General features: G+C 35.7%; 2 protein-coding genes and 1 pseudogene across 2 annotated transcripts; 2 read left to right on the top strand and 1 right to left on the bottom strand.

Moving 5' to 3' along the window:
• Positions 1 to 58,205: 58,205 nt before the first annotated feature.
• Uba5 (Ubiquitin-like activating enzyme 5) lies at positions 58,206 to 193,273 on the bottom strand. The gene is made up of 12 exons (XM_090408563.1): positions 193,043 to 193,273; positions 183,400 to 183,445; positions 177,240 to 177,329; positions 174,016 to 174,125; positions 165,560 to 165,646; positions 136,796 to 136,880; positions 136,509 to 136,613; positions 120,477 to 120,604; positions 89,080 to 89,215; positions 75,954 to 76,029; positions 60,946 to 61,058; positions 58,206 to 60,649 (listed from the first exon to the last, which is right to left on the bottom strand). Exons 1-12 carry the CDS (start codon positions 193,180 to 193,182, stop codon positions 60,575 to 60,577), a joined length of 1,191 nt encoding a protein of 396 aa, XP_090264689.1. The 5' UTR covers positions 193,183 to 193,273; the 3' UTR covers positions 58,206 to 60,574.
• Positions 190,345 to 190,445, top strand: LOC150109486 (U6 spliceosomal RNA; annotated as a pseudogene).
• Positions 193,274 to 208,608: 15,335 nt separating the features above from the next.
• On the top strand, positions 208,609 to 260,701 carry LOC150109484 (uncharacterized). The gene is made up of 4 exons (XM_090408551.1): positions 208,609 to 208,904; positions 234,981 to 235,078; positions 243,037 to 243,200; positions 260,439 to 260,701. Exons 1-4 carry the CDS (start codon positions 208,626 to 208,628, stop codon positions 260,699 to 260,701), a joined length of 804 nt encoding a protein of 267 aa, XP_090264677.1. The 5' UTR covers positions 208,609 to 208,625.
• Positions 260,702 to 288,358: the final 27,657 nt, after the last annotated feature.

Genomic DNA, 288,358 nt, shown 5'->3' with positions numbered 1-288,358 from the left:
GACAAAAATACAACAACAACAATAACAATAATAATAAATTATTATTATTATTATTATTATTATTATTATTATTATTATTATTATTATTATTATTATTATTATTATTATATAATTAGTAGAGTATTATTGCTTAGAAATTATAAAGTACTGATATGGCTAAGAATTATATTAATTGAAACATAAAATATGAAAATTCGGCGTTAATTCAGTTGGAGAGCACTAGGTGGCATTTAAATAAAAATAGTAATCACTACTGGCAATGTTGTTAGACTAAATAAACACATGTAAAACCCACAGTAATAGTTTTTTACGAAATATACGTAAATATTTCGACCTAAGTATCTTAGGACATCGTCAGTACAGTTGGGAACAATACTAGGAATAACAACCTGATGTCAAGGTAGAAACGAAAGATTGCGCAGTCCATTTCACATCTTCTAATATATCAAATGTTTTGCCTGTATTAATTGACTCGTATGATCACAGAAGTTTTAGTGTAATATATGATGATACATCATATATTATGATACATCATGGTTTGACTAATATCCCAAGTTCAAGTGATCATCAAGACTTCGCAATTAGCTACCATCAGTCTCATAGGGAACATAATGTTTTATGTTCATTTATGTTCATAATGTTTTATGGCTGTTTTATACAGCCATATCCCAATGTATCTGATAGAAGCATGTGGAGTAGACTGTGTTTTGCAAGTTCTCCTGAAACAAATGAACGAACATTTTTAAATGACTGTAATATATTTTATAATTTTGATCGGACCAAATTGTATAATCTATCTTTTAGAATTCCAATATGTTCTAATGTTTTTTATGGAATAGAAAGTATGGGGGGATTAAGAATGACAAAGTATGAGAATGACAGAAGTGAATATGTGCATGGAATAAATAGTGCAGAAATAGATACACAGATTGCTGAGTGATATACTAAAGAATGTGAGAAGATCAGGAACAAAAACAAGCATCAGTGGGAGTAAACAATGTCAAGTTAAGAAGAAGCAAAAAGGTTGTGCTGTATGGGAATTCTATAATTAAGGGTGTGAAGGATGGTAGAGTAATTAAAGCGTGTTATCCAGGGTCAAAGATTAAGGATATAACTGGAGCTGTGAAATTGCAGAAAGATAGAGTGAGTGAGATTATTGCAGTTATAGGGACGAATGATCTAGGTAGCGAAAGATTTTCTGTAAGACGGGATTTGAAGGATTTAATGATAGCAATGAATGCAAACAATGAGAGTGGAAAGATCATGAGTGTGCTACCACGATTTGATAGTGATGAAATGAACAGAAGAGCAATTATAGTAAATGGAATGGTGTCAAGATTGTGAAAAAAGGTTTTGCAAAGAAATGAAACTGAATATTCATTTTATGAATGTCTGGGATGAGTTTGATAAAAGGAAGGAGTATTTTAAGAGAGATGGTTTGCACTTAAATGGATTAGGAGCTTGGCATTTAGAACATTTATTGATAAAGGACAGAGTAAAGGGTCATAAACAGGGAAATGGGATTTGCTAGGGAGGCAGGTGATAGAGTCAGCTGTAAATAGTACTAAGGTCATTAATCGCTGCGAATTTGGAATTAATTGTTCGCAGAATGTTAACAGTATACAGAGTGGGCTAATTCGCACACAGGGATATTATGGGAGGAAGGGAGTATTGCAGTTTATGTATACTAATGCTCGAAGTATTAGGAATAAGTGTGAAGAATTTTTGTCATTACTTGGTACAACATGGCCAAAAATTATAGGAATTAGCGAAACTTGGTTAACCAAGAATGATATAGTTATTGGGATTGAATGTGAGGGGTACAGTATTTTCAGGCAGGACAGAGATGAGAATGGGGGAGGGGTTTTATTAATGATAGACGAAACATTAAAGCCAAAAAAGATAGAAGTACCTCACTGTGACAGGTATGTAGTGGGCAGTTCATTAGAGGCTGTTTGGTGTGAGAGAGATTAACAAGGCGAAATATGTAATTGGTTGTTGCTATAATCCAAGGGGAATAAGGGAGAATGTAGATAGCATGTATTGGCAAATTAGCACGATGAGTGAAGGTCAAGTAATTATTATGGGGGATTTTAACTTTGGGGACATAGATTGGGGGAAGGAATGGTCACAAGGAACAAAGGAAATTGAGTTTATACAGTTGTTAAGAGATAATTACCTGAGACAGCATGTAATGGAAGGGACAAGAGATTCTAGAGTGTTAGGTCTGGTCATAACGTCGGAGAACATATCAATAAGTAATTTAGTTACAATGCCTCCACTTGGAGAAAGCGATCATGTGGTCTTGACCCGGAAGATTGTAAGATGTGCGGAATATTCTATTAAGAATGGGTATATGTGGAATTACAAGGCTGGTGATTATGACAAGCTGAGACGTCAGCTTTCAGCTGTACTATGGCATGAGAAATTCAAGGGGAGAGCTGTTGATGGTGCGTGGGAGATTCTCAAGGAGTATTTGAAGAAAGCTGTATCAGACTGTATTCCCAGAGTCAGAAGGAGAAATCAAGTAGGAGTAAAATGGATGAATAATACTATTAAACAGGAGTTGCAGATAAAGAAAAGTTTGTGGAGGACGTATAAAGGAAAATGTGATGAGCGTTCCAATGAGCAATATAAGGTAGGCAAAGAGAGTAACCTGTATGGTAAGGAAAGCCAAAGCTAATTATGAGAGGAAGCTAGCTGATGAATCCAAAAGAAACCCTAAAGAGTTCTTTAGCTATGTGGCTAGTAAAAGGAAGAATATTCATGGAAAGATTACTTTAAAAAGTGTTGATGGTAGGGAAATTACTGAAGCTAATCAAATAGTTGAGTTGCTTAGTGATCATTTCGCAAAAGTGTACCATCTTCGTAGTGATAGTGTAGTGTCAAATGTGCCATTGACTGATGAGAGTATAGAGATAGACGAAATTGAGGTGCTTAATATATTAAAGAACCTTAATGCTAACACTGCCATCGGGTTAGATGGCATATCGGCCCATGTGTTACGAGAATGTACAAGAGAATTAGCAATTCCTTTAACCAGGATGTTTAATTTAAGCCTCAGTTCTGGTAAAGTGCCAATAGAGTGGAAAATAGTTCCATTGCACAAGGGAGGCTCTAAGACTGAGGTTGCAAATTATAGACCAATCAATATATCTGGAGTGGTGGTTAAGATTTTGGAGAAATTGGTTAAAATTAGAATTCAGGACTGGGTGGACAGCAATATGATACTTTATAAGGGGCAACATGGTTTTGTGAAGGGTAGGTCTTGCCTAAGTAATTTGCTTACTTTCTATAATAAAGTAACAGTGGAGGTGGATAAAGGAAATCCTTACTCAGTGATACTCCTTGACTTTGCAAAGGCTTTTGACAAGATTCCACATGGAACTCTGTTACATAAATTAGAGCAAATGGGTACGGATCCGAAGATGGTGATTTGGATTAAAGGATGGCTGGTGGAGAGATATCAAAGAGCGGTTTACGGAGGTGCTGAGTCCAGGAAAAGGTGTACCCCAGGGCTCAGTGCTTGGTCCTCTATTGTTTAATTTGTACATCAATGATATTGGAAATACCTTGAATGGAAATATCCACTTGTTTGCTGATGATGCAAAACTGGGAAGAGCGATAATCAATTCAAATGATGTAAATATTTTACAGGATGAATTAAATAGGCTGACGGTGTGGACTGAGGTAAATAGCTGTCAGTTCAACGTGGCTAAGTGTAAGGTGATGCACTTCGGGAGGATGACATCGCATGCTCTTTACTATATTAACGGAACTGAACTGCAGGAAGTTGATGAGACAAGAGACTTGGGAGTTATTGTGGACAGAGAACTTAAGTTTAAAGGGCATATTGCAAAGATTGCCAAAACATCACATCAAATTACATAGTTGTTAAGGAACACACTAACAAGCAGGGATAGGGAAGTTATTAATAAGGCATTAATAAGGCCGCATTTGGACTATTGTGCACAGATCTGGTTGCCAGGATTTCTTGGTGATGCGGAAGTGGTGGAGAGGATTCAGAGGCGGGTTACAAAGATTGTTGCAGGTCTGTGGGATGTTCCCTATAAGGATAGATCGATGATCTGTGGGCTCCAAAAACTAGTTGATAGACGTAGGAGAGGAGATGTGATAGAGGAATTTAAATTGTTAAAGGAATTTTACAGGATTGATACTGATGATATTTTTAAGACTAGTGTAGGATGTGAGAGAACGAGGGGCATCCCTCGAGATTGTGTAAGAGTGTGATTAACAAGGGTGTTAGGACTAGATTTTTTACTTGGAGGGTTGTGAATGGGTGGAATGCTTTCCCAGAGGTGGTTGTGAATACTTTACTGTGAATGAATTTAAGGAGAGGTATGACAGGTATTGTGTAAATAATGGTTAGTGTGTCAATGTCGGCTCTCCCGCGATGAGTCTTTTGACTCCATGGAGACACTATTAAAATAATAATAATAATAATAATAATAATAATAATAATAATAATAATAATAATAATAACATAGAGATAAGGCGCATGAATACAATGGAATCCAAATGCGTGCAGTAGCGCTTTCTAGCGTAAAAAAAAACAAAAAACATTAGATTATTTAGATAACATTAAAATTAAAATTGAATTATTTTACACAATTTTGTATGACAATTTCCCATACTTTAGGAATGGCAAGGACATCACTGCGGTTTAGATTGGGTCGTGAAGTAGGGCTTCAGCACTTTCTTTATATAAACGTTCATGTTTGTATGAAGATCTGTGTAGAAGTGTGGTCTTTTCCCAGTGGATCCTGTGGTTTCGGTTTTCAACTCCTTGTTGGGAGAGGCCAGATTTCTGCGGCTTTGATGAGACGGATGTGGTCTTAATGTTCAGAAATGCGTTTAAGAACAGATCTGCCTGTCTGTCCATAGTACGACAGTTTACAGGAGCATGGTACCTCGTACACGCCAGGTAGTAACAGAGGTGGGAGTTTGTCTTTAGGCAAATGTAAAAAGTTGTAGATCTCGTTGATGGGTTTGTAGGTCGCAGCAAGATTGTATTTTTTCATAATTTTTGAATGTCGCTCTGAGATGCCTTTGACATACGATATGGGAATCCTATGGGCTTGTTCTTATCTAGGTTGATGCGTGGAAAAGTGGCTGATGATTTTTTGAGTAGTTTTAGGATTGTATCCATTTAAAATGGCTGTGCTTTTGATTATTTCCAATTCCTGTTTTAGAGGTTCCTCAGAGGAGCAAAATATGTGTGCTCTGGTTACCAGTGATTTGATGATGCCAAATTTTTGAGAAGGATGATGAGCACAAGACTTGTGGATGTAGCAACCTGAAAAGGTCGGCTTTCGATAAACAGAAGTGGAGATAGAACCATCTTCTTTCTTTGAATATGTAAATCCAGGAAAGAGATACCTTGTGGAGATTCTTTTTCTAACATAAATTTGATGCGATGGTGAAGAAGGTTTATTTTATCTAGAAACAGATGTAGCTCTTGTTTGGAATGCCCCCTGACTGCAAAGAAGTCATCGACATAACATGGCCAGATTTTTGGTTTTGGTTGAAACGCAAAAATTTTTTCTTCAAGATCTTCTATAAACAGGTCTGCCAAGTTAGATGATAAGGAAGACCCCATAGCTGTTCCCTTCTCTTGCTTGTACATTTTTTCTTTCCAAGTGAAGTAACCGGAAGTAATTATAAATTTCAATAGTTGAACAATATCAGATGGAAATTTTTGAGTTAAGAGGTCCACTGTTTCCTTGTGGGGAATATCAGTGAAGAGGGAGTCAAGAGCTGCTACAAGTGATTATTAGTTTCAAAAAATTCGTGGACCAAAACTTTTGATAAAAAGTAACACTAACCTACATAAAAAATACCTCAATTTGTCAAAGCGTTCTAATAAAAATATCAACAAATTACCGTCCGAAAAATGGGCGGCTAACTCATCTAACCGTCCTCTAACAGAAGATGAATTAAATGTTCTAGCAAGAGGTCATAAGTTTGCCATTCCTCCAAAATGCTTTCCATATCTATATTTTATACACAACATCGAAAGGAACATCGGGCACCTCTCCAGTAGTGAAGCCAACAAACTTCGTTTTGAAATAGCAAAAATAATTTTTGATGCCAAACCTTCGGACTTAAATAATCCACCATCAGAATTGAAAGCTCTTACCGCCTTAAAACATAATAAAAACATAATCATCACCATAGCCGACAAGGGAAATACCACTGTGGTTCTTAATACTCCGTCATATGACCGGAAAATGAATTTACTTCTCCGAGATCGAAATACTTATACAAAGCTTGATTATGATCCCACAAAAAGAGAGCTCAAGAAACTGAACAAGCTACTTGATGAAACAACTTCTTTAGATGAAGAAACTGTAAAAAAAATCAAGACATACCACGCGAGACCTCCTAGAATATACTGTTTACCCAAACTTCACAAGAACAACGTTCCACTCAGACGCGTTTGATTCTATTAGCAGCCCGACTTACAAGTTATCAAAATTCTCATCTAACCTTCTCCGTCCCCAGATTGGCCACTGAGCCTCATCAATTAAAAATTCCACAGAGTTTCACGCTAAAATAAAAGACACTCAACTGTTGGAAAGACATGCTAATTAGCTTCGACATTGTCTCCCTCTTCACTAATATTCCCCAAAAGGAAATAGTGGACCTGTTAACTCAAAAATTTCTGTCTGATATTGTTGAACTATTCAAATTTTCAATTACTTCCGGTTACCTCACTTGGAAAGAAAAAATGTACAAGCAAGAGAAGGGAACAGCTATGGGGTCTTCCTTATCACCTAACTTGGCAGACCTGTTTATAGAAAATCTTGAAGAAAAAATTTTTGCATTTCAACCAAAACCAAAAATCTGGCCATGCTATGACGTCTTTGCAGTCAGGGGGCATTCCAAACAAGAGCTACATCTGTTTCTAGATAAAATAAACCTTCTTCACCATCGCATCAACTTTATGTTAGAAAAAGAATCTCCACAAGGTATCTTTTTCCTGGATTTACACATCCAAAGAAAAGAAGATGGTTCCATCTCCACTTCTGTCTATAGAAAGCCAACATTTTCAGGTCGCTACATCCACAACTCTTCTACTACTCAAAAAATCATCAGCCACTTCTCCACACATCAACCTAGACAAGAATAAGCCCATAGGATTCCCATACCGTATGGCAAAGGCATTTCAGAGCGATTTTAAAAAAATTATGAAAAAATATAATCTTGCTGCGACCTACAAACCCATCAACCAGATCTACAACTTGTTACCTTCGCCTAAGACAAACTCCCACCTCTGTTACTACCTGGCGTGTACGAGGCACCATGCTCCTGTAAACTGTCGTACTATGGGCAGACAGGCAGATCTGTTCTTAAACGCATCTTTGAATATCAAGACCACATCCGTCTCAACAAGTCGCAGAAATCCGGCCTCTCCCAACAAAGAGCTGAAAACCGAAATCACAGGATCCACTGGGAAAAGACCAAACTTCTATACAGATCTTCATACAAACATGAACGTTTATATAAAGATAGTGCTGAAGCCCTACTTCACAGACCCAATCTAAACCGGAGTGATGTCCTTGCCATTCCTAAAGTATGGGAAATTGTCATACAAAATTAGCGCCTCCGTAGCGCAATTGGAAGAACGACGGTACATTGCGCCCTTCGATTGGAATAGGCCTAAGTTCGATTCTCGTCGCGACGGGAGGAATCTTTATCTGGTCGATTTCAATCGAAGGTGAGTTAGCCGATCTCATACGGAGGTAGCAGGGTTTTTTCTCCCGGAAACTCGGGTTTTTCATCCCGCATACATACAAATCGGCCCTTCAGAACACACGCAATTTACAGACAAAAAAAATTACTAGTTGTGGTGGTGTTGGAGGTGGGCGGTAGATGGCGTTGATGAAGATGATTCGTAGTAGAGGTTAGGTGTAGAGACAGTTGTAGGTGTCCTCCTGCGATGAGTCTTCGGACTCCTTGGAGGTATCAGGAATAATAATAATAATAATAAAATTGTGTAAAATAATTCAATTTTAATTTTATTGTAATCTAAATAATCTAATGTATTTAATTTAATTTTTTTTTTTTTTAACGCTAGGAAGCGCCGCTGCACGTATTTGGATTCCATTGTAATCATGCGCCCTATCTGTATGTTATTCTAGTATTGTTCCCAGCTGTACTGACGGTGTCCTAGGACACTTAGGTCGAAATATTTACGTATTAAAAAACCTGTTACTGTGGGTTTACGTGTGTTTATTTAGTCATGAATTCTCCACAGGTTTCTTTATATAATCAAATGTTGTTAGACTTGATATACTACGGTTCATGTCGGAATTGCTAGTTTCCCCATTTCAGAGTGTTGTAAATGCGTATAAATTAAATTAAGGTAAGTTGCTAAATAAGTAAATGAGCTAACGCCTTTTATTCCAAAGGAAGTAGGCGAGGCCATTTATCCCTAACTAACTTTTGGAAACTGGGGAAGCTAATCTCTAAATATATGAATTTAAGTTTAACACAACCAAAAATACAGGATCTCTTCGTAATTTTGTTATCCTCCCCCAAATTATCAGTAATGCAGCATAGTACTCTGTATTATAATAAAGCTGAGCCTCAAATAAAAACAATAGCTTAACCTACTAAGCTTATCTCAAATTTCATTCCTCCTGTGGTGGTTGTAAATAAACAAGCACTTTTTCCACAGTACACGGTGATTGTTACTCCCTGATATTAAGTTTGCCCTGCTTAACATTTCACCTTCGCGTAGTACTAAATATCCTACTTTTTAAATCCTTGTTATCTGATACTTTGTCTCCCTGTCTCGATGTTTGTGGTAGATTACAATTCATCACGAGTACTTGGAACATGAAGCGTTAAGCACGCAAGTGAAGCTTATTATTACATTGGTGAAATGAACGTGTACTGTGGTTCTGTTAATCTCATTATGCGCGAACCACCCTTTCCTGTTATATTCCTTCACTGTCATAAAAAGAAAATAAATAAATAAATAATAGCGGTTTTAATGTAGGCAGCATGTGTTATGTGACAAACAGTAATATTGATTTACATTCAGTCTTGATTCAAGGAATTTATTAATGATGTTTCCTCATTTATGTTGCATTTAAGAGCCTCACTAAAGTTTACAATGACAGCTACTTTCTTAAATTAAGAAATATAAACATACATAATTTATACACTAATTCTAGAATCCTCTCCACTTAGTTGCATGACCAAACAAAGTTACTTTTACTCTCATTTGGGATGGGATTGATAATTAGGTTCTAGAGAAATGAGCAAACATGATTAAAGTCTATATTTCATGATTACAGGTATGACTTTCATGCTATCTAAATACTGGTACTTTTGTTATGTGTGTTTCTGAAAGCTTGATATTTTTTAATTCTTGTCATTAAATCTGGAAGTAAATTATTATTATTATGTGATACCTCCAGGGAGTCCAAAGACTTATCGAGGGAGAGGGTGCCAACAGCATTAAATGATTGTACTCCTTCCAACTACTAACCGCGCTCAAACTTGCTTAACTTTTTGCGAGCCATTAGTAGCAGAGGCTCTACCAATCAACCAACCTTTGCTATGTTTGTTTACAGACATTTAGTAAGAAAGCATTATCAGATATTGATAAAACCAATGTAATAATGATTTCACTGTTTGAGAAGCTACAAATAAAAATTTCCTTTCAAAATCAATGTTTCTTGCTTACTTAAAGAAAATTATCTGCAGAAGTGATTGTTTAGTTGGAATTAGCATAGTCATATTTTTACCAAAAAAAAATTATAAATTTATAAATAGGGAGGGCACCCTACTCCACTCCACTACACATCTTTGCAGATATACTGTTGCCTCAGTATAATATTACTCTACATATTGCTTTTTTAATGGCAGCAACTACTTTATGAATTAAATTTTGCTTTTGAGAATAAGAATACTATTAAATAGATTATCATTGTTTTTATCCCTACCTGGACTATATCTGCTCCATGCTTAACACTGGCCTGATTTTTGAATTCCAGACCACAAACTGACACTAGCAACTAAATGTGGAATTTTAGATTCTATTTAGTATGAATAATTATCTAAATAATATTCAATTTATTTACTATATTAGGAAAAAGGGAATCCTTTAGTAACATGCTTTTTTCCCCCCTGAATCTCTATCAGAAAAGCTTCAGATCCTTTTTTCATATCACATCATAATTAACTAAAATACTGTACATAATTTTCTCTTGAACTTTTTCTGATAAATCTAGTTCTGTTTTCCTACAGTAATTAGACATAAAGCACCTATACTATTATATTTTGAAATCTGCTATGTTCTGCTTTTTTCAAATGGGTTCTAAGATCTTGGAAAAAAAAGCTTAGATTTTTCTAAGATCTGCAGTTAAGATATAAAATTCATGTAGATCAAATAGAAATAAAATGTTTATTTCTAGAAATAGATGGCAACTATGACCCCCCCCCCCAAAAAAAAAAAAACTGATAGGAAACCATTCTTAATGTTAACATATATATATATATATATATATATATATATATATATATATATATATATATATATATATATAAAACTTTAAAAAACTTTTTTTTAACACTTTGTATTCTAAGAATTTTGAGCTCCTATGTAGGAATTATGATATAGGATGAACTGGTCTCTAAATAAACCATAGTGAATTAATAAATATAATACTGGAAACACATTTGAGACTGGAAGTAAAATATTTGTTTTCTGAATTATTTGAAAACTGAAACTCTTGGTTCCCCTGTTATGTGATTTCAGTTATGTATTAAGGTAAACCTGACAATATTCTGTGGATAAAAGGTTACTATTATGGCTAACTTTGTGTCCAAAAACACTTGTTGCATGCAAGCCAGTATAAATAGAACATCAGGAAATTGAAAAAGAAAATGTGACAGTTGTATACCTCTGGTCCTGACATATGTAAGTGAAATGTGGACTGACTAAAAAAATTTACCAATAAGTTGAGGAAAATGGAAAAATTGTTACTCAGTATTACCGAATAATAAAAAGTGCATAGAAAGAGATAGAAAGAGAACTACAGGAAGACCAAAGAGATGGTGGGAGAATCAGATTAAGGACATGACTGGAACTCAGCAGCATAGAAAAGCTCAAGATGGGATTGAGTGGAGGACTTGGGAGACCTTCATCCAACACTGGACATAAAATGACTGAAGATATGTGACACCTCCAGGGAGTCCAAAGACTCATCGAGAAAGAGTATGCCAACAGCATCGAATGATTGATTCCCTTATAACTACTAACCACGCTCAAACTTGCTTAACTTTTTGCTGAGCCATTAGTAGCAGAGGCTCTACCAATCGACCAACCTTTGCTGGCAATACACCGTTTATTGTTTGCTTACACTTAGATAAAGGATTAAACCAAGTATATAATTTCTTGGTATCTTTAATTTATAATACACTGTTTATCTTAGTTGCACAGTTACTTACTGAATTTATTTATTTTAAGTTTAGTAAAAAGTAGACTATAAATAGTATAATTTGTTATCTTGGCATTTAAATGTACATTATTATCAAGATATTGATATATTCTCATCGATATCTCAATACTGGATATCGATGAAATATAATTAACAAAGTAAGTGAGAGATGGGATTCAAAGGAAAACAAACTCACAGTAAAATTTTAAAATGATTTTGGGTTCAGTAAAAAAAGGTCTTAAGATGACATTCAGAAATGTTGGAATTAAGCACTTTCCATTTCCATTTTTCTAAGCTGTTAAATGATTAAGATAGTGTCCATATAATTGTTTCTATACTGTAAATTTAATTTGAATAATTGACTTGGAGTTGCTTCTGTAAATCCAGTGTACAAAACATTAAAAAAAAATTGTGCTAATAAAAGGTTGCATTTCTATAGGAAGTTTAGCACTCTGAGTGGAATGGATAGATTATCCAGAACTCTGCTCTAGTAACCAAAAATGAGATCAAGTAATCTGGATCTCATTTTTGGTTACTTAATAACTTTCACAAACATCTATGTGGATTCAAACTCTGTGTTTGGATATATATTGCCCATGCAGCTAACCAGTTCATCAAACAATGTCCTTTCCATTAAAAAAAAAATATGAAATCAAAATTGGTTTATCTATTATGAATATGAAGCTTTAGAATCTCCTTGATGCATGCAAGGTGTACTAGAATATTGCTTATTTCATTACTTCTCCTACTCACTTTATAAGAATATTTGTGATTTAAGTTGGACCTGAATGCAAAAAATCTAGAATAGCAATGTACATCTTAATATTAAGCTACTAAAATCAGAGCCTACTGTTGTCATGGAAGCAATCACATGTCTGCCTTAAATGATATGTTAGCATGTATATATATATAATTTAAATGGTTGATGAAAATAGTACATCATCTATGGACTTTCATAAACATTCATACCAATATGGAATTCATACTTAGTCAGTTGGATGAAGATGCTATCCCTTCTCTTCCTGCTATTCACAAGTCTTTGCAAACTGCATTTCCTCAATCCGTCTTCATATTCCACATTCCAAAGACCCATTATGACTTTAGTCAGTCTTCTCTGTGAAAACCAGGAGACCAAATTTGTGCACAGTAATCCATATAAGGCCTGATCAAGATTTTATACAATGGAACCGGAACCTCTATTTCTAGAAGTTAAGGTCCTTCACGTGGTAGCCATAATCTGATGCGATATCTTCACAGCTTGTGCATTGTGACCTCTGAACTTCAGATTGTTGTCCACTACCATCACTCCAAAGTCTCTTATCTCCTCAAATTCCTCCAAAATTTTCCTGCCAAGGGTGTACTTTGCCTTCCAGATTTCATTATCTGCCAGTTTTGCATTATCTGCAAAGAGTTGTATATCACCGGTTAAGTCCATCCCAATGTCAGTAATATACAAATTAAATAACGATGGTCCCAAAACAGACCCCTTGTGACTACTCTTTCGAGATAGTGTGCCTCCCCCATACATAACTTGCTGATACCTATCTGATATCTGGTCACCTTTCCAACTCATTAGTCTATCATCTAGTCCCATCTGCTTCAGTTTAGTTACCAACTTGGTGTGGTAATCTATCAAAAAGTCTTTGCAAAATCTAAGTATATATCACTGTATATGCATCTCCCTTGTCCAATACATTTGTCACCTTGTTATAGTACATAAACAAGTTGGTAAAACACGACCTCCCTGTTTTACAAACCCATTCTCACAAGCACAAAGAATACACTATTATTAACCAACTTTTGTATCCTATCTCTCACCAACCTCTCCAATACCTTAACTACAATTCCAGACATACAGATCAGCCTATAATTTGTTGCCTTGGCCTTATCACCACATTTGGAAAGTGGAACAATTTTGCCTTCTTTCCACTTCTTTGGGACTTGTGCTGTTGCAAGACTTGTTAAACAGTTAGGCCAAGGTTGATGTTAATTCCTTGGAAAATTCTTTTAAGACATGCAGTGATATGTCATCAGGTCCTATTTCCTTATTGACATCGAGCTTACTTAGCTCCTCACATACCTCTTGCTCATTCACCATTAAGTCCATTTCATTGCATTCTCTATACGTGAGCTTCTGATTTCACACTGAGGGTGAAACACCTTGATGAACAGCTCACTTAATACCTCAACTGGTGTTGAGGTATTATCCTGCAGATGTTATCAGTCTCCTACTATCATCCATTAACATCATCTTACCATAATCATTCTTCTTTCTACTTGTCACATATCGAAAAAAAAAAACTTGCGAAGGTTTTTCTTAGCCCTATTTGCTAACTTCTGCTTGGACTGCACTTTTTGTTGTCCTTACCAACTGAGTCACTCTCTTGGCCTGCACTGAAATGAAATAATCGTGCAACTGATTATTACTATTATTCATACTTAATCCCCTCATTCATCCCTTTTACACCTATGTTATTCAGTTTTTTGATCTTCAGAATACATTTACACATTGATGTTATGTATTTCTTTGTCAGTTGCCAAACATCATTTATTTCCTTACTGCTCAACTCCTCATTCCACGCTATAGCTCCAGGCTGTCTCCTAAGCTTGTCGTAATCATCAGCCTTGTACTTCCATATATATCCTTTCCTCACAGAAGTCTTCATATAGCTAGCTACAACCCAGGTGATCACTCTCACCAACTGGAGGGAAGTGTGAAACTCCACTCACAATTACATTCTCTGATGAAATGATCAGATTTAAAACTCTCAGTCTTTGCATGCTCTCCTTTACTTACTGCCTGAGATAGTTGACTCTCAAGAACTCGAGAAATTCATTTTCCTTATTCTCAAATGCTATCTCTTCATTCCAATCTCTACTGCCATAATTAAAATCATACATAACAATCACCCTTCCCTTGTTCACTAACCCAACTCTCAATCCACATGCTGCTACAAAATGCATGATTACCTTGGGGCGAGACCAGTGTTCCCAAAAGCTGCACTGAACATGCAAAGTTTTAAAACTCAATGCAAATAGCCCACAGTGGGCGAGCCAAGGTCTCAATTCCCTTAATTCAACAATTTCTTTCACAGATCTGATAAAAGAATAAGGAACTACATGTTCAATCAATCTATCATCTCAAAATAGTTATCAGTTGTCACTGTATGAGATGCATGTTCTCTGAAGGAAGAGTGCTGTATTTTATAGGATGCAAAGAGCAACTTCATGAGAAGTCAGCTGTTCATATATAAGCAGCTTAGTGATAAAGATACTTCAAACTTTTGTTTGCCTACACTTGGGTAAATTACAGATGAAAAAAAAAACAATTTTTTTTGTCAAGTGTCACATAGCTTACTAAAATTGTCAATCCATTTCATAAGATCTTAATTCCTTAAATTAGAAAAATCTTTCTCTTTTCCTAAACTTTTTGTATATGTATTTAAAATATGCTAGCATCTGATGAAATGGTACATCACTTGCATTTAAAAAAAAATTTTTTTTTTAAACTTTTGACATAATAACCATGCATCGGTCTTTGGAGTTGGATTGAAGACCTAGACCTTAATGATCATCCAGCTATATAGTCACATGTTATTATGTCACAAACTTTGTAGACACAAGTCTCATTCCCAAATCAGGCCTGACATGCAATAAGAAATTAATAATTCTTGAAATACTTCATTAATAATTTAAATTTAAGTTAAATACTTCACTCATGGATTCATTTCTGTATCAAACACTCCAAGACACTTGATACTTTGGATCATCTTTTAAATTGTTGACCTTGTCCAGACACATCACTGCATATACCATACCATTTGGGTAGTTGTTTGTCAGTGAAAAAAACATTAGTTTATTACTTCAGACTTCACTATACTTTATAATGTGTAGAATAACATAATAGGTCATTTTTAGGCATGGCTAAGTTAAGGATTCTTAGACAGCAATAATTCAACACCTTGCCATGATGCAATGGTTTATAATTATTGTCTTACTTACTTCCGTAGTCAAACCAGCCAGAAGGAACTCAATTTTCAGCCAGAATAGTCCAACAAGTGCATACGACTAACCTCCTTATCCTGTTAAATTAGGAGTTAGGAAAACCAAAGACAGTTGTTCCTAAAGTCCCAAAGATACCAACTGCAAATGGTAGGCTTACATTTTTTAATCTGAACCACTATTTTGTTCTGGGATTGCCACAACAAACACATCTATACAAATAGTACATTAAAGTATGAATTATTGCTTGATTCATTATTATGGTATGGATCGCTCATTTCTCCCATTAATTCATGTCTCCAAAATTGCATCATGCCAATTCTAGATTGTGTATTTCATTAGCACATAAATCTGATTAATGTGCAACTGGTTACCTCATATTAGAGGTAACCAGTTGCACATATTGATTACTCTAATAGTCTAATATAAGTGGTCCATTAGTAATTTATCAAGTATTAGTTGCTACCTGTTCCTTCCATTATTAGAAGCCTATGAATTTATTTGTATACAGAGATAAATCTAGAAAATTAGTTCATCTGGAGATTCTCAAAATTTTGAATGCAAAATTAAGATATTGTTCGAGACACTATCTTAATTTTGCATTGTTACTGACCATCTGTGACCATGACACTTAAAGCTTCTGTGGGTGAATGAATTTTGGATTGAAATAAGTATGGTATTTATTTCAGCTGAATCCCTCCAAGTCTTAAAGTGAAGTAACATTCCCCCACCTCTTGCACACAAAACGTGGGTGTTGCTGTTTTGGAATTATGACCAAAGAGACTAAGGCTATAAGGCCAGATAAGTGTTAATAAGTGTAATTTTATGGCTTGTTTGTCTGCTTTCAGGAGTAAAAACAAAGAACCTTTGTATATCACAGATGTAATACACAGCAAATGTCATTAACACTCCCTGCATAGTTGGTGGTTGAAAATTGTTCGGAAGATGTATAAACAGTTAGTTAGGTTATTATAACATGACAAATTATTACTAACAATACTTCTCTTTTCAAAGATTTGCTGAACGTAATTCAGGCTGTGATTACGCCAACATTAGTTTTAAGTTATCCAGAATGATGTATTGGTGGCAATGCGCATTACGTTTTTAGCGAGTACTTTTGTTTTTTGCTGCAAAGAAATTTAATTTCTTGATATCTTAAAATGATTTGGAATTGCGTGTATACTATATCAGCATTTTATATTTAGCGACACACACACGTATATATATGTGTGTGTGTGCGTGCGTGCGTGTGTGCATTGCCAGCAAAGGTTGGTCGATTGGTAGAGCCTCTGCTACTAATGGCTCGCAAGAAGTTAAGCAAGTTTGAGCGCGGTTAGTAGTTGGAAGGGAATCAATCGTTCAACGCTGTTGGCACACTCTCCCTCGATGAGCCTTTGGACTCCCTGTAGGTGTCACATAATAACAATATAAGCCTCCATTGCGTCTCATATCGAAGAATGACTTTTCCGATGCTGTGTATGTATAACGAACGATTTTAAGGTCAGAAGACTTGCACCCTACTATTTTTAATCTGAAACATTTATGCTATATACAGTGGAGTTCTGGACTCATCATGGGAGTCCAGATTTTACAATTATATTTGCTTACTTTTATGTGGCTCCTACCCACAAAAGGGTAGGTAACCACGTAAAATTTCGTGTGGCTCCCACGCACGAAAGGCTGTTATAAACCTATATAGTGCATTCCTACCATGGGTGGGATAAGGATTTTTTTTTTTTTTTTTTTTTTCAATTATATATTGTAATTTTTTATGTGGTCCGGAAACACTGCTCTAGAGACAAAACAGGACTTTTGGGGCCCTCCAGTAAACGGTGTTTTTAGTCACAATGTGAGATTGAGACTGGAAACCCCAGTTGACACTGAGAGTAGTCACATATCATGCTTGCGGTAGGATTCGAACCCGGAGCCCGTTGGTTGAAGAGCGGACACGCTAACCACTCAACTAAACATGCCAGTTATTTACATTAATTATAAATAATTTAATATTTTGAGTATAAAACTAATTTATACTATAAAATTTTACAGCATAAAATATCATATGCTGTGCTCGGTAAAAATGTCTGTTTTATATAGCATATGGACTACTGGAAAAAAAAACCGAATAGAATTTATTCATTTTGTAACTTCTGAGTCAAAACGTGGGGCAGTGTAAAAAAAAAAAAAATTGCTCTTTATCCTGCATTAATTCAGCATAAATACTTAACAATGGATTATTAAGTAAATACACCAATTCATATTTGCGGAGTGAATTCATCTGCTCATCTTACAGAAGTCACACTTGACTAAATCGTTATCGAATGAGTGTGTTTCTTTATCATTCGTCTATCATTTTATATAAAATTGCTACTTTATATAAAATTTTATCCATCTAAACATCTAGAAACAAAACTCATTTCTCTTATAACTAGTGATCCAATCTTATTTCGTTCATGGAATTACCAGCTTAATTGTACTAATAGAACATTCATTTACTCCAGTTTTCGTTCCCTCCCCCCCCCTTAAGTGATAGCAATTAAGAACCGAAAGTAATTCCCTACACAAACTTATTCTAAACAAAATAGTCAGTTATTAAAAAAAAAAAAAAAATAAATTATAAGCATATAGATCATTAATGTGCATATATAAATTTATAAAAAAAAAGAACAGTATTGTAGAATTGGAGTAATGGAACAACAAGTTGCATCATACGATTATACTTCCTGTGATTACAGCTGATTTACTATCTGCAGCCTTAATGTGTTCGTTTTGCTCTATCTTACGCTAAGCGTAAAAGTTGCGTCTATTTTATCAGCATGCGATTGAAAACCATCGTTAAAAAAAATTCAGTTTTTCTATTATCGTAAATAAAAATACCTACTCTTGCAGCTGATTAAGTTTAGAGAATGAAGAAATCAGTTCTTTATAAATTTCCACACTGTGTGAAGACTTTTCATTGATATCATTTACAATGTCTCTTGCAGCATTACATGTTTGCGCCATCTTTACTCACTTCGCGGCACGGTACCTCACCGCTCAATGAAACCACTATCAGTCTTGCACATTCTCTCCACTAGCGCCGAAACATTACCGAACCGCCGAATGGCAAAATTCAGATGACGTATGTAAAGGATTTCCGGTTACATATTCTTTTACGTTGCCATACCCAGGTTATTCATTAAAGTTTATCTGAATAGATAATAATTTCCGGCTACACCTTAAGTTCTGTTTATTGACGCTAATATAAAATAATCCAATTTAGCCTTTCGATACTTTTAAAGTAATTAAAGTGAGATTTGGGAGGGAAGCAGGAAATACTGCATTTTTGTAGTGTGTATGTGTGTTACTTTTTAATAGAATAACAGTGAAGTGAACATTGACTGTACAGACGCTATTTTAGATACGATTTTAAAGAAAAAAAATTTAAAACTTATAGAATAGCTCTTTCGTATAGAAAGGAGTCCATATATAATTCCTGTTATTCTATTATTTCTACTTTTTTTTTTTTTTCAGGACATTTGTTCAAACACTTTATTACGTTCTCTACAAATATTGGGTCCCTTCTCGGGCCCTATCCTCACACCAATGGAGTAGGATAGAAGGAGAGAACTTAAATGGCTAGAGATACCTGTGGATAAAAATGAATTTAATCGGCATCGTTTATTTTATTACATTAATATATTTTAAAATTTGATGCATTTATCTCCAGGCTTCGCTGTTTTCTTACAAATCTGTATGTGTTGTTACGTCACTTAGTGCAGCGTTTCCCAAACTATGGGCCGCACCCCCCCCCCTTGGGGGACCGTTAGTTTTGTTGAGGGGGCCGTGAAATAATGAAAACAGATTTAAAATGTTTTTAAGACTAAGTGTGTCATGTCAAATGTGTATGTAAGATGCTAAAAATGTAATATTTGCATTTTATTTTTGCAATATTGGCTGTGTAAGTTTTGTATTGAATATAAATACAACAGATATTATAATAATATATGTCTGTAATAAGATTTTTTTTTTCGTGGGGCCTGTGAAATATTTTAATTTTTCCAAGGGGGCCTTTACATCCAAAAATTTGGGAAGCACTGACTTAGTGCATCAATAAAATAGTCTCGTCGAATCCATATCGCCCCCCCCCCTTGTTATAAATAGATGGGGGGGGGGGGAGAAAACCATACTCAAATATTATTTGAGTATGGTTTATTGAACTGTGTGCTGAACGGATTTCGATAACTATTCGCTGGAAATACGTATGAATCGAACTAAATTTGGTTAATGGTTAAAAATATACTGTTTCATACTTTGTAAATATTGAATGAACTATTTATGAAGTTCACGCAAAAATATTGTTGCATTTTCCTAATTTCTTTCATTTATTTTTCCTTTTTAGAATCGTCAAAGTCATCATTGTAAACTTACATATTTGATTTAGAGAATGAGCTGTAAAATATGCCAATATTCAATTAAGAAGTATGATATCCGTGTTAAGTAATTTTCAATCTTTTGAACATTATTTATTGGACTTGAAATAATCTTAATTTCTGTAAAATAACTGCATTCAACATTTATTTTTAACTAAGCAAAATAAGCTAATGTTTGGGTTATGAAATAACGTTTCGAAACAGCTCGCATTATGATAAAAGTGCTCTGCCATTATTACCACTGTGCCCCTTCCCCCTTGTTATAAATGGTGTGTATTGTATTAATTAAAACACGATTCTGAGGAGAAAAAGACGTGTTTTCACTATTAAGGTTTATGTATTTATTTTTAGGTTTCATTAATCTGACAGCTGTTTCGAAATTTGCATTTTGTTCTCCCCAGAGAGCCGAGTAGAAACTCAAATATTGCAGTTTAGTGTATTGAAAGTTATGCAGCTCATAAGTTTTGCTATCAGCCCTTCGAAATATCGATTTTGGTCTCTCGTCGATAGTAGCATAATTCGACATATCTATGACAGGTATTAAATTTCATACGGATGTAAGAAGGTTTTCATGCCCTCACAACAGACCTGTCGCATACAGTAAACTCACACATCCTTTGGCATAATAAAGATAATGTTCATGCTGGCATTCCGGATTTCTTGCTTGGCTTCTGAATAAAACTAAACAGTTAAAATTTAAAGTCAAAAACACAGATCGAGAGATCATAGATTTTAAGTGGTATAATGCTTGAGGGAAATAACGCTTCTCTCTCTCACACACACACACACACACACATCAGACACCGTTTCTTAAACCCAAACATTAACTAGCGTGGATTGGGTAATGGCTTTCCCCCCCCCTTTCATTGAATATCTACCATTTTCTTCAGCATTTGTCTCGGTTAATATTTTCGTGAAATACACCCTCTGTCCAAAGAAAAACAGAACTTTTCGAAAATAGAAGAAACTAGTGGCGCGACCTATTGTATCTTTTTGCTGTCGAAAGCGGCAACCTTCCTTAGTGTTGATATTTGTTACATTAGAAGCCGAGTTATAGTGACTGTGTTTTGACGAACGGTCGGAAAATGAGTTTTAAACAGAGCTGCGATTGACTTTTGTGTTACACTTGGTAAAAGTTTTACCGAAACGCATTAAATGCTTCAGGAAAGCATACGGTGATGAATGCTTATCTCGTACTCAAGTTTACGAGTAAGGGATAATTTACGAGTGGTTTAAGCGATTTCAAAGTGGTCGTGAGACGCTTGAAGACGACGAAAAGCCGGGCCGTCCAAAAACTGGACTGAGTGAAGTTAACATCCAAAAAAGTGCGTGATTTCATCAAAGAAAACCCGAAATTGTCCATGAGATTGATTGAAGATGAATTGGAGATTCCAAAATCAACTATGCACAACATTTTGACCGAGAGTTTGGGTTTCGTAAATTGAATTCGCGATCTGTTCCCCACAAGTTGACTGACGACCAAAAAATGTATCGAATTGAACACTGCAAGGACCTCATTAAAGCCGATCGTAAGGACTTCGGGCTCATACTCAAAACATAGTGTTTTGAGTATGTCCGAAACAGAGTGCTGAGTGGAGACCACCAGAAGAGGGGGCATCCGAAAAAAAGTCGCTTGGAGAAGTCAAAAGTAAAGACAATGCTGATTTGTTTCTACGATTCCAAGGGCATTATCTACAAAGAATTCGTTACACCTGGCCTAACGGTCAATGGTGAGTTTTATCTCGAAGTTTTAAAGCAATTGATAGCGAGAATTCGTCGCGTACGGCATAAATATCGTGATGACCGACCGTTCGTCAAAACACTCACTCTTGGCACTATAACTCGGCTTCTAATGAAACAAATGTCATAAACAGTTGACACAACACTAATAAATGATGATGCTTTCGACAACAAAAAGACAACAGGTGGCGCAACTAGTTTCTTCTATTTTCGAAAAGTTCGGTTTCTTTTTGGACAAGGGTGTAGTATGAAACTCCATAACAATCCTTTCTCTTTATAAAGACTCCAGTTATTTTCGTGTTGGACCAGATTGTTGTATTTCATTTTCTCATTTCACCAATTCTAGTTTTTCATCCCGCAATTTCTAAAACATTATTCATTTTCCTTTAATTGGAAGGTCAGCTAGCCGGTTTCATATGGAAATCGCAGTGTTTTTCCTTCCGGAAATTGGGGTTTTTCATCCAGTAAATGCGCCGGAAGAATACGCAGTTCATAGACATATTGCACTGGGCTTTATAAAATTAGTTGTTTCTTTTTATTTGTTCTAGTTTACGACCAGTGGGACTCTTGTTTTATTATCTCCTCAGCCGGTTCGCGAGTTGGTCGATCATTGTCGCAGGACTCTGCAACTCAAAATGTTGAACTAGAACTAACATTATTTCAAAGAATAATACCAGCTAGGAACACAAATTAACGACGTTTTCTTGCTGCACTGTCCTTAGCGAAGTTGGAAGTGACATGCACCATTGATTGGAAAATGATTAGGTGCTGTTCTCATCGTGACTTGAGGAATCTTTATTGTGGGCATTTTAACTGAATATTCAATTTGATGGTTTCATATGATGATAGCAGAGTTTCCCCTTACCTGAATCTCAAGTTTTCTTCAAGCGAACCGATCAGGGAAGACAGACAAAAATTATTGTGTACAGCGGATTCATGTAATAATTCCAAAGCTGGACTTCGGTTTACACCTTGCTGAATAATGTGTATCGCGATACACAAAAGACGCACTGTCGCGCTAATAATTCTAAGTTTATAAAAGCGATACTGTATGTTCACTCGCTTCAACATTCCCAAGCTTTTTATTGTATCACATCATTTAATTTATCCTTCATATCCATGTTATTTTAACAGTATCCAAATGTAATTTCAATTTCAATGGGCGTGCATGTAATTATTGGCACGTAAAACATGTCAGTGATTACATTCTACATTGGGTAAATCTCACTGTTACGGGCAACTCCAAAAATTAGAGTAGTTGTTCAGAGGTGGAGTGGGGGTGAAAGAACCTGCCATTTCCGTATGAAATGGCAGATTTCACGAAACTTATACAGAGGTGACAGACGTTAACATGGGAAACGAGACGGTGTGTATCACCCTAGTTTTGTATTACATTATGTGTACTTTGCTCTTTACTCTTGTCCTTAGTTGGTCATTGAGTTTGGAAAACACAGAAACGTTCCAAAATTTATATTATTTTCAATCGAGAAAAATTGTGATTGATGCAACGGCAGACTTTTGGCATGGTTGATCGAGTTGTTAGTATATCCGCTCTCCAACAGGCAGTGGATTTGAATCTCACAATGGGCACAATATCTGTGAATGTTTATAGGTGGGAGATGAATATCATCGCTTCGTGTGAAACCACTATGCTGCTTATTGGAGGCCTCGACTGGATTGAAAGAGTTCCGTGCTTGGTCTTCAAGACGCCATTTCCTGTGGAAATAGTTTTGGGCAGTCTAGCGCCATTTCCAAGTAAATGACGCTCGATTGCCCCAAAGAAAGACTTATAGGTTTGATTCGTTAACTAGAGTAATTTTTTGTAGAGCTTTCTTGTTCAGCTGCATCCAGGTAGTCGATCTTTCGCACAGATAGAGTTTTTAATACCACAGCTCAAAAAATGTCGGTTATTGTACTCGGTATATTCAGACTCGTTAAAAGTTTAGGCCCATAATCTCTCTCTCCCTGTCTTAATACTTGACAAGGATATATTTTGGGAGCATTCCCTAGATTTCCATCTTCAAACTATTTCATTTAAAGATAATAGTATAATTGAAAGTAATTAAAACGTACCTTCTGAGACCCGTTTTCCTGTTGAATTTCGATTGGATTTTTCCTATGTGCATTACTCAAATGGTGTAAAAAATTAAGGTACATTAATCTTTAGTATATTGACTGCACTTAGACAGCCATAAAAATTTGTAAATCTAATATTCACTAAAATCATGAACTTAATATTTATATTCTCACAACTCTAAAAATAAAGACATATGTCAAGTATAATACTACCAATAGTCGTCCTCCACGAGAAAGAAATCTGTGCTTTAAAATATGAAGCAGACAGAAGACTGCTGGCTTTTGAAATGAAAAGCTTCAAAAAAAAATAAATATATTGAACAGAACTTAGACTAATGCACAAGTGCTGCAAGATTTGAATATCCCAATTCAATAATTTTAACATAATTAAGAGGTATCAACTCCGTTGGTTGGACCAGACACACAGACAGACTTCCTCACAAGGTATTTGAGAACACTATACAGGAAGACCAAAACTGACATGGCACGATGTCAAGTCCTTATACCTAGGCAAGCATTCCACTCATCCGCCACTCTCCACCTAAAAAAAAAAACTTCTCACCCTCTTATTCACCACTTCCTTGCGCAATTTCCAGGGGCGACCTCTAGTTCTCGCCCGTTCCTTATTTTCCAGAATCTGAAAAATCTCTCATCCATCCGGTAAATATCTCTCAAGAGCTTAAACGTCTCAATAATATCATCCCTTCTCCTTCTGTCAGCCAAACTCTGCAGATTACATGACTTCAATCTATCCTTATATCTAACATTCCACAGTCGTGAAATCCTTTTTGTCAATCGCCCCTACACCTTCTCCAAAGTATCTTCGTCCCCTTTAAACCCCGGTGACCAGATTTGAGCACAATAATCTAGATGGGACTTGATCAAGGCCTTATACAGTGGAATCATTACCATTTTATCTCTGCTGATTAATGTTTGTTTTAATTTTGCAGCATTCATCAGAGTTGTCTTAATCATCTTTGCGACATGCTCCTTAAATTTCGATCCACCATAACCCCAAGATCCCGTGCCTCCACAACTTTCTTTAGCATATAGAGTATGCAGTATTCCATCTGCAGTTCCCATAATTCAAAACTTTTCATTTAGCAAAATTACACTGGCATCCCCATTCGCCTGTTCGTATTTCCAGCTTATTCAGATCCTCTTGAAAAGCCACTACATCAGCACAACTTTCAATAACCTATCCCAGCTTCACGTCATCCGCCGAGAACTGAATGCCTCCTTGCATTACAGTGACAATATCATTGATATATAAAGGTTGGAAAGTAGTGATCCCAGCACAGAGCTCTGTGGAACTCGACTAGTAACTTTCCTTTTCCCCAGTATTGCCCCACCATACACAACCCGTTGATACCTATCAGATAACCAATGTATGAGTTTTCCCTAGATAGAAAAAAGTGGAGCGCTTTTCTTCGTGAAAAGTTCAATCCGTCTTGAGGACTTAAGAGATAAAGGATCTTAAGATTTCAAAATTTTTAAATTAAAAAAAAAAATTGGAAAAAGGGACTTTGACTAGTGAACCATATTGCAACGAAGTTCGTCATGTTCTATTGTTCCGTGGTGCTGTAGGCGAAGAATTTTTTTTTTTTTTTGATGACTGCCACACCACATTGTACACGAACAGTGGAGACCGATGATATTACTCGAATCAAGTGGCCAACACGCTCTCCAGATCTCAATCCCATTGAACAAGTTTGGGGCGCAAGAGGGAGATGCACTCAGCTTGAAATTCTCCCCCCCCTCCAGAAAACAAGTCTTTATCCTTGCTCTGAAGAAGAACTGGACCAGTTTGTCTCAAGAACTCCTGAATCACTCGTACCATTGCTAAGCATGGTATGAGTGATTCATGCTGTGAGAGCTGCATCGCAGCTTGGAATAACATTCCATACTGAAATGTCTCTCCGCACAGTTTTCTGTAATCACTGTGCATTAATTCCTTAACTACGTCCAAAAACGTATTGCAGTTTAATTTGTACGAAATTTATGACACATTTTTATGATAATATATAATTTATTAGTATGCTGGCAATAAATTTATGTCCACATTTGGCTGTAGTCATGAAAATGTTTTCATGTAAAATGTAGTTTGTCCTTAGCTTTTGGACACTACTGTATCAATAAATCAAACTTTTTCAGGAAAGAAATATGACGGCTACTATCGCCATTTGAACTTAGGTTTAGAAAACCCCACAACTCTTAACGTAATGTTATTGTCTGATATAGTGTGGGTTCTACGGTCCATTTTCTTGAGTATTTCAGATAATAACAGTATATTGCGTTATGGTTATAGACCACGAGATGGCATCTGGTATCTGCTGTTCTCTCTTCACTGTATACCGTTTAATATCGTTGATCGTTTGGACTATCTCTTATTCCTCGGTCTCCAAATGTTTTATAGGGCTAAAAGGGGCTACTCCCTTTTGGAAATAAAAGGCGTTAGCAGGGTTTTTTTTCCCCTTTCAAATTTAGTAATATATAAAAGCGCTATGTATATTCTCCATTAAATGAAAATAAAATGGAAACTATGAGTAGTTTTAATTGTATTTCAAAAATTGAAATTATTTTAAAATAAGATTAAAGTTCTTGATAGAAACTTGAACTAGGTCTTCGTTCGTTCAGCAGCTGACAAAAAACAGCTGATTAAAAAAAATCCTTGAATGGGATCTAAGTTCTACTTTAAAATTTCTTTTTTTGAGAGGGGAGGAGAAACAGCGTTGGTATTCTTGCTATAGTGTGTTATTTATTCCTGAAATAGGATGAAAGAATGCTTGCTATAAGTGCTTTAACTATACACTGATTGGAATGTGAGGAACAAAGAGGCATGGCTCCCACCTTAATAAGTAATAGGATCTCTTTCACTGCGATGAATGCGGCAATCCTGAGGGGCTACTTTCCACAAGCATACAATAGTGATCAATGAGAATTTTGGACCATTCTTCCCATAGGCATGTAATGAGGTGTTGGACTGTTGTGGGATGTCTCTTGACATGATCCCACGCTGCAGTTCATCCCACAAATGTTCAAGAGGGTTGAGATCAGCGCTCTTTGGAGGCCAGTGAAGTGTAGTGACTAAGTCCACAAACCACGCAGTTACAGCAGCAGCCTTATAATACGGTGAATTATCTTGTTGAATGAGACTGTAAAACGCCACAAAGTAGGAAGCATTGCATTGTCGAGAATGTTTAGATATCTCTCTCGGAGTTCAATGTTCTTGGCACCACAAACAGAAGTCTGAGGCCATCTGTGAAAATCGGCTATCTCCGAATTTCATAGTTGGGGTTATGTACTCTGTTAAAAGACATTCACTGGGCATCCACCACACCCGTCCATCTTTTGGTAGAGGACGTAGCATGATTGTCGTTCCATAAGGTTTTCAAGCTTCGCCCTCCCACTGTACACGCTCTTTGCCCCACTGAAGACGATTGCATTTTGGTTAGGGTAATGTGAGGCTTGCATATCGCGGTCCTACCATAGAAATTCATGTTGTGAGCATCAATTTTGAAAGTTTTTTGTTCAGATGTGTTCTTCCATTTGATACTCGGAACTTTGCATTCAATATGTCGGCCGACGAATGACGGTTTTTTACATATTATCCTTCGTAGTACCCTACGGTCACGTTCGGTGACTGTAGTGGGTCGTCCATTGCGGGCAGTGCTTGCAGTCGACTCCTGTTCCTCCACCTCAGTGCAGTACCTAGGATGGCTCAATTTGTGAACGTTTTGCCAAACAGATAGACCTGCAACATAGCATCCTATCACCATGCCCTTTCAAACTCCGTCAGTCCTCTTACAGCCATTTGAACCGGACACAGTTGCACTACTTGGGAACATCATATTCCTTCAGTTTATTCCTGCTACAAACACGTAGCTCGTTACATAGCACGATGTATTTTGCCAATGTAAGTGTCCATTAACTTTCTTCCAACCAGTGTATTTATTTTGACTATAAATATAAATATGGTTATATGAATACTATGACTGTCGGTTTAACAGGAATATTCAATTTGCATTTTATCTGTAAATATTCAGTTTTGATAAAAAAAAAAAAAATCAGCTAACGCCTTGTTATTCCCGTATACGGGAAGTAGGCGAGGCCATTTAACCCTATCTAACTTTTGGAGACTGAGTGGGCAGTTCAATCTCCACTGGTATCAATCAGAGATAGATGGCCCAAGGCTATCACTAATTAAGCGGTACACAGTGAAGAGAGACGGCTCAAATGTGCCGCCATCTCGTGGTCCCTAACCCTAACAGAATATATTTAATGTCTGAATCAATGTGGGTTCTACGGTCGATTTTCTTGAGTTTACAGGACGAAAAACCCGAGTTTCCGGGAGGAAAAACCCGCTTGCCCGTGCCAGAGATCGACTAACTCGGGAACCGGTCGAAAAAAAGGCTTAGAAAAATTTCTTCTAGTCGCCGACTAGACTTGAAACCAAGTCTTCCTTCGTGCGGCCAAGCGCCGTGGTGTGCAAACGCCACATCAACTGAGCTACACAGGCTCTTTAGTTTTGATATTATACTCGAAATTATTTTGAAAAATGAGATAAAGTAACTGGATGCTCCTTTTGGTATGTAACAGTATTCCTTTCGTCAAGTGACCTATAGTGATATTTAAAGCCAACATATATTTTCGCGCACATAAGCCGCCCGTGGCTTATTTTTTCATGATTATGTCAGACAGATGATATGCAGTTTTTTTTTTTTTTTTTTGTGTGTGTGTGTGTGTGTGTCACATGAAGTCTAAGGGTGTAATGTCATCCCTGAAACGTGCTGTGCAAATTATTTATACAATTGTTAATTAACAACTTAATTCAGCATAGTGTTTGTTCGCTTCTGTCATATTTAATATAGCATTTATTAAATTTATTCTTTCAATAGATCTAACGTCTCCTGACAAAAACACTGGCATTCCTTTCATAAAATAGGACCACATGGTGGGGTGTTACTTCCAAGTTCTTTGTGCTAAGCTTAATCAAATGTGTTAGAGATATTAAGAACAACTTTAATATACCCCAGACTTTTTTTTCTGGGATATTTCCTCCAAAACTTGGTGACAAAAAGCACGATGCCCAAGTGACCAAAAGTGATGAAATATAAATTGGCGATAGTTTATTACTTGTAGGTTTTTCAGGTAAAGTCAAGTTGAGCGTTAATGTTTAGAAAGAGTGAAGTGAGAGAAACTGTACAGTCATTTGTGGGTAAAGATTTGTCAATTTTCGTGTGAATGGATTGAATACAGGCTAGTTTCTAGGCTGCAAGACAGATTCCTGTGAAATGGAGAGCATAAAAAGACAACACAGAAGAGGAATCAAGCGCTGGATTGGAAGAAAAACGCTCAGAACAGTCGGAGAAATATCATATGGGATAGGAGACTTTTTATTTAGTTGGTCAAAATTTGTAATCTTTCTGGCAAAATTTAAAAGAATAATATTGTATTTCTTGAATAGTGGAATAATTATCGTGATCATCAGTACACGAATTGAAGATAAAATTAAGAAGCCAGTACGAGGACTTTTTTTCCTTCTTCTTTGGATACGATGCAATACACTATCCGAGTGCAAAATGCGTAAATCTAACAAGAGACAAAAGTTACTGCCAATAACTTTTGAATGAGACCAGAAGACATGACTATCCTTTGAAAATGATTTCCTCTTTTAGTCCTTTCAAAATCAGTTTTGGTTGAGTTTAAAATTTACTTTAAGATGTTTCATATTCTGGTGTAAAGAGAAAAGTAAGATGTAAGTTGTTTGCTGAAAACCAGTTGCTATATGTTCAGTTCCGTTGCACACATCTAAAGAACTAAGGCTTAGATAAGCGACAAGGAATTAAAGTGGAATGGGTAATAAATGTTTCCATGCCAATTGGTATGGAAACTGTTTCCTGTATGTAAAAACCCTGCCATGCGGGAAAAAAAACTTACTGGAACTTTCTGAAAACTCTATCCTGACATTCTTTCCAAAGTCAATACTGCTTCTGGATCAATTATTTTATACTGTATCCAGAAAAGTCATTTGGAATTCTCTAAAATCTCCTCTTCCTCCCACATTATTTGTGGCACAGACAAATGCTTTTATGCACAATTTCATAGTGTCAGAAGGGCACAGATTTTTGTTTGTTTACCTTCTTCGAAAAGTTGTATATGATCCAACAAATTAAAATTCCTGTTAATCCAAGATGAAGCCAGAATGTGGCTGGAACATGCATTGCTTCATCAGTTCAAGTCCGCGATAGGCTATCAACAAAGCCTTTTTTGTGGAGCATAATGTATTGCAGTGCTTCTTGATGAATGACACTGCCATTGTATTTCGAGTCGAAAACGTTGAATTCAGAAAACTTGATAGTTACCTTCAAATTTATCGTAGCCAGAAAGATCTTCTGATCTGAATCCTATGAAACGCCTAGGATAATGTGAAAAAGTATAGTGGATGCAACTGCATTTCTTTCTGTTGTTTGTGGGATCTACCGTTAGGAAGTGCACTCGGTAATCCATTAGGATGAACTTCGACCACTTTTTGCTAAACCATACAGAAACCTGTTTTAAAGATCCCTTCTACAATTTTTGTCTAAGTAACTTTCTATTCGTACAGCACAATTTTACAAATTCGCTCGCTAGTAAGGTGAAAGGAATTTTATATCAGTGAGGCAGCTCATTCTAACATTCTGATTTTTATCATCAGGATAAAAAGTAATTTGGTATATTTTTCACTTAAAATGAAATTTAACTGATGCCATTTTTAATGCATTTTAAGGTTAGGAAAGTGCATTGCTTATCAGTTATCATAGTGTTCCATTCCTATTTTATGGTAAAATCAAATCCCTAGAGCCTTCATATCTCAGTCGTCAACAATGATTCACTTTAACTGGAAGAACCTACGTTCGAATTCTAGGACGGAATTCTTTACAACTTAAGGTAGTTCGTCGATCTCATAGAGGTGGTAGTTTTTTTTTGTTTTTTCCGCTCCCGGAAACTGGAGTTTTTCAGCCCCGATGACAAACTAACCAGCACAAAAATCACAAATATACAGACAGAGATATGATCATCTTTGCATTTTATCCGATACGTCATGTTGTGCTGCTATTAATTAGATTTAAATGTAGCTAAGTAACTTAGCCGTGACAAATAACCTGATAAGGAATGAAGAAAACAATTGTACATTATCTCCAATGGCTTACTCTCCAAAAAGTTTCTCAGTTTAATGGTATCTCGGTATATAATATATTTCATTGCATGTTAGTATGCTAATTTAATTAATTCCATTCATAATCAGTTTATGAAAGCTGATTGTTTTGTATGAGTGTGAAAGATCCAAGTAGATTCCTTTACATTCTCCAAAAGAAATAAGCTGCACTTCTTTTAAGCCTAACTTTTGGAAAATAGTATCTGCACAACCATTATTATCAATCAAATAAATTGGCTACCTCTTGTTTCCTGAAGCAAGCAGGCGGAATACTTTTAGCACTAATTAAACTTACTGTTAGAAATTGCTAGGCACTGGACCTTATCCTTAGTTGCCACCAATTACTGAGCCTATGGCTGTCGAAGACTTTTTTTTAGAGACATCGAGGAAAGCGTATGACAGACAACCCTGTCGCAGTTTGGTGACCCTAAACCTGAACACACGCATTGTTGTCTGAAATAGTTGGAGTTCTACTATTTCTGGGATTGAGGGGGAGTTAAAAACTGAGTTTCAGGATAAAATAAAAAGAATAAAAAAAAAAAGCTTTTACTGGACTGCTCCAAAGGGCGACTAAATCGGGAACCAGGAATGGTAAGCCGATAACTGGAATCAAATCTATGGGCTTTCTACTTGTGGTGTCTCATATTATGGTACCAGAAGCGTTGTCATAACACAAGCACCAACTGTTTACTATTACTACACGAAATCTCCATGGAGTTACAGGACTCATCACGGAACGTCAAACTCCATTGCACTATATGACCCACCACCACTCGCTTACCCATCTACACTACAATACGTCATCTACTACTTACTGTACAACACGTCTGCTAACTGCGTGTTCATGATTCGTTATATTTCCGCCCAGCTTTTATTTTCCTACAGTTCATTATTTAATAATGTTCATATTTCAATGAATGCTGACTAATATCAGACACAAAGATTCATGCCCACAGCGGGATTCGAACCCGCAGCCTTTTGGCTGGAGAGCGGATACTAGAAAAAAAAACTTTTGTTCTAGCGATATTAAATCTAATCATTTATAGATGAAAATATTCATTATAATTATTTGTCATAAAAGAATATAAATGTTTGTATTTATTGATTCTATATTGTTGGCCGAGTGGTTAGCGTATCCGCTCTCCAGCCAAAAGGCTGCCGGTTCGAATCCCGCTGTGGGCATGAATGTTTGTGATTATCTGTGAAAATATTAGTGGTAGTGGTCGGCGTTGGTGTAACTGATGAAGGTAGTTGTGCGTGGTGGAGACAGAGAGCTGTAGAGTAGGTGCCCTCCCTCGATGAGTCTTTGGACTCCCTGGAGGTGTTATGTAATAATAATAATATTCTCCCTCCTGAAGTGGTCTGAAAATTCGAATTTTCCCTCTTGCAATTTTCCCTCATTGTAGTCGCAAATTCCGGTATCTTACCGCTAAGAGAATAAATGATAGGTAACACTAATATTCTTAATAATTAAACAGTAATTAATAAATTATGAAGAAAACCTAAAATTAATTTATAATGAAAGAACAGAATCTCTGCTGGCAACTGTAATTTTTAGAATGAAGATAATGACATGATCTACGACCTTTACTTTTAAATGTAACTTGATCTACTTACATAAATTTAATTTACTCACATAAATCATCGTAGCATAAATTAACAACCATTTATTCATTTTTTTTATCGCAATCGTTTTGCTCCAGTCAAGCTATAATAGTATTTCTCACGAAACTTCTGTTGTTGACTACTTCAGCCACTAAATCAGCTTATTCTTTTTGTTTCTATGTTAAAGTTTTGGCGAGAAGTCAATATATTGTCTACTAAAAGCAACTAATGGAACATTGTTAATATATTATGGTTGTCATTTGTTTCATTAACATCTAAACGTACATAAGTTATGACTGTTGAGAGTATTAAAAGATAAATTAAAATCTGGACGAAATGAATTAGTTTTAAAATTGAAATAAAACATTTTGTAACTGCTGAGTGGTGGAAAGCTGTTTAGATGGTATTCACTCACAAAATTTGTCAACGAAAACTGTATAAACTACTACATGAAAACTACAGGTAATGGACAGAAAAATGGAAACAGTGGATTAATATGGCGTTAGTCCGTTGTGGGCGTCTAGTATACAGCCTATATTCTTTGTGGGAGAGACTGTCAGTGCTTGGAACTCAACAGAAAGAATTTTACATCATTCGTTGGACAGAAACTAACTCAATTTGTCTTTGTTCTTTGGAGGTGGGAAATGTTGCCTGAGAGCTCGCTCCAAAATGTCCCATAAATGTTCTGCAGGATTTAAGTGTAGCAATTGGGATGGCCATGGCAGACAGGACACCTCACCGTCATGCTGCTCAAACCACTGGGTGACCATATTTGCACGATGAATAGGAGCATTATCCTGTTGAAACGTGGCTGGCTGTGTACTAGAAAAATATGTCAACATGAAATGAAGATGATCACTTATGACTGAAAGATAACGTGCAGCATCTGCTTTGCCTTCCAATACAGCAAGTGGACCCAAACCATGCCATGGGAATGCACCCCCCCAGATGATTACAGAACCACCAACATTTTTCACAGTTGGAAACAAGCGCTCTGGTAAGCTTTCTTCAACTGAGGCCACACACGTATTCGTCCGTTTGCATAAAAAAAAAGTGGGAACGTGGATTCGTTGGACCATAATGACATTCCTCTGCTGTTGTGTAGTCTACTACCTGTGATTTTGCACCCAGTCAATGCTAGATCATGTGCATTGACTGGGTGATCCAAAACTTGCGTAAGCCAACCCGACCGTGATATCTGACTGTGTGTAGTTCTTAGCGCGGAGTTTTTGTTGAAATGGGTACCACGAAAAATAGGTGGGCTACTGTTGAGCAACTGTGTGAAAATTTTTCAGCACCAGTCATGAGAAACCCGCCTGTTTTTCGTGGTACAGTGCACTAATGCTCGAATGAAAGCGCTTTCGTCCGTTACTGCATTTTGCTGATGATGTTTGCCCTGTCAACTGCCATGCTGACAACCTTAGACACTGTTCCTCGACTAACATGTACAATTTCAGCTGTTCTGGTCACAGATGAACATGACAGCCTGGCTTCGGCAATTATGTTCCTTTCAAAATCACTGAGGTCCTCTCTGGATTCCATTCTAACATGCAATAAATGGCAGGCCTCCATTTGCCTTTAAATGCACGTCCCTAGGAATGTCAGAAGTATATTTGCATATCAACTACATCTGTGTTAGGTGCATTATAGAGCATTTCAGCTACTGATAATATGACTCGATAGTTCAGTGTTTCCATTTTTTTTGTCCACTACCTGTATATCCTCATTACCAGGTTCTAGAAAGGAACTACATGAGCGGAACATCTTTCGGGAGAAAAATCATTGTTTACAGATGGCAAATTTCCCTTGAAATAATTTTTAATTCATTTTTTTGAAAAGTAAAGGATATGAAATATGTATATAACAGCTACTACTAACAAAGCTTGGAAGCAGCTGTTTATGTTATATAAAGTACACTGTTGATATCATTGTCAGCTATAAGTGTTCATGGTGATCAAATCTCATTTCTGCTCACTAATGTTAATCTGTCCTCTGAAACTCAGCTGACACATATTTCCCATAGGGACTAGGCGAGGATGTTTACCCCTGTGTGGCTTTTGGAGATTGAGGGGAAGTCAATCTCCAAAATTAAGGTGGTCAATCTCCACCATTAGCCAATCAGAGATAGCTGCTCCAAGACTATCACTAATTTTAAACTGATCCAGTGAATGGAGCTATGACAAACAAGTGCCAAATCAAAGGCCTAATACTAACGCAATATATTAACGCAATATGCTACTCTTCTGGAAAGTCTGCTTTTTCATCCCTCAAAGCAAGCAAACTTGCCAGAAGAATACATGCAGTTAACTAATATAAGAGGCATAATTTCTGGCCTGGTTGGCAGTGGTTAACAGGCTTGCTCTCCAGCCAACAGGCTGCAGACTCAAATCCAACTATGGAATATTTGTCTTAAGATGGAAGATGAATTCATCATCCATTGCGAGATACTGCCTTTGCATATTGGAAGGCTGAAATGTCTTGAAAAAGTTCAATATTTGATTTACAAAAAGGGAAAGGTTTCCTGATTATGCAAAAAAATACAATTCTTAAATGCATGGTACCAATGCACTATAGCTTTACCTGTCATGGATGGATCATAAAAAAGGCAAGGCCTTATAGCATTTGTTACTCCAGACGTAGTTCAAAGCAACAACAGCATATGAAAACCAACTGACAAGGGTGCCTGTTGTACTCCAGTAATATTTTGAAGATTAATTCAGGTTTGTGGAGTAGAATAAGGCTTGCAGCATGCTTTTTTTTTTCAGAATCAAAAGATTACAATGCATTGAGAGACATCCATGGTTGAGCTCACAACTTCGATGCAACTATACTAATGATTAAACTGCACTTAGAAAGTTACTGAAAGTGATTCTCTCTCTCTGGTTAAGATTATGCCAAAGCAACTTTGAGGCCCCTCCCTCTAAATTGCATGTGTTCTCTTGCTGATTTTCATGTTATGCAAGATGAAAAACCTTTCCACCTCTATAGATGAGAGAAAAACATGTTCATAAGTGTCTATAAATGTTTCTGTTGAAATACAACGAAAATCGAAACTGGGGGTTTCCAACCACACTTTTTCTATCAATTACACATTAAGCAACTTCACATGCACTATTGGAAAGATCGCTTTATCTCACTAACTTAAAACTGATAGAAATACATTCCTGGAACTCATCCTAGAATTCATTGTTTTTGTATGCTTAAATTATACTATCAAAAGTGAACTTCAAAGATACAAGCTAGTTAGTGGTATATGAAGTCTTGTAATAGTATTCCTGATTCTAATGCGAGATGTTACAGGTCTGATTCCTATCGCTAACCAGAGAAACATTATCTTTTTTTCCCTGCTAATTCCTAAGATAGCGAATCTTTGGTACAGGCAAGTAATTTTTTTCTTTCCTGTAAACTCAGATTTTTAATTCTACAACTCAGAAAAAATCGATAGCAGAACTTATATCATACACTACACTATTGCAATTTAGGACTTACGATGACAGCAGTTCTTTGCCATATTTTCTCTGATTGCATTTAAACTCATCACTAGCCATTGACTCATCTATCAGTAACTGCAAAGAGTGAAACTGGCTACCCACATCTCGAAAAGTTAATAGGGTCTAAGGAGCTTTGTCTACTCCCTTTGGAGTAGAAAAATAAATATCTTAGAGCAGGGGGGGGGGGTTTCTCAACCTTTTCCAGTGGCGTGTACCACTATATTTCATTCAAGATATTAGATGTACCAGAAGGTACATCTAATATCTTGAATCTAATATAGAATCTAATCTAATATATTGAATCTAATATAGAGGATTTATTTATATTTTTACTAGTTATTTTTCAAGGTAAGGTATAAGTAATACTGAACTGCTCATTATGTTACTAAACTGCTCTAAACTATCTCTTGGCAGATAGTTTTTACCTGACGAATCAGAAACCTAGTGTAGAATTCGTACTATTAATCATGTAACAGTACCAGCTAAGATCAGCACCAGGAGATGGTAGTTGTCTGCTGTATTTTCACTTAGTACCTTAGTAAAAATGAACTCTTGTTCACAGGAATAATAAAAGGCAGAGGTTAGCTGCCTACTGATTTTCAAGTTGAGGCTACAAGAGTTCCACCTGTTGCAGATGATGAATACAACTGTTTTAGTGGATTTTTTAAAAAATATATCTATATAATAATAACATATAGGCAGCTAATTCAGTGAGTAACAATAAAGGATTTTTAGAGAGCTTAAAAGTCAGCAGAATTTGTGCTTTACCAAAAAGTAATAATTTCAGAAATTACTAGCTTCCTTATTGTGCAAACCTGCAATATCGTGAAATGTTTGCACATTGATAAAGCCCCCGTGTCTGGTACCTATGGATATGAAACAGAACTTTTAATCCTATTTTCAGTTAGATCAGCGGTCAGCAACTTTTTGAGTGAAGAGCCATTTTCGTTCTAATTAAAAAAAATAATCCAAAGAGCCACATCCTAGTTCAAGCTGGATGGATATTAAAAAATATAATAGAATGGGAAAGTATACATTGATGTTTATTTATACTCAGTAAAATGTAACAAACATCCAATTAGGAATGAATTAATGTGACTTTTGCTAAATTTCTTGAGCACATCTCTCAATATTAGGCAAGTATGCCATAATTTTCATCTTTAAACATTCTGAGAAACTCATTGTTTCAGACAGTTTTTTGTTTTATATTAATATACAGTAGTTCATGTTTGAAAATAATTTCTCACTGAAATACCTTGAACCAAAAATGGAAGGTCCAAATACAAATATTTTCAAATTTATATATGTGCCTAGTAATTATGTTACTTCAGGCATCGAACGCACGGATATAATTTTGTTCCTGTATTAACTATTTTATACTTGCTAATGCCACAATGATGAATTTTGGACAGTAGTTGTCCTCTACTCGGGATGCGTTGGCATAGCTGGGGGCAGTAGCGCACTCAGGATTTCATCTTGGGGGGGGGGGGCCGAGTTGAGTAGACGATTTGAGAATACACACTACGCATCGCATACGACCTATGACTGAGCATCTGCAATGATTGCTAATTCGTAAGTAGTATAGAAATAGAAGAACGACACAATATAAATTTAAAAAATGAATTTTAATTAGGAAAAGATTTTTGGAAAATTTTTTGGGGGACAGGTCCCCCTGCCCCTCTGGGTGCGCCACTGGCTTGGGGGTCCGCTCCGGCGGCACTTCGAACCTTACCCTATACGTCGTTTTCACTTTTTGTAGTATTTTTGGTGTGCATTGAGAGGGGCGGCAAACTCAGGGACTGCCCCAGGCGGCAAAAGCTCTAGCAACGCCACTGTGCGTAGGCAAACTAAACTGAGAAGTGTCTGCAGCATGTGCTTGTCATACATGTAGGCTAAAAGTTGAAGAGCCACAGTTACACGTTCAAAGAGCGAGAGCCACATGTTGCTGACTCCTGGGTTAGATGATCCTATTTTTTTAATGTAGTGCCATCATTTAGATTTGAGAAGTAAAAGTCCAAAATTATTGGAGGAGGTCCTACAACACTTACAAAATTAAACTTTTTTTTTAAATGTACAATAATAGAACAGATTTTTTTTTTTTTTTTTCAATTTTGAAGACTGCTTTACATGGAGCTGAATGCAAGAATGAACAGAGGAATTTCTCGACTAAATGTTCCAGACAGTGTTTTTTTTTCTGGAAAAAAAAAAAAAAAAAAAAGGTGCCGGTACTCACCATGAAGATATTATTACAGCAACTTCCACACTTTTAACATCTCCTCCGGTATACCCTCGTCGTCCCTAGATCGCTTGTTGCTTTTGGTATCAACTGCAGAATGACTACCTCGGAGCAGCCATGAGTCCACATATTTGCTAGGGTTGAACTGAGTGAGACGAGGTCCTACTATGCTGCCGAACTTCAGTGCAGAAGTTATCCGTACATGAAGAGGTTCATCTATAACGTTCATCTGAGAGAAACCCCTTTCACATTCACTGGAAGATATTGCAATTGTGCCCGAAGTGTGCTTTAGAGGAAGTAGTATGTCTGGGACTTTATTTTCTTGAAGATATTCACGGAAACCACGAACTGCCTCTCTTTCATTTAAGCAAAATTTGCTTGCTAACTTTTTAATTTCAGCTTCACCAAATGTCAGATGCTTCCCAGGATTTTCTGGACAATACTTGGAATCTAAATTCTTAGCACATTCAGGCAAATCAGCATCAGCTCCTTCAAGCAGACGCTTTCCAACAGCTTCTTTCAGACTTTTATAGAAAGCAGGTGAACTTATTGCAGGACTGTGTCTTTCATTTTGTGGAGCTCAATCCCTTTGAGCTTTATTCTTCTGACTTTGAAGAGAAATACTGTGGTATGGAGCAGGAATTTCATTTTTTCCTTCAAAAAGTTGAACTGTATTCTTTATCTTCCTGTCTGCTTTGTACACGTCAATATTTCTCTCTTGTAAATCTAGACTTAGTTCACTAAGGTCTTGGAGAGCATCACACATAAGGACCAAATCAAGAACAAACTCGCATGACGTTATTTTTCTTAAAAGGCCCTCATAAAGAACGCGATCTGTTTTGTTTCTTCTGCTGTCTTCTTTTGCCTCCAGAAAGTGATGGACGAGGGCTTAAAGAGTTTAGAATTCCTCTAGCAGTTACATCTGATAATTCGATCAAATCTAGGAAAAGACTCACAGTAGCCGAAAGTTCAGGAAGAACTACACGAACAATAACAATCAATGTTGTTGTGTTACTCACAGTTGTCGATTCATCAATAAGTAAGGATATTTTGTTCTTGTAGTTCACTATATTGTCTATTAATGTTTTTCTCATTTCATTTGGATATGGCTCACAATGTTAATACAAGCATTTGCAGAATGAAGAATATATCCCATGTCTAGGCCATTAAATTCCTGTAAATTCATTTCGTCTTCAAAGTTGTTAAATGATTGATTCTCCTCGCAACTTTTTCAGCGGTTCGAAACAATTTTCCTGTTCGGTCTTTATTATGAGACAAAGTATTTAGGAAAACTTTCTCTGATGTTTCATTTTTTGCTTCAGATTTTATTTTTTCGCACGCTTTGTGCGCTGCACTCTTCTTATGATCGTAAATCTTTTTTTCTTAATGACATTAACTGTTGTTTGCGAGATTCTCCAAAATGAATGATTTTGCCATTTGCCCACTCCGCTGAAATTTTCGTTCTCATGTGTTTATCGACGGCAAGATTTCCGACATCACGACATACTTTACAGCCCAACATTTTATTCCTGACATACAGCCACTCATTTCTCTCGCAGAAGTCATTATTCTGCAAAAGTGTCCAACATTCGGGCCAATCATTAACAGAATCTGCTTAATGAATGGCCCGAATGTAGATTAATAGATTCAACAATTTCAGCTTCTTCAACCTTCCTGTTTTTATTCATTGGCATAAAGTAACTACTTATTTTACTCATTTTGAACGATGAATGCAGATTTTGAACCTGCCTGTTGCAGAGTGAATATAGAACTGATAAACTGATATTGGAAGCAATCGGAGGTGAACACAACTTCCTGTCTCCGGTTGCGTACCAACCTATGAAACAGGAAATCAGGATATCAACTTATGAGTAATCAAAACTGAAAATTCAATTCGTGAACACAGTGCCATCTTCCTGAATATTTATAATAAATTTTGCTGTCAATAAAGGCAAATTTTTAAATAAGAAAAAAGGTGCCTGTACTGCGTACCGCCAGAAAAAAAGCACTGGTTCCAGGTAAGATTTATGCAAGCATTCTTGAGAAGAATTAAGAAAATGGAGGAAAACTCACAAACTTTATTAATGTAGAATCTTTGCCTAAGTATCACAGACATCAGTACAAGATCACAGAATGGCAATTAATAAGAGACAATTCTAAAAAGCATCACCTGAGTCTTCAACACATGGCCCGCGGAGCTCTTTGCCGTGGCCCGCCGGACATTTTGAAAATGTAACTACTTAACATTAAAACGCGATTAAATAAAAAATAATTTCAATGCAGCCGGTGGGGCCACTAAGCTATACTGCGGTATTTAGAATTGTAAGATGCTTTCCAGATTCATAAAAAAAGCTGTGCATTTGATACTTTACATAAAATCCTATAAAAATAAATATTAAATAGACATGCTTCTTCAGCCATCTACTTGCGCCAAGCGGTATACTTAAGTATTAATACTAACGTCGCAGGCTGAAGCAGTAGTTCGTTCGAGTGTGCTGTCTAGCCTTCCAGATACATCTCGAAGGCTCCCGATACTTCGTTATTTTCATATAAATACAAAAGGATCTCATCCAGTCGAATTGTGAATATTGATTTTGCTTTGGACTTTTGACGATAACAGCCGTATTATTTTAGATTGAGCCTGATTAGATTCCATACAAGGTTTTTCAGGAATCTCAATATTACACTGGCGCGGACAGAGTATGATTCCTACTGTCTCCCCCTCTGCATGAAAAATGCACGAGGGCGGATGGCCGTGTAGGTCCCACCCAAAACGAGGGCCAGTGGTGGATTTATGGTATTTTAGGGAGGTAGGTCAAGTGAGTTCTTGACACTCCTTTCCCCTTTTAGTAGGGCATTACAAACTTGCTTTAATTAGCTAGTAGACTTCTACAGGAACTAATAGTAGGCTATAAGCCTATAGGATTACTAAAACAGGCATAACTGAACAAGAGGTATATCTACCAAGACGCTCTTTATCCCAGTATGGATATCACGGACGATATTGTTCAAACCTTTAGCAAACAGCAGTTGCTTGACCTGTTCAAGAAGATATTAAAAAAGGTTTGATACAGAACTCCCGGGATTTATAAACATATACGCCCAGGTCAGTGATTAAGGAGGAGAGGATGAGGATACAAGGGCGAATTCACAACGGTCCCATTGCCCAAGAACCCTCGACAGATCTACTCTCAGGGTGCACAGGCAACCAGAAGACGGAGGACCTCTGAAGATCTCATGGAAGAATATCTAACACAAGTTTCAGAAGACAAAAACGAAAAAGTCCCTCCAGTGATTCTCCGAGACAAAGAAAAGTGGACATCAGTTTCAAGGACCCTAGGTGAACAAAACATAAACTTCTCCATGGCCAAAAACACAGATGGGATAGTTAAGATTCATCCCGCTACTGTCTCAGATTATCGCAAAATGACAAAAATGCTGGACAATTCCAAATTACCCTTCCACACTAGCAAGCGAGAAAAATCTTAAAGTGGTCCTCAGAGGGGTTTCCGAGAACATCACAACAGATGAGGTTACTGCCGACCTCATCAGTCAAGGACTTACCCCAATCGAAGTTAGCAGAATGCTGAGATCTGACAAAAGGCCAATGCCTTTAGTATACTAGTCGAAATCAGCAACACCCAGAAAAGGATATACGATGTGACATATCTGCAGGCGCAAAATTACTACTGAGCCTCTAAGGCAGCGTTTCTCAAAGTGTGGTACGCGTACCCCCGGGGGTACGCGAAAGGTCTTCTGGGGGTACGTGGCAATTTTCGGCTATGCATCATTAGCGCATGGAATCATATTTCTCAACAAATAGTGCAATTAGAGACAACTGGGATTTAAACGGCACTAACTAATGAATCACATCTCCCCTTCAACAAAACTGCTGTATAGACTCAAGCAAAACCATATGTTGCCGGTGCAACATATGGTTTTGCTTGACACCACCCCGTCGTGAATGTGTTAAAACTAAGAAATATATGGTGAATGTGTTTCAGATATGGAATTCGGGTGAAGAGAGAATTAGCATTTCAACTCAACTGTTGAAATGCTAATGTGTCTTTGGTTCGTGCGATCTTTTGTTAATACCGCATCAATCATATGCACTTCTTCGTAGCTGCACTACATATGTCAAGTGTTGTAAATTACTGGTAATTATTGCTTGAAATAATGGGAAAGAAGATGAAGCTCTTTTGGTAGATGACTTTGACGTTGTAACACAAGGAAACTGTTCTCGATCCCTAAATTAGCGATAGCGAACAGGAGTTCTTGGTAAGTCACACCATTCACCATTTGCAGTTTTTTTTTTTTTTTTTTTTCTGAAAACTTCAGTTTCCGAAAATCTCCGCATATATCTCGCACCACAATTTTTTAGCTTTAATTTTGGGAAAAAAGTGCGAGTTATATTCGAGTAAATACGGTAATTTTTTTGCTTTCATATTCTTAAGTATGGATCATTGGTTAAAGATTGGATTTATAAAACCCCCAAAATGTATTTGCTATAGAGCAATATAGCAAATACAAGTAGCTGTAAGCAACAAGAAAACGTTGATATTGCATCTGGATTAGATGAAATTGATAACGATTGTCGTCTGACATCCCTTGAGAACCAACTAGGAAGAAGATGAAAAATCTTCATAAGTATGATATGAATTACTTGAAATGTGGATTTTCATGGAAGGGAAATGAAGAGGAACCTATTCCAAATTTTGTTCTATTAAAAATAAATATTTTTTGTTTACATGAACATATGAATTCAAATAAAATAGACACTTACAATGAAATATACTTTACTTATTATTTCATAAGGGGGTACTTAGTAATAATGAAAATTTAAGAGGGGGGGGTATGCGGATATCTGAAGTTTTGAGAAACACTGCTCTAAGGGAAAAGGCATCGGCAGGCAATGTTCCCTCTAATTTTTTGCTGTGAGTGTGCGCAGAAATTTGCGTGTGTGCAAAATTTGCCTTCTTTTGAAAAGTATGTGCGCACCCATACGTGTCACCATACTGATCATTTAAGCAAAAAAGTTATAAGATTTTAGTTCACTCTTTACCTTCTGGTGTCAATGGGACGTCAGCCAGGTCACCCCAACTCCCCACCGTGTTCCCACACCGGCAGTAGCCTCCCCGGTAAACAGTCGGAAATCATGATTCACAAGCCTTGGGCAGGACTCGATCCAGGGACTTCGCGCATGCGAGGCCAACACGATACCGACTGTACTAGATAGGATTCTAAGTGTGTGTATTATTACCATCACCAAGTAAGTTGTGTGACATCAATCACAGAACTAACAAATATTTTGTATGTATTTAATATTCATCTGATTAGAAGTAAGAAATAAAGTAAAAAAAAAAAAAAGATAACACTAGTGACTGATTGCCTTTAATTAAATTTTCTAACTTTGCAAATAACTCTAAACATACATAATAAAATATACCCATTACTAATTCTCACCTTGTTAAACATTCATAATAAGTCCGTTACTAATTCTCATCTTGTTTAGTTCTAGCTTCTATCACTTTATTTTTTTCTGTCTTTGGCATTCACCCACTCTTTATATACACTATCTAAATTAATTGAATTTCCATATAATTGGTAACTTTTCACTTTTATTAGCATATCCAAATGACATTCTCCTAAACGGTTTCTAAGTTGGTTTTTTATTTGATTCATTAGACTAAAACCTCGCTCACAGTCTGCACTAGATGCAAGGAAGGTTCCTCCAATATCCATCAACTTTGCCAAATCACAAAACTGCTCATTTTGAAGAGCAAATACAACCATTTGTGTAAAATTTGATATCATTTTGCATTTAATTTTTTCTTGTACAGAAAATTTGAAATCATTAAACTGACTAATTATTTCTGTAGTATCATCCAGAAAATCATGATATTTAAGACAAAGGGCATTAACATGTTCACTACCAAATGAGAAATCACAATGTGAAATAGAGGAGATATCAAACACTGACCATTCTTGTATATCATTCTCAGGGAATCTGTCCTCTAAATGTGCACATAAACAATTTATAAAATTTTACAGGGGCCTAGTATCTACTGGTTTAGTCTCTTCTTGTTTAAGTAAAGCATTTACTCTGTCAGTCCAGCAAGCGTCACCTTCTAAATACTGATTCCTGATTTTGTTAATCTTCCCTCTGGCAAAATGACGACTGTCTGGTGGTGTAAGGTTACTCCATTGTAAGATTTTGCATAGGGAAGCCATTTCTTCAAAAACATCACTTAAAACATTAACAACTACTTTGAATGTCACGTTCGTTAATTTATTGTGACAATAATTAACCACAAGATCATCTGATTTGTCTTTTTCAAAATATGTGATCAGTCCCTCATAGTTTCTTATTATTGCCTGTAATGCAAAATGTCTGGATAGCCACCACACTTCATTGAGTGGTCTGAAGGCTATATCATTTTCATTTTCAGACGCTTCGACAATTTCTTTAAATTCGTGTCTTTTCACTGTGGAACGAGAAAAGAGTGTCTGCACTGTTCTCGTTAATGTATCAATATCTCTGATTAGTTTAATTTAATTCCACGTATCACAGATCCCAAGATACTCATGGTGAGCTACACAGTGTTGCTGGACAAGATGTGGAACCTCTAATTTAAGTTTTGCAGCGATACCATTAACTTTGTCCAGCATCGCTGCGGCTCCATCTGAGGTAAACATCACCATTTTTTGGAGATCAAGTATCTTTTTTTTGATAAAACTGTTTAATAGCTAACACAATGGAGGAGGCATCACATGCCTGCAACTGAATTATTCCGCCAAAATATGTTTGATATTCATTGCAATCTTTAGGTCTAAACTTAAAATGGAGAATGAGACATTTGTTAACAGTTATATCAGTGCTTTCATCAATGGTTAAGGTGTGAAAATTTGCAGATGCAATTTGCTCAAACATGTAATTTTCAACAATTAAATTGATTGTTTCCAGAAATTCAAACGCATAATTTTTGCTTCGCCAGCTGTCTGGGAGTTGAACATACTTTTCCATATGTTCATTAATATGTTGAACTGAAAGTAAAGAGTTATTCATCTTAACAACTAATAAGACACTGTCAATAAGAACTTTTAATCTGCTCTGGGTTTGATCGTTTTCTCTCTAGGTCATCTGAACTTACACATAGCATACGCAGTACTCCTATAGCTGGCAATGAACAATTTTGTTGCCTAAGTTTGTGTACACCATCCAGATGTATTTTAGTTGTCAAATGGCGTTTCAAAAAGTCTAACTTCCAAGTGACATCAAACTTCTTCCCATTAGCAAAATCCCCAACAACCTTTGCATCACGACAATAAATACGAACAACACCAATTGTAGCATCATACATAAATATTTCACGCAGCTGAATGTTTATCAACTCATGAGCTTTTGGAGTAGCAGTTTTCACTATTTCATTCAGCCATTCACTTTTAAAGCAGCTAGCAGTTCGTTTTCGCCTCACACCTTTTGCTTCCTTTGAATTTGATATGGTGCATCAGTTTTTTGCAATTTTGTTATTTGAAGAATGTTTTTTTATAAATTTACAAATGTACACTATTCACTGAATAACTTGGCAAGGCAAAAGCTTAACCAACGTTAAACATTGCCGAGGGCAACACAAGAGCTATAAGATATGCCTAGAGGCTAGATTTAATTAACTTGGTTGTATCTCAATGCGTGTACACGAATGTTATTAAGTCTACTATTTTAAATTTCCTTTTAAAAATTAGAGAATTTTGAAACGCTACAGTATTTTTAATTGTACTCTAATTTAAGTTTTTAAAAGTATTTAATTATTTTTATTAAAATTATGAAACCATTGTTTTAATTCGTCATGATCTTGAACTAATTTGATCAGCCAATCACGTTTATGCTACTTAACAATTACACATTTAAGCCACACCCCTTTCACTTTGGCATCAAATCGCTAGCCTCAAATAGGGTTACTGTTAATAATTTATATATTTTGTGCAACTTCGAAAATGCAATAAAAAAAATGCGAGGTTATAGGCTTGAGCGTTGCCGAGTTACCGTATTTTTTAAAGAATTTATAGGTTAATATTTAGGTAGAACTTCTTTAATTAATAAATTTTAATTTCGTCTTGAAAATCGAGTGTGCGCATATTTTTTGCTTTGTGCGCTAGTTGTAAAAGGTGTGCGCTAGGTGTGCGCGCGCACATGCGCACAACTTAGAGGGAACATTGTCGGCAGGCCAATGCCATAAATGCCAAAAATTTGGGCATGCCAAAAATTTGTGCAGAGCAGCCTACAATGAGTAAAATGTGGTGAAGGACACCAGACCAGCTCCTGCACCAAGCCAAGGACTACACCTGCCTGTTGTGGCAATTGTAGAGGACTTCACCCTGCAAACTACAAGGGGTACCTTTTCCGCCCAAAAGATCATGGGTCAGCAAGAGTGAATCCTGCTCCTGCATAAGGACATGACACCATAAGAAATCAAGCAGGTTGCCCTCCTGTTCGAAATACCTGAACTTCAGCAGCACAGGAAGGCACGCGATCGTCATTCATGACCAAAACATATGCAGAGGCGGCTCGAACTCAGATTCCTTCATCACATGAGCAAGCAAGCTCCAACTTAATATCAGTTCTAACTGCGTGTCTTGCACTATGTGCTGCAAGAATTGAGCAAAGCACGCTCCTCATCATCTTCCAGAAAGAGATTTTATCTAGAAATCCAATCCATACTGACAGTACTATATACAATGTATAAAAAACTCATAAAAAACTAAACTCACTCACGATAATAGCATGGAATGCTAATAGCCTGCTAAACAAAATCCTTGAACTGCAAGAGTTCACTCACTGATACACTCCTGATATAGTTTTAGTTAACAAAACGCACCTTATGCCAGCTAATAGCCCTAAATTACGGGCTTCACGACGTATAAAACAGACAGACAGACTTACCGCCCGTGCAGGAGACACAGCCGTATACATCAAAAATTATTTAAGCCACAAAACAAGAACCTTGAGATAACAGGTATTGAAGTTCATACTAACAATACCGGCAGCATCAAAATCTACGCCGCATACAACCCACTTGGCAGCTGATTTGGATTCCATTCTCAGCTCTACTGACTCCATTATTATGGCTGGAGATTTCAATGCCAAGCATACAGCTTGGTTCAGCTCCACAATCAATGACAAATGTCGTATTCTATACCATTACTCAACCCAAAACTCAATAGCTACAGCCAGACCTACAGAGCCCACGCATCACAGCCCAACTGGAAGCTCAGATGTTCTTGACATAGTCATCCTGAAAAATATTAGATACCAGTATCAGCTGGGAACACTAAATGAACTGTCTTCAGACCACAAACCCCATTCTGCTTAAGCTCGGTACGGTCGAGCAACTCACTCCACCACACTCATTTATACCTTGGGACAAACTCTCTAGAATTCTCCCAGGGTACATCGACCCAGCCCCTGTTATTCACAATACGACTTTGCTGTAAAAACTTAACCAGTCAAATCAAAAAAGGAATAAAGTCAGTCACCCAAACTACAGTCTTTCACCCGCTCAGTCGGATCCACGAGGAAATCATGGATCTAATCAGATTAAAAAACAAAGCCAGAAAGAGGTATCATAATACAAGAGCCCCACAAGATAAAACAACTCGGAATAATTTAAATAGACAAGTCATTGAAGCTCTACAAAAAATCGAACCAAGATTGGGGAACGAAACTAACCTAAACCCAGAGGACAACTGCATCTAGAAATTCTTGAGAATCCTCCACACTAAAAGGCAACTTATACCCCCAAAAAGGGAGTAGCCCACACTGACAGAGAAAAAGCAGAAACTGTAGTTGACAGCATGGAAACTCAATGTAAACCCGTCTTATGACTTTGAATCACAAACAGAATAATCAAACTACTCCCCAGAAAAGCCATTGCACATCTAGTCAACATAATCAATGCCATCCTCAGATTCAAGCATTTTCCCATAACTTGGAAGACGGCGGATATCATACCAATCAAAAAGATTGGAAAGCGCTTTCAACTCCCCGAAAGCTACAGATCTATCAGTGTTTTCTCCAGCCTTGGAAAGATAGTGGAAAAAGTCATCCTTAGAATGCTTCAGACAGCAATGGATACGTTAGAAATTATTCCGGACGAGCAGTTCGGATTCAGAAAAAACCATAGCACTACAACCAATACACCGACTGATCGAATATATCACAAAAGGTTTCAACTGGATCCTCCACACAGCTGCAGTCTTTATAGATGCTGCGAAGGCTTTTGATAAGGTGTGGCATCAGGGTCTCCTCTACAGACTCATGAAATTCGATATACCAATTAATCTAGTAAAAATAATTGACACATACCTCAAAGACAGATACATGCAGGTCAAAATAAATGAAACTGTATCAACCAGACGCAAGATCTTATAAGGTGTGCCACAGGGCTCACTTCGGCCCCCCCCTGCCAATTTCTATCTACATAGCTGATATTCCTCAAAACCCAAGTTCAACAATCACTGCATTATATGCAAATGATACTGCTTTATTATCAAGATCTCTCAGCCCCAATCTGGCTATCACAAGACTCCAAACAAGTATTGATATACTGGAGAAGTGGCTGATAGACTGGAGGATCCAAGCAAATCACCAGAAGGGTTCAGCCATACTGTTCTCCAAAAGAAGGTCCAGACCAAGGAGGACATACACCTGCTAGGAGTCAAGAGTCCATGGTTTACTGAAGTCAAATATCTCGGCGTGATGCTAGACAAAAAAAACTCCAATTCACCAGTCATATAAAACACATAAGCTCGAAGACATCCAAGGTAATCGCGCAACTCTACACCATGATCAACAGAAGCAAACTGAATACTCAGAACAAACTACTCATATACAGGATAGTAATAAGCCCAGTCATCACTTACGCATCTTCTGCATGGAGCCATACCTCGGATACACATTCAAAAACTGCAGAGGATACAGAATAAATGCCTGAGAATGATTCTGGACGCCCCATTGGTTCATTAGTAACTCCCAGATTCACAGAGAAATCAACATTCCCTACATCACATCCCTCCTTCATGAGCTAGCAGAAAAGTTCTTCACCAAGACAAGCAATCATCCAAACCCGGTGATCAAGCAAGCTTCAGACTACAATGAAGCAGAATTCTACAAATGCAAAAGACCCAAGTCAATTCTGTGCTCAGCTGAACACAGCTAATCTCACTGCCCTTGCAGGGCGAGCTTAAACCTCAATAACTCTCCACTCAAAGAACTCCCTTCTCAGACAAAGGGGAATATGAAAAGCATATATATGCTTCACCCATCAAACCAGTAACGTTCTGCACAGTTAGTCGTGAACAGTGTGATATTCGTGTATATAAGCGCATGCAGGTTCGTCGTGTCAGCTATAGCCTATTGTGGTTTTATATTGCCAGACGTTTTTCATTAGTGTGAGACATATTCAATGGATAATAACCGTTACACGGCCATTTTGGATAATTTTTTAGGTTCACCTTCCATCATTATGGCGTCTACGAGTAAAAAGCGTAAATTAAGTGATTCTTATCGGGGTTTTTAATGAAAAGTTGATCAATCCATACTTTTTTGTGCCGATCGACGATAAGCCAGTGTTTACTTTGTCAGTTAGTATCAGTATCAAAAGAAGACAATATAAATCGACACTATGAGACAAAGCATGCATCCAATTTCAATCACCTTCAATGGCTGCTTCGTGTGGACAAACTGAACTGTCTCTAAATTGCTTTAAAATGTCAGTAGGGTGCGTTTAAAAGGCAGAGGGAAGCATGAATCAAAGTAAGTTATGTAATAGCTGAAAAAAATCAAAAGCCTTCTTGGACGAAGAGTTTGTGAAAGAGTGTCTCATCACTGCTGGGGAAATTTTGTGCTTCGTCTAAATTTACGTCATATTCACTTGCTTTAGATTAGAGCACAGATGTGAAGGATATAGCACAACTGGCTATCTTTGTCCATAACATTGATCAATTCATTGTGACAGAACTGCTAATGCCCGTACCTATGAAGGGAATGACAAAAGGTACTAATATTCTTGAAGCCGCCAAGAAAACGCTCCAGTATTTCGACCTCAGCTTAACCTCGAGGGTTTTTGCAACTGATTGTGCCCCTGCTATGGTGGGAAAGAATGAAGGGTTTGTTGCGCTACTACAGAAAAAACCGGAACTAGAAAGAAAAGATTTCGTCCATTACCCGATTTTTGAGTGAAAACTATTGGATTTGAGAAAGTTATTGCGACTGTCATGAACATTATTAGTGCAAGAGGATTGAATCATCGTCAATTACAAGAGTTTTTGACCAAGCAAAATGGTCCACAGATTCTGCTTCACACGAGCGTGAAGCGGAACACAGCGATGTGGTTTATTATAGTGATGTGCGTTGGTTGAGTAGAGGGAAGGTTCTTAAAAGTGTCTTTGACTTAAGCGAAATACAGCAGTTCATGCAAACTGATTGCGGAATTCAATGATCCGAAATAGGCAGGCCTTATATTAGTGTATATTACGTTGATGCGATAACAACTGTTCCCACTGAGACATTGCGCAGTCACAGATCCCACGCGACCCTTAGTGTTATAAGAATAAGCAGTCAACAAAATTTTTAAAATTGGTAAGTACTTGTAAATTATTTATATTTTTACATACAGGCTTATATATTTACACAGGAAATATATTTTTTATATACATATTTTATATATGTTTATATATAATTGCAATATGGTAAATTATATTCTCTTTAGGTAAAATAAAATGGGTGACTGTGAGGAGCAAGAATGATTACAGAAGCTGATGAATGAATGCTTCGCTAATGACAATGAAGATGTTTCAGACAATGTGGAAGAAATGAGTGGCAGCGAAACCGAGCAAGAAGCCGACAAGGTGTCATTAGAAGTAGCTGAAGATAACCCGGAGAGTTTGGAGGATAGATTCTATCAGAGAAAAGATGGAACTTTATGGAGAGCAGTACCACGAACTAACAAATGTATTAGGACTGAGAGATACAATATAATCAAAGAATCATCTGGCCCTAAAAACGACACTCAAAATTTGCAGTCACAAATCTTTTATATTTGGAATTATTTTATAGGCGATTCTATTTTATCGATTATGTTGGAAAACATGAACAAGTATATTGAAAGTTTAACTAGTAATTACACTCGCGAACGAGACGCCAAGTTTACAACTCTGAATGAAATACAGGCTTTAGTTGGACTTCTGTATATTGCTGGTACATATAAAGCAAACCGTTTGAATTCAGATCTTTTTGGAAGTAATGGTAAAGGCATTGAAATATTTCGACTAACAATGTCGGCGAGATGATTCAAATTCCTTTTGAGGTGTTTGAGATTTGATGATAAGAGTACACACGAAGAAAGAAAAAAGCTAGACAAACTGCCAGCTATTCGTGAAGTTTTTGATCTATTTGTTACAAAGTACAAAAATGAATACAATCTAGGTGCATTCGCTACAATTGATGAAAAGTTGGAAGGTTTTCGAGGAAAATCTTCATTTCGCCAATACATACCAAGTAAACCGAATAAATACGGTATTAAAATTTTTGCATCATGTGATGCTAGAATGTACTATACGGCTAATCTTGGGGTATATGTTGGACGACAACCGGAAGGGCTGTACTTCATGAGCAGTTCGCGAAGTGACGTTGTTGAGAGACTAGAACCAATCAATAGGAACAGTCCGAAAAAATAAAAGAGAACTACCTCCTGAATTATTGCAAGCAAATCGTCCTATAAAATCGAGTATGTTTGCTTTCAAAGATAAATGCACACTTGCATCATACTGTCCCCAAAAAAAGAAATGTTTTGTTAGTATCAAGTTTGCATGACGATGTGGCATTGATACAAAGAGTGGAGCTTTATACAAACCTGAAATTCTGACTACCTATAACCATACAAAAGGAGGAGTAGATGTTGTTGATCAATTGTGTTCAACATACAATTGTGCTAGATCAACAAGATGGCTTATGGTAGTTTTTTACCCTTGCATCAACATTGCTGAAATTAATTCTCAAGTTATTTACCATGCGAATAACATTGACAAAAAAAATATTGTGATGTAAATTTCTGCAAGATCTTGGATTCTCTCTACCACAAGCACATTTGCAAGAAAGGGTATCAATTCAAAGTTTGCCAAGAAATATAAAACCAAGACTCTCAGAAATTTGTGGATCACTCGAGAACAGAATTGAGAACGAAACTGCAGTTGTACATCCAGAAAAAGGAGGATACTATTATTGTGATAGAAAAAAAAAAACCGTGCATCTAAATATTATTGGAAGAGATGTTACAAATTTATGTCTTGAACATGCTACAATCATGTGCAATGAATGTGTAGAACTTAAGTAATGTTAATAATCCAGTTCTTCACATTTATTGCACATGTAGCATATGCAGTTCTATTTCTAAGACATAGAATTGTTTTTTTTTTATTTTGTTTTCTCTTACAAATATGTTGTAATTTGAATAAATAATCTTTTTTCTACAATGCTTATTATTCAAAACACCTTCAATTTTGTTAAAAATATGTGCGGAATGACAGTCCAAGTGCGATCCTTGATGCCAAAAATTTTCACGTGACCTCTGAAGGGTTAATAAAGTTTTCACGAGTTTTCTCTGTTTTTATAATTCTTTTCATGATGCCAACTCATGGTATGTCATTATTCAAACAAAGAGAAAAATTGTGGAAGAGAAACTTGGGGAATAGCAAACTGAGTTCTTGCAGTTGAAGATCCAAGATCAGCTTTTCACTCTATGACATATAGTTGAGAAATTATGGGAACATAATAAGAATAGGTAAGTTTTGTAGATCTGAAAAAGGCATATGACAAGGCACACAGAGAAAAACTTTTCAAAACATTTTTACAATTATATGGGGGTAAATAGAACATTATACAGAACAATGCATAGTCTATATTTAAAATGCAAGTCAGCAGTTAGAATCGAAGGAAATACAGGAAAATGGTTTGATATAAAATCAGGTACAAGACAAGGTTGCCCACTATCTCCATTCTCATTCATCTCTACAAGGATCACATTATGAAAATGAGTGGCATTAAATGTGATATTAAAATTGGAGATATTAAACTTAGCTCTTTGATTTATGCAGATGGATCATGTACTCAAACAAGTCTAGTGCAAGTCCCTCTAACTAAACTGAATAACAGCTGTAACAAATTTGGAATGATACAATAAAAAGACCAAATCTATGAAAATAGGCAGGAAGGTAGAAAACTAACTGCATTCTCAATTGAGAACCTATGAAACATGTGAAATATTTCAGCTATTTATGGGCAAGGTTTAGTGAAGAAAGCAAAATTAAAACTGTTAATAGACAACAGAATAAGTAAAGCTGGTATGGTGGAGAGTCAGCTACATAAATTAATATGGAATAAGATTACCCAAAACACTAAACTAGCAGTATACAAGATAGCATTTAAACCATTTTTAAGTTATGGATTAAAAATAAAGCATTTTGATCAAAGATGACAGACCACAGACATGAGTGCTGAGAAAGATCAGGGGAGTGAACAAATGGTATCAGTGGCAGAATCATATTAAAAATTAAGATCACAAGGAACCTGATATTGTTAGCATTCAAGAATAGGTGAACAAGGCTAATCTAAGATGGTATTGATCACTTAAACAGAATAGAAGAGGAAAAGTTAGCAAAACTGGTGTTTGATGTCAAGATGGCAGGAAAAAAGACCACGAGGAAGACCAAGGTCTAGGTGAATTGATTCAGTCATAAGTGCCTTAGAAGAGTGATGAAACATTTCAGCAAAAAAAAAGAGGCTGAGATGAGCATATTAAATACTTTAATATATCTGTGCTAAAGATCTAGCATGTTTGCAATAGAATATTCTAAACTTAACAAAACAAAAACAATAAATGTCATGAATAAATTAAAGACTTAATTTTGTATGTTAGTCAAGTAAATATTAGTTTAATATCCAACGTTTCACTGACCGATATCTGTCAGCATTTTCAAAGGAATACACTGGTAAGCAATAGGAAGTAACAAAAACTAGGAAACTAACCGACAATTCTAAAAATTATATAAAGTTATCGCTGTGCATGATACAATGATATAATACGCGTGTTGAAAGCACAACATTTTATTTGTTGAGATATTTAATGTAATTTTCATGAAAGTTCATTTCTTTTTGGTTAAATGATCTGATTAGAGTTTTCCATATATCTGGTAAGATTAGGCCTCGATTCTTATTTAAGTTACCTGTTGAACGGGCAACTGTAGCAGCATCTTTAAATGTTCTGGAATGGTAGTTGTCTTCTATGTAGGGCATATGACTCATACCCCATTCAATATTATGGTTGGTAGAGGCAATGTGTGAAGAAAGGCTTGATATATCCTGTCTGTTAATAGTCTATGTGTTCTTTCTTTCTTCTATCAAAACTTCTAGATGTCTGTCCGATGTAATTAATGCCGCAAGAACAAGGTATACTATAAACTCCAGAGTATTTGTAGAAAGGATGGCTATCTTTCAGTGATCTTATAAACTTTTGAATGGGCTCAATAGGTTTGAAGGTTACTCTAATATTATATGATTTTAGAAGAAGAGCTAATTTTCTGGATATGGCACTAACAAATGGAATTGTTATAGAGCTGATGTATTGGGTTTCATCTCGTTGTCTTTGCGATATGCCACTAAAGAAAATCTTGTTGATGATTCTTGTAGGGTAGCCATTTAGGGATAGATCTTTGGATATTTTCATTAATTCTTCTTGTAGGTTGCCAGGGTCTGTGGTACACTGTATAGCTCTTTTTTTTTTTGATCATATGGATAATGATGAGTTTCTGGGATATGTGGTGAGACGGGTCGAAATGGAGGTAGTGTCCAGTGTTTTCTATAGTAGGTTTTCTATATACTCACAGGTTGATGCTATTGTAAGTTTGTTTCTTAATAAGGACGTCTAGGAAAGGAAGTTTATAATCTTTTTCTAGTTCCAATGTGAACTTGATAGTGTTGTGGAAGCAATTAATTTTGTTTAGATAACCTATTAATTCTTCTTTTGTGAAACCAACCACATAATTTAAGTATGTTGACGACGACTTCATCATTTGGAATCACAAAAAAGAAAAATTAATAGATTATCTAAACGAAATTAATTGCTTCCACAACACCATCAAGTTCACATTGGAACTAGAAAAAGATTATAAACTTCCTTTCCTAGACGTCCTTATTAAGAAACAAACTGACAATAGCATCAACCTGTCAATATATAGAAAACCTACTAACACTGGACACTACCTCCATTTCGACTCGTCTCACCACATATCCCAGAAACTCAGCATTATCCATATGCTCAAAAAAAAAAAGAGCTATACAGTGTACCACAGACCCTGGCGACCTACAAGAATTAATGAAAATATCCAAAGATCTATCCCTAAATGGCTACCCTACAAGAATCATCAACAAGATTCTCTTTAGTGACATACCGCAAAGACAACGAGATGAAATCCAATACATCAGCTCTATAACAATTCCATTTGTTAGTGCCATATCCAGAAAATTAGCTCTTCTTCTAAAACCATATAATATTAGAGTAACCTTCAAACCTATTGAGCCCATTCAAAAGTTTATAAGATCACTGAAAGATAGCCATCCTTTCTACAAATACTCTGGAGTTTATGGCATACCTTGTTCTTGCGGCATTAATTACATCGGACAGATCTAGAAGTTTTGATAGAAGAAAGAAAGAACACATAGACTATTAACAGACAGGATATATCAGGCCTTTCTTCACACTTTGCCTCTACCAACCATAATATTGAATGGGGTATGAGTCATATGCCCTACATAGAAGACAACTACCATTCCAGAACATTTAAAGAAGCTGCTACAGTTGCCCGTTCAACAGGTAACTTAAATAAGAATCAAGGCCTAATCTTACCAGATATATGGAAAACTCTAATCAGATCATTTAACCAAAAAGAAATGAACTTTCATGAAAATTACATTAAATATCTCAACAAATAAAACGTTGCGCTTGCGATACGCATATTATTTTAGAATTGTTGGTTAGTTTCCTAGTTTTTGTTACTTTCTATTGCTTACCAGTGTATTCCTTTGAAAATGCTGACAGATATCAGTCAGTGAAACGTTGGAAATTAAACTAATATTTACTTGACTAACATACAGAATTAAGTCTTTAATTTATTAATACTAGTAGTCAAGAAAAAGGTCATAATATAAAAAAAAAATAAATGTCATGGTTACATATGTGATGGTAACATATCTAGGATGTGTTGGTGAGTACTGTTTTCTGTTTAATCACAATGAGTTCAGTGTTGTATGTTTAATATTAAGTAATATCAAGAGCATGTGTAAATCATCTACAGACATTTTCTTACAGTTTCCCAATGAAAAAATAGGTGGGAAAATATTAGAGAATTAGTCACAAATATGTATTATGCAAAATTTCAAATTGAACTTGGAAAATGAAATACACTGTAGGCACTCAATGTTCTTTACACATGTTGAACAACTGAGGAAAAACTCAAAGAGGAAAATCTCATCCAAGAACTAACTGCTGTTTTTACCTAACACTTATACAAGAAGATATCTGCTATCCAAATACTAGGTATAGAAAGATATCTGCTATCCAAATTTTTCATCTGCCACGAGTCTTATGTTACATGGGCATACTTACCTGCCACTAGAATTGTTAAATATAATTATTTCACCTGATTCAGAATGTATTGTCAATATAAGTAATGAAAATGACTTACCAATCTAAATCTGAGAAAACCAGAGTTCACACAAGATAATCTCTCTTGATAGATTCAATATCTATCAAAGGATTTTGCACAGATCTCATCTGATCTGAGCAAATGGCAGTTTTTTTTTTTTTTTGCATCATCTAAAAGAAATCTGAAAAGTGTTTTGATGTAGAATGGCATTTTTTTTTTCACTTCTGTCCCAGTAGCTCATTCTGCTCACTTAAGGGTTATGAAAATATTGAATTTCTCAAAAAGACAGGTAATCTCCATGGAACCAGAAGACTCATCATGGATTCATTATTCACATTTTTGTTATGTTCCATCGAGTCGTTTTCGACTCCTGATGATTATATGAACATGCATTCTCCATTCAGATCTGTCCCTGGCCATATCTTTCAGAATTTCTAAGTGCATTCCAGTTGCTTCTTTAACTCCATCCATCCACCCATCTAATTCTTGGTCTTCCTCTTCTCCTACTTCCATCAACTTTAGCAAGCATCATCATCTTCTCTAAACTGTCATTTGCTCGCATATGTCCGAAATATGACAATTTTTGCTTGATCATAGCTTCAAGGGAGCAATCTGGCTTTATTTTGTCTATCACTGATTTATTGGTTTGCTTTGTAGTCCATAGTATTCTTAATAAGTGTCTCCAAACCCATATATCAAATGCATCTATTTTCCTTCTTTCACTCTTTCTCAGGGTCCAACTTTCACATCCATACAGTACCACAGGGAATACCATTGCTTTCACGATTCTGATTTTTGTTGCGAGGCTAATGTATCTTTAAAGATCTTGCTTAAATTTGTCATTGCTTTCTTTCTGAGTAATAATCTTCTAACTTCTTCAGTACAATAACCATCGTTATCAATTTGGGATCCTAGGAGCACAATATTGTTAACTGCTTCCATTTTCTCCCCTTTCACATACTAGCCATTATATTATAACCACTGAAGATTCCTCGTTCTTTCCCTTCCTGCTGTGTACTGAAAAACGTCTTCTGTGTCAATCCTAGCTCCTCTTTTTTGCGTATTAGCAAATCTTTAAAGTCCTGCAGATCATCAATCTATTATCATAGGGAGCATTCCATAGACCACAGAGCATTCTGTAAAGTCCCTGGCCTCATATCTGGAAATAGCTTTATTTGAACAATCCAAATTTTGAGATTAATACAAAACAAGAAAGATAATTAAAATCAATGTTTAATACAGAATCTATCTATTCATAAATAACACAAATAAAAATCTTTACAAATATTTAGCAAATTTTGCTCCTGTTTTTCATAGGATATATTTTATTGGTTAAACAAGGAACTCTCAGAACACTGATAAATAACATTAAGTAAGTATAAATACACAAAAAGCAGTGCAAATGAATGGGTGTGTTATTTCATACCAACAAAATATTTGCAATTTTTACATGATAATGGTTGGAATGTACTTATTTATAAATTATATTAAAATTCATCTGCATTATGAAATACATGACTTCATATTGTCACAGCATACTGCTTATTAGGAAATGCTTAATTTTTATTTATTTATTTTTAATGTCAATTGCAACCATGAGAGGCTGAAAAACCTATAGCCCATTTAACACTGGCAAGGCTAATGATTAGATAATCTGGAACCAATACTCTGGAGACCAAACATTTACTTCAGGTCTCCAAAAAGTAAAGCAGTGGTCTCACACCAGTTGAAGATTGTTTAGTAATGAATGATTTTTCCATTCATTTTTTGTCATTTCCTTAAAGCCTCAACCTGATGAACAGTAACTAGTTAGTAATTAGAAGCTCTCATAGACAATATTGCTTTCAATGATTTAGTTAATACAACTGATTAAACATTGCTTTCATAGTTTTTAATTTGAAAGTATCAAATGCAAAGACTGTGCATTTTCAATTATTTTTCATTACATGAAAATGCAATAAGTTGAGATTTAAGATTTGATTCTTAAGACTTAAGAATAAGATTTAAGTTGCAGAAATAAAAGATACAAAATATTTGCCTGTGTAGTTCAATGGAAGTGGCATTTGCTTACTCAGTGCTAGGCCACCAAAAGTAAGACTTAAGTTTGATTCTAGTCACTGACTAGGAAACTTTAAGACTTTCTTCAACCGGTTCCTGAGTTAATCAATATCTAGCATGGGCAAGCGGGTTTTTCTTCTTCTGGAAACTCGATTTTTGATCCAATAAATTCAAGGAAATCGACCATAGAACCCACACTATTTCAGATGATATCATGTTAGAGACCACGAGATGGCAGCACTTGTTTGCCAGTCCCTTCACTGGATGCCACTTAAAATTCTGAAAAATTGTGATAGTTTTGGGACAACTATCTCTGATTGGCTATCAGTGAAAGTTGAGCTACCCACTCAGTCTTCAAATATTTGCCTTCTCTTAGGCAGAAATATTTGTAGCCATCCTCCATTCTACAACTATCTATATTATATCTGAAGTCTTACCAGGAAATATTTCTCACCTTTTTTTTTGCATTCATTATATAGTAGACTATAAGAACTTACAATATTAATTATTTAATAGGTATTTCATAGTTATGCAACAGATACAGGGCCGTCACCAGATTAGATCGTGCTCTGAGGCAAACAATTAAATATCACCTCTGATGGATTATAAGACAAAATAATAATATTAATAATAATATTAATTAAATGTTTGCACTATGGGGATATCGCATAATAAAACTGTTTATAAGCAATTCTAAATTTAAATTATAAGCTATGTCTGCTTCTATCGATATAGTTGCTAAACCAACCAATCTTTCTTGGGTCATTGCTGTTTGCAAATAATTTTTAATCAGTTTAAGCTAGGAAAAACTTATTTCTGCACTTGCTACACTAACAGGAATTGGTAGCGTAGCGACGGCGTCTACCGCAATATGGCTGAACGAGCGCACTTATCGAGCCGTGCCATGAGGCAGGCTGCCTCTATGCTACACCCTGTCGACGGTACTGAACAGATATGTTTAAAAATAGATATATTAAATTATTAAAAATAATGCATATGGAGGTGAAAGAAAACTGATTACCTATTGCTATTTAAATTATTAGGACAGGCTTCATCAACTACTCACTGACAATTTTTAAAAAGAGAATTTTGGCTCTCTTTCTTTGAATAACCATAAATTAAGAAACCTTGCCTTTTATCCTGCATATGCAGCCACTAAGAAAAAAACAATAATATTCATTAATTCTATGTTTTATATTTTCCTAATATTATAATTTAAAAATGGTTGGCCTGGTAGGCTGAATGGATAACATTTCTGCTCTGCAGTTTGCTTGTTGTGGATTTACGACTTTTAATGGGTGGGAGTGTCATAAAAAATATACCATCACATTAATATAATTCCAGCTTCAGAAATTAAAAACTATATATACATTTAATGAAAAATATTTTGCACTCATTATCCTTCCATATACTTAGTATAAAAATAAACTTTTTCATAAAGAAAACATTAACCACAAAACTAAACTTCATAAAATCGACATATAAAAAAGAAATCCGAGTCACCGAGTTACATTTTCTATAATAATTTACAAAGCCTTCATCTGAGCCATTAATTCTTCTAGAGTCTGACTAGTTTCTTCAACTGTTTCTTCTTCTTTTAACTGAAAAAGAAAGTATACAAATATAATAGAAACAGATTTTAGGTGATTACAATCTTTGCGCTTATATATATATAATAAGCTTATACATTATATGGCAAGTATATAATGACCTAACTAAACACTTGTTTAGCAAGGCCATATTATATAGCCTGGATTAGACATTCTTTAAAATAGCAAAATTCAAACCTGCAACATACTACTGATATTTAAAAAAATTCTTACTAATTTTGAAAATCAAAATATCTCTATTAAAAAAAAAAAGCAAAGAATAATGATCTGCTAATCCATATACTTACTTGTCTTGCTGTAGGTTTTGTGTATGCTAATCTGACCCCTTGTACAAGTCCTGGGATTATTTCTTCTTCAGCATTTAATTCTTCTTCACTTGTTTCAGATACAACACTAATTCCTAAAATTTAACCAAATAATTTATGTAGAATAAAATTTTTTTAATAAAACCAAATAGTTATAAGTAGCAGAAAATCTTGATTACAATTAGTGTTTTGCTGAGCATTGCTGGGTAGATGTGTTTTATTATACTGACAAGTTTTTTTTTTAATTTCACAATTAATTTAATAAATAAATAAATTAATACTTTAATAAATAGATTTTTGATTTATTTGGAAATATAACCAGACATATAACATCATATGAATGATGTGTTCTCCATTTGACTTCATGGCCCATATACATTAGATGCTTTCCTCTCTCTCACTTCGATAGTCTCCACCCTAGAATCCAGTTTACCATTGAAAAAAGAAACTAATAATACTTTAGCCTTCTTCGACATCTTGGTAACATAAAGAAAGCCCACACAAATACATTCACAATCCCCTCCCCCTCAACAATATGTATCATTAAAACATTAACCAACAGAGCCTATAACCTTTGTTCCAATGAGCCCTCTCTTACAGCAGAACTTAATCATATACACCACACCTCATATAATGATACTGTTGGAGCTGTAACCAAAAAAATAATTAATCCTCCCCTAATCCGTGACCTTCAGAAAGATGTCAGTAATGCCATCATTATTCCATATGCCTGAGGCACTTCAAAAAAATAGCCAAAGTCTTAAAAAATACAATATCTGCATGGCTTTCAAGTCACACCGAAAGCTTGCCATCCTTATACGTTCTACTAAAGATCAGTTCCCTCCTCTCTCTCTCTCTGCTAGAAGTATATAAAGATTCCTGTTCCTGCAAGTTGATCTACTATGGACAAACAGGTATATCAACCAACATCCTCATGGAAGAACATAAAAAATACATCTGCAGTCATGCCTATGGTCAATAGGGCCTTGCAGACCACAATACAGCCACTGAATTAGACATTTTGCAGAAATCAATGGTTTCAGCATAGGCATGCAACTGTCAATACCAATCCTCTTCAACCCCCTCCCCCCACACACAGCATAGTTAAGTGAGATATGAGTTGGGAACAGCCTTCATTAAATGCTTTGGTCAATTGCTGCCTGCAGAAAGTTCTGTTTGTCTGTACAAGCCTTCTCAGATGACATTGATCTCATTCCTGATACCATCTTAGGATCACAGTTACACCTCTTAGACAAGCAATGTGGATTATTTTCCCACTGATTAAACACAAGAGATATATCTCGCCTTTTGAGAAACCAGTCAGCCCTGTTGTTTTCAAAATCATGGCTCCAGCCAGACAGGTACCCACAATAAGCCCTTTATCAAACTCCAAAAAATCCTTTGTTTTCAACAATTTGATCACAATTGATGGTCAGTAATCATCAAATGTGATCAACACCATTGATGATTACTGACCAGCGGCATTCTTAAATAGCTGCCTAGAACACAGTGATGACATAACTAAGTACTTTGCACATATGATGCATAAGTGACATTTATGTACATCTGCATAAAGGTTTCTAATTCAGTGGCCAGAATGTGGATATGTGTAGAATCAACTGTAAAAAGACCATACTCCATCACAGTAAATTTAGGAGAGAGACTATTTGTGGAATCTGCAGCTGCTCTCAGAAATTAGCCTAATTTAAATAAATATGGTTGCATTAAACTTGCCAAAATATAGGGAACACTAAAGACAAACTGCCTCCTCTCTCCTTTCCAGGTGTATACAAAGTTCCTTGTTCTTGGAAAGGAGAGAGGAGGCAGTAAAGGAGGATAGGCAGAAGATCAGCTACCATCTGCATGGAAGAACATAAAAAAATGTGTAGTCAAGACTATGCTTTGGACAGAGCTCACAGAATCAACCGGAAAAAGACCATCATGCTCCATCACAGTAAATTTAGAAGAGAGACTGTTTTTAAAATCTGCTGCTCTTAAAAATAAGCATAATTTCAATAAATGTGGTTGCATAAAACTGAAAATATGGGAAACACTAATACTTTGAGATCCCACTTTACATCCTAGGCTGCCAACAGGTGCCCCGCCTAGTTAGAACTCTAATTTTCGTCCACATTAGTTTTGTGTTGCTTTTGTGTGTGTGTCAAGTCTCATATTGTACTCCCTAACGATGTCTCGGTGACTTAGACGAAATATTGAAGAATTAAATATTTTTAATCCTTTCTCAGTGCTATTCCATTCCATTAAGCCTCTAACATTCTTCTTACTTATACAGCATGGATGTGCTATAGGTTTTGCAACCTTGTGTGTGTATATAAATAAAGTGTTGTATTCTTTTATTCTATATAAATTTATTCAATAAAGAATTCCCTGTTCACCACAGCAGCTTTGCTTATTCCGTTATCTATTTTCAAATTTAATTTGTCAAGTTCATTAAAAATGCCTAAATAGATGAAATATTTTGCTTTCCTATGAGTCCTCTACTGAAAATGCAGTTGATATTTTCCCACATTTCTACCTATTTCCCCATCATTTTGTCTTTTAATTGCTGATTTTCATACAATATTTAAATAAAATAGTTAAAGAGTTCATGATGACTCTGAACTGCATTAATTTAAGAGTATCTGCATAAAGTCAAAAGTAGAACTGAATTACTCCAATTCTGATATTAGGTTTAATGCCACTTTCTTTCATAATGTGATATATATGTATGAATAACATCTTGTGTTATAGCTGATTTTATGAACCTCCTTCAATTGGGACTTTGTCTTTTCCATATCTATAAAACTTAAATACTTGTTATATATCCATGATTTCTCTGTTATTTGTATTAAAGCAAATATTTGTTCCTCATAACTCCTATTCAGCCTGAATCCACCTTGTTTTTCCTCCTTAACCTTTAGTGAATTATGCTTGCACAAATCTAGGTTGGAACACCAGTACAGAAATTCCTCTGTAATTCTCACATTGTTATATTTTCTCTTTTTATAGACTGGTACATGACATCCATACTCGAATCATCTGGAATTTGACCTTCTCATCAGGTCTTCTGAATTACATAGTGCAACCACTATGAAACTTTGGTAACTCCATTTTGAGCACTTCCAGTCAAATATCATCTACTTCACCTGCCCTCAACACTTCAGATTTCTGATATCTTTTCTAACTCGAGTATTGATACGTACTCTAGATTGCATTCCTCTTGAATATTTTCTACTACTGCTCTGCCACTGCTTGTTTCATTTAATATCTTTCACAATAATTATTTCAATATATTCACAATATTGTCAGTTTTTATCTTCTATATTCTTAACAAACTCTTCTCATAACTTCTGTTTAGCTACTATTACCCACAAATTTGCTATCTTACATTTTTCTCTATATTCTATCAGGGAACCTAATGACTTATTTGCTAAGGACTTTCATTTAACTTCTTGAGCTCACCATGAAGATCTAAGGGTTTCTCTGTTATCCTTGCAGGCATCATCACATCTTCCTGCTAAACCAGTTAGTTTTCTTCAGATTTTGCCAATCATTTTCTAATGTGTTGGCCCCTGTTTTCAAAGCTCCTTCACTTTTTCTCCAATAACATTTGAATATTTCAGTCTGCAGTTTGCTTCTGAAAATGGCAAAAATTGTGATTCTTTTTCATACTTTTCTACATATTAAGGGATCACTTTCTTTGTCAAATCCAGTCACTCTTATATTCTGAATCAGTGTAAAGATATTATCAACAATAATATCAGTAAGACTTTCTAACTCCTTGTGTGCTCTTTCCATGTGAATCTTTGTTTCAACATGGTTTTTGTAATGATTTCTCCATGTCTTGAGTAGAAATCCAGTTTATTTATTCATATGGAGCTTCCTCCCTTTTCTCCCCCATCCCTATTGGGGCAAGTTGAGCCCCCTCATGGGGGGTTAAGTATTTATGGCTGTAGATCCGTGTGTGTTCATGGGACTGGTTTGATGAAAAATCCCAGATAAACTGGGGGGGGGGACCCTGCTGTCCATGCCCAAGATCGGCTAACTTGGCTATGGCTGAGGAAGATCCTTAAGCTCCTAACGTCGGCAATGGGAATCGAACCCAGGACACTCCTTCCCCAGGCATATGGTTGCGAAGCACAAAGCCACTAGGCTAACTGCGTGGACACAGAAATCCAGTGGGTACCTGTTTGCTATTTTCTCCAATTTTCCAAACAGATTTTATATGTTTGGTATTCATTTCATGTAAATTAAAAGGAAAAGTTGGTTCTTGTTAGAGATAGGTCCAACAAATATAGCATCTTATAGCTCTTATTTACTGGACTGCAGGATATTGATGAGGCTATGGAGTTTGGGAGTAACTGTGGACAGGGAGTTGAAGCTCAGATAGGCATACTGCAAAAGTTGGCAAAATAGCTTAAAAGATTACTATGTGTTGAAAAAATGCTAACTAGTAAACACAAGGAGGTTATTATCCTATTTTATATGGCTATGATTTAGCCACATCTTGACTACTGTGCAGAGTTTCATCAACTGGGTTTCTTGGAGATCAGATGGTGGTGGTGGTGGTGGCGAGGATTCAGAGAAGTGACTAAGCTGGTGATAGATCTCTAGAATACTCCCTATGAGGACAGGTTGAAGGTGTGTGGGTTGCAAAGTTTAGTTGATAGGCTGAGAAGTGGGGTCATGATGACAGAAATTTAAAGAGGTTATTAAAGGGATTCTAAAGATCAAAGCAAAGGAAATTTTTCAATACATAATGAATAGAGAGAGAGAGAGAGAGAGAGAGAAAGAGAACTGGAGGTCACCCTTGGACATTGTGTAAGAGTGTGCAGATTACATTTTTTCTTTGGGAGAGGAGTGAGTGGAATAGATTGTCAGAATTAGTTGTGAGTACCTGATAGTGAACGAGTTTAAGGAGAGGTATGACAGGCATTGTGTGTATAAAGATTAGCGTGGGTATCTGCAATGAGTCATCCAACTCAGAGTAGATACCCTTGTAATAATAATGACCCCAAAGATGAAACCCACGCTCCATAATGGTCACACGTTAAAATCAACGCACAGATTTTCATGAGAGACAATCAGGGAGGTGGTCTAATACCAAAATCTGGGCATCCAAAACTGTCTACTACCGAAAGACTTTTACAAACATCCATATCACAATGGCATATAAACCACAGCAGCATGGATATTTAAATACAGTGGTATCTTGCTAATCTGAACCAATAAAAACCGTGCTCGTTCGGATTAGCAAATTTTCCCCCAAGAGACAATAACTAGCATTTAAGACAAAAATAATCAGATTCTAATGGTACATCAATTTAATTTTGTAAATAAACAAAGTAACTGATAGAAAAAAAAGCTACTGTACTGTAATGTAAAACTTCAAAATATAATACAGTATACAAGTTTATTTTAGTAAAAAATTTAGTTTGTATGTACCTGTATTGTTGGGGATTCTGATTTAATAAAATTGCATGGTTCAGTATATAACTTAATTTGCTCAAAAAATATCACTTTCTTTCTTGTACACAACACAAAAAACGTTTCACAAAATAAAGCAAAAAAATTTTTTTTATTTCTTTGTCAAAAAGTCATTGATTTTCTTTTGCTTCTTGGAAGCTAAACTTTTTTCTAATGCTTCTTCTCAGAGCTGCATTAGCAATAACATTTTGTGGAATGGCGTATCATTCTGTTTAGCCCATTCTATACACATATTAAAACTGTCAACTGCCTCTTCATGTTTTACTTTTATTTTCTTTGAGTTCTTCATCGTCATCATCGTCTTCTAATTCATTCTGTAGCATCATATTTATAATTTCAGCATTTGATTTGATTTCAAATTCACTTTCGGTTCTACCTGTAATCCATTCCATAACATCTGTTTGTGAAATTTCAACATCTGGATTTATATTTTTAACCAAATTATGCACGTTTTGAATTTCCTCTTTTTGTGTATCACCATAGTTATACTGTATTGTAATAATAAAAAAATAAATAATAATAGTTAAAATAATAATATGTAATAAATAAAACTTTTTTTTCTTTCAAACCACAGTTCGGATTACTGGAGGGTTCAGACTAAAGAGGTTCGAATTAGCGAGATACCACTGTATACACATAAGAGTTTGAAAACAAGAATCAATCCTTGACTCAGTGGAACAATCAGAAGATAAATAATTATTCATTCAGTCAGAAAAGAATGCAGTGAAGCTATTTGTAAAGACAGAAAACTCCAAAAGTTCATGGCAGACTCGAGAAGTTCAAGGAACAGTCCTAGAAAAGAAGAAATCATCCAAAGTTCCTGGCTAAGTCAGCAGGAACCCTGAAAAAACACAGAGGAAAAATATAAGAAAGTTATATGCAAAAAATAGTTAAAAAATAGTTAAAAGTCACAAGAAGTTTTCAGTAAGAAGATGGAAAATAAATATCAGAAAGGAAGAAAAATGCTCCACAGACCATTCAAAAAAACTTATGAAAAAGAATCAGAAATGATATGGGTGGCTTAAAAACTGAAGATATTCTGAATGTTTCAAGTCATTCCTTTGCAAAATTGTTAAATAAGTGATGGACCAGTCATATAAAATATATAAGACAATGCTATCCAGAGTACATATCAATACTTGAAGAAACTTGAAATGTGGTAAGGCAGCTGGAGTGGATGATATTCAAAATGCTCAAATGTGGAGGTCTAAAGATTTTGCAAGTGGCTACACTGTATAATTCTACTCCCATACAACTGAAGAACTCATAGTACTAGTCACTATTTAAAAAAAAAGGAAAATAAAACTGAATATGAGAATTACAGGAGAATTCTCTTGCTCTGTTCCCAGCTAAGATTTATAGAAGCACAATTGAGAAGAATCTAAAAATGTTTCCAAGAGAAATTAGGAAGAACAAGCCAGGCTTAACCAAATAAGGATTGTTGGGAATTTTTTTTAAGACAAAAATTATGGGTATATAAAAAAGATACTCTATTCAAATTTTGTAACATCTGAAAAAGGCATAAATTAAGGTACCAAGGGAAAAGCTGTTTAAACCCTTACAATTATATGATGTAAAGATGACAAATGCAGAACAATATATGCCCATACATGACAGTGATGTAATATAGGTTATTGCAACCTTTTATATGCAGGATCAATATATATATATAAATTTTTTTAATTAAATGACTGGATACTGAGGAATAAAAGTAAAATATAGTTTATTAGCACAACTAGTTGTCTTTTAACAGACTTCTTCAGGTGCATAAAAAAGAGAAAACCAAGCAAAAAACATGAAGGAATAAACTATAAACAAACACGTTAGCATACAGTATTCAAGCATTGCCGTTTGGATATTTAAAACTATTCTCTGGATAACCTCATTGTTGGGCATGTGCATGCATTCAGAATCTCGCAAATGCCAAATTTGGTTAGCAGCACAATTACAGTCTGATAAGTTATAACTAAGGTTGTTATTAAGAAGTATAGGATTAAGGATGATTTCTTTAGATTCCATTATCCTTCTTTCTAGTTCGTCGTAGCAACAACAAAAGATATTATTTGATCTGTCCCATAGAACTGAATGGATGATGCTTTCTTCATTAGTGTTAGCAAAAAACAGAACGTGGTTAGACAGAGCACTAGCCCGTGTTCTGCCATATGTAACATCCTTCGTGTTCTTCAATACATTGCCCAATGGACTTCTCAGTCTGGCTAAAATATGGTTTTTCACAGTTACACCAGATTGGGTAGACACTGGGATATTTAAGGTTGTCATGCCTTGGTTTGGGTCGGCTCAGTAAGGAAATGAAAGGGAGTGAATAACCTCTTCATTTTGTATTTCTTAAGAATGGATTTCTTATAGAGATATTGATTATGGAGTTCATGCCAATTTGGGTGAAACAGAGCTGATATATGGTAGAGAAATATGACCTTTTATACTATTGGTGTCTTCACTATGGCATAGGAGAGGATTTAAAAGTAATTTATTAATTAACAGATGAAGGGATCGAAGGGATAGACAAATGTTCCTTGGAAATTCTGTCATTGTTCTCAGAAGGTTGTTAGTATGATTATGGAGTTCAGGGGTAGGATCCCTTTCGAGGACTGAGTAAGTGTCTGTACATAGTAAGTCCAACTTTTTTTGTCCTAATCTTCAATATTTAGCGCCACTGTACTGTTACCTTTAAAAAGCAGGCAAAATAGCCATAAAAATAATAATTTATGAATCATTTTCTTGGAATAACCATTCTGTTGGAAAGTAGTACAAAGTAATTTAAGCTCTTTGTTAATCTCCTCCTCCTCTTCACAAACAAGAAAGCGAACATGATTTCCTAGTGTCGAGATGATCCCTAGTTTTTGAGGTGGATAATGGTGGGACTGAGAGTGGAGATATCTGTTAGTGTGAGTAGGTTTCCTGTAAATCGAGATTTTTAATTTTTCAGAGAAGCGAGTGAGTTTAACATCTAAAAAAAGGAAGAGAACCATGAACTTCTAATTCAACAGTGAACTTGATGTTTGGGTGTGGACTATTCAGGTGATCAAGGAAGTTCTGAAGAGATTCACGGCCATGGCTCCAAATTAGAAAAATGTCATCTATATATCTTTTCCATATTCTTGGTTTTAAAGGAAAAGAGGAGATAGCCTTTTCTTCAAAATATTCTAGATAAATGTTTGCTAGAATAGGCAATAATGGGTTGCCTAGCTAGACCAGAATTTTGTTTGTAGATAGTATCTTTAAACTTGAAATAGCCAGAATGAATACAGTGAGTTAATAATGACATGGCCTTTTTTTGAATTTTTCTTTCAGTAGTAAGAGAACCTCTTCTGTAGGTACATTAGTAAAGAAGGAGACTATATCAAAGCTGGCCATGATTTTTTTATTCTTTAAGTATTTTTTTTAATGTTTTTTATACTCAAGGCCAAATCAACTGAATTTTTAATAACGAAGACGTGCCAGAAAAACATTTAAGTAATTTTGCTAAGTATTTTGAAAGGTTATAAGTGGGAGAGTCGATTCCTTCTACAATTGGTCATAATGGAGTGTTCTCTTTATGTATTTCTGGTAATGCATATAATCTAGGAATTAACGGATGAAGGGGATCAAAGAGATCGAAAAATGTTCCTTGGAAATTCTGTCGTTGTTCTCAGAAGGTTGTTAGTATGATTATGGAGTTCAGGGGTAGGATCCCTTTCAAGGGCTGAGTAAGTCCACCATTTTGTTGTCGTAATCTTCAATATTAGCACCACTGTAGTGTTACCTTTATCAGCCAGAGGGATTATTATTTCTTTGTTCTTTTGTTGGTTTTTAGTAGCTAGACGTTCTCATTGAGAGATGTTGTCAGCCAAGGGTTTGGCATTGCTGATAATGAAAATAGATTCCATATGGAGTAGATTTGCTTCTTGTGTAGGAAGGAAGGTGGTGGCTTTTTCAATTTTAGTTAGTAATAATTTCAAAATACTTAGCAAAATTACTTAAATGGTTTGTTTAAATGTTCTGGCACATCATCGTTTATTAAAAATTTGGTTGAATTTGTCTCAAGTATAAAAAATATTTCTATAACTCACTGTATTCATTCTGGCTATTTCAAGTTTAAAGATACTATCTACAAACAAAATTCTGGTCTAGCTAGGCAACCCATTATTGCCTATTCTAGCAAACATTTATCTAGAATATTTTGAAGAAAAGGCTATCTCCTCTTTTTCTTTAAAACCAAGAATATGGAAAAGATATATAGATGACATTTTTCTAATTTGGAGCCACGGCTGTGAATCTCTTCAGAACTTCCTTGATCACCTGAATAGTCCACACCCAAACATCAAGTTCACTGTTGAATTAGAAGTTAATGGTTCTCTTCCTTTTTTAGATGTTAAACTCACTCACTTCTCTGAAAAATTAAAAATCTCATTTACAGGAAACCTACTCACACCAACAGATATCTCCACTCTCAGCCCACCATTATCCACCTCAAAAACTTGGAATCATCTTGATGCTAGGAAATCGTGCTCACTTCCTTGTTGTGAGGAGGAGATTAACAAAGAGCTTTAATTTCTTTGTACTACTTTCCAACAGAATGGTTATTCCAAGAAAACAATTAATAAATTATTTTTAAATCCTTTCCATGCCATAGTGAAGACACTAACAGTATAAAAGATCATATTTCTGTACCATATATCAGCTCTGTTTCACCCAAATTGGCCAAAGTTCTTATGAAATTCATTAAGACATTATTCACTCCCATTCTTAAACTCCGTTCCTTACTGAGCCAACATAAACCAAGGCATGACAACCTTAAATATCCTGGCATCTACCAAATCTGGTGTAACTGTGAAAAATCATATTTTGGCCAGGCTGAGAAGTCCATTGAGCTAAGTATTAAAAAACACAAGAGGGCATTATATACGGCAGAACACGGGCTAGTGCTCTGTCTAACCACGTTCTGTTTTCTGCTAACACTAATGAAGAAAGCATCATCCATTCAGTTCTATGGGACAGATCAAATAATATCTTTTGTTGCTACGACAAACTAGAAAGAAGGATAATGGAATCTAAAGAAATCATTCTTAATCCTATACATCAAATAACAACCTTAGTTATAAGTTATTACCTATCAGACAAGTTATTACCTGTCATTGTGCTGCTATCCAAATTTGGCGTTCACGAGATTCTGGATGCATGTGCATGCACGCCCATAAAATGAGGTTATCCAAAGAACAATTTTAAATGTCCAAATAGCAACGCTTTAATACTGAACTGTGTATGCTAACACGTTGTTTGTGTAGAGTTTATTCCTTCATGTCTTTTTCTTGGTTTTCTCTTTTTTATGCACCTGAAGAAGTCTGTTAAAAGGGGAAACTAGTTGTGCTAATAAACTATAATTTACTTTTCTCTCTCAGTATCCAGTAATTTAATTTTTGAAAAAACATGTCTCTCCACCGAGTAAACCAGTCTTGCCACACATATATGTATATATATACACAGATAGTCCTTGACTTACGATGGGGTTCCGTTCCAACGTCTCCGTCGTAAGTTGATTCTGATGTAAGTCGAGAACTTTTTTTTAAATTCTTAATTTGTTTGATTTCTGTTATAAGTTTCTATTTAACTTAAAATGGTTAAAAATGGATAAACTTACATAAACCTTTATAAATTATTTATTAGCACATATACATATAAATACATAAATACAAAATTAAGAAAGAAAAATTTAAGAAAAAATTACATAAACATATCAAAAATGGTGCACTTTAATTTGAAATTCCTTTAAATATTAGTGTCTTTAATTAAACAGTTGAGTAACTGTCATTTGGACGATATGGTTATTTCTCGCAATCAGGAATAGCTTTTTTTAATAAGAAAATTGGTTAATGTTGTCTGTTGAGTTTTTTCTTTTTTTTTCTTTATATATTTTGCGATAACATCTGACTGCGTCTCAAATTTGCTTTTTGACTTCAGCAAAGCGATCAGTGTCTTGATCCATATTTTCGAGCAGCCGAAGTCCTTGATTTAGTTTAGAAAATACTTCAGCTAATCCTTTTACAGTAAATTTTTTTAACAATTTCTCTTCTTCTTCTACAACTCTTTCATTTCAGAAAATCGAGCCTTGATCAGTTAGTTCACCTTCTTCGTATCTGTTAATTCTTTTATATCGGTAATATTGATTTCTAGATCCGGTTTTCTTGCAATTTCAACGATTTCTTCACCAATTTGTTCAGTTTCTCCCGTTATTTCATTGGTTAATATCGTAATTTTTCCAAAAATCACGTAATGTTATAGCATCATTGTCCATTGCTGTTATTGTTTGAGAAAATGTAGTTTTCAGATAATATGTCTTGAATGTAGCAATCGAATCTTGATCCACAGGTTGAATCATAGATGTCGTATTGGGCTGTAGCTACATCATGTTTATATTTTCATTCAAATCGCTCATGTAAAGAGGATGTCCTGGAGCATTGTCAAGCAGCTATAGAATTTTAAAAGGAATGTTTTTTTTCAAGACAGTAGGCATGTACTTCTGGAATAAAACAATTTAAGAACCAGTCTTCAAATAAAACAATTGTCATTCAAGCATTAGGATTACTTCTGTAGTAAACCGGAAACTTATTCTTGTCAATGTTTTTCAAAGCTCTGAAGTTTTGTGAACGGCAAACAAGAAATGGTTTTAATTTAAAACCAGCAGCATTTCCTCCAAGAAGAAACAATCCTATTTTTAAATGCCTTAAAACCAGGTGCTGATGTAGCTTCTCTGTAAATGCAAGTTCGTTCTGGCATTCTTTTCCAGAACAGTCCGATTTCATCTACGTTAACAATTTACTCTATCAAATAACCTTCTTCTTTTATCATCTCTTTCAGATTTTTCTTGAAAATTTTGGCAGTTTCTCCCGTTATTCATATGTTATGCAAGTTAAATCAGCTTTTGAATCGAAGATAAAACCAACCTTTATTAGTACTAAATGTATGCTCGCCATATTTATCTTCTTGTTGTTTCCTTAAATTATCAAATCGGCTGCATGCTTTTGTTTGAATTGTAAATAAACAGGGGAATATTCTTGTTGATTTGATCATCTATCCATATCATTAAAAGCTTCTCCATTTCATGAATTGGCCCTTCTCTTTTTTTCATTAAAATTGTACATTTCATATTAACTGCCCCTTTAGCTGTCTCCATTATTCTTGATTTATCATTTATAACTGTTGAAACAGTTGAATGCGATAGTTTTTCTTCTCGTGCTATTTCACTGACTTTCTTTCCTTTGTCATATGCTTTAATGACCTTCATTTTAACATCTAAACTTCAAGCTTTCTTCACCATCTTTTTTATGTTGGAATTTTCATCAGTAGTATTATTTCTCTTACTGGACATGATAGGGTTATGACGACATACAAAAATTGCAACGAGAGAAACAAACACTTTGACTGATGATTAGCAATTAATGTGTCAAATGCTGTGATGTTAGAAGTGGGTGAATCATAGCAGCGGCTATTATGTATTGGTGATAGGCTTTGCTTGTCGACTAATGGTGACGCTGTGATGCATGTACAAAAGCAATGTGATATATATGCTGGCAGCAAAGTTAAATTAGAGAATTTTTAATAATAATTTTTGGCCATCGTAAGTGCGAATCGTCGTAAGTCAAGGACTACCTGTATATATATATATATATATATATATATATACATACATATACGTAGGCTGTTCGATAGGTAATAAAACTAATTTTACTATCGCGAAACCACTCATCACAATATTAATTTCTTTGGAATAAAGAAATGTTGCTGTCTGTATTAACAAAAGAGGTTGATAGATACGGGCTGATGTGCCAGTGTTACGTGACTAAATGCAAGCTTGTTTCGGCGTGCCTACGAGCAATTAAATTTTGTGTGCATTTGCAAAAATCGGCATCGGACAAGCTTAAGAAGTTGTCGCCTTCTTGTTCCAGTCTTTCTTTCCATTCTGTGCACACATCCACTCGATGCTGCATTTGCTCCGGTGTCAAGAGTTTGGGAATCCATCGGGCGCAAACACGTTTCAGTCCCAAATGAGTGAACACTTCCCACAGAAATATTCAGGACAACATGCAGCTGGCGTACTGTAATTCTGCGATCCTCCTTGATGATAATCGCTGCTGTGTTGATCATTGTTTCTGTGATGGACGTTGAAGGTCTTCCACATTTTGCCTTCCTTCCTTAAAAGTTTTATGCCAGCGAAAAACTCTTGCCGTCGACATTGCTTCATCGTGGAAAGCTTTGCGTATCATGTTAAAAGTGTCCTATGCCAATTTTTGCAAACGCACACAAAATTTAATCGCATAATGCTGTTCCAAGGACGCTTCCATTTCGACGACTGGTCGAGGTTCGTAGGCGCACCGAAACAAGCTTGTGTTTAGTCACATGACACTCTGGCACATCAGCCTGTATATGCCATCTATCAACCTCTTTTGTTAATACAGACAGCAACATTTCTTTATTCCAAAAAAATTAATATTGTGATGAGTGGTTTTGTGACAGTAAAATTAGTCTTATTACTTATTGAACAGTCCTCGTATATATATATATATATATAAATAACCCTATTTGTAAGTCAGCAGTCAGAATTGAAGCAGGATAATAGTTTGATATAATATTAGATAAGACAAGGATGCATTTCATCTCTACTGTGATACCTCTACCTATATTACATCATGAAAGAAAATGCATTAAACCTAATATCAAAATTGGAGTTATTCAATCCCATCTCTATTTTATGCAGATGCTATACTCAAATAATTGTCATACAAAATCTTCAGGACACTATATTGAATAACTGCTGTAAGAAAAATATGAAAATTGCAATTAAAAAAACAAAATTATGGAAAATAGCCCATGCTGTATCTTCAATAGAGAACCTACAGAATAAATAACATATTTCAGTAATTAAGGCACAATTTTTGGTTAAAAACAGCAAATTTGGATAGCAGAATAAGCAAAGCTAGTATGATGGGCAGAGAGTCACTGAATAAATTTACATAGAATAAGAGAGAAATTAGTCAAAATAACACCACATTAGCTGCTTTACTTTTCAAGTTTTTTCTAACTTTAAAAGTCAAGTTAGAAATAACACACCTCAAAGACTAGAAACCCAGATAAAACTAAGTTAATTTCATTTTTATCTGGCCCCTATAAGGTACCTTTTTTAGGACATTAGTTCCTTTACACTTGCAATTTCAATTATTTATTTCTAAAACAACCTAATTAAGTGTCACATGTCTATATCATTTGTAATTTTGTGCTCTGGGGATGCTGATTGGAAATTCAGCAAAATATTAGTAAGTTCAAGAAATTAATTTTTGTTGTTTATACTCTGGAATAACAACAATATAGAATACTGTTGATGAGATGCCAAATTTCCTTTTAAAAAACTTAATACCAATTATTATTTTAATATATTAATATGTCCATTGAAAATCCATTGCAAGGGATCACAAACTTCAAGATCAATTAAATATAATATGTTAACTTACCCCACTCATTGTCTTCATGTAAAACTTCATCTTTTATTTCTACTACTGATTCTTTAGGTTTCTGAATTTCCTTTTCCTATCAAATCAATTAAGACAATTCTTAAAAATTGTTCAGTTTCTAATGAAAATGTTTTCATTATCCAATTACTTTATTCAGTTTAATAAGTAAGCTAGATAATTAAATCTAATTCATTTAGATAGTATGTGACTTCTATTTTCCCTCTTTTTCATGCAGTGCAAGTAATGGCAAGGGGGAGGGGTCCCAGTAAAGAATTTAGCAATTAAAACTGGTTGCTATAGGTTTTCAATCATATGATGCATTATGCTGTTGACATCCACTTTTCTACACACACCTGGTGGGAGTTGTCCAAGTACTATAGAAAGGGCACTGCTGAAGCTATGTTATGACAAGGGATAACATGGCCTCTGGAACATATTAGTAGATAACTGGAGAGGACAAACACGTAGTGCTCTCTCATTACCTCTTCATCTAACAGAAAAGAAAAAACTCAGTATTACTGTAGTTTTAATAGCCTTCTTCAAAAAATAACACACGAAAAATATATATAAAACTCCATGTAAAGTCACATCTGCAGCATAAACAAACATAAATGGCATACATCATATTTTGCAAACATCCAGATCCTGACATCTTGTTTCTAATTGAACCTTAAACTACAGAAGCAAGCAACCACTTTCCACCTTGACTGTCCAAACTACACAAAGGTGGCATTTATGCAATCTGATATTCCATAGAAATGGCAAATCTGGAATTTTTTTTTATTTTTAAATGTCTGGCTAAGGTTTCCTCGCCCCATTATGTCGCATTCATTTGCTGTCTCCTGCTCTCAAGGTTCTAAAAATTATCTAACCTCTTTGACTTCTTCTCTTTAGAGCCTTGAATTTTCTGTAGTCAGACTTCGAAACATGAAGTAATTGTTTTTAAGGACTTTAAACACATCCATGCTAGACAGAAACTTGACTCATTCTGTGCATACTTTCAACATTAAGTATGATTAATATAAAGCATTTTTGTTTTTTGCCAAACTACTTGATGGCCTATAGTAGTTGCATGGGATGTCAAACTTGATTTATGCTGTCTTTTTTTTTTTTTTTTGACACTTCATACATGTTCATACATCAGATCTCCCCTGACCTTCCTGTTTGGCCTACATAGCAAATGCCACAAGAGCAATGAATCTCATAAATGCCTGTTTTTTCATGGGATGGTGGAAGTTTTGGTAAATGTGAGAATCTGGAGATTTTATGAAATGGTAAAAAACTGCTTTAACATTGTACTCACAGAGTAACTTTGCATTTTGTAACATTCTTGATGTAAGGCAGCGTGATTGCATTCTTAAAATCTTGTTTATATACAGGAGGTCTAAAACCAATCAAAGAGCACGATGTTCCATTGTTCTTCCAATTACACTATGGAGGCTATACATAGTGTAATACATATATATATATGTTATTTATTATTATAAGACCTCCATGGAGTCAAGAGGCTCATCATGGGAGATCACACTCTCATATGCACACCTCATCATAGCTTTATTTAAATGCATTCATTGTCTCTGTACTCACACTTTCAGGCAATGCATTCCAATCACCCACCACTCTCCATGCAACAAATCTACTCCTCATATCATTTCTAGATATTCTATGAAAAATCTCATCCACATGAATTGTCTCTGAACTCTCTGCAACAACTCATTATCCTTTTGAAAATCAGGTTACCAAATCTCTGCACAGTAATCCATATGTGATCTGATCAAAGCCTTGCACAATGGAAGCCCTTCCAATGTCATTTATACAAAATAAACAATTGCTCCAAAACAGACCCCTAGTGACTTTCCTTTTCTGGGATATTGCTCCCCCATACACAACATGCTCTTACCTATCAGACAGACAATCTCCAATCCACACACTAATCTGCCATCTGTTCCAATTTAATTGCTACCGTATGTGGCAATTTATCGAAGGCTGTTGCAAAATCTAAATATACTACTATATATGCATCCTTGTCATCCCCACCTTGTCTGATGTATTTGTCACCTTGTTATAATAACTGTCTATCAAAGAGAATGTCAATGCTTCTCTAACAGCTGGGCTACAACTCCAGGCAAGCAGACTGGCCTTTAATTTGAAGGTGTAGTCTTATCACCCCCTTTATGAAGCAGAACAATTTTGCCCTCTTTCCCTCCTTTGGAACTTGAGAGTCAATCTAAGACTCATGTTAAAATGATAAATTAAAGTTGTCATTAACACCCAGGAACATTTACAGTGCAGGCTAAAGGCAACCCAAAAGAATCTTCTCGTTATTCTGCATGTAAAAGAAAGAATCAATGTGGAAGAATAACTCTGGAGAATGCAGATGATATCCTGGTATAAGAAGCACATGAAAATGTTCAAATAATGAGTGTTCACTTCACTATGATCTATCAATAAGATAGCACAAAGTGCTATCATTACATTGGATGAAGAGATACTAACTACTAACCTAATTAGACACATCGGTTTTGCACCACCCTTGCTCTATTATCATATATTGTTTCCATTCCTTTGGGATATGTTCTGAACTGATACTCAAGTTATATAGTATAAATGTGTCAAGGATTCTAGCCAGTTTGGCTGAATGTTCCTTTAACATATGTATTGATATCCCATTTCTCTCTCTCTCTCTTGCTGAAATCATATCCAGGTTATGCAACAACTCTTGAACTTCTTTCTCAAGCACCCGTATCTCTTCATCCAATGTAATGATAGCACTTTGTGCTATCTTACATATGCCTTATTGATAGATCATAGTGAAGTGAACACTCATTATTTGAACATTTTCATGTGCTTCTTATACCAGGATATCATCTGCATTCTCCAGAGTTATTCTTCCACAATGATTCTTTCTTTTACATGCAGAATAACGAGAAGATTCTTTTGGGTTGCCTTTAGCCTGCACTGTAAATATACCTAACAGTATCTTTTTAATGGTAGTGATGATTTTAGAGGAGTTAAGTACTGGGCTAGAGAAATGTTGATGGACACTTTGAAAAGAACAGCATTATACTAAAGAGATATCCTGCTTGAGCAATCTGCTCATATTTTAAAATAATGTAATAGATGACTTAGGGAATCGATACACTGTGATACTGCCAAACTTTGCCAAGGCATTTGATAGGATACCAAATGGCTGTTGCCAGTGCTGGCTCTAGAGGTTCCTGGCACCCTAATGCAAATTTAAGTTGAGCACCCTTTACCTTTTTTAAAAAAAAGTAGTTAAAATTTAACAGCTAAAATCTCAAAACACATATTTTTCTGTAAAGTCATGTACTTTGAAAAATACATATATTAACAACACAACAAAAATCACAAAACATACAAAAATGTAGACAGAATTAGATACATAAGTTGCCGATTACTGGGCTATAAGCTAATATAACTAGAGATGCACAAACTAGAAAAATTGCACAATGATAAGAATAATTTAATTTTTAATGGAAAAAGAAATGTATGAAAAGAATTGAATTATTTAAAGTTTACTTTTCTTGATTTTATGGAAGAAAATCATACAAAATTTCACTTATTTCTAGTTTCTCGCAGTATCACCTATTGCATTCATTAACAGTCCAACCAGTTCATCATCATCATCAAATTCATGATATATACCCTCAAGGGGTGTACAGGATATGATAATACTACATGAAAAATTTACATCATTACTAACTTCCTATCTACAATTTTCCTCCAAATCAGTCTGTTAAATGTCAAGACTCCAATATTATCAGGTCTTATATTTCTGTCTTCTAAGGCACTTTTTACTGTATCAATCCACCTATATCTTGGTCTTCATCTAGGTCTTTTTCCTACCAACCTGGCAGAGAACACTTGTTTTGCTAATCTTTCCTCTCCCATTCTGCTTAAGTGACCATACCACCTGAAATTAGCTCTACTAATGCATTCCTGAATGCTGACAATATCAAGTTCTTTCCTAATATCCTCGTTTTTAATATGATATTGCCATTGATGACCCTAATCTTTTCAGGACTCTCATATCTGCAGTCTCTAGTCCTTGGTCAAGTGTTTTACTTCTAACCCAGCTCTTAGATCCATAAGTTAAAATTGGTTTAAACACTCTTGTATACAGCTAATTTAGAGTTTTGGCTAATTTCTCTCTTATTCCATATGAATTTATTCAATTCACTTCCTACCATACCAGCTTTGTTGATTTTGTTGTCTATTTCTTTATTTAATTTACCATCTTCACTAAAAATTGTGCCTAAGTAGCTGAAATGTTTTACTTGTTCCACAGGTTCTCCATTCACAACACAGTTGACATTTTCAATGATTCTGCCTATTTTCATTGTCTTTGTCTTTTTATTGCTAACCTTCATACCATATCTATTACAACAGTTATTCAATTTAGTCAGGGAATCTTGAAGACTTGTAGCGGATTTATTTAAAAGTATACCATCGTCTGCATAAAGCAAAGAGCTGACATTAACATCTCCAATTTTGATATCAGGTTTAATACCACTTTCCTTCATAATGTGATCATTACAGATAATGAATAACAGAGGGGATAATATACATCCTTGTCTCACACCAGATTTAGCATTGAACCATCTTCCTGTTCTACCTTCAAATCTAACTGCTGACTTACAATACAAAGACTAAGTATTGCTTGATATAATGCCCCACTGACACCATATAACTGTAGCGTTTTGAATAGCTTCTCTCTTGGCACCTTTTTATATGCCTTTTCCAGATCAACAAAACTTAAATACAAATCTTTGTTATTTCCCATGATTTCTCAACTATTTATCGTAAAGTGAAAATCTGATCTTGACAGCCTCCATTTGGCCTGAATCCAGCTTGTTCTTCACAAAGCTTTTCTTCAACAATCCTTCTCAACCATTTCTCAAGTATAGTTGAGTAAATCTTACCAGGAACACTCAGTAATGAAATGCCTCTGTAATTATCACATTCAGTTTTATTTCCCTTTTCATATATGGGTATTATAATCATCTGGAATTCGTCCCTCTGTTCAGGCCTACTGAACTATGAAGCAGCCACTGTAAGACTATACCTTCATACTTGAGCATTTCTGGTCGAATATCATCTACTCCAGCTGCCTTTCCACATTTCAGGCTTTTGATGGCTTTTTCTACTTCAAGTATGAAGATCTATTCCTGCTCCATGCTTGGTCAGTGTTTTTTACCACTGTGCTGTCACTGATTGTTTCATTTAGCAATTTTTCGAAGTAATTACTCCATACTTCAAGGATATTTTTTTCTCCAGTTTTCATGTCACCTTTATAATCTCTAATTCCTTTTACAGCACTCTTTCTTCCATTGCTGAGCTTTTTCAACAGCCTCTAGAATATTTTGCCACCTTTCTGATATTTATGTTCTGTGTTCTTGCCAAAGTCTTCCCATGACTTTTGTTTAGCTAGTTTAACACAGTGTTTAGCTTTCTTACATTTGTCTCTGTATTCTCTAAGAGCTGACTTATTTGCCAGGAACTTTTGATATGCTCTCTTCTTTTCCTTCACTGCTTCTACTTAAATTCCTGTGTCCATCATTGAGTTCTTATTTCTCTATCCTTGCAGACAACCTTATCACATGCCTCTCTGGCTGAGTCAATCAATGCTTTCTTTAGGGATTGCAAATGAATCACCGAGGTTTGGTTCTTGTTATCAAACTTTAATTTTTTTTTCCTGAATAATGTCTGTGTATTTTAGTCTACAATTCACATCTGAGAGCTGCTCAACTTTTATTCACTTTCAAACTTCTTTACATTTCTTCTTTGAACGACTGACAGGTTATCGAGTCCAATACGTATGAGGAAGACAACATGATAAGGAAATAATAAATGCTGAAGATCCTAAAATGTTCATTTTCAAATCAAAAATGGATATTTACTAACGAATTTATATTTTTGGTATTAATAGACTCAGAATCTATGCTGCTGTCTATCCAAGAAATCTATCAAAGATCTTTCAGCTTTATAAAATTCATATTTCAGAAAACTCTAAAGTGTTTTTTTAAATTTTGTTTTGCAAAATTGCTTGAAATTAGGTAACAGCTGATTTTTATCACCTGGTCTGAATCATTAATGCTTACTGGAGGCTTGAAGTAGCTTGCAAGAGTTTCATGTTTGGTCTCTGGAAAGCAAAGTATCCAAAGACTATCTAATCCATGGTGCTAAGGTAAAGTATGTTTCCAATCTTGCTATTAAACTCTGCAGCCAAAAGTGAAACGTGTCTGTTGTGAAAGAAAGTACGAGTATCAGGTTAAAAACAATTGTTTGGGACTTTAAAGCAAATTTTACAATTTAAAAATTAAATCATAAGAGTATGATGGGTAGTTACAAATTTTAAAAAAGTTTTTCATTAAATGAAAAAAAAAAAAAAAAAAAAAATGAAGATTTTAAAGGAAATTGAGCTAATTTCTTTTATTTTTTCATGCATCTCTATCACACTGATTTATTCTATTAAATTCTTTGGAGTTCTGTCAAATCTTGGCTGCTTTCCATTGCTCATCAATAATTCTTCTCAGACCTTTTTCATATGCTATATAAAAGAAAGAGCCTAAAAAGCCTGATTTGTAAATGAAACTTTAAAATTTACATTAAAAAAAGTGAATAAATTTATCCATTTTGAATATAAGTTACTATGCAATATACACATGAAACTACAGTGGTTCAAAAATATCAGTAATAAATGGAGAGCATAAGTACTACTTAGTACCACATAAGATCTACTTTATGTAGATCCCACTCACTAAAGGTTGTAAACCTATAGTAAATTACCATTAGAACCATGAATGAACTAAATTAGATATAATCCAGAAATTCTGTTCTTAGATACCAGACAGAACTTTTTTTAAGCCACTTCAGGCTCCAATAAACAGGATGGCCAAGTTAAAATTCATCCACCGCTTAAAAACTTAAGACCACTTTTTAAGTGGCAGATTTCTACCACTGAAGACCATAACTTCAAATAGTCCATAACTTTCATTAGTATTTTAATTAGGCTCATATTTTAATGACTAATATATAGCCCATTTTCGTTTAGGAGTACCCCTTCTTTTACAAAGTCATGTGGGGGAATTATTTGAAAAACCCAGGTTTTTTAAATATATGTATAATATTATTATTATTAAGGGTGGGTACATGTACCACGGGTATTAACATGGGAAATTTCCCAGAAATAATACCTTTTAATTAGGCTCTACTAACCTGCCAGCAAAGTTTCAAACTTACAGGTTTCCTTAAAAAGGTGGTAGATAACTTTTTCCCCTTTGTTTTTTATTAGTTTTCCTATATAGATTGTTGAAAAATCCAAGAGGCATTAGAAGATAATTATATTAATTTTTTTAAAAAAAACTATGTCCACGGATCTATCACTAAATGCAAATCTTCAGCACTTTTTCTTTTATTATGAATTAGAAAGTAGCCCTGTAGAAATGACATCTTCCCTCCATAACATTAGACCATTAGAAGAAAGATCAGTGTACATTTGATTTTAATTGCTATAGTCAGCAACTAAGGACTCTTCCTAGGTCTTTTTTAAACCGGTTCCTAAGTGAGTTGATCTCTGAACTAGGCAAGTCATTTTTCCTACCAGAATCTGGGATATTTTCAACAAAAAACAGATCACAGAACTTTTAGTACTTCAGACAATAATTATGTACATCTAAGAGTTTAGGACCCGACAGTGGTAACAGCTGTCCACTGAACACTTCCTCAAGAAATCATTGACATTGGGGTTGGTCATCAGTCATGCATAAGAGTAGACACACGATACTTAGTGATCTTTCAAAAAATTTGAGCTAAAGGAATTTCCTCAATCCATATAGGAAAACACATTAGATTAAAAAAAATTAATATGATTATATACACTAATTAACAGCTTACATATAATATATATAACCACCTGATACATGCTTCCATATATATCTCTGGTTCCTACGTGATAAATATGAGGAATCTGAAAGAAGGCTATGAACTCAGAACTTAAAGTGCTAATAAAAAGGTAATTTATGGATTCTCTTCACAGTTTGTCTTTTATGCTAAAAAATTTTTTCTTGACACAGCTATACACTTCCAAGAGATCTACCTGGAGGTTGTCCCCCCCCTCCCCTCACACACATCCATTTTTTTTCTGCAATTCTTAAATGACATCTACTGATCCATTTCTGATCTGATCTAATCCCAATTTCCCATCTCTCTTTCTCCTTAACACGATTGTACTACTACTAGCATGTTTTGGAGCAGTGAGCTGATGTCAGACCAAGACACTATACCCCGAGAATCAATCTGTTACTTCTTTGAAGGAAGAAGTGGACCTTTTTGAGACCACACACACACACACACACGAGAGTGGGCTGAAAAATTCTCGGCCTCAATCATAGATGGCAACACTATCAGCAAGTTTTTTTTTTTTTTTCTAAGTTGGTACATCTGTCATAAGCATCCGTGTAAAATTGCAAGTCATTCTATCAAGTAGTTCATTTTATACAGCTGTCTGAAGCAAAAGTGTTGTCTGTATTCCTTGAAATAGATAAAATTGAGTATCATGCAGTTATAAAATTCTTTGTAAAAGAAGGTTTAACACCAAAAGAAATTCATTTGAAGTTCATAAAAGTTTATGGGTACTCTTCTCCTTCGTTTTCGACAATCAAGAAATGGGCTGCCAAGTTTAAACATGTCTGTACCAGCCTTGAAGATGATCCATGTGAAGGACGTACAAAAAGTGTAACAACACCAGAAATCATTGATTAAGTGCACGATATGGTATTGGATGACTGGCGAGTCAAAGTGCGTGAAATTTCTGCAAAAGAATGTGTAGGATATATTTTGCATGAAGAATTGCAAATGAAAAAGCTTTTCGCAAGATGGGTGCCACGCTTGCTCACAGCAGATCAAAAACGCATTCACATGAAAATCTCTGAACAGTGCTTAAAGCATTTTAACAAGAACAAAACTGATTTTGTGTGCCGATTTATTACAATGGATGAGACTTGGATTCACCATTACACACCAGAATCCAAACAGTCGGTTCCATCAGCAGGAAAGATATTTTGGGATGCTAAAGGCATTCTGTTTATTAATTATTTTGAAAAGGTAAAACAATAATCAGGGAATATTATTCTGATCTTTTAACCAGACTAGATGAAAAAATTTGTGAGAAAAGACTCGGTTTGCAGAAGAAAAAAATAATCTTTCATCAGGACAATGCACATGTCCACAAAGGTGTTTTGGCAATGGGAAAATTAAGGGATCTGCAGTATGAATTGTTGGAACATCCACTCTATTCCCAAGATTTGGCTTCCTCTGACTTCTATCTCCTCCCAAAACTAAAACTCTTCCTTGCTGGTCAGTGTTTTTCTTCGAATCGAGAGGTGATTGCAGCTCTAGAGGAGCATTTTGCAGATCTTACTGATTAGGGATGGGATAATGGCACTGGGGCATCGCTGGAATAAATGTATTAGTCTTAAGGGAGATTATGTTGAAAAATAAAAAAAAATATTTTGAAATTATAAATTCATTTTTTCATTGTTAGGCCGAGAACTTTTCAGACCATATATATATTATATTTATACATATTCCACAATATCTAGTCGTGCAATTACTATAGGCATATTAAATTTTGTTCCCATTCATCTTTCGATTTCAGTCCATTTGTTGTTCCAAATGGACTGAAACTTAGTTCCAAACGAATAATCTTCTTCTTCATCTGGGTTGTCCCATTTAAGTAAGGTCGCTGTTTTTAGTGAGTCTTCTCGACATCCTCCTGTCTTGGGCTGTAACCACATCCAAGTTCTTCATACTTAAGTCCTCCTCCACCAGCTCCCTCCATCTCTTCTTTGACTGCCTGCCTTTCCTCCTCCCCTGCACATCCATTTGCATGACCTTTCTTTCCACATATTCATTCTCCCTCCTAATCACATGACCAAACCATCTTAACCTTGCCTCCTGTATCTTTGCTCCTAAGTTTGTAAATTTCACCATTCCCCTTACATAGTTATTTCTCAGACGATCCTTTCTGGTCACACTGCACAGTCACCTAAACATTCTCATTTCCACTACCTTCATCCTGCTGATGTTATTTGTTCTCAGGGCCACAGTTTTTGTAGCATAAGTCATAGCTGGTCTCACTACTGCCCTGCAGATTTTGCCTTTTAGATTGATCGACACCCTCTTATCACATAGCACTCCAGCCATCTCTCTCCAGTTCCATCTAGCTTGTATCCTGTATCCCATTTCCTTTTCAGCCTCTCCATCCACTTTCACTATTGAATCTAAGTATCTATGTGGTCCCTAACCTTCCTGATGACATTTCCTTCCATCTTCAGATCTGTCTCCTGGCTGCCATCCATTTTGTAACACAAACTCTGTTTTACTTCAGCTCAGTCTCATACCTCTCTCTCTTCCAGTACTTTCCCCCATCTTTCCAGTTTAGCTGCCACTTCTCTTGATTCTGCACACAGCATGATATCATCTGCATACAACATTGTCTGAGGCACGTCTTCTCTCACCTCTTCCGTCACAATATTAAACAGGAACGGACTTTGACCATGGCAAGCCAACTGTCACTTGAAAATTTTATGTCTCTCCTAGGAAGGTCTGAACTCTTGTCTTCACATTTCTGTACATCTTCTGCACCAACCTGACATATTTCTCTGGCACTTTTTTTCTCCCTTAGATACCTCCAAACTTCTTGCTTTGGCACTCTATAGTATGCTTTCTCCAGATCAATAAATACCAGATGTAGCTCCCGTTGTTTCTCTTGAAAGTTTTCCACCATCTGCCATAACACAAAGATAGCATCTGTCATCGATTGATCAGGGATGAAGTCAAATTGCTCCTTTGCAATCTCCACCTCCTTCCTCAGTCTTCCATCAAGAACCGTTTCTAGGATTTTTATTATGTTGGACATCAACTTTATTCCTCTGTAATTTATTTATTCCTTCTTAGTCTTGTGCATCCTCTTTACCCTTGTAGATGGAGACAAGAGTACCTGCCCTCCATCCCTCAGGTATATTTTCCTGTTGGCAAACTTTTATGAACAGGTCCCACAGCAGGTCAATTCTCTCTTCCCCCAGTGCCTTCCATGCCTCCACAAGGATCCTATCAGGGGGCCCACCAATTTTCCATTCTTCATCGTCTTTATGGCCTTCTTCACTTTCACTCTACTGATGTTTTCCATCCCCTCATAAGGCTGCCCATCTTCTCTGTGAATCCTCGCATTTACCTCATTCAAATGCTCTTCAAAGTATATTCTCTATCTGTTTCTTATATCCACATCCCTCCTTAATACTCTTCCTCCAGTCTTTTATTTGCGTCACATGTAAGATGTCCTTTGATGCCTTATTTCTACATTTTGCCAATCGATAAAGTTCTTGATATGCAATGGCCTTTGCCTGCACAACAACTCTCTTGGCTTCTCACTTTCTCTCTCTGTACTCTTCCACTCTTGACTCATCCCACTTCTGCTTTGCCTTCCTCTTAGCTGCCACTACTTCTTATACATTATTATTTCACCACCAACCCTCCTTCTGCTCTCTAATCTTTCCAGATGTTTCACCAAGCACCTCGATTACACAGCTCAGAATTGCTTTTGAATTATGTCTCCAATCTTGTACACTTTCTAGTCCATCTGAAATCCTCTAACACCCTCTCTTTAAAAAGGTTCCTCACACTCTCAACTTTTAAGAGAAGCCACTTAATTGTCTTCATCCCATGGCATCCAAAGGGTCTTACCTTCAACCTTATTTTAAAGTCTGCACACAACAATCATTGTTGCTGTGCCACTTGATTTGGTGGGATTACTTTACAATTTGTTACTTCCTTAAGATGTTTTCTTCTAGTCAAAATGTAGTCAATCTGTGAACTGTTTGCCAGATCAAACACTATCACAAAGTCTACAATCCTCTCTCCTTCCTGGTTCATCATTCCCTCTCCATGGCTGCCATGCACCCTTTCACAGTCCCTATTCTGTCTTCCTGTGTGTCTGTTCAAGTCTCCTCCGACAATCACATCTCGTTTTCTTCCAGTTCCCTCATTTCTTCATCTAGCACATTCCAGAATGCATCTTTCTCCTCTGCTGTACAGCCAACTTGCAGGACGTATGCACATAAGACAACCACTTGCTCTTCTCCAAGACCCAGTTTCATTTACATGATCCTGTCATTCCTCCTACCCACTTCCAGTACTTCACCCTTCATTCTGCCACACACCACAATTCTGACACTGTTTCTTCCCTCTTTATTTGCTCCAGAGGAGAATAATTTATACACCTGCCTTCCAGTTCCTTTGCCTTTTCCCCCTTCCACCTTGTCTCCTGTACACACAAAATGTCCAACTTCCTCTTACCTTTCCACTCATGCTTCCTACATTCAACGTTTCCACTTGCAACATTCTCTCCACCTGCTGGGCTTGCTTCTTTACCCGCATCTGCCCTTGATGCGGCAGCCCTCATCCACTTCTTGCAACTGTAGGGCAACGTAGCTGCACATTGTCTAAAGGGGTACGTCCTAGTCCTTGTATCACTTTCTTGACTCATTTGATCTTCCTGACATCAACCCTCGCAATTTGAATAATGATATATTATATTAGCCAAAGAATAAAAATGATAAGAAAAGTGTGGATGCTGTTCACAAAATTCTGGAAAAAAGGTAGTTATGAGTGAATATAGACTGTATTTACGAATATATATGGACTGAGAAAATTTCAAGATACATTTTCATTTCCTCAAGAACTTTATTGAGAAACATAACTTGAAACTAAAGTATGTAGTTTAATTTTCTCTTTATTTTTCTTTCAAGTATTCTTTAAATTAAAAAAAAAATAAAATTTAATTTTAGTCAAACAATATTTCACTGAATGAAACTTTCATCTAGTTGTGTAAGACAATTATTCTAACTTAGTTTTGAATGTCACCTTTATGTGATATTCAAAAACATTGTTCTTGAAGATTTTGTTTTGTCTCGAGATGGATTATACATAAGCTTTGTTTCCTCAGATAAGATTAAATATTAATATGGAGAAATATAATATGATTATAAGATTCCTAATATAATTTTTTCTACAGCATACATATGGGGAGGGGGGGGGGGATTACCTGAAATTCTTGTTGCCTTTGTCTGCAGAAACTATCATCACAGTTGGGATTTGGTTTCAAAACCATGCTTGGAAAGAAATCTTGAAGTGCATTATAGCCCAAGTAATATGTTACACCTCCAAAGTTCAAAAGATGCCTAAAAAAGAGTAACTTAATACGTGAAACAATTACATTCACAAAATCCAAACTTCATCTACAATTTTTGCTATTTTACAGAATATATTTTACATTATTTTTAGGATTCATTTATTTATTATTATTTTATTTTTGTTTACAGTGTAAGGCTTTTGAAGAAAAATGGTAAAGTATATTCACTGCTTCAGTTTTCATGGAATGAATGCATACTCTGAAGTATAAAATTTATTATTATTACTACTACTGCATGGAAATATTCATGAATTTGAAGAAGCATCGTGGGAGGTCCAGACTATCCACACAATGCCTATTACATTTCTCCTTGAATGCATTCACCTATAAAGCACTCAAGACACTTTTGCAACTCATTCATCACTATCCAAAAGAAAAATTCTAATCCTGAGACACTATATTCTTACTCAGTTTTCAAGTATGATCACTTGTTATGTCTGCAATACTCAAGTACTTAAAAATTTCCTCTGTATCAATTCTATAAAACCCTGTACAAGGCTCATTACAAAAGTAATGCCACCGCTTTTTTTTTTTTTTTTTTTCATTTAACAATAGCTTTTACATGAATTAATCCTCTATTTTTCAAGAGCACTGTCATTTATCAATAAAGTCTTCATCATTCACTCAATATATACATATATTTTTGACATCACTGAGCGAGATGCTGTACTCGACCCCATAATCTTTATTCTGACATAGCTCTTCATAAACAGTTTATTTCAATTGTTATCGGCAAAATAGCGATCTTCGGTTGCATCCTTCAGAAGGCACCAAATCCAGGATATGAGAAAGATCAATCAAATGTTTAACACTTTGACTGCCGTGTGCAATAAGTGTGCCTCACACATACACTTTTTGCTAGAGCCGTGTGATACGTATCTGTTTCACATGTTAACTTATTATTCCCAGTCATCTGTGAATATGGAAAAAAAATTAGTACTGCAGTAGTTAACATGTTAAAATGCATCTTTCATGGAAAACTAATGTGAGATAAGTGTAAGCAAACAAAGTTTGCAAAATAAAGATAAATGATGTGAAGTCATACCACCTTTACCATGAGTTGCCCCAGTCCTGAAAATACTTCAGGAACAAACTTTGTTTGCTTACACTTGGATAATGGATTAAACCAAGTATTTAATTTCTTGGTATCTTCAATTTATAGTATAACCAAGTGGAAAAACTTCCAACTTTTCTCTAATCCAGAGTAATTTAATAATAAGGTGTGACACCTTTTGGCAACTCGTATATGAAAATATGACTTCTGCATTACTCCAACCTTAGTATCACCTCTGGGTCTGGCTCCCACCAAAGAGACCTCAATAAAGGTCGAAACTGGTCTGGGTAGTGACCCCTTCCCTTAATGCATAGCATTATACATTGTCCGCAAGGAGATGTGCTTGCATACCCCCTTCACCACTAGTTTCCCCAGTCCTGAAAATACTTCAGGTGCAAACATTGTTTGCTTACACTTGGATAATGGATTAAACCAAGTATATCATTTCTTGGTATCTTCAATTTTCGAAGCAGTGGGTTAACTATTAATGCAAATGACAAAATTAAAAGTTTTTAGAAAGTGGGATCTTGGAGACATTCTTTTTGGACTAACCCCTAAGAAAGTACCCCTCATTATACTTGGAATTCCTTTCTCCACTTACCCAATATTACCAGTCCAAGAACTTTGAAATGTTAGAAGACTGGAAAATAGGGCCACTCTCCTTTTTCTTCTAAATCTGTAGTACTCAAAATCATAATATTTCCTGCTCAGTTTTACATAATAAATATTAGATATCACAGAAGCTGAAGAAAAGCAATTATATAGTAAACCTGTGCAATTTTTTTGGTCCAGCCGATACCAAGAAGTTAAAAAGGAATTTCTTCAACTATCAAAGAAGCATGGAGGATTTGGACTTCCAGTCTTAAAATTCTGCTATTTAAGCAAAACAGCTTCAAAAATCCATAAAATATTGCAGATTAATCACACGTGTGCAGACCTTCTCCTGTAGTACCTGGGTTTTCATCTTCCCCTGTTTAGAGTAAATGATTATAAAGGTCCAAAAGTTTAGAATGTTCCTGAATACTACAATATTCTGTGCTTAACTCTAAGACTGCTAAAACACTCTGGGTTGACATTCTTTCCATTAAAAAAAAGTAAAATTTGGTATAAAGATATCTTTAATCTCTTTTGCCACAAAATTCCACAGTTGAGTACTGACAACAATACTTTGTTTCATAAACTTGTTGAAGTTCCAAGGATTCCCTAATAGGAGGGATCTTGCTTGGAGAATTGCATATGACTGCTTCCAGTTAATACATCAAATGGAGGGTACTTTAACATCAGAGATCCAATTTGTGACATCTGTTACCGATTGGAAACAGTCAAACATGCATTCTACAGCTGCCCTCTTGCCCTGCGTATTTGGAACAGATTATGTAATGTGTTGGGCATTCCATTGCTTACAACAGAACATGTTTTTTTTTTTGCAATATCCACCACCTGTCAGCAATGGGAAGACACTCCTACTAGGTGTGTCCCCCGGGTGGGAGAAACCCAAATGGGTTGCTCTGAATAAAGAATAAAGAGCCATGGACCAAAGGGTGTAGCAGAGGCATGGCAAGCTGGCTACATTATTATGCCAGTAACTTTCATGAGCCGGAAAAAGTCTACAAACCGAGATAGTGCTATTGCATACGGGACAGCCGACGCACCTACTCGAAGACCACATAGAGTAGGTAAGAAATCAGCAAGGTCAAGTCAAGGACGTGAAACACATAGCCACCCTCAACATAAGATCACTATACCGGCCTGGAAAATTGCAATTAGTCCAGGAAAATTTAAAAAGACTGAAATGGAGTATTTTAGGTTTATCAGAGACACATTGGTGCGGAGATGGATTTACCAGAAGAAAGACCATACTTCTCAGGAAGAAAAGATAACATACACAGAGAAGGAGTTGCATTATTAATTGAGAAGAAACTTACACACTCAGTAATTGAAATAAAACCAGTGTCTCCTAGAATAATCACAGCCAAACTTCAAGCAAAAGAAAAAGGTCAAACAATTAAAATAATCCAAATATATGCACCAGACAGTAACCATTCAGAGGAAGAAATAGAAAATTTCTATGAAGAACTACAACAGGAAATAGATAATTCCAAAAATAGAGAACTCGCGATAGTGATGGGAGACTTTAATGCTAAAATAGGACAGTTCACAGCAGACAAAAATGATGTGATGGGGAAATTTGGATATGGAGAGCTTAACGATAGAGGAGAACAATTAGTCCACTTCTGTAAAGCAAACGATCTAATAATGATTACAAACACATTGTTCTATCAACACCCTAATAATAAATATACACGGACATCCCCAGATGGTAATATAAAGAACTGCATAGACTATATCATCATAAACAAACAATGGAAAAGATCAGTAAATAATGTACGAACATTAAGTTTTGATTTCGACACTGACCATGAAATATTAACTGCCACAGTGAAGATAAAATTCAACAGGAAAAACAATATCAGAAAAGAAGAATCAACCTATCAAAACTAAAAGATAGCTCAAGCAGAAGTCGATTTTTAGAATTTCAATTTTCATTTCTTGAAATTAAATTTCAGTTTTAATTTCAAGAATAGATGTGCTTGAAATTAAAACCCTCCATCTTCCAGAACAGCGGAAAATACTGGGAAGGAAAAGAAACAGTGTTATCAATTACAAAAGACACTCTAGGTACCAAACCCAAAATAAACAAACACTGGATAACCCAAAAAATCGTAGCTACAATAGAAGAGAAAAAAGAGAGGCCAAGATACTTGTAAACCAACAAAACAATGAAGAGAATAGATAAAATACAAAGCACTAAAAAATAAATTTGATAACCTATGCAAAAAGGCCGAAGAAAAATGGTTAGAAGAAAAAGCTAAGAAATGCCAAGACGCATACCAATAAAACAATCTAAAAGTCTTCCATGACACTATAAGAGACATTACAAAGGAATTCTCAGCAAAAGCAGTAACAATGATAAACAACAAGATGACTGAAACTGGGAATATTGAAGATATAAGAAAAATCTGGTCAAACCATTTTAAGACTATCTTTCACCAAGGAAACAAAACTACAATGCCAACAATAGAAGAAAATAACGACTACCCAAACATTTTACAAGAAGTTAGATATGCAATAAAATAGATGAAAACCAATAAAGCACCAGGCATTGATACTATCCCTACTGAACTGTGGTCATATGGAGGCAGCACATCAATAGAATATTTAACAACCCTATTCAATAAAATACTACAAACAGGAGAGATCCCAGATAACTGGAAAGATCATCCCAATATACAAGAAAGGAACAAAAGAGACTGCAGAAATTACAGACCAATCAATTTACTCTCCCCACACCTATAAAATATTCGTAAGAATTATAAAAAAATAGATTAAAAAACCCCTATGAAGAAATGATAGGCATAGAACAAGCTGGTTTCCGAGGAAACTATTCAACAATAGACCAAATTTTCACATTGCATCAACAAGCAGAGCTCAGCTGGGAAGACCAAAAAAGAACTATATTGTTTTTTTGAACTTTAAACAATTGATAGCATCAACAGAGAAAATCTTGTTAAAATTCTACTAGAAAAAGCAATAGACAAATATATAATACAGTTTCTGATAAAATATTACTCTAAGACAAATGCAATAATTAAAAAGGATCACAACAGAACCCATAGATCCATAAAGGAATAATGCAAGGATGCCCATTATTCCCATGCCTATTCAACATATATCTAGAAGAAGTTGTAATGAAGGCAATAGACAATAGGCCTGGAATCAATGTCAATGGTTTAAACATAAATAATACTGAATATGCAGATGATCTCATCCTTATTGCAAGAACCCCAAATGAACTACAAAGGTTGATAAACAAGCTAAACAAAACCTGTAAAACATATGCCATGACAATAATTATACAAAAGACAAAAGTGATGAAAATAGGGAGGAACGGAACTGCCATCTCAGCCACCCTAAATGGAGAACAAATAGAACAAGTAGATAACTTCATATATCTTGAATCAAAACTGACAGAAACAATAGATGAACTCAAAACAATCAAACACAGAATAGCGATAGGATGGACCGCCATGGGAAAATTACAGAAAATCTGGAAAACAAACAAGATATCTAAGTAAGCCAAAATCAAATTACATGAAGCAATAATTATACCAACAGTCATCTATGGAGCAGAAGGGTGGACAGTTAAGAAAAGAGAGGAGAAAAAACTGCTGGCATTTGAAATGAAATGCTTAAGAAAAATAAATAGAACAAGTTGGACAGAAAAGAAAACAAACAACACAGTCAGACAAGAATTATTATATAAAAAGACAATAATAGAAAAAATTAGAAAACAACAACTGAGATGGTTTGGCCAAACTGTACACATGGATGCAGACAGACTTCCTAATGTCCTAATCAATACTTTTCCAACTGAAAAAAGAAGACCCAGAAGACCAAGAATCACCTGGCTGAAATTAATAAAGAACATCTCGGGATGCAGAACATATAAGGAACTTTTTAGAACAGCAAGGAATAGAGGAGACTGGAAGATGCTGCTCAAGAGAACTCAACCCGTCTTAGACGGAAGAGAAGAAGAACATAATTAATGAATTAAAATAACATTTATGGAAGGTTAGAAAGAAACATGGATTTCAAAACCAGCAATATACATCCAAATGCTTTATAATATTGCATTGTGGAAATTTTATTATTCAGTGAGACAATTTTTGTATTTAGAAAGAAGCATTCTAGGAGATAGATGGTGTAGACCACCCACATTATGCAATATTCACCAGGGGGAGGAGGGATAAAATTCTGTCTATTCTTGCTATGAGAGGTTTTTTAAATAGTTCCATCCTCTTAATTCAACGTGTCTTATAGTCAATTGCAGGAATGATTGGAGGGCAATCCCAAGTAAAGAAGGCCAACTCAAGGCAGTTAACCCAGTTGGGGCTAACCACCTGGACATCAGTCATCTTTGCACTTGAGTTTTAATTGGTCTTTTGGTTGTTCATCTATATGAGATTGGTGAAAAATAAAAACTGATAACCGTTGGCTATATGATGATATAAAGAGCTGAGGGCTTTTCTCTATGTCTCATGCTATCTATTTGTCTTTTCTTTCTCCTAATATTATCAGGCTCTCTTTCACCCCTAGACTAACTACTCTAGGCCTATGATGGGCAACCCTTTACTTTTTCACCTCAATAAAGGTTGAAAGCAGCCCGGATAGTGACCCTTCCCATAATGCATAGCATTATACTTGTCTGTAAGGATATGTGTTTTGCATTATGGGATACTAAGGCAAGTGATTTGAAGTCATTAGCTTCTATATATGAGTTGCCTAGTCCTGAAATTACATCATCATCAAATTCCTGCCATGTACCCTCAAGGGGTGTACAGGATATGATAGTACTACATGAAAAAAAAATTACATCATTACTAACTTCCTATCTACAATTTTCCTCCAAATCAGTCTGTTACTTGTCAACACTCCAACATTATCAGATCTTATATTTCTATCATCTAAAGCACTTTGTACCGTATCAATCCACCTATATCTTGGTCTTCCTCTGGGTCGTTTTGCTGCCAACCTGGCAGAGAACACTTGTTTTGCTAATCTTTCCTCGCCCATTCTGTTTAAGTGACCATGCCACCTGAGATTAGCTCTGCTAACGCATTCCTGGATGCTGACAATGGCAAGTTCTTTCCTAATATCCTCGTTTTTAATATGATATTGCCATTGATGCCATCTGTTCACGCCTCTAATCTTTCTCAGGACTCTCATATCTGCGGTCTCTAGTCTTTGGTCAAGTGTTTTACTTCTGACCCAGCTCTCAGATCCATAAGTTAAAACTGGTTTGAACACTCTCTTGTATACAGCTAATTTAGTGTTCCGACTAATTTCTCTCTTATTCCATATGAATTTATTCAATTGACTTCCCACCATACCAGCTTTGCTGATTCTGTTGTCTATTTCTATATTTAATTTACCATCTTCCCTAAAAATCGGGCCTAAATAGCTGAAATGTTTTACTTGTTCCACAGGTTCTCCATTCACAACACAGTTGACATTTTCAATGATTCTGCCTATTTTCATTGTCTTTGTCTTTTTATTGCTGACCATCATACCATATCTATTACAACAGCTATTAAATTTAGTCAGAGAATCTTGCAGACTTGTAGCGGATTTATTTAGAAGTATAACATCATCCGCATAAAGCAAAGAACTGAGATTAACATCTCCAATTTTGATATCATGTTTAATACCACTTTCCTTCATAATGTGATCCATATAGATTATGAATAACAGAGGGGATAATGTACATCCTTGTCTCACACCAGATTTAACATTAAACCATCTTCCTGTACTTTCTTCAATTCTAACTGCTGACTTACAACTCAAATAAAGACTAAGTATTGCTTGATATAATGCCCCATTGGCACCATATAACTGCAGCGTATTGAATAGCTTCTCTCTTGGCACCTTGTCATATGCCTTTTCCAGATCGACAAAACTTAAATACAGATCTTTGTTATATTCCCATGCTTTCTCGACTATTTGTCGTAAAGTGAAGATCTGATCCTGACAGCCTCTATTTGGCCTGAATCCAGCTTGTTCTTCACCAAGCTTTTCTTCCATAATTCTTCTCAACCCTTTCTCGAGTATACGTGCATAGATCTTGCCAGGAACACTCAGTAGGGAAATACCTCTGTAATTCTCACATGCAGTTTTATTTCCCTTTTTATATATGGGTACTATGAGAGCTCTACTCCAATCATCGGGAATTCGTCCCTCTGTCCAGGCTTTCTGAACTATGCAGTGCAGCCACTGTAAGACTCTCATACCACCATACTTCAGCATTTCTGGTCGAATATCATCTACTCCTGCTGCCTTTCCACATTTTAAGTATGGATATGTATTCTTGACTACTTCAAGTATGGATATGTATTCTTGACTGCATGCCTGGTCAGTGTTTTTTACCACTGTGCTGTCATCACTGCTTGTTTCATTTAGCAGTTTTTCAAATAATTACTCCATACTTCAAGGATATCTTTTTCTCCAGTTTTCATGCCACCTTTATCATCTCTAATTCCTTTTATAGCACTCTTTCATCCATTCTTAAGCTTCTTCAACAACCTCCAGAATATTTTGCCACCTTCTTGATATTTATTTTCTATATTCTTGCCAAAGTCCTCCCATGACTTTTGTTTAGCTAGTTTTACACAGTGCTTAGCATTCTTGCATTTGTCTCTATATTCTCTAAGAGCACAAGCTGACTTATTTGACAGGAACTTTTGGTATGCTTTCTTCTTTTCCTTCACTGCCTCTTTAACTTCCTGTGTCCAGCAGGGAGTTCTGATTTTTTTTATCCTTAGACAACCTCACCACATGCCTCTCTGGCAGAATCAATCAATGTTTTCTTCAGAGTTTGTCACTGAATCTCCAAGGTTTGATTCATGTTCTCAAACTCTTTCATTTTTTCTTCAATAATCTTTGTGTATTTTAGTCTCCAGCTCACATCTGAAAGCTGTTCAACTTTTATTCGCTTTAAAACTTTCTTACATGTTATTCTTTTCAATATGAAATTCAATTTTATCCTGCTCAAGACTAAATAGTGATCACTTCCAATTTCAAATCCTCTGTACACTCTGGTGTCCTGCACCAGGGAGAAAACATCACTATCAACAATAACATAGTCAATGAGACTTTTCTTATTCCTAGCCTCTTCTCTCCATGTGAATTTGTGCACATTTTTATGTTGGAACATGGTGTTAGTAATAACCAGTCCATGTCCTGAGCAGAAATCCAACAGATATTTGCCATTATTATTAGCTTTGCTCTTTTTTCCAAATTTTCCCAAAATATTTTTGTATGTCTCACAATCATTTCCTACTCTGCTATTTAGATCCCCAACAAGGACCAACTTTTCATTTTTCATTGTGTCAGTTGCTTTTTCTAAACCCTCAAAAAATTTCTCCACTTTTATCTTAGTAGAACCTTCTGTGGGACTATAGGCACAAATAAGTCTCATTGTCCAGTTCCCCATTCTCATATTTACCCACATTACTCTACTTGAGACTGACTGCCATTCAAGAAGATTAGCCTCGTATTTTGTGTTGAATACTATGGTTACTCCTTCTTTTCCTTGATTGTCATTGCCTGAATATAACGTTTTGTATTTATTGCTCAGAAAGATCTCACCAGTTTTGGTCTTTTTTGTTTCAGTCACCCCTATGATGTCGATCTGGTACTTATCTAATTCCTCAGCTAGCTCCATTTCTTTGCCATTCAGGCTTCTTACGTTGATAGTACCGATCTTTAACTCTGGTGATGTTGAGTTGGGGTTTATTTTCAGATTTGTTCCAGTAGCTGACTTTTCACTGTTTTCCCTGGTTCCCTGGCGAAAACAACGAGGGCCTTGTTTAACCGGGCGACGACCCAGCCAGCATGAAATTTTGTCATGTTGTACCATCATTCAATATTTTGGTTTAACCAATAAGAATACAATATGGTTGGCTAAATCCCAAATTGCCAGCCCATCCTCGTCCGTTCAGTATCCAAGTAGATACCCAACAGGGTGCACCATGAGAAGGTGAGGGTTGGACATTAGGTCAGAAGCCCTGGTCGGTTCTCCGCATTCCTTTAAAGACTATGTGGAGGTCTCCTCTCAGTCCTGAAATTACTTCAGGTACAAACTTTGTTTACTTACACTTGGATAAAGGATTAAACCAAGAATATAATTTCTTGACATGTTTAATTTATAGAGACTACTTGATATGTCCATTTAGTGACACATATCAAAAGAAAAAAATTAAGAGACATTAATTTGATATTGTTCAACATAACTGAAACATTTCTAGATTTCCTCTTTTCCACTTATCGATCAAATTTTGCAACCCACAACCTTCAATCTATCATCGTATAAATTGAAGGTTGTGGGAAGAGGGTATTCCATAGATCAGTCACAATCTTGAGCACTATCCTCTGAATTCACTTCACCATTCTCTCATTCCCAAGAAACACAGGCGACCAGACCTGTGTAATAATCCAGATGTGGCTGTATCAAAGCCTTAAAAAGGGGAATGATACCTTCCTTACCTCTGCATGCTGTATGTTAACCAATAACTAAGTAATCCTATGAGCTATCTTGGCAACTTTTGCAATACAAGGCATGTCCAAAAAAAGACCGAACTTTTGCTATAAAAACTTCATTGTTCATTTCACAATATTTTAAGCACTGTCCCCTTCAAAGTAGTCCCCTCTACTGGTGATACACCATTCCCAATGTTTCTTCCATTGTTGGAATGCACTTTCTGTGATGGCACATAGTTCTCTTATCGCATTTTCCTGAATCTTCTCTATGGTTTGGAAACAACATCCTTTCAAAGTCGTTTTAAGTTTGGGAAACAGGAAAAAGTCTGCTGCGGCTAAGTCGAGAAAATAGTGTGGATGAGACACAACAGATGTCTGATGTTTTGCCATATAACTGTGGATGAGGAGTGACGTGTGAGCTAGTGCATTGTCGTGGTGCAACATCCAAGTCTGGTTTTCCCACAATTCAGGCCTCTTCCTATGCACAAGCATCCCTCAAATGCACTAAAACTTCCTGGTGCAACTCTTTGTTTACGATCTGACCACATAGTACAAATTCATAATGGACAATGCCTTTCCAATCAAAAAACACAACCAACATCACCATGATCTTTTGGCTGACTCATTTGTGCTTCTTGAGACCCTTTCCCCACCCACCGCGACGATTGCATCTTGGTTTCAACGTCATAGCCATAAACTCGCATCTCAATTTTTACGAAGTTTGCAGCAAAATTTCACACACACGCACATTATTCTTCAAGCTCTTTTATTGTCACTAATCTGACAAACAGCTTGTGCATGTGCTCACTTCAGTGGATATAGCCCACCAACTAATGCTCACAGCAGAACAGGACCAATGGCAGTCTGTTGTCAAAACCCTACTAGGTGTGTTCAGTAGCCACAGCATGCTCTCCATGCTGGTTGGGATGCTATTTAAAAAAGTTTGGTCTTTTTTTGAATATGCCTCATATGTCCCCTGAATGTAAACTCCCTATCAATCAACATCCCAAATACCTTTCTTCATCAATTTCCTGGAGTACAGTCCTGCTAACACAGCACAAAATTTGTAGTCTTTTCATCCCAAAATATATAACTTTACACTTTTCCCATTTACCTGGTACCAATCTTTTGTCCATACTATCAAGCCTATTGAAATCATTCTATGAGCTTACACACTACCAAATCTGTATAATCAAACACTTCAATATTTCCCTTCTAATCATTTTCTAAATTTAACAAATTAAACAGCAGTGATCTAAGCACATAGTCTTGATCTTTTGACCGACTCATCTGTGCTTTTTGAGACCCTTTCCCCGCCCATTGCGACGATTGCAGTGTCCTACAGCACACCATTAGTCATCTGCCTTACTCTGGATTCTGTTCCTTTACATACTAACTCTTTGGGATCTATCCATCACTCATCCTAATATCAATATCACCAACTTCATATCCATTCCCATTTACTTCATTTTGTGTAAAGAGTTCCATGTGGTATTTTGCTTTTGCAAAATCCAGCAGTATCACAGCATAGCCATTCCCTATGAGTGAATATGATTAAAATTGAGTAAATTAAAAGTGAGTAAATTACTAAGGAATAACCTACCCTTTCAAATTAATGCTGTCCCTCAGAGCATTATATTCTAATTCAGACATTTTTGAATTTATCTTTGACCAGCTTCCCCAATATCTTTATCACTGTTCCAGAGATACTGCTTGTTCTATAATTTGCTGCATGTCAGCCCTCCTTCCACTCCTTTGGGACTTTACTAGAGCAGAGGCTTAAGTTAAACAGCCTAGTTTATGGCAATATCTTTGCAGCTGATGTGATCTTTCATCCTTCCTTGTAATACGTGGGCATTTGCATAGTGAATCTGCAATATCTTAAGTATTTCCAATTCATCAACCTCTATTTCTGCATCACTTCCTATCACCACATATTTCACTCATTATTTTCAACTAGATGATAGATCCTTGTAAAGTGGCCACTCAGTAATAACTTAACTATTCTGTCTGCTTCTGTCACTTTTCTATCATTGTCACTTATTATCCTTTCATAATTATTCTTCCTTTTACTAGTGACGTAGCACAAAAGAACTCTGGAATTTCCTTTGCCCTGCTCTCAGGTAATTTCCTCTTATGATTTTGCTCTCCATACCATGACAATGAATCTTCTTGCCTGTGTCTTGTACCGTTCGTGAGTTTGCTTTTCATCTTTCTTCTTATATGCCCTCCACAACATTTTTTTCCCCAGCTTCTGCTTAATGATAATACTCATTCATTCATCTAATTTCTACCTGATTTATCCTCCTAACCTTGGGTATGCAATCTGATATTGCTTCTTCCAGATATCCCTTGACTATCCCCCATACACTGTGAACATCCCTGCCTTGCAGATTTTTATGCCATGGCAATGTCTTGAGCTACCTCCTAAGCTTGTGAAAATCATCTGTCCCTGTAGTTCCATAAGATCTCTTCTTAAATTAAAATTCCACAGGTGATAACCTTCCAAGTCAAGACAGTATGATCACTCTTCCCTAATTGGAGGCAATGTGGCTATCTTAATTGTGGACAGATCTTCAGATCTGATCTTTATAGCCAGATGCAGAACTCTCAAATTCCAGAACCCCTTCCATTGCACATTGCATGCTGTTTCAAGTTATCTCTTAGGAAGTGAATAAATTCCATTTCCTTCTAGTTAGTGCTCAAAAATAATTATTCAGCCTGCACTCATCATGCATTTGATGATGCTGTCATCTACATCGTTCCTTTCAGCCTCCCCCACCCACCCAGCCAACTGCAGCAACCACCAACTGTACATTTTGACATGCTGGCCACCATATCACACAATGCCTCAAAAAATAAACTGCTTTCCACATCAACATCTTCATGGTGACCTCTTACTCTGGCTGCAATTCATCTATTATCAACAGCAGTATCTTCCCCTCCAATCCTGTTTCTATTCTCACCGAAAATACTTTACTTCACATTCCACCTCTGGAACTACATCACCTGCTGTTGACCAAGTCTCACCTATAACTTTTGGCAAGATTGCACCAACCTCTGACAGAAAAAGCATCCCTTTTATTGCTGGGAATTGTTATTAACACGCATAAGCTGTACCGCAATACCCTCTTATATCCACAATTACATTTATGCCTTATATTGACTATCCCATTCAATATTGTTACCTCAGACTAGGTTTTGGTTTTTTTTGGTCATTCTTATACTCACCTGCATTCTCTCAATAGCTCTAATTTCCTTTATTCATGTTGCAGTTTCTGGAATAAAAACTGTTTGGAACTGGAAATGAAAAATAATTTACTAATTAAATTAAATACTGACATTCTACCAGTTCACACTAGCATTATCAAAGGCACTTTAAAGATACACAATCGGTGAAGACTGGGAACGAAATAATCTCAAGAACAAAGACAGTTGTGTGTGTGTGTGTGGAGGGCAACAATATCACAGCAACAATATCTCTGCAGCGATCTGTGATTATTGTTAATGGAAGGGTAAGGTGGTGTGTCAAAATTTGTATAGGGTTACACCATCAGTTCCACAGCAGAGTACTGGGTTCTGTAGAACACAAGCCACTTCCAGGAACAGTCTGTGATTTGAAATGAAATCTATCTGTGCAGTAGCCTGGCTTTCTTAAACCCAAAGAAATAATTTTCTTTCAAACCATATTGTGCTAGTCTGCTTTTAGGTTGACCATACCAAATACTCTTTTTGTGTTCTTACCAAGGTGATCTTGTCCTATCTGTCCAAAATATTGGCTCTCACATTGACATGGAATACTGTAGACGCCTGGGAGTCCTTTATCATTATCATTCCTTAGCAAGGAGGAGACGTGGGCAAAGATTTATACTGTGTATTGCACTGTTTTAGGAGCCCAGTCTATGCACCCCCATACCTTTAATGGGGTAAGGTAAGGATATGGTATGTGTAGTCTGGTTGGAGGTTAGTTTTTCTTTGTTGTTGTAACCATTTTATGTAAATATAAAATGTATATATACTCTGCCAACCAGGCAGGTGTAGCCTGCCTGGTTAGCATATCTGCTCTCCAGCCAAAAGGTTGCAGGTTCGAATCCCGCATTGGACATGGATATTTGCGATTGTCTGTGAAAGTAGTGGTGATGGGTGGTAGATGGTGTTGGTGTAGTTGTGGTTTGTTGTAGTTGGTGGATTGAGTGAGTGGTGGAGACAGAGGGTTGTAGATGTCCTCCCACGATGAGTCTTTGGACTCCCTGGAGGTGTCATGTAATAATAATAATACTAATAACCTGTCGTTCCAGATGCAGTGCAGTTATTCTGCACATGAATTTTGTTCTCAGTACCTGTACTGCATCTGGAACAACAGGCTCTACTTACATCATTGGAACAAAATGATTACAATAACAACAAGAACAAATACTTTGCTAAACTCCTTAAAAAAAATAAAAGAAATACATTCTGCCCCCCCCCCCCCCCAACCAGACTATACATATACCATATCCTTATTTTACATTAAAGGTACAACTGAGAGGCCGACTCACTCCCAAAATAATACAAAATTAGACGTCTATAAACCTCTCGATAAAGTCTCCTTCCTGAGAGAAATCAAGGACTGCCAGGATCTTTATTCCTGCCCAAGTGTTTACTTATGATATCCCCCCAACCCATTTGTTAATGTGACATCCTATCAGTCCAGTGTTTTGGACTGATAGGATGGGTCACCTTGATAAGAAGAAAAAGAACATAAAAAGCACATATTTGGTACCAAATATGCTGTTTAATTTGGAAGAAGAAAGGCCATGCTACTACACATATCCCATTTCAAATCACAGAGACAGTTCCTGGAAGTGGCTCACATTCTACAGAACCCTTACTCTCCCAACAACAGTGATCAGAAACACTGCAGCAGAGAGTGACATGGTGGCTCTACAAAGACAAGTGTCCTTCAAGGTTGTTTCATCCCCAGTCATTGCTGAGCATGTCTCTTTAAAGTGCATTTGATAATGTTAATTTCAGCTGGCAAAACACCAGCATGTAAATATTTAATTTAGTAAATTGTTTATTTTCATTTCAATTCCAAGTAGTTTTTATTCGAGAAACTTCAACATGAATAACTATAATAGCTACAGAAATTTGAATATGGAAATAGTTTTCTTTATTTTGTATTTCCACACTCTCAGTAAGCAATGCTTGCTCAAGACACATAACTCCAAAGTCCACCAATCAGCCTTATAAATTATTCCATCAATGAAATTCAGTCCACAGGCCTATGCAAACTGCACAACTTGTACTGACTCATTTGCAATCTTGACCCTTCTCAACTCCGCTCTATCATATCTTGGCAACAAACTCAGAGTCTTTACTCTCTCTTATTTTTATTTATTTTTTTTTTTTTTGCTACTTGAAGATCCTAGCAGTCCTTCTACCAGTAACTTACTTTCTCATCTCTCATACTATATTGTTAATTTTTACACCACAGAAACAAAATTTAGTCTTGATCTCATTACTTGATCTCATGATACTCCTGGTATCATGGAATCACCATAGAAAACTTTATTCTACTTTTCTCACTCTGTCATATGGTCCTTTTTCTTATCTCACACCTTTCTTATTCTTCTCAGCTCTACCACTAATGCAAAGTTTCTGCAATTATTCATGTTCATACTTTATCATGTGAAGGACTCCATGTAAGTGTATTATTTCTGCCATGACATCTAGTTTGTTCTCCTGACCTTTTTTCTACCACTGAACTTTCATAAACATCTTGCCAACACTTACATTTTTCCAATTTTGTCAACATTTCCCACTCTACTATCATGAGTTTTATTCACTCTGCACAGCACTCATTCTCAAAGAACTTCCTACATATCTGCTCACCAGTCTCATCAAAAAATTTCACCTTCTGTAATAAATACTTTTCATACACATACTGTACCAAAAAAAACTTCTCATGTCAAACTATCCTAACAGCATCTTTAGCCACCATTATTCTATTACATACTGCCACCATAACAATGAAAGTTATCATAAAGTATGCTAAATTTTAATAAACATTTAAACTAAACTAAGATTATTTAAAATCCAAAACAAATTATAATTGAATATCACAGTTTATTTATTTATTTTTTTAATGAAATGAGATTATATTTTCAGAGCACTCTTAACAATGATCTTCTTACTCACACAAGCCTAATGTATATTTCAGTTCTGTAAGACAAACATATAAGAAGCAACATAAAGGAAGTGGAAATAATTACACTGAAAGCCTAGAGTATAGGGTAGGTAAGCACTGTCAAGTAGCCTTGGATATTGAGTGAAGGCTTTAATATTACTATATTCCATATTTTAGAGAGCTTTGTGAATCCTTATTTGTTAGTTTTTAAGTTAGTCTTGCATTGCACCTTTCATGCCTCAGTGACAGACTAAATATTGGAATTATTAAACCAGTATTTCATTTTATTCTTCAGTGATGTGTATTCGTTTTATGAAAACTATACAATGAATTCTAATCAGTTTCAATCAACATTTAAGCTACCATACATTCTTTAGTAATGTGGGCAAACTTCAAAATAGGGAAATGGACAATGAAACTTATCTGTGCCTATGATCCCACAGAAGGTTCTCCTAAGGAAGAAGTGGAAGAATTTTTTGAGTCACTAGAGTAAGCAGAAAAAGTAGTCCTTGTTGGAGCAAAGTAAGAAATGAATCCCACTGAGCATATAGGAACGTTTTAGGATAATTTGGATTAAAGGGAAAGGTTGATAATAATGATGGTAAATATCTGCTGGACCTGCTCAGCACATGGACTAGTCATTATTAACACCATGTTCCAATATAAAGATGTGCACAAGCTCACATGGGGAGAAGACACAAGAAATAAAAAAAAACCTCATTGACTACGTTATTGTTGATAGTGATATCTTCATGCTTGTACAGGATAAAAGTATACAGAAGATTTGAAATCGGAAGTGACCACCACTTAATTCTAGGTTGAATAAAAATGAATAGCAAATAGCACACTGAAAAGAACAGCATGTAAGAAAGTTTTAAAAAGAATTAAAGTTGAGCAGCTTTTACAGATAAACTGTAGACTCAATTATACAAACATTACTGAAGAAGAAATGAAATGATTTGAAAACAAGGACCAAAGTAGCAAATTCTGAAAAAAAAAAAAAAAAATTGACTCAGCTAGGGAGGTTGTGGTAAGTTGTGTGCAAGGATAGGAAAATAAGAACACAATGGTGGACACAAGAAATTAAAGAAGCAGTCTAGAAAAAGAAGAATTCATATCCATATGTTCACTGGGCACCCAGATGCCATATGGTCACTCCATGCTCACCATGTAGTCCTGTTGTACGCTTTTCTAGAGGCTTCAACTCTCTGAAGATCAGTCACTACATACATACCATCCATCCAACTCACTGACTGTCTACCCCTTCCTCTTTTAAAGTGTTCTGCGAAGTCCTCCTTCCATCCTTTCAACGTGTCCAAAATATTGAATTTTCTTCTGTCAATGTCCTTAAGGAGCCTTAAAGTTCTACTGATCTTTTCTAACACCCATTCATCTATATGCCTTTCAGTATACGATATCTTCAACAGCCTTCTGTAACACTACATCTCAAAAGCAGCTATCCTTGTCTTATCTGACTTCTTTAGGTTCCAAGTCTCACATCCATAGTCGCTGTTGGAAAAACAACTGCATCCAAAATCCTCCAATTTGTTCCATGGTGATAGATCCTTCCAGATTTTAGACAAGTCTCTAACTGTTTTTTAGTCATTCCTAATCCTCTTCTGATGTCTTCTGAACAGCAATTCTTCACATTAATAATGGATCCTAGGTACTCAAACTTGCTGACTTCCTCAATTCTTTCTCCATTAAGGTAAGCTTGTTTCTCAAGAGCTTCCCTGTTTGTATTTCTTTTGAGAATAATAATCTTTATTTTACTAGGATTGAGTTGAAGTCTTCTGTTTTTACTGATCTTGTTAACTTTGTCAAGAATTTGTCCTAGTTTTTCTTTGTCATTACAAAGGGGTACTGTATCAGCATACTAATCAATTACTAATTTCCTTAAGACAAAAAAAAGATTACTAATCAATCTACCTCATCCAATGCTTCACCCATGATGTCCTCTGCATATTATACTAAAGTGAGGAGAAAGTAAACATCCTTGCCTAACTCCTTTTCCAAACCTGAAGCCAATCAGTTAATCCAACACCTGTTCTTACCATGGCTTCTTGCTCTCTGTACAAGTTGGCTATTAATCTGATAGTGTGTTGAGGAAAACTCATTCTTTTCATGAAAAAAAAAGAAAGAATACCAAAAATTCCTAGCAAATAGTCAGCAAATGCCCTGAAAGAATATAGAGAAAAACGTAAGAGATTTTTGTAAATGTGTAAAAGTTGCTAAACAAATGTTATAGAAAGACTTCAGTAAGAATATAGAAAATAAATATAAGGTGGCAAAATGTTGTGGGGTCTATTGGAAAAGCTTAGAAATGGATGAAAGAGTATTAGAACCAAAGGTGTTAAAGGTCACATGAACAATTACTTTGAAAGATTATTAAACGAAACAAGCAGTGGCAGAAGAGTAGTAGAAATTTTCAAAAGGAATACCAGTACATATCAGTACTTCAGGTAGAAAAGTCATCAAAAACTTGAAATGTGCAAAGGCTGCTGAAGTAGATGACATTATTATTTGATTCCTTTTCATTCATTCATGTCAAAGTGCATTTCAGCATTGCAATTATCTTTTGAGTTGTATTTGCAGTCTTTGTTACATGGCCCCTGAACTTCAACTTGCTATCTACTAACACTCCAAGATCCCTAAGCATCATCAGTTTCTTCTAGCATAATCAAACCAATATAATACAGCATTGAATATCTAATCATGCCAAAGCACATTTACTGACATTAAACTGATATCCATTTTCCCATGCCCACAATTCCAGTCTATTCAAATCATTGTAAATGTGTAAAAGTGAGGAGAATGCAAGTACTGTATATCAGCTGCATTTCTGATTACCCAACTATCTTTATATCATCAGCAAATAGTTGTATGTTGCCTGTCAACTCCTTCCCAATATCATTAATCTACAGATTGAATAACAGTGGACTAAGGACTGATCCTTATGATATATTACTAGTTACCTTAAATCTTGCAGACTGACATCCCCCATATACCACTTTTTGATATCTATCAGTCGGCCGTCCTCTTATCCACGCTAATATGTTATAATCCAAACCCATATTCTCCAATTTATGCAAGTCTTCCATGCTGTATCCTATCAAAAGCCTTAGCAAAATCCAAAAGTATCATGGTGTATCCATTATCCTTGTCTAGTTTAATAGTAACATTATCATAGAATTTGAGCAAGTTGCTAAATCATGACCTTCCCTTAGTAAATCCATGCTGTTCATTGCAAAGTAGAGATTCACTGTCAACCCATTTCTGAATGCGAGCCCTAACCAATTTTTCCATCATCTTCACCACCAACTCCTGACATGCTGATTGGTCAATAGTTGGGTACATCGGTCTTTGCATCATCCTTGTGCAATGGGATTACCATACATTCTTTCCATAATACCTCTTCTTCATACACCTGAGTTTCTTCATTCAGTGAAGAGGTAGGCAGTGAACTCAATGTTGCATACATCATTTTGAGAGCTTTTAGCAAAATAGGCACATTAGTTGAACAACTTCTTCTGCATCTGTCACCCTCACACACCATATGTATTCAGAAGAGTTATTCTTTCATATTCATTCTTTCTTTTACTTGCAGCATATTGATAAAATTCTTGTGGGTTGTCTTTAGCTTGCAGAGCCAGTTTCTTTTCATATTCAGACTTAGCTTTCCATTGACTATTCTAGCCTGCTGCTTATAATTTTCATAATGGACATCATCCTTATGCACACAGTATTCCTTCCACATCATCTGTTTCTTATGAATCTCTTGCTTAATAAGATTACACATCTTTGACTCCTATGCTATTTATTCTTCAGAATCTAGGGACACATTTTAATATTGCATCATTTAAGTAATTTTTAAATGCTTCCCATGCACTGTTGATATTCTTCCCATCCAGCAACCAATACCATACTGGTGAACTCAGTTGGTCATAATTCCCTGCTTTGTAGTTCAGCATGTAACCTTTTCTGATTGGAATATTCATAAACTTAGTCACTTTCCAAGTGAGTACTCTATGATCACTGTCACCAACCAGAGGCAGAATAGTTACATCTTTAACTGAAACACCCTCTGACACTATAATCAAATCTAACACTCTTTGACCTCAAGTTCCTTCTATTACATGCTGCTTGAGAAAGTTGTCATGCAACAGTTCAATAAATTCAGTTTCATTCTTCTCGTGAGATTTTACTGTTACCCAATCAATATTTGGATAATTAAAGTCTCCCATAATGATTACTCTCTTTGCACCTATCATCTCTGTTTGGTGATGTATTATTTCTTCATCACTAGCAATTGATATACCAGGTCTGTAACAACACCCAACTATATAATTGATCTTGTTAAATTTCACCTCACACTAGACGGCTTCAAATTCACTGCCACATGAAATACTGTTACTAGTACTATGATTACAGGTCTTAACACTAACTGGATTCAAGTCATCCGATATCATTAGCAGCATGCCCCTCCTCTCCTACTCGTATTTGACTCCATGGAGTCAAAAGACTCATTGCATACTATCCATTAACACAGTGGTTCCCAAACATTTCGATTTTTGGTGCCCTTGCTGAATCCAGGTTTTCCCAAGGCGCCTTATGTCAAATTCTAGCAAGTACACTTTGCGAAATAGCGAATCATTTTTTTAATTAAAGGGTTAGGTAAAAATAAATAAAGCACGTATTTAAGATCACAAAAAAAGTAACTGAACAAATTCAACTAATTTTCATTAGTGGGATGAATGAGCCAGTTGATCACCACACATTTTCTCAAATTTTGGAATCAAACTGGACACAGTTACCCTCATTTCCTTCTCCACATTGATTTTCGCACGATACATAGTTTTTATCACAGCAACTGCCAAAAATCCAGCTTTGCACAAATAAGAAGTCACAAATGGAATTAAAATTCTCTGAGCAAAAGCTCAGAGAATTTTAATTCACTCAGAAGGGGATATTCGTCTTTTACTGATATCCAAAATTCAGTTAATTCCATGCTGCTAAATTTTGTTTTCAATGTATTGTCGCAAGACAACTCAATAAGATTCTCTTCTTCTGCGGTAGTAAACTCAAATGGAGCACTGGCATTAAATGGATCTTGAATCCATGCAAATTTATCGATATTATCATTTTGAAAATATTTCTCAAACCAGGTGTTAAGCTGTGATAAGTGTTCTTCAAAGATGGATTTCATACCTCAAGAGAAATTAACTCCATTGGAGGTCAAAAACTGTTGCAACAAGGGGAAACATTCTTTGCCTCAGTCTTCATTTATTTTTCTTTTCCATAGTTTTAGTTTTTTTATAAAAGCTGAAATTTTCTCAATAGACTTTAAAAGGTGCACATTGCATCCCTGCAGGGGGAGATTCAGAGCATTCGTCTTTTCAAAAATATCACATAAGTATGCTAGTTTTACCAAAAAATCTTCATTCACAAAATTTTCGGTATACTTGTGGTCTTCCTCTTTAAGAAAAATAATTTCCTGTCACAGTTCAAACATACGAGACAAAACATTACCACGAAAGAGCCATGGCGAAGTGCTGTAGTACAACAAAGATGTGTGCTCGGATCCCATATCCTCACATAGTTTTTTGAAAAACCTTGCCTTCAACGGCCAAGTTTTTATAAAGTTTACTACATTCACTACATATTCTAAGACCTGGTTCAATGTAGGACTCAGATATTTTGACACGAGTGCTTCCCTATGAATAACGCAATGGGTCCACAGTGCATCAGGGAGTTTGCTTCGAATAAGTGCCTGCAATCTCCCATAACAGCCGGACATAGAATGAGCACCATCAGTACAGACACCAACGCACTTAGTCCAATTCAAATTATTTTCGGATATAAAAGTATCAAGGATCTTGAACAAGTCTTGATCCTTAGCAACAGCAGTGATACTTTTACAAAAGAGAAGGTCTTCTACAATGTTCTTACCATCTATAAACCGTACATAGCAAATCAAGTGAGCATCATTATCATCATCTGCGGCCTCATCCAGCTGCAACCCAAATTCCTTCCCTTTTATTTTTTCAATTAATTGATCATTGAGGTCCTCCACTATGTGCTGTATTCTGCGACTGATGGTGTTATTGGACAAAGGCACTTTTGAAAGCAGCTTCCCAGCAGACTCACTGATCATAATGTTCACCATATCTACAGCACCCAGTAGAATGAGTTCTTCTGCGATGGTATGAGACTTCTTATATTTTGCGATTTTATGTGCAAAGCATTGCTTAGCATTGACACCTGCTTATAAAAACAACCTTTTTGTTGATTTAACTCTTTTAGAATGGTGCATATGGGTCAAAGCTGTATAACTGAGAGGAGACCTCCACGTAGCCTTTAAAGGAATGCGGAGAACCGCCCAGGGCTTCTGACCTAATGTCCAATCCTCACCTTCTCCTGGTGCACTCTGTTGGGTATCTACTTGGATACTGAATGAACGAGGATGGGCTGGCAATTTGGGATTTAGCCGACCATATTGTATTCTTATTGGTTAAACCAAAATAAAAAAATGATGGTACAACATCACAAAATTTCATTCTGGGTGGGGCGTCACCAAGTTAAACAAGGCCCCTGTTGTTTTCGCCAGGGAACCAGGACGAACAGCGAAAAGTCAGCTACTAGAACAAATCTGAAAACACACCCCCAACTAAACATCACCAGATTTAAAGATCGGATCTATCAACATAAAAAGCCTGAATGGCAAAGAAATGGAGCTAGCTGAGGAATTAGATAAGAACCAGATCTACATAATAGGGGTGACTGAAACAAAAAAGACCAAAATTGGTGGGATGTTTCTGAGCAATAAATACAAAATGTTATATTCAGGTAATGACAATCAAGGAAAAGAAGGATTAGCCATATATTCAACACAAAATACGAGGCTAATCTTCTTGAATGGCAGTCTGATTACTCCACATTACTTGAATGACTCAAGTACAGTAATGTGGGCAAATATCAGAATGGGAAACTGGACAATGAGACTTATTTGTGCCTATGATCCCACAGAAGGTTCTACTAAGGTAGAAGTGGAGGAATTTTTTGAGGCTTTAGAAAAACCAATTGACAGAATGAAAAGTTGGTCCTTGTTGGGGATCTAAATAGCAGAGTAGGAAATGATTGTGAGACATACAGAAATATTTTGGGAAAATTTGGAGAAAAGAGCAAAGCTAATAATAATGGCAAATATCTGTTGCATTTCTGCTCAGGACATGGGCTGGTTATTACTAACACCATGTTCCAACATAAAAATGTGCACAAATTCACATGGAGAGAAGAGGTAAGGAATAAGAAAAGTCTCATTGACTATGTTATTGTTGATAGTGATGTTTTCTCCCTGGTGCAGGACACCAGAGTGTACAGAGGATTTGAAATTGGAAGTGATCACTATTTGGTCTTGAGCAGGAAAAAATTGAATTTCATATTGAAAAGAATAACATATAAAAAAGTTTTAAAGTGAATAAAAGTTGAGCAGCTCTCAGATGTGAACTGTAGACTAAAATACATAAAGATTATTGAAGAAAAATGAAAGAGTTTGAAGAACAGGAATCAAACCTTGGAGATTCAGTGGCAGGCCTTGAAGAAAACCCTGATTGATTCAGCCAGAGAGGCATGTGGTGAGGTTGTCTACAAGGATAGAAAAATTAGAACTCGATGGTGGACACAGGAAGTTAAAGAGAACTGGACACAGTGAAGGAAAAGAAGAAAGCATATCAAAAGTTCCTGGCAAATAAGTCAGCTTGTGCTTAAAGAATACACAGACAAATGCAAGAAAGCTAAATGCTGTGTAAAACTAGCTAAACAAAAGTCATGTCAGGACTTTGGCAAGAACATAGAAAATAAATGTCAAGAAGGTGGCAAAATATTTTGAAGGTTATTGAAGCTTAAGAATGGAGGAAAGAGTGCTGTAAAAGGAGGTTAGAGATGATAAAGGTGACATGAAAACGGGAGAAAAAGATATCCTTGAAGTATGGCGTAATTACTTTGAAAAACTGCAAAATGAAACAACCAGTGATGACAGCACAGTGGTAAAAAACACTCAACAGGCATACAGTCAGGAATACATATTCATACTTGAAGTAGAAAAAGCCATTAAAGGCTTGAAATGTGGAAAGGCAGCAGGACTAGATGATATTCGACCAGAAATGCTGAAGTATGGTGGTATAAAAGTCTTACAGTGGCTGTGCTGCATAGTTCAGAAAGCCTACACAGAGGGACGAATTCTTGATGATTGGAGTAGAGCTCTAATAGTACTCATATATAAAAAGGGAAATAAAACTGAATGCGAGAATTACAGAGGTATTTCCCTACTGAGTGTTCCTGGTAAGATATATACAAGTATACTTGAGAAACGGTTGAGAAGAATTGTGGAAGAAAAGCTTGGTGAAGAACAAGCTGGATTCAGGTCAAATAGAGGCTGTCAGGATCAGATCACTTTACGACAAATAGTAGAGAAATCATGGGAATATAACAAAGATCTGTATTTTAAGTTTTGTTGATTTGGAAAAGGCGTATGACAAGGTGCCAAGAGAGAAGCTATTCAATACACTACAGTTATATGGTGTCAATGCGGCATTATATCAAGCAATACGTAGTCTTTATTTGAGTTGTAAGTCAGCAATTAGAATTGATGGTTTAATGTGAAATCCTTGTCTCACACCAGATGGACATTATCCCCTCTGTTATTATCTATATGAATCACATTATGAAGGAAAGCGGTAGTAAACATGATATCAAAATTGGAGATGTTAATGTCAGCTCTTTGCTTTATGCGGATGATGTTATACTTCTAAATAAATCCGCTACGTCTGCAAAATTCTCTGACTAAATTGAATAAATGTTGTAATAGATGCGGTATGAAGGTCAGCATTAAAAAGACAAAGACAATGAAAATAGGCAGAATCATTGAAAATGTCAACTGTGTTGTGAATGGAGAACCTGTGGAACAAGTAAAACATTTCAGCTACTTAGGCATGATTTTTAGTGAAGATGGTAAATTAAATATAGAAATAGACAACAGAATCAGCAAAGCTGGTATGGTGGGAAGTCAATTGAATAAATTCATATGGAATAAGAGAGAAATTAGTCGGAACACTAAATTAACTGTATACAAGAGAGTGTGCAAACCAGTTAACTTATGGATCTGAGAGCTGGGTCAGAAGTAAAACACTTGACCAAAGACGAGAGACCGCAAATATGAGAGTCCTGAGAAAGATTATAGGTGTGAACAGATGGCATCAATGGTAATATCATATTAAAAACAAGGATATTAGGAAAGAACTTTACATTGTCAGCATCCAGGAATGCATTAGCAGAACTAATCTCAGGTGGTGTGGTCACTTAAACAGAATGGGCGAAGCAAGATTAGCAAAACAAGTGTTCTTTTCCAGATTGGCAGCAAAACGACCCAGAGGAAGACCAAGGTATAGGTGGATTGATACGGTACAAAGTGCCTCAGACGATAGAAATATAAGATCTGATAATGTTGGAGTCTTGACAAGTAACAGACTGATTTGGAGGAAAATTGTAGATAGGAAGTTAGTAATGATGTAATTTTTTTCATGTAGTACTATCATATCCTGTACACCCTTGAGGGTACATGGCAGGAATATGATGATGAACTCTCAACTTTCTGGTAAAGTAGTCATGAGATGTAGTAACCATGCTGGGATGATTGGGTTCTAAATGGCATTTCAACTTACTTGGTAGCAAAACTGTCATACACAGTACACACTGCAGCCTTCCTTAACCATTGCCTTCTGTCGACGTAAAACCAAAGTGCAAATAACTGTCATCATATTTTCGATATTTACACTTCTTCACACTCTTGCCACTATTTGATGGTGTGCCCTCTTTATTTTCTCTTTCGCAATGCTTATTACTGTTTAGTAAAAACCGATCCATTTTTAAAAATACATACGAGAAGAAATCCTTCAAAAACTTCATCTGACTAAATCACAATAATATTCAGTTGTTACAATCTCCAAAAACTAATTCAACACTAAGACCGCGTGAAACCGACAGCTATTTATATATGAACACAAAGTACCAAGGAAGTTCGAGAAACTACTAAAACAATCGAGAAACTTAATTATTGTAGAGCGCCATCTAGTAACCATTTGTAGAGGCTTCTGCAAACAGTTATTACTAAGTGAGTTACTGGTTTGCACCAGGTCTGCTAGATGTCATGTCCTATCACATTGAATTGAAAATGGAAATAAAATTATGAAAATTTTGTAATTGTGAGGCCCCTGTGAGGAAGCCGCATCTCCCCAGGGCGGCACACACTTTGGGAACCACTGCATTAACACAATACCTATCATTACATATTTCTAAACTTATTGACTGTTGGAGCACTCACAACCACCTCTGGCAATCCATTCCACTCATTCACCACTCTCCAAGTAACGAATCAAGTCTGCACACCAGTACTAATTACCCTTAGGCAACTTCCGAGTGTGACCCTCTGTTTTCCACCTAATCCCATGTACTGAAAAATTTCTTTTGTGTCAATCTTATAGAATCCCTTTAGTAACTTATAAGTTTGTATCATATCCCATCTTTTCCACCTGTCAGCTAAACTCTGCAACCCACAAGCCTTCAATCTATTCTCATAGGGAACATTCCACAGACCTGTAATGAGCATGGTCACTCGTCTCTGAATCCGATCCACCATCTCCAGGTTTCCTAGAAATGCAAGTGACCAAATCTGTGCACAGTAGTTAATATGTGACTGTATCATGGCCTTATAAAGAGGATAAGAACCTTTCTATCTTTACTTATCAATGTGTTCTTCAACATCCAAGTAATCCTCTGAACTATTTTGCCAACTTTTGAAATATGTCATCTCAATTTCATATCTCTATCCACCATCACCTCTAGACTCATAGCCTCATCAATTTCCTGTAATCTGTACCATCAATTAATATAATACAAAGTATGTAATCATTTCATCCTAAAGTGCATTATTTTACATTTCACAACATTAAATTGATAACCATTGTCCTTTGCCCACAATTTATCACCTATTGTCCTCCCCCAGTTTTACATCATCAGCAATCAACTGAATAGTTGTTTGCTGATGTTGTTTCCTAGTACAGAATCCTTTCATAAATTACCGAGGCAGGACCTTCCTTTTACAAAGCCATGCTGCCTCCTATAGAGTATCATATTCCTATCCAGCCATTCCTGAATTTCACTTTTAACCAAGTTTTCCAATACTTTAACCACTGCTCCAGAGATATTAACTGGTCTGTAATTTGCTACTTCTGTCTGGGAGCCATCTTTATGTAATAGAATTATCTTACCCTTTCCAATCCTTTGGAACCTTGCAAGAGCTGAGACATTAAAAAACTTCGTTAGAGGCAGTGCACCAGTTCACTTGCACATTCTTATAGCACACTAGCTGATATACTGTTCAGGCCCATTGCTGTATTCACATTGATATTTTTCAGCATACAAAGTACCTCCAGTTCATCTACTTCAATTCACACATCAGTCTCTGTTATGTCATCAAGTGCAAAGTCATCACTTGGATGATATAATTTGCAAAATGAAAATATTCAACCAGAAATGCTAAAATATGGAAGTCTAAAAGTTTTGCAGTGGCTACACTGCATAATTCAGAAGGTCAAATTCCAGTTGATTGGAGTAGCGCTCTCGTAGTTTCCATCCATAAAAAAGGGAATAAAGCTGAATATGAGAATTATAGAGAAATTTCTTTAAGTGTTCCAGGTAAGATTATGCAAGCATTCTTGAAGAGGCTGACAAAATTATGGAAGAGAAACTTGGAAAAGAACAAGTTGATTTCAGACTAAATAGAGGAATAAAAAAAAAATAGAGAAATCATGGGAATATGACAAAGATTTGTACCTAAATTTTCTAGATTTGGAAATGGCACACAATAAAGCACCAAAATAAAAGTTTTTTGAAAGTTAAGTATCATGGTAAATGGAACATTATATAGAGCAATACATAATCTATGTTTAAGTTGCAAGTCAGCAGTTAGAATTGAATACAGGAAGATAGTTTGATGTAAATTCAGGTGTAAGAGACAAGAGTGCACATTATCTCCACTCTTATTCATCCTCTATATGGATTGCATTATGAAAGAAAATGGCATTAGGCCTGATATTGGAATTGGAGATGTCAAACTTAGCTCTCCACTTTATGCAGATGATGTTGTACTCCTAAATATACTGCTTGGAAAGAAGTCAACAGAGATCATAATGTGAAGAACAAAAAGCCATAGTGCCCACCTTAATAAGATGTATGACCTCCTTTTGCTGCAATGACCACAGCAATCCTACAGGGGATAATTTCCACAAGTGTATGACTGAGATCAATGGGAATTTTTCACCATTCTTACTGTAGGATTGTTGTGGGGCAGATGCTCCTTGACCTCACCCAGTGCTTAATTCTACAAATGATCACAATAGAGTTAAGATCAGGACTCTGTGGAGGCCAGTCAAGTGTAACGATGTTCATGTTCACAAACCATGCAGTTGCAGCAGTCTTATGATACAGTGCATTGTCTTGCTGAAAAAGACAATGGGCAGTTCAGTAGAAATGCCACAAAGTAGGAAGCAATGTTGTCCAGAATGTTCAGATACCTTTCAAAGTTCAATGTTAGTGGCACCAAAAACAGAGGTCGAAGTCAAACCAGTAAAAAACAGGACCATACCACATCATCACCTCCAAATTTCATAGTTGGGGTTACTCACTCTGGTAAGAGATGTTCACTGGGCATCCGCCACACCTGCACCCATCCATCTACTCAGTAGAGGGTATAGCATGATTTGCTGCTCCATAACACAGCTTTCCAAGCTTCCACATGCTCTTTGCAGCATTGAAGATGATGCTGCATGTTGGTTCAGGTAACATTGCGTCTGCCAATGAATAGAAGTTTTTAAATATTATCCTTCATAGTACCGTACAGTCACGTTATGTTCAGTGAGCATGGTGGGTCATTCACTGCAGAGAGAACTTGCAGTTGACTCCCTGCGCTTCCATCTCAATTTGGTATCACTGATTGTTGACCTAGGATGGCCTAATTTGTCAAACAGATAAGCCTGCAACATAACATCTTATCACAACACCTCTTTCAAATTCTGTCAGTTCCCTTCTCACAGCCATTTCACCCGGACTCAGTTGTACCGACCTGGGAGGATCATTTACACATCCAATTTATACCAGCTACAAACACTTGGCTTACATGGCATGATGCATCTTGCCCATGGAGGTGTACATGGACTTCTTTCCAAGCAATGTATATTCATGTCAAGTCTCCAGGATTCTCTAACTAAATTGCATAGCATCTGTAAGAAATTCAGCATGTATATCAGCAATAAAAACACCAAGACTATGAAAATAGGCAGGAACTTAGAAAATGATGCACTCTCAATGGAAAAACTATAGAACAAGGAAAATTTTTCAACTATTTTGGCAATTTTAGTAAAGATGGGAAATTTAATTTGAAAATAGACAACAGAATAAGCAAAGCTGGTATGGTGGGGAACCAGTTGAATAAATTTATATTGAATAAGAGAGCCTCCGTAGCTCAGTCGGTATAGACGAAGCCCTTTGGTCGGAAAGACCTGGATTTGATTCCTGTCCATGACATGAGGAACCTTTATCGGGTATTCACCTAAAGGTGAGTTAACTGATCTCATAGGGAGGTGGAGGCTTTTTTCTCTTGGTAACTCGGGTTTTTCATCCCTCAAAACAGACAAACCAGTCTTGTGAACACATACATGGCTACAGTCATAAATACTTACAGCAAGAAAGGCAACGGAGAAACCACCTTGCTTCATAATCATCTCCCTAGTAATTAGCTGCAACCCTCTGAATAGAGAGGAGGCCACAGGATAGGATAGGAATAAGAGAGAAATTAGCTGAAACACAAAACTAACATTCAAGAGTCTTCAAACCTGTTTTCAGTTATGGATCTGAGAGGTAGGTTAGAAATAAAGCACCTGGTGAAAGATTAGAGACCAAATGGGAGAGTTCTTAAAAAATTACAAAATCATGTTAAAAAAATTAAGATATTAGAAAGGAACTTGACGTTGTTAGCATTCAAGAATGTGTGAGCAGAACTAATCTTAGGTGGTATGACAAACTTAAATAGAATGGGTGAGAAAATGTTAGCAAAACAGGTGTTTGATGCAAAGATGGTAGGAAAGAGACCTAGAGGAAGACCAAGGCTTAAGTGGATTGATTCAGTCAGAAGTGCTTTAGAAGCATGAAATGTTAGGTATGACAAGTAATAGACTGATTTGGAGGAAAATTATTGATAGGAGACAAGTAATAATTTAAACTTAATTTCATGTCATAGTAGCCTGAACATCCCTTAAGGATACATATCAGGAAATTCAGGATGCCTCAGTTAATACATGTTACATTAGGACTAGGGGGTTGGTTAATGGTTAGATAATCTGGAAATTCTGCTCTGGAGACTAAACATGAAACTAATTTTTCAAAACACTTTAGGTCTCCAGTAACCAGGATAGTGGTTTCACAATGAGCAATGAAATCCATCTACCATCTAAAGGCATTACAGAAACAGCCATGCTTACAGTGGGATTCGAATCCACAGTTTACTGCTAGAAAGCAGAAATGCCATTCACTCAGCCTGAAAAATGCCTTTCATCATTTTAATTTTAAAAATTTTTGATGAGCATGATAAGTATGTTTCTACTTTATATTGTTAGAACTAAACGCATTAGCAACAAAACAGATATTAAGAATTATTAAATAAGTATTGTGTTACTGTTACCATGGAGACCACTGTCTAATAAAAAAATAACTAAGTTAAAAATAATAACAATGGGAAAGAGAATTTCTATTAAAAAAACAACAACTAAATAAACACTAAATAAGAGAATATCCATTTAACAAGGCAAAAAAGAAAATTACTTAAGAGTATTCTGAACAACAAAGCCAGCAATAATCCCCATTGTTGTAGGAAGACTAGCTGCACATACTCCTTCTCGCTTTAGTGTCTTCTCATCAATGTTAGAAGCAACTACCAAGGGTGGAGCACACTGAAAAATAAAATATTAAAATTAGAAATGCCATTTTAACACACACACACACACACACACACACACACACACACACACACACACACACACACACACACACAGAGGCTGGATATGGATATCTTTATATAAGATTTAAGATACTTGATTGGAAGGCATAATAAATAATATTTAAATAGATATACTTTACAAAACCTATAATTTTCAGGCTAGTCTCAAACTATCTCTGGTACCACAGTTAGGATAGAAAGTTAACAAGCAAAAAGAACAGAACATACATTAAATTTACAACAATGATGTAATGTGTCAGCAGATAGCTTGGTCCATGACGTTAAAAAACATTCAATTTTCTTGACCAAAAAGGAATGACTTTTAATGGGATTATATTGATCAAGTGCATATAATAAACAATTATGTTATCCCAACTAGTTTCACCAACTAAGGCTGTTGGCATCTTCAGGGTACATAACTGATGTAAGGCACTAAAAAGTAAAAAACTGTTACAAACTATAATCAACCGATTCCAATTATATTAAACAAAGAACAAAGCATGTACAATACATGCATAGAGCGTGCATGATCTCACTTGTTGTTATTTAGGAACGTTCTATAGTTGGCACTGTAATTCAGTTCTGGCGAGTTGAGAGATCTAATAAGGGTCTTCCAGATCTAGAAGACCCTTATTAGATCTCTCAACTTGCCAGAACTCAATTACAGTGCCAACTATAGAAAGTTCCTAAATAACAACAAGTGAGATCATGCACGCTCTTGTTGGATTCTGAATATGTAGTAATTTGAGTAATTAATATTTACTTCAGAATCCAACACGATCTTCCATCACATAACTAAACTTGTAATTATTTAATGTAAATAGCTTATTTTATAATTTAATATTCATACAACTACTTTAATTTTGTCTAATATTTAATTAATCAAAGATATATATATATTAATAATGAAAATACTGTATTAAATATTATTAAGCTATTTTAATTATTATGTTAATATTATAAGAACTTGTATTTGATAATTTAACTGCGCATTAATTGAAATATAAATATTCTTTATTTATTCCTATTTGTAGAAGTTTAGCGTTATGCAATACCTCAATTTTATTATATTTTGTTTGGTTGTCATGGAGACGTATGTTAGATAGCTTGCACGTTTTGGAACACCACATGAGGAGAAGGTTTATTGAAAAGAGTTTTAGAAAGAAATCACGAGAATAATTTTGGCGGGAAGAATGGATATAAAAAGGGAAGAACGTGGAAAATATATATAGAGAGATTAGTTTAATTAAGAGAAAGGAAAAAGGAGAGGATTGGCATTAGGTTGGAATCAAAGCATTCGGTAATCACAGTGTGATAATAGAGAGCCGGCAAGTCACTCAAGCAGCTAAATAAAGTCTACTAGTCGAGAAGAAGTTAGCTAATAAATTGTAGAATAACAATTATAGCTACGGAAGACAGCTAAGTGACTACTAATTAGACTAGTGATATTTGAGTTGAGATTCAATTTCAGGGCCGACCTTTCAAGGACATACAGAACCTTGAAGCAAAGTACAGAGTTATTAGCGAGTGGTAGAGACTGTAAAATTGAAGTTTACCATTAGCTGTGTTTAGAATTGTAGTGTCTAAAGAATTAATTGAATGCCGGAAGAGTGAACAACTGTGCATATAAAACCTCAAGTTAAGGAATTATTGTGTATTGCCTTAATTCATAAGTGATCAGTAGTATTTCATGCAAGAACATTTGTTTATGTGTATAGTGACCGATGATTAATTCAGTTATTGCCTAGAAGATTTATTTTAAGGAGTGCCGTTTATTATTTAAAGTGTTTACAGTTATAAAAAGTGTTTGCACATAAGTAGATGAAGAAAGATTATCGATAAGATTATTCCAACCATTAATATTCCTATACAGAGAAGTGTGAGAGTTTCATCCTAGAATTTCCTTATATTAACAGTAACTATTGGTGAGAATTAACTGAAGTGTAAAATTAAAAGTGTTTGTTTGTGAAGAGGTGTGTTACTGCAATTTTTATTGTATTTGGAACTTAAGGAACAGTGAGAAGACTGTATTAGAGATAACAAATTTACCATTGTCTGAGTTTGTATAACAGTATTATCAGAAAGGCTGAAGTGTTTATAATAACTTAATTGCTGATTTGAATTTAAGTGTAAAATTTGTGATTCTAAATTAAATGTTTGTTTTTGTTTATCTAAAGTTGTATTTTGCCTGAATCTCTTTTACTGCACCATTCATAAAATATTCGAACCAAAGCGGGAGAGATAAATAAGTTAAATATACTCGGCCAGTATATACAATATTAACACCTAAAAGGAGAGATAGTTGTGAGTTGGTTTTTCTTCGGTTCTTGAACTAATTCAGATATAGAGTGCCGCAGTCTTTAAATATAAATTTTCTCTATATTTGAATTAGAAATCAACTTGCAACCTATCAACTAGTTAAGAACATCGTAATAGTAATCATGTCAGATCCAAAGTATAGATTGAGAAGAATTAGGATCCAACACTCTATGCATGTATTGTACGCGCTCTGTTCTTTGTTTAATATAATTGGAATCGGTCGATTATAGTTTGTAACAGTTTTTTACTTTTTAGTGCCTTACATTAGTTATATACCCTAAAGATGCCAACAGCCTTAGTTGGTGAAACTAGTTGGTATAACATAGCTGTTTATTATATGCACTTGATCAATATAATCCCATTAAAAGTCATTCTTGGTCCATGACTTATTTTTAACGTTACTAACAATGCCAATGGTGTTGTTAATACCATTAAAAATAAATCATATATAACCGTCAACAAAGCTTATCTGTTAGATAGCTTGTCTAACTTCCATTATAGTTGATTAAAGTGAAGCTAAAAAAATACATTAAAAATTAACAAAAAAAAAAAGAAAGAAAGTTAATAAAATCACTTTACAAAACTGAGGTCTAAGGTGGTAATTTCGGTTTATAGAAGTCTGTGTGTGGAAGAGCTTCACAGCATTCTCTATATAATATTCTTAATAAAAAATAAATAAAAAAACAAGCCTTATATTGAGAGTTTTATTGCTCTGCATTGCTTACTGAAAGAAATTACATGCTGAACAAGAGACTGGATTTGTCAGATCTTGATAAGTAGTATTTTTAATTTTCTGCTAGACATTAAATCTTCTGTCTAGCAGAATCAAGCAGGACTACATGAACATGGCATGTTAGAAACTCCTGTGTGTGCAACAATGGATCAACCTTGTCCTTTAGAGAGCATATGAAAAATTAAATAAGTGTTTTGGACAAAACTTTTTGGAACAAACTAAAAGGTGTAAATTCATGTGTACTCCAGTAGATCTCCAAAGGCTATAGGGTTTTTACTAAAAAATTCATAATACTAATTATGACAAACTAGTAGTGGACTGCATTGGTGCTCTTTCACATACTGTTTCAAACAATTATATCACAATAAGTGTATAAATTCTATGTTCCCTGTGATGTGATTTTTCCTCCCTCTCTCTCTAGTCTATGTCTCTGAAGCCCTCCCCCCATAATAATTACTTGCCCTGCGTTCATTGTGCAGTCTTACTGATGCATGTTTTCCGCATCCCTGGCCTACAGCAACCAATTTTATATTTTGTCCCATTGGCCTTGATTTCACACCAGACTGCCTCAAGAGAAATGTCACCCAACTGACTCCTACTCTTGTTGGCTGCAATTCATTTGCTATCATCAATATCCCACCCTGTCCTGTCTGCTCTATCTGCCCTGAAAATACTAAACATATCACCTTTTATCCCTGTATCACCTTTCATCATTTGCTGTTAGCCAAGCTCACTAATGCCTATAACTTTTGGCAAGGTTACACTAACCAATGCCAAAATTCTGCTACTTCTAGTGTTAGCATATAGAAACTGTAGCATTCCTTTAGCCCCCCCCCACCCCGCACACACACCTTTACATCCTGAAGTGACTATCCCATTCATTACTGTTGCCTGGGAGATTAGATTCTGCATTTTTTGTTCATTCACATACTTATCTGCCTCATAGATGCCTACACACACATCTATATCTGCCCTAATTTCTTTAGTTTCCCTGACTTTGTACTTCTTCATTGATCTCAATGAACAATCTAGACACCTACCTCTGAATCCATTCAAGTGAGTTATCAGTATTATACAAATCGTTCCATCCATCAAACTTAAACCATTGATCCACAAACTCTACATCTTTCCTTCTGCATAACCTGCATGTTGTAGCATGGCAGCATACTTCCAAACTTCATCCTCTTGCTCTTCTTTTTCACTTTTTTCAATAACTCTTACACATCCTCCCTCATGCAATATTTCTCAAATCACTGGTGCCAGCCAAAACAACCAATTCTTTCACTTTGAATTTCTGTCTATATAGTTTAGCTTTTAACTAAAATGCCTTTGTCATACACACTTGACTTTACTGACGAAAGACTTTCCTCTTGACCTGAAATTATTTGATTTTGTAATAACTCTGGATATTTTACAGAGTTTAAAGAAACCCTAAAGAAAGTTTATTTAAAGAAACTTGTTGGTATTAGATGTTTATAAATCATGGTCAATTAAAGATCAATATATATATTTCATTTTAATTAGATTCATATTTACTTTAAAAGTTACAAAACACAACATTGTGGCCTTCATATCTCTGTTTACAGAAAGAAAGCTGACACAAGAATCCTGAATGCACTCATTGTTATTCTAGCCAAAAATTGATACAATTAATATGAAATTTTTGCCCACTGAACTCTCATATCAGTCTGCTAATATTTTATTGCAAACAGAGCCGCAATTTATTTTATAATAATAAAAAAAAAAAGGAGGTGAGGTCACACAGAAAATCATGACAATGGATCTTCTAAGACCAAGACTGCAACATTTCTGTGGATTTCTTGAAACAAGGCAGGCAGAACTATTAGTAAATAATAAACAGTGCTGTGGGTCATTAAAGAAATTTAACTGTGCTGTAGAATATTAGAGTTCAGCAGGATAATGCAAAAATTCACAAAAAGTGAAAACTACAGTGGCAGTTATTGATGATTTGGATACCCCAACCTGCCTACAAGATCAGAGTTTTTTTTTTTTTTTTTTGTAGGTTGACGTATCATCTGCATGAGGAACCTTCTGACAGTCATGAATTATTTCTAAGGCGATGGATGGGCTATGTGGTTTAATGTCCAGGACTATGACTTTTACTCGAGTGTATCTATAACAAGGAAAGAATGATGACATGCTGCTGTTGGTGGCGGCTACACTGAGTGACAAACATCATACACAATATTCTTTAAGTGTATGCGTAGCAAATATTATTATCCAAGCTCTGAAATTAGTTGCTCCACAGATCTTTGTGAATTACTTAATGATTAAGATTTGCACAATGTCATTATCTTATATAGTGATCTAAATTCCAACCCTTAAATAATCAAACTCTTAGTTAACCAGTCTTTGAATGAGATGGAATGTACATTCACAGTTAACAGTATGTTATCTAACCAGGATAACATACAATCAACCCATACAATCACATAACTGGGAGTTATTGGATTTGAATTGATTTTCGAATGTTTTCTTTTTAAGACATCTGTTTAAACATAAAATTCAAGCATTTCTTACAGAACCCTGGAAATAAATTTTGCAAGTAGATAACTAGTTAGAAAGTAGTGCTTGCTAGTGTGATATTATCCATCCTTCTGCTTATAAAGATGTTCTATATTTTCTATGGGAAATCTAAGAAGCCAAGTTACCTGAGCAAATTAAGGACAGGACTGAGCTGCAGAGCAGGAAAAGTGGGAACAGCAGTTGGTTAGCAGATCTCAAACTGATTAAAAATATTATGCATGATCTAAATACGAATAAGAAATTAAACTTTCAAGATATATACAGATCTACATACTGGAAAAACCAGAGAAATAGAAATCAAACTGTATACAAAATAAAACAAATTGATTATATATAATAAAAACCATACATGAAAACATAATAATACATGAAAAAATATTAAGAGATAGCTAAAACAAAACTAAAAGAAAACTACGTGATATATGTGAATCTTAGCATAATAACAAAAGTTCTTTAGAAGAAAAACTGTGAATTCAAACCCAGAATAAACTGTATGATAAATGTCAAAATTAGAATTTATCCAAGAAAAGATAAAATATTGTATACCCACACTTCATAGAACCATGCTGAAGGGGAGAAATAAATAAAGGATGTATGAATTGGTCACCAACATGCAAAATCACGTGCTTCATATGTAAATTTTCTAACTGTTGTACAAGCAAAATAATTACTACTTTAAGAACTAGAATTTTCATAAAAGAAAAGCTCATTTTCCAACATATAATTATAAACACTCATCCTATGAAACACACTGATTATTCTAATATCGGAATGGATTCTCCTTCTTTTGACATGCACAGAAGTGTCGAAGGGTCTTGCATCTGTGGGTGTACAGTAGCTGTATATTATAACCAAAGAGAAAAATAAATGTTTTGTGCTCCTGAGACTTCAGAAGATCTTCAGAAAGTAAATGATAGTATGCAAAATTCTAATAACTTTTGGTATGAGATGAGTTGCCTAGATATGCTCTATTTAAAAGACTTAATTGCCAACAAAAACCAAAACATAAATGAACCTATAAGGACCAGGAATGAAAAGAGAGAAAAAAAGAAGAGTTACATTATATTTGAATTATAATGTTCTTAAACATTAAAAAATATTATTATCATCATCAATTTCCTGATACGTACCTCCAAGGAGTGTTCACGTTACCATGGCAGCACTACATGATTAAGTTTACATTATTATTAATCCCCTATCAGAAATTTTACTCCAAATCAATCTATTACTTGCGAGCATTCCAATATTATCATATCTAACATTTTGTGCTTCTAAAGCACGTCTGACTGAATCAATTTACCTAGATATTGGTCATCATCTTGCCATTACACCTGTTATAGTTAGCAAAACAGGTGTTTTGCCAACCATAACACTGAGGAATGAATATCCTCATTCCTCACCAATTCTATTTAAGTTGCCATACCACCTTAGATTAGCTCTGCTGACACATTCTTGAATGCTAATAATGTAAAGTTAATTTCAAATATCTTCATTTTTAATATGATTCTGCCATTGATTCACTACCCTACTTTTTCTCAGAACCCTCATATCTGCAGTCTCTAGTCTTTGATCAAGGCGTTTTATTTCTAACCCAACTCTTATAATTTAAAACTGGTTTGAACACTGTCTTCACTGTTCTTGTATACTGCTAGAGTCCTTGCAGTTAGCCTAGGGACTATGCACTTTGCAACCATATGCCTGGAGAAGGAGTGTCCTAGGTCTGATTCCCGTCGACGACGTGAGGAGCTTAAGGATTTCCTCAGCCACAGCCAAGTTAGCTGGTCTTCGGCGTAGACAGCAAAGTTTTCCCCCCAGTTTATCTGGAGTTTTTCATCTCGCAAGCAGGCAAACAGGCCCTGTGAACACACACAGATACAGTCAAGAATATTTAAGACAATCCCTCCAGCCACAGGTCTGAATTGTCAGCTATGCCGGTCCCAAGCCCGGATAAAAATAGGGTGGATTGTGGTGGTGCAGTACATCCCCGTAAAAGGGGTTCATGGCCGTTGAATCACCATACGAAATGAATGAATACTATTAGATTGGTGTTTTGGGCTAATTTCTCTGTTATTCCATATAAATTTATTCAGCTGGCCACCCACATCACCAGCTTTGTTATATCTGTTGTCTAATTCCAGATTTAGGGGTGCTTAAGGGTCAAAGCTGTATAACTGAGAGGAGACCTCCACATAGCCTTTAAAGGAATGTGGAGAACCGACCAGGGCTTCTGACCTAACGTCCAATCCTCACCTTCTCGTGGTGCACCCTGTTGGGTATCTACTTGGATACTGAACGGACGAGGATGGGCTGGCAATTTGAGATATAGCCAACCAAATTGTATTCTTATTGGTTAAACCAAAATATAGAATGATGGTACAACATGACAAAATTTCATGCCGGCTGGGGCGTCGCCGAGTTAAACAAGGCCCCCGTTGTTTTTGCCAGAGAACCAGGGCAAACAGCGAAAAGTCAGCTACTGGAACAAATCTGAAAATAAACCCCAACTCAACATCACCAGAGTTAAAGATCGGTACTATCAACGTAAGAAGCAAGAATGGCAAAGAAATGGAGCTAGCTGAGGAATTAGATAAGTACCAGATCGACATAATAGGGGTGACTGAAACAAAAAAGACCAAAACTGGTGAGATCTTTCTGAGCAATAAATACAAAATGTTATATTCAGGCAATGACAATCAAGGAAAAGAAGGAGTAGCCATAGTATTCAACACAAAATATGAGGCTAATCTTCTTGAATGGCAGTCAGTCTCAAGTAGAGTAATGTGGGCAAATATGAGAATGGGGAACTGGACAATGAGACTTATTTGTGCCTATTGTCCCACAGAAGGTTCTACTAAGGTAGAAGTGGAGGAATTTTTTGAGGCTTTAGAAAAAGCAACTGACACAATGAAAAATGAAAAGTTGGTCCTTGTTAGGGATCTAAATAGCAGAGTAGGAAATGACTGTGAGACATACAAAAATATTTTGGGAAAATTTGGAGAAAAGAGCAAAGCTAATAATAATAGCAAATACCTGTTGGATTTCTGCTCAGGACATGCACTGGTTATTACTAACATCATGTTCCAACATAAAAATGTGCACAAATTCACTTGGAGAGAAGAGGCAAGGAATAAGAAAAGTCTCATTGACTATGTTATTGCTGATAGTGATGTTCTCTCCTAGGTGCAGGACACCAGAGTGTACAGAGGATTTGAAATTGGAAGTGATCACTATTTGGTCTTGAACATGAAAAAATTGAATTTCATATTGAAAAGAATAACATGTAAGAAAGTTTTAAAGCGAATAAAATTTGAGCAGCTCTCAGATGTGAGCTGTAGACTAAAATACACAAATATGATTGAAAGAGAGTTTGAGAAGAGGAATCAAACCTTGGAGATTCAGTGGCAAACTCTGAAGAAAACATTGATTGATTCTGCCAGAGAGGCATGTGGTGAGGTTGTCTGTAAGGATAAAAAAATCACAACTCCCTGGTGGACACAGGAAGTTAAAGAGGCAGTGAACGAAAAGAAGAAAGCATACCAAAAGTTCTTGTCAAATAAGTCAGCTTGTGCTCTTAGAGAATATAGAGACAAATGCAAGAATGCTAAACACTGTGTAAAACTAGCTAAACAAAAGTCATGGGAGGACTTTGGCAAGAATATAGAAAATAACTATCAAGAAGGTGGCAAAATATTCTGGAGGTTGTTGAAGAAGCTTAAGACTGAAGGAAAGAGTGCAGTAAAAGGAATTAGAGATGATAAAGGTGACATCAAAACGGGCGAAAAAGATATCCTTGAAGTATGGAGTAATTATTTCGAAAAATTGCTAAATGAAACAAGCAGTGATGACAGCACAGTGGTAAAAAACACTGACCAGGCATGCCGTCAGGAATACATATCCATACTTGAAGTAGAAAAAGCCATCAAAGGCTTGAAATGTGGAAAGGCAGCAGGAGTAGATGATATTCGACCAGAAATGCTGAAGTATGGTGGTATAAGAGTCTTACTGTGGCTGCATTGCATAGTTCAGAAAGCCTGGACAGAAGGACGAATTCCTGATGATTGGAGTAGAGCTCTCATAGTACCCATATATAAAAAGGGAAATAAAACTGCATGTGAGAATTACAGAGGTATTTCCCTACTGAGTGTTCCTGGCAAGATCTATGCAAGTATACTTGAGAAACGGTTGAGAAGAATTGTGGAAGAAAAGCTTGGTGAAGAACAAGCTGGATTCAGGTCAAATAGAGGCTGTCAGGATCAGATCACTTTATGACAAATAGTAGAGAAATCATGGGAATATAACAAAGATCTGTATTTTAAGTTTTGTTGATTTGGAAAAGGCGTATGACAAGGTGCCAAGAGAGAAGCTATTCAATATGCTACAGTTATAGGGTGTCAATGGAGCATTATATCAAGCAGTACTTAGTCTTTATTTGAGTTGTAAGTCAGAAGTTAGAATTGAAGGAAGTACAGGAAGATGATTTAATGTTAAATCTAGTGTGAGACAAGGATGTACATTATCCCCTCTGTTATTCATTATCTATATGGATCACATTATGAAGGAAAGTGGTATTAAACATGATATCAAAATTGGAGATGTTAATGTCAGCTCTTTGCTTTATGCGGATGATGTTATACTTCTAAATAAATCCGCTACAAGTCTGCAAGATTCTCTGACTAAATTGAATAGCTGTTGTAATAGATGCGGTATGAAGGTCAGCATTAAAAAGACAAAGACAATGAAAATAGGCAGAATCATTGAAAATGTCAACTGTGTTGTGAATGGAGAACCTGTGGAACAAGTAAAACATTTCAGACACTTTGGCACGATTTTTAGTGAAGATGGTAAATTAAATATAGAAATAGACAACAGAATCAGCAAAGCTGGTATGGTGGGAAGTCAAATGAATAAATTCACATGGAATAAGAGAGAAATTAGTCGGAACACTAAATTAGCTGTATACAAGACGGTGTTCAAACCAGTTTTAACTTATGGATCTGAGAGCTGGGTCAGAAGTAAAACACTTGACCAAAGACTAGAGACCACAGATATGAGAGTGCTGAGAAAGATTATAGGCCTGAACAGATGGCATCAATGGCAGTATCATATTAAAAACGAGGATATTAGGAAAGAACTTGACATTGTCAGCATCCAGGAATGCGTTAGCGGAGCTAATCTCAGGTGGTATGGTCACTTAAACAGAACGGGCGAGGAAAGATTAGCAAAACAAGTGTTCTCTGCCAGGTTGGCAGGAAAACGACCCAGAGGAAGACCAAGATATAGGTAGATTGATACGGTACAAAGTGCTTTAGATGATAGAAATAAGATCTGATAATGTTGGAGTGTTGACAAGTAACAGAATGATTTGGAGGAAAATTGTAGATAGGAAATTAGTAATGATGTAATTTTTTTCATGTAGTACTATCATATCCTGTACACCCCTTGAGGGTACATGGCAGGAATTTGATGATGATGATGAATTCCAGATTTAACCTGCCATCTTCACTAAAATTGTGTCTAAATAGCCGAAATATTTTACTTGTTCTATAGGATCTCTATTCAGAATGCAGCTGAAGTTTTTTTATGTTACTGCCTATTTTCATAATTTTTTGGTCTTTTTATTGTGGATTTTCTTGCCAAATTTGTTACAACTGTTTTATTCAATTTAGATTTAGAGAATCCTGGAGACATGCACTAGATGTGTTTAGGAGTACAATATCATCTGCAAAATGCAAAGAGCTAAATAATAGTTAATTTTCATTAGCAAAGAGCTACGTTTTACATCTCCAATTCTAACATCAGGCCTAATGCCACTTTCTTTCATAAATATGATCTTGTATACTGCTGATCATCTATATTGATCTATATTGATCCATATAGATGATGAATAAGAGTGGATATAATATGCATCCTTGTCTTACCCCTGATTTTACATTAAACCATCTTCCTGTATTTCCTTCAATTCTAAATGCTGACTGATAACTTAAATGTAGACTATATATTGCTCTGTATAATGTTCCATTCACCTCGTATAATTGTAGTACTTTGAAAAGCTTTTCTCTGGGCACCCTTGTCATATAGCTTTTCCAGATCTACAAAACCTAAGTACAGATCCTTGTCATATCCCCATAATTTCTCATCTATTTGTTTTAAAGTGAAAATCTGATCTTGACAACCTCTATTTGGCCTGCACCCAGCTTGTTGTTCTTCCAGCTTCTCTTCACAATGTTTCTCAACCTCTTTTCAAGTATGCTTGCATAAATTTTACCTGGAACACTAAATACAGAAATTTATAATTTCTCTATAATTCTCAGATTCAGCTTTATTCCCTTTTTTATAGATGGGTACTATGAGAACTCTACTCATACTCCAATCATTGGGAATTCAACCTTTTGACAAGGCCCTCTGAACTATGCAGTTATAGCAACTGCAAAACTTTTATACTTCCATATTTAAGCATTTCTGGTCAAATATTATCTACTCCAGCTGCCTTTCTACATTTCAAGTTTCTGACAGCTTTTCTACCTCAAGTATTGATATGTACTTCTCTTTACATCATCATCATCAAATTCCTGCCATGTACCCTCAAGGGGTGTACAGGATATGATAGTATTACATGAAAAATTTACATCATTACTAACTTCCCATCTACAATTTTTCTCCAAATCAGTCTGTTACTTGTCAAGACTCCAACATTATCAGATCTTATATTTCTATCTTCTAAGGCACTTTGTACCGTATCAATCTACCTATATCTTGGTCTTCCTCTGGGTCGTTTTCCTGCCAACCTGGCAGAGAACACTTGTTTTGCTAACCTTTCCTTCCCCATTCTGTTTAAGTGACCAAACCACCTGAAATTAGCACTGCTAACGCATTCCTGGATGCTGACAATGTCAAGTTCTTTCCTAATATATCCTCATTTTTAATACGATATTGCCATTGATGCCATCTGTTCAGGCCTATAATCTTTCTCAGGACTCTCATATCTGTGGTCTCTAGTCTTTGGTCAAGTGTTTTACTTCTGACCCAGCTCTCAGATCCATAAGTTAAAACTGGTTTGAACACCGTCTTGTATACAGCTAATTTAGTGTTCCGACTAATTTCTCTCTTATTCCATGTGAATTTATTCATTTGACTTCCCACCATACCAGCTTTGCTGATTCTGTTGTCTATTTCTATATTTAATTTACCATCTTCACTAAAAATCGTGCCAAAGTGTCTGAAATGTTTTACTTGTTCCACAGGTTCTCCATTCACAACACAGTTGACATTTTCAATGATTCTGCCTATTTTCGTTGTCTTTGTCTTTTTAATGCTGACCTTCATACCACATCTATTACAACAGTTATTCAATTTATTCAGAGAATTTTGCAGCTTGTATCGGATTTATTTAGAAGTATAACTTCATCTGCATAAAGCAAAGAGCTGACATTAACATCTCTAATTTTGATATCATGTTTAATACCACTTTCCTTCATAATGTGATCCATATAGATAATAACAGAGGGGATGATGTACATCTGGTGTGAGACAAGGATTTAACATTAAACCATCTTCCTATACTTCCTTCAATTCTAATTGCTGACTTACAACTCGAATAAAGACTATGTATTGCTTGAATTAATGCCGCATTGACACCCTATAACTGTAGCGTATTGAATAGCTTCTCTCTTGGTACCTTGTCATACGCCTTTTCCAAATCAACAAAACTTAAAATACAGATCTTTGTTATATTCCCATGATTTCTCTACTATTTGTCATAAAGTGATCTCATCCTGACAGCCTCTATTTGACCTGAATCCAGCTTGTTCTTCACCAAGCTTTTCTTCCACAATTCTTCTCAACCGTTTCTCAAGTATACTTGCATATATCTTACCAGGAACACTCAGTAGGGAAATACCTCTGTAATTCTCGCATTCAGTTTTATTTCCCTTTTTATATATGAGTACTATTAGAGCTCTACTCCAATCATCGGGAATTCGTCCCTCTGTGCAGGCTTTCTGAACTATGCTGCGCAGCCACTGTAAGACTTTTATACCACCATACTTCAGCATTTCTGGTCGAATATCATCTAGTCCTGCTGCCTTTCCACATTTCAAGCCTTTAATGGCTTTTTCTACTTCAAGTATGAATATATATTCCTGACTGTATGCCTGTTGAGTGTTTTTTACCACTGTGCTGTCATCACTGCTTGTTTTATTTTGCAGTTTTTCAAAGTAATTATTCCATACTTCAAGGATATCTTTTTCTCCCGTTTTCATGTCACCTTTATCATCTCTAACTCCTTTTACAGCACTCTTTCCTCCATTCTTAAGCTTCAACAACCTCCAAAATATTTTGCTACCTTCTTGACATTTATTTTCTATGTTCTTGCCAAAGTCTTGACATGACTTTTGTTTAGCTAGTTTTACACAGTGTTTAGCTTTCTTGCATTTGTCTCTGTATTCTCTAAGAGCACAAGCTGACTTATTTGCCAGGAACTTTTGATATGCTTTCTTCTTTTCCTTCACTGCCTCTTTAACTTCCTGTGTCCACCATCGAGTTCTAATTTTTCTATCCTTGCAGACAACTTCACAACATGCCTCTCTAGCTGAATCAATCAGGATTTTCTTCAAGGGTTGTCACTGAATCTCTAAGGTTTGGTCCCTGTTCTCAAACTCTTTCATTTTTTCTTCAATAATCTTTGTGTATTTTAGTCTACAGTTCACATTGAGAGATGCTCAACTACTATTTGCTTTAAAACTTTCTTACATGTTATTCTTTTCAATATGAAATTCAATTTTATCCTGCTCAAGACTAAATAGTGATCATTTCCAATTTCAAATCTTCTGTACACTCTGATGTCCTGCACCAGGAAGTAAACATTACTATCACCAATAACATAGTCAATGAGATTTTTCTTATTCCTTGCCTCTTCTTTCCATGTGAATTTGTGCACATTTTTATGTTGGAACATGGTGTTAGTAATAACCAATCCATGTCCTGAGCAGAAATCCAACAGATATTTGCCATTATTATTAGCGTTGCTCTTCTCTCCAAATTTTCCCAAAATATTTTTGTATGCCTGACAATCATTTCCTACTCTGCTATTTAGATCCCCAACAAGGACCAACTTTTCCTTTTTCATTGTGTCGGTTGCTTTTTCTAAAGCCTCAAAAAATTCCTCCACTTCTAACTTAGTAGAACCTTCTGTGGGACCATAGGCAGAAATAAGTCTCATTGTCCAGTTCCCCATTCTCATATTTGCCCACATTACTCCACTTGAGACTGCCTGCCATTCAACAAGGTTAGCCTCGTATTTTGTGTTGAATACTATACTATGGTTACTCCTTTACGTTTCTCTTAAAAATTTTCTGATTTAGTTGTCACTGCTTGGTTCATTTAACAGATTTTCAATGTACATCTAGGATATCCTAATCTCCAGTTTTCATGTCACCTTTATTGCCTTTGATCCCTTTTACAGTACTCTTTCTTCCATTTCTAATCTTCTTCCATTTTTATCCTGGTCAGCTAAGTAGGATAAAAATGGATATCACATTGAAAAGAACAGTATGTAAGAAAGACTTAAAATGTGCAGCTTTTACAGGTAAAAAATATTATAAAAATCGAAATATTACAAGGCAAGGTATTATGAAGGGAGGGAAGCTATTAGAAATAATAAATGTGGAAAGGCAGCAGAAAGAGATGGTATTTGACCTGAAATATTTAAAGATCAAGGTACAAATATTTTGTGATGACTACATCCTATAATTCAGGAAAGCCTAGAGCTCAATTCTGGATTAGAGTTCTCAATGTATCAATCTTCAAAAAAGATAAATATACCAAACCATTAGAGAGAAAACAGTTATGTAGACATAAAACTGAAAGATTAATAAAAAATTGTGAAGAACAAGCTGAATTCAGGCCAAACAGATGCTGTACTGGATTTCACTTTATGACAAATAGCTGAGAAATTATGGAACTATTAAGTGAGTCTTTACTTGAACTTTTTATAGGTCTTGAAAGAGGTGCATAATTACACATCTTGAGAAAAAATGTTAGAAATGCTAAATGACAAATTTAACACACATAATTATTACTATACAGTTATTAATATACTGTAAATTGTTAATATAATTAACAATATACAATCATCAAACTACATTAATCAAGCCATATAAAGAAACTCTGCCTTATATAACATTTATAAGGCATAGCTTCTTTAATTTAACACAGTCAAAAATCTCAACATTTCAAACAGGAGAAAAATAGATCAGCTTACGGCAAAACATGCTGTCTCTCCTGGTATAATGACCTGGATATGGCCTGATACAGCATTTTCACTTACACCAGATTCAATCCACATCTGGTTTAATTCATTACAAGCCTGAAAATATTTTAAATTAAGGCATTAATTACACACTCTTAATTAGGTATTCACTTAAAACAACTTTTAGTAAACTTTTAAACAAAATAGAATCAGCTAGCAAGAAGTTCCTATTCCTAAAGACTTCCACTGAGGATTGTTTTTAGGTAACTCAGTTAATGATAATAATTAATAACACTTACGGCATTAATAGCCATTCGTGCTTCAAAATTGTCCACACAACTAAGTACAAGATCCACAGGTCCTTGGCCATCTAAACTTCCATGGCTAAAAAATAAAATAATTTTAATCATATAGCTATTATTAATTATCTTATTTATTTTTAAGCACTAATGAAAGATCAAGCTACTGTGGTATAACTATTAAATCAGAATTCCAAAAGTTCAGCAGTTTTAAATATATAGTACTTCTTAAAAAAATCCAAAAAATCTGCAAAAGGATGGATTTTCCTTTTATTTACAAGTTGTACTACCAGTTGTAAGTTCAACACTGGAAGGAATAAGCAGTGCTCAGATGAGTTAACACAATGCAAATAACTAAGGAAATAATTGTACAGGTAACCCTCATATAACGCGGATGTTAGGTTCCATAGAAATGCTGCATTGTATCCCAGCATTTCTATGGTCCCACATTATGCAAGACTTAGATCACATAGAAAAAGTAGGATTATGTTCCGAAATCGTTTTTTTTTTAATTATATAAACAATAATGACATACTCAACAAAATATATTTTATTTAATTCAGGTAAGTTTACAAAACATATAAACGATGAAACAAATACATAGTATAAACTTATAAAATTACAAATTGTACGTAAACTTCATTGCACATAATGTGTAAATATTCTAGGCAAAATAAAATAAGGTGCATATTTTAATTGTCATCACTGTCTTCAAAACGAACATTTCGTAGATGTTGTTTATTTATGAGTGGTCAGACGTCATCAGAAGTGATGACGTCTGACCACTCAAATAGATATCAAGATCATCAATAAAATATCAAGGATATCTCTTGGACTTCATTTGTATAATCTCATTGAATACTTTGGCTGGTTTAGTTATCAAGAAGTCAGTAAATAAGACATTGCTTACCACTATGCTGCAATTTTTTTATTAAGTTCATTATGGAGCTAAACAAATATCTAATTGTTGCGTGAATTTTCCGGAGCGCTCCACTGAAGGATCATTATCCATAAAATAACTTCCTTTCTTGCAAAGTTCAATCCTTCTGCTAATTTCTTTAACATGTTGACTGCCAACTACGAGATAATTTGTAGTAGGTGATCTGGCCAAGAGGGCCGACTACGAGTTATCTCATAGTTGCTGGACTTGCCTTTTTTGTGCAGCTGTGAGTATATTCGTAGTATATAAGTGTAATTAAGGATAGCTGGCTTCTGGGAAGAGAACAAAATATCAAGGCTGGCATGCATGAACAGAAAATTTATTCATACAGTGAAAATCAAATACAAAGTAATAGAACAATTTTATTTTTTGTGATATTTTTTAAAACAACCTTCCACATAAAGTGATGGCTTCTCTTTGCAGGCTGGACAATAATAACGTGTTTCTCGTTGTTTTTTAGCTTGGGTACAAATTTGGCATGACTTTGTCGGATGCAGGTTTTTTGGTAAGTGGGTTACTCTCGAAATAATGAACTTCTTCCAATCTAACTTTCTTTGAAACTGGTAGAATCTGTTTTCCAATCAATGCTTTGATGAATGCTTCTCTAAATTTTATAAGTTTTATGTTAGTTTTTATGAATGTATTGTGTATATATATTTCTATAATATGTAATGCAATTTTTTTCAGCCATCTAATGGTCTTTCTTAGAGCTGAGTAGTACGACAGCATTTAATCTAATCGGTCAATGCCGGACTTCCCTTATTATAATCTCGAATTATGTTTGGTTTCATCAAAAATTTTCCATTGCGGTTGGACACCTCTACCATTTCAATAACATGCATGTTAGAGATACAAAGTACTTCTAGTTTGTCTTTCAACTTACATACTATAGCAGGACCATTTCGCTGCCAAAAAAACCTCCCCCTTTTTCAATTTTTGATTTACCACCTCTATGGGATTTTCCCTTTCTGTTATTACATAGTGTTCCACATACACAAGTTTTTTTTGCAGTCAATTTCATAAGAGTAACAGAATTTTAAAAATTATCCATATATATGTATACCCCTTATCAGGATATTCCTTCAGTAAGTGCAAAACAACTTCAGTAGTATGACCCAAATTATGGTCAGTTTCTTCAGATTTACCGGAGTAAATTTTTATTTTCATAACAAGACCATTGGACACACACACAGTTCATAAAGTTTGATTCCATATTTGTGTTTTTTATTTTGTACATACTGGTGGATTAATCTTCCATGCCACAGCATCACTGATTCGTCGATACAGATATTTTTACCTGGTACGTAGCTTTGGCACAGAATATTATTAAAATGATTCAATATCAGTCTTACCTTGTATGGTCTGTCAGAAGATGGTATTGAGTTATCAGCGAAGTAAAAATAACGCAATAACAACTGAAATCTATTTCGACTCATAAGTGATCGCCAAAAGATTATTTTTATTATATTATAAAGTGGGTTCCTACTCCAGTAATGCTCTATTGTTGGAAAAGAACAAGGGCCCATTTGTAATAAAAGTCCAATAAAAACTCTCATTTCTGCAACACTGATGTCCTTCCATTGTGATGCCCTGTGAGATTTTCTTACTCAGCATATAAATTAGTTTGTTCGACCAGTAATGCAAGAAACTCTTCTGAAAAAAATAAGTCCACCAATGTTTGTACTGTAAAATCTGTTGTGTCCAATTTCAAACGAACATTCTCTTGGAAAATAAATTGTTCAGGATCTTGTTATATTTCGGTCCACAAATTATCGTTTGTATTTGATGTTGTTGCTTGGGAAATATCAGGATTATCTTCAGGCTCGGGGACTACTCCATATTCGCTGTCCTCGCTCAAATCTTCAGAAGGTTCATAATCGCTACTGTTGTAACCATCCTCACCAAAAATCTCATCAAATTCTGACTCAGATTAGTGTAGTACCTAAGTTCTTCTCGAGTCAGTGGTCTTTTCTTATTCATATTGTGGGGTTATAAATACATATTATAATAATAATTATAAAACAAAATACTCAAGAAAGAAGTAAATGTAATGTACTCAACTAAGTTTGATTCACTACTGATGAATTTACACACATATCACTAACTCTGCTTTAGCGAAACAACGACAAGTTGACGCGTGTCTGAGAATTAACTCATAGTTGTCTACTGCAAAGAACTTTCTGTTACATATGCCAACTATGAGATAACTCATGAGACCTTTTTTTTCCAAAAAAACATATTCTGTATGTTTTTTGGTGATTACTATGCATTATAATTAAGGTTTTGAATAATATGATATGATTAAATCAAGTTGGCTTCTGAGACCCGAATCCTGAAAATTGCTGTGGCAGTCAACATGTTAAACTGAATTCTTTAACGGATTATTCATCACAATTAAAATCTTTGGCAGAACTTCCCTGCATTGGTTCAATGACATCTATTAATTGTACCAGTTTCTCCTAATTTAAATCTAATTCTAAATCAATTAATTCACTAATTTCGTTTTCAACCATATCGCAAAAGCCCTCTAAGTGCCCATTATTAAAAAATAATTTTTTTACATAAAAAAAGCATTACATATTGTATGTAACTCACCAGAAAATAAAGTGCTCAGCTTGAGATTAACACACCTATGATTTTTAATGCACTTTCCTGGCAGCAAACAATGGCAATTTTCAACAATAAACACTTTAGACGGTAAACAATTGATGTAAACGCGTGCTAAAGGGTATTTTCCCTAATATAAATTCGCTACTTATAATACATGCGTGATATGGGCAGACGCAAATTTAATGAAGATAAAATTTGATTTTTAAGTCGCACGGTGAAAAATATATGAAAAGATAAAGGGTTACCACATTTTGTAGACCGCGTTATATCGAAACCATGTTGTATGAGTATCAAGTTAAACGAGAGTTACCTATACTTGCTTACAAGAAATTCTGAACGCTTAAATGCCATTACAAGAATGAGATTATAAAATGACTTATTAGGAATTTAGTTCAAGCTAAGGACAATGTTAGAATGGGGAAAAAAACCTCTGAAAACTGCTTGAAGAATATAATGCACATAAAAATATTCAAGATGATGAAATTGATCCTTATTTTTAAAATTTTTATATTTTAGCTTGGGGGGTTGGAACTAACCTGCTACCATATACCATTTTGTGAAGTGGTATTTATAAATTGTCATGTTGAACTATTGAGTGATTTAGACACTGCTTAATGTTTAAATTAACTGGGTAGTTTAGGGGGGAACTGGAACGGTACTATTTCACTGTGTGAGAGATCACCTGTCCACTTGCAAGAAACTTTTCTAATGCAAATCCATTGAATTACATAAATTTAGTAAAAATTTTCACGATGGATGATTCTCTAAACGTGATTGTTTAGAAAATCAACATCATCAAGTAGATGTTAAACAAATGGCAATTTGTATAGATTGGAGCAGAACGTAAGATCTATTGTAGAATACCATACTCTTTACAGATAGGCATATGAAAGAATGTTCTATATCCATTATTAAGAAGTGAGAGATCATTACTGTCAAACAATCTGGCCTCATCCATTCCTTTTGACACTACTCCACTATACTAAGTGCCCCTTAAAGTCACCTATAAAAAAGCATGGGCTGAGTTGTAATATGAGATTATCAAAGTCAAGCAGAGTTAACTCAGAACCTGATGTTAAATAATTGAACATATTTTAATAGAAATCCCACTGCAAAGCAGATAGTTATCACTTCCATAACAATGTTACACTAGATGCACTGAAAAGGAGTGTAGTTGTTCCAAGAGCGGCTCCAATATGTTCCCTGCAGACAGAAGCAGATATGTTTGTGTTTCTGTAGAACCTCGATAGTATCGATATACTGGAGAAATCCACAACAGTTCCATTGTAAGATTTTCATATTCTTTTAACTTTGTAGACTTTTCCAATTTTCTAGAAGCATAGAACTTGTTTGTCTCGCTTGTATTTGTCAAATGATTTTGAGAGGAATGGACAGCCAGTATCTATATCTTCCTCTGGAAAACTTTTTAACACATCATCTGATCTGTCAGAATCAGTTCTTGTGTTTAATTTACATTCAGATGTAGAATTTTTTTTTTTTTCTGTGGAGATGCCAGTTGGTTTGTCTTTCAGTGATGCCCTTATTCATAATAGTCAAGCCACTTCATAATTTTCTTGATAAGTGAGTCATCGTTGGGTGTGATCGTTTTAGTTGTTTCAAGAGTGAGACCTAGCAGGTCAGGCAACTCAAAGAGAAGCATTCATGATTATAAAGTTCAGGTTTGATGAAATTATTGAATGGTGGAATAGATATATGTAAGTCACTTTTTGATATTTGCTTAACTGCCATCTCAGCATAAGAGGAGTTCAGGAGTATTGTGGAGGGTAGCTTCCTCCTTTGCATCCTGATACGAGATATTTCGTTCAGTTTTTATCATTTTGATGTAGCTTGTATTTCTTTTTCATCCTTCCACTTTCGGTATGCGTGGAAGAAGGCTGGGTGGTTTTCTTCAAAAAAACTGAAGCATTTTTTTGTAAACCTAGAGCATATTCTTTACCATGGGTGGGCAAAGGATTTTTTTTCTATTTTTATTAATTTTATATATATTACATTTTTTTTAATGACTAGAACCGAGGTTTAAATAAAACTTAATCACACTACTAGTTTCATCTAAAACTAGACTTCATCAGGTGTCAGATAAACATATAAATACCAGTAACCAATCTAAAGGAATGGGCTTTTTTAAAACACAGAGTAATGTATCTAACACTAAAAAGAATAAAAGCTAGAGTTTAAATAGAAGAATGAACTCTGACTGTATCATTATGCACATGAACGCATAAGGTCTCGACAGCGCCAATATCGAATGGTGGAGCTGTGAGTGTCTGGTAAGCTGTAGCTTGGGTTGTTATTAATATGAACAGGATTTATAACCATCTCTTTAGACTCTAAAATTCTTCTCTCCAACTTGTCACAAATATATATTTGTATTTTTATTTATTTTACACAGTCTGGAAACCCTGCTTCTATGGAACAAATATAGAACTTTTTCGAGCCACTTCAGGCCTCCAATAAGCAAGACAGGAAAAGATTTATTATCACGCTCTTTACTACTACACTGGGCATAGATGAATGGTACAGCCACAACAGGTAATTAGAACATGCCAATATTTCTGACATTTAAAGTATCTCAGTAAATTAGAGGTGTAGAGCCTAACAACACAGTTGAGATATCCTGCTTTTACTGCCTGGAGGTTTGAATGTATCCAAAGTAAGAATGATATTAATTGATTCTGACCAGGAATATCCTTATATATCATGATGCACCTCATATATATATATATATATCACTCCTTGATCTTTAAGTTCTGAACATATTTATTCATCTGGAACACTTAGGAAGTGTCATTTTGATGTAGCCTGCAGCAAAATTGAGAATTTTATGAGGTGTTACTGTAACTGGTATTTCCCCCACACTACCTACTGATGTTTCTCACAGCAGTTTTTCTGAGTATGTTGTTGTTGACATAATGTTTTAACAAGGGTATCAATGAAACATGTTTGACTGTTCTTGGAGATACTGCCAATTTTTTAAACCTGCATAAAGAAGGGTAATATTTTCCTTGGCTTTTTTCCTGTTTCAATGGTAGATTTATGTGTGTGTGTCAGACGTCCGTTTTTTTATTTATGTTATCAAATGATATATTTATGGTATCTGTACTTGGTTAGGGTCTTGTGAATGCCCCTGGAAAACTGGACAATGAAGTATTTGTGTTCAAAGGAATTTTTTAGTTTGGTACCAGAGATCCTCACAATAGAGCCACACATGAATGCCCACTATCTGGAAAGCAATAAATGGACTCAGAAGCACAACACCAGGATTACTCCAGATGCTTATTCAAGAAGTTACAATTCACTTACAACAGGTTTTTAAAAAATTGCTACTCTCAGGCTCCATACACAACATAGTGTGTTGTGTATGGAGCCTGAGAAACATGAGAGCCTCAGAACCTTGAAACAAATGCAAAGATGCTTGCCTACATCAGTTACAGATGTTTTGCGTGCTGAATTCAGTATCTCTTCCATGTTTCCTAATGCCAAATATGCTGATAGGTATACTCGAGAATTGAATGACCAGTATAGTACTGCTGCTCTTGATGAATATTAAAATTTTTCAAAGTGAATTGTAATTTGATTCAGAAAATCAAATACACTCCACTCTCTTTCATTCCTACTGCAAGAGAGCATAATTTTTCTTAGCATTTATATTTCATCTAAGCACTTAAGCAAGATATGGTTAAACAAAAAACATTGTGACAGTACAGTGAATTCTTGCAGAAATGTGCAGCATATTTAAGTGAATTTGTAGTGAACTCAAATCGAGAAATTACTTCACGCATAAACTATTATTGTGTGCTTAAACTAGATAAAATATGGATGAAAATAAGACTATTTCTTATCAAGTATAATATGAGCCTAAAAATTAATCATTTAGGGAAATGCACCATGAGGACAGATATGTCTCAATGTGGCATAGCAGTATTTCAGAATGATCACCAAAATGAAATGTACAATCCGTGCAATGCAAATGAATCCCAACTATTAAGAAGTGTCCCACACCTTCAACTGCTACAACACATCGTTCAGTGATTTGCTGACAGATCCTAAAATTATAGGTTTCTTTATTTTCAATTACAAAGTACAAAGCTGTCTTTTGGTTACACAGTGAGATGAAAAGATAAATATACACAGCTTTGTACTTCGTAATTGAAAATATAGAAACCTATAATTTTAGGATGTCAGCATATCATTCAGAAAAAGAAAAAAAAAACAGAAAAAAGATAAGGAGACATGCAATAAATGGAATCTGCATTCTATGAAATAGCTGCTCTTTGTAATTTAAATACCAATGATCACTTAGGTTCTACTAATGTAGAAGTAGAGGAATTTTTTGAGGCTTTAGAGAAAGCAACTGACACAATTAAAAAAAAAAAAAGTTGGTCCTTGTTGGGGATTGTAAAGATTTTTGTCACAAAGACTTGCGAATTCTCTTTAAAACTGTGTACTTTGGCGAGGAGGCGCTGCAGTCGTGACAGAAGCAGACGACGCTTGGGACTTGATTAGCAAAGTTTCCGCTGTGTGTGGTATCCATTTTTTTTAAATGTGCCCGAAGTGAAAGAATAAGTACAACATTAGTGTTTGAAGGCAAATTATAATGTTTTTGTAGTTTCAAGAATCTTGTAAAGCAAGTTTGTGTCAAGTTTTTCAGAAATAAATAACATCACTAGAGTTACATCAGTGAAATGCGTATGAATGTGTTCTAAAAGTATACGTATAAGCGAGCATTCATTCTGCGTAATGATCAAGACTTTCACCAGCTTTACCACTCATCACAAGTCCGAATTTTACTGGCGCAGTCGACAGGATCTACAAGGTGAGAGCAATTCGTTATGTAAATGCATGCTCCCATGTTTTAGAGTTCTATTTTGATTATTTGGGCGAAAGTGTTTTAATACAAAAAAAAAAAAAAAAAAAAAATAGTGTTCGTAGTTTGTTCCATCCTGGAACAGTAGTAGTTTTGATTTCTCGCCAGAGAAAGAATACGTCAGTATTCAAATTTTGTTCCATCCTGGAACAGTAGTACAACAGTTTGGATAAATGAAAAACACGCCAGTGTTCAAGCTATATTTTCGTCCCAGATAGTTCAGAATAGTTGTTTTTTTTTTTTTCATTTTAAATTTATTTTGTTCTGCAGTTACCGATTTGTCCTGTTTTGCATGTTAGTTCCATCTTGGAACAGTCAGAACTTGTGATTTCTCGCCAGAGAAAGAACACGACAGTGTTATCATAGTTAATTTTTGCATACTGTTTTGATAGTTCTGTTTCGAGATTTCAGTTATTATATAGTAGCGGTGTAAAATCGGAACTATTTTTTTGTTTTGTTTTTATATATCCACATATATATATATATATATATTTGTGTATTTGAAAGTGTAGTAAATTGTGTAGTTGAAGTTTTTATCTGATAATATTGTAAGATTTATCTATGTTTACAAATGATATGTTGAATTTAATTATGAGTCCCATAATCGCCAAATGTATACATCTCTTTTTGGGCTTTTAAAAAAAAAAAAAAAGAAAAAAAAAAAGTGCAATTGATTCTTTTTTTTAGGGTGATTTTTTTTTTATCAGTAAAGAGAGTTATTGTTTAGCACCATGACTTATTTAACCAAAGGTAGAAAGGAAGATTTACGTAAATTGGCTGAAGAATTGGGAGAGAAGCCAACTGTTGAAATGAAAGTGATAGATCTTAAAATGATTATTACGGGAAGTAAATTTTATGAAGAAGAATTTGTTAAAGGGATGTTGGAGACGATTATTAGTACCAGACTCGAGGAAGAACTGATGAAGAAAGAATTAGAAGCTCAACGGCGGAAGGAAGAACTAGAAGCCCAATGCCGGAAAGATGAATTGGGGGCCCAACAGAAAAGAGAACAAATGGAGTTCGAGTTGAAGAAACTGGAAATTGAAGCGCGTGTTCAACCAACCTCAACTCCAGTATCCAGTGACAATAAACCATATTGTCTTGAACTAATTAAGCTAATGCCTAGGTTTAGATTACAAGAGGATGACATTGTGATATACCTATCCCTGTTTGAAAGACAAGCTAAGAGAACAAAAATAGATGTTAAAGACTGGATATCATGTCTCTTGACTTTGTTACCATTTGAGATTGTCCAATTAATTGGTAGAGAGTCAGAAGAAAATTGCGAAGATTATGAATATATTAAAACAATTCTACTAAAGAGATTTAGACTGAATCCTGAAAGTTTCAGAAAAAAGTTTGTGATGCACCAAAAGGTTGCTGAAAAATCTTGGAGGGATTTCTGTTATGAAATAACTAATTATTTCGAAGAGTGGATTGGTGGCCTTGATATCAAGGATTTTGAAGGGTTAAAAGATCTAATTATTACGGATCAACTGAAGAAGAAAGTACCACATGAAGTGAGAGAACATCTCTTAGACGACTGGACAAAATTCGTTTCTCCAACTAAGTTAGCTGACAGATTGGACGAATACGACAGTGTTCGTAGTACATCAAGGAAGCCCATCGGAGCTATTCCGAAGGACAAGGTTACTGAAAAGTTTAGACCTTATACTCCACCTGCTGAGCGAACATTCAAAAATAAGTTATCTCCCTCTCAAAGTCCACCGAGATGGTACCAGCCGTGGCGAAATGATGATTCATACAAGCCTCACTACAAACCAACTTGTTTTACTTGTAGAAGGGAAGGTCATATTGCCAAGTTTTGTATGAAAAATAGTCAATCAAAAGGTACTCCTACTACAGCACACAGTAACCTAGTTCAAACGTCTACCACTGGGAATGACGATAAATCAGGTGTGTTGACTGCCAAAATTTCCATTCCAGTATCCAAATCAGTGGACATTGATCGAAATGTAGATGATTTGAAGGTGGTCAAAATCAAATGTGGAAGTAGGGTTTTAAATGGAATAATAGATACGGGAGCGCAAATATCGGTAGTGCGCGAAGATTTAGTGGCAGATACGCCCCATGATGGAGAAAGTAAGATAGAAATATCTTCTGCTTTCGGAGAAAATGAAATAACACCCTTAAGGATTTTTGAAATGAAAATTGATGATAATTTACATGGTAATGTTCCAGTCACATGTGCTGTCTCAAGAAAACTGGTTACCGATCTGCTACTGAGCTCCTCTGCCTATGAAATGCTGGTCGAAAGCGTCGAGCTACATGAGAGTAGTCATCATTGGGAGACACCGGTTCTGAAATCAAAAGATTTAAGCGATAAACGGTCAGAAGATGATGAAGATGAAGACATGCCTTCGAAAATAACCAGTACAGCATTGGCAGTAAGTACGATAGAGTCCCCACCAGGTGAAGAAAATGAGTGTATACCAGAAAAAACAAAATTCGAATTCGGCAAACTTCAAAAGGATGATGAGACGCTTCGAAGGTGTTTTGAATGGGCAAAAAGACAGAAAAATTCCTATGCGTTTGACAATGGGGTTCTGCTTCATAATGAACATATTTGTGGCGAGAATATTAGACAAGTAGTGCTACCGCGTGTGAAACGAGAGAATGTCTTAAAGATGGCACATGAAATCCCTCTTGCTGGCCATCTCGGCGAAAAGAAAACCCGTCAGCGAATCAAGTACTCATTCTTTTGGTCTACCATTAAACAAGACGTGAAAAAATATTGCGAAAGCTGCAAGGAATGTCAAATGAGAAGGACTGCTACATATAGAGATAGAATCCCCATACGACCTATCGTCAGACCAGAAGCTCCGTTTGAGGTATGGAGCGTGGATTGTATCGGACCGTTAGAACCCCCATCGGGAAGAGGACATCGATTCATAATATGTGCTGTTGATTTATGCACTAGATGGGCCGAAGCCATACCTGTCAAGGAAATAAGTGCTAAAACTACATGTAACGTTCTAATGAGGATATTTACTCAGACTGGATTTCCTAAAATGGTCTGTACCGACCAAGGTACGAATTTCACATCTAAACTCACTCAAGCTTTTGAAGATCTGCTAGGCATAGCTAAACGTTTTTCCACTCCAGGACATCCTGAGAGTATGGGCGCTGTTGAACGTTGGAACAGAACTTTAAAAGAGATGATGAATAAGAATATACAGGAACATGGAAGAAACTGGGATTTACATCTTCCCTATCTTCTATTCGCATACCGAGAAGTACCACATAGCACTACTGGGTTATCACCTTTCCAGTTGGTATATGGAAGATTACCTCCAGGCCCCTTATCTTTGTTAAAAGAAATTTGGACTGGTGGACGAGTCATCCCAACTGCTGTCTCTCGCTCGGTTGAAAATTATTTACAAGAGCTTCTTGAAAATCTAAGAAAAGCTCATGAAATTGCATCCGAGAATGCCAAAGGGTCTCAAGAACAATACTCCTCCAGATATAATCTTCGTTCCTAAGAAAAATCCTTCATGGTTGGTGAAAAGGTTTTAGTATTGTTACCTTCATCCTCTCATAAGCTTCTAAATACTTGGACAGGACCTGCTACAGTCGTCCAACTTACTAGACCACATTCTGCGAAGGTTGAGATGAAGGATGGAAGTATCAGGGAGCTCCACATAAATAAGCTTCGACCATATATTCAAAGAATTAATCATGTCGGTCTAGTTTTCGAACTAGATGAAGATTTCGGAACACTCCACTATGCACCTGCTGACAAGATGAATAAATCAGTTGAAGATATTAGGAAACACCTTGAGGATATGGAAGCTCTCTTGACGGAAGAACAAAAACAAGAACTTTTTGACATCCTCCGGAAATATGCAGATGTTTTTAGTTCCAAACCTGGTCATGCCAAAGTTGATGGACACTCCATCAAAGTTACAGAGAACTGTTCCCCTAAGAGACTCAAACCCTATAGGGTGCCAATCACTCTACAAAAGGAAGTAGATCGACAAGTCAAAGAACTGTTAGATATCGGTCTCATTGAGCCAAGTGTCAGTGAATGGGCTCATCCCGTTGTTTGTGTGGCTAAGAAAAATGGAAGTGTCAGACTATGCATTGACTTTAGATTGCTGAATAGTTTTACTATTCCAGATGCTTATCCAATGAAAATAGCTAGAGATTTATTATTTGAGGTAGGACAAGCAAGATTTATCACTGTAGTTGACCTCACCAAGGGATATTGGCAAATCCCTATGGAAAAGGAAGCAAAGCCCTTCACCGCATTCGTGACGCATTCTGGTCACTATCAATGGAATGTCTTACCGTTTGGAATGAAGAACGCTGGAAGCACATTCCAGAAATCATTAGATAAAGCACTAGCTCCTCATAAGGCATACTGCCGATCTTATATCGACGATTTGGCTATATTTTCTAAAACATGGTCTGAACATCTCACCCACATAGATGAAGTCTTCAAAACATTAAGAGAGGTGGGTTTAACAGTAAACCTAGAAAAATGCGAATTCGGGAAAAATCAAGTGAAGTTCCTAGGTCATTTGATTGGATCCGGTCAACATCCTCCAGACCCAGAGAAGGTCGAGGTTATAAAAGGTTTAGCGACACCAGCAACAAAGAAGGAAGTAAGAAGTCTACTTGGACTGGCTAGCTACTACCGTGACTACATACCACAATTCTCCCAAATTGTATTACCACTGACAAATCTGACTAAGAAAAGTGTCCCAAACAACATTCCTTGGACTACTGATGCTGATGAAGCTTTTACGAAACTCAAGGAAGAGCTTATAAAAATGCCTTCTTTGCATACTCCAGATCTCGACAAGCCGTTCCAGTTGTATACGGATGCATCAGCAACAGCAATTGGCGCATGTTTAGCTCAAAACAACGAACAAGGAAAAGAATTGCCCATTGCTTTCTTCAGTAAGAAACTAAATTCCTGTCAAATGAAATGGTCAACCATTGAAAGGGAAGCTTTTTGCGTCTTGGAGGCGTTGAAAAAGTTTGACACATGGGTATTTGGTGCTGAAATACAGGTAATTTCAGATCATAACCCTCTGACCTATCTAACTAAAAGTGCCCCTCATGGTGCCAAGTTGTCCCGATGGGCTTTAGCCCTACAACGTTATAATCTGACTGTTACATATAGAAAGGGTAGTCGTCACGGTAACGCTGATGCCCTTTCCAGATTAAAAACTGATATAATTAATTAATGCTATTGGCTTGTTTCTTAATAATGATTATATATTTTCTTGATGTTTAGTTAATGATAATTATATAGTTTTTTTTTGTGTGTGTGGGAGCTGCATCGCACCATAAAGCTCTCACCTCATTTCTTGTATTTTAGAGTCAATTACTCGCCTGAGTTTTTTTTTTTAGATGCAACATCGACACTCCTGTGACGGATGTGCTTCCCCCAAAGGGAGCTGTAAAGATTTTTGTCACAAAGACTTGCGAATTCTCTTTAAAACTGTGTACTTTGGCGAGGAGGCGCTGCAGTCGTGACAGAAGCAGACGACGCTTGGGACTTGATTAGCAAAGTTTCCGCTGTGTGTGGTATCCATTTTTTTTAAATGTGCCCGAAGTGAAAGAATAAGTACAACATTAGTGTTTGAAGGCAAATTATAATGTTTTTGTAGTTTCAAGAATCTTGTAAAGCAAGTTTGTGTCAAGTTTTTCAGAAATAAATAACATCACTAGAGTTACATCAGTGAAATGCGTATGAATGTGTTCTAAAAGTATACGTATAAGCGAGCATTCATTCTGCGTAATGATCAAGACTTTCACCAGCTTTACCACTCATCACAAGTCCGAATTTTACTGGGATCTAAATAGCAGAGCAGAAAATGATTGTCAGACATACAAAATATTTTGGGAAAATTTGGAGAAAAGAGCAAAGCTAATAATAATGGCAAATATCTGTTGGATTTCTGCTCAGGACATGGATTGGTTATTACTAACACCATGTTCCAACATAAAAATGTGCACAAATTCACATGGAGAGAAGAGGCAAGGAATAAGAAAAATCGCATTGACTATGTTATTGTTGATAGTGATGTTTTCTCCCTGGTGCAGGACACCAGAGTGTACAGAGGATTTGAAATTGGAAGTGATCACCATTTAGTCTTAAGCAGGATAAAATTGAATTTCATATTGAAAAGAACATATAAGAAAGTTTTAAAGCGAATAAAGTTGAGCAGCTCTCAGATGTGAATGGTAGACTAAATTACACAAACATTATTGAAGAAAAAATGAAAGAGTTTGAGAACAGGAACCAAACCTTGGAAATTTACTGGCAAATCCTGAAGAAAACATTGATTCAGCCAGAGAGGTATGTGGTGAGGTTATCCGCAAGGATAGAAAAATCAGAAATCCATGGTAGACACAGGAAGCTAAAGTGGGAGTGAAGGAAAAGAAGAAAGCTTATCAAAAGTTCCTGGCAAATAAGTTGGCTTGTGCTCTTAGAGAATACAGAAACAAATGTAAGAAAGCTAAACACTGTGTAAAACTAGCGAAACCAAAATCATGGGGTGACTTTGGTAAGAACATAGAAAATAAATATCAGGAAGGTGGCAAGATATTCTGGAAGTTGTCGAAGAAGCTCAGAAATGGAGGAAAGAGTGCAGTAAAAGGAATTAGAGATGATAAAGGTGATATGAAAACTAGAGAAAAAGATATCCTTGAAGTATGGAGTAATTACTTTGAAAAATTGCTAAATGAAAGAAGCAGTGATAGCACAGTGGTAAAAAATACTCAACAGACATGCAATCAGGAATACATATCCATACTTGAAGTAGAAAAGCTACCAAAAGCCTGAAATGTGAAAAGGCAGCAGGAATAGATGATAATCCATCAGAAATGCTCAGGTATGGAAGTATAAGTCTTATAATGGTTACACTGCATAGTTCAGAAGGCCTGGACAGAGGGATGAATTCCAGATGATTGGAGTAGAGATCTCATATTACCCATATATAAAAAGGGAAATAAATTGAATATGAGAATTACAGAGGTATTTTCCTATTGAGTGTTTCTGATAAGATTTATGCAAGTATACTTGAGAAATGGTTTTTGAAGGATTGTGGACGAGAAGCTTGGTGAAGAAGTTGGATTCTGGTCAAATAGAGGCTGTCAGAATCAAATTTTCACGTTACGACAAATAGTTGAGAAATCATGAGAATATAACAACGATCTGGTAGGAATGGTAGGATTTCAACTGAATAAATTTATATGGAATAAGAGAGAAATTAGTCAAAACACTAAATTAGCTGTATATACAAGACAGTGTTCAAACCAATTTTAACTTATGGATCTGAGAGCTGAGTTAGAAATAAAACACTTGACCAAAGACTAGAGACCACATATGTGAGTACTAAGAAAGATTAGAGGGGTGAACAGATGGTATCAGTGGCAATATCATATTAAATGAGGATATTAGGAATGAACTTAATATTGTTAGCATACATTAATGTGTTAGCAGAGTTAATCTCAGGTGTTATGGTCACTTAAACATAATGGGAGAGGAACGATTAACAAAACAAGTGTTCTCTGCCAGTTTTGCAGGAAAAAGAACCACAACCAAGATATAGGTGGATTGATACAGTAAAAAGTGCCTTAGAAGATAAAAATATAAGATCTGATAATGTTGGAGTCTTGACAGGATGACGATGATGATCACTTGTCATTATTTATCATGCATCTGCATACCTGAAAGAATAATGATATAGTTACACAGTGATAGCTAAAAAACCTAACATATATAGCTTTGTACTTTGTAAGTGAGATGCAAACATCAAGGGAACTTTTCTGAACTCATATCAAAATCACAAATGTGACATTATCATTAAATGGGTATCGCCACAGAATGAGAAGATTCATCACATGAGAACCTCATTAATCACACAATACCTATCATACCTCTCCTTAAACTTAGTCACTGTCAGAACACAAATAATTCTGGCAACCCATTCCACTCATTCACTCACTCTCCAAGCAAAAAAAAAAAAAAAAAAAAATCTAGTTTGCACATTCTTACTGACCATACTCTTGCAAAACTTCCAGAAGTGACCTATAGTCACTCTTTCTATTCAACATGTACTGAAAAATTTATTTTGTGTCAATCTTATAGAACCTCTTGAATAACTTATAAGTTTCCATCAAGTCCTTGCACTTCTGCCTATCAACTAAACTTTGTAACCTACATACTTTCAACTTATCCTCATAGGAAGAGCATTCTAGACATCTCTCACCAGCTTAGTGACTCATCTCTGAATCCTCTCGATCATCTCCTGATCCTCAAGAAACCCAGGCAATCAAATTTTATACAGTAGTCAAGATGTGGCCAAATCATAGCCTTATAAAGAGGGGCAATAACTTCATTATCTTTACTTTATAGTGTGTTTTTCCACACCTAAGTAATCCATTGAGCTATTTTACCAACTTTTGCAATATATCCACTGAACTTCAACTCTTTGTTCACCATTAACCCACAAGCCTCATCATTCCCTGCAATTAAGCAATCAATGTAATACACAGTATTAGATATTTTCAACCCAAAGTGCATTACTTTACATTTTGCAACATCAAATTCACAATCATTATTATATGCCCATAATGCCAATTTATTTAAATCATCCAGCAGGAGATATCAAAATTGCCTTTATCAACTACTGTCCCCAGTTTTGGATCATCTGCAAACAACTGAGAGTATCCCTCTTAAATCATTCTTGTCATTAATATATACATTATAACTATTATTTTTCAGGAAATAACAATTTACACTAAAATATTAATTATAAAAGACTAATTAATACTTTCTTATATTTCAGATATGTTACAATGCCTTCTTCTGGGATCACAAAAAACAACGATATGTGCAAAGGCACTAACACTAGGCAAATGAGGCTAAAGAATGGCAACTGAAGTCAGGTCTGGAGTCCTAAATGGTGACCCCCTAGTGGGCTAAATTGGGTGGTCTTGGTTGTTGGGCTGAAGATCTTAGGATGAATGCTTCCCAAATTTGGGGCAGTCTCATACACCCAAATTTGTTGAGGTTTGAAAATTTTTTAGGGCTGAGGTAGTTTCAAGGAATAGCCTGCAGTGTAATGAGTGGCTTTCTTTCAGTGTAGTGGTCAGCAAGTCCTGAGTGGCTGTATTGATTGAACTGGATGTAGTCCTTGTGTTCAGATATAGTTCATTTTACAGAGAAGTATCAGAAGAACAAATAAAATGTGCCTTAGTGTACTAAGGTTTTTGTTGTGTTTGCTAAAATAGTGATGGGAGTATATATCACCTGGAATACGAAAATTAAAAAAAATTGGTTTTTGAATACAAGTTGCTAAATTTTCCCTAGGAGATCATTACATTCCACTTCAAGTGTAACAGATGTGGATTTATGGTAAAAACATATTTTCCTTCAAGTAATCCATGAAATAATTACCAAGCATCAGAAAGACTGGAGAACTTCCTCGTCATACCTCTAAGAAGGTACTGTGAATATGAAGTTAAATTTTCTCAAGGATATTGTCAAGTTCTGCAGAGTGCAATCAAATGCATCATCATCAAACCTAGGCCACTGACCAGAATGCAGCAGAAAAAACATCTATTTGAATCTCAAGAAAAATAGAAATCAGAGAACCCAAAACCATACAATCTACTTGCTTATAAGTTTCTTTTCCATGTGAAATAGCTGAAATGATGAACCTGAAAAAGCTGAAGAATTTTACTAAACCCGGAGGAAAGTTTTGTGCAAGAAATTGTAAGGCATCAGTAAAGAGAATAAACAGTAGTATTATTCAAAATTTATTTTATATGGATCAATAACTTAAAAAGTAGTATTTCTTATGCAGTATATCAACAATTATCGCTTAACATTACCAAGCAGATTTTAAAGTTCAGTTCTTTCAACAACAGAAAATCACTACTATTCAGTAATAACAAATGAATTACAACTATGTGAATGTAACTTTTACAATGTAAAAAGGTGGTCTGAAAAGTTCTCGGCCTTGACCATAGATGGCAACACTATCGGCAAGATTTTTGCTTTCTAAGTTGGTACATCTGTCATAAGCATCCATGTGAAATTGCAAGTCATTCTATCAAGTAGTTTGTTTTATACAGCTGTCTGAAGCAAAAGTATTTGTCTGTATCCCTTGAAATGGATAAAACTAAGTATCGCGCAGTTATAAAATTCTTTGTTAAAAGATTTAATGCCAAAAGAAATTCATTTGAAGTTCATAAAAGTTTATAAGCACTCTTCTCCTTCGTCTTCGACAATTAAGAAATGGGCTGCCAAGTTTAAACGTGGCCATACCAGCCTTGAAGATGATCCACGTGAACGACGTTCAAAAAGTGTAACAACACCAGAAATCACTGATCAACTGCACGATATGGTATTGGATGATCCCTGGTCATCCAATACCATATCGTTAAAGACTTCATTGCGTGAAATTGCTGAGACTAAAGGCATTTCAAAAAAATGTGTAGGATATATTTTGCATGAAGAATTGCAAATGAAAAAGCTTTGTGCAAGATGGGTGCCGCGTTTGCTCACAGCAGATCAAAAACGCACTTGCATGAAAATCTCTGAACAGTGCTTGGAGTGTTTTAACAAGAATAAAACTGATTTTGTGCATTGATTTATTACTATGGTTGAGACCTGGATTCACCATTAGACACCAGAATCCAAACATTGAATCTGAACAGTGGACAGAAGCCAGTTGTTCAGTGCCAAAGAAGACAAAGTCGGTTCCATCAGCAGGAAAGGTAATAGCATCGGTGTTTTGGGATGCCAATGGCATTTAGTTTATTAATTATCTTGAAAAGGGTAAAATAATAACTGGGGAATATTATTCTAATCTTTTAACCAGACTAGACGAAAAAATTCAAGAGAAAAGACCTAGTTTGCAGAAGAAAAAAAATCACTTTCATCAGGAATTTGCACCTTCCCACAAAGGTGTTTTGGCAATGGGAAAATTAAGGGATCTGCACTATGAATTGTTGAGACATTCACCCTATTCTCCAGATTTGGCTCCCTCTTACTTCTATCTCTTCCCAAAACTAAAACTCTTCCTCACTGGTCAGCGTTTTTCTTCAAATCAAGAGGTGATTGCAGCTGTAGAGGTTTATTTTGTAGATCTTACTGAGAACCACTACAGGCACAGTATAATGGCTCTGGAGCATCGCTGGAATAAATGTATTAGTCTTAAGGGAGATTATGTTGAAAAATAAAAATAATTTTGAAATTATAAATTCGTTTTTTCATTGTTAGGGCAAGAACCTTTCAGACCATCATCATATATTTAAAGTATTAAGGAAATTCAATATTCAATCCATGTTTATACTTCTTCAGAAGCTGACTTTTCCCAAGCAACATGGACAAAGCAACTACCTCTTGAATCTTGAAGTTGATTAGTTGTACTCGTCATATATTGATCAAATCAGGAGCTCAGCCAAGAACAGGATGAAAATGTGATTTACATTGTTTGCATTCATTATTAGACCATTCAAATAAAATATATAACTTCGACTGTGATGTTTCCTTTGAAATCTAGGGATGTTCTCACCATGCATTCTCTAGCTCCAGAATGCATAAACTAAACAGAAACAGTTTTAAATTTGAATGGCTATACAAAGAAAGTTTTTTTAAATTAAAAGTCAGGTATGTTTTGACAGATATAATTTCAAAATTGTTCCCTTTTAGCACTAATAGTGTTTCATCACATATGTTTAACGACTGCAACAAATATTTTGAGTAAAAACTTGATGACAATAATTACTTATATATATGATTATGTTTTAATATAAACCTATAAGATAAATGAAAACAAATAGATCTTTTTTCTAATAACTAGATACCACTGAAAGGTACTAGGATTCAATCTGCTGGACTGTTTGATTAGTATACCTACTCCTCACAACTAAGAGACGAGGTTGAAATCCCATGTTAGCACAGATTTGGGAATGTACACTATCTACCAATAATTGTCCAGACACTTTAGCAATTTACAATTGATACCAGCAGCAAACCCTAATATTGGGTATGTCCACCTTGGGCTTTGATCACCTACTGCGCCCTTTGAGAAAATGGATTTCCGCCAATGTGTGGCATCAGGTGGAATTTGTCTCCATTCCACCATCAAAGTAGAACTGAGTTCAGCAACAGATCGAGGCTGCGCTGCTCTGGACCTCAATCACTGCTCCAATTCGTCCCACAGGTGCTCAATGGGGTTGAGGTCAGGACTCTGTGCAGGCCATGGCAGTTGTTTAACACCTATCTCTTCATACCATTTCATAACAGCTACAGCTTTGTGGCATGGATCATTGTCATCTTGGTAGTAAGACAGGTCCGTTCCATTAAAACTCCACAGTGTAGGCAGCACCTGATTATTTTAAGTACTGAGCTGCTTTCATGGAACAATGAACCCCACTCCAAACCAGCTGAATGCACCCCACACCATTACTTCACCACCAAACTTTACTGTGGGTATAACACATGGTAACAGTCATTCACCAGGCTGCCTCCACACCCACATCCTGCCATCAGACTGGAAACAGGTGAACCTTGATTCACCACTCCTGAGTACCCTAATATTGGACATACTCAATATTAGGTATTGTTTTCCACTGGTCAATTGTCCAGTTCATATGCTCTTTGCACCAGGCCAGACGAGCCGCCTTGTTTGCTGTTGTGATGTTCAACTTTTGTGCCAGTAAATGGAGTTCTTTTCATACAGTATTAGTGCTCACTATGGTATTACTAGCGCTCTTGAACTCATCAAGGATGGTCTGTGCCAATTGTAGCTGGTTTTTTGCATGCCACCCATTTTAACACCCTCCTTTCTCTGTCAGTCATTTTTGGTGGCTGCCCTGAGTGTTTTCCTGCACTAGTGATGCCAAAACATTTCCATTTGTTGATCACATCACCAACTGTTGATTTTGTATGCTCCAGTTGAGTAGCAATGGCACATATAGACATGCTACCAATGTAGAGGCCCCCACAATAACACTTCTCTTGAAGATATTGAGTTCACGTCATGTTGTCATACCACCTGTATTCAACTGCTATGATGAAATACTGCTTCCTACTATCTGTACACCAGTTTTTATGTTATTAAAAAACCTGGAATGTTCCATAACTTCAAATAACAGGAGTGTATGGACAATTATTGGTAGATAGTGTATATAATTTGCACTACCAGGCATGAGTCTACTATCCTGCTTGTCAGAGACTTAAAATGGCTTGAAAAGGGCTTTTTTTGTTGTTGTTTTATCTCTGGAGCAGGATCATCTAACAGTTTTTCATGAATGGAAATTTACATTTAAAAATTGATAGAAATACTGAAAACTTTTTGAGTTGTACTTCTGCTATTGGAATTATTTACAACCATTTGGTGTTCTAGGATTAAATGATTTAATTATGATAAGTTTCATAAATAATTTGACATAATGAAAATGGGACTACAATAACCTGCAATGGGGCTAAAACTTGCAGGTTGTTTAGATTACACCAAAACAACTAAGGCAATGAAGTCAGTGTATCATCATCATCATCATCAAATTCCTGCCATGTACCCTCAAGGGGTGTACAGGATATGACAGTACTACATAAAAAAATTACATCATTACTAACTTCCTATCTACAATTTTCCTCCAAATCAGTCTGTTACTTGTCAAGACTCCAACATTATCAGATCTTATATTTCTATCGTCTAAGGCACTTTGTACCGTATCAATCCACCTATATCTTGGTCTTCCTCTGGGTCGTTTTCCTGCCAACCTGGCAGAGAACACTTGTTTTGCTAATCTTTCCTCTCCCATTCTATTTAAGTGACCATACCATCTGAGATTAGCTCTGCTAACGCATTCCTGGATGCTGACAATGTCAAGTTCTTTCCTAATATCCTCGTTTTTAATATGATACTGCCATTGATGCCATCTGTTCAGGCCTATAATCTTTCTCAGGACTCTCATATCTGCGGTCTCTAGTCTGGTCAAGTGTTTTACTTCTGACCCAGCTCTCAGATCCATAAGTTAAAATTGGTTTGAACACAGTCTTGTATACAGCTAATTTAGTGTTCCGACTAATTTCTTTCTTATTCCATATGAATTTATTCATATGGAATAAGAAATATGGAATTAAGTCAGTGTATTATGTATGTAAATTGTGTGTTCTGTTAGACCTCATATCTTGTAATATGAAAAGCCTGAGATTATGGTGGGGGGGGGGGAGATGAAACTTTTGATGAAACAATATGAGGTTATTTAGGCAGAATAGGGAGATAAGAAACAACCAGTGGAAGCAAAAATAGTATGGAAGACCTAGAGGGGGATCAAATGAAGGTTTCAGAAGGTAGAATCACAGTAAAGATCATTAATGGTAGGTGACTACAAACAGCAGAAACAACCATTTGGAAGAACATTAAAAGATCAGTAACAAAGTTGAATAATATTAATAATAAACTCATTTGCACTGGATGCACCTCTACTTCATTGTGTTTGAGGTCCATATACTTTGTCCTCAAAATCTACATTCATTCCATAATCCTGATATCATCTTTGTTACTCTTCTTTACATCTTTTCTGCAGCTTCTTTATTTGCTCCAAACCCTGGAGACCAAATCTGCATACAGTAGTCCAGGTGCAGTCATATCAAGGTCTTGTAAAGAGGCAAAATAACTTCCTTATCCTTACATAGCATATTCATTTCAACATCATAATTATCATCTGAGTTGTATTTGCTATTTCTGCAATGATGGGGGTTAGGGAACTTCAATTTATTATCCACCATAACTCCAAGATCCAAAATCCCATTCAGTTTCTTGTAGCAAAATTCCTGTTGGAAACCTCATCATGCCAAAATTCATACCTTTCAACTTACTAATCTTCTTCTTCTTCTTCTGAAGCTTGTCCCACTTAAGTGGGGTCGCTGTTAATGGAGTCTCCTCCACATCCTCCTGTCTTGGGCTGTCACCACATGCAAGTTCTTCATTGTCAAGTCCTCTTCTACCAGCTCCCTCCACATCTCTTCTTTGGCCACCCACGCATCCTCCTTCCTTGCACATCCATCTGCATGACCTTTCTTCCCATATATTCGTCCTCCTGCCTCATCACATGACCAAACCATCTCAACCTTGCCTCTAGTATCTTTGCTCCTGAGTTCATAACTTTCACTGTTCCCCTCACAGTCATTTCTCAGACGAACCTTTCTGGTCACACTGCACATCCACCTAAGCATTTTCATCTCTGCTACCTCCATCCTGCTGATGTTATTTTTCCTCAGGGCCACAGTTTCCATAGCATACATCATAGCTGGTCTCACTACTGTCCTGTAGATTTTGCCTTTTAGATTGATCAGCACCCTTTTATCGCATAGCACTCCATCTATTTCTCTCCAGTTCCTCCAACCTGCTTGTATCCTGCATCCCACTTCCTTCTCAGCCCCTTAATCTTCTTCCACTGTCGAACCTAAGTATCTAAAGTCCCTCCTCTTCCTGATGACATTTCCTTCCAGCTCCAGATCTGTCTCCTGGCTGCCATCCACTTTGCAACACATATACAGCAAGATTTTATCTGCATATAACATTGTCCAAGGCGAGTCTTCTCTCACCTCCTCCATCACAATATTAAACAGAAACGGATTAATGCTGCCCCTTGAAAACTTTCTGTCTGTCCCAGACAGGTCCGAACTCTTGTCTTCACATTTCTGTACATCTCCTGCAACAACCTCACGTATTTCTCTGGTACCTTCTTCTCCCTCAGACGCCTCCAGACTTCATATCGTGTGATTTCTCCAGATCAATAAACAGATGTAGCTCTCGTTGTTTCTTTCAACTTACTAATACTTGCACACTGTCCTAGCTTATTCAAATTGCTCTGTAAGCAGCACCATATAGCAATAGCATCCCTGATTGTCCTGCCTATCTTTTGCATTATCAGCAAAAACTGAACATTTCCTGTCAGATCTTATCTAATATCATTAATATATAGATTGAACGACAATGGTCCATGGACTGTACCCTGGGATACATCACTGGTCACCTTAAACAATCAAAAACATCTTAAATCTAGTAGATTCATCCCTCTAGCCACCACCTATATACCACTTTGATACATATTCTTCAGCCACCCGCTTATCCTAGTCAATAGTTTATATTCCATTCCCATATTCTCCAGTTTATGCAACAGCCTTAAAAGTGGTATCCTATCAAATGCCTTAACAAAGTCCAATAGTATTACAGCGTATCAATTCCCTTTATCCAATTCAGCTGTAACATTATAAAATATGAGCAAATTTCTAAAATTATATTGGATAATTTTCTAGAACATATCCTTGAAGCTGCATTCTAAAAATTGACTGATGGTAAATGATTACTCTTTTAAAAAATAATACAATAGAAATGAATCAGCTAATCTCAAATGAATCAAGAAATAAAATTCAAATTTAAAATAAACAGACTTTCTTAACAATGAAGATTCTCAAATGAGAATAACTGTCCAATTACCATGATTAGTCCAACAATGGAAGCATTTGTTCAGAAAGGTGCTTACCAGGTATGCAGATGTTTTGAGGTTTTGCATAATGGTAATGTCATTCATTTGATATTTTTAGGTATGAAAACTTGATAATTGCAACTATTCACTTTTTTTTTAGAATTTGCTTCACCTTTGTTTGAGATAGTCCATCATCAAATTCCTGCCATGTACCCTCAAGGGGTATACAAGATATGATATACTACATGAAAAAAATTACATCATTACTAACTTCTTATCTACAATTTTCCTCCAAATCAGTCTGTTACTTGTCAAGACTCCAACATTATCAGATCTTATATTTCTATCGTCTAAGGCACTTTGTACCATATCAATCCACCTATATTTTGGTCTTCCTCTGGGTCATTTTGCTGCCAACCAGGCAGAGAACACTTGTTTTGCTAATCTTTCTTTGCCCATTCTGATTAAGTGACCATACCACCTGAGATTAGCTCTGCTAACAATGTCTGGATGCTGACAATGTCAAGTTCTTTCCTAATATCCTCGTTTTTAATATGATACTGCCATTGATGCCATCTGTTCAGGCTTATAATCTTTCTCAGGACTCTCATATCTGTGGTCTCTAGTCTTTGGTCAAGTGTTTTACTTCTGACCCAGCTCTCAGATCCATAAGTTAAAACTGGTTTGAACACGTCTTGTATACAGCTAATTTAGTGTTCCGACTAATTTCTCTCTTATTCCATGTGAATTTATTCATTTGACTTCCCACCATACCAGCTTTGCTGATTCTGTTGTCTATTTCTATATTTAATTTACCATCTTCACTAAAAATCGTGCCAAAGTGTCTGAAATGTTTTACTTGTTCCACAGGTTCTCCATTCACAACACAGTTGATATTTTCAATGATTCTGCTTATTTTCATTGTCTTTGTCTTTTTATTGCTGACCTTCATACCATATCTATTACAACAGTTATTCAATTTAGTCAGAGAATCTTGCAGACTTGTAGCGGATTTATTTAGAAGTATAACATCATCTGCATAAAGCAAAGAGCTGACATTAACATCTCCAATTTTGATATCATGTTTAATACCACTTTCCTTCATAATGTGATCCATATAGATAATGAATAACAGAGGGGATAATGTACATCCTTGTCTCACACCAGATTTAACATTAAACCATCTCCCTGTACTTCCTTCAATTCTAACTGCTGAGTTACAACTCAAATACAGACTAAGTATTGCTTGATATAATGCCCCATTGACACCATATAACTGTAGCGTATTGAATAGCTTCTCTCTTGGCACCTTGTCATATGTCTTTTCCAAATCGAAAAAACTTAAAAACAGATCTTTGTTATATTCCCATGCTTTCTTGACCATTTGTCTTAAAGTGAAGATCTGATCCTGATAGCATCTATTTGGCCTGAATCCAGCTTGTTCTTCACCAAGCTTTTATTCCACAATTCTTCTCAACCGTTTCTCAAGTATTCTTGCATAGATCTTGCCAGGAACACTCAGTAGGGAAATACCTCTGTAATTCTCACATTCAGTTTTATTTCCCTTTTTATATATGGGTACTATGAGAGCTCTACTCCCATCTTCAGGAATTCGTCCCTCTGTCCAGGCTTTCTGAACTATGCAGTGCAGCCACTGTAAGACTCTTATACCACCATACTTCAGCATTTCTGGTCAAATATCATCTACTCCTGCTGCCTTTCCACATTTCATTTATTCTTGACTGCATTCCTGGTCAGTGTTTTTTCCCACTGTGCTTGTTTCATTTAGCAGTTTTTCAAACTAATTACTCCATACTTCAAGGATATCTTTTTCGCCCGTTTTCATGTCACCTTTATCATCTCTAACTCCTTTTACATCACTCTTTCCTCCATTCCTAAGCTTCTTCAACAACCTCCAGAATATTTTGCCACCTTCTTGATATTTATTTATTTATTTATTGAGATAGTCCTTATATGAGAAATAATAATAACTGTATTATAAAAGTAAGTATGTCATCAAAAAACAAAATTAGCATGAAATATCTGCAATTACTTTAAGCCCTTTATCTTAAATGTCATAATATTTTGGTATTTTCTTTTGGATGTTTAGCAGCAATGAATGGCTTTTACTTTAACTTAAACCTAAAGATCCAGGTTATGTTCAACAGCTAGATGCAACTAGAAATAATAAAAATCAATGATGATGAAATTTAACAAGTGAATCACTACATCTACTTAGGATAACACATATCAATGGACCAAAATACCATGGAGGCAATGAAAAAATGGATGGAAACATTTAGAAAACTGTATTCAATATCCAAAAGCCAATTACCACTATAACTTAAAAGGAAAGTTTACAAATGCATTCTTACTACATCAATATATAGTTGTGCAAAATGGGCACGAAAAGAATAAAGGAAGCTCAAAAATTAAGAATACAATTTAATATGGAAAGATGTATGCTTGGTATCACAAGACTGGATAAGAAAAGAAATACTTGGATAAGAAACCAAACCAAATTTCTGACATTATAAAAAGAGTGAAGCATGAGTGACAATGGGCAGAGTGTACTGCTTGAAGACAAGACTAACAATGGATTTACAAAAGAAGTACTGGAGTGAATATCATTGGAGGTAAAAACCACAATCTGAACAAAACTGTGCCAGATTGATGAAATCATCAAGTTTGCAGGCATGATGTGGGGAGGGGGGGGGGGTAAAATCACTGATTGCCTTGGAGAAAGGCAATCAGTGACTTTACAGAAAGGCCTTCATCCAGTAGTGAATTGATAATGACTGATGATGTATGTATATACATATTTGTAAATAATGGTGCAAAGAATTGGCTATTTTTTTTGAGAGTCTACTTTTGGCCAAAAAAAGACTTCTATTTGACATATGAAAGAATTCATATATTTTAAAATGTGCACCGAATAATTATAAAACTGCAAATATATCTGACATTATCTGTGTACATATGTATGTTTTTCTCCTTTCTATATTCTCTCTCTCTCAAACACAATGAAATCATATATGCTGTACATAAAAGGTCATCATCATCATGTTACAAATGCCCTCAATGTTGCTGTTCTAATAAACATAAGTAACCAACACAATCTTCAATTAATGACATTAACTCTGATTTTATTTCATGATACAAGCATCACAAGTATCATAGCTATAATATTAAATTTATTTTACTTATTTTTCTTATTACTACTTCATAATATAATACTTATGTTATTATTGAGTAAGCTGCTAATTTGTATATATTATTTTTATTATTTATTTTGTGTGTGTGTGTGCCTCCCACCCACAAAAAAAAGGTTGTAAAGCCATAATACACTGTACTGTACATAGGCTAAGGATTTTTAAAAAATTTTTTTAAATTAATTTGGATATTTTTATTCTTTTTTTAGCTGGTCTGGAAACTGCTGTAGAGACCAAACATGGAACTTTTTAATGCCACTTCAGACTTCCAATAAGCAAGGCAGAGGTCTCAACACCGAGCAATGAATTTCATCTACTACCTAAAGACAATCACACAACACATCCATGCCGATGGTGGAATTCGAACCTGCAATCTAATAATGTCTGGAGAGTGGATATGCCAACCAAACCAGCAAGAGCAATGAGCTTGGTAATAATAAAGGTGTTATACAAATCATGTTAGTATATCACAAATGGAAGAAGTATGCATCACAATCAAAATACCCATAAGCAGTTACTGTATTAATAATTTCTATACTTAAGTTTTTTCAAACATCTTTTCTTAAAGAACTCAAATTCTGAAAAATTTGGTTGGACCACTTCAATAAAATTTTAGTAATATTTACCTAATTCGGTGCATAAAATCCTGAAAATTATTCATTACAGTAATATTATAGTTGTGAGTTTCAAAATGGACATCTGGATTGATAAAGCTGCAACACAAAAATGTTACATTTAGAAGCAGAAAAAATAAATTTTATATATGCAAAAATTTATATCAGTATCACATTATTATTATTATTATTACCTTACACCTCCAGGGAGTCCAAGGATTCATCGCAGGAGGGCACTCCACTCCAATTTGCTAAATAGATCTCATCCTCTCTCAACTATTACTTAACTCTCCTGCTACAACACTACTACCATCAACACAATCTACCACCCATCATCACCCACAAATGTATTTTCTGTCTGTAAATTGCATGTATACTGAAGGCAGAATTGTACATGGGATGAAAATCTTGTTTCCGGGAGAAAAAAAACCCTGCTACCTCTGTATGAGATTGGCTAACTCACCTTCAATTGAAAAAGCCCATATAAGGATTCCCCCCCTCATCATGACGAGAATCAAATCCAGGTCTTTTCCAATCGAAAGGCACAATGTTTCACTGTTCTTCCAATTGTGAAGAAACAAAAGATAGGTAACATATATATGATTGAACATAAGCATAATATCAGTGATCAAAATTCATACCTTGAATCAAAAAGTTTTCTAAACATCTTTTTTTGCAATAACACAGTATTGTAACTTAACTGCTGCTCTTGCACTTAGCTGGTAAACATATGCAAACTATCATAGCATGGACAAATTTTTATTTCATTTTATTTTATTTATTTATTTTTTTTGTGGGGAGTTGTGTGTGTGTGTGGGGGGGGTCAGACCAAGATTATTTGTAATCCATTCCATAACTAGCATTTGAGAACTACCCAACTGCTCTTCACGTCTCTTCACGTGTAAATACTGCTGCTGTCTACACATTGTACAAAAAAGAGATCTTGCACCAATTTCAGCAAGTGGTCTTCAGTGCACTTGTTGAAATTTGTGCAAGATTATTTTTCTTTACTAAATATTACCTTTCTTCACTTAATATTATATAGAACATGCACCAAAAGTGCATGTTCTATATAATATTAAGTGAAGAAAGGTAAAAATAATATAATTCTTTAACTAAGCCAAAGTACAACTGTGCTAAAAAAATCTATATGTGTAATTTGCTTTGCACACAAGTTCTTAAGGCTAGTATAGTACATTAACTATAACAGCTGGAGAATGCTACCTGCTTTTGCTGGATGGATAGAAACTTAGCTGAAGTAGAAATAGTAGAAAGTAGAAAAGAGGAGGATATGAAAGAAATATATAAGTTACTAAATGGGGATCAAGAGCAAGAAATCACTCCTAGAAGTTGTGTGATGGCATGGATAACAAGAGCATGAAGGCTAGATTTTTTGCTTAGACTGGCAAATGAGTGGAATGAGGTTGCCAGAGATGGTTTTGAATGCTTTGTCAATAAATGACTTGAAGAGATATGATAGCAGGAATAATGACTGGTGTGGATCTTCAAACTCTATGGAGATGCCTATATAATAATAATAGTATATTTCTGCCTGTTACTGCCAAATACAAATTTTTATTTTGTCACAAACTTTAAACTGAATAGCTTAGTTGCCTAATCAACCCCCGCCCCTCCCCACCCTCTCTTATTTTTGTTCTTTAGGAACTGAGGAATGGCTTTTAATCCAATTCTGGTTTAAATCCTAGAAAAAAAAAATGCTGGATTATCCTTCTGCTCACTTTCACTTAATTTCCAGAGAAGTTAAGCATTATCTTATAAGATAAGAACTGATCTTTGTAACTATTACCACAGGGACAAAATAATTATATCTGACTACTTATGTAGCTTTTCATGGAAAATGACAAAAATAACTATTTGTTTTTGTTAGGATTGTGACGAGGAAAAATTCTAAAATCACTTTACTGTTAGCCCAGCTACAGGCCTTGCAGCCTCTTCTGCATGTGACGGATATAAAACTTAAATAAAATCTGTGTAAATCACTTATTTAGAATTTATAATATCAGGCCAAAATCTTCTACTCACACCCACCTTTTAATACATTTCTGAAAACAGAAGTAGAACAAAGCATTATTGTTGTGTTTAGTTCTAATATAAAGGTGATTCTTACTGTAGCAAACTAGTAGAGATGACAGGAGTAGTTTGTTATAATAAGTAACTTGCTATAATGAATTTCTTTTAGCATAGCATTTTACTTATGGAGATTTGGTTAGAATTTAAAATAGTTTGTTTTAACAAGTAAGCTTGTTAGAGCAGTGTTTGCTACAGTAAGAGGCGGCTGTACTTTTACTGATACAAAACTTTGTTCTGCAATGATTTTAATATGAATGATATAACAGATGCAGTTATATGAATATCTTTTTTCTGTAGTCACCAACTTCAAACTGAATTGTTTAGTTACCTAACTAACTTCTGTCTCTCTGTCTCTCTCGTTCTTTTGGAAGTGAGGAATTCTTAGTTGCCTGATGAACTTCTCTCTTTCTCTCATTAAGATATCACAGGTGAGCCGAGGGATACCATAATATCCCATAGCTCACCTGTGATCTTCATACTACTATACATAATCTTCACTCACTAACTTCAAATCAGAGTATTGCTAATGACAGTACATTCCACCATTCCTTTTCATTTCATCATTTCACAAACCTTGAACTTCTTAATCATCATCATCAAATTCCTGCCATGTACCCTCAAGGGGTGTACAGGATATGATAGTACTACATGAAAAAAATTACATCATTAATAATTTCCTATCTACAATTTTCCTCCAAATCATTCTGTTACTTGTCAAGACTCCAACATTATCAGATCTTATATTTCTATCGTTTAAAGCACTTTGTACCGTATCAATCCACCTATATATTGGTCTTCCTCTGGGTCATTTTGCTGCCAACCTGGCAGAGAACACTTGTTTTGCTAATCTTTCCTCGCCCATTCTGTTTAAGTGACCATACCACCTGAGATTAGCTCTGCTAACGCATTCCTGGATGCTGACAATGTCAAGTTCTTTCCTAATATCCTTGTTTTTAATATGATACTGCCATTGATGCCATCTGTTCACGCCTATAATCTTTCTCAGGACTCTCATATCTGTGGTCTCTAGTCTTTGGTCAAGTATTTTACTTCTGACCCAGCTCTCAGATCCATAAGTTAAAACTGGTTTGAACACTGGTATACAGCTAATTTAGTGTTCCGACTAACTTCTCTCTTATTCCATATAAATTTATTCAATTGACTTCCCACCATACCAGCTTTGCTGATTCTGTTGTCTATTTCTATATTTAATTTACCATCTTCAGTAAAAATCGTGCCTAAATAGCTGAAATGTTTTACTTGTTCCACAGGTTCTCCATTCACAACACAGTTGATATTTTCAATGATTCTGCCTATTTTCATTGTCTTTGTCTTTTTAATGCTGACCTTCATACCATATCTATTACAACAGCTATTCAATTTAGTCAGAGAATCTTGCAGACTTGTAGCGGATTTATTTAGAAGTATAACATCATCCGCATAATGCAAAGAGCTGACATTAACATCTCCAATTTTGATATCATGTTTAATACCACTTTCCTTCATAATGTGATCCATATAGATAATGAATAACAGAGGGGATAATGTACATCCTTGTCTCACACCAGATTTAACATTAAACCATCTTCCTGTACTTCCTTCAATTCTAACTGTCGATTTACAACTCAAATACAGACTAAGTATTGCTTGATATAATGCCCCATTGACACCATATAACTGCAGCTTATTGAATAGCTTCTCTCTTGGCACCTTGTCATATGCCTTTTCCAGATCGACAAAACTTAAATACAGATCTTTGTTATATTCCCATGCTTTCTCGACTCTTTGTCGTAAAGTGAAGATCTGATCCTGACAGCCACTATTTGGCCTGAATCCAGCTTGTTCTTCACCAAGCTTTTCTTTTACAATTCTTCTCAACCGTTTCTCAAGTATACTTGCATAGATCTTGCCAGGAACACTCAGTAGGGAAATACCTCTGTAATTCTCACATGCAGTTTTATTTCCCTTTTTATATATGGGTACTATGAGAGCTCTGCTCCCATCTTCAGGAATTCGTCCCTCTGTCCAGGCTTTCTGAACTATGCAGTGCAGCCACTGTAAGACTCTTATACCACCATACTTCAGCATTTCTGGTCGAATATCATCTACTCCTGCTGCCTTTCCACATTTTAAGCCTTTGATGGCTTTTTCTACTTCAAGTATGGATATGTATTCCTGACAGCATGCCTGGTCAGTGTTTTTTACCACTGTGCTAATCACTGCTTGTTTCATTTAGCAATTTTTCGAAGTAATTACTCCATACTTCAAGGATATATTTTTCGCACGTTTTGATGTCACCTTTATCATCTCTAATTCCTTTTACTGCACTCTTTCCTTCATTCTTAAGCTTCTTCAACAACCTCCAGAATATTTTGCCACCTTCTTGATATTTATTTTCTATATTTTTGCTAAAGTCCTCCCATGACTTTTGTTTAGCTAGTTTTACACAGCGTTTAGCAATCTTGCATTTGTCTCTATATTCTCCAAGAGCACAAGCTGACCTATTTGACAGGAACTTTTGGTATGCTTTCTTCTTTTCCTTCACTGCCTCTTTAACTTCCTGTGTCCACCAGGGAGTTCTGATTTTTTTTTATCTTTGCAGACAACCTCACTACATGCCTCTCTGGCAGAATCAATCAATGTTTTCTTCAGAGTTTGCCACTGAATCTCCAGGGTTTGATTCCTGTTCTCAAACTCTTTCATTTTTTCTTCAATAATCTTTGTGTATTTTAGTCTACAGCTCACGCCTGAGAGCTGCTCAACTTTTATTCGCTTTAAAACTTTCTTACATGTTATTCTTTTCAATATGAAATTCAATTTTATCCTACTCAAGACTAAATAGTGATCACTTCCAATTTCAAATCCTCTGTGCACTCTGGTGTCCTGCACCAGGGAGAAAACATCACTATCAACAATAACATAGTCAATGAGACTTTTCTTATTCCTAGCCTCTTCTCTCCATGTGAATTTGTGCACATTTTTATGTTGGAACATGGTGTTAGTAATAACCAGTCCATGTCCTGAGCAGAAATCCAACAGATATTTGCCATTATTATTAGCTTTGCTCTTTTCTCCAAATTTTCCCAAAACATTTTTGTATGTCTGGCAATCACTTCCTTCTCTGCTATTTAGATCCCCAACAAGGACCAACTTTTCCTTTTTCATTGTGTCAGTTGCTTTTTCTAAAGCGTCAAAAAATTCCTCCACTTCTACCGCTCCCACAGTAGAACCTTCTGTGGGACCATAGGCACAAATAAGTCTCACTGTCCAGTTCCCCATTCTCATATTTGCCCACATTACTCTACTTGAAACTGACTGCCATTCAAGAAGATTAGCCTCGTATTTTGTGTTGAATACTATGGCTACTCCTTTTCCTTGATTGTCATTGCCTGAATGTAATATTTTGTATTTATTGCTTAGAAAGATCTCACCAGTTTTGGTCTTTTTTGTTTCACTCACCCCTATTATGTCGATCTGGTACTTATCTAATTCCTCAGCTAGCTCCATTTCTTTGCCATTCTTGCTTCTTACGTTGATAGTACCGATCTTTAACTCTGGTGATGTTGAGTTGGGGTTTATTTTCAGATTTGTTCCAGTAGCTGACTTTTCGCTGTTCGCCCTGGTTCCCTGACGAAAACAACGGGAGCCTTGTTTAACCGGGCGACGCCCCAGCCGGCATGAAATTTTGTCATGTTGTACCATCATTCTATATTTTGGTTTAACCAATAAGAATACAATTTGATCGGCTAAATCCCAAACTTCCAGCCCATCCTCGTCCGTCCAGTATCCAAGTAGATACCCAACAGGGTGCACCACGAGAAGGTGAGGATTGGACATTAGGTCAGAAGCCCTGGTTGGCTCTCCGCATTCCTTTAAAGGCTATGTGGAGGTCTCCTCTCAGTTATACAGCTTTGACCCTTAAGCACCCCTGAACTCCTTAAAAATAAATTTAATATCTTTCCCACCCCAATGACTTAAACTGGTCTTCTTGCCATTTGTCAGTAGGACAACTCGTGTTGAATATTTAATGGAACGAAAACAGCACAAGGAATGAATTAAACAGTTCAATGCTTCCAACATAGAAAACTAAGTTTCACTTAGTACACTCAAGTCTTAGCTCGAAAGGGTATCAGAAGCCTAAATTGGGATACACAATACTGTTTCCCATATTCTCAACAGTTTAATACATCCATACTTATTTTAGTTAGGCTGTGTTTTAAGGGCAGCTGCAGATTCATGTCTGTGTGTACAGAAGATTGGTTGAAGGATTAAGTAATTTGGGAATTCTGTTGGAACCATAGCCAATATATAAGGTGTGGCTTATATGGTCAAGTTCAGCTGTGAGAGATGCCTCACTGGAACATTTTATAATTTCTTCTTTTCATGCACTACTTTTTGAATTTTCTGTGCTCACAATTATTATTATTACATGACACCTCCAAGGAATCATGTAATAATATAAATAATTGGTGGGCTATTCTACAACTCTCCGTCTCCACCACTCAATCCACAACCACAGTGAACTGCATCAGCTACGCCAACACCATATACTGCCCACCACCACTAGTATTTTCACAGACAATCACAAACATCCATGCCCATGACATGATTCGAACCTGCAGCCTTTTGGCTGGAAAGCAGGTATGCTAACCACTCAGCCAACCAGGCCAGCATTTATGAAGATTTTTTTTTTTAATCTTTGCCAATAGCTTTACTGCATGCTTTCCTGGATAAGGTTAATCTCTGCCATAGATTATGCAAATTATTCTTAAAGTGTGTAGATGTTATAACAGTCCATTTTTTTTCCTCAATAAAATTTGTATAAGTCTACAGTTCACATATGAAGATTGTTTGACTGATTCTTTTCACTAGGATACTCATTCTTATCCTGTTCAACACTAGTTTGTGGTAACTTCCTATTTCAACTCCCCTATACACTTATAACATGCCACTTCTCATGTATGTGTTCCATCCACATGAATTTATGCAGTTTTATGTTGGAATAGTCTGTGTCCTGAGCAGAAATCTAGCAGGTCTTGACAAAATTGCTCAGCCTACCCTTTCCTCCAGATTTTCCCAAACCATTTCTGTATGTCTGAAATTCGTTTCCTACACTGATGTTTATGTCTGTAAAAAGAAATATACCTTTTTGTTTAGCTGAATATCCAGGCTGCCCTCTCTAAAGACTCAAAATCCTTACCAGAACTTTCTGTTGGACCATGGGTACAAAATATCTTTCATTATCCAATTTCCCATTTTGAAATCTGCCCACATCACTCTACTTGTAAATGGGGTCAAATTTAATTATTTGAATTTATCATTACACTGTATACTACATATTGCCTCCTGAAAGAAAGAGTAGATATAGTAGTACCTGAATGCATTTGTCTGTAACATGATCTCAATCTCAATAGAACTAGTTATGAAGGCATGGTGTTTCATTAATTTCTCTACTAGCTCTACTTCTTTTTCATTGATGATTCTTATAATCATGGTACTTATCTTCAATACTGTTGATGTTGTTCAAGTACCTGTCTGTTCACTGGTCATCCAGGTTTCCCAATGAAAACAGAGGAAATTTTGTATAACTATGAATTCTCTAATGAGCACGATGTCTGACTATGTTGTACCATTATCAGTTGTCACTGAAAATATGCATTTTCAGTGAATACAGAATTCAGTTTGGCTGGCTAATCCCAAATTACCAGCCCACTTATTCAAATATAAATAGAAGCCCTTAGTAACAGAGCTCACAAGGAGGATTAGAATTGGGTCAAAAACCCTAGTTGATTAAGGATCAAAGTATAACTGAGAGGAAACCTCCACATAACCTTTAAAGGAATGTGGAAAACCACCAGGGCTTTGGGATTCAGCTGACCCAATTTATTCTTATTGATTTTCTACATACCTCATAGGCAAATCATCATTTCAGGATTTGGATAGAATGCTGGTTGTTTCCTCCTGGAAGACTTTCCAGGAGGGAAACCCTGCCATTTCCATATGATAGTTAATGAAGTTTCTGAGAACATGTTAGGAACATTATTATGTTTAAAACCAATCGATATTACCCCACCCTTCATGTTACCATAATCCCGGATCAAAACAAATGAAACAAGTATTCAGAAAAGCAAAACTATAACAGATTAATGCATTATAACAAAACGATCATTTCAAGATACAAGGATGACTACCTGATGTATTATCAGGTCATGCATTAGGATAAAGTAGGATCAGCTTATCCTGTTTTAGTTTTTGTTGCCATTCCCCACTTATATAAGTATAAGTTTTAATTTCTTCTGCTTAAAATATTAAACATATAAACAAAAAAAAATAATAAAATAAAATAAAACAGCAAATAGCAAGTAAAACTCAAATACCTTAATGTTTTTGCAGCTGCTTCAACTTTGCTCATTCCAGCTTGGTGTGGTTGGAAAAACAGTCTGTTCATATTTGCCATTTCTACTTTATCATAATCAAAGAGAATTAACTAAAGGGAAAAAAAAAAAAAAAAAAAAAAAAAAAATATATATATATATATATATATATATATATATATATATATACACACACACACATACACACACAGGAACATACACATTTTTATCAGCTCTAAACTTGAATGTTTTTAAATTTACTTGAAATAGATTAACAAAGACATTTTAAATTGTTTTTATTTCTTAATATAGTAAAAAACATCTGAAAATATTTGCTTGTACCCTGGGGAAATCTGGAGAGATCCAGATTAAAGAAGTGCATCCTGAAGTTCAAATAGTGATTTTTTCTGAATTTAGAATAGATCAAATCTGAAATATTTCATTTCAAAAACTTATTCGGGAGGTGAAAGACAGTTCAGGCAAGAACCCTTCTTGGTTATAATTCTACTAATGACAGGATACTTTGTATTAGGCTTAAAGGGTCATCCTACCAACATGTCAATTGTAGTAGTTTTTTTTGCACCTCACACAGATAGGCCTGAAAGAGAGTGAGTAATTCTATGAAAACTCTGCAGATTGTTTTGGACTGCCTACCAGGGAGAGACTTAGGGGACGTTAATGCAAAAGTGGGAAAGAGTTATGAGAATTAGGCCTTAGTGTTAGTTCTGGGTGAACATAATACCTCTTTGTTCTGGGTGAACATAATACCTGTGAGGTAAGCTTGTTAGAATTTGCTCATGCTAACAGATTAGTTATTACCCATGATAGACCTATACTTGGACATCTAACACACAGATAGGTGAAGGCATCAGATTGATTACATCCTTACTTTCCAACAGTAGAAGACAAGCATCTCTGATGTGCATACTTGTTCTGGAGCAGACTGTGGTACAGACCATCAGCTAGTAGGTGCCAAAGTAAGACTAAGACTCGAGCATAATTCCTAGTGGGTTCACAGAAGAAACATCAACTCAGTTGGATGATTTTTTGGAGTAGTGAGGAGAATTCACTGGTAATGCTTGGAAAGGAGTCAAGGTTATAAAACAGGATACAGCCAAGGAGTATCTTGGCCCAATAAGAAGACAAAGAGACCCATGGATATCAAATTCAACGTGGGATCTAATCGAAAGAAGGCAATTGGAGAAACAAAGAGACACAACTGAAGAATATAAAAAATTACATAGAGAAACCAGAAGAGCCATCAGGCAGGACAAGGAAAAGTTTACATTAATAAATGTGATGAGATAGAGTTCCAGATGAATTATAAAAGAATGTTTCATTTAGTTCATGATGATATCAACAAGTTTAAGACCAAACTGAATGCCAACAAAGACAGGAATGGAGTAGTACTAACAGAAGAACTGGAAATCAAAAACAGATGGAAAGAATACTGTGAGGAACTGTACAACAAAGAGAATAAAGAAAATTTGAAGGAGCCCTCTCACCAAGAAAATTGAAATTTTCCTGGTGAGAGGGCTCCTCCACTTAAGCATGGGATTGAAAGAGCAGTTAAACATCTTGATAGCAATAAGGCCCCAGGTGCAGGTGGAATCTCAGCAGAGTAATTAAGGCTACAGGGGATGGAGGGATATGAGCATTTCATAGATTGATTACAAGGATATGGGAGACAGGATCATGGCCTTGAGGCTGGAAGTTGGTTTTCATACCACTACATAAGTTTAATCTCCCGTGCAAGCAAGATTTTATTAAAGATCATTCTAAACAGAATTGAAACAAAAGTTAAGGCAGATGCCTGAGGAACAAACAGGTTTTAGGGAAGGTAAGGGTACCAGAGATCAGATCCTTTGCCTTAGACATATCACAGAAAAGTATGACTCAATATGGTAATGTGTTTCATAGACTATTCTAAAGCATTTGACTGTGCTCAGCAGGTGAAACTATGAGAAGTAATGAAAAATATGGGTTTTCTTCAACAAACTATCAGATTGATAGCTAATTTGTACAGTGAGCAAGGAGACATGGTAAGAACAGGTGCTGGATTAACTGCCTGGCTTCAGGTTGGAAAGGGAGTTAGGCAAAGATGCCTACTTTCTCCTCACTTGTTTAGTATCTATGCTGAGGACAGCACTGGATGAGCTCAAGACAGGAATTACGATAGATGGTAAACTGATCAGTAATCTGAGGTATGCTAATATTACAGTACTCCTTTGTAATGACAAGGAAGAACTAGGACAAATTCTTGACAAAATTAATTAAATCAGGACTTCGGCTGATTCCTAGCAAGAAAAATATTATGGTTCTCAAACGAAATACAGACAGGGAAGGTCTCCTGAGAAACAAGTGTACCTGAATGGAAGAAGAATCATGGAAGTCAGCAGGTTCAAGTACATGGGATCCATTATTAATGTCAAGAAATGTTGTTTCCACCAGGGTGAACAGCAAAACGTCAGCTACTGGAACAAATCATGAAACACACACCAACTCAACATGGAGGTGTCTGTATAATAATAACAATATTCAATCAAAATTTGCCAGCCTGGCTGGCTGAGTTAGTGTATCTCTTCTTCAACCAAATGCTGTGGGTTTAAATTCTGCCATGAAAATAGCTGTTTATTATTGCCTTTAGATGCAAGATAAACTTCTGCCTACTGTGAGACTACCACTCACTTGTTGCAGGCCTGAAGTCGCTTGAAAAAGTTCCATGTTTGGTCTCTAGAGTAGGGTTTTTTGATTATGTAAAAAATAATAAATAAAAATACAAAAATTATATAAAATTAATAAAAAATAGAAAAATTCTTAGTCCACTCTCATGGTATCAATGTACTATAGGCTGACAACCTTTTGTGGATGGGAATCACATAAAAAACTTGACGATATCAATAGTCAAGAAAGTGTAAGCAGAGCTAATTCAAGATTGATATGTTCACTTAAACAGAATAGGAGACAAAACAGATACTGAAGGCAGAAATGTAAAGAAAAATATATTTATAAAAAAAAAAAAAAAGATTGGTAGATGAAATCGAATGCTTTATACGAAAGATATAAAATTAAAAATTAAATCAGACACTTGAAAATTAAACCAATTTGGAAACCATTTTTGCAAGGAAGCTACTATGTTGGATTATCATAAATCTGGTTCACTCACTGATATGTACAAAAGAAGATGATGGTGGCATGATGTTGATATTAAAAATATGTTTACTTACTTTTCCAATTCCACACCTTGTAAGCATCTCAGCTGAAACACTACCAACTCCGCCAACACCTACAATTGCTACTGAATATTCTCTTATTTTCTGTAAAAAATAAATAAATAGATAAATAAAAATACAATACCTGAATACTACATATTATTCATAAGTTATCGATTGGATGACAATAACTGAACTGAGCTTACTTATCCAAGAGCTTGAGAAAGCACAGAAAGAAATCATAAAGAATAAAAATTTTGGAGAAAGTATCACTAAGAACAATTACAGAGGAGAAAAATCTGTATCTCAGTGCAACAAATTTTATATATATATAAAATTTGGTTGTAACAGATAAAGTATTCTGTAATGGACGGTAGGGGCAGCTATGCTATCATACTAGGGAAGTGAATATGAGCAGGGTGGTTTTCTCTTGCCTTCCTTGCCGTACTATATCCTATGGCTGTATCCTGTGTGTTCACGGGTCTGGTTTGCCTGTTTGTGGGATGAAAACACCAGGCTAAACTAGGGAAAAAAAAACCCTACTGTCCAGGCCCAAGACCGGCTAACTTGGCTATGGCTGAGGAAGATCCTTCAACTCCTCACATGTCTGACGGAATCAAACCCAGGACACTCTTTCCCTAGGCATATGGTTGCAAAGCACACAGCAAATAGACTATCCGTGCAGACAACATAATATTAGAATATTATTTATATATTCTGCAAATTCGAAAATTTTAAGTGGGGGTGCTGCATATAAAAAAAATAATAATAAAAAAAAAAAATTTTTTTTCCCTAATCAGTAACGAATTTATTAATAAATAAATTTACATAATAAAAATTGCCTTTATTAGAAATATTTCATCCTCACCACGAACAAACACCAATAATAGAAGTTTCGTATCAATAGTAATGACAAGCCCAAATGAATATCGGCATTAGATTGCAGTGCATTTGTTTCGTGTAACGATAATTGAAAAAATATAATTCTTTTCATATGTTCAACAGTGACACTCATCATAATTCAGCCTTGTATCTATAATAAATAAATAATTATATGTTATTTTAACAAAATAAAATAAGATTTACAAAAAATAGTTCACCACGCACATGCACCAATAATAAATGTTTCATATATCTCACAGAAATAATGTGCGTAAGCATACTAAAGATACTCTGCCATTTGAGCAGTGTGGGAATGACATAACGTGCAATGACAAGTGCAAACGAATATCGGCGTTAGATCGCAGCGTATTTGTTTCGTAATCTAAAGCGTTAATAGAACAATTCCAATTATTAACTATTCAATGACTGTCGAAATATAAGGTGTAACCTTTAACATGTTATATTGCATTTATATAATGTTGTAAGCATTGTTATTATTTATAAACACAAACAAAATTTAATTTTTTCATTTTTTCCTTGGGGGTGCTGTAGTGTCGCAGTGCTTATGTACAGGCTGCCACTGTTGTCACCATACATAAGGCATCAACAATCAAGTAGTTGTGGACACAATTCAAAATTGTAAATGACCAAAGAAGTCGCATTCTCACAGGAAGGGTTTAAATTTGGCAACTTAATTAGGCTAAAGATAGTCTTAAAATTCATCATAAAAATTATGGAAACAACTACCGTGTTAGAGTAAAACTTCAGTTTAATAAAAACCAAAATAATATTTATTATTGGCTTCCATGCCAAAAATTCCAAACCGATTTATTTTTCAAGTCTGAGTTTTTATTTTGGTTTATATTAAACTGAAGTTTTCCTCTAACATGGTAGTTGTTTCCATAATTTTTATGACGAATTCTGATCACCAAGTAACCATGAAAGAAAGGATAGTCTTAAAATTACTGTTTTCCAATGTTTTTTTTTTTTTTTGGTAAATTGCTGCTGAAACTGTATTGAGATGACAAATTCAGATGGAATAGTAGAGTTACTGAGTGATCACTTTTCAAAAGTCTATCACCCAAGTGAGGATATCTCTGTACCTGCAAATAGAATGACATCTGAGCTGGACAAAGGAAATGGCTAAGCAATGGTACTTCTGGATTTTGCTAAGGCTTTTGACAGGATGCCACATGGAATACTGTTGCGCAATTGGAGCAGACCAGGATGGATACTAAACTGGTGATATGGATAGCAGAATGGCTCAGGGAGAGATACCAGAAGGTGGTGTATGGAGGAGCAGAGGCTAGGATGAGGCAGGTGACCAGTGGTGTGCCTCAGGGCTCTGTGCTTGGACCACTGTTGTTTAATTTGTACATAAATGATATAGGAAATGGCTGAAAAGGAGATATTCAGTTACTTGCTGATGATGCAAAGTTGGGTAGCACAATAAAAAATCAAGCTGATGTTGAGAGTTTGCAGGATGATTTAAATAAGCTGGCAAAATGGGCAAAAGGTAATGGATGTCAGTTCAATATGGAAAAGTGTAACGTTATGCATTTTGGGATTAAAAGATTACTAGCAGTGTACTACACTGAGGGAACAGTACTCCAAGAGATTGATGAGGCTAGGGATTTAGGGGGTGTTGGTGGATAGGGAGATGAAGTTCAGGGGACACATTGCTAAGGTGTCGAAGATTGCACATATGATTACTTGGTTATTGAGGAACACACTAACATCCAGAGATAAAGAGGTTATTATTCCCCTTGATACTTCCACATTTGGATTACTGTGCTCAGGTCTGGTCACCTGGATTCCTTCAAGATGAGGAAGTTGTGGAGAGGGTTCAGAGGAGAGTGACTAAGTTGGTGAGTGATGTAAAAAATGCTCCCCACATTGATAGATTGTGGATTGCAGAAGTTGGTCGATAGGCAGAGAAGAGGGCATATGATAGAAACACTTAAATTACTAAAAGGTTTTTTTATAAGATGGATGCAGGGAAATGTTTCATCTGTGTGATAGTGATGGAAGAACAAGAGGTCATCCCTGGAAATTAAGGAAAAGTGTGGTTAACAAGGGTTTGAGGAATGCGGTTTTTTGCCTGGAGGGGGGTGAACGAGTGGAATGCATTGCCTGACTCAGTTGCAAGTTCTTCATCTGTAAATGAATTCAAGAAGAGATATGATAGATATTGTTTTGATAGTTTGGGTCTCCCACAATGAGTCTACTGACTTCGTGGAGATACCCGTAATAATAATAATGTGTTGATAATGATGAGGGGGTGGATACAGCTGTATAAAAGAGATGGGCTACATTTGAATGGAACAGTGATTCAGTTGAAGAAACTGTTGCTTCAAGAGAAAACAACTGAAATGAATGCAAGACCTGAGGAAACCAGAGGTGTTGTGGAAGAGCAGGAGAGTAAGATATGCAAATTTGTGAATGCAGAGGTAAGTGGCACAAGTGAAGAGAATAAAAGAGAAGGAACACAGTGACAGGTAAATAAGGGAGGTTGGGGTGGATGGAGGGACACTGCATGAAAAGCGTAGATGATGGTTTCAGGGGTAGATGTGCGAGTGCACAAAAATGGATTAAGATGGTCAAGGATGTGGTGGTGACATTTAGGTCTGGGGAGGAGTGTAATATCCTATCCACAGTACCTCTCCCAAAAGGGGAGAGGTACTGTGCCTTATGTGATACTGAAGCAATTTCAAGTCAACAGTCTCTATATAAAAGTAGCCTAGTCGTGAAGATACTTTGTGTTCTAACTTTTGTTTATTTATGTTTGCTAAAGTGTCAAGCCTCAATGCCTCCACCTCCTGGAATTTTGCTTCAGGAAGTGGAGGCACTTTGGGATTTTTGAGTGTTGGATAAAAAGCTGGAGTTTAGAGGAGACATAGCAAAAGCTTACCTAAGATAATTGTAAAGAATTTTAAAAACCTTACATGAAAACTATTTTAATGTTGTATAATTTTCACCCTAATATAGAAAGCATCATGCAAATAACAGAAGCATTTTAAAAAATACCATCACAGTGTAAAAGAACCAGTCACTAAAATTCCTAATTAATCATATAATAAGAAAAAAATTAGGAATTAATAAAGAACTGATACAATATTTCAATAGAAGGGATAACCAAAAGCCATCACATCTATTCAAATTTGGAGTGTAAAAAAAAAAAAAAAAAAAAAAAAAAAAAAAAAAAAAAGTCTTACAGTTTTCTTTATATGAATGTTTCATAAGGAACCTACCTTCTGCTCAGATTGATTGTAGTAAGACAAGCCACACAAGCAAGGAATCTTGAATCTGATTCTACAAGAATCCACAAAAATCCACTCATTTTGTTAAACTGGGATATATTCCAAATTATGGTTGATGGAATTTTACTTCACTGAAGAATTTTCAGAAATGCATATTTGAAGCAAATTTCTGACATGATTATTTTTAGCTAATACAAGGTGGAAGCTATTTTGATAACCACGACGAATCTCCAAACCTTTGACAAATACTGAATATTAAATGTCCTAATTCTCACAGGTCACCAGTATATCACACTGGTTTCCAAAAGCTAAGGATGAACTACAATTTCACCTAGATAGCCAAATGTGGACATAAATTTAATGTCAGTATACTAATAAATTATATTACCCAAAAAATGTGTTATAAATTTGTACAAATTAAATTGCAATATGTTTTTGCAAAAGTTACAAATTATAAAAAGTTACCTAAGGACATAGTTAAGGAATTAATGTACAATGCTTATAGAAAACTATGCAGATATATTTCAGAATGGAATATGTCCACCCCAAACTGTGATGCAGCTCTCACAATGTTGTACCATGCTTAGCACCAAGTGATTCAGGAGTTCTTAAGAGAAACTGGCCCACTCTCTTCAGAGCATGGATAAGGCCTTGTTTGTTTTCTGGAAGAGAATTTCAAGCATTATGTCTCCATACTGCATCCCAAATACCTGAAGTGGCTACAGCCATGTTTAGTTGTTAGAGCAAGGGCTCTGGAGACCAAGGATATTAATTGAATCAAGTGACCTGCACTCCCCCCAGATCTCTATGGAGTTTGAGATCTGGGGGGGGGGAGGCCACTCGACTCAATTAATATCCTTGGTCTCCAGAAGTATCTGTAATGCTCATTACGATGTGGTGTGAGAAACCGGAGCCCTTGCTCTAACAACGAAACACGGCTGAAGCCACTTCAGGTTTCTAATAAGCAAGGTGGCGGTATTTCATTGGCTGAGGAAAGAAGACATCTAGCACCCACAGTCTAGTTGGCATTTCCTCGAACTAGGGCAGCAATGCTCATGGGTTCACCAGAGCCATTTGTGGAAACACGCTATACCACTGGAAGTGGGAATGAGTTGACTCTGAGAAGCTATATATTGCGCATCAAGAGCCCTTCAGTAACCCGAGATATCCATGTATCTGTGATTCAATGGAGCTGACTTGCAAGCTGACCTGCCGTGGAGTGGCAATTATATTTTGCTGTGATAACCAAAAAATCTGTCTTCATGCTCTGTGGTGGAACAAGGACGACCTTTAGAAAAATGTCTAGAACATATTCCATTGGTTTGAAATGCTGCCCAGAGACTGGATATAATGCTATGTGAGATTCTAAACTCTCTCTGGCAATATCAGTAATGCTGCAGCTTCTTCAAGCTTTCCAATAATTCTTCCCTTTGAGACATTACAAGACATCCAAGTTTGCAATTTTATTCCTTCATGAAAAGAGCTTCCTTAAAAAACATATTCACTTAGTGCAGCATTTTGCTTTTTATGCTATGTTTTATGTGTTGAGTGCTACAATGTGATCCCTTTGCACTCAATTCAAAAATTTTAATGTGTACCTGCTTTTTACTCAAAATCATCAGTTATACAAATTGCCACAATCTTATTCATCTGAATTTGCAGTTGTAATCTTCAGAAATAGTGTTTGTCCTAAGAACACCAGTGTAATTATGACTTGTAGGCTGAATTCCAGTTCAGAAACTACCAATAATTTTAAAATTAATTGTAATAAAAAAAATGCAAAAGTATGCCTACTATGTGCTGAATCTTTATTTTCTTAAATTTTTACTTGAAACATGTATACAGAAAATGCAGTTATGCATAACTATAATCATTCCTGCATCAACTCCCGCCCCCTGCGCCACACACACAAAAAAAAAGAAAAAAAAGCAATCGAGTTTGAATATTAGATTCAATCTGCAGTTTGGAAACTCCTAACATAACTTAAAAATTATTTTCAACTTTAAAATACAATATCTGTTAACATAACTTACTTCATAGTTTTCAACAATTCCCATTCTTTTCAAAGCCATAAGACGGCTACAAAATACAATAAAAGTAAATTATTTTTGATGAATAATTTCATCTTTAAATTTAGATAATTTCTTCTTTCTAACATTAAAGGAGTCAAATGTCATAAATATTGACTAATGTAAAAGCAAATTAGTAGGTCTGTTTTCATCTCAGTTGAAACGATCGAATAGCAACTTTATATCATATGACAATTTAAGTACTAAAAATTGTTTCAATGCAAACCAATATTAAAATAATATATTTTAACCAAGCTCCCAAATATAAAGACTATCAAATAATAATAATAATAAGATGGAAAACTCATGAAAAATCTTGATATTTATGTGTAAAATTTTCATCTATGTTTCACAGTTATCTTGAATACATAAATGGAACAACAATTAAACTATAACAAAATATTCTTAAAAGTACCGCTAAGGTCAAGTAAGGTAACAAAAATAGTCAACATTTTCTTAATTTATAAAACTGTAAATACATATAATTAAGAGTAAGGAAAGATTAGTAGATTGAAAGAGTACTATTTCCCATAAAGGAGATAAATGTAGAGACCGTTGGGTCTATTTTAAGTTTGGGCAATAGAACAAAGTTTTCTTTATAAAGATGTTCCATAAGGAATATCTTTTATCAGCTTTTATGAAGAATTCTCAACTTATTGCAGAGAATCCTAAGCTTTGTGGAGACAACGTGTTCAGCAAGTCCTGACTTCAGGCTCATGGTAATTTTTTTATGGTTTATGTTCTTTATGATGAATAAAAGCAGATCTTCTAGATTATCCATAAAGAATCTGGAATCCGGTATACACCTGGAAAACCAAGAGGTAGAAGCTTGTCCATCGATGCTGTTCAAGGTAAAAGAGAATATTGTAGAAAGATTTCACTACTTCGAGACTATTCTAATTATAGGCTTCTCATTTCTGATCCTTCTGGCAGCCAGATCAATAGGCTTAATATTTTCATTGACAATGTTTCTGGTTGGGATGAAAAAACTTAAGACCTTCCATGCATCCTCCAAGATTACATATGGCTTGCCTAAAATTCATAAACTTGGTGTTCTGTTAATGCCAGTTGTTGATTGTATTGGATGTCCTGCATAAGTTATCAAAATATTTGTTCATTTTATTAACTACTTCTGCATGAACTTCAGCTTATATTAAAAACACACTTTGGACTTTAAAAACAAGATATGTTATCTTCATCTGGGTCCTTTTGATGTTATGAGCAGTTTGCATATCATCTTTGTTTACTAACATTCTTTTATCAGATACTATCAAATACTTCAGCAAAAAATTCCATCTGATATTGCAAACCATTTTGACTTTGTTATACACTCTGGATATTTCATCTTTCAAAAGAAAGGTTACCAATAGATTGAGGGGGCAGTTTTGGAAGCTCTATATCCCCAACTATTGCCAATTTTTTTAATTGAACATTTTAAAAGTCGTCTCCTCAACAATATTTCATCAAGACCTACTGGTATAGATATGTCAATAAGGTTTCTGTAATATGGAATAACTCTTTTTCTTATTTACAGCAATTTCTATCCAAAATGATGCAGTTCACCTTAGCAAAAAAGAAGACAATCAAATAGCCTTTTTGGATCTACTAATTCTTCGTCAACCAGATGGCAGCTTTTCAGTATTTCAGAAGAAGACTCATACAGGCTGCTATATCCATGCAGAATCACACCATCATCCTATTAAAAAAAAAACCGGGATCATCAAGACCTTAATACATTGTGCACATGCTTTTCAGAGACGACAAAGAAATGCAACATATTAAGTCAACTTATTTATCAAATGGTTTTAGTGAAGTCTTGGTCAAAAAAACATTTAAGTTATACAATCTCTGCCTCCTTTTCTCGAGACAAAATCAATTGTATCCTTCTCCATTATGTGCAAAGAATATCTGACTTGCAAAGTATTTTGGAAAAAATTTTTAAAACTTCTGAACATTTTTGTGGCCTCTATTTGTCAGAAAAATCTCCACTTTTGTCACTTCTAAGGACAAGCTTCCTTGTGTTAGTTTTCCAGGTATTTACCAGATGCCTTGTTCTTGTGGTTTATGTTAGGGAATCTGAAAGATCTACCTTTATTCATCATGAAGAACATAAGTCTTATATCAAGTAACATGAGCCCTAAACAGTGAGGACTTGCTGAATATGCCATCTCCACTAGGAATAGAGTTCTCTGGAATAAGACAAGAATCCTTCATAAAAGCTAATTTTTTATGGAACATTTTTATAAAGCAATTTATGATCTACATTTATCTCTTTTATGAGAGATAAAGAGAGATTAGCAGATTGAAAAAATGCTATATATATATATATTTTTTTTTTAAGTTAAACATGCAATAAAATGGCAAAAGGAATAACGTTTACCAAATTTTGTAGCAAAAAAAAGTAAACAAAATTTTAAACTATACTATTTTAAAGAGATATACAAATGAATCAACTATATATTTGACTTAGTTTTTTTAACTTGTTTACACCACAGATAAAAAAAAAAAATACTATCGTATGGCATCGAATCTAATCGGATTGTGGTGTACATTATCACATATATACTCACACAAACACATACTGATCTATCAATTTCAAATTTTTTTTATATATATTAATCTGCCACACACAAAAGCCCATGAAAACTATAACACAACAGTGTCATATGTGACCAAGTGGTTGTGACCAATTAATTTCTTGAAAAGCTAGAGATTGTATTCATTGAAAAAAAAAAAAAAAAAAAGCACAGGGAAGGATCTTCCAAAGAACAGATGAAGATGGGATGAAGAAAGAAGATGAAAACTGGTTTGATAAATTTTGAGTCGAACTGTGTGGATATTGATTAGAGGCCATTTATGTTCTTATATGATTAGAAGAAAGCAGAAGAATGATAGTGACCAGTTCACTTGAACAATGCCCATTAAAGTAGCTACAAGAAAAATAACAAAGAAAAAACACAGTGTATAAAAGAAAGTGACTGGAAGAAGTCTCTGAGAGAGAAAAGTCACTCATCAAACAGGTTGCTCTCTTCTTGGACCTAATTAAGGACTCAGGGAAGTTTTCAGTGCACCATTCTAAATGTGAGAACTATATGCTAAGGTCAGCTGAACCCAAGATTTATAAATGTTTGGAGTTGAAAAGGAGAGAAATAGTGTTTTTGAACAAAAAAAAATACTAAGTTTGTGGAGGCTATGAACGTGATATGTTTATGCCAGGATAAACTACATGTCAGCTCAAGAAGAGGAAATTGATCTACAAAAATCAAAACTTGAAAAAAAAAAAAATAGTGAAGTAGAATCTCTTCAGGGTAATGAGACAGGATTGTGTTTTGATAGCATTGGAATTCACTAGATTATTTTCATCCCCACTTGAGAATGACAAGGAGATAAGTGTTTAAGACTTTGGTTGTGGAAGTCTTAACAAAAGAGGCAACTGATAATCCAATCAAAAAGAATTGGAGCCTTTTTGTTAATGCAAGACATGATCAAATAACTTGGAAATATCAAATGCAACCACATGACATTCTCCAAATCTTTTACAACTGGAGGGATACTATCTGGACTAAGAAACTTATTGGTATCTAGGCTACTGAGTAATTTCCTGATGTCCTTCTGATGAAAGACGAAAGAAAGGAAGCATTCTGAAGAGAGTTCATGAAGTAGTGGGAGATTTTCCTAGTTCATCTAAACAAGAACTGGAGAAAAAGACTAAAGCCAAAACCTCTTGGCATCAGTTTTTCTCTCCAGCTTTATCTTTAGGATAGTACCATTCTACCATCATGGTGAGAGAGAGATGTGGAAACATAGTAGGGAAGAAAAATTATTGGGATCACTGAGACGTGGTTGACAGAAGAGGATATAATAACAGGAATAGAAATCACTGGGCAGCAGTTTTCAGCAGGATAGGAAGGGAAAGCATGATGATGGAGTACTGCTTATAAGTGATGACCTATGTCCTCTAAGAGTGGAGACTTTGGAAGGCAGTGACACTAATGATTTTGAAAGCATGTGGTGTGAGGTAGAGGTGGACAGGACAGGATATTTACTGGGGTGTTGCTACATACCCAGGAGTACAGAGGGTGGGGACCAGGAAATGTTTAGACAGTTGAGTTTGGCAAGTGCAAGAAGAATGATTGTTATGGGAGATTTTAACTACAGTAGTATCAACTGGGGAGAGGAAGATGCATGTAGCAATAAGGGAATGGAATTTCGAGAATTCTTGAGGGACAAATGTCTTAGGGAACAAGAGGTTTAAGAGTTTGGGATTTGGTTATAGCATCAGAAGAGTTGATAATAACTGAGATGACATCTCTCTCACCAGTTGGAGAGAGTGACCATATGGTTTTGACTTGGAAAATGAATAGACATGCAGGAGTATCAAAGAGAAGAGAACGTATGTGGAATTATAAGGCAGGTGATTATAATAGTCTTAGACATCAACTTGGGGAAGTTTCATGGAGGGAGGAATTGGAAGGCTGGGATATCATTAGTGCGTGCAAAATTATGAAAGAATATTTGTTAGCAGCAATGGTAAGTTGTATACCACGAGTGAACAAGAGGACACAATTTGGAGTAAAGTGGATGAAAAACAATATTAAACAGGAACTGCATGCGAAAAGGAGGCTGTGGAAGAGATATAAGGAGACAGGTGAAGAGAAGATGCATGAAGAGTATAAGACACAGGCCTGAAGAGTGACTAGTATGGTAAGGAAGACGAAACTGGAATATGAGAGGAGATTAGCCCTAAGATCCAAAGAAAATCCTAGGGAACTTTTTAGATATGTGGCCAGTAGGAGGAGAAACGACTGTGGAATAATGATATTGTGGGATAAAAATGGGAATAGTGACTGATGCAGAGGACATAGTAGAATTGCTCAATGAACACTTTACTGGAGTATTTCATCCTGGAGGAGTCAGTTTTAATGCTAGAGGGATAGGGCAGGTTTGAGGTACAGGAGGAGAGTGTATTTCAAATACTGAGTACTCTGGATGTCAGTAAAGCTGTGGGACCGGATGGTATTTCACCACGAGTTTTGAGAGAATGTGAGGAACTGACAGTGCCTTTGACCTGGCTTTTCAATGAAAGTCTGGCTACTGGAAAGGTGCCCATGGAATGGAAGGAAGGTAAGATAATGCCATTGCATAAGGGTGGTAGCAGACTGGAAGTGTCTAATTATAGACCAGTTTCTGTGTCATCAGTAGTTAGTAAGATCTTGGAGAAAGTAGTGAAGGACCTTATACAGCATTGGGCAGATGAAGGTAATGTTATCTGTGAGAGTCAACATGGATTTGTGAAGGGGTGCTTTTGTTTTAGCAATATGCTAGCCTTTTATGATAAAGTTACAAGAGCATTAGATGAGGGAAAGGCATATACTGCCATTTTCTTAGACTTAGCGAAGGCATTTGACAGGGTGCCACGTGATAAGCTGATATTTAAGTTGCAGCACATGGGTCTGTATATCAGATTGGTCAACTGGATTCAGGATTGGCTGTCCGATAGGTATCAGAGAGTTGTATATGGTGGGTCAATTTCAAGGAAGCAGAGGGTTACAAGTGGGGTCCCACAGGGCTGAGTACTGGGACCTGTATTGTTTAACCTTTATATCAATGACATTGTCAGTGGATTGCAAGAGGGATATTCAGTTGTTTGCAGATGATGGGAAGCTGGGAAGGATTATTAGTAATAGTGCAGATGCGGCAGCCCTGCAAGAGGATTTGAATAAGTTAGATAGATGGGCAAATGAATGGGGATGTCGGTTTAAAGGTCTTGAGGCTTGGGAAACATCGATGGGACACTGCATACTCTATGGGAGGAGTTATACTTGAGGAAGTAGGGGAGACAAGAGATCTGAGATTGATAGAAACCTGAAATTTAGGGAACATATTGCAAAGGTGGTGAAGGTAACACAGAGGATTGCTGCAATAATGAGAAGGACTGACCTGCAGAGATAAAACAGTTATCATTCCATTGTATAAGACCCTGATCAGACCACACTTGGACTATTGTTCTCAGATTTGGTCCCCAGGATTTAAAGGGGACAAATCTTAATTGCTATTTAAGAATTACAGCTATATCTTCTCTATGGTTTAATTCATGTTTGGCTTGTGCATTTGTTTTATGTTCTGACTGAGTCTTATTTTTATTATTATTACAGGCAACTCCAAAGAGTCCTCAGACTCATTGAGAGAGTCCCTAAACATCGTCAAAAACTATCCAACATTTGTGAGTATCTATCATACTTTGCTTTGAACTCATTCACAGTCATCATACCCACAAGAGACTCTGGCAACCTATTACACTCATTCACTACTCTCCAAGCAAAAAACCTAACACCCTTGCTCAGTTTCCATGGATGGCCCCTAGTTTTTCGCACCACCACAGCACCATATTTTGAATGTCTGAATTTCTGTATTTCTTTCTGACTTCTGGAAATTAGTGGAGTATAATTTAAAAGTTTGTAAGAAGTCTGGTCTCTGAGCAACACATTCATTTACAATTACAGAAAATTTAAAAACTGGAACAATTTATTTTTTTCTCCCCACTGGAAAAAAAACAGTGAATTATACCTGGTGAGAAATTATATACTTGTGTTCATCTTCATTTCCCCTAAACATAAACAAACAGCTAAATACAACATAATTATCAATATCTTCTGTTACTTTGAGCTTTTTTTTGTTTGTTTGTTACTCTATTTTTAAACTGTTTTAATAGTACTAATTGTACTTTTGGGAAAAAGAGGAAGTGAAACTATACTTTCGCTTTTCTCTATAAGCGTAAATTCTAAGCGATGCTTGGAAGCATTGAAAGGTGGAGGATTATCTTTAAATGAGCGATGTATTTGTGCATGCCGTCTTAGTGAGAAAATGTAGTTCCCTGTGGTTTGCAGGTGGATGCCTCTGCAAATGTGTACTTGCTTCAGCAGTATATACTAAAATTGAAATGATATAGAGAAGATTGCATGGCCCCTGCACAAGGATGACAAGCAAAATCTGAAGCGCTCCACATTTTTACAGCTCTCATACAGCAATTGAAAGAACAATGTATATTGTTCCCTTTGAGTGGAAAATGCCTAAGTTCAATTCTTGTCATCATGAGCAGAATCTTTATATGGGTATTTTCAATTAAAGGTATGTTAGCCAATCTCATACAGAAGTAACAAGGTTTTTTCCCTCCTGGAATTTGGATTTTTCATCCTATATACAGACAAATAAGCTTGGAGAACACAGGCAATTTACATACAAAAATTACTGGTGGTGGTGGAGAGTAGATGGTGATAATGGCAGTGGCAGTTTGCTGTAGTTGGTGGATTAAGTGGTGGTGATGGAGCTTTGTAGAGCAGGTGCCTTCCTCGATGAATCTTTGGACCCCTTGGAAGTGTCGTAATAATAATAATTTCTTTGTTAGGCTAGAGTTACTTGGAATTATTCCCCTTTACATGTGAATCATAAGCATTTATTCTTTCCTGATTATAATCCATTATTTTCTCTCCAGTCAATTCCCATTTGAAGCAATATTTTTCAGATATTCTTATTTGATTCTTGCAACTTGAAAGACAAGAATCTCTTTCTCTGTGTCTAGTACCTAATTCTGACTTGTCCAATTGGGATAGCTTATCAGTAGCACAAAATCATTGATGCATGCAAGAAACCTTACTACTTCAAAGCAGAGATACCATCATTTTAGAATTAATTGATTTTAGAACAATGCATACAATAGTGGGTGAGTGGAATGCACTGTGAATGCTGGGAGTGTAAATGATTTTGGGTTCAATACAATACACACATTGCTAGTTAAGTTAGACCTCCCACCATAAGTCTGCTGACTCCAATAATAATAATACATTACATTAGAAAAAAAAAAAAGTGAAATCTGACAAATATTTCTTGAAGAAAAAAAGTATATTTTTCTGATACGTAACATAACATGTTCTTGGATTTCCTTCCTTCTATTGTTGTAACTTTCCCATCCCTAAGGATGTTACATAGTTTAAGGAATCTTAGTCACTGTCATTTTTTTTTTTTCATAGAATTTTATGCAAATGTTACCAATTTAATTTTGTAAACTTATATTACATTAATTATATTTCTTCCTACACAGCACAGTTTCCTTGTTCCAAGTTTATAGATCTCAATGATTGGTAAAAATGATGGAGATGCTGTACCACCTTCTGAAAACAATTCATGAAAATGAAGCTACAACATTGAGTTCTTGTACTGTGATTTAAAGAGCCCATCCCAATTATTATCATATGGATTCATGGAGTTAGAAAACTTACTGTGGGAGACCTCTTATTTACACAATACACATCGTACCTCTACTTAAACTCATTATTGAGAAACACAGACAACCACCTCTGTTAACTGATTCACTACCTTCCAAGCAAAAAATCAAGTTCTGACACACTTACTAACTACACACTTATACAATACTATAAAACCCCATCAATAAATTATATGGCTTCTATGCTATATCTTCAGTTGCTCATCAACTAATTTTTAAATCGCACATACCCAGACCTATAATTTATTCTCATAGAGTGCATAACATAGACCTGACATAATCTTCACCACTCGTCTATGGTGCCTTTCTGTTCACTTATTTATCCCCACAGAATCTAGGTTATGTCCCTTCCCCAACACCCTTCAATCGATAAGGAGTCCTGTAAAAGGCCTGTGACTAGTGGCATGTCACATGGCTCCTTTGGCCATTACTATTTAATTTGTTCATTAATGATATAGAAAATGGTTTGAGGGGAATATGCAGTTGTTTGCAGATAATGCAAAATTAAATAGAACAATAGTCAATAAAGATGATATTTTACAGGATAATTTAAATAGATTGGCACTATGGGCAAAGAAGAATGGATGTCAATTTTTATGTTACAAAGTGTACAGTTATGGATCGTGGAGTGAAAAGATTACCAGTGTACCATACTGATGACACTCTATTCCAGAAAATTGATGACAGAGATTTGGGGGTGCTAGTGGATAGGGAGTTGAAGTTCAGAGGGCATATTCCAAAAGTGGCTAAAACAGCTCATAGGATTGCCTAGTTATTGAAGAATACCCTAATATGCAGAAATAAGCAGGTCATTATTCCTCTTTATAAGGTCTCAACTAGATTACTGCACACATATCTGGTCGCCTGGGTGTAGGTTACAGAGGCTGGTTGATCAACAGATAAGGGAGGATATGACAGAGGCATATAAGTTCTTGGGGGCGTTATAGGATTGATGTAGAGTAAATATTTCAATACGTGAATAATATGAGGAAAACTAAAAGTCGTCCATAGAAATTGGATAAGAGTGTGGTTAGCAAGTTGTTTTTTGCTTGGTGAATGAGAGGGATAGACTGCCAGAGTCAGTTGTGTGTGCGCTTTGTCAGTGAATGATTTCAGGTCAAAACATGACAGATATTGATACTTAATGCTTTTAAAATGGGCCTCACGCGATAAGTTTATAGAGTCCACATGCAACAGTATGATAATAGTGACAGTAATAATTTCAACATATACATGTACGAGTATAATAAAAACGAAATGCTTTACTTTATATCAAAAGAAAGTCTCGTCTCTGTATCTATACTAATATTCGGCATAAAAAATCACCTATATGGGTTTGAATCAACAACTTCGGAACTCATTTCAAATATTCTTTGACGAATTGTACCCTCATGTTTCAGTTTTTCATTTCTTAGCTCTTCTTCCAATTCTCTTATTCTGTTCTGCAACTCCTTGACTGATTCCATCCTATCAATCTAAATATTTTTATTATTATTATATAACGGGGGGAAAAAACCCTATCAATAAACAGCTGTTTCAACCTTTCCTAAAAGTAAAACTTCGCCTTGTCAAGCCGTACACGTGCATAGCATCCTATAGCGCCCTCCCATGACAATAACCAATATCTTAAAGATTATTGTTATCATATCATTTGTTTTTTCCATTTAACTTACGGTATAGAGGTCGCGTTTTTTTTTTAACCGGAATTAAATTTTATTAAAGTAAGCAATACGACGTGACCAAATGTTATTATTATTATCTCTCTTTAAGAGCCACTCAGCGGAAGTGATGCATCTACTCTTCAGCGCTAAACCGCCCGAAGATAGGCATCCAGTTCAAGTCTAGTCGCCACTAGAGGAATTTTTACTAAGCCTTTTTTCGACCGGTACCCGAGAAAATCGACCATGAAACCCGCACTACTTCAGACATTAAAAATATTGTGTTAGGGTTAGGGACTAAGATATCTTCAGAGAAGTATCTTCACTGTGGGCTATTTAATTAGTAATAGCCTTCGGCAGTGGTGAGCTATGGAAATTTTAACAAAGGGTTCTCATCGTCAAGCAAAAAAAAAAAAAAAAAAAAGCCTAACTTAGTCCTTATAATACTTATATTGCAACTTTGTAGAACTTCTGACAGATATGATCATTCCTGTAGAATATCAATAATTAATGCTAAATCTTTTAAAAATTCCAAATTGAGAAGTCGGTTCAAAAAGCACTTATATTTATCGTTCGATGCAAAATGCTTGCATAATACCGGCAAAGGTTGGTCGATTGGTAGAGCCTCTGCTACTTATGGCTCAGTTAAGTAAGTTTGAGTGCACTTAGTAGTTGGAAGGGATTCAATCGTTGGATGCTGTTTCCACACTCTCCCTCGATGAGTCTTTGGACTCCCTGGAGGTGTCTAATAATAATAATAATAATAATAATAAAGCTGGGTAATTTCTGACACACAGCAAGACACATTCGTAAACTGCAAGCTGCCCATCGTGATCCAAACACACGGCAGATCTTTAAAATTTCGATAACAAGGTCTTTTTCAATCGTATTTAATTCTCGTTGATTTTTTGGTGATTGATGATAAAAACTATATAATTTATCCATAAATATTTCAACATTATTTATTTCTTTGATGATTTTTTATCGAATCGTCTAACGCTAAGTGTAAACGATGAGCGCAATGCCAAATCACAACGTTGGGAAATTTCTGTAGAAGTTTGATTGCAACACCTGATTTCTTTCCTAACATTACACTAGCTCCATCAGAACAAAATGCAATGAAATGATTTGTATATAGTTATCAGAAAATCCATATGAATTTAAAGTAGCAATTATAGTAGCATATATACATTCCACAGTGATATTTTCTAGTTCTACAAGATTATTAAACAAGAAGATCAAGGGCTCGCAAATTTGAGAAAAATTTAACAAAGGGCTCGCGCGAGCCCCTTACAACTCATCCGTGGCATTCGGTCACCTATATGTGATTGGCTACCAGTGGATATTGAACTGCCTACCTGATATCCAAAAGATAGATAGAGCTAAAACGGCCTCGCCTACTCCCGGGAATAAAAAGGCGTCAGATGATCTTTTTTTATTATGTCTTTGTAATACATCAAATAAAACCAAACAAAGGCTCACGAATTGATGGTGTAAAACCAAGGATATCAACACAAGACGGTATAAGATACAAGGATATCAAGCAACATGCAACTAGCCTAGGCCCTATCCTACTAAAATTAATAAATAAAATATTTAAAACAGGACAAATACCAAACATTTTAAAGACTGCCATAATCACACCTATATACAAACATGGAAATGAAATGTAATCAGTAATGACAGACCCGTAGCAGTACTACCAATTATCAATCAAATTATGGAGCCAATCGAACTAAGAAAACTCGCAACATATACAGAGAACTTTCATATTATTCCCAAAACACATTGAAGTTTTCAGAAAAATAAGAGAACATCTCTCTTGGAACACACTTTATGGACGTAATTAATACCGCCTTAGGTAAAAAACAAAATTGCCATAGTAATCTTCATCGATTTGACTAAAGCATTTGACACACTCACATCAAACCTTATTAGAAAAGCTGAGACATGTTGGAATAGATGGGCCTCTGCACAGGTGGTTTATAAACTACCTTCAAAATAGAAAGCATATCACACGTATCAGGTAGAACCGAAGTAGAGAGCTACACTGTGGAGTGCAACAGGGAGATTTTCTCTTTCCAACTCTATTCAACATTTATATGCACGATATTAACCAGCTACCTCTCAAAGGCAATATCTTCCAATATGCAGATGATACAGCCATAATAATGCAAGCACAGACCAAACAAATATGCATCATGACATAAATCACACATGTTGGAATGGAGTTTTTCACCAAAAACTCCATGCACCTATACTCAGATAAGTCAAAATTAATTATATTCAGAAATCCACTGACTAGACCAGTTGATAACAAATGTATGGAATTGCGATTGTGAGAGAGAGAGAATCGACCGTCAGATGCAGTAATTAATACCCTTGGAGGATAATGGATGGCAATGCTGTAGCTAATGAAGTTCTAACTGAGGTAAGCGCCTTCGTATCGCAATTGGAAGAACGACGGTATATTGCGCCCTTAGATTGGAATAGGCCTAAGTTCGATTCTCATCGCGACGGGAGGAATCTTTATCAGGACGATTTTCAATCGAAGGTGAGTTAGCCGATTTCATACGGAGGTAGCAGGGTTTTTTCTCCCCGAAACTGGAGTTTTTCATCCCGCATACAGACAAATCGGCCCTTCAGAACACACGAACATAGAATACCAGTTGTGGTGGTGGTGGAGATGGGCGGTAGATGACGTTGATGGACATGATTCGTAGTAGAGGTTCGGTGTAGTGGTTGAGACAGTTGTATCAGTTGAGCCAGTTGTAGGTGTCCTCCTGCGATGAGTCTTCGGACTCCCTGGAGGTGTCAGGAATAACAATATGATATCCTGGAATTCACTTCGTTGAAGATATGAACTGGAATAGCCACATAAACCATCTGCAACACAAACTCCGAACAATAACTGGCAAACTCTACAAGTTAAAAGACGTCTAAAAACACTAATATACTCGTAGATATCGTATAACAAGACCTCAGACAACAATTTATATCACATATAATAATCACCACGGAAAGGCCACACGAAGCTTCTACATCCCAGACATGCTAAATAAACTACCTTTTGAATACAGGAACCTTACGAACTATAATAGCCTGAAAAAGTGGCGCACCCAGAGGTGGGGGGGGGGGGTAAGGGGCCTGAGCAGCCCAAAGAAAAGGAAAAAACACTAGAAAAATTTCCAAAAATCTTTTCTTAATTAAAATTCGTTTTTTTTATTTATGTTGTGCCGTGTCTTCTATTTCTATACTACTTACGAATTAGCGATCACTGCAGATGCTCAGTCATAGGTTGTATGCGATGCGTAGTGTGTATTCGCAATTTTCGTCTACTCAACTCGGCCCCCCCCCCAAAAAAAAAGGTTAAATCCTGAGCGCTCGGCCCCCTCCTAGATTAAATCCTAAGTGCGCCACTGGCCTAAAAAGGATCCTAAGGATATAATATGAAAAAGAAACACTCACCTTACAGTCTTAATGTAACACAATATACAGTATTAGTTCAGGATTTCCATATCAGGCGATGCATCAAGACATTCCAAATTATCGTGTGTGTGTGTGTGTGTGTGTGTGTGTGTGTGTGTGTGTGTGTGTGTGTGTGTGTGTGTGTGTGTGTGTGTGTGCGCGCGCGCGCGCGCATCCTAGCGTGTGCGTGTGAATGAATTTCTCAACCTCCGGCTGTAGTAGATATCAGAGCTATCAAACATCGCCTACTTCCAACACAGTAATCAAACCAATAAATAATAACTAACTGGTGTCATCCTCAGAGATAAGCTTAATTTAAAAAAAAGCTTCGAGGATGAAAGCTGAGAAATTACATCTCAACTAAGATCAACAAAAAAGGGTAAAAATATATCCATATATTATATTTAAGTACTGTAGTTGCAGCGCTTAAGTACATTAAATCAAAAATTGTAATTTAAAAAAAAATTGCAATTTTACAGCATTTATGCAATAACTCATTGTGATTGCATAAATGCTGTAAAAATTCAATGTTATTCAAACGCAACTAAAAATTACCAACTACAGTAACTATTATTAATACATTATACAGAAAAAATGAATTTCATTGCTAAAAAAAACAGAACTATATGTGTTGTAAATATGTAATCATAATTTTAATAATTAAAAAGGATTGAATAAAAAAAAAGAGAGACATACAGGGAGTCAAGGACTTTTCGAGGGAGGCCACATACTACACGCACCAGCTATAACAATTATTCTAGAATTCATTCACACTGATTGAACTCACAGCACCCAATGGCAATCCACTCCAAACATGCACCACCCTATGAGAGAAAAATTTTGCCCTTACCCCCTCTCTTAGCGACATTCATTCTCAGCTTCCAAGGATGCCCTCTTCTCCTTTCCCCACCCTCTATAGATCGAAAAATTCCATCAACTGAAATCCTGTATGACGCTTTCAAAAGTTTGTCTCGATCATGTCTGCTTCTTTCTCCTATTTGCTAATGTTTGCAGTCTACAAATTCTCGATCTCTCTTCATAATAAGTTTTCCACAATCATTTTCATTGTGGAATACTGATTTAAGACTTTCATTTGCACTCTCTCCACTATATCAGAATCACACCGAACCTTATCTTTAAATATGTACTGTAGTTTCAGCATCGCGATTATCTTTTTGTTGTATTTGCAATTTTTGTTACATGGCCCATCAACTGCAACTTTCTATCTAATAACATATCAAGAACCCTAGCCTTATCACATTCTTCTAGCATAATCCCATCAATATAATACGATATTGGAAATGCAATCACACTAAAGTGGATGACTTTACATTTACTGACATTCAACTGATATCCATTTTTCCATGCCCACAATTACAGCCTATTCAAATCATTTTGAAAGTACTGCATATCAGCAGCATTCATGCTGCATATCAAATAACCCAACCTATCTTTGCATCATCAACAAATAGCTGTATGTCGTTTGTCAAGTCATTTCCAATATGATTAATGTACAGATTGAATAACAGTGGACCAAGCACTGATTCTTGTAGTAGACCACTGGTTACCTTAAATCTTCCAGATGCAAACCCCTCTTAGATAACTTTTTGTTATCTGTCAGTCAGCTATCTTCTTATCCATGCTATCATTCTATAATCCAAACCCATCATCTCATCTTCCTTTTCCCTCTTTTACCTTGCGGTGTCGAGGGTTTATTAATCATAAACCGTTTATTAACGGACCTCAAACCGTTCACAAAATAAGGTGGTCAGCTCTATGTCCCGGTATGCCCTATGCTCCGGTATATCCTATGTCTGTAGTGTTGAGTTCTCAAGACCGGTTTGCCTGCATTGTGGGATGAAAAACCCTAGGATAAACTGGGAGGAAAACCCTACTCTCCACGGCCAAGACCGGCTAACATGGCTATGACTGAGGAAGATCCTTAAGCTTCTCACTTCACTGACGGGAATCGAACCTAGGACACTCCCATCACAATCATATGGTTGCGAAGGGCACAGCGACTAAGCTAACCGCACGGACTAATCCAAATTCATATTCCCCAATTTATGCAACAGTCCACTATGTTGTATTCTGTTAAAAGCCTTAGCAAAATCCAAAAGTATCATGATGTATCCATTCCCCTAGTCTAGTTCAATGGTAACATTGTTACCATTCGTATCATGGTATATCCAGTCCCCTTGTCTAGTTCAATGGGAACATTGTTACCATTGAACTAGACAAGGGAGAATGTTATCATTGTTATAGAATGTGAGCAAGTTACTACAGTATGACCTTTCCTTAGTAAATGCATGCTGATCATTGAAAAGTAGAAATTCACTGTCAACCAATTTCTGAATGCGCGCTCTGACCAATTTTTTCAAAATCTTCACCACCACTACCTCTGATATACTAATTAATCGATAATTGGATGCATTGGTCTTTGCACCACACTTGTGCAATGTAATTACCATACATCCTTTCCATTCTGCAGAATCGTAACAGTTCTGGGACTAATATTATACAGCCTAGTCAAAGGAATAGCATATTCAGCTGAACACTCTTTTAGCACACTTGCTTATATCCCATCAGTCCCTATTGCTGAATTCTTTTTCAGTTTGTGCACCAGCTCTAATACCTCGTCCTCACACACCTGACTTTCTTCATTCCATGAAAAGGTAGCAGTGATCTCAATGAATGATGCATACACCACATTGAATAGTTTAACAAAATGGGCATTCATTAGCTAATAACCTCTTCTGCATCCAAAACTCTAACGCCATCTGCATTTAGAAAGTTATTCTTTTCTATTCATTCTTTCTTTTATATCAGCATATTATTATTATTATTATTATTATTATTATTATACACATCCAGATCCATCAAGGATTCATTGAGAGAGGGCACCTACTCTTGAACTCTAAGTCTCCACCACTCACTTAATCCACCAAGTAGAGCGAACTGTATCACCAACGCCATCTACTGTCCACCACCACCACCACTTTCACAGACAATCAAAAACATCCATGCCCGCGGAGGGATTCGAACCCGAAGACTTTTGGCTTGAGAGTGGACACACTAACCACTCAGCCAATCCAGCCGGTATCGATATCGAAAGAATTCTTGTGGGTCGTCTTAAGCACGAAGAACTAGTTTCTTTTCATACTCAGACTTTGCATTCCTTACAACAGTTGCGACTATTATAGCCTGCTGATTATAATTTTCAAAACGGACATCATCCTTATTCCCAAGCTATTCCTTTCACATCATACTTTTCTTATGAGTCTCTTGCTTAATAAGATTACACATCCATTTGACTCCTACCCTGTTTATTCTTCGAACTCTAGAGACACATTCTGATATGGCATCATTTAAGTATTGTTTAAATGCTTCCCATGCACAGTCGATATTCTTCCCATCCAACAACCGATTCCATTCCGCTGAACTCAGTATATACTCCTAGGTTGGTCATAATTTCCTGCTTTGTAGTTCAGCATGTAACCTTTTCTGAATGGAACATTCATAAACTTAGTCAGTTACCAAGTGAGTAAGTATCGCATGATAGCTGTCACCAACCGGAGGCAGAATAATTACGTCTTAAACTGAAACGCCTTGTGACACTGTAATCAAATCTAACACTCTTTAACCTCGAGTTCCTTCTGTCAAAATGCTGCCTGAGAAGTTGTCCCGCAAAAACTCAATAAATTCATTTTCATTCTTCTCATGAGATTCTACTGATACCCAATCAATATTTTGACAATCACTTATTATGATTACTCTTTTTTACGCTAAGCTTTTCTATTTGGTGATGCATTTCTTCATCACTAGCAACCGATCCATGAGTTCTGTAACAACACCCCACTATGTAATTGATCTTGTTATATTCCACCTCACACCAGATGGCTTCAAACTCACTTCTACATGAAATGATATTAGTAGTTGTACCACAATCATAGGTCTCAACTCTAAATTTATTCAACTGATCGGATATTATTAGCAGCACGCCCCGTATCGTCAATCCTCTCTATCCTTCCTAAAACACTGTACCCTTTACACTTGATACCAGTTAGAATGTCTGATTCTGATAGTCTCAAGCTAATGCCTACAATCTGAGGTCCCAAGCTAATGCCTATTATTCACTTATAGGGAGATGGTGAGGTCTTTAAACCCTATTTCGCTTTTAGACTGAGTGGGCAGTTAAATCTCCATCTCCACGCTCACCTAGTTGATATATCTTGGCAAAGTGAGCACTCGTGAACTATTTATAAGTTCTGAAACAGGAGCATTAGCATTCTTGTAAATATCTGAAAGTTTAGTCTGCATTTATCAAAAATATACCTTTGTTCGAACTTTATGAGTAGAAATGAGTACAATGGATTTATGTCACTATTTATATGTTGAAGTTCATGAATAATCTATTATATATAATTAATTTTTTCTAGTTTATATATATAAACTAGAAAAAAACTGGATCTGATAATAGCGTCAAAGGATGTATCCATAACCAAGGTAGACACTCTAAAAAAGTTAAAAAAGGGTTTATGTTCAACCATAAAGCCAGTGATTATATGATACTTAGGAGTCATCTTGGAACAGTGGCATGGCTTGAGAAGCTACAAGGAAAGCATGTCAGTAGTGCATCGCATGTGGTCAGAGATTTCTTGCGAGTAGCAGTATCAGACTGCATTCAAAGGTCAAGAGGATAAACCAAGTTGGAATTAAGTGATTGATTAGGAATATAAAGCAAGATCTGCAAAAAAAATTTATGGAGGAAATATAAAGAAAAAAGTGACGAGCATACTCATGAGCAGTGCAAAGTGCAAGCAAGAAGGTTGACTAGTATGGTAAGGTAGGACAAATCAGATTATGAGAGAGAGAATTAGCAAAACAAGCCAAGGTAAACCCAAAAGAGGTTTTTCGTTGTGTAGCAAGTAAAAGGAAAATTGACAATGGTAAAGTGATTTTAAACAATGCTCAAAGTATGAAGGTGACTGAGCTAAAATAAATAGTTGAGCTACTGAGTGATCATGTTACAAAGGTGTATCAAGCATGTGGTAATTTTACAGTTGCTCATGTTACAGAATTGAGGTAGATGAACCGGAGATGTTAAGCATATTAAAAATATGAATCTGAACACAGCAGTGTGACTGGATGTCACATGAGATGGGGGAATTGCGTTGTGTGAAAGAGAATTAGCATTTCCTCTGCTGAAGTTGTTCAATCTAAATCTGATTTTTGGCCGTGTTCCAATAAAGTGAAAAGAGAGAAATATGTATCATTTCAGAAAGGTGGATCGAAGACAGAGGTAGCAAACTACAGACTAATTAATATATATCGGGAATGGTTGTTAAAGTATTGGAAATGTTGGTGAAAGATAAAATACAACAATGCTGGATAAGGATGCGATACTCTATAATGGATTTTGTAAAGGGTAAGTCTTAGTAACTTATTGACATTGTATAATAAGATATACAATTATGTATATCTTATTTTTATTTTATAATATAAAATTATATAATATTTATTATATAATTTTGTTTATTGTATAATAAGATATACAATAAACAAAAGGTAATGGTTACACCATGATACTGCTCGACTTTGTGAAGGTCGAGCAGTATTATGGTGTCAGAATTTGACAGAATACCACATGGAAACCTATTACAAAACTGGAGAGGATGGGAAGGGATGATAGACAGAGAACAGAGAGAAGTATATGGTGGGATGGAGTCTTGGAGAATAATGGTGACTACTGGAGTACCTCAAGATTCGGTACTAGGGCCACTACTCTTTCATTTTTATATCATTGACATAGGGAAAGATTTAAGAAATTATTATTATTATTCCTGATACCTCCAAGGAGTCCGAAGACTCATCGCGGGAGGACACCTTCAACTGTCTCTACACCTTACCTCTACTACGAATCAACGCCATCTACCGCCCACCTCCAACACCACCACAACTAGTAATTTTTGTCTGTAAATTGCGTGTGTTCTGAAGGGCCGATTTGTATGTATGCGGGATGAAAAACCCGAGTTTCCGGGAGAAAAAACCCTGCTACCTCCGTATGAGATCGGCTAACTCACCATCGATTGAAATCGACCAGATAAAGATTCCTCCCGTCGCGACGAGAATCGAACTTAGGCCTATTCCAATCGAAGGGCGCAATGTACCGTCGTTCTTCCAATTGCGCTACGGAGGCGCTTCTATGTGTTGATATTCACTTGAAATGATATTCACTTGTTTGCTGATCCAAATCTGGGAAGCGCAATAGTTGATAAAGGTGATGTAGAAATCCTGCAGGATGATTTAAATAAATTGGCATTGTGAGCAATGGATAATGTAAATTTAATGTCGCAAAATGTAAGAGTTTATGCACTTTGGGTTGAGAAGGTTGCATATGGTGTATCATATTGATGGTATTGGTTTGCAAGAAATTGATCAGGCTAGGGACTTCGGGACAATGGTGGATAAATAGTTAAATTTCAGAGAGTATATTGCAAAATTTGGTAAAATAGCTGAATGAATTACTTCAATGTTGAAAAGCACACTAACAAGTAAAGATAAGGAAGTCATCTCTCTTTATAAGACTATGATTCCTTAGCATCTTGACTACTGTGCACAGATTTAGTCACCTGGGTTTTTTGGGGATCAGAAGGTGATAGAGAGGATTCAGAGATGAGTGACCAAGCTGGTGATAGGGCTCTGAAATGCTCCTCATGAGTATAAGTTGAAGGTGTGTGTTGCAAAGTGTGGTTAAAAGATGGTAAAGAGGGGACATGATAGACATTTATGCAATATTAAAGGGATATTTTTTAAAATCCCTTTAATATCGCATTACTGTGCAAAGGAAATTCTTCCATATACAGGGTGTCCCAAAATTCACGCAAGATTTAAATTTAGCGCCATTTGTGCGGTAAAGTGTTGCCAACGAGAAAGAAAAAGACAGCGTGACAGCTGACAGTTTAGGGTTGTTAAAAATGACCACACACAGCGAAGAGAGTTCGTTGAATGGATTATGGAATAACAACAAGTGGATGTTTATTTTTCGAACAAAACCATCTCTTTAGCAATGAGGCTCATTTTCATCTTGATGGCTTCGTTAATCGACAAAATTGTCGCACTTGGAGTTCAGAAAATCCACGAGTGATTGTTGAGAAACAAATGCATCCACAACGTGTCACTGTTCGGTGCGGATTTTGGACTAGGGGTATCATCGGTCCATTCTTCTTCGAAAATGTGGCTGTTAAGGCAATAACAGTTAATGGTGCTCGATATCGCGACATGATAATCCAGTTTTTTGTGTCTAAATTGCAAGATATGGATGTGGACGACATGTTGTTTCAACAAGACGGTGCCACATGCCATACAGCCCGAGAAATAATTCAATTACTGCATGAGTCATTTCCTGGTCGTGTAATTTCCCGTTCTGGTGATCAGAATTGGCCGCCCAGATCATGTGACTTAACGCCGTTGGACTTTTTTCTTTGGGTTTTTTGAAGTCTATGGTTTATGCCAACAAGTCCACGACCATCCACGCCTTGAAGGAGGAAATTGATAGCTGTATCAACAAAATTCAGCCACATTTATGCAAAACGGTCATGGAAAATTTCGACAAAAGAGTGCGTATGTGCTAGCAAAGCCGTGGAGGCCATTTACCCGATATGCTATTCCATGCATAACCCTATTCTGTATACTTTATGAATCAATAAGAAATTACAAGTTTTAATTAAAAACCTGTGTTTTCTATCAAAATTACTTCTTGCGTGAAATTTGGGACACCCTGTATATCACACATAATAAGAGCACTAGGGTTCATCCATGGAAGGTGTGTAAGAATCGTTTAGTTAGCGTGTGTGGAGTAGATTTTTTGGGATTGTCAAAATTCGTTGTTAGTGTGAGTCTCTAGACTCTGTGGAGAGGCTATAATATAATGATAATAATAATAATAATAATTTTTTTTTTATTGCAGCAATTTTTTTTTTAATCATTGCTAACATATTTACACATACAATAAACATCTTGAGTGAATTGCAACTTATAATTTTACAGAATTCAGCACTAAGTGCTGCATTTTCTACATTGGATTTCAATTAAATTCTTTAATAATATTTTTTGCCTCTATATTATGTATTTACAACACATGTTCTTCTAATGTTAACAATGATGATTATTCAGAAATTTTTCCAAAAAAAAAAAAAAAATCAGCCTATGTCGTTCCTGTATAGGGAGTAGGTGAGACCGTTTACCCTATCTAACTCAGAAATTTTTGTATAATATTTTTTTTTTGTTTATATACTTTTTTAATTATAAGAATAATTTATTACATTATTTTTCATGTTGTAACATGAAAAAATAAGAGTATTATATTAATGATATTATCACATAATAATCAGTATCTTCAGAATCTTCTTTATTGTTGTATACTTTACTAACTGTGTTATTACATAATCTGTTTCTTTGGTTATAAGGATTACGTGTGGTTGAGTGAGGCGAGTTAATCCCACCTACTTCGAAGCTTGGGTTAGCTTTTATGAAGACAGTGGGATTTAGGCTGCACTATTTGTGTTGTTGCTACTGTTTAGTTATGGGAAGTAGGCATTGGATGCTAGTGATTTGTGATGTGTATATTAGTGTTAATGGTATATTAACTTTGTTGGTATAATTTCCAAAGTTTTAATGTTCGGTAGTTATCTATGCGTTTTAAATTTCTTGGTAGGTTGTTCAGTTGCGTGGGTATCTGATGTGATCTCACAAAAGAACCGTATGAATTGTTGAAGGCTGTAGGGATGTAATGAGTTGCTGTGGGTCGTGTTGCACGATATGTGTCTCTGTTGTTTCGATAGGTGATGTTGAAGTAATTCCTTGTTAATGTCATGTAGTGTTTCAGGTTTTTAATGCTCAGAATTCTGTTTACCGTCATGTGCTTGTCGTATATTTGTTGTTGCATGTGAGGTGTCCAGATCACTGTTGACACGATTTTCCTGTGTAATGTTTCTATCTGGGAACGTGGTTTAGAGGAACTTCAAAACTTCCTAAACCATTTAAATAAGCAACATCAGAACATTAAATTCACATCAGAACTAGAGATTAACGGCGTTCTCCCCTTCTTGGATCTAAAGATCAGTAGATTGCCTGACTGTCTTAAATTTTCAATTTTTCGAAAAACCACCCACACTGATAGATATTTGCATGGCTCTTCTCATCACTTCCCTCCTCAGAAACTGGACATCATCTCCACCCTTACCCAGCGAGCAAGATGTCTCACTTCCACAGAAGAAGACCTTCAAACAGAACTTAACTTCCTGAAAAACACCTTCTTAAATAATGGATACTCATCTCGTAACGTCACCAAACGTTTGATACCACGCCAACAACCTCCACAAGAAGATGAATGCAACCCTATCACTCACATACAGTTACCATTTATGAGCTCTCTTACCCCAAAACTATCTAGGATTATGAAGAAATTCAACATTAAGACCGACTATGTTACTCTGCCAAAACTTCGTTCTTTTCTGAGTCAACCAAAACCAAAACACAACCGACTGCATATTCCTGGTGTTAATAAAGTTATGTGCGACTGTGATCGACCTTATTTTGGCCAGACAGATAAATCTATTTCACTTCGTCTTCAGGAACATAGACGTGACATCTCCTACAGTAGAACACGAGCGAGAGCCATTTGCAGTCATGTTCTCTTCTCTGTAAACTCTAACCTCAACACCAAATTGATTGGGACCGCACAACCAATTTGTATATATGCAAAGATGAATTTGAAAGACGGATTATAGAATCAAAAGAAATAGTTCTGTACCCTTCACACTTGAACAACAATCAAAGCTACAATTTGCCTGATTCCCATACCGCAGTAATCCAATACTGGCGCTTCAAAATTAGCTGTCACACACATTCAACTCATACCAACAGTAGCATGCGGTCACCTATTCAAATATGACTGTTACTATTCTGCTTCTTTTTATTAAGCTGGAAAGTCCATGTTTTTTACCTTGTTATTTTTATGTCTTATGTTATTTCTTACTCACCTGAAGAAGTCGGAACACCGCTGAAATTAGTTGTGATTTAAAGTTTTTTTGTTATACTTTCTCGGGTTCTAGTCAGTTAAATTTTAATTTTATAAATGTATTCATCTTGAGTCAGTCCTAATTACAACAGCCTATGTAGCTCAGTGGCTGTGGCGTTTGCATACCACAGCGCTTGGCCGCACGAAGGAAGACTTGGTTTCGAGTCTAGTCGGCGACTAATGGAAATTTTTCTGAGCCTTTTTTCGACCGGTTCCCGAGTTAGTCGATCTCTGGCACAGGCAAGCGGGTTTTTCCTCCTGAAAACTCTGGTTTTTCGTTCCGTAAACTCAAGAAAATCGATCGTAGAACCCACATTATTTCAGACATTAAATATATTGTGTTAGGGTTAGGGACCACGAGATGGCGGCACATTTGAGCCGTCTCTCTTCACTGTGTACCGCTTAATTAGTGATAGCCTTGGGCCATCTATCTCGGATTGGTACCAGTGGAGATTGAACTGCCCACTCAGTCTCCAAAAGTTAGATAGGGCTAAATGTCCTCGCCTACTCCCGTATACAGGAATAAAAAGGCGTTAGCTGATTTTTATATATATAACTCGGTAACAGTCCTTAAAGCTTTTACATATATATATATATATATGGCAAAAGAAAACAAAAATTGTTCCCATAATAAGAGGTACTTTAGGCACCATCCCTAAAACATTGAAAAAAAAAAACATCTAAAAGCACTCGAGTTAGATGGATTAAAAATTGGGCAGCTGCAAAAGACCACTTTGTTCGGCACAGCTTTCATTTTCAGAAAGTATTTCCACAACTCTTAGGCCCTTGGATAGTGGTCGAATTAGTGGAATATAACCAGCCTGAGGAAGCAGACTGAGGAAGACACACACACACACACACACACACACACACACACACACACACACACACACACACACACACACACACACACACACACACACACACACACACACACACACACACACACACACACACACACACACACACACACACACACGCCTCTAGCGTATATACATATATACGCTAGAGGTTAGTGCCTAAGGCGCTAGCGTCTAGCTCATCTGGCCCCAAAAAATGTAAAAGCGATCCAAATAATAGGCATTGTTTTAATGGATAAAGTGGGTCTCCCAAGATGAGTCTTTTGACTCGGTGAAGTTTCCATAATAATAATAAACATTAAGGCCAGCAATAATCATAAAAAAGCACACTACATAAGAATGTATAATATTTATCATAACTAATAATATCAATATATGATAGTGAAGCGTGAATAATGAGAGAAGGAGATAAGAATAGAATAATCGTAGCAAAATGCAATATTTGAGAAGAATAGCAGGTTAAAAATACTAGATAGAAAGAGAAGTAAAGACGTACTGAAAGAACTAAATAAACACCAGTAATGGAAACAATAGAAAAATACAGAACGAAATGGATATAACATCTAGAATGAATAACATCCAGGAAGATGATAAACTACAAACCAAAAGGGTCGAAGAAACAGAACATCCTTATCTACAGGTGTCGCTTTTAATTGAATGACATTGAAGTAGTATGGGAAACAGCTGGATGTGGCATTTATGAGAATATTTGAACAAGTTTAATCGGTCTTGAGATTCATGTTGTTTTTTCTACAATGCATTGCTAGCGATAATGTTTTATCAAACAAATACTTTAAAAATAGCAAATTTTAAGATTTCTTTTTTAAGTTTATATTTTAGTAATGTATGAGACCAAACTTCAAGTTCTGCGAGTTATTCGATTAGCGACAATTTTGTTATTATTTATTATTATTTCTTTAAGTAAAGGAATTGCTCCTCCTTATTATGGTCTAGACCGACCAGCTTTGGAATATGAGTTGCCTCCGTTACCGTACGGATTTGATGGGTTTGAACCATACATTGATGAGGAAACGGTTCGAGTTCATTATCTTGGTCATCATTCGAAATATGCAGAGCAAATGAATATGGTCTTGAAGCAGTGGAGAAAGAACGTGCCAAAGGTGAATTTCAGTGATTTTTACATTGACATTCTGAAAGAATGTTTGATTTTTGCTTCCGTGTTTTAGGTTCAGTGCTTAGTTAAACTTCTTTTTCTTTTGATGAACGCGTCTCAGACATTCTAAAATATGAATGTCGGTTTAACACATGTTAATTCGTTATATGTGTTTTTAACAGGAGATGTTTTGAGTTTAACTGCTTTAAATTCTTAGTGGTAAATCTTCATTATTGCAAGATAACTCTTGACAGGATTTATTGCTCTGCAAGTGTTAAGACTCCCTATGATCATTAATGATTTTCTCCATTCACATAAGTTCCTGCCAGCTGGATTTAATTTCCATGTCTTTCATTTTATATATATATATATATAATCATATCCATCTAGAAAAGATTTATGTATAGTTAAATTCTTCCAAAATTTTCCCTTTAATAATCTGATTTTTTTTAAAAAAAATAACGTTATAGTTATCATCCAAGAAGTTCATTTATATTTGAGGTTATTTTTTATTGCTTTTAAAGATGATGAAATGTTCTTAACGAAAAACTAATATAAATTACATTTACTCCATTCTTTCAAGAGAATTAGCATTCTTTCTATTCCATATTTTATATGCAGTGACAATGCAATGGCTCAAGTGTGGCTTCTCAAATGTTGTTACTATGACCTCCTTAAATAATATATGAATTTATGCTATTTCTTTCTTGTATTATTGTAAGATTAGGCAGGAAATAAAACATGCATTTGATGGCCTGGTTGGTGTAGGTAGCATCTCCACTTTCTAACCTGCAAGCTGTGAGCGTGAATCTTTATTATCAGAGCCTCCTGGGAGTCAAAGACATCAAGAAAGGCCACACATTACCCACATCAGTTGCCATACCTCTCTTAAATTCATTGCTGGATGCACTCCCCACTTCAGAAAGCTTTTTCAATCAATCACTGCTCTATGCAAGAAAATTCTAGTCTTGCCTCTTTCTTAACTAGGTACAAATTTAACATCCATGGATGTTCTCTTTCCACCTTCTTTAAAATGAAAATTTTAATCGACTGGTATTCTATAACATCCTGTCAGAAGTTTATAAGCTTCTGTCATATTGCTCCTCCTGCTCTTGCTTACTAGTGTTTGGAGTGGTGGAGACAGAAAGTTGTAGGTAGATGCCCTCCCTCAATGTCTTTGAACTCCCTGGAGGTGTTACATAATAATAATAATAAAGTGCATAACTTGACACTTGCTAATGTTGAATTTATAACCATTATCATTAACCCTTAGTTTTAGCCCATTCAAATCATTCTGTGCTGCATATCAGTAGAATTCCTGATTTTTCTGCTTATCTTTTGCTTCATCAGCAAACAGGTAAACATATCCCCATGAGATCCTTCCAATTAGCATCAACATATAGATTGAACAACAATGGTCTAAGGACTGATCCCCAGGCACTAGCACTGGTCACCTTAAATCTTATAGGTCACATGCCCTGTTATACCATTTTCTGATACCTGTCAGCCACCCTCTTATTAAAGTCAGTTGTTTATATTTCAGTTCAGTATTGTCCAGTTTATTCAACAACAACATATAGTATACTGTCAAATGCTTCAGTAAAGTGCAACATAGTATATCCATTCTTTATTTCCAACTCAGCCTTAGCATTAATATGAAATATGAGCAAATTACTCAGATATGGCCTCTTTTAGTAAACTCTATACTTCTTCAAGGAAGAGTATCTAACTAATGACCTATTGGTGTCTCTAGAAGGTGAAGATTTTAGAAGAGTGGGTAAGTACTTGCATACAGAAATGGGTTGACAGACACCAATAGGTCATTAGTTAGATACATCAGTTTTTGCACCATCCTTATTATATTTATGAAAGTCTTTAGGTGATAGATGATTATTAGTGCTTGGTGTGAAATCAGTACTCTGCTTATTGGAGACCTGATGGTATGAAAAATACCAAGTTTGGTCTCCAGAGCAGGATTCCTAGATTATTTAAACCTTAACCCACTCGTGGTACAAAGTGTTATAGGTGTGCAGTTCTCTGCTTGTAGAAATGTCATAAGAAATGTACCTCCGTATATGAAATCATCCTTCTCAGGTCATTTTTGTTTTATGATAGCAACACTAACAATCTTAACTCTTTTTTGTTTTCGCACTCTTCCAGTAACTTCATGTTCTCTCTCATACTGTACTTGTTGCGTTTTCAAATAATTTGCCATTACTAACACAATTGTGTTTCATACTATCTTGTTGCATATAGCTTTAGTTACACTGTAGATCTTTTTACCTGGATAACATGCTTTTATCTTTCACTAGTCTAGTACACCATTGAGCAATGGCTTATTTTTGTCCCTCTGTGTAAGGCCTTAATCAGGTCACCTCTGGATTAATGTAGAAATTTGGGTTATCTGTATTTCAGAAAGATGAGCAGTGGAGAGTATCTAGAGGAAGATAACCAATAGTAGTAGGATACAGGGCCAATCTGAGAGTATCTGATGCCGCTAGGCAAAGAAAATTTAGATGCCCCTATGCATTGTCTCTCTCTATATATTTTGTCATGCTCACACAAGCACACGTACACCTACACATGTGGATATTTATAAAATGCCTCTAGGCATTGCCTAGGTTTGCCTAATGATAAAACCGGCCCTGGTAGGATAGATGAATGGAATATAAAGTTGTGCAAATTTTTCTTTACAGTATTTGGTAAGTGGGAAAGTGGTGCAGCATATGGTATAGGGTAGATGCATAATTTTTCATAACATGGCAGGAGGAAGAAGAAAGTGTGAATTAATGTTTTAGAATGATGAAGAGTGGAATGTAGAAAGGGTGGTGAACTGATGCTGCATGAATTTAGAAAGAGATGTGAAAGCATACTTGAGATCTGGATTGCAATCTTATATTGCAATAGATGGCATCTTAAAGAGGCATTGGAGGAAAATGAAAGGCAAGTAGCAAAAGGAGAAACAAAAAAGCACGAAATCAGGTAACATATTCTGTAATAATAATCAGGTAGATAAAATCAATTATAAAAAAGTATATTGGAAGTTTTTTCCCACTTGGTTAGACTATAATAAATTTAGTTTGATCCTTTATCAAAGAATCAAACTAAATTTACAAGGGAAGGGCCACTACCCAGATCGGTTCGCCCTTTATTGAGGTCTCGTCAGTGAGAGCCAGACCCAGAGGTGGTGATACCAAGGTGGAAGCAATGGAGAAATCATATATACCTATATGAGTTGCCAAAAGGTGTCCCACTTTATTATTAAATTACTCTGGATTTAGAGAAAGATGTTGGAAGTTTTTTCTCTCTTTTTTTTCTCTTTCTTTTCTTTTTTTGCATTATGGGAGATACTAAGACAAGGAGTGATGAGAGCTTGGTCCACCTTTACCACGAGTTGCCTCAGTCCTGCAGATACTTCAGGTGCAAACTTTGTTTGCTTACGCTTAGATAAAGGAAACTAAATTTATTATAGTCTAGCCAAGTGTGGGGAAAACTTCCAACATCTTTCTCTAATCCAGAGTAATTTATTAATAAGGTGGGACACCTTTTGCCAACTTGTATAGGTAAATATGACTTCCCCATTGCTTCCACCTTGGTATCACCACCTCTGGGTCTGGCTTGAGACCTCAATAAAGGTCAAAACCTGTCTGGGTAGTGGCTCTTCCCTTAATGCATAGCATTATACATGTTTGCAAGGAGATGTCCTTTGCATTTTGGGAGATACTAAGACAAGGAGTGATGAAAACTTGGTCCACCTGTACCACAAGTTGCCTCAGTCCTGAAGTATCTTCAGGAGTCTAAGCAAACTTTGTTTGCTTACTTGGATAAAGGATTAAACTAAATTTATTTAAAAAGTATTCAAATTAAGTGGATATTGAATCCAACATTATTTTGTAGCCGAATATAGAAACTACAATAGTTTCATGCCGAATATAGAGACTATAAAAGTTTCAGCAGGTACAAGCATACCAATCCTTCATGACAGGGCAACTCATAGTAAAAGTGGAGCAAGCTCCGATCACTTTCCTTAGTATTTTCCCATAATGTAAAACACATCTCCTAGGAGATGTATGATGTTATACATTATGGGGAGGGGGGTCACTACTCAGACCAGTTTCGACCTTTTTTGAGGTCTCATCAGTGGGCGCTAGACCAAGAATACTCAGACTGAAGTGATGCAGAACTTGTACTTTATGATACGAGTTGCTAAAAAAGTGTCACATTACAAAAGGCACCAAAATTACTGAAAAAGAGAGCCAAAAGGCTTCACTTCGGCAATGCAAATTATTCAAATTAAGTGGATATTGAATCCAACATTCTTTCATAGCCGAATATAGAAACTACAAGAGTTTCATGCCCTGTTGCCCTGTCATGAAAGATTGGAGTGCGCTTGTATCTGCCGAAACTTTTATAGTCTCTATATTCGGCATGAAACTCTTATAGTTTCTATATTTGACTCTCTTTTTCAGTAATTTTGGTGCCTTTTATAATGTGACACCTTTTTTAGCACCTCGTATTGTAAAGTACAAGTTCTGCATCACTTCATCCTGAGTATTCTTGATCTAGCTCCCACTGACGAGTCAAAAAAGGTTGAAACCGGTCTGAGTAGTGACTTCCTTCCATAATGTATAACATCATACATCTCCTAGGAGATGTGTTTTACATTATGGGAAAATACTAAGGACAGTGATTGGAACTTGCTCCACCTTTACTATGAGTTGCCCTGTCATGAAAGGTTGGCATATGCTTGTATCTGCCGAAACTTTTATAGTCTCTATATTCGGCAGGAAACTCTTGTAGTTTCTATATTCGGCTATGAAATAATGTTGGATTCAATATCCACTTAATTTGAATAATTTTGCATTGCCGAAATGAAGCCTTTTGGCTCTCTTTTTCAGTTAAAAAAGTATATTATTGTTTGTTATCGAGACTTAATTATAAAACATGCAATTGATGAGTGCGTTACTACTTTGTGTTTTACTGGCGCTAAAATAAAAAATTGAATGAATGTAATTGAAAAGCAGGAAAGAAAAGATAGTAGTTCTGATAGGAACAAATAATGGCTTCTTATGATACAGTATGTATGAGAGAGGATTTGAAAGGATTACAGGAAAAATTGAGAATGAAGAGTGAGAAAGCGGAAGTAGTTAGTATATTATTTAGATATAATAACATGGAATTAAGTAAGGCTGTAATGGCAAATGTTTCAGTGTGTAGGCTGTGTAGAAAGAATAATTGCAAGCTTTTCGATGTGTGGAGTGAGTTTGAACAAAGAAGGAATTTATATAAGAGGGATGACCTACACTTTAATGCATTTGGTATTAGGAGTCTGGAGAAATTGATCGGTATGAGACCTAATATGGAGAGATGGAAACCAGTTATGATGGAAAGGATGGTGAGAATCTGTGCATAAGAGCAACCAAGTTATGCAACTATATTAATGACATGAATATGCATAATAATGGAGGTGATTATGATGAAAAGATGAGTGAGTTTGTATGTTCATCCAATTTGGATTTAAGTGTATGCAAGGATGTCTATATAAAAGAAGCATTAGATATGAAAAAGAGTCTGAAAGTTGGCCAACTTGGTCATGCAGACTACACAGAAGAGTATATAAAAAAGCATGAAGATAACTTATTACATCTGTACACAAATGTCAGGAGTATAAGGAACAAAGGGGTGAGTTGTTGCCTTAATGAATGCATTATGGCTTCAGATTATTGCATTGTTGAGACATGACCCCTCAGAAGCAGATGCACTAACAGGTTTGGGTGTAAAAGGGGCACTGTATTTTAGGAAAGATAGTCAAGATTGGAGAGGAGGGAGATACGATGCTAATGATTTCAGATGATTTGAGTCTAGTTAGGGTAAAAAGCTATGATTGCAATATTAGTAACAGTTTAACATGTAGTAGTGAGTTTGAAGCTATATGGTGTGTGGTAAAATCTAAGATCAAATACAAGTGGGATGTTGCTAAAGACCTAGTGATGATGAAATTCATCACCAAATAAACCTAATTGGTATTAAACAATTATTCATTGTGTGTGTGACTTTAATTATCTGAACACTGATTAGGTTAACAGTGAAATATCATGAAAAGAATTAATTCAACTGTTCTGCCTCCAGCTAGTAACAGTGACCATTCTCTACTGGCTAGAGAAGTAGCTAAGTATCTGGATATTCCATTTAGAAAAGGTAACATGCCAAACTTCAAAGCTAGAAAGCATGATCAACTGATGCCGACCTGTTTGGCTGAGTGACTAGCACACCTGCTATCCAACCAACAGGTTGTGAGTTCAAATCACATTGTTGGCTGTAAAAGCCTGCTCTGGATGAGCTTGTATAGCTCCTTGAGATTATAAGGCTTGTCTTCTTTCAAAAAAAATAAAGAAAAAAAGATGAAGGATTGGAACGTATTTAAAAAATGCATCAATGATGCAATATTGGAATGCATCCCTAGAGTTCAAAGAATAAATAGGATGGAAGTGAAATGGATATCAGTCTTATTAAGCAAGAGGTTTTAAGAAAATCTCTTAATAAGAAACTCAACAAAAATTAACTGTAGAACTCGCACTATCTCAGACAATAAATATATAGTGTTAGGATTTGGGACCATGAGATGGTGGCACTTATCTACAGGCTCTCTTCACCGGATGCTGGATATTGTTAGTGATAGTCTTGAGCTAGCTATCTCTAATTGGCCATTGGTGAAGACTGAACTGTTCCCCTCAGTCTCCAAAAAAAGTTAGATAGGGTTAAATCAGCTTCACCTACTCCCTGTAAGGAAATCAAAGGTATTGTTTTACAAATACAGAGCAACCTAAAAAAACAAGCCAAAGAATAAAAATTCAAAAGTCAGACATATTTTTATTCAAATTCAGTAAAAAATTGGATATAATGTAGATAAATTAGTTTTCTACAACTTTTAAATATTACGCTATCAAATACTTTCTGCTTCAGGATCTATAGCACATGTTCAAGATGATCCCCATTTAGTTCTATGCATTTTTTGAGCCTCATGATAATGTTTTGCACACATCGCTTATAATTGATTTGATCTCTTCTCTGATTGTTTCTTTTAGTTGCACAATGCTGGTGTGCTTGTTAGCAAACACACACACACACACAGTCCTTTAAGTAACTCCCCAGGTAGAAATCAGAAGGTTTAAATTAGGACTGTGGGGGAACCACTTAAATTCAAACTTGAGAATGATTACCTACCTGCCGTAGTGTGTTGACAACCATTCTTTAGCCCTAATTGATGTGTGAGGTAGAGCACCATCTACTGCATTCAGAATTTTCCAAAAATGTGGGATAATATGATACCAGTTCTTTTCAAACCATCTTGAACACACTCACATAATGTTCCTTTGTGATGGTGATATTCCTTTTGTGCTTTTCCAAAAAAAGATAAAGCCAATTAGACTTCTTGAAGAAATTGCTATTCAAACAGCACATTTTTCTGAATGCAAAATAACAGTTTTGCATTCAGAAGGGAGATTTAACAGAAGCAAACCAAATTTCGAATTACCGAGTGAGCATTTTACAAGGGTGTACGTTCTAGGTCAGTGCTTCCCAAACTTCTGGATGTCAGGACCCCCTTTGGAAAAATTAAAATATTTCATGCCCCCCCCCCCCAAAACAAAATCGTAATATAGACTTATATTATTATAATATTTATTGTATTTATATTCAATACAAAACATACACAGCGAATATTGCAAAAATCAAATGCAAATATTACATTTTTAGCATCTTACATACACATTTGACATGGCACATTATCTCATATTTTTATATAGATAGATATATTGTTAATGTATATCTATCTATATAAAATATAAATTTATGTTTCATGTGCTTTGCAGTGCAAGCACATGAAACATAAATCGATTAGTAATAAAGAAAGAATTAAAAACATAAAAGAAGTTTAATAACAATTTAATGTGATGGATGTATTTCAGTACTGCTACACAAATAGTCAATATCAGGTGAAATATTTGAAACTGCAATTATTAGATTTCTGCATTGAAATGAAACATATGAATAAGCAGATATTTACTAATATTCATTAATCGCCGAAGTACGCAGGAAGCAAAATTTGTGAACGAACACCAATGTGCAATTTTTGCCATTAACCACGCTACCGGCCAAGACGTCTATAGACGTTCACGTTATCATGGATGCGAAGTGCTTATTAAAATTGTAATACCATTGTTATAACAATGAAATATATGATGGATACGAAGCGTATGCGGATGCGTATTTGATCCATAATCGCCGGTAAGGTGGTTAAAATATAAAAAATAACAAAAACGAAATAATAAATAATAAAGATTAAATATGTTTCTTTTAAGATAAAAAAAATCTACTTAGTCTTAAAAGATTTTAAATTTGTTTTCATTAGTTCACATCTCCCCTCAACAAAACCTACGGCCCCCAAGGGGGCCACGACCCACAGTTTGGGAAGCGCTGTTCTAGGTGGTGATGTTACAGTGCTAGATGTGACATTGACTGATGGGAATAGAGGTTGAAGAAATGGAGGTGCTGAAAATATTGCAGAACTTCAATGCAAACACAGCCATGGGATTAGATGGCATATCAGCCCAGTGGAATGTACAAGGAAATCATCAGTTTCTCTGACCAAGCTGCTTAATTTAAGCCTCAGTACTGGAAGGTGCCAATGAAATGGAAAAAGGAGAAAATAATCCTACTGCATAAAGGAGGCTCTATGATAGAAATAGCAAATAATAGGCCAATCAGCATCTCAGGAGTGGTGGTTAATGTATTAGAAAACTTGGTGATAAACAGAATACAGGACTGGAAGGATAGGATTATGATCCTTTATAAAGGACAACACATGGTTTTGTGAAGGGTAGGTCTTGCCTTAGCAACCTGCTTACTTTTTATAATAAAGTGAGAGTGGAGTTGGATAGGGAAAGTGACTAATCAGTGATGCTACTAGATTTTTCAAAGGCATTTGACAGGATTCCACAAAGAACTCTGGTGCATAAATTGGAGCAAATGGGGATGAATATTAAAGCTGGTGATTGGATTAGAAGGTGGCTGAGGAATAGATATGTATGGTTTATGGAGTCATTGAGTCCAGGAAAAGGCAGGGGGACAAGTGATGTACCACACGACTTAGTCCATTTTTGTTTAATTTGTACATCAGTGATATAGGAAATGATTTGATGGAAAATATTCAATTCTTTGCTGATGATTCAAAGCTAGGAAGAGTGATAATCAATGAAGATGATCTATCTCCTTACAAATGATTAAATACACTTCTAGTATGAAAAAAATAAATGGCTGCCAGTTTAATGACCAAGTGTAAGGTGATTTACTTTGGGATGAAGAGATCACAAGCTGTGTACTATATTGATGGGACTAAACTTCAGGAAATTGTTGAGGCCAGGGATTTGCAGTTTATTTCAGACAGGGAGTTAAAGTTGGAGTGGAAGAGGATGCTTAAGGGCCAAAGCTGTATAACTGAGTGGAGCCCTCCACATAACCTTTAAAGGAATGTGGAGAACCGACCAGGGTTTCTCACCTAATGTTTAATCTTCACCTTCTCATGGTACACCCTGTTATGTATCTACCTTGATGCTGAACAAACGAGGATCAGTTGGCAATTTGGGATTTAGCCAACCAAATTGTATTCTTATTGGCTAAACCAAAATATAAAATGATGGTGCAATATGACAGAATTTCATGCTTGCTAGGACGTCACCTGGATAAACAAGGTCCCCAGTTGTTTTCGCCAGGGAACCAGGACAAACAGCGAAAACTCAGCTAATGGAACAAATTCTAAAACACACCACAACTCAACATTACCAGAGTTCAAGATCGGTACTATCAACATAAGAAGCATGAATGGCAGAGAAATGGAGCTAGCTGAGGAATTAGTTAAGTATCAGATCAACATAATAGGGGAGACTGAAACAAAAAAAAAAAAAAAAAAAAAGGAAAAAACTGGTGAAACCTTTCTGAACAATAAATACAAAATGTTGTATTCAGGTAATGGCAATCAAGGAAAAGGAGTAGCCATAGTATTCAACAATAAATACGAGGCTAATCTTGAATGGCAGGCAGTCTCAAGTCGAGTGATGTGGGCAAATATTAGAATGGGGAACTGGACAATGAGACTTATTTGAGCTTGTGGTCCCACAGAAGGTTCTGCTAAGGTAGAAGTGGAGGAATTTTTTGAAGCTTTAGAGAAAGCAGCTCACACAATGAAAAAGGAAAAATTGGTCATTGTTGGGGATCTAAATAAGAAATGATTGTCAGACATTTTGCAAAAATATTTTGAGAAAATTTGGAGAAAAGAGCACAGCTAATAATAATGTTAAATACCTGTCAGAGTTCTGCTTAGGACATGGACTAGTTATTACTAACACAATGTTCCAACATAAAAATGTGCACAAATTCACATGGACACAAGAGGCAAGAAATAAGAAAAGTCTCATTGACTATGTTATTATTGAGAATGATGTTTTCTCCCTGGTGCAGGATCCCAGAGTGTACAGAGGATTTGAAATTGGAAATGATCACTATTTAGCCTTGAGCAGAATAAAATTGAATTTCATATTGAAAAGAAGAACATATAAGAAACTTTTAAACAAATAAAAGTTGAGCAGCTCTCAGATGTGAACTGCAGACTAAAATACACAAACATGATTGAAGTAAAAATGAAAGAATTTGAGAACAGGAACCAAACCTTTGAGACTCACTGGCAAGCCCTGAAGAAAACACTGATTTATTCAGCCAGAGAGGCATGTGGTGAAGTTGTCTGCAAGGATAGAAAAATCAGAACTCCATGGTGGATACAGGAAGTTAAAGAGGCAGTGAAGGAAAAGAAGAAAGCATATCAAAAGTTCCTGGCAAATAAGTCAGCTTGTGATCATAGAGAATATAGAAACAAATGGAAGAAAGCTAAACACTGTGTAAAACTAGCTAAACAAAAGTCATGGGAAGACTGACTGTGGTAAGAACATAGAAAATAAACATTAAGACAGTGGCAAGATATTCTGGAGGTTGTTAAAGGAGCTCAGAAATGGAGGAAAGAGTGCTGTAAAAGGAATTAGAGATGCTAAAGGAAACAAGCAGTGATTAGCACAGTGGTAAAAAAACACTGACCAGGCACGCAGTCAGGAATACATACCCATACTTGAAGTAGAAAAAGCCATCAAAGGCTTGAAATGTGGAAAGGCAGCAGGAGTAGATGTTGTTTGACCAGAAATGCTCAAGTATGGAGGTATAAAAGTCTTACAGTGGCTGCTTCATAGTTCAGTGGGCCTGGACAGAGGGACAAATTCCCGATGATTGAAATAGAGCTCTCATAGTACCTATATAAAAAGGAAATAAAACTGAATGTGAGAATTACAGAGGTATTTCTCTACTGAGTGTTCCTGGTAAGATATATGCAAGTATACTTATTCCTTAATTGTGGAAGAAAAGCTTGGTGAAGAACAAGTTGGATTCAGGATCAATAGAGGCAATCAGGATCAGATTTTCACTTTACGACAAATAGTTGAGAAATCATGGGAATATAACAAAGATACGTATTTAAGTATTGTAGCTCTGGAAAAGGTATATGACAAGGTGACAAGAGAGAAGCTATTTCACTACAGTTATATAGTGTCGATGGGGCATCATATCAAGCAACACTTAGTCTTTATTTGAGTTGTAAGTCAGCAGTTAGAATTGAAGGAAGTACAGGAAGGTGGTTTAATGTTAAATCTGGTGTCAGACAAGTGTGTACATTATCTATATGGATCACATTATGAAGGAAAGTGGTATTAAACCTGATATTAAAATTGGAGATGTTAATGTGTAGCTGTTTGTTTTATGCAGATGATGTTATACTTCAAAATAAATCTGCTAGAAATCTGCAAGATTGCCTTACTAAATTGAATAACTTGTAATAGATATGGTATTAAATTTAGTAGGCAGAAAAGCATTGAAAATATCAACTGCATTGTGAATGGAGAATCTTTAGAAAAGAAACATTTCAGCTACTTAGGCATGATTTTTAGGGAAGATGGTAAATTAAATATGGAAATAGACAACAGATTCAACAAAGGTGGTATGGTAGGAAGTCAGCTGAATAAATTTATATGGAATAAGAGAGATATAAGTCAAAACACTAAATTAGCTGTATACAAGACAGTGTTCAAACCAATTTTTACTTATGGATCTGAGAGCTGGGTCAGAAGTAAAACACTTGACCAAAGACTAGAGACTGCAGATATGAGAATCCTGAGAATGATTAGGAGCATGAACAGATGGCATCAGTGGCAATATCATATTAAAAACAAGATATTTATATTGATAAAGAACTTGATATTGTCAGCATCCAGGAATGCATTATCAGAGTTAATCTCAGATCGTATGTTCACTTAAACAGAATGGACGAGGAAAGATTAGCCAAACAAATGTTCTCTGCTAGGTTGACAGGATAAAGATCCAGAGGAAGACCAAGATATAGGTGGATTGATATGGTAAAATGGTCCTCAGAAGATAGAAACATAGGATCTGATGATGATGGAGTCTTGACAGATAACAGACTGATTTGGAGGAAAATTGTAGATAGGAATTTAGTAATGATGTAATTTTTCATGTAGTACTATCATATCCTCTGCACTTCTTGAGTGTACATGGCAGGAATTTGATGATGATGAGTTGAAGTTTAGAACTCATAATGACAATTATTTATGGATAAGGAGGTTATTATTCCCCTTTATAAGGCTTTAATATGACTACACCCAGATTGTATGCAGATCTGGTTACTTGGGTTTTGTGGGAATGAAGAAGTGCTGGAGAGAATCCAGAGGTGAGCGGCCAAAATTGTCACAAGTCTTGTCATGCTCACTATGAGAATAGATTGATGGTCTGGGCTTAAAAAACTAGGTGATAGGCAAATAAAAGTAGACATAATGCTAGCATGTAAGTTATTAAAGGAGTTTTATAGGATTGACAATGAAGACTTTTTTCAGTGCATGGCAAAAAGGGAGAAAACAAAAGGTCATCCCTCAAAATTGTATAAGAATATCATTAGCATGGATGTTAATACTAACTTTTTTCTTAGAGGGTTGCCAGAAGTGGTTGTGAGTGCTTCTTAATGAATGACTTGAAATAGAGGCATGATAGATATTGTGGGAATAATGAGTGGATCTCACATAATGAGTCTTTGACTCCATGGAGAAATAGTAATAATAAGAATTTTTCACAATCATTCCACACAATTGACTTGACTGCTTCCAGTGAGGTAATGCCTGTCTTTCTATTCCACCAGTATCAATCACATGTATCCCAATAGTTTAAACTGAAAGCCTCACCATCTAATTATCATTTTCTTATCTGGACACATTCTTTCTTTCCCTCTAAACTACAGTCTTTCTGGCAAACAGCTTTCTCCCATTTGTATTTATCCCATATATCCACATACTCAAGATCTCTCTTCCTGCATGTCCTAGATATCATGTCCTTCATGATCACTCCTCCTCACAACACAGAACTTTACTTTGGCACTCTTCCACTTCATTTCTGTTAACACACAAAAATTCCATGCTTCCTCATTCATGCCTCCTTCATATTATTGGTACATTCAACCACCAAGCAGTTCATTTGCACTTCCTCTCTTTTTCTTTCCTCTTTGCAGCCTCAGTTACACTTTCTCTTGTTTGTCTTTCCTCTTAAATTCCTTCATCTCCTTTTCATTTCCTTCACAAATGAATCCTCACTCTTCTTTCTTCTTCCTCCCCCTTTTCCTTCCAGTTTCTGATACTTTTTTTTTTTTTTTGAAACCCTACTCCAGAGACTAAACTGGGAACATTTTCAAGCCACTTAAGGTCTCTAATAAGTAAGGTGATAATCTTGCATCAGTTATTTAATTTTATGTATACCACCTAAAGACATTTCACAAGTACTTCTGCTCAGGCCTCAACAAATATACTGCCTACTGTGGTGAGTACATTTTGCCATCTGGTGAATAACTGCAGATGGGACAAATCAGAATCTTTTTATCATCATTTCCTGAAATGTACCCTCTAGGGATGTTCAGGCTACTATGACTACATGATTAAGTTTACATTATTAATCATCTCCTTATATCAACAATTTTCCTCCAAATTAGTCTATTACTTGTTAACACTCCAATATTGGCATATATTTTGGCATTTTAGGGCACTTCTGACTAAATCAATTGCCAGATCTTGATCTTCCTCTGGCTCTTTACCTGCCATCTTGGTGTCAGACAAAATTGCTAACCTTTCCTCTCCCATTTTTTTTTTAAGTGACCATACTACCTTAGATTAGCCCTGCTCACATATTCTTGATACAAACAATGTCAACTTCCTTCCTAATGTCTTCAATTTTAATATAATTCTGCAATTGATGTCATCTGTTCATGCTCCCCCCCCCCATCTTTCTCAGAACTCTTATATCTCTGTTCTCTAATCTTTGATCAAGGGCTTTATTTCTAACCCAATCAGATTTCATAACTTAACACTGGTTTGAATACTCTTTTATATACTGCTAGTTTGGTTGTTTGGATAATTTCTCTTCTTATTTAATTAAAAACATCTACTTTTTTTTTAAGTTAAGAAAAAAAAAAACAGAAGAACATGTGTGATATACATGGTCGTTCTGGTAACAAAATATATTGTAACAATTTTCTGAAGGTGTTTTTACTGTTCTTTCTATTCTTATTAATCTCTTTTTGGAATGGTTCTCACACAGATGAAATGGTCTCCACTAATCACTTTATGAAACTCCTGACTTATGGGGACATATTAAAAAAATGGTAATGTGAGGTGTCATGACAAGCACGTTTTTCTTGGTGAGCAGGGTTTTGCATGATTTGTTGAATTCTGTTCATAAATAGTGGGATTTGAATTCATTGCTTGCTGGTTGGAGAGTTGACATATTACCTTCTTGGTAAACCAAGATAACACTTTCCTCCTACTTTCAATAGCCTGTTCCTATCTCACTCTTCACTCCTATTATCCATTCCTTTGCAGACATCCGTACTTATTTTCATTTTCCTTATTACCTTACTTTACCTTGCTTATATATTTCACTATCACTCCTTATTCATTCTTCTACCAGTTCACTTTCATTCTCTTCCTTCTCTTACTATTCACCTGTTCCTGTATCACTTACTGCCATCATACCACATTCATTGTGTCCTACTTTCACCCTACCCATCCTGCTTATGACAGCATTTACAATACTTTTGCTTCTTAAGATCATTCAGTTTCTTTTATGCACCTTTTTTTTCACTTCTCACATGCATCTCTTTTTCACATTTACTTTCTACTCATGAGATGAGCACTAAATCTCCTAATACACTTGCATCATTCACTACAGTTCCACACATGCTTTTATCAGCTTCAATTATTGATACCTCACCTTCTATTCATTGCACATTTAAATCACACTTCATACTCACACTCTCTTATAAACTGCTTTGAATATCCATAACTTACCTAGTCTAAAATGCAGCATTTTATTCAAGGAGCTTTCATCAGTACTTTTTTTGCATATTTGTTGTAGTGAGGTTTCATTGGTGTTTGCTGTAATAAGGGTTGACTGAATTAGCGAAATTAACCTTGGTATTTTTAATATTACTCAAGAACCATCAGTTGCTACCTAAAATTATATATTTCTTATAAAATGACATAAGTAAATTTCATTGACAACTTTGACATTAATATTTCCAAAGGGAGAAAACATCCACTTTCTGCAGTCATACTGTAGTCTGTCATAGTTCTTTACTTGTTTCTAATAATAGTGCACTACAACCAAGTGCTTAGTAATATAATTTGTAGAAGTCGAGAGACCTATAAGTGCATTAGTGCCGTGTGTGTGGGGTGCAGATGAGGACTGAGATAGTAGTTTATATATATATATACATATATATATACACACACACACAGTATATATTTAAAAAAAAAAGGAACTGCAATTATAGTTTTCATGGGAATATTTCATGAGGAAGGCTGTTCCAGAGAACAGAGATTGATGGAAAAAGGAAGAAGAGAAGAAGCAGGTTCAGCATATCTTCAGTTGCACATTAAAGGAATGCTGAGAAGCTGCTGCTCTTGTATTAACAGGTGCAACAGAAAGCTGCATCTGTTAAAACAAGATTAATACATGAGGAATGATGGTTGCCAATTCACTGGAGTAATGGGGCCATTGAAGTATCTGTAGAATAGACACAGAGCTGAAACATTCTATCTATGAGATAAAGGTTGAAGTGAATCTGTAACAGGGGATCATCTGTTAGCCTAATTACTTGTCTCTGGACAGAGTCAAGAATTTTTTGAAAAGTTTTAGGTGCTCTACTCCAAACTTGAGTACTATTCTAAACACGATCAAAATTGGGATTTGTGTATAGTTGAGTTTGTTCGGCATAGAATAGTATCTTGAACAAAAGTGAATGCCTAGTTTTGTTTAGATGTTGGAGAAGCTACTGATGTGATGTGTTAATGCCAGGAGAAATTAGAGGTATATGTCTATATCGAGTAGAGAGATATGATCTTGTCTGGTGTATTATTGAGGGTAAGAGATTGTGAGCTGAGATCTCTTTTGTGAGAGAAGAGGCAAGACTGTGTTTTGGTGGCATTGAACATGACCAGATTGTCCTCACCCTATTAAAGGATTGTACATAGATCAATAGTTAATGCACTGATTGTAAATTATCTTAATGCTTGGGATATCTGTGCATGGCATGGTTTGTCGAATGAGTAGAATGAATGGAAAGTACTGTTGAGAAGCTATGGATAGAATTAGCGATGATTGAGAGTAGGTTATCAAGGGTAGGTGATAGAACAGAGCCCTAAGGTACTGTTACTTTGGTGAAGCTCAGAGGGAGCCATCAACCATGACATGCAGTGAAACAACCAAAGAGGAAGCTAGTAACCAATCCAGTTATTACAGATGCTTTGGAAATATCAAGAGTGACTGCTTCAGTTTCACCAAACATTTTCATGGCTTGTGTTCGAAGATGAGTGAGGTGAACTAGGACTGTTGTGGAGTGAAAATGGTGGAAGCCATGTTGGTGATCACTAAGTAACTGGTGTCTCCAGATATTGATGAAGTTGGCTGATTACAACCTTTTCCATTATTTTAGAGAATAATAAAGTGGAGCAATAGGGCAATAGTTTGATGGATGACTTTTATCTTCCTTTTTTGGAAATAAGCTGGATGAAGGTTTGCTTCCATGTTGTTGCATGATTTCAGATGAGTGACAGCTTGTAGAGGTGATAACAAGATGGGCATTAGTCTGGAACACAAACTTTTAGTACAACTAGAGTCAGCACCATTAGGGTCAGGTGACATGTTAGTATCAAGGCTGTTGAATATTTTCTGATGTCCTTCTAATAAAGGATCAAAAGGTGCATACTGTGGATAGTTTGGGAGATAGTGGTAGGAGATTTGCCTTTGTTGTCTAAACAAGAATTTGGGAAAAGACTAATGTCAAGAGATTGATGCTTTCTCTTTAGGAGATGCTACCATCATACCATCAGTATGTGTGTGTGTGTGAGAGAGAGAGAGATGGAAACATACAATGGCAAAAATTGCATCCCATTGCTTGGCAAGGAGCCAAAAGACTTGATTTTCATTTTAGCAGGAAGGAAGTTTAGTGCAGTTAGTCCTTATAAAGTTTGTCTTGAATTTAAGGATGTTTTTTTGCATGACAACCCTTTCACAACATGGCTTTGTGAAGGGTTGTCATGCATTAGTAATTTATTAAGTTTTCATAATAGAGTAACAGCAGAGTTGGATAAAGGAACTGGCTACACGGTTATTTTGCTGGATTTTGCAAAGACATTTGAAAGAATACCACATTGAACTTCGTTACGCAAATTAGAACAAATGGAAATAACACTGCTTAAGTGGATAAGAGGATGGCTGCTGGACAGATCAAAAAGGAGGGATCAGAATCGAGGCAAAAACAGGTGACTAATGGTGTGCCACAAGGTTTGCTGTTGGGCCCATTGCTGTTTAATTTGTACATAAATGATATAGGAAATAACTTGAAAGGAAATATTCAGTTGTTTGCTAATGATGCAAAATTAGATAAAGTAATGTAGTTAATCAGTGTGAAGTGGGGAGCTTGCAGGATGATTTAAATAGGCAAATGATAATGGGTATCTGTTCAGTGTGGAGAAATGTAAAGTATGCATTTTGGGATAAACAGATTACAAGCTGTGTGTCACATTGATGGCATTGTACTGCACAAAATAGATGAAGCTAGAGATTTAGTGGTAGACAGAGTTAAAGTTTAGAGGACATATTGCTAAGGTAGCCCATAAGATTACTTGGCTATTGAAGACACATTAACAAGTAGAGATAAGGAAGTTATTCCCTTTTGTAAGGCCTTCATACATCCACATCTGGATTATTGTGCTCAAGTCTGGTCTCTTGGGGATGTGGAAGAAGTGGAGAAGATTGAGAGACAAGTGACTAAGATGGTGAGTGATCTGTGTAATGTTCCCTATGGAGATAGGTTGAGGGTGTGTGGATTGCAGAAGTTGGTTGACAGGAGAAAAAGAGGGGATATGATAGAATCATTTAAGTTGTTTAAAGGGTTTTATAGGATTGATTCAGAGGAAATGTTTCAGCACTTGACTTCAGGGGCCAGAATAAGGGATGATCGCTGGTAGTTGAATAAGAGTGTTGTTAGTCAGGGGTGTGAGCACTAGATTTTTTGCTTAGAGAGTTGTGAATGAGTAGAATGGGTTGCCAGAGTCAGTTATGAGTGCTAGGTATGAAAGATTGTGTGGATAGCTTGGGGTCTCCTACGATGAGTCTTCAGACTCCAAGGAGGTGCTCATACAACAACAATAATAATAAATATTTTTTTTATTTATTTTTAGTTACAATCTGCAGTGTAGACTGAATGAAGTTGTAGTTTTCGTGTTGAGCCACTTGCGATATGCTGAAAAACAATTCAGCATATCATATGGTTCTCAAAAAAGTGTACCAGAACCAAATAGGAATACAAGGTAAATACAACAATCAGGTTACCACTTGCTAGAGGAATCATTTTATGTTAATTATTATGTAATATAATATATAATAATGTTAATGGTGTGAGGTAGAGGTGGGCAAGACAGGATATTTAGTGGGGTGTTGCTACAGACCCAGGAGTACAGAGGGTGGGGACCAAGAAATGTTTAGCCAATTGAGTTTGGCAAGTGCGAGAAGAATGATTCTTATGGGAGATTTTAACTACAGTAGTATAAGCTGGGGAGAGGAAGATGCATGTAGCAATAAGGGAATGGAATTTCTAGAATTCTTGAGGGACAAATGAATGTCTTAGGCAACATGTAATAGAGGGAACAAGAGGTTCAAGAGTTTGGGATTTGGTTATAGCATCAGAAGAGTTGTAATAACTGAGATGACATTTCTCCCACCAGTTGGAGAGAATGACCATATGGTTTTGACTTGGAAAATGAATAGACATGCAGGAGTATTAAAGAGAAGGGAACGTATGTGAAATTATAAGGCGGGTGATTATAATAGTCTAAGACATCAACTTGGGGAAGTTTCATGGAGGGAGGAATTGGAAGGCCAGGATATCATTAGTGCATGGGAAATTATGAAAGAATATTTGTTAGCAGCAATGGTAAGTTGTATACCACGAGTGAACAAGAGGACACAATTTGGAGTAAAGTGGATGACAAACAATATTAAACAGGAATTGCATGCGAAAAAGAGGCTGTGGAAGAGATATAAGGAGACAGGTGAAGAGAAGATGCATGAAGAGTATAAGACACAGGCCTGAAGAGTGACTAGTATGGTAAGGAAGACGAAACTGGAATATGAGAGGAGATTAGCACTAAGATCCAAAGAAAATCGTAGGGAATTTTTTAGATATGTGGCCAGTAGGACGAGAAATGACTGTGGAAGAATGATTTTGTGGGATAAAAATGGGAATAGAGTGACCAATGCAGAGGGCATAGTAGAATTGTTCAATGAACACTTTATTGGAGTATTTCATCCTGGAGTAGTCAGTTTTAATGCTAGAGGGATAGGGCAGATTTGAGGTACAGGAGAAGAGTGTATTTCAAATACTGAGTACTCTGGATGTCAGTAAAGCTGTGGGACCGGATGGTATTTCACCACGAGTTTTGAGAGAATGTGAGGAACTGACAGTGCCTTTGACCTGGCTTTTCAATGAAAGTCTGGCTACTGGAAAGGTGCCCATGGAATGGAAGGAAGGTAAGATAATGCCATTGCATAAGGGTGGTAGCAGACTGGAAGTGTCTAATTATAGACCAGTTTCTGTGTCATCAGTAGTTAGTAAGATCTTGGAGAAAGTAGTGAAGGACCGTATACAGCATTGGGCAGATGAAGGTAATGTTATCTGTGAGAGTCAACATGGATTTGTGAAGGGGTGCTTTTGTTTTAGCAATATGCTAGCCTTTTATGATAAAGTTACAAGAGCATTAGATGAGGGAAAGGCATATACTGTCATTTTCTTAGACTTAGCGAAGGCATTTGACAGGGTGCCACGTGATAAGCTGATATTTAAGTTGCAGCACATGGGTCTGTATGTCAGATTGGTCAACTGGATTCAGGATTGGCTGTCCGATAGGTATCAGAGAGTTGTATATGGTGGGTCAATTTCAAGGAAGCAGAGGGTTACAAGTGGGGTCCCACAGGGCTGAGTACTGGGACCTGTATTGTTTAACCTTTATATCAATGACATTGTCAGTGGATTGCAAGGGGATATTCAGCTGTTTGCAGATGATGGGAAGCTGGGAAGGATTATTAGTAATAGTGCAGATGTGGCAGCCCTGCAAGAGGATTTGAATAAGCTAGATAGATGGGCAATGAATGGGAGTATCGGTTTAATGCAGCAAAATGTAAGGTCTTGAGGTTTGGGAAACATCGATGGGACACTGCATACTCTATGGGAGGTGTTATACTGGATGAAATAGGGGAGACAAGAGATCTGAGATTGATGATTGATAGAAACCTGAAATTTAAGTGATATATTGCAAAGGTGGTGAAGGTAACACAGAGGATTGCTGTAATAATGAGAAGGACACTGACCTGCAGAGATAAAACAGTTATCAATCCGTTGTATAAGACCCTGATCAGACCACACTTGGACTATTGTTCTCAGATTTGGTCCCCAGGATTTGAAGGGGATAAATTAACTGTGGAAAGGGTACAAAGGCAGATAACAAAGATGGTTTCAGGACTGTACAATGATAGTTATGAGGATCGGCTGAGGGAATGTGGACTGCAGAGTTTGGCGGATTGAAGAAGGAGAGGTGATATGATTGAGACTTTTAAACTGTTGAGAGGTGGTTACAGGGTTGGCACTAGGGAGTTCTTTCGCTTGGTTGAACAGCGGGAAGGAGTGATGACAAGAGGCCATCCCTGGAAGTTACTAAAGGAAACTGTGAGCAAGAGGGTGAGGAGTGGTTTCTTTGCATGGAGGGTGGTTGAACCATGGAATGCATTGCCTGATGGAGTGGTGAGAGCGAGAACGATCAATGAGTTCAAGGAGTGGTATGATAGACTTTGTGTTTCTTAGGGGGGGACCTCCCCTCGATGAGTTTTGATAGACTTTGTGTTTCTTAGGAAGGACCTCCCACAAAGAGTCTTTTGACTCCATGGAGGCCTGATATTTTTTCTGAGATTTTTTCTGAAAAAATTTCTGATATTTCCATTAGATGAAAAATCTCCTAAACTTTTGGGGAAAAAAAGACATGCCTTGGTACACTTTAAAGTGAACCAAGGATTGGATAATGGTCAAGAATTTTGAGTGGACTGGCAGAGACAGGCCCTCTGCTATTTCATCATTATCTAGATACAACTTGAAGATACTTGAAATTTAGACTGAAAAAAAAAATTATATATACAGGTAACCCTCGTATAATGCGGTACTTATACAACGCGGTTTCGATATAACATGGTCTATAATTTCTAGTAACCCTTTATTTATTTGTATTTTTTAATATTTTTCACCGCAGGACTTAAAAATCAAATTTTATCTTCATTAAATTTGTGTCTGCCCATATCACGCAGAAATCACATGTCCCCCTCTCACAGAAACTATGCTGTATAGACTTAAGCGAAACCATATGTTGCACCGAAACACTGTATATAACTAAAAATATTGTCCAATTTTTCAATTATGAAATAAGTGTTTGTTTTATTGCATTTGAAATTCTCGATATCATTATGACAGATCGCAAAGGCTAATTTAAAATAAAAGACTACCAACAATTGAAACATCATATAATGAATGTGTGAGTTCGCCTGCCACCTCAAACGCAAACAAGAAGCCATAAAATTCAACCAAGGGTTGAAACGTTTGTGTGAGTTGAGCTAGTCAGTAATGAGAAGTTCCAAGGGAACGATAATGACACCCTGTTGTGAATGTTATGACAGTTTCAGATGTTATGGAATTCGATTGAAGAGAATGAGCATTTCAACTCAACACTTGTCGGTTGCTTTTGTCTTTGGGTTGTGCGATCTTTTGTTAATACCGCACAATCATATGCACGTTTTTATACCTGCTGTCTTGTGTAAAATGAAATTCAGCTGGTACTTATTGTAACAATTAAAAAAAGTTGAATAATTTATAAGCGTATAAAAGGATATCACCTGTAAATCGTTGACATGCCAGCAAAATTCTCAGACGTGCCACAGGTTTGCCATCTAGGGTTTACTGTATAAAATGTTTATTGTTGAAAATTGTCTTCATTTTCTGCCAGGAAAGCGCATGTAAAAATTTATTTTTATTGTAATGGCCACTAAAACTACAACGAAAGGGGAAAAAACCAATATTGAAGAGGAAATTCATTTTTCTTGAAGAAAAAATTAAAATCTTGGATCAGTTGAAAATTTGAAAAAAACCAGGAGTTGTTGCAAGGACTCTGAATTTAAATGAATCAACAATTCTAACAGTCAAACAAATGAACATAAAATTCGAGAAAGTGTTATTGCTGGGTCAATGGTAAGTGCAAAGCACGTTGCTTGTGTTCGAGATATTCTAGTTGAAAAAAAATGAGAAATATCTAATGATTTGGATAGAAGATTGCACTCAATTCCTTTGGATGGACACCTTATTAAGCAAAAAGCTCTGAAAGTTTATAAACATTTAAAAGAACTTGATCAAGATTCTTCAGAAGAAATCTCTGCATGGATTTTGTGCCATTAAGGGTTGGTTTGAAAACTTTAAAAAGCAGTTTTCTTTGTATAATCTTAAAATCCAGGGAGCATCAGCAGACGTTGAAGCTACCCGGAAATGCCCAGCAGTACTTTTAAAAATCATTGAAGAAGGTGGTTATAGTGCAGATGAATCTGGGTTATATTGGAAAAAAATGCCAAAACGCATCTATATTTCGAAAAATGAAAGATCAGCTCCTGGATTCAAAGTTTCCAAAGATAGAATTACTCTACTGTTTTGTAGTAATGCATCAGGTGATTACATGACAAAACCAATGTTTATTAAGCAATCTGGTGCGATGAAAGGGTTCGACAAGTCCACCCTACCTGTTTATTGGCGGGCCAACAAAAAGGCATGGGTTACAGCTAGCATGTTTGAAAATTGGTTTTTCAAGGTACCTGATGTAGAAAGTTACACAAAGAAAAAGAATATGGACTTCAAAATTCTACTAATTTTAGATAACTCACCAGGCCACCCAACAAATCTAAGTCATCCGAATATTAAAATAACTTTGTTGCTGCCTAATACTACTTCAGTTATTTAACCACTCGACCAAGGAATAATATCAACATTTAAGTCATATTATATTCGTCGAACATTCCAATTAATTTTGGAAAAAATGGAATCTAATCCAAACATGACACTGCCTCAAGTGTGGAAAGAGTTTTCAGTATTGAATTGTGTGAAAATTATTTCTCTGTCCATTAAGGAATTACAACCCTCTATGCTGAATGCTTGCTGGAAAAAAAACATAGCCTGAAGCCGTTCTGGAACAAAACTTCGTACCTCCAATGGATCCGAGCTAAGTCGTATAATAAACATCGCACACCTTTTTGGTGGAGAGGGCTTTTGCGATATGGTTGAAAATGAAATTAGTGAATTAATTGATGGAGAAACAAATTTAAATGAGCAGGAATTGGTACAGTTAATAGATGACGTCAAACCAAATGGCAGGGAAAGTTCTGCCGAAGATTCTAATTGTAACGAATCCGTTAAAGAATTCAGTTTAAAGAAATTAGCAGAAGGATTGGACTTGGCAAGAAAGTTAGGAAATTATTTTACTAATAATGATCCCTCGATGGAGCACTCGGAAAAATTCACGAGGCAATTGAATATTTGTTTAGCGCCATATTATGAACTTAATAAAAAATTGCAGCATAGTGGAAAGCAAAGTCTTATTACTGACTTCTTGATGACTAAACCAGCCGAAGTATGCAATGAGAATTATTCAAATGATGTCCGAGAGATTTCAAGTGGTGACAACCTCCAGCCACTTAAAGAACATCTATGAAATGTTATTTCTGAAGACAGTGATGACGATTAAAAGATGCACTGTATTTTATTGTGTCTAAAACATTTTTGCATTATATGCAAGGAAATTTATGTACAATTTGTAATTTTTATAATTTTATACTACGTATTTGTCTCATAGTTTATAGTTTACTTTCATGAATTACCTGAATTAAATAAAAATATTGGTTTTGTTGGATATGTCATTGTTGTTTATATAATTTAAAAAAAAAAAAACGATTTCGGAACCTAACCCTACTTTTTCTATGTGATCTAAGTCTCGTATAATGCGATTTATATAATGTGGCATTTCTATGGAGTGGAGCCTAACATCCGTGTTATACAAGGGTTACCTGTATGTGTGTATATATATGTGTGTGTGTGTGTGTGTGTATATATATATATGTGTATATATATATATATATATATATATAACAGCAATATAGTACAGAAAAATGAGTTTCACGAATTGGCATCTTCTTGCAGTTTTCCATTTCTTTTTTTTTATTTTATTGTGTCATTCCCATGGCAGAACTCAAAAGGCTGTGGCTTTGAGTTCTGCCATGGGAATGGATGTTTGTGATTGTCTGTGAAAATACTGGTGGTGGTGGTGGACAGTAGATGGCGTTGGTGGATGAGGTTGAATGGTGGAGACAGAGTTGTAGAGTTCTAATAGCAAGGCTTATACGTTGGTAATTAGTTTATGGAATTAACAACACATATAAGGTATATTAATTAAAGGTAACTTTAATAAATAACTTCTATATTTCGGCAATGTCACGTTGCCATCTTTAGAACATAAAGATATGGTATGTGCATGCAGGCACTAACAAAAGCAAATGAGGAAGAAAGCAAGAAACTAATATTGTTCCTAAAGTCCTAATGTGCCCTCTGGTGGGCTAATTTGGTTGACTTGGCAGTTGGGCTGAAGTTCTCAAAATGTAAATCTCCCAAATTTGGGGTAGTTTCATGCACCCAAATTTGTTGAGGTTAGGCACGTTTTTTTAGATTTGTTGGAAGAAAACAAAAATAATACACGCAGCAAGTTTAAATACAAAAGATTATTCAAGGAATCTTCAGCAGCTCTAAAAAATGTGCTTAACCTCAACAAATTTGGGTGCATGAAACTACCCCAAATTTGGGAGACTTACATTTTGAGAACTTCAGCCCAACTGCCAAGTCAACCAAATTAGCCCACCAGAGGGCACTAGGACTTTAGGAACAATATTAGTTTCTTGCTTTCTTCCTCATTTGCTTTTGTTAGTGCCTGCGTGCACATACCATATCTTTATGTTCCTGAAGATGGCAACGTGACGTTGCCGAAATATAGAAGTTATTTATTAAAGTTACCTTTAATTAATATACTTTATATGCGTTGTTAATTCCGTACTCTAATTACCAGTTAGAGTTGTCGAGTAGGTGCCCTTCCTCGATGAGTCTTGGACTCCCTGGAGGTGTCAAATAATAATAATAATTATTATTTTCCTTTTCTCTTCTTACAGAAAATAATAAATTTAATGGCTTCAGAATTTTTTAAATGATTTTGCTTTGCTTTAAGTTGTATGACTGAAATATATTTCTTTCTAGGGAAAGCATGCCTCTCGTATTTCTATCATAGACATCCTGCGCAATTTAACGCTCGTACCCCAGAAATATAGGTCATTTCTTCAAAATAATGGTGGAGGGTAGGTATGGTTTGATATGCTGTAGTTTATTTTTGGCTTTAAGGAAAATGAGATTATAAAATCGCCATCTCTTTTTGTTCTCTTTCGCCAGTATCATTTTGAATCCATGAACTTTGTGCAAATAGCTTGTTATCGGAGTTCTCAGAACGATATTTCATAATTCTCAGTTAGTGGCACTGGTGTGAGATGTACATATTCTTTTAGGTACTATTCATTGAAATGAAAATCTGAAGCAATACACAACAGGTAATGGAATACAGCCTGGAAAAGCCTCTGTCATCCCTCTCCATTCCTCTTGCTAAAAAAATAAAAGAATAAATTTAATTGCATTGGGATTTTTTTTAAATAATTGTACAGCAATATTAAAAAAACTAATTATAGCAAATGCCACACATAATTTAAAATTTCAAAAACTTATCTTGTAATAAGAAAAGGGTGATCATTATGGATATTTTCAATTATGGTAATATAGACTGGAATGAAGTGATAACATCATAAGTGGAATGTTTTTTTTTTATTCTGTGGAAAATATGCTTTTCATATTTGTTATAGTTGCTTTCACGACATACACAGTTCTCTCCACCACCTAGTGGCCCAGTATATCAAAAACACTGTGAAAAGTGATCACACACAATTTAAAATTTTAAATTGTGTGTGGCATTTGCAATAATTAGTTTTTTTAATATTGTTGTATAATAGTTGTAATAGGCAGTGTTTAGTGTAGTTATAATTTTGTATTTATTGAATTTCTTTGTGTTCCTTGTGTGCAGCTTGGAGTGCAAGTAAAAATGGCAGTGAAATGTATGATGGTGCGAAAGACAAATGTAAGTGGCATGGATTTTTTGAAAATGGTGAGATGCCATGAATGCAGTATGTGTGTGCTTGGGGAGAAATTCAAGATATAGGAAAGATGAGAGAGTTTGGATCATTGGAAGAATGTAAGGCAGGATGCCATGAGGCTGTTAGGGAGAGTAAAAGATAACAGTATGGTTGTTAAGGTAGTCAGTGTGTTGTCCAGGTATGATAATGATGAGTTGAGAAGGTGAGCAAAGATTATGAATGGTATGCCAGCAGAGTTCTGTGAGGAGAAAGGAGTTCATTTTGTGAATGTGTGGGATGAGTTTGAGAGGTGGATAGAGCTGTATAAAGGTGATGATGGGCTACATTTGAATAGATTTTGTGTGAGTGCTTGAACAGCAGTGAAACGGAGTGAGTTGAAGAAACTGTTGCTGCAGGAGAGAGAGAGAGAATAACTGAAGTGAATGTAAGACTGGAGGAAGCACGAGGTGTTGTGGAAGATCAGGAGAATAAAGTAGGCAAGTTTGTGAGTGGCACAAGTGAAGAGAATAAGAGAGAATGAACACAAAGTGTACAGAGAAATAGGGGAGGTCAGGGTGGATGAGGGAAACACTGCATGAAAAGTGTAGATGGTTTCAGGAGTAGATGTGTGAGTGCGCAAGAAACGATTAAGGTGGTCAAGGATGTGGTGGTGACATTTAGGTTTGGGTCGGGGGTGTGATATCAGTGATGATAAACAGGAATGGACAGGGAAGAGGTAGAGGAGTCATATTCAAGAGGTGGGGTTAGCAGGACTTGTTATAGAAACAGAAATGATCTAGTGTGTATGTTTACAAATGCTAGAAGTATTCTAAACAAGGGGGGAATGAAATTGTAGTGTTAATAGAGCTCATTCTTCAAAAAAATTGTTTGTGTAAGTGAGACATGGTTGAACGAGGATGACATTCTGACAGGAATAGAGAGAGATTGAGGGATATGTAATATGTTGTGAAGACATAGTAGAAATGGGCGGGGGTGTTATTGATGATGACATAAAAGTTGTGCCCATCTAGGGTGGAAATGCAAGGAGCAAATACTAACAGTGGTATTTAAGCAGTATGGTGTGAAGTAGAGGCGGACAGAATGAAATGTTCAGTAGGGTGTTACTATACACCTGGTAATGTAGAAGGCAGTGAGAAGGAAATGTTTAGACAAAGTAGTTTGGTAATAAGAAAAGGACGATCATTATGGGTATTTTCAATTATGGCAATATAGACTGGAATGAAGTGATAGCATCATGAACCAAAGAGAATGAATTTTTTTTAGTTTTTAAGGATAGCTACCTTAAGCAGTACATAACAGAGACCACAAGTGGACTTGAGGGTCTTGGATTTGAATATCTCTTCGGAAGATATTGTTTCTGTAAATGAAGAGTTGCATCTTCCATCAGTTAATGAAAGTGACCATGAAGTGATCACTTGGGTGCTGGCCAGCCATATCAGAACTTAATGTGAAACTATAAAGCAGGTGATTGTGACAAACTCAGGAGGCTGCTTGAGCAATATCATGAAATGAGGAATTGCACGGGAAGGAAATCAGTATTGCTTGGTCTTTACTCAGGGAGTATCTTGAAGAGGCATTGACTTACTGTATTCCAAAAATCAGAAGATTAAATAAGATAGGTGTAAAATGGATGCCTGAAGAGGCATAGTGTGCTGTCTAGAAGAAAAAAGGCATTGTGGAGATGGCACAAAATGAGGGGAGATAATCAGTTACATGAGGAGTACAAAGAGCAAGCAAGGAAGGTGACTCATTTAGTAAGGGTAGCAAAAGTGCGGAAGAGCAGCAGTTTGCAAATAACACTAAAGGAAATCCTAGGGAGTTCTTTTGATATGTGGCTAGTAGAATGATTATGGGAGGATGAGGTTGGGCAGTGATAATGAATGAATAATAAACATTGAGGAGGATATAAAAATAAAGTAAATAAATGTGAAATAAAGTAAATAAAGTATTTACCTTATTTCACATTATACAGTATTTTTGTATATTAATTGTGTGGTCTCTTGCCTGTTTGTTTTACAAAACAACAAAAAATAATAATCACAGAACAGTAATATTGATATAACAGGATTAATACATAAACATCAATACGAGGGTGGTCTGAAAAGTTTTCAGCCTAACAATAAAAAAACGAATTTATCATTTCAGAATTATTTTTATTTTTCAACATGATCTCCCTTAAGACTAATACATTTATTCCAGCGATGCTCCAGTACCATTATCCCATCCCTGTTGTGATTCTCAATAAGATCTGCAAAATACCTCTCGACAGCTGCAATCGCCTTTTGATTCGAAGAAAAACGCTGACCAAGGACGAGTTTTAGTTTTGGAAAGAGATACAAGTCAGAGGGAGCCAAATCTGGGGAATAGGGTGGATGTTCCAACAATTTATAGTGCAGATCTCTTAATTTTCCCATTGCCAAAACACCTTTGTGGGAAGGTGCATTTTTCATCGGGACCTTAATGTCCTGATGAAAGATATTTTTTCTTCTGCAAACCAGGTCTTTTCTCATAATTTTTTTTTTTTTTTTTTTTTTGTCTAGTCTGGTTAAAAGATTGAAATAGTATTCCTAGTATTCCTTACTTCGAATGATTTTCTTTTGGCATTAAACCTTCTTTTACAAAAAATTTTATAACCGTACGATACTCAATTGTATCCAAGCAATAAAATTGTATCCTTTGGATATAGACAACATCCGAGGGATGTTGTTCACGTAAAAAATAAACTACTTGATAGAATGACTTGCAATTTCACATGAATGCTTATGACCAGATGTTTCAACTTAGAAAAAAAAAATCTTGCTGACCATGTTGCCATCTATGATCGAGGCCAAGAACTTTTCAGATCACCCTCATGCATTCAGTTATTTTTAATTGTATTTATTAGTATGTTATGCAGTTTTATTAATGCATATTTTTGCCCCGTTTGGATATGCTAACCACAGTGGATATACAAGTTCTTGGCTTGAATGTGATTGCATACATAAATAATTGTAAACATCTCTAGGGGAGCTGAATTTAAGTTCTGATGAGGCCATCACCACCTTGCTTATTAGAAACCTTAAGTGGCTTGAAAAAGTTCTGTGTTTGGTCTCTAGGGTAGGACTTCTGGATTATCTGACCACTCCACCTACAGTAAGATTTCTATTTAGTGTATGGTGTACACACGCAGAAAGTGATAAGAGCATAACAGATGAAACTAGTACATAAAACACAAAAGGCATTATAGTTTAAACATTCTAATTCTGAATCCATAATAACACTTGAAAGAAATCTATATATAAGTTCCAGAATAAGAGAATGCAGAGCAGTCACTAAAATTTGGCTAATATTCTTGGTTAAATTGCCACAATCACAGTCATTCTATTTCCATTTGTGAAGCATCTGTTTGCATCTTCCATTTCCTGTCTTGTGTCTCAGAAAGTGTAAGCCCTTTAGTCTAGTAGCTGGAAGGAATGGTGACATATAACTTTGTTTCTGCAATATAGTTATAGTTTCCAGGACAATATCAAAGGCTTTATGCGACATTTGTATGGCAGTTCTCCAGGCAGGTAATTTAGATTTTAGTTCCTGAGTAGCTGTATGGACAAGTCACTGTTCTCATCTTTACTCCACAGGTTGCCTAAAGCCCTCTTTCATAATGGAGGAGGAAGATATTACTAAGGGATTTCATGGCTTGGTTTAGATGAAATATCAACCATTGAGGCAAGTGCTGTTAAGCCACACTGGGCCACAGTATCCCCCTGTGGGATACACTAATACCAAAGCTATTGTGCATAATTTCTGTCATCTACATCCAATAAAGAGCCTGTAGAATGTTGTTACAAGTTTTGAATTTGTCAGCAGTCCATGTTCATGATCCTTACCTAAATGATTTTTGAGCTTGATTCCATTATTAGGGACATTCTTAATTTGATTTTTACATGTGAATAATCCTATTAATTTAAAGAGCCTTAAAAAAAATTCACACATAGTTTAAACTGCACAAAAACCTCACAAATAAGAGATTACAGTGTGTTCTCTACTGAGATATGAAATGAATAGCTCATGGACACAAGAAAAAGAATACATTAAGAAAGAGAATACGTAAAAATGAATGTATAGAAAAAGAAAAGAGAGATGTGAATGATTCCTTTTAAGAAATCCCCTAAAAGAAAATATATGAAATGAATTGTTGTGTTTTGTAGATTCTTTATTCAAGTTCCTATTGAGAAGTTAATGTATCTTCATCGTTTTAAATTTTGGCTTTTTGTTTGAAGACTGGAAAGAAGACTATTTCCTGTTTTTTTGTAACTAATAGTTATCAATTAAAACATAGGAACATTCCAAAATAGTTTTCTTTTTTCAGTGCTACATAACTGAAACCTAAGAAGTAAACTGTTAGTGTTTTGTTATATGTTTTAAATGGAAATTGATTATGCTTGATGTTGCATATGTTGAAGATACAGATTTGTGTTGTTAATCTTTGAGTAATCGTCTGCAAGGAAATATGTTGCTAATGTTTCTCTTTAGAGAACTGCCATTAACTCAGAACACTTAATGTGAAAGGTGTGTGTTTTGACTTTACAGAACAGGCTTTGCCAAGTTCTCTGTTATGTCTGTTTGAATCTTTGACTGAAATATATTAACTTCTACCTGTGCAGATATTTTGTATTTAATGCCAGAAGACTTAATGTTTTAAGGCTATGAATGTGTGTGTGTGAGAGTGAGTAGAAGGTCACTAAATTTTTTTTAATATACAGTTTTATTTTATGTTTTATTTATATAAAGTATATGTAGGCTTTGCCAGTTCATGATATGTGACTAAGAGTTTATAAGACAGAACACCACTTAGAACCACATAAGAAATTGACATCTCTTATCTGCTGCACCAAAGATCACCCACGTCTAACAGGAGTAGATCTTGCAGTTGTACACTATCCTACTACAACCATACAGGCAAGACAGCTAATATCAGAACACAAGGACTGCATCTGGTTTTACCAATACATCCACTCAGGACTTGCTGACTATACTTTGGACACACACACTACAGGATACACTGGAAGAAGGCCACTATATTACACTGCAGCAAATACAAATATGAAAGGCTATTCCTCAAATCTACCTCAACCCTGAAAAACTTTCCAAACCTCAACAAATTTGGGTGCATGAGACTGCCCTAAATTTGGGAAGCATGCATCCTAAGATCTTCAGCCTGCTAATTTAGAACTCTAGGCCCAACCTCGGTTGCCTTTCTTCAGTCTCATTTACCCAGTGTTAGTGCCTTCATGCACATATCATTGTTTTTTGTGATCCCTGATGTTGGCAATGTAACATTGCCAAAATATAAGAAAGTATCATAGTATTTTATAATTAATATTTTAATGTACATTGTTATTTCCTGAAAAATTAATAGTTTAAGACAGAACACTGGAATAGATAACATATTTTAATTGACAACATGACATTTCATCCTAATTATGCAGGATTTCTTCAGGTGTAAACATACAAACTAGTAAACTAGTAGACAAAACAGTAACGACTAACAAAGGTGACAACTGTTGTGCAATTATAGAAGAGACTGATGTTATTATAAAATGTGTATATTTTAAAATTTATTTATATTATTAAACACGCACACACACACACACCTATTTACATTATATATCAGTATTATGAATATATAACAGGCTATTAGCAGTCTACAAGATTTAATGACCATTGTTCAGTCTTTACATTAATGACATCCGGAAGGATTTAACAGGAGACATATACACACAACAGGTATTTGCTGCTGATGCAAATAGATAGGGTAATCAGGAACGCAACTGACATGCAATACTTTCAAGATGATTTGAATAAGCTGGAATTGTGGGCGGGTTAAAATGGCTGTCAGTTCAGTTAGTAAATGTAAAGTTATGCACTTTGGTGTAGTTGATATTGAGATTGTGGAAGGTAGATTATGAGGAAAGATCGATAATTTGCAAGCTGGGGATACTAGCAAACAGGAGAAAGAGAGATTATTTAGAGAGATTATTTGGTATACCTAAAAACTTCTGAAAAGGTCATATAGGATACCAGTAAATGGATTTTTCATTTTATGGAGAGTGAGGAGAGGACAAGTGGGTATGCCATGTAAGTTGAGAATGAATGCATGTAGTCAAGAAGAGGGTGAGAGCTAGATTTTTCTCTCATAGAACTATGCATGACTGGAATGGTTTGCCTTTGAAGGTTGTGAATTCAAAAAATGTTAATGAATTCAAGAGAAGGTATGACATGTTGTTCAGTGATATGCTGAGTTCCTTTGCCGAGCCCCTGGAGGTGTCTTGTAATAATATCAGACAGCTAAGACTAAAAATAAACTAAAATTGTTGATGATTCCCCTTTTAACCATTTCCAGCTATAGGCATACAGAGGTTTACACTTGTGAAATAAAACTCGTTGACTGTTTCATGTTATTTAACTTTTAAAAGTTGCTTCAGCATTGCACTGTCAAGATGCTTAAAATGATCTAAGATGTTTTTTACCAATGAAAAAGTATTAAAGACTTTATAAGAGATAATTAAAGCTTTTACTGGAGCCTTCGTAGCATCGGTATAGACGAAGCCCTTTGGTTGGAAACACCTTAATTTGATTCCCTTCTAAGATTTGAGGAACCTTTATCTGGTCTCTTTCGATGAAAGGTGAGTTAGCTGGTCTCATATGGATGTAGTGGGTTTTTTCACTCGGGTTTTTTGTCCCACAGAACAGGCAAACCAGCCCCGTGAACACACACATCTACAGGCATAGGACATTCTTGGAATAGGATTGACCGACCTATTCAGTGGGATTTCCATTTTTCAAATTATAATAGGCAATGAAGCCTAATATGTAACTGTAACAGGCCACTAGGCCTAATACATAAAAAGAATAAGTTTTTTTTTTTTTTTTTTATTATTTTTCTACCTCTAATCGTTATTTCTATTGATTTCACTCTTGAAATGGACACTGCAATACAAAAGCAACTTGTTATGGAGAAGATTTGCAAACATTTGTTGGCAAAGTTATGCATTGTTTATATTCTATCTCAAGAGTGAGTCTGATTAATAAAATTTAAGATGCTTTTTTTTATTGCTAACAGTGCATTATTTATATTTCAGATTTGTGAATCATGGTCTCTATTGGGCTGTGATGTCACCTAATCCACAAGGAGATGATCGTATGCCTCATGGTCAGTTGGCTGAAGACATTGCATCAAAATTTCGCTCTTTCCAGGAATTCAGAGAGATATTCACAGATATGGCAAACAAATTGGTTGGTTCAGGTATTAATATACAGTTAATTTACAGGAGCACTTAACATATGAATTATGTACCCACCCCTCCTCTCATATCTGAAAGTTTTAATTTTAGGTATGTAGAAAGAGGACAATAATTGTAATTAAAAATTAAATTAATTTAATATTTCAGCTTTAATACTGCAAGATCATTTGCAGTATTAAAGCTTAAAGTAGTCCACTTCTGCTTGGATTGTTGTCATCTGTTAATTTTAGTACAGTTTTAACTTCAGTATAATATTCCTCATGGAAAATAAATCTGACCATTATAACTAAGTTATATTGTACAGTAGGTCATAGGTTTATGAATGCTGAGTTGGGAATATCTGTATTTATGTGTAACATATACAAACTGCTCTGGAGTAACTATCATAGCTGAAAGCACCACAGTTTTAGGTTGCAAAAGTTTGGTTAGATGAAATTGCTGAGGGATTTCCAAGAACACTACAAGAGTATGTCCAAATTTCTGAAGGGATCCATGAGAACTTGTTAGGGAGACATGAACAATTCCAGTTACATTACTCCCATAAAAAATATAAATTTCTCATGCTACGATGGTGAACACACTCAGAACATGCAAACAAACTACAGCTAACATGTTTGTATGTATTGATGGGGAAAGTTACTTGTGGAAAATCTGCAGTGAATGAACTTACCTTGTTTTGTTTATGATATGATAATCATGCAGTGCATAGCCACTCAATTTCTGCCTTCCAGAACATAGGTGATTTGTGTTTTAGAGAAACTCATTTCTATAACCTAAGTGTCTAGTGAAGCAACTAGGCCTTCCCCCTCCCTCCCCCCAAAAGCAGCAGTACAACTTATAATTTTTTTTTTTTTTTTTTTTTTTTTTCCCTCTCCCAAGGTTCATCTAGGATGTGAAGATTTTCAGCTGAAAGTGAGTCGCCTGCTTTCATATGGTGGTGACATGCTTTTTCTTTCTGGAAACTGGAACAGAGAGGAAGTGGATCCTTAGGAGACAGAGAAGGGAAGTCATCTTCAGATGAGATTTGAAAGTAGTTTGGAGATTATATTTCTTTTAAAGTTCTGACTGTTTTTTCCAAAGTGCCCAGGATATAGGGAATAGTAATGGCATTACTGTAGTCTTGTAAAAGGATGGGAGTGGCAGAAAAGTTGTAGATCTTTTTGGCATTGTAACCATTTTACAGGAAGGTTTATATATAAAGGCAAGTTCAGCTGTAAGGGAAGCATGGCAAAACATAGGAGCTTGTTAGATTCTGAATGAAGAACTTTTATAAAGAAACTATTCATTCAGGATTTAACAAGTTTAATATAACAGCTGAAGGAGAAACTTGTACTCCAGCAGAAATTAAAGAAATTATTTACTGTATGTAAGAATAAATGTACCTCTTTATGTAGATATTTAAGATTCAATGTTGTCTATCCAAAAATCATGTAGAGGATTTTGTGTGTTGATTATAGTTATATTAAGACATTCTGTATACAGTGAATGGCTAAGTAAAGTTGTAAACAATAGTCCAAAGGTCACATGCGAGCCATCCTGCTTGAGCATAAGGCTTAAAGCAAAGGCTTATGCGGACGGTGACTCTAGCTCGCTTTCCTAGAAAAGAGCGCTCGAAGAGAAGGAGCATAATGGATCAGTTAAGGGACACTGAGGATAAGTGGCGTGTGAAAAAGGACAGCAGAAAAGAGGGCACAAGGAAGAGAGGGGATTCACACCGTTTCTCGAGGCTTTTTTTTCGTCTCCTTTGAATCTGCTTGTTCCTGATCGATTCAAGGTGGTATGAACGATGTCGGACAGTGAGCCTTTCCTTTGGATGCTTGATAGATTCCGAATGGTGCCAAACGTGAGATGTCAGCATCTATAGTTTCACGCTTTCGCTAAGTGTCCCATCGAAAGGAAGCAGCGGAGCGTTTTCTTGCAACTGGCAGAACAGACGAGAATGATCGGCAGCAGATCCAGATGGATGGAGACCCGATGTCGGGTGCAGAGTAAAGCCTAATCAGACAACTACCATGACCCTCCATGTGGACATGATCTGATGGAAGTACCGAACTGAGTTCAACAAAGGTGAACAGATCTAATGGGCCAGGTGTTCCGGCCAAGAAATGGTAAAGTACAGAACTTTGATATCTACTTAACAATTATGTTAGAGGAAAGAAAATCGTTATGTATTGGTCTAATATGGACATATTATTAGAGAACTTTAAGTGATCATCTTGATCTTATATAGGCAGATTTCCATTAGACAAGTTGTTTGGAAATGTTTATAGATGAATGTGACAAAATTTTAATGTGTGAGACTAACATTGTAGACAGAATTGATTAGAAGTTCATAGTATTTATATTATGTGTATTTTTGTCTAACTTAAGGGAAAGTGTTATTACTCATATGCCATAGGGTTTACTTGTATCTCTTAGTTTGATTTAGTATGATATTGAATTAATTGAGTGTGTGATATTTATATTTGTAAATGTTTTAAGGTCCCAATAAACATGTTTTGTTTCTTATACCTGAACCTTGCCTGAATATGAAATCAAACTACCACTCATAAACTCGAACCTAAGCAGGAGGGAATAGAAGTATAATGTGATAGATTAGAGGTCACGACTGCAAGCTGAGTTTTACATAGCCATAGTTGAGTGTTTGTTTAATGAGTATGACCATAAAGTTCTGAGAAGGTCTCTCTGAATAAGAGTCCCTTCTATCCTAGGATATTGGCTGGCGCAGCTTTAAAAAATAAATTCGTCGATATCTGAAAAGGAGGCTGCCCCAGATAGAAATTTCAAAGGATTCATTCTTAATTGAGGAATAACTTTTGGTAGTTAGAGTAAAACCGTGATAAAGTTTTAGAAATTGACCTGTGACACAGATTAGCTTTCCCTATAAGAGTGAGTGCACAAGAAGTGAGTTGAGAGTCAAAGTTTGTTGAAATTGGAGGGGTTAGGTCTTATTGAAAGGAAAATTTTATAAAAGGGATAACAACAAAAAAATATATATATAGAAAAAAATGACATAACAGGTTGAAGGCTCTGTTAATGAGAGTTGACACCATAGAGGATGCCCACTCATAGGACTTAAGCTTTAAATCGTTTAATTTCTTCCACTTATTTTTATGTATTCTTCTATGTGTTTTTGTCCTTGTTATTACAATTTTAATATTGTATTCCTGAAGATGTCTCTGTGACAGGCAAAATATTGGAATAATTAAACCTGCTGTTTCTCTTTGTGCTTTATTCATTCCATTTCAGGTGGGAGAGGAATTTCATTTCCCAATATGAGACAACCACCTTGCTTATTGGAGGTCTGAAGTGGCTTGAAAAAGTTCCATGTTTACTCTCTAGAGCAGTGTTTCTAGATTATGTAAAAAAAAAAAAAAAAGTGCAAAAAAATAGATAAAAGTAGGAAAAAAATATCCTTTAGCCCACTCACAGTACAAAATGTACTATAGGTTTGCAAATAACCTTTTGCGTGTGGGAACAACATAAAAAAAAAAATTGCATTAAATTTTATTACACTTAGTGCTGTTTTACAAGTGTAAAACAGCACTTAGGTCTAAATACATGTGTGATTTATACTTTTGCATTGAATGATCATTGTAATGGGATAAAAGGACATTTATTTACAGATAGCATTCCACATTCTTATCTGTTAGTAAAGGATCAAACCTTTACTAACAGATACTAAACTTTACAACATGCTCCCCTCAGTTTTTTTTTGTGACCACCACTCACGAAAGGTTATAAACTTACAGTACATAACTACCATGAGTGAGATAAGAAATTTTTTTAATATATTTATTAATTTTATTTAGTTATTTATTTTTGTACTTTATTTATTTACGTAACCTGTAAATCCTTTGCTCCAGTGACCAAACGTTCATTATACTTGACAAGAAATTATTTTCTTGTTTTAATCGTAAAGACTTTCCACAACTACCTCTCATACTGAATATTTAATAATATAGTGATATACCTTTTTCAACTCATAATATGACTTCCCAGTTGATTTAACCCTAGTATCTTCTTGGGTCTGGCTTCCACTGATAAGACTTCAATAACAGTCAAGAGCCTCTGTAGCTCAGTCCCTTTCGCCCTGAAACACCTGGGTTTGATTCCCGTCCATGACGTGAGGAACCTTTATTGGTTTCTTTCGACTAAAGATGAGTTAACCAGTCTCATAGATGGTTTTTCATCCCTCAGAACAGTCACACTGGCCCCATGAACACAAATGGATCTACAGTCATAAAATACATACTTAATCCCTCATTAGGAGGGCTCAACCCGTCCCGTAGGATGGGGAAGAAAGGGGGAACCCCGTACAAAATGAATAAGTCAAAACTGGTCTGGGCAGTGAACCTTCCTGTAACGATTTTGCATTATGGAATATTAGAGCAATTGATATGGAGGTAACAGCTTTTATATATAAGTAGACTAATCATCAAGATGCTTCATGCTTGTGCTTGAAGTATCTTGCACTTGGGTATGGCAATAAAACAATATAATTTCTTGTCATGTATAATATACATTGCAACCAAGTGGAACAACTTTTGACAGAGACCATACATGGAGCTTTTTAAAGCACTTCAGGCCTCCAGTAAGTGGGACAGTGGTCTCCATACTGGATGATGAAATTCATCTCCTACCAAAGTCAAACACAAAACATCCATGTGGTATTTGAACCTGCAGCTTGTTGGTTGGAGAGTGGATACACTATACACTGGCCAACCAGGCCAGCAGAGACTTGAATTGGAAAATACTTGGTTAATGTGTTGCAGGTAAGTTAACCGGTCTTGTATAGAGATATAGGGATTTTCCTCCTGTTAAATAGTTAACCTTACCAGAAGATATACGAAATTAATGGAAAGAAATACATTTATTTGGGTAGTATCTTCCCATGTAACTCCTTGGTACTCCGTGAGGGATTCATTTAAATAGAATAATTGGAAAAAGACATCACTTCTCTGTCTTTACTTGTTTGTTTGTTTTTTGACATCCAGTTAATCTGTTGACATTTTACCAACTTTTGCAATATGTCTTCTGAACTTCATCTCTGTCCACCATTACCTTGAAATCCTCAGTCTAATAAATTTCTGCAATCCATTACCATTGATGGTACCAGATTGCAGGAAATCTAATACCCAATAAATAATCTTTTTAAACCAAAGTGCTCTTACCTTACATTTTGTAACATTGAATTGACAACCATTATCTTTGCCCACAATGCCATCATTGAGATCGGTGAAATCACCATTGAAATCAGTGCCTCGAGGCCTCCACTAATCACCTTCATTCCAGATTCTGCTCCATCATATACTATTCTCTGTGTCTGTCAGTCAGCCATGCCCCCCCCCCACACTAATCTGTTCCATCAGCTTTATATATATTCTCATATGCTTCAACTTATGTGATAGTTTTCCATGCAGTATTATTATCATCATGATCCCCATGGAGTGTGATCTTGGGATCATGACCCTACTCCATGTCTCTATCATAATCATAATTGGGAGGGCCCTTTGTCGTACACGCAGCTCATCATACCATGCGTTAAATACGTTCAAATTCTCTGTAGATACTACTCTCTCGGCAATGCATTCCAGTCATTCACAATTCTCCACGCGAAAAACGTGCTTTTCACTCCCTTGCTCACACCCTCCTTATACAGCTTCTAGAGATGATCCCTTGTTTCCCCACCCATCTAACATCATTTTATGAAAAACCTCTTCAACATTTATCTTATAACAACCTTTTACCAATGTATATGTCTCTGTCATAATCATCTCTCTCTCTCTCTCTCTTCCTCCTGTCCACTAGACTCTGCAATTTGCATCTTTTCAATCTTTCTTCATACTTAATATTTCAGAGACAGGAAATTAACTTTGTCTATTGCCTGTGGACCCTTTCCGTATCTCTTCATCATTTTGAAAACTAAATTTGTGCACAGAAGTCCATATGTGGCATAATCAAAGCCTTATAGAGTGGAACCAGAATCTCCTTACTTCTACAAATCAGCGTCCTCTGCATCATTGCCAGAATTCATTGTGCTGCCCCCCCCCCACAATTTTAGCAATGTGTCCTCTAAATTTTAGATCCCTATCCACCATCATTCCAAGATCTCTGATTTCCTTCACCTCCAACAATACATCTTCATCAAGAGTAAATTCTTCATCCCATATTTGTTTCTCAAATTTTAAAAATCTTACATTTCCAGCTAACCACTGTTGCACAGGCTCATAGTATCTATTGCATAAATCTTCTGTATTTCCATGGTAAATGTTCATCGGAACTATCTTCAATAATTCCCCCTCTCTATACACGTGCATCTACCACTCAACATCCCTTCACGGTCAGACTCTATACTCATAGTACAAATTTCTTTTCCTTCATTCCTACTGCTGTATTGTGGAACAGCCTTCCCTCCCATGTGTTTCCCAAGGAATACAATGAATAAGCTTATTTATTTATTTTCCAATGTAAATAAGCAAATTCCTTTTTCCCAGTTTTCTTCCCATACATGGTACTAATTTACTATAAGTTGACCAACTAACCTCTCATCCAAGATTAAAAAAAAAAAAATTGCAACAGTGAACTGGCATCCCCACTCCCATTCACTTGGTCTATTCATATCTTATAAGGCCACAACATCTGTTCTGCTCCTCATAGTTCTTCCTAACTTTGCATCATCTGTAAACAGCTGAATATCCCCATTCAAATCTTCTCCAGTATCATTAACATACACTTTAAACAGCAATGGCCCTAAAAAAGATCCTGAGGCAAACTACTGGTGACTTTCCTATTCTGGGATATTGCTCCCTTATGCACAACTTGCTGATACCTATCAAATAGCTGATCTCCAATCCAATGCCATCTGCTCTCCTTTTTGACTGTCAACTTATTATAATGTAATCTATTGAAAGCCTTTGCAAAATTTAAGTATTCTACTGCATATCCATCTCTCTCTCGTCCAATGCAGTTACCATCTTATTGTAATAAGTAAGTAGATTACTAACACATGACCTCACTTTAGAAAATTCATGCTGTCCATCAAAGATAATGTTGTTGTTGTCAATCCAATTCTGGATCCTGGTTCTCGCTAGTCTCTCCAACACTTTAACAACACTTGACATAAAAATTGGCCTACAATTTGATGCTTGAGTTCTGTCATCTACCTTATGAAGCAGTGCAATCTTCTCTTCTTTCCACTCTTTTGGAACTTGACCCAATGTAAGACTCATATAAACAAATATGCCAAGGCAGATGTCAACTTTCTGACACATCCCTTCAAAATATGAGGTGATATGTCATCAAATCCCATAGCCTTATTAACATCAAGTTTGCTCAATTCCCCATATATTTCTTCCTCACTCAGTCATTCTCTCCTCCTCATCATCCACTGTTATCAAGCTCTCCATGATGTCACATTCACAAGGATGAAAGAGCTTTATGAACTGCTCATTAAATATCTCAACTATATCCTCTATAGCAGTTGTTCTTATACCATTTTCTCCAATCAACATCATCCTATAGTTCGCCTGCCATTTGTAGATCTCTCCTTGGCATTTTGCCAGAAATAGTCGATTCATGCTGAAGGGGAAAAAGAAATGAAGGATATACGAATTGGTCGCCAACATGCGACATCACGTGCTTTCTTGTCTGTCGCTGTACTAGTACTAGTTTGATTTTTGTTATCGCTTTTTTGCATTATTTTTTTATTATTAATTTGTATGATGGATCCAGTATAGTCAACAAGTTCTGTTGTTAAACGTTTCAGTAGCTCTTGCAAAAGAATATTGAATAATGTGCTGACATTCTGCGAAAAAGAATCGTCTCCTTGTTCCCCTTTCTCAAGTCATAAAATGTACAAGTGCAATTGCGGGCATATTGGGGTCGACTGTTAAAAGAATTCGTAGGGAATCAAAAGGTGAAGGTAAGCCAAAATTTAAATCTTCTAAAAAAAAGCACCAGAGTAAAGAAAACCATCGAAACTGTAGCTTTGAATGATTTTGATGGAGACGTTATAAGAACTATTCACGAATTTTACGTGGTCAAGAAAAGAGTGCCAACTGTTCCGAAATTGATTCCTGTGCTCAAAGAAAAAATTCATTTTCCTTGGAAAAGAGAAACTTTAAAGAAAATACTTCATGAAATCAGTTTTTGTTTTAAAAATTCCCAGAATAAAAAGAAACTTATCATGAAGCGAAATGACATTGTTTTATCTAGAACGTAGTGTTTCAGAGCAATAAGACGTTTCAGGGAGGAGAAAAAACCGATTGTGTATCTAGATGAAACTTGAATTGATAGTAATTTAACTTATGGAAAATGTTGGCAGTCTAAAGAAGAATGTGGAGTGCTACAAACCAGAAATGCCTCGTGGCGCATAATAATTTTGTATGTGGGTGGAGAAATGGATTTTTTACCGAATTCAAACTTACTATACGAAGCCAATTCAGCTACTGGAGATACCATGGGCAAATGAATTCTACGATCTTCGAAAAGTGGGCAGCAGAAAAACTGATTCCAAACCTTCCTAAAAATGCTGTTGTTATAATTGATAACGCTTCATATCACTCTATTCGATTAAACAAATTTCCAAATTGGTCTAATAAGAAGCAAGTTCTTATGAATTGGCTCTCTGAAAATAACATTTCTCATTCCCCAGATATGCGAAAAATTGAATTGCTTAATTTGGTCAAAAGAAACTCGCCCACAACTAAACTATTTAAATTCGACACGATGCTCAAAGAGCATGGATTTCTAGCTTTGAGGCTACCACCATATCATTGCGATATTAATGCTATTGAGTATGTTTGGGCAGAAGTGAAAAGTTTCATTCTCCATCGCAACGTAACTGGAGATATTGACATGTCGAAACTTTTTAAGCTTTCAGAACAGGCGATTGAAAGTATTACAGTTCAAAACTGGGGAAAATATTGCTTTCATGTCACCTCATTGGAAAATATGTATTGGGACAGAGACGGAATTATCGAAGAATTATGCGAACCTTTGGTGATCAGTTTAAGTGAAAGTGATGGTGATTCGGACACCGATTCAGATGACTCTGAAGATTAAAAGGATTTAATAATGGTATTTTCTTTTGCATAGGTTTGTTAAAAGAGTCGCAACAAGTCATAAATAATTAATCGGTTTAGGACGTTAAAGTGTCTCAGTTCTCTCAACTGTAAGTTTAGAATATCTAAGTTCATTTGAAAAAAATTCTGTTTTTCTGTATAATTATTTTTATTTTATAGAAAACGTTCTTAAAAATAAACTTAGTTACATTTTTGTTTTATGCTATACCTTTTTAATTTTGTTAATACTCTACGTACATTTTTCCAACTGTTACACAAGCAAAATAGTTACACTTTAAAAACTACAATGTTCATAAAAGAAAAGCTAAATTTTCCGACCTGTAATAATAAACAAACTCATCGCAGAAGACAGATTGATTACCCTATTATCGGAATGGAGTCTCCTTTTTCTGACATGCGCAGAAGTGTCGAAGGATCTCTAATCAGTGGGCGAACTATACTATAATTCTTATTTTGCTAGCTACATATTGAATGAACTCCATAGGATTTTTTTTTTACTTTATTAGCTAACTGCTGCTCATACTGCTCTTTTGCTACTCTTACCAACCGAGTCACGCTCCTTGCCTGTTCTTTGTACTCCTCATGAAATTGATTATCATCACTTATCTTATGTTGTCTTTATAATACCTTCTCTCTCTGTATTACATGCTTATAACCTTCTGACCCCTTGGAATACATTTAGACACGCTTCTGCTAGATAGTTCTTAAATAGCATCCAAGCAGCATTGATCTCCTTTCCACCCAGGTCTGCATTCCATGCTAGCCGCAAGCTGTCTGCTGAGCTTCTCGTAATCACCAGCTTTGCAGTTCCACATATACCCTTTCCTCACATGGCTGGCAACCACATAGGTAATCACTTCATGGTTACTTACCAACTGGAGGAAGATTTGACACGTTATTTCTAATGACATCCTCTAATGAGATGATCAAATCTAAGACTCAGTATTCTATCAAATATCTTTTGAGAAATCCAGTAGTATCGTTGTATAGCCTTTTATTTAATTCTGCTATCACTCATATTATAAAATATGAGTAAATTACTAAGGCAGGACAAACCTTTTACAAAACCATACTACCCATCACAGAGTATCTTATTCCTTTCCACCCATTCCTGGATTTTATTTTTAACCAACTTTTCCAATACCTTAACTACTGTTCTGGAGATATTAATTGGTCTTGTAATGTGCTACTTCTGTCTTGGAGCCAGTTTTATGTAATGGAACTATCTTTCCCCTTTTCTACTCCCTTAGAATGTACCCAGAGCTGAGACTTAGATTAAACAACTTCATCAGAAGCACTACCAATTCTCTTGTATATTGTAGCAAGTCCCATTTAGATGATGCACCCTTACAAAGTGATCACTTAGTTACTCAGCTATTTCTACTGCTTCTGTCACCTACTTACCATTTTCATTGATTAAGTTTTCCTTCCATAATCATTCTTCCTCTTACTCACTACATAGAAAAAAAAAACTTTTTTCAAGGATGATATTTTTTTTTAAAAAAAGTAGGATTCAGGCAAGATCTTATTTTTTCACATTTTTAAAAATGAATTCTGTGCTTAGTTGGTAGACTGTATATTATAGTTCCTTATTGGTGCTGTATGAAATTGAAATAGATAACAAGTGGCCACATCTCATTCCAGAATGTTATAATTTGATTTATAGAAAACAGATTATATTTTCAGTTGAAATATTGACCTCATGTAACAGTTTTGTGGTGTCTGCATATAACTAATGACTTATTTGTACATTTCTTTTCATAAAGAAAAGGCTGTGCAAACTATCATCAAATTCTTATCAGTTCTGAAGTGGTATGTGCAGAATTGTGAAAGTACTGTGATTAAATTTGCATTATTATTTATTACTAGCTTCCTCTCAACAGTTTTCTTCTAAATTAATCTTATTTGTCAGGCTTCAAACGGTTGTGAAAGGTTACAGTCTATCTAGATGTCACTCACCTATGGTACTAAATGTAAGATAGATTTAACTTTTGAATGGTTAAATTTACATTAAAAAAAACCATACACATTAACCCATTTTATGCAATATACATACTGAGGTCATATTTTGCTCCCAATCAAATCTTTAATCTCATCATCAAATTCCTGCCATGTACCCTCAAGATGGTGTACAGGATATGATAGTACTACATGAAAAATTTACATCATTACTAACTTCCTATCTACAATTTTCCTCCAAATAAGTCTGCTACCTGTCGGATCTTATATTTCTACCTTCTAAGGCACTCTTTACCATATCAATCCACCTATATCTTGGTCATCCTTTGTGTCTTTTTCCTGCCAACTTGGCAGAGAACACTTGTTTTCCTAATCTTTCCTCACCCATTCTGTTTAAGTGAACATACCACCTGTGATTAGCTCTGCTAAGGCATTCCTGGATGCTGACAATGCCAAGTTCTTTCCTAATATCCTTGTTTTTAATATGATATTGCCATTGATGCAATCTGTTCATGCCCCTAATCTTTCTCAGGACTCTCAGATCGATAAGTTAAAAAAACTGGTTTGAACACTGTTTTGTATACAGCTAATTAAATATTTTGACGAATTTCTCTCTTATTCCATATAAATTTATTCATTTGACTTCCTACCATACCAGCTTTGTTGAATCTATTGTCTATTTCCATTTTTAATATACCATCTTCACTAAAAATCATGCCTAAGTAGCTGAAATGTTTTACTTGTTCTATAGGTTCTCCATTCACAATGCAGTTGATATTTTCAGTGCTTCTGCTTATTTTCATTGTCTTTGTCTTGTTATTGTTGACCTTCATACCATGTGTGTGTGTGTATATATATATATATATATATATATATATATATATTACAACAGTTATTCAATTTAGTCAGGGAATCTTGCAGACTTGTAGTGTTTTTATTTAGAAGTATAACATCATCCGCATAAAGCAAAGAGCTGAGATGAACATCTCCAATTTTGATATCTGGTTTAATACCACTTTCCTTCATAATGTGATCCATATAGATAATGAATAACAGAGGGGATAATGTACATCCTTGTCTCGCACCAGATTTAACATTAAATCACCTTCCTGTACTTCCTTCAATTCTAACTGCTGACTTACAACTCAAATATAGACTAAGTATTTCTTGATATAATGTCCCATCGACACCATACAACTGTTGCGGAATATCTTGGCACCTTGTCATGTGCCTTTTTGAGCTCTACAAAATTTAAATACATATCTTTGTTATATTTCCATGATTTCTCAACTATTTATCATAAAATGAAAATCTGGTCCTGACAGCTTCTATTTTGCCTGAATCCAGCTTGTTCTTCACCAACCTTCCCTTCCACAATCCTTCTCAACTGTTTCTCAAGTATACTTCCGTAAATCTTACCAGGAACACTCATTAGGGAAATACCTCACATTCAGTTTTATTTCCCTTTTTATATATGGGTACTATGATAGCTCTACTCCAATCATCCACAATTCATCCCTCTGTCCAGGCCTTCTGAACTATGCAGTGCAGCCACTGTATAGTTCAGAATGGACTATGCAGTGGCTGCACTGTATAGTGCATTGCTGAAGTATGGAGGTTTTATACCTCTATACTTCAGCAATTCTGGTCGAACATCATGTACTACTGACTGCATGCCTGTTAAGTATTTTTTACCACCCTGTCACTGCTTGTTTCATTTAGCAATTTTTTGAAGTAATTACTCCATACTTCAAGGATATCTTTTTTCTCCAGTATTTATGTCAGCTTTATCATCTCTAATTCCTTTTACAGCACTCTTTCCTCCGTTTCTGAGGCTTCAATAACCTCTAGAATATCTTGCCACCGTCTTGATGTTTATTTTCTTTGTTCTTACCACAGTCTTCCCATGACTTTTGTTTAGCTAGTTTTACACACTGTTTAGCTTTCTTACATTTGTCTCTGTATTCTCTAAGATCACAAGCTGACTTATTTGCCAGGAACTTTTGATATACTTTCTTCTTTTCCTTCACTGCCTCTTTTACTTCCTGTGTCCACCATGGAGTTCTGATTTTTTTATCCTTGCAGACAACCTCACCACATGCCTCTCTGGCAGAATCAATCAATGTTTTCTTCAAAGTTTGCCACTGAATCTCCAAGGTTTGATTCCTATTCTCAAACTCTTTCATTTTTTCTTCAATAATCTTTGTGTATTTTAGTCTACGGTCTACATCTGAGAACTGCTAAACTTTTATTTGCTTTAAAATGTTCTTATACGTTCTTCTTTTCAATATGAAATTCAATTTTATCCTGCTCAAGACTAAATGTGATCACTTCCAATTTCAAATCCTCTGTATACTCTGGGGTCCTGCACCAGGGAGAAAACATCATTCTCAACAATAACATAGTCAATGAGACTTTTCTTATTTCTTGCCTCTTCTGTCCATGTGAATTTGTGCACATTTTTATGTTGGAACATTGTGTGAATAATAACCAGTCCATATCCTAAGCAGAAATCCAAAAGGTATATGCCATTATTATTGGCTTTGCTCATTTCTTTAAATTTTTGCAAAATATTTTTGTATGTCTGACAATCGTTTCCTACTCTGTTATTTAGGTTCCTAACAATGACCAACTTGTTGCTTTCTCTAAAGCCTCAAAAAAAATTCCTCCACTTCCCCATTGTCCGGTTCCCCCCATTCTAATACTTGCTCACATCACTCTAATTGAGACTGCCTGCCATTCAAGAAGATCAGACTCGTACTTAGTGTTGAATACTATGGCTACTCCTTTTCCTTGACTGCCATTGCCTGAATACAACATTTTATATTTATTGCTCAGAAAGATCTCACCAGTTTTTGCTTTTTTTTTTTTTGTTTGTTTGTTTGTCACCCCTATTATGTCGATCTGATACTTATCTAATTCCTCAGCTAGCTCCATTTCTTTGGCATTCAGGCTTCTTATGTTGATGGTACTGATCTTGAACTCTGTTGATGTTGAGTTGAGGTGTGTTTTAGGATTTGTTTCATTTGCTGACTTTTTGCTGTTTGTCCTGGTTCCCTGGCTAAAACAACTGGGACCTTGTTTATCCAGACGATGCCCCTCTATCACGAAATTTTGTCATGTTGTACCATCATTCTATATTTTGGACCTTCATTCATTGTTGTACCATCATTCTCATCTTGCATTATTGCAATTGAAAATGAGAATAGTAGTACTGCGGGTGATAATGATAGAACGAGAATGCAGGCTGAACAGGGAAAGGCAGGCTGAACAGGAGACAGTATAAGGAGAGTGAATGTTGGAAGTAGTAGTGAATGTTTGTATGGGGATAGTTGGTATGGGAATGGGATAGCCTGGGATGTACGAAATGTAGTTAAGCCTGAAGAAATGGATAGGTTAATGGTGATAGACAATTTGGAATGGTTAGGTGTGGGAAAAGCACAACTTACAATTGGCATCAGCAGAACCAGTTATAAACCTAATAGTTTCATTGATGGAGTTTATTGGCCCAAAAATTGTGAGGATAGAATGAACAAGAGAAGGGGAAGGGGATTGCTGTTGATGATAGAAGTCAAATTATGTCCACGCAAAATGGAGATGCAAAATGTAAATAGTGGCAATGGTTTTGAGTGAGTATAGTGTGAGGTAGAGGTTGACGAAAAAAGAGTTTAGTTAGATGCTACTATAGGCCAGGGAATGTGGAGGATGATGATGAAATTTTTAAGCAATTTGGGTTAGTGAACAAGGGAAGGGTGATTATTATGGGATATTTTAATTATGACAGTATAGATTGGAATGAAGAGATAGCATTTGGGAATAAGAAAAATGAATAAATTCTTGAGAGAACTATCTCAGGCAGTATGAGAGGGAGGACATATGAGGATTGAGAGTTTTAAATCTGATCATTTCATCAGAGGATATGATTGTGAGTGGGGTTTTGCACTTCTCTCCAATTGGAGAGAGTGATCATGAAGGGATCACCTGGTTGTGACTAGTCATATGAAGACTTCTGTGAGGAAAGGATGTATGTGGTACTACAAGAGTAGTGATTTTGAAATAGGAGATGTTTTGGAGCTATCACATGGATTGAGGTGTTAAGCAGGAGGGCAATAAATGCTGCATGGGAACTGGCCAAAAGATATTTAATGAGATCGATGTGTGAATGTATTCTGAAGATCAAAAGACTGAATAAAGTAAGCGTCAATTGGATGAATAAAGGGATTAAGCATGAAATTTGGAATTGGATACTGTGTGGCCAGCACAAGATGAATAATGGTAGCAATCAATTGCATGAAGAGTAGAAAGAACAGGCTAAGAAGGTGACTTGATTGCTAAAAACAGCAAAACTACAGATATTAGCAAATCAAGCCAAGAAAAAATCCTACAGTTTTTCAGATGTGTCAAGTCGAAGGAAAAATTATTATGGTAAAATGATGTTAATGGATGAAAATTGTAGAATGGTAACCGCTGCAAAAGACATCGTGGAGGTATTCAGTGAACAATTTATAAGAGCGTTTCATCCTCGATCAGGGTGAAATCATGAAAAACTCAAGTGTAGAAGACATAGGAGAGGATGTCTTAATTGTGAGTGAGCAGGATTTACATGAGGAAATAATTAAGCTTGATGTCAATAAGGCAATAGGATTTGATGACATATTATCACATGTCTTAAGGGAATGTTCCAGGGAATTGGCAGTAGCATTAGCATGCATGTTTAATAAGTCTTACAATAGCACAGGTTCCAAGAGAGAGTGGAAAGAAGGTAAAATTATTACACTACATAAAGGCAGTGATAAAGCTGTGGCTACAATTATAGGCCAATCTGTATATCCAGAGGTTAACATACTGGAGAGATTAGTGAGAATTAGGATACAGAAATGGGTTGATAACAGCAGTATTCTCTGTGGTTGTCAGCATTGGTTTGTTAAAAGGAGATTGTGTTTTACTAATGTACTGTAACAAGTGACAGATGTCTCGAACAAGGGAGATGCATATACAGTAGCATACTTAAATTTTGCAAAAGCTTTTGATTGACTGCCATATGACAAACTGTTAAATAAACTGGAAGAAATGGGATTGGATAACAAATTAGTTATCCAATCCCATTTTTGATACCAATTTGACCAGCTGTCAGATTGGTATCAGAAAGTTGTATATAGAGGTGCAGTGTCCCAAAGGAGGAAGGTAGCTAGTGATGTGCCACATGGTCTATATTGGTCCATTGTTGTTCAATTTGTATATTAATGATTTTGGGATGGATTTAACTGGTGATATGCAGTTGTTTGCAGATGATGCAAAATCGGGGAGAACAATGCAGAGTCAAGCAGATGTTATGGCCTTACAAAAGGACTTGAATAGATTGTATGAATAGGCAGGTAAGTGGAACTGTCAGTTCAGTGTTGCAAAGTGTAAGTTTTTGAGATTTGGTAAGTAATAATGGGATGCAAAGTATGCACTTGGTGGAGAAACTTTAAAGGAAGTAGAGAAAATGAGAGATCTAGGAGTGGTGGTGAACAAGGACATGAAATTCAGGGGCCACATAACACAAATTGTGAAGTCTCAACATCGGATAATGGCAATGATGCGAAGGCATTGTATAATGATTTATACATCCACATTCAGGTGTGATATTGCATTATATAATACAATATAGTTATTATATAATAACTAGGTTTTCATAGTGATGAGGATATGTTAGAAAGGGTCCAGAGAAGATTCACAAAGGTGATCAGTGGTCTTCAGAATGTGGAGTATGAAACAGATTGAAAGAATGAATGAAATATATATATGTTTTCAGAGGTTGTTATCAGGAGATGGGGGGGGTAGAACAAAAGGCCATTCCTAGAAAAAACTGTATAAGGAGGATATGAGCAGAGCAGTGAGAAGATTCTTTGCATAAAGAGTGGTTGGTGAGTGGATTGCATTGTCTGAGTATGTTGTGAATATAAACACATTGAATCAGTTTAAGGCATGGTTGGATGAGCTTTGTGTGTGATAGTGTGTAACTTCCATGATGAGTGACTATGGTGTGGGGGGTCAAATGTTAATAATAATAATTAATAATAGTAATAATCTTGCATTATGTTAAAAACATATCCAGTAAAAAAGCATTTGTTATTGCATACATATGCATTTATTAGTATTTATATTATTTACTATTTATATTTACAAATATGTATTTCTTGCCTATTTCAGGTTATGTATGGCTTTGTCGGAACCGTACTGATCCTGATAATCCACGAGATCTTGTTATTGTCTCGACAACCAATCAAAATTTGCCACTCAGTGATGGTTTATGGCCTATCCTTGGGATTGATATATGGGAACATGCTTATTATCTGAAGCATCGTAATCACAGACCGAAATATGTTCACGATTGGTGGTTCCTTGTTGATTGGCATGCTGTTAGTCAAATTGATGAATGGTGGATGGGCTTGAAACTTCATGATGAACTCTGACCTTGGAATTTAATTTTATGCTTCATTTTTACTTGGAAACCTTGCTCTGGTGAAATTGAAACTAAGTAAATATCCCAGTATAATATCAATAATATCAACAATTTTGTATTTTGTAAAATTTAATTGATTGCTTTTCATTTATTAAGTAATAATTATAAAGCATGTCATTACATTGCACCTCCATTTTAAAAGTTTTAAGAGTGTGATTTCTTATCTCTGTTTGTTAAATGAATATATAAGCGGTTGAATTATTTGTTCTTTCTCTTTTTTGTTATTGATGGTTGTTTTAGATTTTTGTAATTTGATAAAGAATTCATTTATTTTTTTTTTCAGTACCGAGTATTTTGTTTAATCTGTATATGTTATAACACATCATGTGCTTGATATCTATGATGTAATAATGCAAATTATATAAATGTACTAACCTCTTATAAACTTTCTTTTTTTTTTAATGGTCCATTGGACTTAAACATTAGTAGCAGAAGTAGACTGCACTGATATTTAGTATAAACTGGTAATTTTGTCTTTACTTCATTTAATTTGAGGGAACTGCCCATCAACAGGCTTTGCAATTTCATTCTTGGCCATGACTCCTTTCATTCAATTTTCTGAGTGCTCCTTTTCATGTGTGACCAATTGTTTTTCTGAATTGCCTTTTCAATTCTTTAGGTGTATCATGGAGTACCTAGAATTGTGGGTACTCCATGTGAGTACTTGCATGAGCTCTATCATATTCCACTGTATTCACTCTTAATTATGATTGTTTGCATGCCATTTTGCTTTTGTTCATTTCATTTCTCTCTGAAAATTGATATTGGCACTTTTTATTTATTTATTTTTTTATGATCTGTTTTGAAAGATAGCTCTTTCATCTTCGTCAGTGATCCTGTTTTTGCTGTACACATTTCTAGAAAGACTTTGTTGTGAAGATATGGTTGTACTTCCAGTATTTGTTTGCTTAATCTTTCCTGTTTCATTCTGTATGAGATTTCATTTTTAAGATAATAACATACCGATTTCTTTTATCCTTTTTCTTCTCTGTCTACTTATGGGTTATTCATTGCATCATACATGCATTGTTTTTAAATGGCTCATTTTATGCTTACTTTCTGTAATTCAATGTTTTTTTTGCAAAGAACAGTGTATCTAAAGTTTTAACTGTGTTTTAATCTAAGTTTTAAGTGTTTTCTTAACATCCCAGTTCCATTTTTAAATCTTAACCTGATTTTCATATCTATACATAAACAACTTTCTTTTTTCTTTCTAGTTTCATGTCCTTACTTCACCAGAAATTAAGGATGGGGTGAAGTTGATGACTTTTTTACAGGAGATTGTATTTCATAGTTGATGAAGGAGATGCAAAATGAGAATCTGTATGTATTTACTTTACATCATATTAAAAGTAAAAATATGATTGTGCAAAAGTTTGTTTAAAATCCCATGTTTTCGTAGATGTTTCCCATCTAACTTTCTAGCTAATTATTATTATTATTATTATTATTTATTTTTTCAGTAGTTTCAGTGAACAGATAATTGTGAAAACAAGGTTAAAGCATAATTTTTCAGAAGTACTGGTTTTTGATAGCTCTTCTTATATGGTTAAGTGATGTTTAACTGCAGTAGAAGGTATCCTTCATTTTTCCAGGTAGTAACTTAATCATTAAATCCAAGGATTTCCACAGATTCATCATATTCTAGTCGTATTGTATTTTGGTAGTACTTTTTTTTTTTTTTTTCCCTGTTGTGGGATAATTTATATCATGATTTACTGACATTTTTCAGTAGTACATTTTTACCAGTCTTGAAGGTAGAAAAAATGGAATGTTTGCTTTAGCATTGTTATCATTATTGATTTGCAAAAGGTATGTTTATATTTATTTTTGTTATCATCTTTTATAAATAACATTTATTTCTTCATTTGCAAATTAGTGAACTGGATATAATGGTAAATGATTGATAAAATTTTCTCATTTTTTATAAGCGAGTTCTCATAGGTTTGTTATAGGAGATGATAACATAAATGATATGAAATAATTAATTTATTTCCTATATTTTGCTACAATCAAATTGGCATCTTCTGCAATTACATACACAGCCAAAGATACATGCATGCAGACACTAGAATATATTACTTAGACGTTACTTCAGTCATATTTACTCATGTAATATCTGTTTGCATTACATGAGTAAATTTTACTTTGCTTGTGTATTACTCTCTGAAGATGCCAGATTGACTTTGCAAAAGTAATAGGAAATAATACTAATTTCCTAAAATAATAAATTATTTTCATAATTGTTTTACTATTGTGATATTATTTATTATTATTATTATTCCAACCTCAGTGGGGTCATAAAGCTCATTGTGGGAGGTCCACCTTTGGCAACACAGTAACGTACTAGTCCTTTAACTCATCCACTATATGCACTCTCACCACCTTCTCAGGCAATGCATTTTATTCCCTTACCACTCTCCATCCAAAAAACTTTCTTCTTATCACTTCCTTTTGCAACTTCTAGCAATGCCTCTTTTTTCTTCTCTCTCTTCTCTTTCTGCCATATGAAAAATCTCCCCATGAAAGGTATTTACAGGATTGACATCCTGTAAATAACAGTTTTTAACAGTTTTTTTTCTTCCACTTACTAAAACTGTTAGTATTAGTAATAATGAGTGTGCAAGTTTGAATGCTAGACCCATGAGTTAGATATGGGAGAATTTTTAAAGTTAGATAAATGCCAAATACAGTAGGAGAATATATAAAAATTAAAAAATATGAGTTATCTATGGAAAATATACATAAAAACATGTATAGAGAAATGGCATTAGGGCTGAAGACATCTATCAACATCAAGAAGGATGGATTCTTCTGATCCCCTTTTTAACAAAACTGAGGAATATTGGGGATATTATCAGTTTTTGAATGCTTCCCCTATGAATTAATTTATTGTGGGAAATTTATCAAGGTTATTTAATGTAGAATTTGGAGCCAGTTAACTCCAGCTTAAGATTTTTCTGATCCCCCATGGTTCTTTTTCTGCATGCACATGTAGCTATTTGCAGTGAATATATTGTTGTTGATTTGGTGAGTTGTATATTTTTTGAGGTTCATGCTTTACCAATTTTTCTCTGGAAAAGGAAGTTTTTCTTCACTATTTTCGTTCCTTGACAATTTTTTAAATATTGTAATATCTAAAGTCAAGGATTATAAACTAGAGAATTTTATTTTTGGTGCTGTTTAAAATTCTGGATATCGGGTTTTTATTATTATTATTATACTTTATTTAGATTTCTTTTGTTTGTTAGGTTTGATATTAATTTATACCATGTCAGTAATTGGAGAATTTCATGATTCTCAAATGATGAGTATTATCAAAATTTGATAATTTTGATAATTCTCATAAATAAATATGCCATTGAAAAAATCTTTGAACAAATCTTTGTTGTTCAGGTATAAGTAAAGAATATATCTAAATTATGAGGAAAAATATAGTTTCGGGGGGGGGGGGGAGATTGAGCTAAATCACACATGTTGTAAATTCATGATGCACTCCCATGCATTATCAATATACTGCACCCTGAAATCTTTGCATACAGAGCAGGGAAGTAATAATTTCCTGTCAGCCTCAATAATTATATATTGCCTAAGTATATCTCCAAAGAATCTTCAAAGGTTGCAATTGCTGTTTGAAAGGAAATTGTTTGTATCATCTAATTTGTTTTTTCCTCTCTCTCTCAGTCATCTCTGAGTTATCTGGCCCTCAAATAACTAAAACTTCAGATAACCAAACCAACAGGATCTTTGTGGTGTGCAGGCACTAGCACAGCATGTACATCTTTGGCATTAGTGTATTCCATGACAGAATACTTTGCCCAGCTTTACAGTGCTCTCTGAATTCTCATTAGTTGGCATATGAATGTCCAGAAATCTATTTCTGGAGCAATAATATCAACACCAACTTATTGGTATCAAACTCTTAGTAATGCTATTCTATGACATTATTATACTCCACAACAGAATGCTGTGTCCTGGTGTGGCTTTAATGTGCTCATACCTCATTGGTTGGTATTCATTTCAACCAAGTTATGAAATCTGTTTTTGGAGCAGCTATTTCTGGATCATTAATAACTTATTGGCTTCCAGCTCTTAGTAATAATCTCCATCTTCTATTATGGAGAAAAAGGACATTAAGCAGCCTTTTGGTTAAAATTTTGAAAATAGTGATTTGATAATATACAAAGACATTGCAATGACCTGAACATCAACAACCTGCCCAGAAAAATGCCATTCAAATGTTAGATATCACAGAAGAAGACTGGAAATTATACTGGCAGGAACAAACCTGTGATGTTGATATTAGATTTCCTGACCCAACCAGTCATATTATTATTATATAATAAAGCGAAAGGGTATTTGTCCTTCCAAGACACATGGGCTTTTCTTGATTAGAAAGGTAGGACATGAGAGGTGCAAACAGTTGCTCTGTAAATGAAAATGGAATAGCTCCACTTATTGTGACTGTGACAGTTTAACCTACACTTCAAAATATCATTAGTGACTGTCTAATATTCTCTTATCCCAGATCTACTTATGGATATCTGCTTTATATCATAAGTAAATAAATTATAACTTCTTGTACTGGCTATGTTATGATTTCAAATTATGTACAGTATTTTTTTGGATTTGTAGTTTATCACTGCCAAGTACTAAAGTTTGAAATTAATAAATAACATAAAACAGATTAATTACATATATAAAATACGTGAGTAATCCATATCATGTTATTTATTAATTATCATGTCTTATGTTCCTGTACGTGAAGTCATTACTAAAGTTTGCTTCTTGTAGCTTGCCAGCAAAATGCTGATAGTCTGAAATTCTCTCTCCCTCATATAAATACATGCATGTTTTTATCATTGTTAATATATAATAGTACCCTCCCATGTTAATATTCTGATCTTGAATAGTTACCATAAACAGATTGCCAGATAAAGAGCATGCACATGCTGCAGGTCTTGTTTTTCACTTTCAAAATTAAACCAGTATTTTCAAACCAGTAAATTAAATCAGTATTTTCAAATTTTTGGACAGTGCATATTTAAATAGTGGGAGAGTAAAATATTGAAAATAATTGTATAGCTTTAACAAATTTTAAAATAAAGTATTAGATAAGCCAATGAGAGATGAATAATTTTTGCATTAGAGCATGAGTGCTTGCAAAATGAATGCAAATTTCATGAAACTAAACAAATTCAGCTACTGCATTTCGTTGATTTTTTTTGTAAAACCTCAAACTGGACAATATCCATGAATTGTTCTTGTTTATATAAAGGAGGAACATACATATTCCACTACTTAGTTTTATGCATCAACACATGCACTATATCTTTCCATCAAGATAGTGATAGAAAAATACAATAGTGGGGGAAAAGACATGCAGTGTCTTCAGCCACAGTGACTGAAGAATATGAACTGCCCTTCTCATGTCTTTTTGACTTCAACTACAAACTAGTTTCCACATGACATTTTCTTACCCCTTTCTAATCTTTCTTTAGGTGATCTTCTGATAATAAGAACGATTGCTATACTAGAAGCTATCACTATTACAGCCATGCAAAGCTGCATACACTTTTGTATACCTCCCAGACTCACTTCCTTTATGTTATGTAAATAATTATTTTCTTATTTACAACTTATATTTTTTTTTAGCTTACAACCTTAATGTATTCTCCTCCAAGAACGCTTTTTCGTCCCAACAAATGATGGAAAGATTTTCTTTCTGATAAATGCAACACCATAGTGGCATGTGATATTTTATGCACATGCTTATACATATCTTATATCATGTTTTCAGTTTTCTTTGGAAATGCTTTATGAAATGAAATTAAACTGTCAGACATTTTATTTCCACTTTATATTCTCTTACCAGAGTTTCCACCTGTACACAGGCAAACCTCTATTTGTGAACTAGAAATGAACAATTCATATTTACGAACATTACATGGACTAATGAATTGTAACCCTCAATTCATTTAACAAACATGGAACCCACTTATGAACATTTTACAATTGCATGAAGCTTGCTGACAATGCAAAACAGTCTGGTAATTCCTTCCCTTTTCTGTGCCAGTATATATAAAATAGTTGAACATTCCATATTTTAATGTTATACGTGTTCTATTTTTTAATACCCAGTTTCCATATTTTAATATGGGAAAACAAATAGAGATGTAACGATTGTGATATTCCTAAAAGTGACAAAAAAAAAGTAGGTTAATTTTAATAGAAACAAAAATTGTACATAATTGTACATAAGTATTCTGAAAATGAAAACTCACTTGCTTCAGTTGGTCATGTTTATAATGTCAATTGTTGTAGTTATTTTAAAAGACACAAAAATTTGCAATTATACTTACACTGCAAGCTCTGTTAAGTTGTAGTTATTTCTAAAGAACAAAATGTCATTGTCGAGGAAATGGTTAACAATTTGGATTCAAGATCAGAATAAAAAAAATAAATTAAAAAAAAAATTGGTTTTTCAAGACTTCAAAGGTGTTACTAGAGAGTGGGTCTGCTACAAACAAATGTATAAAGAAAAAAAACAAATTAAAAAAGTGAAAAAATTTAATTCTTTTCAAATTATGTATTCTACAATAAACTTTCTTGTTGAGAGGCTTATACGCTGGTTAAACATGATAACTAATATTTAAGGAATTGACAGCGTATACTAGAAATATAGATTAAATAAACTTTAATATATACTTTCCGATATTTTGGCAAACGTCACGGTGCCATCTTCTTGGGAACTTACTACAAAGACACGTGCGCACAAGTACTAATAACAGTAAATGAGACTGAAGCTAGGAAGCTAGCGTTTCCTAAAGTCCTGATGGTGCCCCCAGGCGGGCTATATTGGTAGTTCTTGGCCTTTGGGCTGAAGTTCTTCTGATAAAAGTTTCCCAAATTTGGGGCAGTTTCATGCATCCAAATTTGTTGAGGTTTGGCATGTTCCTAAGGGCCGAGGCTGATTCCATGAATAGTCTTTCATACTTGAACTTGCTGCGGTGTATTACTGTGGCTTTCTTCCATCTTATTCTGTGGCGAGTATCCAGAGCGTGGTCTGCAAGCCCAGAGTGGCTGTACTGGTAAAATCGGATGTAATCCTTGTGTTCTGAGATTCTGATATTTGCTGTCCTGCCTGTTTGGCCAAAGTAGGACAGTTTACAGCTGCAAGGGACCTGGTATATGCCAGGTAGGTCTAGGGGAAGTGGTTGGTCTTTGGTGGAGCGGATAAGGGATGCCAGTTTTCTATGTGGTCTGTAACAAGTGGTCAAGTCATGTTTTTTTAAGATTTTATTGATTTTTTCCGAGGTGCCTCTGATGTAAGGAATAGTGATAGATTTAGAGTAATCTTTTTTGTGAAGGGGAGGGGGTGGTGGGTTGTGGATAACTGGGTTAAGTATTTTTGGGATTTTTTGGAGGGGGTTGCCGTTGGCTGAGAAAGTGTAACGGATGTGATTTAGTTCAGTGGTTAGGGCTTGATCATTAGAACAGATTATTTTTGCCCTGTTGAATAATGTTTTAATAACTCCATATTGTTGTGAGGGGGGGTGGTGGGATTGTTGGTGAATGTATCTGCCGGTATGGGTGGGTTTTCTATAAACTGAGAAAACTAAGGTTCCATCAGGTTGGCAGGTGACTAGTGTGTCTAGGAAGGGGAGGTTATTGTTTTCCTCTTTTTCCAGGGTGAATTTGATTCTAGGGTGTTGGTTGTTCAAGTGTGTTAGGAAGGAGAGGAGTGAATCCGGGCCATGTGGCCAAATAGCGAAAACATCATCAACGTAGCGAAGCCATATGGTAGGTTTTTGTGGGGCTGAGTTTAAGTCTTTCTCTTCAAACATCTCCATGAAGAAGTTGGCCAAGGGTGGGGAAAGTGGTGAACCCATGGCTGTCCCCTCTATCTGTTTGTAGAATTTTTCCTGCCAAACGAAATAGCCTGAGTTCATTGTAAACTGAAATAGGGCTGAGATATCGGAAGGAAATTTAGCTTGGATTAGCTCTAAGGTTTCTTTGAGGGGGACATTCGTGAATAGGGAGGAGACATCAAAACTGACCATTATGTCATTATGTTGGAGTGTAAGGTTTTCTATACTGGCTTTGAAGTGGGCTGAGTTTTTTATGTGTGATGGTGTATTGCCAGTATAGTGTGAGAGCGCTTTGGCTAAATGCTTGGCTAGTTTGTAAGTGGGGGAATCAATGCCATCCACTATGGGACGTAATGGCACATTTTCTTTGTGTATTTTTGGGAGCCCATATATGCGGGTGGGGGGTCTAGAGTTATAGGGTTTTAGTCTGTTGGTAATCTCCACAGGCCAAGAAGTGACCTTCTTAAGGAGCCTATGGAGTTTTCTAATTTGTGAGTTGGTGGGATTGTAATCAATGGGGAGGTAAGTGGAACGATCTAATAATAAAGCCTTGAGCTTTACCTGTGTAATCTTTGAGATTAAGTACCACAGTGGCGTTTCCCTTATCCGCTTTGGTGATCACTATTTTTTTGTTTCTTTTCAATTCTTGTAGTGCCTTGTGTTCACTACTGGATATGTTGGATTTTGGAGGTTTTGCTTTGTTGAGAACACAGGCTACATCCAATCTGATATCGTTGGCGATGTGGTTAGGCAGTTGGCGAATCCCGCATTCAATTTGAATCATTAATTCCTCGGCCGGTAATTTCCTAGGAGCAATGGCGAAGTTGTGACCACGTGACAGAGCGTGGAGTGCTTCTGGCTTTAAGGTAGCTGACAATAGGTTAACAACAGTGTTGGTTTGTAGTTTGGGCGCCGAGTTCTTTGTTAATTTATCAAACTTGTTGATATGTCGGCTTCGTACTCGTTCAAATTCTTTTTTAGCTGCTGTACACGAGACGTCATGTAGTACCGACCAAAGCTCGTGATTCAGCGTAAGTGAAAGCTCATTTTCTAGCGTTGATATAGCGCTGTTTATGTCGGCTAGGGAACCGCGTGTGGCGGTAATTTGCTCCCGAAGTAATGCCTGGCTAGCGCGGTTGTAAATACGGAGAGCTTTCTGTGAGATGAAGTGGTGTTTAAATTTGACACAGTTCGGGATGACATGATTATCCCAGCAGCGTTTTAGGAATGCCAGACGGTTAAGTTGTCCGGATAACTTTTATCAGAAGAACTTCAGCCCAAAGGCCAAGAACTACCAATATAGCCCCCCAGGGGGCACCATCAGGACTTTAGGAAATGCTAGCTTCCTAGCTTCAGTCTCATTTACTGTTATTAGTACTTGTGTGCACGTGTCTTTGTAGTAAGTTCCCAAGAAGATGGCAACGTGACGTTCGCCGAAATATCGGAAAGTATATATTAAAGTTTATTTAATCTACATTTCTAGTATACGCTGTCAATTCCTTAAATATTAGTTATCAACAATAAACTTTTTAGAATAAATTAGTTTTAATTGTGCATTTTTCTATCTTTGTACTAAGGTAATTTATTTTGAAAATTCATTAACAAATTTAACAATATATCGTATGAAAAAAATGAATTCAATTAATGAACAAACATTAATTGAAATCATTCAACTTACGAACATTTTTCCAAAATGCATCATGTTGATAAGTTGAGATTTGTCTGTATTTCATTGTTTCATTTGGTTCTGTATTGGAACATTCTAGAGACCATTTTAATAGAACTATACCATTGATAAACACGATTCCTTGCAATTGGCTGTTACAGTCATTCTGGCCATTAAAGTATGTCTTTTTAGATTCATTCAGATAAACATTCATATTTTCATATCAGATAAAAGAAAGGCACACTGCTTCAAAGGTTTAATATTTTCCCTTTTTCCATATCAGTGGCAGCTTCTTAAAAATCTGTATGTAGTTTGTTCCTAACATGTGATGCATATATGTAACCTTGATAATTGGTTTACATAGCAAAATTCATGTTATCAATATTAAAAAAGAGAGAGAGAAAAAAACATTGCTGAGAAGTAATTTCAACATTTGTCTTATATTTGAGAATTTTGCATTTGATTTAAATTATTCATATCATTATTATTGTAATAATAATTTGATTTAAATTGTTCATATCATTATTATTGTACGGGCACACATCCTTTGAGTTTGAAGACTCATTTCAAAAACCTAAACTATCCACATAATCTGTCATACTTTTAATTGAACCAATTAAAAGACAAAGCACTCATAACTGACTCTGGCAACCCATTCCATTCATTCACAACTCTCCAAGCAAAAAAATAGTCCTTGCACCCCTAGTAACCACACCTGTATTCAACTTCCAGTGATGACCTCTTATTCTGGCCCTTCCATCTAAGTGCTGAAACTTTTCCTCTGCATTAATCCTATAAAACTCTTTAAGTAACTAAAATGTTTCTGTCATATCCCCTCTTTTTCTCCTATCAACCAATTTTTGCAATCTACACACTCTCAATTTATCCTCATAGGGAAGATTCCACAGACCACTCTCCATCGTGATCACTCGCCTCTGAATCTTCTCCACTACTTCATCACACAATAAATTCAGAAGACCAGATCTGAGCACAGTAATAAAGATGTTGACATATCAAGGCCTTACAATAACTTTTATCTCGACTTGTTAATGTGTTCTTCAATAGCCAAGTAATCTTATGGGCTAACTTAGCAATATGTTCTCTAAACTTTAACTCTCTGTCTACTACTGCCACCTAAATCTCTAGCTTCCTCTGTTTCATGGAGTACAGTGCCATCAATGTGATACACAGCTTGTAATCTGTTTATCCTAAAATGCATAACTTTACATTTTTCCACATTGAACTGATACCCATTATCTTTTGCCCATACCGACAACCAATTTAAATCGTCCTGCAAGTTGTCCACTTTGCCTCAATTAACTATTACTCTACCTAATTTTGCATCATTAGCAAACAACTGAATATTTCCGTTCAAGTTATTTCCTATATCATATATGCACAAATTAAACAGTAATAGTCTCAGGTGAACCTTGCGGCACACCAGTAGTTCACCTGTTTTCACCTCGATTCTGGCCCCCCATATACCACTTTCTGATATCTGTTCAACAGGCACTCTCATCCACATAACCAGTGTCATATCTATCCCCATTTGTTCTAATTTGCATAACAGAGTTCCACATGGCATTCTGTCAAATGCCTTTTGCAAAATCCAGCAGAATCATCATGTAGCCATTTCCTTTATCCCACTCTGCTGTTACTCTGTTATAAAAAGATAGTAAATTACTAAATCATGACCAACCCTTCACAATGCCATTTTGTCCCTCATATAGATAGTATTCTTATCCACCCATTTCTTGAATTCTCTTTTTTGACCAATTTTTCCAGTACTTTTACCACCACACCTGAGATACAATTAAAATGCCAGTTAGTTGATATATAATTATGTGTATATATATCCTGCCATGCTACAGTAACTAAATTTAAGCATGTTTTATTAGTACTTAACTGATTTTTGTTTGAAAAATGGCACCATGTACATAAGCATTAAATATGCTAAATATTTATACTAGTCACATTCCTCATGTAAGTTTATACTTAGTCATTTGTAAATATGTAAAGTTTGTAATTTTATATTTTTATGTTTATTATTATATCAATCAGAATGTGTGTTATGTATAAAAATCTGTTTAATTAAAATGACTGATATTTTTGATTAATGATATGTTATTATTGCATTGTTGTTATTAAAAGATTCTACAGTAATAATACTGAATTATAGTAAATCATACATTATCTAACAACTCAATAGAAACTTAGTATCTGCCCTGTACAAACCACTCATCCCTATAATGGATTTCTGTGTAAGCTGGATGGTACATTACTTTTTATTGGCTGGTCAGTGTGTTATTTATTTTTGCATTCTTTAGAAATTTTTAATCAAAATTTCAAGAACTGTTTTTAGCCTCCTTGTAATTTGGCTTGAAATGCATGATTCATGATGGAAGTCTTTTCACTTGGCTATGCTACCAATTGTATATTTGGTTTAATCCTTTATCCAAGCGTAAGCAAACGAAGTATTTTCAGGACTGGGGCAACTCTTGGTAAAGGTGGTATAAGTTCTGAACACTTGCCTTAGTATCCCATAATGCAAAGCACATCTCCTTGCAGACATGTATAATGCTATGCTTAGAGAGGGTCACTACCCAGACTGGTTTCAAACCTTTGAGATCTTGTAATTGGGAGCCAGACCCAGAGGTGTGATACTGAAGTGGAAGTAATGCAGAAGTCATATCACCATATACCAGTTGCCAAAAGGTGTCAACACCTTATTATTAAAATTCTCTGGATTAGAGATAGTTGATGGAAGTTTTTTCACTTGGCTATGCTGCCAGTTATATATTTGGTTTAATCCTTTATCCAAGTGTAAGCAAACAAAGTTTGCGACTGAAGTATTTTCAGGACTGGGGCAACTCATGATAAAGGTGGTCGTGATAAAGGATTAAACCAAATATATAATTGGTATGCATGATTCAGTTGAAAACCACAATTCTGTTAATTAAAACATGTTAGTGCAATGGGACCATCAGCCATCTAGGGACAGAAATATTTTTACACTTTATATTTGCATTTCCAGCCAAAAGAATGTATTGAAAACCTAGAATCATTTACTTTAATTGTTATTAATTTTATCACTTGATGTGTTACATTTCTGATATTTTCATAAATCACACCAGAAGGCTGTTTTCAACCATAGCTAGGCACATCAAAATATTTTGCATTTTGGTGAATGTCGTGTGGGCAATTCTCTGTGGTCTATAGAATGTAAAGATATTCCAGTTTACATTGATATCTGTATAAATTTCTACAGATATCTATACAGTGGGCTATAATGATCAAAACAGTGCTGTGCTCTGGCTGGAATACAGTGAAGAAAACTAATACAGTGAAACTGCAATGTGATTGTTTTGTTTATGAATATTTTTCTATATACAATTTCCTTTTTTTATTATTATTAATATACAGTATTTATCTGAATACTTGTAAAAAATCAGATATAACAGATTACTTTTTTTTTCTTTTTCTGTTCCTGAGCAGTCATAATTTTCTGTATTACAATCTTTCAATTATCTGATCACTCTGAAAATTAATCTTTAAGTTTAACTGAAGATGCAGTTAAATAGATGTATAGTTACATAATGCTGTTCTAGGAATCAGATAAGATAGCTAACCAATCTTTGAATAGGTTACCAAGAGTTCATTTATTTGAAGCTTTGATAATTGAAAGCTAGCTGTATTTTATAAACTTTTAAAAAAATTTTACAAATAAAATGAAATGTGCTCATATTACTTTTACTTTCTTTTTAATTGGCTGATGCAAGATATTTTTAGATGATAGACAAACCTAAAAATTAGGTACATGTTAATTTGAGTATGCAAGCAGCATGCAATAGATCTTGTTCTGTGCATGTATCATGTTCATCTGAATGAACTAAAATTGAGACAAAGATTAGATAGGTAATAGGCTTATTTTACTAAGTAAAATGCCACTCAATCTTCTACTTAGGTTCTGTTGTAAATAACAGTGTCTATAATAATATATACCTAAGGCTTTCTTTAAACATAACGAAATAATTATCTTTATAGGTATTATTTATAAATGATACTTAATGGATTTGATAATGTCAACACTTCATATTATATTATTGTCATTAATAACAAGCATCCACAGAATCTGCACTCAATATAGGAAGCCTCACTCAACTAGCAACATATCATATTGAACCTATAAATTCATTCATACTCCTTTTATTCATAACACATCCAAATAATTCGTTCCATTTGTCTGCTAATCCATTTCAAAAAAATTTAATCACTTTTTTAGTTTACACTGTCTGAATCACACTTCATAACCAACATTGTATAGTCCTGATGTTGCCTTAGTTGCACATCTGTAAAGCTTTTTCTATTTCCTCACTGCAATGGAAACCAGGGGATCAAACTTTTGTCCAGGTGTAATGTGATCAATGTTTTATACTGTGGTTCAACCACCTTATCTCTGCTTTTGTTGTGTCCCTTACTATACAGCAGTTCCTTTTCGCCTTTCCTGAAGGACTGCATTAGCATTACTTCTTATAACTCTCCCAAACTTTGCATCATCAGCAAACAAATGAATATTCCTGGTAGTAAGGTTTATTATATGTTGGTTGTTCATAATGATATTAAGGAATTACAGTGTATACTATATATTAATTAGGATAACTTAATATTTCCAGAGGGGGTGCATGATGGATTCTTGGCATTCTCAGTTTATAGAAAAATCACACACAAATACATTCACTAACAGTAACCTTCCCCTCAACAGTATATGATTATTAAAACCCTGAACAGGGCTAAATTGATTAGTTCTGTCCTCACCACTGAACTTGAATGCATTCATACTTTTTGCCAGTGGCTACATTCCCCACTAAATCTTAAAAATATTGAAACACCAAACCATCCCCTCCCTTCCTCTCCGGAACAACAACTACACCAAATCTATCACCATCCTGCATATCTGAGGTATATCTGAAAAACTAGAAAATCCTTAAAAAGATATAACCTTGTAATCACTTACAGATCATATAAAAAAATTGGCATCTCATATCTACTCCCCTAAAGACCAGCTACTGTTCAGTTGTATGCTGCCCTACTATAGCCAAATGGGCAGGACAGTCCACATCAGAATTACCATACATGAGGGCTACATCTGGTCCCACCATTACTGCTACTTAGGGCTTGCTGACCATGCCTTGGACACCCACCATAGAATACAACCACCATAAAAATAATAATAATAATAAATCACCTTACTCCACAGGAGCAAATTTAAATACAAAAGACTTTTCCTGGAATCTGCTATCCAAACTTCAACAAATTTGGTTGCATTGAAACTCTAAAATCTAGAAAGCATTCATCCTTAGAATTTCAGTCCAACACCCATCCTAGCCCACTCAGAGTACTATTTAAGACTTTAGGCTTGTCTTTTTTACTCTGTTTCAGTCTTAATTATCCCAGGTATTTCCTATATGCAATTTGTTCATTGTTCCCCTGATAATGGCAGTTTGACTTTGATGAAATATTGAAAATATTAATTAAAACTTATTAATATATAGTGTATGTTATAATTTCCTTAAATAATTATTATTATTATTATTATTACAAAAACCTCCATGGAGTCAAAGACTCATCGTGGGAGGTCCACTGTTATATACACAGTTTATCATACTGTGCCTTAAATATATTCACTGTCTCTGCACACACCACACTCTCGGGCAAAGCATTCCAATCACTCACCACTCTCCATGCAAAAAACCTGCTCCTCACTCTCTTGCTCACACCCTCCTTATACAGCTTCCAGGAATGACCTCTTGTTCTCCTGCTATCCTCACCCATTCTGTGCAAAACCTCCCCAATGTTAATCTGGTAATAACCACTCAACAGCTTATATGTCTCAATCATATCCCCCCTCCTCCTCCTATCCACCAATTTCTGCAAATTGCATTTTGTCAATCTGTCTTCATACTCTACATTCCAGAGACCAGAAACCACCTTAGTCAATCGCCTCTGAACTTTTTCCAACGCAATTTGATCTTTTTGAAAACCAGGTGACCAGATCTGTGCACAGTAATCCATATGTGGCCTGATCAAAGCCTTATACAAAGGAACCATAACATCCTTACTTCTACAAGTCAATGTCCTCCGCATCATTCCCATTATCCGCTGTGTTGTCTTCACTATTTTAGCAACATGTCCCCAAAATTTTAGGTCCTTGTCTACAATCACTCCCAGATCTCTCATTTCCTCTACCTCTTCCAAGATATTCGCACCGATTATGTACTTTACATCCCATCTCTGCTTCCCAAATTTCAAAACCTTACACTTTGAGACATTGAATTGACATCCCCACCTATTTACCCATTCAGACAATGTATTCAAGTCATCTTGCAAAGCTACAGCATCCACACTACTCCTGATAGCTCTGCCCAACTTTGCATCATCTGCAAACAACTGCACATCACCATTCAGACCTCTCCAGATATCATTTACATACAAATTAAACAGCAATGGACCCAAAACAGACCCTTGAGGTACACCACTAGTAACTTTCCTCTTCTGCGATATCGCTCCTCCATAGACAACTCGCTGATACCTATCAGACAACCAATCTCCAATCCAGTGAACCAATCTACTGTTCAGCCCCATCCGTTCCAATTACCAGCTTGTCATGTGGCAATTTATCAAACGCCTTTGCAAAATCTAAATATACCACTGTATATGCAATACTCTTATCCAACGCATTTGTCACTTTATTATAAAAAGTAAGCAGGTTGCTAAAGCATGATTTTCCTTTAGTAAATCCATGCTGGCCACCAAAGGGTAACTCTCTGGCACATTCCCTCAAGACACGTGGTGAAATAGCATAAAGTCCCACAGCCTTATTTACATCAAGTCTATTCAATTCCTCATATACCTCCTGTTCACTTACTAACAGTTCCTCCTCCTCTTCTCCCACAACTTTCAAGTTCTGCATGATGTCACATTCGCAAGAGTGAAATACCTTTAGAAATTGCTCATTAAATATCTCAACTATATCCTCCTCAGCGGTTATCATTCCTCCGTTTTCACCAATCAATCCCATTCTACCATAATCATTCTTTCTTCTACTGGCAACATATCGAAAAACTCCTTAGGATTTTTTTTGGCCGCTTTAGCTAACTGCTGCTCATACTGCATTTTTGCTACCCTTATCAAGCTAGTCACCTTCCTCGCCTGCTCTTTGTACTTCTCATGCAACTGGTTGTTATATATACTCATTTTGTGTTTCTTCCATAATACCTTCTTCTTCCATATTGCATACCTTATCTCTTGATTCATCCATTTTACACCCACTCTGTTTACCCTCTTGACCCTCGGAATACACTCTGATATTGCCTCCACCAAATAGTTCTTGAGTATGGCCCAAGCAGCATTGATATCCTTTCCATCCAGTTCTTTCCAATTTATTATCACAAGCTGTTTCCTGAGCTTTTCGTAATTACCAGTCTTATAATTCCACAGACGTCCTCAAATGACTGGTCACCCTGCACGTGATTACCTTGTGGTCACTCTCACCAACTGGTGGAAGATTTGACACCTCATTTATAATATCATCTGATGAGATGATCAAATCCAATACTCTTGATCCTCGTGTACCCTCCATTACGTACTGCCTAAGGTAATTATCTTTCAAAAACTCCAAAAATTCATTTTCTTTACCCCCAGATGCAGTCTCTTGCTTCCAATCTATATCACCATAATTAAAGTCGCCCATAATGATAACTCGTTTCTTGCTAGCTAGGCCAATTTGCCTATACATTTCCTTCTCATTACCTTCCATATTACCAGGTCTATAGCAACACCCAACTAAATATTTCCTCCTGTTAACTTCTACCTCACACCATACGGCCTCAAAACCGTGACCACAATTTGCACCTTGCAATTCCACCTTAGATGGGCACAACTCATCTGCTACCATTAGCAGTACTCCTCCTCCCTTTCTTCCCTGTTTATCTTCACAAAAAATATCATATCCGTTCATCTCTATTCCTGTCAGGATGTCATCGTCATCTAACCATGTCTCACTTATACCAACAATTTTGGGGCGAACAGACTCGAGCAAAGCAACAATTTCGTTCCCCTTATTTCGAATACTTCTAGCATTAGTGAATAAACATAATAAAATTGAAATGAATATCCTCTGTCAATCTACATGAAATATCAAGAAGTTTAGGTGGTAGAGGCATGCCTAAGAACAGAACCCTGAAGTATGCCACTGGCTACTCTCCTTTTCAGGAACACTTAACCTTCCCCATTCACAGCTTATTGGTCATTCTGATCAATACCCTATCCTTCTGATCAATTTAATATTATCTATCCCTGTCTCTCCCAAAAGTTGTGTGAAGCCAGTAATACCCAAGGTTTGCAGGTGGTCACTCCCAAGTACTAACCTAGCTCAGTGCAGCTTACCTTCATGAGTTTGCAAGTCTCATACAGAAGTCACAGGCAAATCAGCCAGAATATAGACACAATTTGCCAATGTATATGGCCTCATAGTCTCAATTGTTTCAGCTTCAAACAAAGTAAAATAAGTCTTAAGCTGCTTAACATCTATCATTGGATGAGTACCAGTAAATTCAGCCTTGTATAGCTGACTAAAAAGAATCGTTCAACAGGCTTTACCCAGAAGTTGGACAAACAGAATCTACTGTACTGCATTCCATGCATTACACCAATGGATGTGATGTGTGAAGAGAGTCAAATATATTCTATATCTTGGTGATGATAATCCAATTGAAATTATCTTTACAAAGTTTTCATTCTTTATCCAAGTTAGAAAATAAATTATATTTGAAAATAAATTATATTCTTGTTTGCATTCTTTTTCCAAGAAAGGAGGGAAACAAGAATATAATTTACTTTCTGATCCACCAAAAAAAAAAAAAAACTTGCTGTTTTTTTTTTTTTTTTTTTTTTTTTTTTTTTTTTTTTTTTTTGGTGGATCAGAAGAAAACTTCTGTGACAAGTCCAAAGACTTCTCACAGAAGATTGAACACTGACAGATGACAGTAACCATCATATCTTGCCTTGAAGACACTCATTCACCATGTACCATGGAAAATATATTTCCTTTTCACTTTCTCACACATGATTTTTTTTATAGTTTCCAGGAATGGCCTCTCATTCTCCAGAGAGACCAGAAGAATTGACAAAAACAATATTAATTGTTTTTGTATCTTGCTGATTTAACCATAGGAAGTTCAATCACTTTCTTTTTTTGATGTGCACATTAAAAAAATTATTGAAGAGCTGAATATAAGCAATAGTGTACAGTTTATAACTCTTTTATTTTCCTCAAAAAAATGACAAACTACCCTGCATGTAACTTTTATCATAAATTGAAAAATAGTACAAATCTAAACTCACAAAGGATATTTTATGTAGGCATATTTTCGTGCATTCTGTATCTAATCTGAAAGAGGATATAGTTTTTTGTGCAGTGTCTTTTTTTTATTGCTTCCTGAAAAGGCCTCTTGAAAGCAAAAAAATGAAATCTTGAAACTATTAAGCATGAAACTTTAAGATTGTTTTCTTGTATTTCTTCGGCATGTATTTATTTAAATTACAATTGAGTTAGCTATAAGTTTATCTTATTATCCATCTCAATTTAGTTGAAAGCAATATTTCATTAACTCAGTTGTTTAGTATTCAAAAATCATTTGATGAATGTTTATGCTGTTATATTTTTAAATTTTGTTTTACTTGGGGTTTTTCATCCTTAGTGATGACAACCTGAACTGGACTTGTCCATTATCTTTACAAAGTTTTCATCCTTTATCCAAGTCAGAAAGTAAATTATACATATTTGAAAATACATTATATTCTCGTTGGAGAGAAATTTCTGCAAATATCTCTCAATGTCTTTAAAAAAGTTTTTTTTTTTTTTTTAATTCTTCCACATGCAAAATTTTAACCCAAAGCTCATTTACATTTTGGTGGAATGGTTCTTGATGATGCTTATAAAATAGAATGCCTGCAAATTAAGATAAAAAAAAAAAAAGCTATCTCTAAAACAAAAAAATTAACAGTCTTTTTCATCGTGTACAAATCACTAAAGACATGTTTTAAAAGAAATATGATTGAACCAACATTAATTATAATTTATACATTATTTCATTAACACCACTTTTCCCCCATAAGGTTAGATTTAAGATTTTAAATTATTACAGCATGTAATCAAGACTCATTACTGGAAGTGTACCCTAGAGGCCACATTACCAATGTATTATATACATCTTAAATTCATTCACTTCTATTCCTGAAAAAAAAAACTACCCTTTACTCCAGTTCATTATGTCCTTATGTAACTTTCAAAAGAAGACCTCTTATTCCTTTTACCCTTTGAAAAATCCCTTCAATACCAGGAAGTACATTTTATGTTAGCTCCTGCAATCTACTCTCATAACCTACATTCTGAAGCTCTAAAATTAATTGAATTATTGCATTTGCTCTGTACTGTTTATACATCTGTCCATACCTGATCAAAACCTTGTACAAGGAGACAACTACCTCTTTTCAACATCTTCCTCATGCCAGAAATACTTAGGTGGTCTTCACCACTCAAAGCATTTCTGCTATGCACTGTTTTCTAAAACTTCAGTGCACTGTCTACTACTGTTCAGGAATTTCTTACCACCTCCCTATCATCGTACACTAATTCCTCAGTACAGTATATAGACCTAGATGTCTGTATTCCAAAGACAAAATCTTACACTGGACTTAATTGCCATTTATTTGTCTCATTTCTGATAATTCTGCCTAGCTTTGCATCATTAGCAAACTACTGAATATCTCATCCCCAAACCATCTTATTGATAAATAGCAGTAGAGAAAACAAGAACGTTTTGGTACTCCACTTGTTCTTTCAGACAGTTTCCCCTATAATCAGTGTAGGGAAACTGTAGTCCTAATCAATTTCTTTGAAATCATAATCACTTCAGGGATGCAAACTAGTCTGTTTCAGTGCAATATCAACTTTGTGCCGTGGAACTATTTTAACATTCTTTCTGCTTCACTGGTACTCTTTCACAAGCGAGACTCTCATTAAATAAGCAACAGTATTGGATATCAGTTTTCTAGCACTTAAAAATAGCATGAGGCAAATAAAATCCCATTTAGTCGAGTCTTATTCACACTTAGATTATGCAATATTCAGAATACCCTGAATTCATTCACTTCCACTCTATTTCCTGTGTTAGTTTATTACCACAGTGCCATTTAGTGAAGTCAGAATATTCTGATTCCTTATGATTTGCTTTGTTAGCTATGGACAGTAGTAGTACAAGATGTATATGTGGTTATTAGTGGAAGTTTTTGTACAAAAAAAAAAAAAAAAAAAAAAAATCAGAATTTCATTTGAAATTCTGAATTTATTATATGTTCATTTTGCATGAATAGAAGGTACTTGAACATACATTGATGGAAATGCTGTATCATCAAGTTAAAATGATTTTGGAGTAAAACCCATGAATGGTAAAAAAGTATCAGCTTTTGAGTTTCTACCTTTTCCTGAATATTGTTTATCCTTCCCTTCACAAAAAAAAAAAAAAAGCAGTTTCACTGTATTTCTAGGTTTTTATTATTTATTTATTTTAACCATTAATGTTTAATGTAATTCTTGAGCTAATACACATATTAATGCAGAATGGTATGTGATGAATTTAAGTGGAAATGTTTGTCTTGTATGACATCTATTTTCTATTCACATCACCTGAAATAAATATTTTTACTTTTCTTAACACTGTCTACTGTTTTAATGATTCAGTGTACTATTAAAATATATTACATTCAAAGTAACTTATGAAATTCTCAAGTGTTGTCTGTAAAATGTAAATTTCCCACAAAATGTGGTAGCTGATTAGATTGTGCTAGGTTGCATTGACTGCAGAGATAATTTGCAACCAGTAAGTTATGGCATTTTAATCCCGATGTAGCATGTATGTTTCTGAAATCCAGTTGTCTAGTGTGAGACCACAAACCTGCTTATGGGTGGCTTGAAAAAAGTACTGCATTTGGTCTCCAGAGGAGGGTCTAAACTCGTACTCTACCCACTTATGTTCATCACTTCCTTCATTTAAGATTGTCACCAGATAGTCTTTTAACTAGCTCAGATTTGATGGAAGAGAATTTTGCTCCTGGATCTGTTTTTCTAATGTCCCATACATTCTCAATGGGGTTCAGATCTGGCTTTGTGGTGGAAAGGAAAGATAGTGGAAGTCGCTGTCATGCTCATTGAACCACTACTGAACAATTCTTGCACAATGGACAGCAACACTATTGTCCATGAAACAACCATGCTGGATTAAAAGTCAGCATTTCAGGATGGACTTGATTGGCAAAATGTTTAGATATTCCGACCTTGCAGCAATATCACGGGACCTGTTCTGTACTAACAGAACGTGCCTCACGCCATGGCACCACCTCCAAAACCTTGAGTTGTGTTCACAGTAAAGACGAACTGGATTCATTGCTTCGTGGGACTCCCTCCAAACACTCTGCCTCCTGTCAGTATAGAACAAGGTACCGTGACTTGTCGGACCACATTACTTTCTTCCACTGCCAAGTCACAGTGTTCTTGACACCACTGCAGATAGATGAATTTTCCATCATGCAACTGATGATACTAATCCTCAATTCCCTGCACACAAAGTTCAGTGAGATATGGGTTGGGAACAGCCTTCATTGAATGCCTCCTTCAGTTGCACAGAGGAAGTTGTCTGTACAAGCCTTCTTGACGACACATCTCATTCCTAACAGATTGTCTTAGAACCACAGTTATGCCTCTTAGACAAGCAATGTGGGTTATTTTTCTACTGATGCCACGCCCGAGATATATCACCTTTTGAGAACGAGTCAGCTCTGCTGTTTCCAACATTGTGACTCCAGCCAGATGGGCACCCACAATAAGCCCTTTATTGAACTCCAAAAGATCCTTTGTTTTTCCCATTGTGATCAACACTATTAACGATTATTAACCAGCAGCATTCTTAAATAGTTGCCTAGAACACGTGGTGACACACGTAATCAAGTATTTTGCATATACACTGCGTAAGTGACGTTTACATATACATGAATAAAGGTTTCCAATTCAGTGGCTGGTATGTTATGTATCATGACTTTATCTGTGGTCAACCCTGGCCCTAAAATATTAAATGGAAAATTCCAGAAATAAACAATTCTTAAGTTTTAAATTGCAAGTTGTTCTAAATAATTCTCACTTTGCTTGTGTTCAAACCCTTAATAATGACCCCAAAGCATAAGAGTAGTGATGCTGCCAATTCGATTATGAAATAAAGTGCTTCCTTTTAAGTGAAAAAGGTGAAAATTATTGACTTCATAAAATAATAAATAATTTTAAAAAAAAAACTTATGCTGAGGTTGCTAAGATTCCATTCACATTCAGATAACTTTTCTTACAGTGTGTTGTTATAATTGTTTTATTTTATTATTGTTGTTAATTTTACTGTGCCTAATTTATAAATTAAACTTTATCATGTGTATGTATGTATAGGAAAAATATATATACACTATATATATATATATATATATATAGTAGTAGTCTGAAACGTTCTCGGCCTAACAATGAAAAAACGAATTTATAATTTCGAAATATTTATATTTTTTTTCAAAATAATCTAACTTAAGACTAATGCATTTATTCCAGCGATGCTCCAGCACCATTATCCCTTCCCTGTAGTGGTTCTCAGTAAGATATGCAAAATACCCCTCTACAGCTGCAATCACCTCTTGATTCGAAGAAAAATGCTGACAACCGAGGAAGAGTTTTAGGAAGAGATAGAAATCAGAGAGAGCCAAATCTGGGAAATTGGGTGGATGTTCCAACAATTTATAGTGCAGATCCCTTAATTTTCTCATTGCCAAAACACCTTTGTGGGCAGGTGCATTGTCCTGATGAAAGATGATTTTTTTCCACCACAGAATTTCTGCGCTTTAGTTAGATGACGAATTTAATTAAAATTAACTTTTAATTAGTTTTCATTGTTTTTATATTTTCTTACTGTTACATACTTTTTTCAATAAATAATGACAAGTAGAAGGCCTAATAAAACTCTAACCACGTGCCTGACGGTTCGTTTACACCGTATTATCGCTCACGACGCTTTCTGGCATTACCATTGCGTCCAATGAGATAATTTTTTTATAATTAATGTAGCCATTTTATTTTTTTATTTTCCTGCCTGTTTTAATAAATTATGTATTATAAAAGGTTCCAGAAGCAAATATAAAACAAATCACGTAGCTGTCGCGGAAGTGCGACTCCGGTAAAATAAGAGTTAATTAAAGCACGAAAGCACAAGATTCAGCTCTAAGCCGAAAATTAAATTGTTCGTATGGTTTTGCCTGTGATATATCTGTAACTGTGCTGATTGCCACCTAATATTCAACAAAATAATCTTTCTATTTCTGTATTTAACAGATCCCAAGAACCAAGATGAAACGTGTTCAGTTAAGTGGTGCACAAAAGCGAAAACTATCGAAAAAGAAACAAGACGAGGCTTTGGAATTCGATTCCAAGACTGCAAAGCTGACTGATTTCTTCCCAAGTTCCACAACATTATATCAAATTCCTGATCAGAGCCAATCTCTGTCATCAGAAGTGGACAGAAATACCACTGATCGGTTAAAAAAATCAAAATATGATGTTGGAATCATCGAGGTATCACAAGCAGGTTCATCTAGCACATGTCTCACTACTGACCTCGCTTTGCCTGTAAACTCTCTTGATATCTCTACTGCAAATGTTGATGCAAGTTGCTTTACAAAACATTCTGAGGTTGAAATAATTGCTGAAAATGAAAGTTTGAAGTAATGAAGTAAATATAGCAAAGGATCTAGGGTTGTGGCTTGATTTCTCTGCTGATGACGTTGCTTATTGGCCTGCTTGTTGACCCAGTGACTGTCAACACCACAATGGGCCATTTGACAAGTCTTACCGACATTTCAGTAGTGGCAAACCAGTAAGATGCTGTTCGCAGAAACGTTGTGTTTTGACAAAAGCCAATGGTGAGGAATACAAGCGAGAGTGGTTATTGTATTCACCATCAACGGGATCAGTTTATTGTTTTGTTTGTAAACTGTTTGCTCCTAAAAATTTCTCACATTTTGTTGCAAGAGACGGGTTCAGTGACTGGCGAAATACTATTGTAATTGATCAACATGAAAAAAGCATTACTCACCGAGACTCTATGCTAACATACTTAACTCACTTAACTAGGTGTAGAGTTGGGACAACAGTTGGAAAAACAAATTCAAGAAGAGTGTGATTACTGGGAATATGTCCTCAGGCCTGTCATAGCTCTTATTCGTACGTTAGCTGAACGTGGCTTGCCTTTTCGAGGAACAGAAGAAAGATTAGGATCATTGCAAAATTGGAACATTATAGGGCTGCTTGAGCTCATAAGTCAGTTTGGTCCATTTTTAGCAGGTCACATTGCGAAATATGGAAATTGTGGCAAAGAAAATCCTTATCTGTCCAAAGCCACCTGTGAGGAACTCATTCAACTGATGGCTCAAAAGGTCCACGTGCTTATTGTTGAAGAAGTAAAATCTTCTGGTTATTTTAGTTTGTCAGTTGGTTCAACACCAGATCTGTCACATATCGACCAGTTAAGTGTTGTACTTAAAAGATGGACAGCCTATTGAACGCTTTTTAACCTTTCTGATAATGAAAAGCCATACCGGTGAGGAAATGGCAAATCAGGTACTGCAGTATTTATGTAAAGTCTGCTATGGAATCCTGAATCCTAATAGGTGTATGTCCTTCTTGCTCTGGATTTTCTTTTTGGAAAACATTATAGCTGAACTTTTATGGGGTTTACTTGAATCCTCCACTCCATCAGCCACTTTTCTAGTATAGGAATACTGATTTGGAGTATTCTGATTGCTAGTTGGGGGCTGAGAGATCTTGCTAGTAGAGCTAGTAGTACAACCATCACTGCATATGATGCAGTGATGGTTGTACTAAGGTTTTTATGGATGTCAGCTATGTAAATTGAAAATAAACAGGGGCCAAGATAGAGCACTGAGGTACACCAGCCAGGATTTTGTGTCTAGTTAATGTAATTTCATTTATTTTGACATGCATATATCTGTATTTTAAGTATGCATCGATCATTTTTATTAGCTTGATTGGTAGGTTGAATTCTATGAGTTTATAAAGCAAGTCCTGATGCCACACCTTGTCAAAAGCCTTTGCAACATCTATAAAGGCTGCAGCTGTATGGAGTTTCCAATTGTAGCCTTTTGTGATATGCTCAACCAGCCTGTGTATCTGTTATATAGTATTATGGTCTTTATGGAATGCAAATTGCTCTTTTGGAATGATTCCTAACTTGTCCGTTTCAGATTGAAGCCTTGTGAGGTGAGAATAACTTTTTCAGCGACCTTACAAAGACAAGGTAGAAGGCTGTTAGATCTGTAGCTTTCTGGGAGTTAGGGGGTCTCTTTCAAGTCTTTTTGATAGGGAAGATGTTGGCAGTCTTCCAGATTGTGTAAAGTGCTGAAATCTAAGAGTAGCATGATTATGTTGACTAAATGAATTATAGCTTTTCTGGGTAGTAATTTGATTATTCTGTTGGTGATGCCATCTGGCCCTGGAGCCTTTCTGTTGTTCAGGTAGTTTATAATACTTGTTATTTCTGCTTGAGAAGAAGGTACGATATGTTCTGAATTATCCTTTTGTTGTTTTAAGGCTTGCTTGACACGGCGGTGAATTTCGTAGATAAGGTTGATGTTTAAATTTTCTTAAGAGGGGTTACATTGTGTTTCCAAGTTATCTATTGGAGCTGCAGCTTTTTTTCTTTGTTTGTGTGGACTATTCCCTTCTTGGTCTGTATTGGAGGAAGAAGTTGCCTTTTAGTGCAGAGGGATCTCAAGAATTTCTAGATGGACTTGTCGTCTGGGTTTAAATTAGTTAATTTGGTTTCACAATCATGGTTTCGGTGTTCTTCAAGAGCTTCACAGACTTGCCGATTTATTCAGTTCAGTTTTGTGGGGCTCTTGTGTTGTGGTATCTCTTTCAAGCTTTGTTTTTTTTGCTCTTATTAGGTCCATGATTTTCTCGGGGATCCGGCTGATCGGGTGCAAGAGTATAGTTTGAGTAACTGATTTTATTGTTTTCTGATTTGGCTGGTTAGTTTGTTTACAGCAATATCTATCCCCTCTTTATTGTGAATAGCGGGGGCTGGGCCGATGTGCTCTGGGAGAATTCTAGAGAGTTTGTCCCATGGTATAAAGGAGTGCGGAGGAGTGAGTTGCTCTAGCATACCGAGCTTAAGCAGGATGAGGTTGTGTTCGGAAGATAGCTCGTTTAGTGTTTCAAGCTGATACCAGTATCTAATGTTTCTGAGGATGACTGTGTCAAGTACATCTGAGCTTCCAGCTGGACTGTGATGGGTGAACTCTGTAGGTCCGGCTATACGTATAGAGTTTTCTGGTGAATAATTGTTTAATGTACGACCTTTATTGTTGATTGTGGAGCTGTTCCAAGCTGAATGTTTGGCGTTGAAATCTCCAGCCATAATAATGGATTCTGTAGAGCCGAGAATGGAATCCAAATCAGATGCCAGCAATGGGATGTCGGTAGGTTGTATTCGGCGTAGATTTTGATGCTGCTGCCGGTATTGTCAGTATGAACTTCAATACCTGTTATCTGAAGGTTCTTGGTTTGCGGATTGGTCAGGGCATTGTGGCTTAGATAGTTTTTAATGAATACTGCTGTGCCTCCTCCACTGGCAGTGAGTCTATCTGTTTTGTACAACACGTAACCCAGTAACTTAGGGCTGTTAGCTGGCCTAAGATGTGTTTCATTTACTAAGACTATATCAGGATTGTGTCTGTGAGTGAACTCTTGCAGTTCCAAGATTTTGTTGCTCAGTCCATTTGTGTTCCATAAGTGATGATGAGGGAGTTAGGCTTATATTTTCTTTTATTCATGATTGAGGTCTGACAGAATTGAATGGGTGCCTTGCAGGAATCTTTTCGTCTAGGATGGCGAAGGATTTGTAATGCTAAA

Source organism: Typopeltis vanoorti, chromosome 2 (genome assembly GCF_054136105.1).
Source record: "Typopeltis vanoorti isolate ZY-2024b chromosome 2, IOZ_Tvanoo_1.0, whole genome shotgun sequence".
Lineage (NCBI taxonomy): Eukaryota > Metazoa > Arthropoda > Arachnida > Uropygi > Thelyphonidae > Typopeltis > Typopeltis vanoorti.
This window is presented reverse-complemented; position numbering and strand designations above follow the sequence as displayed.

Coding starts and splice junctions, on each gene's coding strand:
- Uba5 (XM_090408563.1), bottom strand. CDS start 193,182: ATGGAATCAGTCAAGGAGTTGCAGAACAGAATAAGAGAATTGGAAGAA. Junction 136,614..136,795: donor CACGAATGGCTATTAATGCC/GTAAGTGTTATT, acceptor AAATATTTTCAG/GCTTGTAATGAATTAAACCA. Junction 89,216..120,476: donor GTTGTTCAGAATACTCTTAA/GTAATTTTCTTT, acceptor ACTCTTTTTTAG/GCATCTTTTGAACTTTGGAG.
- LOC150109484 (XM_090408551.1), top strand. CDS start 208,626: ATGTATGAGACCAAACTTCAAGTTCTGCGAGTTATTCGATTAGCGACA. Junction 235,079..243,036: donor CTTCAAAATAATGGTGGAGG/GTAGGTATGGTT, acceptor TTTATATTTCAG/ATTTGTGAATCATGGTCTCT. Junction 243,201..260,438: donor AAACAAATTGGTTGGTTCAG/GTATTAATATAC, acceptor TGCCTATTTCAG/GTTATGTATGGCTTTGTCGG.